Raw genomic sequence first — 287,377 nt, 5'->3', positions numbered from 1 at the left:
AGTCAGAGGAAAGCGAAGATCTCGGAGAAAACCCACGCAGGACACAGGGAGAACGTACAAACTCCATGCAGACCCGTAGTCAGGATCAAACCCGGGTCTCTGGCGCTGTAAGGCAGTAGCTCTACTGCTACGCCACCGTGCTGCCCTCCTGTCAAATATCTGTGACATTTCAGCACAAATATTGAGTTTGTGTTTCTAATTATGAAGCTGGTGAGGAAATAGTTGTTCGTTGCATGGCAGTATTGGTTGAGGATTTGGAATAGGCTGCCAAATTCTTCTCTAAACTTAGCAGAAACCCAGAAGGGATGAATCATTAAAATAGTAAAAATGAGGTCGTGAAATATGTTTGCCTCCTTTGCACTTTGCACTTCAACAATGAAGAGTCACTTGGATAGAATACAGAGAGAAACGTGGGTGGGTGGGATCAAAACACTGCAATAAAAGCCTATTTAATTTTCTGGCTATGCAGAGGAAAATAAGAAGCATGGTTTGAGTATATGGTCTGCCTTATCTCGTGGTAACCAATTCCATTGATTGAATAAAGAGATAAGAATATAAGAAATGGGAACAATGTTGGCCAAATGGCCTGTCAAGCCTGTTCTGCAATCCAGTAATATTATGGTGATTTGATCTTGATCTCCACTCCTTTTTCTTGCTTATTTCCATAACTTGATTTTCCAACAAATCTAAAATCTGTCCATCTCAGCTTTGAATACATTGAATAATTCAGTCTACAGCTTTTTGAATAAAACATTCCAAAGATTTATCACCCTCGAGAAAATAAAATTCTACCTTATAGAACAGTACATAACAGGAACAGGCCCTTCGGCCCACAACAATGTCTGTGCCGAATATGATGCCAACATAATCTCCTCTGCCTGCATACGGTCCATATTCCTCCAATCCCTGCATATCTATTTGCCTGTATAAAAGCATTTTATATGCCACTATCTTATCATCTCCATCTTAAAAAAAAGTAATGAATTATTCTGAAACTACGAGCTCTTGGTTTTAGGATCTTCAGTGAGGGGAAACATCTTCTTGGCTTCCATCACATCAAACCTTCTCAAATTATTTTATGTTTCAATTAAATTACTTCTGATTTCTCTAAACATCAATGAGTAAAAGTCTAACCTGTCCAACATTTCCTCTTAAGCCATACCCTTTATCCCTGCATTAAAGGAAGAGGTTTCCAAAAAACTGAGGACTGAGGAAACTGCAGAATTCGGCTACAAAAGCTGGTATCCCTGCTCCCACAGTTATAATACAAGTCCAGGGTTCTCTTGCTGAGGGCCATTTCTCTGCAAGATGCAGTGATATTGTTGTTGCAGAAAAACTATCATCCACACTCAATTGTGTCACTGCTCTGTACAGAATAAAGGACTGTTTTGCTACATGCTACATGAAGATAAAATGTGTACTGTGCACACTCCGTATGGACAGCACCCGCAGTAATGATCAAACCCGGGTCTCTGGCACTGTAAGGCAGCAACTCCAACACTGCGCCACTGTGCCATTCCATGATCTATGCACTGATTCGATAATGGGAAGGCACAGTGATTGTATTGATTGTACAATCACACTCACGTATTCATATTTAGTCTTTTCTTTGACTGGATAGCATGCAAACAAAAGCTTTTCACTGTACCTTATTTTCACACGTGACAATAAAATAAACAAAACTAAACTCAATTAAACTAAACTATCCTTCTGTACCCCACCATCTGGATACACACAGAGGGATCTCTTGAGATGTCAGGAAAATTGTAAAGAGAAAGACAGTCAAAGCTGTGCTGCCAGTATAATTGCATGCCTGCTGCACTCAGCTTGGTTTAGTTGGCTCTTGGCACCTGATTGCTGGCTTCAGTACAATGTTTTCACAGTGAACATAATAAGGACAAATGAATGCATCAGTTTTCTGGAAAACGACAAAACAAATCAACCTCTAAATGGGCCGACGAAGCATTCAACTAACCTGACAAAATATCAAATCACATAACGATTTGTCGTGAATAGTTTGTCTTTCAGTCTTTTTTCCCTCTGATTTTTGAACATGATGGCATGAGAGTTTTTCAACCTTTCATTGCTACCAGGTCCTTTCACCACGCAGGGTTTTGCAACATTTAAGCTGGGAAAGCTCGATGCCTGAATTTCTAATAGGATTTTTGCCGTTCAAGGCTATCAGTAAATGTTACTGTCAGAAAATTGCCCTATGATGTGTAACGTTCAATATCATTTATGCTTGCATCTGCAGTTTCTTGTATCTCCACCTGTGTTTGTTCTCCCTTTGCTCACCTGTCCAAACCCCCTCCCCTCCCCTGGTTTTATTTGTCCATCTCCCCCTCACCATCTGGCTTCACCTCTTAACTATCACCCTCTAACTCACCCCCCCCTGGTTCCATTAGCCCATCATTCCTTTGTCAACAAGTTCCACCTCTCATCTAGTTTGTGGAAGGGTCCCACCCCGAAAGGTCACCTAACCATGTTCTCCAGAGATGCTGCCTGACCCACTGAGTTACTCAGGCACTTGGTGTCCTTTCTCACCGACCGGCCTCGATATTAACTCCTCCAACATTTCATATTCCACTTGATTATCTTACAGTCCAGTGCCATGAATATTGACTTTCCAACCTCAGCTAACCTACACCTTTTCCCTCTCAGTCCTGACGGATGGTCTCCTGAATCACAAAACGTCAACTTATACAGGTCCACCACCGATTTTACAGCAACTAGTGGTCGAGCATCTCCTTGATGCTAATCCAGACAAAATTAACAGAGCGCACTTGAAATCCCCCACACCGGGGGAAGTCCCCCCCAAAAATGTAGCACCTCCCAAAAATCACTCATCGGGACTTCCGCGGGTCGAGTTTGCCCCCTGTGGCCGGGGCTCTGGAACTCCAGCCTCACTGGAGCCAGCAGATCTGCTCCCATAACGGACTTCTGCGGCTGACTTTGCGGACTGGTATCTCGGTCCTTGGGTGGCCTAGGTGGACCGTTCTGGTACTGTTCAATTCCTCTTGGAGGCCGCGGCCTCTCTTGATCCGGCAAAACAGATAATCCAGAAATTCTGGAACCAAGAGTGCTGGAAAATCGGTGGTGAACCTGTACTTTATGGCCCCACAGATGCTGTGTGACCCATTGGGTTCTGCAAATATTCTGTTTTCTGTTCCATGTTAACTGCTGAACGAAAGGGCCGAACAAACCATTCAGTGCAAGGGAAATCAGTGGTGCATGGTAAATAAATAAAAGACACAAATGCTGGAGTAAATCAGCGGGTCCGACTGCACCTCTGGAGAACATGGATAGGTGCAGTGGTACAGAGGATGGTAAATGGTTTAGCCCTTTCTGCCCTGCTACATGAATAAATTATGCAAACAATAAAGACTGGAAAATAACTACCTAGGTAAATAAAATGTGATCCTTCTGTCTTACCTGTTGCATGTTGAGGCCTGTTGTTTGAGGTGTTGTCATAGGTAACACTTTACCCAGGAAACCCGTCACTTGATTTAAAAAAAATCCTAGTTAACAATAAATTTCTGCAATTCAAAGAGCTTTAAAAATCATAGAAATAGAAATGACCTCTCCAAAATGTATTGAAGCCACATGGGAAATCTTGTACAATTACTTTCTTTTTACTAACATTTCTAGTATTTCTGCAGTTCTTCTAAATTAAAACATTTATAGTAGAACAGCAATTAAACGTTGGTTCTTAATTTCCCTTGCCTTCTCTGTATTCCTTTCTTCCCGGTAGCTGCTTGCAAGGATAACAATTCCCAGCAGTTTCCAGTACGTTGGGCTCATTTTCATTTGTGAGCCTGGATTGTGATTGTTGGCAAACTATGAGAATGTCAGACTTGATATTGTGCCTAACCCATTAATTCTGACTAATGCACGGGCCATTAATCCTGACTAATTCTGGGGATGATCCGGCTGAAGACGACGGAGGAAAGCCCTGCAGAAGCCTGGGGCTTACCTGGATCGGGAACTGCTCAGTAGACCAAGTGCTGGGAAGGACCAGACTTTGGACTTTGGTCTCCCAACCTACCTCTGAAAAAGGGTCTCAACCCAAAACATCATCTATCCATTTTCTCACGAGATGCAGCCTGTCCCGCTAAATTACTCCAGCATATTGTATCTATCTTTGGTATAAACCAGCATCTGCAGTTCCTTTTTATTACATTATCTCAATCTACCTCGTTGCGGCCCTAGCATTAATTTGTATATGTACCTTCTCTGTAGCTATGACACTATATTCAGACTGTTTCTTTTCTCTTGTTAGACTAATGTACTCATGTACGGCCTGATTGTACTCATGTATCACATGATCTGTCTGAATAGCACGCAAAATGTTTTTTACAGAGATACATAGACAATAGGCGCAGGAGTAGGCCATTCGGCTCTTCGTGCCAGCACCTCCATTCAATGTGATCATGGCTGATCATCCACAATCAGTACCCCGTTCCTGCCTTCTCCCCATACCCCTTAATTCCGCTAGCCCTAAAAGCTCGATCTCACTCTCTTTTGTATGCATCTAGTGAATCGGCCTCCACTGCCTTCTGAGGCAGAGAATTCCACAAATTCACAACACTCTGTGTGAAAGAGATTTTCCTCATCTCGGAAGATACAGAATAAACCAGTGTCATGAATAAACCAATACCAATACAAACTAAGAAAGCTTAAGTTCTATTGCAATTGAGATATATAATTGCCAATATAATCTGCAAGCATTGGAGATTCCATTACCTCACCCTTTTCGTATTTACATAATTTTGACTGATTTTATATAGATCTTTTAGCGGTGTATGAAATCATGAATAGAATAGATAGGGTGAATGTACAGGACTTTATTTTACCTAGGGTAGGGGAATAAAAACCAGAGGACAAAGGTTTAAGGTGAGAGGGGCAAGGAACCTGAAGGGCAACTTTTTCACACAGTGGTTGGTGAGCATATGGAATGAGCTGCCAGAGGAAGTAGATGAGGCAGGTGCTATCGCAGCATTTAAAAGGCACCCGGACAGGTGGATGGATAGGAAAGGTTTAGAGGGATGTGGGCCAATGGCAGGTAAATGGAGCTTCAATGGGGCATCTTGGTCAGTATGGACGAGTTGGGCCGAAAGGCCTGTTTTCATGCAGTGTATGACTGTATGACTCTAAAATGCAAATGATGTTTTAGGTCTCAGGCCTTTTCTCTTCATTGTGTACGGTACCTTCACCTGGATGTATCGCGGTGTTTTCCATTGAACCTGCCAGTGAATTAAAGTGAATGCACTGGCCCTTGTTATCCATCAGCTGACCCGGAGGAAGGACATGGACTGCTTTCAGTTGTCCAGGGTTTGTACTATTTATCACCAACATTTGAGTATTACCTTTCAGTTGATATAAAACCTGCTCAATAAAAGAAAGATACAAATAGTAAATAGTTCTAATAACAACTAAGTATAAGCAATCATGAACTTCATGTCGAAATTTTTAAAACCACACGGCGCCAGACTCCCAGGTTCAATCCTGACCACTGGTGCAATTTGTGTGAAGTTTGCATGTACTCCCTGTAACCACGTGGGCTTTCTCTTGGTGCTCCAATTTCCTCCCTCATCCCAAAGATGTGTGGGTTTCTGGGTTATGGAGGAAGGAAGTGCAGATGCTGGTTTAAACCGAAGGCAGCATCTCTCGAGAAAAGGAATAGGTGATGTTTCGGGTCGATACCCTTCTTCAGACCTAAAAAGCTGGAGTAACTCAGCGGGCCAGGCAGCATGTCTGGTGAAAATGAATAGGTGACTTTGCAGGGTCTTGTTTTTGTGTTTATCTTGAGTTTGGGGTTAATTAGCCTCTATAAATTGCCCCTTGTGTGTAGGGAGTGGATGATAAAATGGGACAACTTGGAACTAATATGAGCTGGTGATCGATGGTTGGCGTGGGCTCGGTGGGCCGATGGGCTTCTTTCCAAACTTTATCTAATCTAATTTAAAGCCCTCTAACCCATTTTTATTTAAAGGAACCTCAAATCTCTCTTTTCTACCTTAAAGGTAAGTCTATTCCTTTCATATTATGAAAACCACCTGATGATGTTCTTAAAATGTTGTCTTGTCAATTAAACATTGTCGTGTTGTCTAAATTTACGGTTGAATATAAATTATTTAAGTGGACAATTTATTAAAATATTTCTTACAAACATATTGATGTTAAATTGAAAAGAAATGCTTATGAAATTTTAAAATTTGTTAGGGATGAGACGGAAATAAAGTGATGGTAAGTTTAATATTTGGTCTCATGGCAATTTTCTTGGCCCAATGCTCAGCCACACTAAATATTTAAACAATAATCTTTGTATATATTGCAATTAAAGAGTGAAGTAGATAGAAACCTGGCCCTGCCATTTAGGAAATGCTAATTGCTGCTTTGAATCTGCTTTAGGATTTGATGTGCCAGCAAATGCTGTTTGCATCATCAAGAATGAGACAATATTATTTGTTGTTTAAGATGTAGAAACAAGGAACTGCAGATGCTGGTTAACACACAAAAGGACAGAAAATGCTAGAGTATTTTCTCTGTTGCTGGAGTAACACAGCAGGTGTTATTGCTCTTATTGCTGGAGTAACACAGAGGTCAGGCAGAATCTCTGGAGAATCAATGGTTTCTTTATTATCACGTACCAAGGTACAGTGCGATTATTTTTTTGCATACAGATCAGTGAGATTATTACCATACATAAGTACAATACCCAGTTAGCACACAATGCAAACAAACAGTCCACAGAGTCTATATTCAGGAGTCGCCAGGTTTTGGCACCATTTCAATGCCAGCTGCAGCTGGCCATCAAGGCCTGTTGCAGCCATCACCTCTGTCCAGTCATCCCGCAAACTGTCGTCCATCGCCTTTTTCTTGCCCGGCCATCTTCAACTTTCATGCCCCGGTTCTTCCTTCGGTTCCTTGTCTAGCGTTCACCGCCTCCCCCGACTCTCTCCATCTCCAGTTGCCAGTCTTCGGGGCGAGCGGAGGCAGCTTCTGTCTCCTGATTCTGCGGTGGGCGAGCCAGGCCTGCTGCCGGGGTGTGGCCATGGCGAGCCAGGAGACCTTCTGCCAGAGAACATGGATAGGTGATGTTTCGGGTCTGAAGTACAGTCTTCAGTCTGAGGAACCAGAAACAACCTGAAGCGTCAGTTATCCATTTTCTCCAGAGATACCACCTGACCCACTGAATCCTACAAGCCAGGGACAATTTACAGAAGCCAATTAACCTACAAACCTACACTTCTTTTGGATGTGGGAGAAACCAGACTATCCGGAGAAAACCCATGCAGTCATAGGGAGAATATACAAATTCTGTACAGACAGCACCCGTAGTCAGGATCAAATCTGGGTCTGTGGTGCTGTAAGACACCCCATTAAATTATTTTTTCTGTAATATATTTATTACACACAATGGCACGTCAATAAAATTGAACACATGATTCTGATTTCTGCCCTTAGTTGGATAACACACATCTCCGTCATTGTGTTTTACATCTATATGGCTGGTTTTCAACATCTTTAGTCTGAAGATCTCGACCCGTAACAACACCCATTCTTTCTCTCCAGAGATGCTGCCTGTCCTGCTGAGTTATTCCAGCTTTTTGTGTCTATCTTCAGTTTAAACCAGCATCTGCAGTTCCTTCCTACACTCTTTGTTAAGCGAAACAGGTCCTATTCTCATAATATTATTCACCTCAACTAAGTATTTTCTTCAGCTCCGTTGCTGCAGAGAATACAATCCCAGTTATTAAATCTTTCTTCAAAGTGAAAAACAAATTCCAGCTCTGCCAACATCTTCATAAATCACTCCTGGATCCTCTCTAGAGCAATTGCACTCTTTCTACAATGTGTCATAGTCTTACAGCATGGAACCAGGCCCTTCATCCCAACTTGTCCATGCAGATCAGGATGCCCCATCTAAACTAGTCCCATTTATCCGCATTTGGCCCATAATCCCTTTAAACCTTTCCTGTCCACGTACCTGTCAAAATATCTTTTAAATGCTGTCATTTTACCTGCCTACTTCCCTTGGCAGCTCGTTCCACATACCCACCATCCTCTGTGTGAAAATGTTGTCCCTCAGGTTCCTATTAAATCGTTCCTCTCTCACTCTAAACCAGGGGTGTCAAACTCATTTTAGGTCACGGGCCGGATAGGGCAAAATGCGACTTCATGCGAGCCGGATCAGTTGTGCAAGCACGAACGCACCCTTTCCATTAATAAACCATTTGAAATCAAACATTAGCTGACACAAATGTGGACCCAACAAAACAAATTGTAAGTGTAGGCTACACAACTGCACCTAATTTTTATTAGCCTGCTCTTCCAGCAATCAAACTCAGGCAATGAACACAGTCAGCCTCTAATTTTTATTGAAGTAATTGAAGTGAGGGTGTGTGTGAAGGTGTGAGAGTGTGTGTAAGTGTGTGTGAGGATGTGTGGGGGTGTGTCAGTGTGTGAGAGTGTGTGTCAGTGTGTGTGAGGGGATGTGTGTGAGTGTGTGTGAGAGTGTCAGTGTGTGTGAGAGTGTGAGTGTGTGAGGGTGTGTGAGTGTGTGTGTTTGTGAAAATATGTGAGTGTGTGTGTGAGAGTGTGAGTGTGTGAGAATGTATGTGTGAGCGTGTGTGCCAGTGTGTTAGGTTGTGTGTGAGTGTGCGTCAGTGAAGCGGCGACAACACCCGGAGTGAGCGGAAATTCTGAGACTTTGCGATGTCCGGGAGGCATTCCCCCCCCCCCCCCCCCCCCCCCCCCCCCCCCCCATCTCTTCCTTCCTGCAAATTTTGGTTCCATGAATGTCAAATCATTAGTACTGCAGTTACATTGCCATTTTAAATAGTGTGCGATGGACTTAAGCCAATCAAATTGCTCATTCTTTTCGGGAAACCCGCCGACAGAAAACTATTATCATTGGTGAGTGTGAAGGAGATCTAGAAGCCTTGGGTGAATTGAATTGTTCGTGACTTTCTTTCTTTCTTTATTTTTTAAATATTTTTTTTTGAGTGTGAGAAATTAAGCGATCAGCGTGAGAGCGTGAGAACTTCGTGGAATGCGCGAGTCTCACGCTCAATGCGTGATAGTTGGCAGCCCTGATCTAAGATGTTGCTTTAGAAAGCTTGCTGCACTGTGCATTCCTGAAAAGAAGGTTGTTATTTGGAACTAAGAACAGCAAAGGGTACATGCAGAGTTACTTCCAGCGGATGCATGCCGCATTACATTAGTTTAGTTTAGAGATGCAGTATGGAAATGGGCCTTCAGCCCACCAAGTCCATGCCGACCATTCACACCAGTTCTGTAATCCCACTTTTTAAAGCATTCCCAACACATGAGGGGCAATGTACAGAGGCCAATTAACCTGCACGTCTTTGGGATGTGGGGAGGAAACCAGACCACCTGGAGGAGACCGAAGCAGTCACAGGGAGAACGTGCTAACTCCACACAGATAGTACCAGAGGTCAGGATCGAAACTGGGTCTCCAGTGCTGTGAGGCAGCAGCTCTACCAACTCTGCCATTGTGACACCATGGTTGCACAGGCTATGATAGAAAATTGGAAGACATTTTCAAGGCTAAAGAACGGCAATTAATGGTAATAAAATCAATGGGTATTTCACATTAAAAAAAACATTTTTGTTCCTATTTACATGAGGGAAGTTCACCAAAATCTGTTAAAACATAAGTATGTGTACAAGTATTAATATGATGCTCTCAGACTTCAGTGTTCAAAGCATAAGAAAAATATGTATTACAGCAGATGGAGTATGTTCTATGCATTCCTGGGTCTGATGGTTTTATGCTTATTTATGTTCCAGGGCAAAATGGCAGAGGTCGCCAATTAGGTCGTGAAAGTGGGACAGGGGCTTTAGGCGAGTTTTCAGCGGACTGCCTGCGACCTTCAAGCTCGCGGCACTCGCCTGAAAAACCGCGAACTGGAACGGCGACCATCAGAGCGGAACACACACACACACACACACATCGCAAAGGCGGGGGCCAGGGAAAGCGGGGGAGCGCTGTCTGAAATTCACACGGTGCAAAGCCAAGGTGATACAGATACACACCGTGATGAACAGGAAGGTTAAAGACGGCTAGCACAGTGTACGGTAAGTCCTTTAAAAGAGCGGGGAGGGGGGGAGTGGAGAAAGGGGGGAGATGGGGGGGTGAAGGAGTGGAGACACCTTTCAGAAGCCAGACAACTTTTAATGAGCCAGAGATACACAGCTGTGATGTTTAGCGGGAATTTAACATTACCGGTCGGTTTTCCTTGGTTCTGAAAACTTGTGCTTACGTTTTTTTCCCCCCAATGAGCCAATGAAAATGCCCGGTCAGCAAAGAAGATTAACTAAAACTACCTACGGCTACCTTAATTACCTACAACGACATGGCAACCCCACTACCACTGCATCTACGACTACAAAAGTATCGATTTTCTCCATGGTGACCAATTGTTGGTCGCAACATTTTTTCAATGTGTTGAAAAATTTGCTGCGACCATACTGAGGCCGCGACTAGTTCCCAGAATGCGGGAACTCCTCGCGACCATGAAGGCGACTCACCAGAGACCACCAGCGAACATGTGGCGACCATGTGGCGATCATGAGGCGAACGCAGAGTCTCCTGCACTCGCCTAAAAGGTCGCCTAAGTGGGATAGGCCCTTAACAAATGCAATTCTAATCACTTATCCACTCACACATGCACTCACCTGGCAGAGGTTATGACTGGAAATAGGGAATTCACAGCCAGGTGGATGGAAGGGCTGAAGAACAGCAGTTAACGGTCTTAAGGTTTGCTAAGAAAATTAGAAACATGTATAAAATTCCATTAATAGTAATTAGAACATAATTACTGAAATAATTCAAGTGTCACCTAAATGTTAGTTTATCCCACATGATCAAGTGCTTAAAGTCACCTAATTCCCCAGCTTTTAATTTATCCACCCGCCAGCACTGCAAACAGATTCTTCACCTCAAATTCACCTTCCTGCCAGACTCCCACACTGCTTGATATCCTTTTAAATCCAAGAAGCCTTTGCTTTGAATGTACTCAGAAATGTACTTAGGGGTAAAGTTTTCTAAAGATTTTCGAGCCACTAACTGAAGAAATCCGAGTTGTATTTTGCCTCCCCCTTCCCCTAAAATGATACTGTCTGTTTTGAAACACAAGGAGGCACAGTGGTGCAGCTGGTAGAGCTGCTGCCTCAAATCACCAGAGATGCTGGTTCCGTCCTGCCCTCGGGTGCTGTCTGTGTGGAGTTTGCACGTTCTCTCAGAGAGCATATGGGTTTCTCCTGGTGCTCTGGTTTCCTCCCACATCCTAAAGAAGTCCAATTTTATAGGTTAGTTGGCCTCTGTAAATTGATGACAGTGTGTAGGGAGTGGATGAGAAAGTGAAATAACATAGAACTAGTGTGAACGGGTGATCAATGGTTGGCAAAAACTGAATGGGCCGAAGGAACCGTTTCAATGCTGTATCTCTAAACAGCAATCGGGGGAAACAACTTATACCCTGTTAATCGCTCTCGGTCTTGGTTTCAATGAGATGTCTTCTCATCTATTTGAACTCCAGCAGTAGGACTATCCAACCCCACCACACACGGTAACCTTCTCATTGCAGGAAGCGATGTAGTGAACCAATGCTGCAATGTCCCAAAGCAAGTATATTGTTCGTTAGGTAAATAGAACAAAACTATACAAAATAGGATATTCCAGAGAATTTTCACCAGTTCTGTACAAATGCAGCCAGACTCCTATTAAATCTTTCTCATCTTCTGAACTTTGATCTATGTCCTCTGGTTCTTAATTCCCCTACTCTGGGTAGAAGACTGCACATTCACCCTATATATTCCTCTCATGATTCAATACACTGCAATAAGATTACCCCTCAGCCTCCTGTGCCGAGGAATAACGTCCTAGCCTGTCCAACCTCTCTCTATAGCTCAGCCCCTCAAGTCCTAGCAACATCCTTGTAAATCGCCTCTGCAAGCTTTCCAGCTTAACAACATACTTCCTATAGCAGGCTGACCAAAACTCAAGTTCAAGTTCACATTTATTGCCACATGCACCAATTAAGGTACTGTGGAATTTGATTTACCATGCAGCCATACAAACAAAAGAACACAATGCACACTAGAATATAACATGAACATCCACTACAGTGGAATCAACATTCTTCTCTGTGGTGGAAGGCAATAACTTTGTCAGTCCTCCTCCATTTTTCATCCGTGGTCGGGGCCATGAACCCACCGCAGTCGCCACTACGGATGGCCCTATGTACAGGCCCTCTCGTCAGGAACTCCAACATCAGGACAGACGGACACTCCGCGGCTTGGAGGTCCCGAATCGGCCGCTTCCTACCGGAGACCGGGGCTTCACGATGTTATAGGCCGCAGGTCGGCGGTCGGAGCTCTTCTCCAGCGATCCCTGGCAAGGGATCCCAGGCTCCGCGATGGAAAGTCCACACCGCGGCCGCGGCTAGAAGCTGTGCAGACCGCGGCTTCAGTATGTCATAGGACGCAGGCCGGCAGTCGGAGCACTTCTTCTGGCGACCCTCGGCAAGGGCTCGCCCGCTTCGCGATGGAAAGTCCACGCCACGCCTGTGGTTAGAAGCTCCGCAGACCGCGGCTTTAGGATGTCGTAGTCCACAGGCCAGCGATCAGAGCACTTCTTCTGGCGACCCCCGGCAAGGGATCGCCCGGCTCTGCGATGCGCCCGCTGCTGAAGATCTGGGCCCGACTCCGGGAGAGGCCGCACCAATCCACGCTGTTAGGACGCGAGGGACGGCGAAATGCAACTAGGAGAAAAGCCGCATTCCACCGAGGTAAGTGACTAAAAAAGTTTCCCCCAATTCCCGCCCCCTACACTAAAACACATTTAAACACGCTAAAACACACTTTTAGGCATACTTAAAAACAAAAAAATGGAAATGACGAACAGCTGCTGGTGAGGCTGCTGGCTCGCAGCGCCACCCATCGGGGCAAAACTGAACACAATACTCCAAATGCGGCCTGTACTACGTCTTGTACAACTGTAACAGAACCAAGAACCAAGAACCAAGAAGAACAGGACGTCCCAATATCTATACTCGATAACCTGACCAATGAAGGCCAATGTGCTGAAAGCCTTCTTGATCACCTTATCTATCTGTGATGCCAATTTCAGGGAACTATGTACCTGCATTCACAGATCCCTCTGCTTCTCAATACTTCATGGCATAGGCTAACTTCAATTTGCCTTTCTTCCTCTCCTTACGTTTATTTTTTTTGTGTATCAGATCTGTGTGGCCGAGCTCTCTCTGACCATCAATAATGAGTAATACCTCGCCATTTGGAAACCACTGTAATAGGAGTAACCTCACAATCTCCTACACTATACTTTGTTACTTATCCATCCAGTTAGTTGTATTTAGACTCTAATGGGTTAGAAATTTCCCTGTAGTTTTTTTTTGCGTGGCTGTGTTTTGAAAAGTTGGAAGAAAATGGCAATATCCATTAGCAGGCTTTAAGTAACAACACTGCTGTGTTCCCCAGTGCAACGGATGCTGTTTCCGCGGCTGTTACTGAGAGGCTCCATTAGAACTTCTTGGAACCACGGTACTTAGCTGGGCTGCTGAGGCTGCATCACAACGGGAATGTGCTGATCAGTCAGAGATTGCTGCACCAGCTCTTTCTGAGGGTAGGAAGAACACTTCCCCATTCAGTGAGAGGGACCTGCAGCAGCTGCTGGAAACTATTCCCCACAAGAGGAAGTATTACGGGCAAGAGGGCCACACAGGTGTTCCAGGTTGACAAGCTGGCAGGAACCTGCCATGGAGGGCTCTATTTCAATACAATACAATACAATACAATTTATTGTCATTCGAGTGGCATAACCTGCAGTGCAAACACGAAGAGCATAACGTATCTTGTAAGATTTGACAGGGTTAACTCTGAGATCATTATACAATACTTCCAACTATTCTCCTCGCCTGCAGTGACACTGGTACCTTTCTTTGCAACACCGTCACTCATAACCTACCTTTGCCTCCCTTCATCTCATCTTCCTTTGCCTTTCCTCCCTCCATTTCCCTTCTGCTCATCAAATTACATAGAACATGAAACAGTACAGCACACAATGTTTGTGCCGAACATGATGCCCAGTTAAACTGATCTCCTCTGTCTGAACACGATCCATATCTTTCTATTCCCTGCACTTCCATGTGTCTATCGAAAAGCTTTTTAAACACCACTATCATATCTACCTCCACCACCACCCATGGCAATGTGTTCCAGGCCCCACCACTCTCTGTGTAACAAAAACTTGCCCCGCACATCTCCATTAAACCTTCCCCCTCAACTTATTGCTATACCCTCTAGTGTTGGATATTTCCACCCTGAGGAAAAGGTTTTTACTGTCTACCCTATTTATGCCTCTCATCATTTTATATACTTCTCATTGTCTCCTCCCTCTTTGTTCTCTCTCTCCATGTTTCTGCTACGCTTGTTCTCTCCCCGCTCACTCTTTCTGCACCTCCCTCCCTCTCCGCTACCACCCTTCTTTTGCATGTCTCTGCTCCTCTTCTCTCATAATCTATGGGCATTTCTCTGCCTCTCTACCACCCTTCCTCACTCCCTCCCTTTCCATCTTTCAGGTTCTCTCCCACTCTTGGTGTGCCCTCTCCCTGTCTTATTCTCATTGTCACTCCTTTCAATGTGCTTCCCCCATCATTCAATACCCTTTCTCTGCTCCTGGTCTTATCGCTAACTGCACACAGCGAGGACTCTTCGAACAAAGGTGGTTATGTAAGGCAGGCTCTGGAGATTTATCCACCTTAATGCACTTTACCTTCTCTTTGCTAACGTATATATTCTAAGATATCACAACTCCTACGTGCCGTTTCCATACCTTCCATGATCTTCTCAGGTTGAAATGCATGAGAAATATTAATTTAATTCATTCATTTAATATCTTCCCCACTTCTTGTGGTTCTTCACAAAGACGGCCTTGCACACCTGTAAGGGAACTATATTCTTTCCCTGGCCACCCTTTAACTCTTGATATACCCGTAGAATCTTAGGATTTTCCTTTACCATGCCTGCCAGCAAGGACAATATCCTAGGTGTTTTTTTCTCATGACCACAGTGGAGTATTTTCCTGTGGAGTTGTCTCAAGCTTCCTTGGTTAAATGCAATTTTACTGGAGAGGGCATTCATGTTCACTATAACTATTGAATTTAGTTTTATTTTTGAACTAAAGGTGTGATGAGTTCAGTAGCTGAATACTCCCGATAATGTAGTCAGTAAACGCTCTTGTGCTCACCAAGACACTGAAAAATAAAAATTAAGGATTTCCATTTCTTCTACTTCCAGCTAATCGTTCTGAGTTGAAAGAGTTTCTGATACTTTCAGTTTCTCCCTTCTTCCACCATTTACAACAAACTTATGGATATTCTATTAATTGGTGTGCAGAACTACTATGTGGGTCCAACCTCTCTTAGTATAAGTGAATACAGTATTTATATTTTGTTTGTTTTCTCTGGTGCAAAATTAATAAGGTCGAGTAAGCAAGCTCATCAAGGCTGCATTGATTAACCATATAAAAGAAACAGAATATCATACAATAAAATAATTAATAAAAATCATACAATGGTGTACGTATTACTTAATTACCAAGGGACTAGCGCTGTTTCTGAGGGGAGAGCTCTGCTCCGCTGGAAGATGATGAGACGGTGAAATATGCATGTTGATTTCATCTGTCAAGGCATCAGATATTGGACTGTCCTCTTTAGATTCAGTTGCGATGCTTGCTACAGCCTTTCTGATTTCTGCCTAAAATCAGTGATCAGTTGCCATTAACTTAACATCTCAACATCATTAACACATTCATTTTACATTTCCAAAGCAAGAACTTGTTTACAAAAGAATAATGTTTGAGTGGTTTCTATCTAATCCCCAATAGATTTTCACTCCCAGCTCTCCACCCAGTCTAACACATTACTAAAGATAGACACAAAGTGCTGAAGTAACTCAGCGGGTCAGGCAGCATCTCTGGAGAAAAAGATGGGTGAACATTTTGGGTCGGCTCTTCAGAATCTCTCACATTACTACTTCCATTTTAGTTACAATCCCGTGAATGAAACCACATGGGGAGTGGCACAGGGAATGGAAAACAATCAAAGCCTTCTTCAGCTCAAACGACGAGCTGAAGAACATTGTTCTGCTAATCCTACACTAAAACCAAATCATCAAAACACTAAGATTTGGCACCAACAATGAGCTTCTGAAAAGAAAAGTGTTTCACTGTCCTATAAAAGTGCTTCTCATTTTGATGGCACATTAATGTTTTGAAAGTTTTTAAACAAATCTTTTTCATATTGTTTGACATATAAAATGGTACAATGAGCCAATTTCTGTGATAGTAATTGGGTGGCACAGTGGCACAGCAGTCGAGTTGCTGCCTTACAGCGTTTGAGACCCAATTTGATCCTGACTACGGGTGCTGGCTGTGCAGAGTTTGTATATTCTCCCGGTGACCGCGTGGGTTTTCTCCAGGTGCTTGGGTTTCTCCCACACTCCAAAGACGTACAGGTTAATTGGCTTTGGTAAAATTGTAAATTGACCCTAGTGTGTGGGAGAGTGTTAGAATATGAGCATCGCTGGTCGGCGTTGGCTCAGTGGGCATGTTTCCATGCTGTATCTCTAAAGTCTTAACTCTAAAGTAATACAGAAGGCTTAACTGGGAATCTGTGATGTTTCAGAATTTGGGCTCTGTTTTCCACTAAAAATGCTAAATCAGAAAAAAAATCTGTATTTGTGAAAATGTTTCATTGTCACCACTTGGGGAAGAAAATCTGTCCTCCTTGTGATTCTAGATTTGTGATTCACATCACTGACCCTTAAGTGCCTGCCAAATATCTCTGCTGCATCAGCTGACCCACTGAGTTACTCCAGCACTTTGTGTCCTTCCTTGTAAACCAGCATTTGCAGTTCCTTGTATCATGAGGATCTTCAGACCAGATTGGATATTATTGTCAAGCCCAATAATCTTCTCCAGATTTATCCTGATTAAAATTCCACAGTAATAACACTTATGGGTCTTCCACTCAATTGGTATATTAGAAATGAAATCAAACTCACCTGCTTTTATTTTTTTTACAATGCAGAAAAATATTCTGAAAATAATGTGAATTAGGAAAAATCACTTATTACCAGACAATCCGTTTTGACTAATAGTCTGGTCTTTTGCTCTATTTATAGATGTGAGCTTATCCATTAGTTTTGGAGTGTTTTTTAAATTTTGGTTTTACAATACGGTTTAAGTAGATAGTTGGTCGGAATACGAGTAAAGCCCTAATTATTCACATTTAATGTGGAATTGTGCCTTGTGGAGATAAACATACATCAGTGCAAGATATACTTACACAATGCTCATGTAACTCCGTAGGGTTTGTGCGGGTAGCACTCATTCTAGTCCACCAGTCTAACTCAATACATTAAATATCTGGACATATTTAATATATAATATATAAATTATAATGTTGTTATGAATGTTAATTTTGTTGAATGAAATTTATAAATCCAAACTGTAGATGGTTTATGCATGCAACCTATAATGTAGCTACCTCAATACCACTAACCACGCCCAGCCATATCAGTATAACTGTGATATCCTCCCCTTGTTCCTCCCTGTTTGTTCCAGTACGCCTGAAGACTAGATGCAGTCAGTACTGGGACGTGTGTGACATGTGCCTTAATTAAAGACTCAGTAAAGGTTACAGTGTATCAGACTTGTCTCCTTTACACAAACCAAATTTTAAATACCGAGTCCCTGAGAGATTGATCCTTGGGCTCCTTTAAAGGAAGTTGTCTTTCTGCTATCTCTGAGGACAAAATAGATTCCTTTGTTGGTCCCTTGGAGTTCCTGCAGCAATTGGTGATGTTTAGAAATGTCCATTGCGTCTCATCTCAGTCTGAACCAGACTACTCCTTGTTCTCAAATCTGGCAACACCTGGTTAGTTTAGCTTAGTTTACAGTGTGGAAACAGGCCCTTCAGCCTGCCGATTCCACACCGACCATCGATCACCCATTCACAACAGTTTTATGTTATCCCACTTTCGCATCCACTCCCCACACACTAGAGGCAGTTTACAGAAGCCAATTAACCTACAAACTCACACGTCTTTGGGATGTGGGAGGATACCGGATCGCCCGGAGGCACCCACGTCAACCTGAAGTCAAGATCGAACCCAGGTCTCTGGCGCTGGGAGGTAGCAACTTTACCAGCTGTGTATCTTCCAGACATCAGTCGGAACTAGAACTCACTGGAGATAGACACGAAAAGCTGGAGTAACTCAGCGGGACAGGCAGCTTCTCTGGAGAGAAGGAATGGGTGACGTTTCAGGTCGAGACCCTTCGTCTGAATTTCACCCATTTCTTCTCTCCAGAGATGCTGCCTGTCCCGCTGAGTTACTCCAGCTTTTGCGTCTACCTTTGGTTTAAACCAGCATCTGCAGTTCCTTCCTGCACATAGAACTCACTGGAACTATATCAAAATCCAGAAGAATCCACTAACATTTTTAGGAAAAGCAGTGTTAGGATCAGAAAATAATACATTAATTCATTAAATTATGAATTCTCACAAATAAAAACTAAGGGTCAAATAGCAATGCACGTTATAAGATAGTCTGCTCAAGCCTGTCACACCAGCTCCTTTGCTACTCTCCAGACTTTAGAATTCTTTAAGTATAGTATGATCAACAAAGGCCTGTATGAAAACAAAAACACAGTAAGTTAAGGAAACTTAGTTGAAGAGTTCAGATCCAAAATGCAGGGTGAAATAGATATCCCCTGCACACAATGTGTGTGGTGATTTCTTGCCTGTACTAACTAAACTAAACTAAACTAAATTAAACTAAACTACTTTGTTTTTATTTAATGCAAGAGTAGTCTGTGCAGCACAGCCAACCAATTGTGACTCCAAAATAAACCAGTCTTGGTTGTAAGTCTCTACAATCCTGACAAACGTGTTTTAGGATGGTTAAGGTCTGCAAGGTGCCTCCAACCCACATTGTGTGAAAGCTTATTCTGTCCAGTAATACAGTTAATTTATTCAGAAGATCTAATTAGTTAATTAATGTGTCTACATTGAAAATTCACGTTAGCTTACTTCAAATAGACAATGGAAACAAAATCAGCCTTTTGAAGGCTTTTTTTTATATACCTATAGAAACATAGAAACATAGAAAATAGGTGCAGGAGTAGGCCATTCGGCCCTTCGAGCCTGCACGGCCATTCAATATGACCATGGCTGATCATCCAACTCAGTATCCCGTCCCTGCCTTCTCTCCATACTCCCTGATCCCTTTAGCCACAAGGGCCACATCTAACTCCCTCTTAAATATAGCCAATGAACTGGCCTCAACTACCGTCTGTGGCAGAGAGTTCCAGAGATTCACCACTCTCTGTGTGAAAAATGTTTTTCTCATCTCGGTCCTAAAGGATTTCCCCTTTATCCTTAAACTGTGACCACTTGTCCTGGACTTCCCCAACATCGGGAACAATCTTCCTGCATCTAGCCTGTCCAACCCCTTAAGAATTTTGTAAGTTTCTATAAGATCCCCCCTCAATCTTCTAAATTCTAGCGAGTACAAGCCGAGTCTATCCAGTCTTTCTTCATATGAAAGTCCTGATATACTGCACAGCAACCTAACATTCCACATCAAATTTGCATTATATTAATTTCTTAGTTTTATTTGGTTAAGAGATACAGCGTGGAAACAGGCCCTATGGCTCACCGAGTCCACGCCAAACTACAATCACCCATTCACACTAGTTCTACGTCATCTCACTTTCTCATCCTCTCACTACACACCCGGGGCAATTTTGCAGAGGGCCAATTAACGTACAAACACACACGTCTTTGGAATATGGGAGGAAACCGGAGCACCCGGTGGAAACCCACACAGTCACAGGGAGAACGTGCAAACTCCGTACAGACAGTATGAGGTCAGAATCGAACCAGAGTCTCAGGCACTGTGAGGCAACAGCTATGCCACCCTCTTTATTCCCTACAAAGTATAAAGTCATATTAAGTAATGGTGAACATGAGTTGAAGGAAAATGTTCTAGGAGGGGAAACTAAGGAACATCAGGCAGACAAAATTGTTTAAGCTCTGAAAATAGGCAAGTGATTACACTGTGTCTTTTCAACTCGAGACAGCAGCATGCTGAATTTGCAAAAAAGGTTTATTGTAATCTCAGCATGTAACCCATCTTAGTCATGCTGTTCACTGCCTTCATACCCCAGCAAGGGGTCATTTTCAGACTAGCTTGCATTGTTTGAACGTGTAATACATTGAAGCTTCAGCAGGTATGAACAAGCTGGTAGAAGGTGACAATGCACTTGGATTGCACAGGAAACCCAATATTTAGGAAACTTGGCTGAACCATAAAAAAAATGCACAGGGTTGCTCTTGACATGTGTTTGCATTTGTGATGGAGCTCCGGGTGAGTCAACAATGCTCACTGTTGACTGTGATTCCCTGAAGCATTGTGTCTGACACGTGACTGGAGCAAATAATGTCCCCAGGATGGTAGAGCTGCTGCCTCATGGCACCAGTGACCCCGGTTCGACCCTGACCTCAGGTGCTGTCTGTGCGGAGTTTGCTCATTCCCCCTGTGACTGGGTGGGTTTTCTCCGGGTGCTCTGGTTTCCTCCCACATACCAAAGTTGTGTAGATTTGTTGGTGCGGACTTCTGTAAAATAATTGGCTCTAATGTGCAGGAAGTGGATGAGAAAGTGGGATAACATAGAACTAGTCTGTACGGGTGATCAATGGTCAGTGTGGACTGCGTGGGCCGAAGGGTCTGTTTCCATGCTGTATCTCTAAATTAAACTGAACGGGAAAATCTGGGGACCAATTACCAATAATACATGCCTATCGGGTTAAATCACCTCACTAATTATAGTTTCATTGATTTATTTCCCTCACTATCATGCAGATTTCAATTATCATAGTCATACAGCATGCAAATCGGCCCAGCAAATCCACAACTTCCATCAAACACCCATTAATACAGATCTCCATTAAACCTATTTTAAAAACTCCACATTCCCAACAACAGCCCCCAGATTCTACCACTCGTCAACATAGTAGGGGAAATACCAGTGGACAATTAACCTGCCAACCTGCATTTGTGATGTGGGAGAAATTTGGAGAAGCCCAAACACAGGGAGAACAGACAAATTCCACACAGACATCATCTGATGTCAGGTTTGAACCTGGGTCACAGGAGCTGTGAAGCAGCAGCTCTACCAGCTGTGTAACTGTGCTGCCCTCTAGATGTCAATTCTTCATTCACTTTCCTCATATTTTGTATAATACATTATCATTAATACATAGAAAAGTACAGCACAGGAACAGGCCCTTCGGCCCACAAGGTCAGTGCCGAACATAATGCCAATTTCAACTCATCTGCCTGCACATGATCCATAAGCCTCTTAAATGCCACTATCGTAGCTGCCTCCACCACTAGCCCTGGCAGAATGTTCCTGGGACTCACCACCCTGTGTAATAAAACTTACCCCACAAATCTCCTTTAAACTTTGCATTCTTGTGTATTTTAGTCTGCTGAACCTCAACTGTTGACGAACAGCATGTCTACTTTCTTTACTGAAAATATGTTTCTCACCAAACATCATTACATTTATAGACACAAAATGCTGGAGTAACTCAGCGGGTCAGGCAGCATCAGTGGAGAGAATGGACAGGTGACATTTTGTGTCAGGACCCGTTTTCAGACTTCCTGACGTGAAACATCACCTGTTCATTTTCTCCCGAAATGCTGCCTGACCAACTGAGTTTCTCCAGCATTTTGTGTCTATCTTTGGTATAAACTAGCACCTGTAATTCCTTTTTATTATCATTCCCAATTACTTGTGATGGACCTTATACACCCTAATAAGGTCAAAGGCAAAGATCCAATGCAAAGACAAGTGTTATTGTTAAAAGATGGGATTCATTTGTAATACTCCTTTTGTCACTGTATTTCCTGAGTGCCTTACAGTAAATTCCTTAAACTTAACTTATTACTGCATCTTGCTGAAAGATAAAACTTCCATGATCAATGCATGCTTGCGACAAAAAGCTTTAGGGCCCTGGTGGTATCTTTACCCAGGAAGCAAGGCAGTGGGCAAAAGCAGGATCGCGGTAAAACAAAATGGTGGCATGGTGGCTCAGCGGTAGAATTGCTGCCTTACAGACTTGGGCTCCATCCTGGCGACAGGTAAGGAGTTTGTATGTTCTCCCTGTGACTGCGTGGGTTTTCTCCGGGTGCTCCGGTTTCCTCCCACATCTCAAAGATATGCAGGTTTGTAGGTTAATTGGCTTCTGTAAATTGTCCCCAGTGTGTAGGACAGAACTAGTGTACGGGTCAGGAGAAATGTTACAGTACAGACTGCCTTGCCAAAGCAAGCATGAGTTGCAGATTATTGCATTTCGCAAAGGATGTGTCCTAGGTGATTCATGGGGTGCGGGATTGCAACCTTCACGTGGCCACCCTATTTCGACTAATTCAATCAACCCGACGTGCACAAACAAATAGATGTAGTGTTTCAGTGTCTACAACTTTAGGCTGTGCACGCCATACGGAAGAAGGTGATTCATGGAAAAAAGAGTGACATGTGTGGAGGTTCCATCTATAATCAGTTCTTCATAGTACTGCATTGGTAGCAGAACACTGGAAGATTGCACATTTTACACCCATTCAAAGGATAATTTCACAACTACTGGTCTATCAGCCTTATGTTGGTAATGAAGAAACAATTGAGCACATGACGTGTCTGAACAAGGGTCCCGACCCGAAATGCCACCTGTCCATTTCCTCCCCAGATGCAGCCTGATCAGCTGAGTTCCTCCAGCACTTTGTGTTTTGCTCACAATTCAGGCATCTGCTGTTTCTTTGTATCTCCATTTGAAGACATTTATCTGGAATAGATCAACTGGCACTTTGGAAAAAAATATGAGTTGATAAAAGGAAGCTAGAATGTTATTTGCAACCACATTTGACTTCCTCATTTGTGTATTTCAACAAAATCGTGGAGGGGCCCGATGATAGTTTGTAATCTTTCAACAAATGTTTTATCGGTAGAGCCAGGATTTTGCCATAAATGCCATGTGCCTTTTCATACCTTTTTTGATGATTTCACCAGGATGATGCCTTTTTCACAATTGAGTGCCTAAATCAGCCTTTTTTTGCCGTTTTGCTAAAAGGTCGTGCTATTTTCTCTAGTTTTACCGTGATTACAATGACATTTTCTACGTTAACACGTTAATATTAATAAGTTATTATTAATGTGTTAACATAGTATAGCGTACAACTTCCACCACCGGGGTGCCACCGTCATTCATTCATTCGTTTGTGCCGCTGCCCACTGGTTCAGTCTTCTCCAAGATCTATTTAAGAAAGAACTGCAGATGCTGGAAAAAATCAAAGGTAGACAAAAAATGCTGGAGAAACTCAGCGGGTGAGGCAGCGTCTATGGAGAAAAGGAATAGGCGACGTTTCCAGTCGAGACCCTTCTTCAGACTGATGCAGGGGGGGGGGGGGGAAAGAAAGGAAGAGGCAGAGACCGTAGGATTTGAAGGAGAGCTGGGAAAGCGGAGAGGGAGATGGGAGAAGACAAGGGCTATCTAAAATTAGAGAAGTCAATGTTGATACCGCTGGGGTGTAGACGGCCCAAGCGAGACACCCAAGCTTGTCTCCTCACTACATTTACTGCTAACTCCAGTCACAAATCTGAGTTTTTAAGTGATGCAAGGCAATCATTGATGCTGGAATTCTACTGTAGAAATTTGAAAACAAATCTTTCAGAGGTTTTTTAGAGAAATACATTGATAACCAACAAGTCATCATTACGGAAAAATGATGTTGACAGCAACTTCAACATTGGTGTGCAGAAAATTAGAGATGAAGTTGCATGCAACAAAATATGGATCTCAATAGATGAGACAACCGATGCTGTGGGGAGATATGCTGCCAATGTGGTCATCGGTACACTGGAGGCAGGTCAACCATCAAAGGAGGATTTGTTGACATCGGAAGTATTGGAGAAGTCAAACAAAGTCAAAGTCTAATTTATTCGTCACATGCACCAACCAAGGTACAGTGAAATGAATTTGCCATGCAGCGATACAGTTGAAAAAAAGAACAAACAATACGCAATAAAATCCAACACAAACATCCACCACAGCATTCTTCACTGTGGTGGAAGACGACAAAGTTCAGTCAGTCCTCCTCCCTTGTTCATCCGTGGTCGGTGTCATAAACCCTCCGTAGTTGCCGCTAGGGACGGCCGGAAGGACAGGCCCTCTCTTCGGGATAATTGAAACTCCGACGTCGGGACGGTCAAACACAAGTGGCTTGGAGTGCCACTTTCCTACCGGAGACCGCGGCTTCAGGATAGAAACATAGAAACATAGAAAGTAGGTGCGAGAGTAGACCACCAGGTCCGTCGAGCCCGCACCGCCATTCGCTCATGGCTGAACACTAAACAGACACACTTACCCACAAACAGTAGACACAAGACACAGAACACAAGACACTACCCTCCCCTTCATACCGCTATCACCCCTCTCCACCCCAAGAACCGCGTGATCTCCTGGGGGAGGCAAAAAAACGGATAAAAACCCAGGTCCAATTCGGGAAAAAAATCCGGGAAATTCCTCTCCGACCCCAATCCAGGCGATCGACACTTGTCCAGGAGATCACTCAGGTCTTACTATACTAACCATACCTAGGTCCATATCCCTGCCCTCTCCCCGTAGCCCCTTATCCCCTCGGCAGCTAAAAAACCATCTATTCTAGACTTAAATATATTTAACGTTTCTGCTTCCACTGCTCCCTGGGGCAGTGAATTCCATAAATTAACCACCCTCTTGGTGAAGAAGTTCTTCCTCATCTCAGTTTTAAAAGAGCCCCCCCTTATTCTGCAACTATGTCCCCTAGTTCTAGTCCTAGGATGCTATAGGTCGGAGATCTTCTCCGGCGATCCCCGGCAAGGGATCCCAGACTCCGGATCGTAAGTCCACGCCACGCCCGCGGATAGAAGCTCCGCAGACCACAGCCCCATGATGTCAAAGTCACCAGGTCAACGATCGGAGCACTCCTCTCTGGTGACCCCCAGCAAGGGTTCGCCCCCGCTCTGCGATGGAAAAATCCATGCTGCTGAAGCTCCGGGCCCAACTCCGGGAAAGGCCACTCCAATCCAAACTGTTAGGCCGCGAGAGGGGAGGCGGAGAAGCTACGTGGAAAAGGTCGCCTCTTTGTCGAGGAAATGACTGAAAAATGGTTCCCCCCCCCCCCAACATAAGACACACCGAGACACACTAAAACAAACACTCGGACACGCCAAAAAAAACAAAATAAGTCGAAATAACGAACAAGCCGCTGACAGGGCAGCCGACTCGCAGCGCACCCAACCGACCAAACAGGTGCAAACAGCAACTATTGCTCAGTTGTTTACAGCTTCACTTGCTGTACTTTGGCCAGAAGGTATAAAACACGAGAATGTTCTTCTGTTTGTGACTTAAAGTTTTATTCCCCAAAATGTTGCATTTGACATGTTTAGCTTAAGGACTTAATAGAATTGCCAAGCACATACGTAGCATGTTTCCAAATGTCGATCGCCTAGTTTCCAATGTCAAGAATATCTTCCTCACACCACCGTCACGTGTGCAGTTGTTCAAGGAAATGGCACCCGAGATTCCGCTACCTCCTCAGCCCGTTTTGACTAGGTGGGGTACATGGCTCTCTGCTGTACTCTACTATGCTGCAAATTTTGAAAAGATAAAAGAAATCATCAACTATTTTGAAGAAGAATCTGCTGCAGTCAGGATCATCAGTGAAATCATACAGAAAAGTCCTTCCACCGTGATCTTGTGTTTATTGCTTCCAATTTTGCAAACTTCCCACAAGCTATCACTTCTCTTGAGAAACGTGGCGAAACATTAGTGAATAACTTGCAGGTTTTCAACAAAGTAACCGACGATATCCGTAAAGTTCCTGGCGGTGTAGGTAAAGACATACAAGGAAAATGTGAGAGAGTGATTTTAGCTAACAAAGATCTTGAAGAAATACAAAACATAGCTAAAGTTCTCAAAGGTAGTTGTAATGCACAAGATATCAACATGAATATAGAGTCTGTAGCTAGTTTCGGGTATGCACCAGTGACCTCAGCTGAGAGAAAGAAGTTTTTCACCACTGAAGCATATTCTGTCTGACAGCCGTTTAACACCAGTTAATTTGAAAAAAATGCTAGTAATTATGTGCAACCAGGCAACTTTGGTCATTTAATGTAGTATGCCTTTATATTATCATTTTAAACCATATTTTGGTGGCGGAAATAAATGCCTTTTTTGTCAATAAATGCCTTTTTCGAGCCTTTAAAAAAAAATTATTATGCCTTTTTGCCTGCCTATTTCAGAGTTTTTTAGTGCCTAGACAACCTGGCTCTATTTATCAGGTACTGCATTACAGACTTGTTTGCAAAATTAAAGTCTATTATATTAAAGAGGTAGTGGCTTCATGGATAGGTAACTGGTTAAGTGACAAAAATACTAAGTTGTGATGAAAGATTTTTTTCAAACCAGGGAGAAATATTTCTCAGTGGTTCATGTTGAGCCATTGCTTTTTGATATACATTTATGAACTGAACTTGTGTAAGCATGGATAACTACAAAGTTTACAAAAGACATAAATCTTGGAGACATGGTAGATATTTAGATTTGGAACAAATTTAAGGAGAATAAGATCAGTGAAATCAATTGGCCCCTGGCAGGCAAGCTGCTATTTATAATTCCATGTAAATCCTAAAAGGATTTCACCATGTTTGATAAATTACCATTTTTCAGCTGCAACGTCTCATGTTTATAAACTTCTCATATTTATAAAATTTGCAGTTTTAGGTGAAGTAGCTGCTCTGTAACTCAGTGAAAGACTGAGCTGCATTAAACTTCCGTTCATCCAATGCTGAGACCGAGGTGAATTGGTTCAACCTTGGTAGGGCGCAGAGAAGGTTTACGGGCCTGTCCTAGGCGATTTTTCAGGCGACCGCCAGTGACTGCCAAAAACGGGCAACTGGAACAGCGACTGTAGGAGTGGAACACAAACACATCGCTTCCTTCACCAGCCCGTTATGCAGGCGGGGGACAGGGCAAGCGGGGGGAGCGCTGTCTGAGTGAAATTCACACGGTGCAAAGCCAATGTGATACAGACATACACTGCGATGAACAGGAAGGTTGGTGCTGTAATTAAGAAGCTAAAAAGCAGTGTGTAAGCAATGGTAAGTCCTTTAAAAGAGGGGGGGGGGGGGGAAGAGGTGGGGAGGGGAGAGAGGGGGGAGAAGGAGTGCAGACAACTTTTAAGAAGCCGGAGATACACAGCTGTGAAGCACGGCGGACATTTAACATTGTAACATTTAACTCGGTCGGTTATCGTTGGTTCTGAAAACGACTGCTTATGTTTTTTGTCCCAATGAGCCAATAAAATTCACCGGTCACCACCGGCTACAAGCTACGAGAATATTGTATTTGAATACAATACAATACAATAAGAGAACATTCGACCTCCTGGCAACCCACTAGGAACCCATGGCGACCCACCTACGGCACGAGAATTCTCGCTACTCTCCATGGTGGCTTCATTCTAGTTGCCGCTAATTTTTCAACATGTTGAAAAATTTGCAGCAACGATAATCAGACCGCGACTAGTTCCCAGAATGCGGGAACTCCTCACGACCATGAAGGCGACTCTCCGGCAATCACCCGCGAACATGTGGCGACCATGTGGCGAGTACATAGTCTCCTGCAGTCACCTTAAAAGTCACCTAAGTGGGACAGGCCCATTAAGAGGATGTTGCCAGGACTGGAGGGCCTGAGCTATAGGGAGAAGTTGAGCAGGCTAGGGCTTTATTCCTTGGAGTGCAGGAGGATGAGGAACAATCTTATAGAGGATACTAAATCAGGTAAATGTACGGAGTCTTTTGCCCAGAGTCAGGGAATCGAGAACAGAGGACACGGGTTTAAGGTGAGGGGGAAAATATTTTTTACACAAAAGGTGTTGGGTGTATGGAACGAGCTGCTGGAGGAGGTAGTTGAGGCAGGTACTATTGCAATGTTTAAGAAACACTTGGACAGGTACATGGATATGATAGCTTTAGAGCAAAATGGGCCAAACACAGGCAGTTGGGGCATGTTGATTGGTGTGGACAAGTTGTGTCAAAGGTCTTGCTTCCACATTGTCTGACTATGACAAGATTTTACACAAGATAAACAAGGTCTAAAGCACAGATCAAAGCAAATACTGTTGAGGCTTTATAATAGTTTAGTTGCAATATTGTCTGAATCTCGGCCCTACTGAAGCTGTCCAGAGTGTGTAAGTTAGAATGATAAAATACTCCAGCTACATAGAAACGCCACAGAAAATAGGTTTCAATAGCAATTTAAAATGAGTAAATAAGGAAGAACCATTTCAGATTGTTAGAAGGAATAAATATCAAATGCCAGATTTAAATTTATTGGTAACTAGACTAAGTGGTCTAGACTAGACTCCTGTCACACGGGAGGCCTTGTCCCTCAATGTAACCCAACACAATATTCCACCACTCACTCGTTCCCCCAAAGCATCCCGTTCCCCCAATGCAATATTCCACCACTCACGCATAAACTCCAACTGCACAGGCACGGCTCATTTTCCCTCACCCCCCAGCATTTCCTCCCCCTCCTCTTCAGCCTATCTCTCCTCCTCCCTTCCCCAATCCCTCCCTCACCTCTCCCTCCTTCTCCTTTCCCCTACCCTCAGTCACTCCCTCCCTCCCTCCCACCTTTCCCTCTAACCCACTGCCCTCCTCTCGCTCTATTCCCCACTCCCTATCTCCCCCACTCACACCTCCTCTCCCTCTATTCTCCCTCCTCCCCCTCTCCCTCCTCACTTCCCCCACTTTCCTCCCTCCCCTCCCTACATATACACAAATATATATATATCACATACATATATATACACATACACACACACACACATATATATACATACATACATATATATATATATATACATCTATATTACTAAAAATCTGATCTTGACCACTTCCTGTTTTTATTGTTTCATGATTTTAGAAAAAACGCTGCCACTTACGGCTGTGATTTTTGGACATCTTATTCAGAGACCCCCTCCGCTGCGCAGGACAAGAGGATTTTTTTCCATCGGTGAAAAATAAAAGAGTTATTAATGTTTTAAAAATGTGGTTTTATGGTGGTTTCACCCTGCTTGAAATGGTATGAAACTGCATTTGAATGTGGTGGCCTTACACCCTGCATGAAATGGTATGAAACTACATTTGAATGTGGTGGCCTTGCACCCTGCATTAAATGGTATGAAACTGCATTTGAATTTGGTGGCCTTGCACCCTGCTTGAAGTGGTATGAAACTGCACTTGAATTTGGTGGCCTTGCACCCTGCTTGAAGTGGTATGAAACTGCACTTGAGTTTGGTGTACTTGGATCCTGCTTGAAGTGGTCGGAAACTGCACTTGAATTCGGTGGCCTTACACCCTGCTTGAAGTATTAGGAAGCTGCACCTGAATTTGGTGGCCTTGTACCCTGTTTGAAGTGGTATGAAACTGCACTTGAATTTGGTGGCCTTGCACCCTGCTTGAAATGGATTTGAATTTGGTGGCCTTGTACCCTGCTTGAAATGGAATTTCAAGGAATAGCCGTGAGTTAACTGCCAGCCCACAGCCATGAGTGAGTTTCCAGCACATCAGGTTTGAGGGACTGAGCTGCCACCCCAAGAATTCATTTGACCCACAATATCCATACTAGCCCTCTGGAGACCAATCCCTTCAGCCCACAACACCCATACTAGCGTTCCAGAAAGCCCCCCCCCCCCCCCCCGCACTGGCCACCAATATTGGAATTGGTGGAGAGGTGGAATATTACGTTGGGAGACCAGCCCTCCCATGTGAACATGAGACCCAACGGGTCCCACGTAGTCTAGTATATATATATATACTATATATACATTTCAAACTTAGCTAGAAGTTGATCTTTATCAATATTCTTTAGTAAAATAGAAATGAAATATTTGTAAGACTGCACAATCTAACATTTAGCTGCTTTCAATATGTGAGGTATACCAAGATGGTATCCCTAGACAGATAGAAGACAACAAAGGGGTCGGCACAGTGGCGCAGCCAGAGACCTGGTTCGATCCTGACTACAGGTGCTGCTGTACGAAGTTTGTACATTCTCCCTGAGACCGCGTGGGTTTTCTCTGGGTGCTCCAGTTTCCTCCGATATTCCCAAGTCGTGCAGTTGTCTAGGTTAATTGGCTTCTGTAAAAAGTGTTCCTTATGCGTAAGATAGAGCTATTGTATGGGTGATTGTTGGTCAGCGCAGACTTGGTGGGCCGAAGGGCCTGTTTCCACGCTGTATCTCTGAAATCTAAACTCACATATTCGAGCTCCAGATTTTATTGCATTTGAGCAGATTTAAGCAACATTTAAACAAACCCACTGCCCTACTCGTCACCACCTCAAAAAACACAATCGAGTCAGTAAGACATAACTTGCCACGTACAAAGCCATGCTGACTGTCCGTAATTAGCCAATTTTCTTTCAAATGCAAGTAAATCCAATCCCGAAGAATCCTCCAATAAATTCTCCACCTCTGAAGTGAGGCTTATTGGACTATAATTTCTTAAAGGCTCTTGCACTGAATGTGGTCCATTGTCATATAACTGCCTGCTTTTGTATTCTGTTTTTCTATAATTGAGTTCTACTATTTTATTTGAAGTTTCATGGTCTAATCCACTTCTAGTCAAACTTTAATAAGTGATTTATAATAAATGTTTTGAGATACTGTATCGTCATTGCAATTGCAATGTGATTTCTCTCTTCAAAGAATAAACAATTTCTTCCATCAAAATGACCAATTTACATTTTCCTTGGGTGTGTTTTGTGTTAAATGTTATCTTTCTATTCTTAAATTCTACTTACACCCAGCTGCGCTTCCATCCAATCTTAGTTTAGTGTATAGTCACGTGTACCGAGATAGATTGAAAAGCCTCTGTTGCGTGCTCACCAGTTAGGAGAAGGACTATACACGGTTACAATCAAGGTGTCTGCAATGCACAGGTAAAGGGTACAATATTAAGCCAAAGCTATAACATTGAAGTCTGATTAAAGATAGTTCAAGGGAGCCTCAAGATGGCGCCCAAGCTAGGCAACTCTGCATGCTGGCCCCAGAAATGGATCTGCAATCACTCATTACACTTGCTCCACTCTTTTAAACCTCTACTCCTACGGCAGCATCACTTACTTTAACTATGCTCTTCTGAATCTACCCTTTATCTCTGTACACTGTGGACAGCTCGATTGTAATCATGTATTGTATTTTCGCTGACTGGTTAGCCATCCACAGTGCAGATACATGATAACGAAAACAATGTTTAGTCCCTCTACTCTACAACACTCTCCAGAGGCCTACCATTCACTGTGTAGGTCAGGCACGTGCCGTCAGGCACTGCCACCCCTGACTAAAATTATAAAATGGCAATTATTAAATATAAATAGTGAAGGCATGGGAGAATTATGCCTATCTAAGAGATCGATCTCTTAGGTAGTGTTGGTTTTAAGTGCTTGTAATAATAAAGACCTCACGCCTTGGCAGGTTATACACTGTTTATTTAGAATAAACAACTACAAGCTCTTACTTGAGAGTTAACTTCATACTGAAGAGTGCAGTAGCTCGTGACGCTAATAAGCTAGTGGGCGTAACTACAAAAGCATGACTCATAACATGAGCCACTGATCTACATCCCCCCTCTTAAAGAATCAATAGCACTATGCCCATAACTAAGCAAAGCAAAAATCACAACCGATGACAAACGTATGTAAAGTCAAACATAGTCCGGATACTTCACAACCGACCTGCTAACACGACCGGCACATGTACGATAGAGGCCATCTCCATTCCTCTTCCCCGGGGACAGAGTTGGTGATTTCAGCACCGTGGGGGAGTGGACCAATGCCTCTGGGGTCGAAGCAGAAGACTGTAGCACAGGCGAAGATGGGACAGACAGAGGAACTGTCACAGGCATGGATTGTTGTGCTGGCAAGAGCATGTGAGGGTCACCAGACGCAGATTGAAATGAACTTGTACGATCCAGGTAATAGGGAGGAGGGATTGGCTCCTTCACAGGCAGAAAATGTTGTCTGTTTCATCGGTTGGTGCCGCAATCGGCTCTAACAATGTACGAGCATGGCTCCGAAGCTAGACCAGAAATCACTCCAACACGCCCATGGCCTTTGTCAGTCTGTATGTGGACCACCTGTCCTTTGGTCAATGGTGGCAGAGGCCTGCTCGTCTTGTCGAACCATTTTTTTTTAATGTCACGCTTCTGTCGTAAGCTGGTTTGAATATCCTCAGGTGGAAGGGCATGTGGGACTAACGTTTGTTCTGCAACGGGCAACGGGTCTGCCTTGACAATAATCGTTGAGCAGGGGAACCCAAGGCAGGGTCACGGGAAATGTTGCGTAAGTTGAACAAATCTAGGAATACGTCAGACTTGGCCCTGTGAGAGCGCTCCATGAGTTGTTTCGCACTCACGCCGCTGCAAGTGGGGCTGCTGAGAAAATCAATGTCGAACCACCCTGAATACGAATCCACGAGCACCAGGTACTGCTTCCCATGCCACTCAAATAAATCAGCTGCTACTGTAGACCATGGGAGCACAGGTATAGGATGTGGCAGAAGTGGTTGCTTTTGTTGATGAGGTGCCATGCTATTGCACACAGCACAAGCTGCCACATTGTCGTTGATGTATTCGGCCATGCCAGGCCAGTAAAACATGCTTTTCGCCCGGAAAACGGTGGCTTCAGCACCTGAGTGTCCTGCATGGACAGCGTCGAAATACCGGTGATGCAACGAAGCAGGAACCACAGCTTTGTGTCCTTTTAAAACAATCCTGTTTTGTAGCACCAATTCGTCCCGAACAGGGAAGAAAGGTTGGGCTGGCAAAGGAACGTTGTAATGCTTGTCTGGCCAGCCACACTTAATGACAGAGGTAAGGGACCGTAGGGTCTTGTCGGCGGCAGTGTGGGCAACTAAGTCCTCCATCCATGATAAAGGGATGAAGGATACGGACATCACGATAAAGTCATCATCCTGTGAGGGCAGATCCTCGCAGGTCTTCCGAGGTGCACGTGAAAGAGTGTCTGCTAGGTGCATATCCTTTCCACGTTTGTAGGTGAGGACAATGTCATATTTTTGAAGTTGTAGTGACATCCATTGTAGGCGCGCTGGAGAGTTATGAATAGGTTTATTGAAAATGCTGATGGTCGGTTTCAACTGTAACTGTGCGACCAAAGATGAAATCGTTGAACTTTTTGCAGGCAAAAACCGCTAGTAATTCCTTTTCTATTTGGGCATATCGTTGTTCTGTGTCAGACATGGTGCGTGAGGCATAGGCGACAGGCTTATTGCCATGGCCATCATTCTGAAGGCATGCAACGCCCAGGCCATGCTGTGAGGCGTCACATGTAAATGTAACAGTCAGTCTATGATCAAAGTACGCTAGAGTAGGGGTGGCCGACATCTGCCGTTTAAGAGCGTCAAATGCTTTCTGTTGTTGTTCATGCCAGGTCCAAGCAGTGTAATTGTGTGTGAGGGCATAATGGGACTGACGTTTCGCTGAAATCAGGAATGAATTTGCTCAAATAGTTCGCCATGCCAAGGAACCTCTGCAAGCTGGGCACGTCAATGGGTGCTGGGAGTTCATTAATGGCACTGGTTTTCGCTGGATCTGTTTTCAGGCCGTCCTTGGTAAATATATGGCCTAGGTATTTTACCTCATTCACTCTGAATTTGCATTTTTTGAGGTTAAGTTTGAGATGGATGGCCTTGGCACGCTTCAATACTTTTGTCAGATTGGCGTCATGTTCCTCGATCGTTTTCCCAGCAATGAGGATATCGTCCACTACGATGGAGCATGGGTATCCGGAAAACAATTGCTCCATGGATCGTTGAAACACTTCACTGGCAGGACTTATACCAAAGGGCATTCTCAAAAATGTATATCGTCCGAATGGTGTACTGAAAGTTGTCAGCTTGGAGGATTTATGTTCCAGTGGAATCTGCCAGAATGAATTCTTGGCATCTAGCACTGTGAATACAGTTGTATCGGCCATCTGTGCCGCAATCTCGTCCACTGAACGCATTGGATAATGTGGTCTCTTAATTGCTGTATTTAAGTCCTTGGGGTTAATACAAATCTGTATCCAGTGTGGGAAACTAAGTCCTCCATCCATGATAAAGGGATGAAGGATACGGACATCACGATAAAGTCATCATCCTGTGAGGGCAGATCCTCGCAGGTCTTCCGAGGTGCACGTGAAAGAGTGTCTGCTAGGTGCATATCCTTTCCACGTTTGTAGGTGAGGCAACCATTGAGGAGACCCAGTCTGAGGGTTCAGTTACGGGAGTAATCACACCGAGCCACCATTCTGTTAAGTTCACTTTGTACTCGATCCCGCATAGCATGAGGAATCCTGTGAGTTGGATGAACAACTGGGATTGCCCCAGGGTCAATAGTAATCGTGCATCTGGCAGGCAACCTGCCCAGCTCATCGTAAATAAGTCCTTGTATTGTGTTAAGATGTGATGTGTAAAATCAGTCTACAGTCAGTGGACAGACTGAAGGGCTGAAGGAAAACAATCCCATGTCATAGCATGCATCGGCACCCAGTATGGATGGTACCTTCTCGACCACTTCCTGTTGTTTTGCATTAATATTTGCTTTATTTTATTTGTTGAACTTTTTTTGTTTGTTTACTTATGTTATCTATTGTGTATTATGTTTACAGACCTGTTATGTTACTGCAATTGAAAATTCTATTGTTTCGTTTCAGTACAAAAGCTATCCAAGATCACATAGGATGCAAATCTGACAGCTCTGATCCAAAACATGCTGGAGAATAGACGCTTCTTTGTAAACCTCATGGGTAATCGCAGCAGATGGTGCAGCCAAAAGAATGGGCTTCCTCAAGGCAGTGTTCTTGCCCCTCTGCTTTTCAACATTTATACCAACGACCAATCCATTCACCCAAGCACCAGGAGCTTCCTGTATGCTAATGGCCTCTGTATCGCATCTCAGTGTCAGTCCTTCGCAGAACTTGAGAAGTCCCTCACTGAAGCGTTAGACGGACTTACCAACTACTATGTTGTAAATCATTTACGGGCAAACCCAGACTAAACACAAATTAGCGTCTTCCACCTCAAGAACCGTGATGCGAACCGCAAATTAACTGTTCATTGGTATGGGAAGAGTCTAGTCTACTCAGCCAACCCCATATACCTAGGAGTTACTCTGGACCGCACCCTAAGCTACAAAGACCATGTTATCAAGACAAAGGCAAAGATAGGAGCCAGAAACAACATCCTGAGAAAGCTGGCCAACTCTAAATGGAGATCAGATGCAGGAACCATCCGTGTACTGCCCTTGCACTGTGCTATTCAGCAGCCGAATATGCCTGCCCAGTCTGGGGACGTTCTTCACACGCCAAGAAGTTGGATCCGGTGCTAAACGCAGCATGCAGAACCATCTCTGGTTGCCTCAAACCCACACGAGTTGATGACCTGTACCTGCTGTGTGGTATTGCACCCCCTCCAATCAGAAGAGCTGTGTCCTCAAAAGTGGAACGTACCAAGCAGGAGGATGACCCTCGTCACCCACTCTTCCAACACGTCCAGGCACCAAAGAGGTTAAAATCCAGAAATAGCTTCCTACATGCAGTTCAACCCCTGAATGACAACCCCCGCACCTGTAGGATGGATGCTTGGGTGACACACCTACAATCAAAACCCCACACACTGACACTATACCCTGAGGAGTCCCTTCAATTGGGAGCAAAAGAGACATGGCCAGTGTGGCTCTGCCTCAATCGCCTCAGAACACAGATCGGACGGGTCAAAGCCCTCATGCAGAAGCTGGGGTACAATTTTTGCAGACAGCAGCCCAGATATGGGTTGGGAGGCCCTTCATTACACATTATAGTGAGGTAGCAATCATTACCAGTAAAAGTAAAGATCAACAAGTTTAAATTCTGAAGACGTACATTAGGCTTTACAATATTAAATAATGATTTGACATAGCTGACATTTATGTATATTTCAGTTTAAGAGATCAACTTCAATACTTTGCTATCATTAAACATTACGCATTAGAACAGCAAAATCTTTAGACCATATTTAGAGATTCAGCACAGTGACACATCCTTCGGCCCTCCGAGTCCGCGTTGACCAGCGGTCCCCATACACTAGCACTGTCCTACAAACTAGAGACAATTTACAATTATACCGAAGCTAATTAACCTACAAACCTGTACATCTTTGGAGTGTGGATTGAAACCGGAGCACCCAGAGAAAATGCATGCGGTCACACGGAGAACATACAAATTCTGTACAGACGGCAGCTGTAATCCAGATCGATCCCGGGCCTCGAGTGCTTTAAGGCAGCTATTCTACCGCGGCGCCACTGTGCTGCCCCACAGTGTCAATCTGTTACAGCCACAGCAGCTTGGTGCGCAAAAATAACCTATGTCTTCTTTTCCTTGAAGCCTTAAGAGTTGTAGAGTCACAAATTTCTGCTTGAGTCATTCACTTCACACGCCACCACCAAGGTGATAAGTATTTCTTCACCAAGATGAATTCCTTTAGTCGCAGTTACTTGATATTTGCCTTATGATCATAAGGCAAACTGCATCACCACTGTCTCTCTAACTCAATCTGTCGCTTTATCCATTTTTTCTCTAACTACCTAGCACACACTCTCTAAGTTCTGCTTGACAGCATGATTTTTGTTCTTATTAAACTTCTGACTGTTACAAGAAGTTCTTTGTCCACCCATCTGCCAATCACCCCCCCCCCCCCTCCCCCCACTCCCACCAGTAACCAGTATCCATCTATGACTTGCTGGGCTCCGTTCCCCCCCACCCACCACTTTTTAAGCTTTCTCTCCCCTACCACAATCAGTCTGAAGAAGGGTCCCAACCTGAAATGTCACCAATCCATTCCTTCCCCAGATGCTGCCTGATCCGCTGAGGTACTCCATCACTTTGTACTTTAAGCAAGATTCCAGCATCTGCATTTCTTTGTTTCTCCATTTTTACGGCTAAGACATTTCAATTCCTGGTCCCCAAAACTAAATGATATTGGAAATTTCATTACTTTTAGAACTGAATCATAACACCTAACTATTCTGGCCTTGTACGTTTTCAAGTATCATTTTGTTGCCAGCGAAATCCAAGCGTAATCTTACAAAATGTTGGAATTTCTATTAGCAAGTATCTGTATCAGTCACCATGATATGTGGTCACCATGGCATGTGCCTCGAATGCCTTTCCTCCATTTGTGGTTCATGGGGATTACTACTTGTGGACATGTTGGCAGTTAAAATATTACCAACAATGCTCTTTTCCTGTCATTCTATTAACCCTGGAGTTCCTGGATAGTTAGCTCTTTATCACCTCCTTATCCACACCCTACCTACAATTGCATCATTTGCTATCAATGGATCCATTTTAAGTATCTAAGAAACACTTGAGTTCTCTCTCTTTTCAATGTTCCTCTGCCTCAGAGTCAGAATGATGAGACTCAGATTCATAGAGCATGGAAACAGGCCCGTCAGCCCAGCTTTCCCATGCTGACCAAGATGCCCCATCTATGCTGATCCCACTTGCCCACTCTTAGGCCATATTCCTCTAGAAGATCATCCCTCAGCCTCCTGCACTCCAAGGAATAAAGTCCAAACCTGACTAATCCTTCCCTATAGCCCAGGCCCCCATGTCCTGGCAACATCCTCGTAAATCTAATCTGAACTTTTTCCAGCATAACATTCTTCCTGTAGCAGAGTGACCAAAACTGAACACATTACTCTAAATGTGGCCTCACCAATTCTTGTACCAATGTAACTTAACAGCCCAACTTCCATACTCCAAACAGATGAAGGTAATGTAGCAAAAGCCTTTTTCACCACTCTATCATAATCTATCTGTGACGCCACTTTCAAGGAACTACTGTATGTACCTGTTCGCCGAGATCCCTTTGCTCTCCAACACTCCCCAGGGCCTTTCTATTCACTTCTCTGGTATAACTTCCCAAAGTGCAACATCTTGCACATATGAAGCTGGTAAGAGTGCATTAAACTCATTTAACCATTCCTCAGTCCACTTGCCCAGCCGATCAAGATCCTGCTGTATTTTTGATAACTTTCGCTATCTACGATACCACCCACTTTAGTACCGTTTGCAAACCTACTAATCATGCCTGTTCTTGTTTGGATATAGCATGAAAACAGGCTACATAAAGTCCACGCCGACTACACATTAAGGGTAATTTTACAGTAGCCAATTAACCTACACATCCACACATCTCTAGGATGTGGTGGGAAACTGGGGCCGCTGGAGGAAACCCATGCAGTCACAGGGAGAACATGCAAACTGCACATCAATCAATCAATCAATCAACCTTTATTGTCATCTTGCAAAGCAACAGTTGTACAGTGCAAAATGAGAAGACGTTTCCCAGGGAATATCGGAGCATCGCACATGAAACTTAAAACATTTCACACATAATAACAATAAAAACAATCCAGTCCCTGATGAAACAGTATAAATAGTTAAAAGCAGGTAAAACAGCAACATTAAAATATAGTAAAAACAATCATTAAAATGTCCAGGGCAGCTGATTTGAGTGGCCAGTGCTAGAGTTATTAAAATGTCAGTGCAAAGCCGCTGAATCAGGTGACTGTGAGTACAGTGACTGTTTAGCAGCCTCACAGCCTGTGGCAGGAAGCTGTTTAGCAGTCTTGTAGTCCGGGCTTTGATGCTACGGTATCTCTTGCCTGATGGCAGGAGATCCAGGTGTGTGTGGAGGGGATGCAGTTTGTCCTTAGCTATTCTCAGAGCTTTTTTCACACAGCAGCTCTGGAACAGTTCTTGTACCGAGGGTAGGGAGACGCCAATGATCCTCTCTGCTCCCCTCACTACCCTCTGCAGAGCCTTCCTGTCTGAGCAGTTGCAGTTGGAGTACCACGTGTTTATACAGTACGTGAGTACAGACTCCACCGTGCCCCTGTAAAAAGTCCTGAGGATGTTGGTGGGGAGTGAGGCCTGTTTGAGTTTCCTCAGGAAGTGCAGTCGCTGATGGGCCCATTTAACAATCCCAGTGTTGTTCCTGGACCAAGTGAGACTGTCTGTAATTTGCACTCCGAGGAACTTTATGCTCTCCACTCTCTCCACTGTGGTGCCACTGATGTTGAGGAGTGTGTGTTTTGGCTGCGCCCTCCTGAAGTCGACAATCATCTCCTTTGTTTTGTCGACATTTAACGCTAGATTGTTGTTGCCGCACCAGTCCACTAGTTGTTTTACTTCCTCCCTGTACATTGATTCGTCATCTCCGCTGATGAGTCCCACCACTGTTGTGTCATCCGCGAATTTGTCCGAGGTTGGGATCGAACCCAGGTCTCTAGTGCCGTGAGGCTGCAGCTCTACCAGCTGTGCTACTGTACTGCCCTTACCAGCTACTGTTTGCAGACTACTTGAGGCAGTGATGCAGCAGTTAGAGCTGCGGCCTCACGGCTTCAACGCCATGCGTCCCACGCTGATCTCCAGTGCTGACCGTGTAGTTTGCAAATTTGTTCTGTAACGACATGGATTTCCCTGAGGTACTCTGGTTTCCTCCCACATCCCAATGACATGCTGGCAGGTTAATTGGCTACTGTAAATTACTGAGTGTAGATGGGTGGGAGGATTGGGATTTGATGAATATATGAATGAGAAGAGGTTATAGGGAAATCAGTGAATAGGAGTGATGGAATTGTGTTGAGAGTCAGCATATACATGATGTGTTGAGTGCCCTTGTTGTATGTGCTGAGAAAATAAAATAAATCAATATGAGATTTTGACTTGGAGACTGGTGACTAAAATTAGAGCACATGGTAGGGTGTTGACGTGGATAGAAAATTGGTTCCTAATTCCCTCTTCCAAATCATTAATATATATGGTAAACAGTTGCGGCCCCAACACCGAGCCTTGCGGCACTCCACTCGCCACTGCCTACCATTCTGAAAAGGACCAGTAATTTACAGTGGCCAATTAACCTGCCAGCATGTCATTGGGATGTGGGAGGAAACCAGAATACCTCAAGGAAATCCATGTCGTCACAGAACAAATTTGCAAACTGCACGGTCAGCACAGGGGATCAGCGTGGGACGCATGGCGCTGAAGTTGTGAGGCCGCAGCTCTAACTGCTGCATCACTGCCTCAAGTAGTCTGCAAACAGTAGCTGGTAAGGACAGTGCAGTAGCACAGCTGGTAGAGCTGCTGCCTCACAGTATTAGAGACCTGGGTTTGATCCCAACCTCGGACACTGTCCATGTGCAGTTTGCACGTTCTCCCTGTGACTGCACGGGTTTCCTCCAGCGGCTTCAGTTTCCCACCACATCCTAGAGATGTGTGGATGTGTAGGTTAATTGGCCACTGTAAAATTACCCTTAATGTGGTCGGCATGGACTTTATGGGCCGAAGGGCCTGTTTTCATGCTATATCCAAACAACAACAGGCATGATTAGTAGGTTTGCAGATGGTACTAAAGTGGGTGGTATCGCAGATAGCGACGGTTATCAAAAATACTGCAGGATCTTGATCGGCTGGGCAAGTGGACTGAGGAATGGTTAAATTAGTTTAATGCACTCTTATCTAGTACTCATGGAGTGGATGAAAAAGTGGGATGACATAGAACTAGCGTGAACGGGTGATCAAAAGTCGGCATGGACTTGGTGAGCCGAAGAGCCTGTTTCCTTGCTGTATCTCTAAACTAAAACTCCCTTTGTCAATTTCATTTTACTCCGTCACCTATATCATGTAGACACAATTAATATCATGGGTAAAAAATGAAATAAAACTGGCTGGATTTCCTTTCAATAATACCATCACAATAGTTCTAGTTGAAACTGTGATATTTGCAGAGCTGGAAGAATTTAACCATAAACTGAAAAATATTGAAACTGGTGTCCCTATGTCTTTCCCACCTATTTCACCCCTTACAGTGAAATTCTTGCACAGCCAGAAAATTTGGGCTAAAGCACATTGTCTCCAGGAGATCAGGTAGGGGTGAACAGGGTAATGCCTGTAGCGTCTTCAAGGCTGGCTGCAGGAGGCACCCCCCGGGATGCAAAGAAGGCCAGATGGACCGACCAGCGTTTGAATAATGGGGCCAAAAATGGCAGCCCCAAGCATGTGTAATATATGCAATAAGAATTTCACTGTGCAGTTGCATATGTGACAAATAAAGCATTATTGACTACTAAGTTATGTTGAAGGATAATTTCCAAACAGTATCATTCTCACTTGATTTACAAACAGCGTAATTTTCTATTGACGATCCCGAGTTCGGTTAACCATAGGTTAGAGGGATCATGAAAGCATTTTCATGGTTTCTTGTGACTAAACTCAGAAAGTGAGCATAATGAGAATGAAGCTGTAAAGGGGTTGAGCGGGTGATTGTTGAGAAAAAGGCTGTGATATCTGACTTTCACCCATCCTTTCATCCTCACCAGACTCATGTAACCCAGTGCAAACATCTATTCAAATGCTGCCCTGAGACCTATCTATTTATTCTTCTAGTCACAGATTGAAGCACTATGTGTACCTCATTTCTATAATCTTGTCCACAATCGATCTCCATAGCTTCCACATCCGTCAAGTCTACTGTATCTGATGTAAACTGAGTATCCTGACTGGATATTGCATCAAAGGGCTGTGAATTCTGACTGCTACTGAGTAATACCAAATCTGGCAACTGCATATCCTCACAGGTAGGTTCGATGTCTTCCACTGTTCTGGTAGTCATCCCGATACTCTGATTATAGGAAATCAAGTCACTATGACTCCAGAATGCTTCTGTATTCTTATGGCTTGCAAAATGGAAGTTAAATTGATTTTATATTTTTCATGATGCCAATCATCCTAAAGAGAAAATGATAAGATTTTAGTACATAATTTCAAATGTGATTTCAAAAAACTTAAAAACAATCACCATACTTCAACTGGCTTTAAGAAGAGTATGGAACTCAGCTCATTAACTGGAAATCAAGCACAACTATTATATATTCAGGTAAAGTTATGCTACATTTAAGCTACATATATATATTTAGCAAACATTTCCTGAATTTTGATAATAAAATAAAATATTTTTGTGGGGAAAAATACAGTGGAAATTTGGGACTAATCTTTGCAGTCGACACCATTCAAACTAATTAAGCAGGCTGGAATATTGAACACAACACAGACCAAAGATATGCTCTGCTCTATAATCTTTGACACAGACTGCTGGAGGAACTGCACTCGCGGTCAGGCAGCATCTTTGGAGGGAATGGACGGACGATATTTCAGGTGGGGAGCTTCTTCAGACTTCTGTCAGTCTATAGATGGGCCCCGAACTGAAACGTTGCCTTCCCATTCCCACCACCGATGCTGCCTGACCCGCTGAGTTCAGTTATTCCAGCACTCTGTGTTATGTGAAAAGAATTACAACCCGCGATTGTATTCGATGGCATTAGAGATGATTTCATGTCGATGTCGGCCTCCCTCAACGACATTGGAGCCTCTGTAAACCGTCGTCACCCCCTCGATGCCGTGGGGGAGCCGGGCCATGGGGTTCACTGGTCTTGGTCGTAAACTGGGGCCTCGGGATTCCCGCCACACGATGCTGGATGGTCGCCGGACAGAAAGCGGTGGAGACTCCGCTCTCCGACCGGTAGCAACGACCCTCCCGCCCCTGTCAAGCCAGGACAGGGTGGGCCGCACCTGCCCCACGATGGCCGAGTGGAGGAAAGATAGGCTAAACATTGTGAGCTTTACACCATCGGGCCCACTATCTGAAGGAATCGGTTGCAATACAGGCGAGGTGTCTTTCCGTAATTCACGTGTAATCCCCCGGCCCGCCTGAAACTCACCTCACGCCGCCGCCGCCCCGGTCAGTTTCACCCAGGTAGGGACGTCACGTGACACGCAGCCCTTCCCCCTCACCCCAACTCCCCCTCCCTGCTCACCCCAACTCCCCCTCCCTGCTCACCCCACCTCCACTTCCCCCTCACCTCACCCCTCCTCCCCACTCACACCAACTCCCTGCTCACCCAACTCCACTTCCCCCCTACCCCACCTCCACTTTCCCTCTCCCTGCTCACCCCGCCGCTCCCCTTACCTGCACTTCCTCCTCACTCTTTCTCCTCAACCCCTTTGCCCACCCCATTTCCTCACCCCCCATCCCTTTCTCCTTCCCCTCCCATCCCTCGACCTCATCACCCAGCCACTCCATTCCCCTTACCTCACTCCCTTTCTCCGCACCTCCCCTTCCTCTCCCCACATTTCCCCTTCCTCTCCCCACATTTCCCCTTCCTCTCCCCACATCTCCCCTTCCTCTCCTCCCCCTTCCTCTCCTCCCCCCCCCCGTCTCCCCTTCCTCTCCGTCTCCCCTTCCTCTCCCCCCCGTCTCCCCTTCCTCCCCCCCCGTCTCCCCTTCCTCTCCCCCCCGTCTCCCCTTCCTCCCCCCCGTCTCCCCTTCCTCCCCCCCCGTCTCCGCTTCCTCTCCCCCCCGTCTCCCCTTCCTCTCCCCCGTCTCCCCTTCCTCTCCCCCCGTCTCCCCTTCCTCTCCCCCCGTCTCCCCTTCCTCTCCCCCCGTCTCCCCTTCCTCTCCCCCCGTCTCCCCTTCCTCTCCCCCCATCTCCCCTTCCTCTCCCCCCACCTCCCCTTCCTCTCCCCCCGTCTCCCCTTCCTCTCCCCCCCGTCTCCCCTTCCTCTCCCCCCCCACCTCACCTTCCTCTCCCCCCCGTCTCCCCTTCCTCTCCCCCCACCTCCCCTTCCTCTCCCCCCACCTCCCCTTCCTCTCCCTCACCCTCCTTCCCACATCCCCTCTTCCCCTTCCCTCCTCTCTTCCCCACCCTCACTACCCCTCCCCCATCTCTCCACGACCTTCCCTTTCCCCAACTTCACCCCTCTTCCTCCCTCCCCCTCTCCTTCCCTCCATCCTGCCACTCTCCACCTCTCCTCCTACCCCTTCTCCTCTTTTCTCCCTACCCTACACCCCTCCCACAACCCACCCATTTGTTTCATTTCCTCCCCCAATCTCTCCTTCCCCCCCTCCTCTTTGCCCCCACCACACCCCACCCCACCAGTGCTCAGCAGTAAGCCTCCATTCCTTCAGCCTAACCACCAGCTACCAGCCAAATCATCCCCTCTCATTCCCTTTCTGCTTCCCACAGAGACCACTCCCTCCCTGGTCCGCTCACCCCTTGCTACCCATCCCTGGCAATTTCCCCAGCAATCTTGGAAGTGCGACACTCGTTCCTCCACCATCCAAGTACGTAACCTTCCAGGTGAGGCAGATATTCACATGCACCTCCTCCAAGCTGGGCATTCAGTGCTGGTGATGTGTCCTCCTCTACATAGGCAAGACCAAACACGGAGTAGGTGACCTGTTCTGTGTCCACAATGGCCATCTTGAGCTTTGGGTCGCATGTCTTTTTAGCTCCACTTCCAGTTCCCATACCAACCTATTTGTCCTCAGCCTTCTGTACGTATAATATTATCTGATCTGTTTGGATAGCATACAAAACAAAGCTTCGGTACACATGACTATAATGAACGTAAACCTTTTTATTAATACTACATTAATAGCAATTGTGCCCTTTCCCCTTGGCTTTGCATGTCCTTCTTTATCAATTACTTATTTTGAATGCTTTTTAAAGCTATTGTATTTTACAACACCACTCTTTCACTTTATACCTTACAGATCTTAGTACCTCATATACTTGCCTCAGGTTATTTCAAAGAAAAAAATGAAATAAATTGAATACTATAGTGACACACTGATACACAGCAAGATAGGAGTCGAGTTCTCAAATTTAGTAAAAGTAGAATTTGACTTTAGGGTATTAAATCAACCCTATAATATATTGTATAAAAATAATGGTTTAAAAAAAATCATTTTTGTGAATCTTCATGATCATAATTCTTCATGATATAGAATAATAATTCTGCAATATATAGAAAGATATATTGTACAATTATAATTCTGCACAGAAACATCCCTTAGTGCCGGCATGCTGAGTTCTGAAGTATATTTGCTTTATAGGTCAATAGAGAGAGGTCCGGAGTATTTTGAATATCAGGCTTAATTACTAGGTAGACAAAAATGCTGGAGAAACTCAGCGGGTGAGGCAGCATCTATTGAGCGAAGGAAATAGGCAAAGTTTCGGGTCGAGTCCGTTCTTCAGGCTGATGAAGAAGAAAGGAAGAAGCGGAGACAGTGGGCTGAGGGAGAGCTGAGAAGGGGAGGAGAAAGCAGGGACTACCTGAAATTAGAGAAGTCAATGTTCATGGGGTGTAAACTGCCCAAGTGAAATATGACGTGCTGCTCCTCCAATTTACGGTGGTCCTCACTCTGGCCATGGAGGAGGCCCAGGACAGAAAGGTCGGATTCAGAATGGGAGGGGGTGTTGAAGTGCTGAGCCACCAGGAGATCAGGTAGGTTTATGCGAACTGAGCGGAGGTGTTGGGCGAAGCGATCGCCAAGCCGACGCTTGGTCTCACCGATGTAGAGTTTCTGCGGGGAGGAGATGGGAAGATGTGGCCCGTGGTGGGATCCCGTTGGAGGTGGCGAAAATGTCGGAGGATTATTTGTTGTATGTGACGGCTGGTAGGGTGGAAGGTGAGGAGAAGGGGGGACTCTGTCCTTGTTACGAGTGGGGGGATGGAGAGTGAGAGCAGAGTTACGGTGTATAGAAGAGACCCTGGTGAGAGCCTCATCTATAGTAGAAGAGGGGAACCCCTGTTCCCTGAAGAATGAGGACATCTCCAATGCCCTGGTGTGGAACACCTCATCCTGGGTGCAGATGCGGGGTAGACGGAGGAATTGGGAGTAGGGGATGGAGTCCTTATAGGAAGCAGGGTGGGAAGAAGTGTAATTCAGATAGCCATGTGAGTCAGTGGGTTTATAGTGGATGTCAGTCAGTAGTCTATCACCTGCGATGGAGATAGTGAGGTCTAGAAATGGTAGGGAAATGTCGGAAATGGTCCAGGTGTATTTGAGTGCCAGATGGAAGTTAGTGGTGCAATGGATGAAGTCAGTGAGTTGTGTGTGGGTGAAGGAGGTAGCACCAATATAGTCGGAGGAGAGTATCAATAGACGGGGATTGGTTGCCCCATCTACTGATACTCTCCTCTGCCTAGCAGAGCTGGTCCTTACCCGTAACAACTTTTCATTTGACTCCAATACAAGGCGTAGCTATGGGCACTCGCATGGGGCCTAGCCATGCCTGCCTCTTTGTAGGGTACGTCGAACAATCTTTGTTCGAGGTGTACCAGGGCCCTATCCACAAACTCTACCTCCGCTACATCGACGACTGCATTGGTGCTACCTCCTGCTGAATTTAACATCGTGAAGCTGCAGTCTGCGGAGCTGCTAGCAGCAGGCATGGAGCGAACTTTACCATCCCGGAGCCAGGGATCCCTTGCCGGGGATCGCTGGAGAAGAGCTTCGACTGCTAGCCTGCCTGCGGCCGATAACATCGAGAAGCCGCGGTCTCCGGTAAGAAAGTGGCCGATTCTAGCACTCCAAGCCGTGGAATGTGTTCCATCCGTCCCGACGTCGGAGCTTCGATCATCCCGACGAGAGAGCATGTACAATCGGGCCGTCCGTAACGGCGACTACGGAGGTCGAAGGCCCCAAACACGGGTGAACAGAAGGAGGAAGGCATACTGAACTTTATTGCCTTCCATCACAGTGATCACTGTGGTGGATGTTTATGTTAAGTTCTATCGTTCTTATTAATTGTGTTGTGTTCTTTTAATTGTATGGCTGCATGGTAACTCAAATATCACTGTACCTTAATTGGTGCATGTGACAAAAAATGTGAATTTGATCTGAATCTGAATCTAATAGCATTTTTAAGCCCATTTTGGTTCTGGTAGTAAAGCTTTGTTAAGACTGGGCCATGAATACAATTTAAACTTCTTTGACATTCTTCATCGATGGTTTCAAAACAGAATGATTTTTTTTTGTCACTTGTTAATATAATCTTCAATTAATATCAATTTTTTAAGCAATTTTGACTATCATAATAAACAAATTTTCACATAATTACTAACATCTTACAACATTTTGGCATCGTGAATAAATCTTCTGCATTCTAATTTCCAGAGAAGCATTCTGCCTCAGGCCATAGCCATCATTTATTCCATTCTACATGTTTTATTTTAGTAATGAGAATAACAGTCATCGTAACTGCAATTTATTATGAAAAAAGCTCACATTTTTATTTTGACTCATTAGTATCTTTCTCTGGAGATAAAAGAACAATAAATGGCCACGTAATCCTGAGATCTTTTTACAGCAATAACTGTTTCTTCCTGGAATATGAAGATTAAAAAAAAAATCATTTTCATGGTTAACTTCATAAAAATAGAGCTTTGAACAATATCAATAGACTATGAAAGGACAGTCAAGTGTTTATCTGCCATATTTAACGTAAACAAATTATGACTAAAGTCCTGAGCATCATCCCAGATCATCTCATTAATACAGTAAAGGCCTAGATGTGTAAATAAGGTACTGCAGATGCTGATTTGTTTTTTTTAAAAGGACACAAAATGCTGGAGTAACTTAGCAGGTCAGGCAGCACATCTGGAAAACATGGATGTGATGTTTCAGATCAGGAACCTTCCAAACAATCAGTCTGAAGAAAGGTCTCAATCCAAAACATCACCTAATCATGTTCTCCAGGGATGCTGCCTCGCATGCTGAATTATCCCAGCACTTTGTGTCCTTTTTTTCTTTAACCCAAAGGCCTTTTGGATGCTGCTGATGCAAGTAGAAAGTCTGCTTTCCAATACTCCCTCTTCCAGCTGTGGAAGCTACTGACCTACTGAAAATGCAACAGCTGCATGAATGATCAAGCTTAACCTTTATTTATTATGGCACCACAAAGTGATGGTCCTGTATACTCTGCTGTGACCCTGTTCAAATTGGCCTTAATTCCATAACAGGTTCAACTGGTTTGACAGAATAATTTTTCAATTTATTTCTGTGTTAGTGGATTCATGGCCACCTACAATGCTGAAATATACATAACAAGACTGATTTAATTAGGCTGTGGAGATAATTATTGCTGACTTGCGAAGCTAGTGTGGGGAAATAATATTCTACAGGGGATCATGTTATGTTTTTGATAAGAGACAGTAGTTTAACAGCTGTACACCAGCATAGGATATAATGGATTCTGAATGGCTGTAGCATTTTTCCACAGTTGCTCAGGTTGATATAAAATCCAAGAAAGATTTGTGTAGTCAGTTTTACAACCATGGAATGTTTTAAAGCTATAAAGTATAAAGTTTTAAAGTATAAAGTCTATTGGAGCACTGCAAAATGTCTCTGTTAGAATGTGGAAAGTGCAATGGTTGCTTTGCATGCATCAATAGTCCACAAATAACAATGGTTTATTGTTAGCAATATTGTTTGGGAGACAAATATTGGCTAAGTCAACAGAAATAACTCCTCTTTTCCTTTGAAATAGTGCTGTGTTATCCACCCGAGAAGGCAATGGTACTTGGGTTAATGTACATTTATTTGTAAGTGTTCTAAGGGAGGTATATAAAGATGAGAACATAACAGAGAACACTGGAAACATTTGGAAGATGTTCAGACCAGCATATAATCCTCCAACACTTTCGCCAGCTCCAATGGGATCCCATTACTGGCCACATCTTCCCATCTCCACCCCTTTCTGCTTTCCACAGAGACCGTTCCCTCTGCAACTCCCTAGTCCCTTCCCACCCAAACCTACCTAGTCCCTTCCCACCCAAGTACTTCCCCCTGCAACCGCAGGAGATGCACCATTTGTCCCTTTACCTCCCCCCTCGACTCCATCCAAGGACCCCGACAGTCTTTTCAGGTGAGGCAGAGGTTTACTTGCACCTCCTCCAACCTCATCGACTGTATCTGATGTTCCAGGTGTCAACTTCTGTACATCGGCGAGACCAAGTACAGGCTCGGCAATCGTTTCGCCAAACACCTCCACTCAGTCCGCCTTAACCTACCTGATCTCCCGGTTGCTCAGCACTTTAACTCCCCCTCCCATTCCCAATCTGACCTTTCTGTCCTGGGCCTCTTCCACTGTCAGTGAGGCCCAGCGCAAATTGGAGGAACAGCACCTCATATTTCACTTGGGTAGATTACCCCCCAGCAGTATGAACATTGACTTTGCTACTGTAACTTCAAATAGCCCTTGCTTTCTCTCCCTCTCCATCCCCTCCCCCTTCCCAGTTCTCCCACCAGTCTTATTGCCTCCGACTACATTCTATCTTTGTCCCGCCCACTCCCCTGACATCAGTCTGAAGAAGGGTCTCGACTTCTCTCCAGAGATGCTGCCTGTCCCGCTAAGTTATTCCAGCATTTTGTGTCTACCAGCATCTGTTAATGTTTCAGGTCAAAGGCCCGTGCATCACAACTGGGAAAGTGAGCAAACAAGTTAGTTTTAAATTGCTAGAGGGCATGGAGAAGCATGGATAGACAAAAGGAATATTTCTGACAGGGCAATTAGAGATAATCCTGATGTTTACAGAGATATTTGGTGAGATATTTTCATCGTCCATCCGTGCATATCGCTGCCTTTGGACCTCAATAACGAGCTCAACATGCGAGTGTGGCTACCTAGCCTGCAGCTGTCTGTCCTTTCATCCTTTTTGTTATTTTTAGTCTTTTAAAGTTTGTTTCTGGAGATTTTTTAGTCTTTTTTATGTGGGGGGAGGGGGAAACTGTTTTCTTGGTCACTTCCTGGTCGAGGATGCTGCATCTTCGCTCCCCATCCTCGCGGCCTACTATCTGGATTGGCACGGCCTTTCCTGCCAGAGACCAGCCAGAGCCTCAGCTTCAGCAGTGGCGGAGCAGCACTGGAGCTCCGGAGTGCTGGGACTGCCAACTTTGACACCGTGGAGCTGTGGTCAGCGGAGCTTCCAGCCGTTGGCGGAGCTGACTTTCCAGCCGCGGGTGGCGCTGACTTTCCAGCTGCGGGCGGGGCTGACTTTAACATCGCGGAGCCCTGGGATCTCTCGCCGAGGTCGCCTGCGTAGAATCTTTGCCCAGCTCAGCCTGTGGACTTCGGAAGCCGCGGTCTCCGGTAGGAAGCGGCCGATTCGGATGCTCCCAGCCGATGAGAGTGTTCTTCCGTTTGAGGGCCTGAAACATCGGGCCCGTAGCGGCTACTGCGGAGGAACCAATGGGCCCCGACCATGGGTGAACAGAGGAAGATGACTGAACTTTGGTGCCTTCCCTCACAGTGGGAAACATTGATTCCGTTATGGTCGGATGTTTTTTATGTTTAATGTTAAATTCTAAATTGTTGTGTTTATCTTATTTGTGTGCTGCTTGGTAACTCAAATTTCACTACACCATTTGGTGTATGGGACAATAAATGTCCTTTGTCCTTAACAATTTTATGTAACTTGTTATTCCTGTTTGTTACAGGACTGGCCTAGTTGCGCTGTAACACTATCTATCTGCAATATTAACTTTTTTTCTTGCTCCACAAACACAACCTGATCCCCAGGGCTCTTCCAACATTATCCTCTTGGTTTAAGGCTTCAGCAACTGCTCAAACTTGCATTTACACCTTTAACATTCTTTTCTCCAACTGTCCTCATTAATCTATCCATCGGATGGCTGCATAAACATTGGAATCACCTGGCCTCACCCTCAGGAGGGATTCCCATTATCCTGTCTGTCCCTTCTTAACCTCTCTACAACTTGGGTGACACAGCGTTGCAACTGGTAGAGCAATGTTTTAGATAGTTTGCGGCCAGAGTTAAGCTGCTGATCTATTTGTCTGGTTGGTAGGTTATTCATGGAGGTTAGCGAGGGAGAAAAAAACAGACAGACGTGAGGGGGCTGAAGGGCCTGTTCCTGTTTGATAATAGAGCCGTGGGAAATGCCCCATAGATCAGGTGTGTTAGTGAAGGGAGAAAAACTGAGTTAATATTGCAGACAGTTAACCTACAGGTGAATTAGCCAACTTCCACAGATGCCGCTTGACCTGCTGAGTAGATTCAACATTTTCCTTTTTTATTTTAGATTTTATTTTTAGATCTGTAGTTTTGTTTTGATTTAGAATGCTTCTAAGAAGTTGAAATAATGTTTCAAATCTACCTCAACTATTTTGTTAGTATGACCCGATTGAACTCTTAGCAACGGAAATGAAAAATTTTATTGATTTATTAATGGATTCTGGAGTAAATATGAGATCAAAGCACTTTCCTGAGGCTACAAAATATGCTTCAATCTACGGCTGACTGCAATACAGAAATACTTGATACCAACATGATAAGAACAATGGATAACTCTTGCTTCAATGACATGAATATGTATATATGCCCAAAACAACTTCAGAAGAAATTAGTAGATGATAATGTCAGTAATGTTAACCTGACCTGAATACATCGGTCCCCATGGAATTCACAGATATGAATTGACACTTAGTATTGTGAATAACTGGTCCACAAATCTTTTACAAAAAATATCCTTTTTGCCCAGTTCCAAAATAGCAATTTTAAGGTAACTATGTGCATTGTTCTTATCGTAGATCGGTAAATCACTGTTCTTTTCCCACTTTGGAGTTGAAAATCACTATGTGTAGGATCAGATCTATTATCAGCGGTGAACTTAATAAATTCATTTTAATAATCCATTTACATGTTATTTATTACTACATGCCAGAAAGCAACTCTCAACTGTACAATGCTTGATTATTTGCTTCCATCTGAGCATAATGTCCAATTGTATGTTAATGATTTTGGAACAGCAAAAGATAAATAACATTGCAAGTGTCTTTTTAGTCTGTTAACAATACATCATTAATCATTTCCATTCAGGAAGGACTCGATGAATACATTTCTTTCAAAGATAGACACAAAGTGCTGGGGTAACTCAGCGGGCCAGGCAGCCTCTCTGGAGAAAAGGGATAAGAAAAAGGATCCTGTTCCAGGTCGGTACCCTTCTTCAAGGTGCTTTCAGAGATGTTGCTTGAGCCGCTGAGTTATTTTGTGTCTATCTTTGGTATAAACCAGCATCTGCAGTTGTTTATTTCTACAAATTTCTTTCAACTTTGCCATGTGGATTCAACCAGATTGGATGAAAGCATCTTCAAATTTGTGACAAACCAAGTCGCTAAATTGATTTAACTAATTGATTGTAGTGGCCATCTAGATAACTATTAGGACCTATTGATAATTTTTTAGAATACTCATATTTCATAATGTGGAGGACAGTTTCATTCAGTTATGAGCAAAATCTGGCTGGACCTGGCTGGATTGCTGAGAATTAATTCAACTACCTAGGAAACAGTCTCACTGAGACTATCTTTCACTCTAAGAAAAATTGGCCCCATTGAACAAATTAGGTAACTAGACAAGTGCTTTATCTCGTGTCAGTGCTAAACTCTCATGGTTGTATGCAACCTGTTGGGGTGATAGCCATTTATATCTTCCATTTCAACTCCTTTTCGCCTTTTTCTTGTACGCTCACAGCTGTGTTTGTAACTCCTCCGGTGGTCCTGGACGTGGGAAACAGGAGGGGAAATCTACTTTATACCATGGATGTCCAAGCAATCTTCTTGTTTCTATACTTTAATGGTTGTCTGTCTCATTTGCACACTTCTGTTTTAATTTCAACCCAAGATCAGTGCAGGAGAACATTGGGGATAAGGTCTCCACTATTCATTAAACGTTAGAGATGCTTGTATACAATGTTATAAACAGAACTTGTTTAACATTCATCTCCCACATGATCACATTTAATGTGCATGTCTACACCCCTTGCTCCAGAAACACCATAATCTTTCCCTTAAAAACAGTCTCCACATTCAGAAGGTCATCGCCTATAGTCCATTTAAGATAATCATCTTCCATAAGCATGTTGAAGGCTTCACATCACGTTGCTCCAATCGTTCGCTGTTCTACAAGGACACCTTTTCATGCCAACATGGGATATATAGCGTTGATCCCTCACCCCTACCACTTGCATTATTCAAGGCACCAAGTATATTACTGCATTGCTACATAAAGCATACACACGCCAGACCATTATACCAGGTAGGAAACTTGTATCAGTACAAGTGAAGTCATTATCATAATATGTCAGAGGAAGGAAAGTGGCATGTTTTCTAAAGTTATATCTCTAGATTAGCTATCAGACTTCTGTAAAATCACATCCTCATTATTTTCAATAGATTGCAACAGAATGTGCATTGTCATTCTTCCCTGTTTTGCAGAACAGCCCAGGAGGATAAGAATCATTTTATCTTCCACCACTTTAGGAAATTGAGTAAAACAAAGCAAACACAGATAGGTGTTTTATTTGCTATATACATTAATTAATAAGTGTACTAGACTCCACGTCTTTCTTACCTCATCCGTACCATTTATAATGAGCACATGTCTATGGACAGGTATTATTAGTTTAGTGTCAGAGATTCAGCGTGGAAAAGGGCCCTATTGTGTGTCAACCATCAATCCCCGTACACTGGCACTATCCTACACAATAGGAACAATTTACAATTTTACCAAAGGCAATCCTCCAAACATGTACGTCTTTGGTGTGTGGTGGGAAAATGCAGCACCCGGAGAAAACCCATGCAGTCGTGGGGAGAGCGTACAAACTCCATACATATAGCACCTGTAGTCAGGATCAAACCCAGGACTCTGGCGCTGTAAGGCAGCAACTCTACTGCTGTGCCATGCTGCCACCCTACTGTGTAGGTACTTTAGGTTACATTGCAGCCATATATGAATGGTATTTAGTATTGACTCCACAATCTTCTTGTGTCTTGGTTCTTTCGTGTGTGTATGACTGCAGAAACAACATTTCATTTGAACCTCAATGAGGTTCAAATGACAAATAAAATTGTATTGTATAAAACATCAGCACACAGCATCCTTGGTCCTTGTGGGAAGCGAGAGAATAAATTGTGAAGGCACTTGCATCATCTTTCGCCACAGGTAAGATCTCAGAACACTGGAGGGTGGCTAATATTGTACCGTTATTAAGAAAGGCAGCAAGTACAAGCCTGGGATCTACAGACTAGTGAGTTTGACGTCAATGGTGGAAAAGCTGTTGCAGGGGATTCTTAAAGACAGGATCTAGCAGCATTTGGATAGGCCAGGACCGATTAAGAATAGTTAACATGGTAAATGTGTATGGTACACTGTATTGTGTATGGTAAATCGTGTCACATTTTTTTGACGTGGTCACCAAGAGAATTGATGAGGGCAGGGCAGTGGACCTTGAAAGTATGGACTTTATCCTTTGTCATGGTAGGCGAGTATAAAAGGTTAGAACACATGGAATCCAAGGGGAATTGGGCAATTAAATTCAAAATTGGCTTGGAGGAAGGAGTCAAACGGTAGTTATGGAGATAATACCCTCCATTTATGGTGTGCAAATCTGGGTAGGGGTTCCGAAAAGGCCAGGCCTTTTTCTCCAGGGATTCTCAATGCTTCTCAATATTTGTGGAGGGTTGTCTTCTGATTGGAGGCCTGTGACCAGTGGTGTGCCACAGGGGCTGCTGGGTCCATTGTTCTTTGTTATCTACATTAACAATTTGGATGACAATGTAATTAACATTGTCAGTAAATTTGCAGACAGTAAAACATTTGGCGGTATAGTGGTCAGTGAAGAAGTATATCTAGATCAGTTGGGAAGGTGTGCCATGGAATAGCAAATGGAATTTAACTCTGACAAGTATGAAATGTTGCATATTGGGACATCAAAACCAGGGGAAATGGGCGGCATCTCCCATCTCAGCAGCACAGTGGTGCAGGGGTAGAGCTGCTGCCTTACAGCGCCTGAGACCCAGGTTTAATCCTGACTATAGGTACTGTCTGTACTGAGTTTGCATGTTCTCCCTGTGATCTGCATGGATTTTCTCAGAGATCTTCAGTTTCCTCCCACACTCCAAAGACATACAGGTTTGTAGGTTAATTGGCATGCTATAAAATGTAAATTGTCCCTCGTGTGTGTAGGATGGTGTTAATGTGCGCAGATCGCTGGTCGGCATGAACTCGGTGGGCTGAAGGGCCTGTTTCGGCGCTGTATCTCTAAACTAAACTAAAAAAGACTTGCATAGTAAATGGTAGATACTGGAGAGTATTTAAGAATAGAAAGATCTGGGAGTACAGATAAATGATCATCTGAACATCGTGAAGAAGGCATTTGTCACGTTTACCTTCATTGGAAAAGTTGTTGAATACAAAGGTTGGTGAGAACACATAGAGTGTGTTCTTCTGATTACCCAACAATAGGAAGGATGTCATTAAGTTGGAAAGGGTGCAGAAAATATTCATCAGGTTAGCTGGACTTGGGGCTTGAGTTATAGAGAGCAGGATAGGTTGTGATCGTTTTGTTTGGAGTGTAAGAGGCTGAAGGGTGATAAAGGGAATGCTCACAGTCTTTTTCAAGCCGTAGAGGATTCTAAATTGAGAGGGCATAGGCTAAAGTTGTTTAGCGTTTAGAGATACAGCATGAAAACAGGCCCTTCGACCCACCGAGTTCGTGACAATCACCCGTTTCGCACCCTACACCCTAGGGGCAATTAACAGAAGCTGATTAATCTACAAACCCGCACATCTTTGGAATGTGGGAAACTGGAGCACCTGGCGAGAACCCACATGGTCACAGAGAAAACGTACAAACTCCGTACAGATAGTACCCAGAGTCAGGATCGAAACTAGATCACTGGCGCTGTAAGACAGCAACTCTATCCCTGCACCACTGTGCTGCTGAGATGGGAGAGATTTAGGAAGGAACTTAGGAGCAACTTTATCACTCTGAGGGTATATCTGGAATGAACTACCAGAGGAAGCTATAGAAGTGGGTACAATTACGACTTTTGTTCTGGGCTAATCCCATTTGGCCCATCAAACTCCAAACATTTTCAATCCATATATATAGATAGAAAAGGTTTGGTTGATGGCCCAAATAGGATTAGCTCAGAACAATAATTGGTTGGCATAGTCAAGGTGGACTGAAGGGCATGTTTCCAAGAAAAAGTCAGTTTCATAACAATGAAAGTCATTTCCTCCAGCTTCAATTATCATCACTTTGATTTTGCTGGGGATATGAACTACTTTTGTTCAACATATTACTAAAAATAGCATGGAAAGACATTTGAAAGAAACTACATTTGAATAATTAAGGAAGATATGTCTCATAAAGGACATAATTCACAAAAATAAATTAGCTTTCCTCATCCACCTGAACTTTGGTCTTCAACCAAATCCAAAGTTCCTGAACCTTTTGGGACTGAGAAGCTGGATAGACTTCATATTTGGTCACTCTAGTTGATGTCAGCCATAACTATCATCATGTGTAGTCCCGTTCATCTAAATTATGTTACGGACCTTCATTAAAAATGAATGTCAAGCTAAGTCATTCTCTTATGTTGATTAATATTAATAATTTAATTAATTTACACGAGCTAAATATAGGCGGCACAGTGGCATAGTTAGTGGAGCCGCTGCCTCATGGGGCCAGAGACCTGAGTTTGATCCTGACCTTGGGTGCCGTATGAGGACTATGTAAAAGCTCCTCGTGACCATGTGGGTTTCCTCTGGGTTTCCTCTGAGTTTCCTCCCACATTCCAAAGACATGTAGGTTTGTAGATTAATTGACCTCTGTAAAAAATTGCCCCTAGAGTGTAGTAGATGCGTAAATGGGATACCAGAGAACTAAGGTGAACAGGCTGGTCGGTGTGGACCCAGAGATACATCATGGAAACAGGCCCTTCAGCCCACTAAGATAAACATAATTGTTTAAAAAATATATATTTTACTTTTCATATTCTAATTTTCTTTTTAATTAATTGTATATATTTCCATTATTGCTAAGCATTTCTAATCATTAGAAACATGTAGGAAGGGTGGAAAGTAAATCAACAGGGCGATCCAGTTGCAGGGCCCCAAGATCAGCTTGCAGCTCATGGAACATTATCGCAGGAAGGCTGTTGCAATGATATTCAAGGACATACGAGTCACACAGCGCAGAAAAACAGGTCCTTCCAGCTGACCATGAAATATTTAGACTGATACTATTTTATTCTCACATTACCATCATCTCTCCACAGATTCTACACCACACTCTGTTGTCCATTAGCGGAGGTTCTGTACATAATGTTCGGGAGGGAAAGAAGGCAACGAGGGACCTGTTGACAGGTACTACTTTAACCTACCAACTATGGCCTCTAGACTTTTTATTTACCACAAGAAAAATCCTGTTCAGTTTTTAAGGACTATCTGTTCTAGGCCAGCCTCAGCTTTAAGATATTGTTTCCCATCAGTGTCTCTTTAGTTTAGTTTAGATTAGAGATGGAGTTCAGAGTTCAGCATGGAACCAGGCCCTTCGGCACACCAATTCCACACTGACCAGTGATCTCCCGTACACACATTCTATCCTACCAACTCGGGGCAATTTGCAGACCAATTAACCTACAAACCCGCATGTCTTTGGAATGTGGGAGGAAACTGGAGCACCCCGAGGGAGCCCACGTGGTCATAGGGAGAATGTACAAACTCGGTACAGGCAGCACCCATAGCCTGGATCAAAGCCAGGTCTCTGGCGCTGTAAGGCAGCAACTCTACTGATGCATCACTGTGCCGCCCCCATTTCCTTTCCACTATCCGGACATCTTTTTTTGTGATGTATCACTCTCCACAACTCTATGATCTAACTAGAGAAAGGACATCTTACATTTGCCAATTAACCTACCAACCTACACATCTTGGAGATGTGGGAAGGAAACGGAGCATGCAGAGGAGCACATGCAAAATCCACACATACAGCAGAAGAAGATTAAACCCAAGCTGGTCGAGCAAGGAGGCAGCAGGTCTACTAGTTGTGCCATTGTGCCCTCCAATTGGGAGATATGCAACAGAATGAGTTGGTGTGGGTATCCCATGGGAGATGAATGAGGTGTAAGGAAGGTCAAGCACAATTCAACCCATTGTTTCATTGCCTCATACCTTTTGTCTTTTCATTTCTGACCTTTGTCCAATAATCTGACTATCACCCCCCCCCACCCCCCTTCACTTGTATCCACCCATCACCTGCCAGGCTTAGTTCTGCCCCATCTCTTTGAAGAAGGGTTCCCACCTGAAATGTCACCTCTCCAGAGATGCTGCCTGAGCCGATAAGTTACTCCAACAATCCAGCATTTTTCTTAACCAACATCTGCAGTTCCTTTTTTCTTTATTGTCCAATTCTTGCTTTTTTTTAAAATAGGACAACAAAATTATTGTAACGATCAGGCTCAACTGAATTAATAGTAGCCAAATTCCTTATAACCATAACATCCACTGAAAGAATTGTTACTTTATTGTTTCCCTGTCCATCTTTGCTTCCATTTTACCCAGACCAAATTCCTTCTCACTCCTTTGAAGTCAGCCTCTTCCAATTTTGAAATTCTACTTTAGATTCTTCCTCTCTTCTCAGCTCTTAGCTCGTCTCACTTACCCATTTAAATGTTATAATCCAATGATCACCCTTAACCCTATTAGGTGTTTCTAACTTCATTTATCAGAAATACATTTTCTCCCATGCATGTGTAGACATTGTTTATGGTTAATTCTTCTCATACATTAGACAGAGAATGGAAGGTGCTTTTCAATTTTTTTGTAGATTGAAAGGTTTAAATACTAATAACCACATTTAACAATCAAAATAATCGTCACTCAGATGGCAAAAGTCAATGCTTAAAGTTTTCAGAAATTAAAAATGATTTGCCATGTGGTTCTTTAATGTGATGCACTCAGCTACGAGAAAAAAATCCATGTAAAAAGCCTTTTCCTTCACGCTTCACTGCCACATATTCTACTTTGTATATTCCAAAGCTGACATCATCACCCATGTCAATTTATCACCATGCAATTTCTCATATTTCTGAATATTTTTTTCTCATAGCCCAAAATGTTTTCTGAAAAATGCAATTTTTTATATAGTTGAAAGTGCACATTAAATCATCTGTATCATTTAACACTCTTTCCAGCTGACTGTGTTTTGCTTGCTATTTTTGCCCAGAGCTGTATCGGTCTGTGCTAAATTTGGATGATACACTCTAATTTCCAAGGATGCATCAGTCCTGCTTTGTCAGGTGTACAGCCTGGTTGCTTTACCTCAACTAATTTTGAAAACAACAAGACAAAATCCAGTCTGAAGAAGGATCCTGACCAAAACGTCACTTATCCTTTTTCTCCAGAATGCTGCCTGACGCACTGAGTTACTCCAATACTTTGTATCTACAGTATCTTTAAGATAAAATACAAACCTTCCTATCAGCTGGATAAACACAATATAAGTTGTTTCTGTTTTGCCGGTTTCCAGATATATTTGAAAATGACCTAGACTCCTGGAGGATGATTGGATCATAGTTTATTTCAGTTAAAAACGTGTATTTTATTTTTAGAAAGAAGCTTTGTACGCATACGAGGCAGCAAGAACTGGACCTAAGACAGTAGGGTTCTTTTTCAGTTTTCACACAGGCAAGATAGGGATGAAATGAGGATGGGAAGAGAAGGTGCGTCAAAATCAATTGTTCCCAGTCTGATGTTCCTCTTCACTGACCTCATTGGAAAAGTACATTAAAGAGGATTCAAAAAGCTGAATGAACTATTACTGCCAGTATTTAACCATTGAGCAGCTATTAAATTGCCAGACTAGTTGTTCAGAGGTCGAGCAGTCTATCGACCTTTGTTCAACTCTCACCACAGCTTCTGGGGTATTTGATTTCAAAAAACTGGAATTACAATTTCAGAGTCATAGAGTGATACAGTGTGGAAACAAGCATTTCGGCCCAACTTGCCCACACCGGCTAACATGTCCGAGCTACACTAGTCCCACCTGCCTACGTTTGGTCCATATCCCTCCAAACTTGTCCTATCCATGTACCTGTCTGTTTCTTAAACATTGGGATAGTCCCAGCCTCAACGACCTCCTCTGGCAGCTTGTTCCATATACCCACCACCCTTTGTGTGAAAAAGTTACCCCTCAGATTCCTATTAAATCTTTCCCCTTCACCTTGAACCTATGTCCTTTGGTCCTCAACTCCCCTACTCTGGGCAACAGTTTCTGTGAATCTACCCGATTTATTCTGCTCATGATTTTATACACCTCTATAAGATCACCTCACATCCTCCTGTGCTCCAAGGAATAGAGACCCAGCCTACTCAACCTCTCCCTATAGCTCAGACCCTCTAGTCCTGGCAACATCCTCATAAACCTGAACCCTTTCAAGCTTGACAATATCTTTCCTATAACAAGGTGCCCAGAACTGAACACAATACTCTAAATGCACTCACCAATGTCTTATACAACTGCAACATGACCTCCCAACTTTTATACTCAGACTTCTATGCTCCCAACTTCTATACTTCTGACTCAGTATTAAAGAAAATCAGAGCAGAAAAAAAATCCATCATCCAAATGATGGTCAGGAAAGTAAATCTGCCATCCTTACACAGAATACCTGTACGTAACTAAATATCTACAGCAATGTGGCAATGTCATAGCATGTCTTTCCATAGTACCATAACCACAACATTAAAACATTATAGAGTCACAGAATGGTGCAACACAGAAACTGTCTTTGCAGTGGGTTGGCGACGCGACCGACGTCGCAGCGGCCTCTGCAGTCCGTCTGTCTTTTTTTATTTTATTGTCCTGTTGAGGGTATAGTTTGTGGTGGGTTTTTGACTGTGTATGTGTGGGGGGCGGGGGGGGGGAACTTTTAGATCTCTTCCCTGTATGGGGACCCGACCTTTTCCCTGTCGGGTCTCCGTTGCCGTTGGGGCCAGCACCGTGATGCGGCCTCCAACCGGAACGACAGCTCAAGTCACGGAGTCTGCGGAGCTGCGGACCTACCATCCTGGAGCTGGCCAGCTTCGGAGCGTGGAGAGCTGTGGTGGCGCGCGACTCCGGTGGATGGTGACACCGGGACCTTGCGGGTCCCCGGTGGAAGACCGCTTTGCGGGGCACCGGCAATAGCGACTTCTCCCGCTCGAATTGCGGGGTTGAGAGTGACCTGGAGCGGGGCCTCACATCGCCCGGCGCGGCTTTAAATGGCCACGGACTTGCTAGCGCCTGCCGGGGGCTCCAACATCGGGACCCGGAGCAGGGCCTTACATCGCCCGGCGCGGCTTTAAGTGGCCGTGGGACTTGCTAGCGCCCGCCGGGGGCTTTGACTTTGACTTCGGGAGAGGAATGGAGAGCAGGGGAGAGACAAGGCTTTGCCTTCCATCACAGTGAGGTGGAGATTCACTGTGATGGATGTTTGTGTAAATTGTGTTGGTGTGTGTCTTGGTTCTTTCCTTGTATGACTGCAGAAACCAAATTTCGTTTGAACCTCATGTGAGGTTCAAATGACAAATAAACGGTATTGTATTGTATATCTATGATAATCCCTCTTTCCCCATTCAGGCCATTTCTCTACCTTCCTACTACATACCTGCAGGAGTTCCATGAAGCAATATCTTTGGCCCGATCATCTTTGGTGGCTATGATATTTTTGGTGGCTTGCCCTATGTATAGCCCCCATTTCTGAACCTTATTGATCCTGACTGAAGGTGCATTCTAGACAGGGGAAGATGTTACTCAACATACATTTTAACATCATTGGTCGGGGAGCAGAGATGCTCTGCAAGGCCCATAAGGGATGTTCATGCCCCTGTTATCCTGAGTTCCTCCTTTCTCAATGACAGGAAGCACCCATAGAACCTTGGCCACCATACTTGTCGGAATCTTAGCAGTTACAAAGTCGATAGGTGGCGTGTTAATGAGGTCAATCTGTGATTTAACCCCAGAGCTTTTTCAGTTATTGATTTCCTGGTTCATCTGTTCTTCAGTTCTGTTCAGGCTGCCATTGATCCATGTATTTTGATGTCTAGATCCAATAAATGTCTATCAGTCTAAGTGCTGGAAATTTCAATTGACAGAGCTTTAATAGTCACTTGGGAGAGAGAATTCCTCAGTTTGAAAACCAGCTTCCTGATTTCAGTCCTAAAGGGCTTAGCTCTAATTTGAAAATATCAATGCATTAGCAGGAGGAAGCTTCTGTGTCTTACATTTATTACACAAATCTCCTCTGGCTTCTGGCATGCTGAGCTCTCACTTTTGTAACCTGTCAATGACCTAGTTATTTTCTCAATTTTTTCAACTTGTTTAATACACACGTATGCACTATTTCAAACACTCCACAATTTATTTTAGTGAATAATTGTAAAATATTGTTTGTCACAAATTTTGAGATTTTTAACTTCCCTTTATGAATTTCACTTTAAGGGAGCAATGTTAAACTTCTCAACTGCTGCACATAGACTCCTCTGGTACTATTCCCTGACCAACTGCTTTAAGCTGTGCAAGAGCAAACTGAAATGTTTTTGCTCAACAATTCCTGCCTCTGCTTTGCAGCTGCACTTTGCATTGACTTGACATCTTGTCAGGATTGCTGTATTATGTAATTCATATACTAGATTCATGTATTATTTATCTTCTGTAGTGTTTACTATGGAGGAGAGTATGTTTCTCCCACCTCTAGTTCATCTTTTTTTAAATAATTCCCTTGGTTTAGTTTTGAACTTTTGTTTTTGGATCCATCATATCTTGAAGTTCTACTGCAGGACTTTAACACATAAAATCTGATTTTTGAATGTGAATTCCTTGTGATTCCAAGTAATCTATATTACTAAAACTAAGATCTTGACCATTTTCTGTTTCGTGATTTCTGAAAGAACGCCGCCACTTACAGCCGTCATTTTTGGCCACCTCGCTCAGTCCCCCTCCGCTGAGCTGGACCAGAGGATTTTTCCCATCGATGAAAAATCAGAGTTATTAATGTTTATGGAAATGTTGCCATTCTCTCTGCTGCTCCCGCTGGTGGCAGGGGGCAGGGACTATAAAACCCGGATGTGTCGTGCCTCACTCAGTCTCTGTGAGATGGAGGAAGCGAGAGGGTCATGGCTCTCTGAGCTGTGAATAACACTGAACGCACGTCTACTCGACGGTGAGTCCCCTTGATGTGGTTGTAAAACGTTTGCAAAATTGTGTCTTGGCTTTTAAAAAAATGTTTTCAGAAAATGTATTGGTTGTAAAATGTTTGCAAAATTGTTTGTCTTGGTTTTTAAAATGGTTGCAACAGTTTTTGGATGGATAAAGCGCGAACATTTTATTAGATCAGGACTTTGTTTAATTGCAATATTGGCGCTCATTCCGTGACTTCCGCTTAGTGGCAAGATGGCGCCGATGACATCATTTCCGGCTAATGGCAAGATGGCGCTGAGTTGGTCATTTCCGGTTCCTGGTAAGATGGCGCTGATTGCAGAAGGCACAGAATGAAGACGTCGTTGAATAATTCAAGAGAGCTTACTGCTCTGTCTATGGTGAGTGTGTTTGTTGAACATTAATTAAAGCACGTTTTTTCTTCAGCAGCAACCTCTACAGGAGACTTTAAACTTTTGAAATTCGTTTTACACACTATGTTTACCACGTTCTGAAGTTACTTGGCATTTTAGTATTGGTTATGAGTGTGTGTGAGTGAGTGTGTCTGTGTGTGTGTGTGTGTTTGCAGAAAATGTATTGTTTGTAAAATGTTTGCAAAATTGTTTGTCTTGGCTTTCCATAAAATATTTTCAGACAATGTATTGATTGTAAAATGTTTGTGAAATTGTTTGTCTTGGCTTTTAAAAAATGTTTTCAGAAAATGTATTAGTTGTAAAATGTTTGCAAAATTGTTTGGCTTGGCTTTTAATAAAATGTTTTCAGAAAATGTATTGGTTGTAAAATGTTTTCAAAATTGTTTCTTGGCTTTTAAAAAAATGTTTTCAGAAAATGTATTGGTTGTGAAATGTTTGCAAAATTGTTTGTCTTGGGTTTTAAAATGGTTACAGAAAATGTATTGGTTGTAAAATGTTTGCAAAATTTTTTGTCTTGGCTTTTTAAAAAATGTTTTCAGAAAATGTATTGGTTGTAAAATGCTTGCAAAATTGTTTTTCTTGCTTTAAAAAAAATTGTTTTCAGAAAATGTATTGGTTGTAAAATGCTTGCAAAATTGTTTGACTTTGTTTTAAAATTGTTGCAGGAGTATTCGGATGGATAAAGCGTGAATAAACATTTTATTAGATCAGGACTGTCTTTAATTGCAAAATTGGCGCTCATTCCGTGACTTCCGCTTAGTGGCAAGATGGCGCTGATGACATAATTTCTGGTTAGTGGCAAGGTGGCGCTGAGTGCGTCATTTCCGGTTCGTGGCAAGAAGTGAGAGGGTGACGTCAAGATGGCGCTGAGTGCAGAAGACACCGTTGAATAATTCAAGAGAGCTTACTGCTATGTCTATGGTGAGTGTGTTTGTTGGACGTTATGTATAGCATGTTTTTGCTTCAGCAGCAGCCTCTACAGGAGGCTTTAAACGTTTGAATCATTCGGCTTACACACTGTATGTTTACCACGTTCTGAAGTTACTTGGCATTTTAGTATTGGTTGTGAGTGTGTGTGTGTGTGAGTCTGAGTGTGTGTGAGTGAGTCTGTGTGTGTGAGTGAGTCTGTGTGTGTGTGTGTGAGTGAGTCTGTGTGAGTATGAGTGTGTGTGTCTGTGTGAGTGAGTCTAAGTGTGTCTGTGTGAGTGAGTGTCTGTGTGTGTGTGTGTGTGTGCGTGTGTGTGTGAACAACAACAAGTTTTTCTCAGACTCGATACTGCTGATCAAGGGACCAATGATGCTATGACGAGAATGACTTTAACTGAATTCATGGCATTGTCTTCTCAAGAGCCATTTCCAAGAACACTCGACTGCGCTGATGTTCCCCGATTTTACACATGGAACAAAAAGAGATGGCAAAGAAGGAAGGCAGCCAAGAGAGTGCAAGATCATCCAGGTATTTTTAAATCCAACGTTCTGGGCTGAGTGTATACCGTGTCTCCAAAATGTGGTGACCTCTACTACTTGAGACTGCTTCTCCATCACATAAAAGGGCCAGTATCCTTTGATTCATTGAAGACATATGATGGACAAAGACGTCTGCAGACAAAGAGATTTGTTGCAGACTGACGACCATTGGCAACAAACAATGGAAGATGCTGAGAACACAAGACGAATGCAGTTGACGAATACTGAGATCAACGATCCTCGACAATTATGGGATCACTTCAAGAATTCAATGTCTGAAGATTACCTTGAAAAAGAACGGAGCACAATGAATGATCCTAATATCATGATTGAAGAGAAGCATCATGATCAGGCTCTGTTGTATATTCATGACAAGCTTGAGAATTACAACAAAACAATGGAATTCTTTAATTTGCCACAACCAAGACATGGAAGGATGCACCTTGATGGCGACAATCCAGAATTGCTGCAGGAATTGCAATACGATAGAAATGAACAACAGCAGTTTATTGAGGAGAATGAGCCTCTGCTGAATGATGAGCAGAGAGCAGTGTATGACCAGGTGTGCAATTCCTTGAAAATAAATCTCCCTTCAATGTTTTTCATTGATGCACCAGGAGGAACAGGAAAAACATTTATCACCAATTTGATCCTCTCCAAAGTTAGAGGTCAAGGTGATGTGGCTATTGCTGTAGCATCCTCTGGGATAACAGCTACATTAATGCCTGGTGGAAGAACTGCACATTCTCAATTCAAGATATCCATCCAAGTGGCCGAGGATACATTCTGCAACATCAAGAAGAACTCTAAGACGGCACATTTCATGAGGCAAATGAAAGTCATTGTTTGGGATGAATGCCCAATGATTAGGCAAGAAAGCTTTGAAGGCGTGGACAGAACTCTTCAAGATGTCCACAGCAACACTAAGTCTTTTGGTGGCATTCTTAACGTTTGTTGTGGCGATTTTCGACAACTTCCTGAGGTGAAAAGGGGAAATGATGCTGATGTTGAAAATGCCTGCATCAAGAAATCCTACTTGTGGAGACTTTTCACCAAGTTTCAATTGCACACAAATATGCGATTGACAGAGGGACAAGGCGACTATTCACAAATGTTGTTGAAAGTTGGAGAAGACAAGATTTTAAAGAATGAAGATGATGAAATTGAAATCCCACAAGACATGCTTCTATCAGCAGAAACACTGGAGGATTGTATTGATTTCATTTGTCTCACATTTGACCATCCTGCAGAATTATTCTCCAACAATTGTATCTTGGTTCCGCACAACGATACCATGAGAAGGATCAATTCTCCATGCATCAGACGCTTCCCTGGAATCGTTAAGGAGTACTTTTCTTTCAATGCTGTCACTGACGGAACTCATGATACTCACTTCCCAACAGAATTCCTCGATTCACTCGAGCTCTCTGGATTACGACCACACAAATTGGAGTTGAAAAATGGATCTCCAATCATATTAATGAGAATCTTGGAACCGCCAAAGCTATGCAATGGAACGAGGATGATTGTGGAAGAGCTACACAATAATATGATCATTGCAAGAATCAACATGGGAGCCTTCAAAGATGACATTGTTCTCATTCCTAGGATAGCACTCATTTTGACAGAAGGTGAATACATTCCCCTTCAGCGGACCCAATTCCCCATTCAACCAAGTTTTGCTATGACGATCCATAAAGCACAAGGACAAACAATGCAGAAGGTGTTGATCTACCTAAACAAACCGGTATTTCAGCATGGACAACTATATGTGGCTCTTAGTCGAGGAAAAATGTAGGGAAATGTCAAAGTTTTCCTGAAGGGTGGAACATCGACCAAGAATGTTGTCATTAAAAGCGTGCTTCGTTGAATGATGACTTCTGAGATAAATTCTCAGATTTTCTTTGTTAAAATTTGACCGCTCAATCTCTCTATATGACTGCACTGCCAGCCCAACAGCCGTGACTAAGTGAACTGCCAGCCTACCAGCTGTAAGTTACTGAACTGCCAGCACACCAGCCGTGAGTGACTACACTGTGAGCCCACCAGCCTTGACTAAGTGAACTGCCAGCCCGCCAGCCGTGAGTGACTGCACTGCCAGCCCACCAGCCATGAATGACTGCACTGCCAGCCCACCAGCCGTGAGTAAGTGAACTGCCAGCGCACAAGCTGTAAGTGACTGAACTGCTAGCCCACCAGCCGTGAGTGACTGCACTGCCCAGCCCACCAGCCGTGAGTAAGTGAACTGCCAGCCCACCAGCCGTAAGTGACTGAACTGCCAGCCCAATAATCCATTCAGTCCACCCTCTCCCCCTTCTCTCTCTCACAGAGTCTGTCACCTGTTTTGGGCAGAATTTCTGGCAGTTTCTCAGCTGCCAGCCTGCCAGGTCTGAGTGACTGTACTGCCTGGCCTCAGTGACTGAGCTGCCAGCCCAAGAATCCATTCAGCCCACAATGTCCATACTAACCCTCTGGAAACCGGTCCCTTCGGCCCACAACACCCATACTAGCACAACAGAAAGCCCCCCCCCCCCCCACTGGCCAGCAATATTGGAATTGGTGGAAAGGTGGAATATTGCATTGGGTGACCATCGTGTGATGCTGGGATCCAACGGGTCCCACAGTCTAGTTCTCTTACTATTATTGACATTATTTCGGGTGGAAAATACAATCATTTTCCGTTGATTTTGTGCTGCTAATTTTAATTCCCGTTGAAAGAGCATTTCTGCTAAATCATCTCTATAACATATAACACAGGGTGACATTTTAGTGTAGCACCAATGTTGGTAATGTTGCATTGCCTAATATGCCAATCTATGTTTACCATGTTAAATCAAGAACTTAGCTGCTATCGTGATTCAAGGGAATATTACAAAAATCCAATTCTTCTGTTTAGGGTAGGTTTTCTGAGTTTCTGTTTAAATGTTTCTTACTAACTCAAAATAATTGAAAGCAAATTACCTGAATATTTTTCTTATATGGAGGGATGTACAAATTGTTATCAAATTGGTCTATATAAAATAGTCAGCGGTAGAGTTGCTGACTTAAGGGCCTGTCCCACTTGGCCGTCATTTACGCGACAGGCCAGTAGTGACTGACGCGCGATGGTCGTGCGCGTCACCATTCGTCCGCACAGCCGTCTGGAGCGCGTGACGTCATTTGAAGATAGACACAAAATGCAGGAGTAAATCAGCGGGACCGGCAGCATCTCTGGAGAGAAGGAATGGGTGATGTTTCGGGTCGAGACTCTTCTTCAGTCTGAAGAAGGGTCTCAACCCAAAACATCACCCATTCCTTCTCTCCAGAGATGCTGCTGGTCCCGCTGAGTTACTCCAGCATATTATGTCCATCTCCAATCGTCTTGGCCCCGCTCTGGGAGTAGGAGTGGGGGTGGATCTGGATCCGCAACGGCCGTGAGCCCCAGGCCGAGCTCGGCGATCGTTTGCCTGCTTCTGCTGCTGTTGGAGGTGAGACGTTGCGCCGCGCCAGGGTCTTGGGCCTGTCCCACTTTGGCCATCAGTTACGCAACAGGCCGGTGGCGCGCGAAGATTTTGTGCAGGACAAAGTCCACACCCCTCTATGCCACTCCACACTCATCCACACCACTCCATGCGCCCACCCCGCGCTACCCACGTGCTACCACCGCGCTACCCACGTGCTACCACCGCGCTACCCACGTGCTACCACCGCGCTACCCACGTGCTACCACCGCGCTACCCACACGCTAGCAGGTCACGTAAATGGCGCGCGAGTGATGGCCAAGAGGGACAGGCCCTTTACAGTGCCAGTGCCAGTTGGATCCTGATCTAGGGTGCTGTCTGTACGGAATTTGTACATTCTCCCAGTGACCGTGTGAGTTTTCTCCGGCTCCTCCAATTTTCTCCCACATTGCACAGACGTGCAGGTTTGTAGGTTAATTGGTTTCAGTAAATTGTCCCTAGTGTATAGGATAGAAGTACTGGATGGGTGATCGCTGGTTGGCATGGACTCAATAGGCTGAAGGGCCTGTTTCCACGCTGTAAACTAAACTAAAAATCATCCACATTCGAGGCCCACGACCGAGGAAGAACTAAGGGAAGGACTTGAACTTTACTTCGCTTTCCACCACAGTGAGGAATGTGTAGGAGTCACTGTGGTAGATGTTCATGTTAAAATGTGTTTTTGATTGATCTGTTACCAAGATGGCTGCCGGAAGTGAGAGTGAACGCTGGTGCGACTAGCTGCCGCTGCTCTCTTCGAATTATGTATTATTGCTGTCCCTACTACTTCTTGTTTTTGTTTCATTTTATTTATATATTTGTAATTTGCTTGTTTTAACTGTAAGGTGTCCTTGAGAGTCCTGAAAGGTGCCCATAAATAAAATGCATTATTATTATTATAATAATAATAATTGTTTATTATTTAAAACAAGGTGTGTGGCATCATGAATGTTATTTTAACTTTTGTCTTTTCATTATCCTGTTTTCCACTTCTTTCCTGCACTCATGTGAACGTTGTATCCTCTGCTTAAGACAATGTTTACCTCTTGTTCATCTAAGATGTACTTGTCTCTTCCATGCTGTATCTCTTATTAGTAGCTTGATACACAATGGGAAGACACAGGCTAAGAATTAAAAGTTACTCAGCATGCAGCATTATTGTGGCCCAAGGTAGAGGACAATATTGATTTTGCATGAAGGCCTCAGCAATGGATTATTTGGTTTGAAGATTAGAAAAGGACAGAAAGTGAAGGGTATCTTATATACTGGAGGTCAGGCCAGGATCTGTCAGATAAGTGGGAAATCAAGGGTTTGAAGGGGCAGGAGTTGAGATCGAGTGGTTTGCAGTTGAGCAGGCAGAGGTTAGGTTAATCTAAAGTCTTGAGCAAAGGAGCTATGGGATCAAACATTAGCTCCTTATTTGTGAAAATCACACCCTCAGTGGACATTTCAGGGAAAGGTACTTCCTGTGCAGAGGAACATGGTTTGTGGAGATTGAAAGACAGACCAGGAATCTGAGGAAATAGTCCATTTGCAATACTGAAAAGGGAGATGAAAGAAAGATGTGTATGGCAATGAAATGTCATTAAAGGTGGCAGAAAGAGGATTGTTTGTTAAATATGGAGGCTTGTGAGGTGTAAGCTGGAACCAAAGATTATTTGTGTTCTTATCCTGTGAGGAGACAGGATAAGAACACAAATACAGCAGAGATGCTGCCAGTCCTGCTGAATTACTTCAGCATTTTGTGTCTATCTAACCAGCATCTTCAGTTCCATCCTACACACCGAGCCATTAGATTCATGCTGGGCAAAGTATGTATGCAGTAAGGAAGACCTTATTTCAGCAAGTATTCCTGAGGTTCAAATAAGAGGGAGTGGCAGATACACGGGGGAAAAAGTCACTTTCAGTCTTAGTGCGAAAATCTTAAAATGCATAAAAAGTGTGGCATCAGGGATGACACCGACACTCAGAGTAGGGTGAACCCACGTGAAATGTTTTATTTACAGTGGCAAGGAACCACAGAACCACATGGGAGTGCTGTCCCTCGTTGTCAGGGTGCATGTGTGGTGGGCTTGTCCCGGAAGCTCTGTCCTGGTCTCGAAGGAGGTGTGCCAATCTCAGGCTTCTCCATGCAGTTCACTCTTGCCTTGAGATGAGATGCTTGTGTCTCAGGATTATCCTGGCAGCTTAATCTTTGCCGCTATGTTTGGAGGGGGGGAGGGCACTCTCTCATTGTCCGTGGGCAGGAAGAGGCACTGGCACATCAGGCTTGCCCGAGCTACTCAGTCTTAGCTGCATTAGAGGTGCTGGCTAACTAGGGCTTCTTCCTGGCAGCCTAGCCTTGACCACACATTGATACTGATCATCTCAGGTTTGTCCTAGCGGTTCAGTCTTCCTCAAACCTGTGACAGGACACAGATGGCAGGGAGGAACCTCACCTTCTCTGGCTGGAATGCTTGGGTTTGATAAGGTATAGGTTGACGAGGTACAGTTGACCAATCCAATATCAGCTAATTGGATCCAGCTGTTACCAGTGATGCTGGGGATTGGTCTCTCCAGGCCTGTCAGCCAGTGAGAGGGATCTGAGCAGCATCCGAGGGAGGGGTCGCTGTAACAAAGGATAGAGAAAAAGAGAACTATTGATACACACGGAAGAACAACCTTTAGATTGATCTTCCTGGTGCACTCAAACTAACCACAGCAGGAGTTTTGCGGTAATAATTGTGAGCTTTGGTAGACCGATACTTGCTGCTAGTAACGTTTCTAGTGGCCTTTTTTTAGAATTTCCTCATGGGTATTAGGAAATGCTGAGCCATTGTACTGCAGGTGGGGTACGCTAGGAATTGGTGGTATCACTTTGTGATATCACTAGGCTCAAATAAATATCGACGTGTCCCAAGGCCATGCAACCAGGCAGGGAACAAATCAATATTCCTAACTGGTGCACTTGAATATATTATAACCCAGAATTGTCTCAACCTCTATCCAAAGAAGCTACTAAGTCACAACAGCGACTTACTTTTCTCAAAGAGGAACCGTTTAGACAAAGAGAAAATTAGGAAGCAGAAGAAACAAACTTTTGTGAAAGGGAAATATCAAAGTTGAATAATATATACTTAACCACACTAATGCTATATGTTGCTCTAATGCACGTTTGTATTTTACAATGCTGACTGATTTAACAGAAAATACTGGAAACACAGCAGTTCGGGTAACAGCCATGGAAAGGGAAACAATGTTAGTATTTCAAGCTGTAGGCACTTCAGAATGGGAAAGATTATAACAAAGTTAGTTTCAAGTTGTAGAGGTGGGGAAGGGATGGATAGGAGAAAGGTAATTTCTCTGTTAGAGAAACTAGTGTCGCCATGGAGAAGCTATAAAGGCACTGTTTCCTACTACTTAAATTTTCAATCCCATTCTGTGTGTGTCCCAACCTCATTGTTTGAAAAAAAGAGTAAATGTGCATAGATTATTTTTATGCACATTTTTAAACTCTTGAAAGTTACTGTTACAAACTGTAGAGATATATATTGGCTTATTGATAGTTGAGACACAGTGTATCTGCAAAGAACAGTATTTGGTTTGATATCAGACTAATAGGATAAAGCTCCTTCAGATCTTGCTACTTCAGATTCAGGTTTCATTGCCTGTATGACATTATGGTTATGTTACATGTAACCAGAAATTTGTATCCTTGATACACAGACATGCATTAGACTTTTAAGAGAGTCGAGCCAATTCAGGAGTGTTTAATTGTCATATGTACCGATAACCGAACAATGAATTTCTTACTTGCAGCAACTTAACAGGGCCGTCAATGAAATGTATACAGATAAATATAATCACAAATTTAATAAATTAATAACTGTAATAGAGTCATAGTCATAGAGTGATACAGTGTGGAAACAGGCCCTTCGGCCCAACTTGCCTGTACCAGCCAACAATGTCCCAGCTACACAAGTCCCACTTGCCTGCGCTTGGTCCATATTCCTCCAAACCTGTCCTATCCATGTACCTGTCTAACTGTTTCTTTAACACTGGGATAGTCCCAGCTTCAACTGCCTCCTCTGGCAGCTTGTTCCATACAACCACAACCCTTTGTGTGAAAAAGTTACCCTCTTCAACCATTTCCTCCACCCACCTGGCCAATCGATCCAGATCCTGCTGCAATCTTTCACAACCATCTTCACTATCTGCAAAACCACTCACTTTTGTATCATCAGCAAACTTACTAATCTTGCCCTGTATGTTCTCATCCAAATCATTGAAGTAGATGACAAACAGTAACGGGCTTTGCACCAAACCCTGAGGCACACCACTAGTCACAGGCCTCCAGTCCGAGAAGCAACCTTCCACCATCTGCTTCCTTCCATGGAGCCAATTTGTTATCCATTCAGCTATCTCTCCTTGGATCACATGCGATCTAACCTTGCAAAGCAGCCTACCATGGTGAAACTTGTCGAATGCCTTACTGAAATCCATGTATGCAACATCTACAGCTTTGCCCTCATCGCACCTTTTGCTCACGTCTTCAAAAATATCAATCAGATTTGTGAGACACGATCTCCCACATACAAAACTATGCTGACTATCCCTAATCAGCCCTTGCCCATCCAAGCGCCTTGAGTATTCTAGAAAGGCGCTATATAAATCTCATCCATTATTATTATTATTAATGCCGGTATAACCTATCCCTCTCTAGGGCAAAAAAAAAAAAAAATCTTTGCAGTGCAACCAAAGACACAGTCCATAAAAGTTAATAGTTGCTGAGGTTAGTGTTGTGTTGTGCTCAAGAGCCTGATGGTGGCTAGGAAAGAGCTTTACTTGAAATTGGTGGTGATGGTTTTCAGAATCTTGTACTTTCTTCCCAATGGTAAGAGTGAAATGAGAGTATGGCCAGGGTGGCATGGTCTTTGATGATATTGGCTCCCTTTTTGAGGCAGCGTCGCCGTTAGATCCCTTCGATGGTGTTCCACCTTTGCAGCTGGGGAATAGAATTACAATAAATAAGTAAATTTAGATTTAAGGCAATGATCATAATGAAGCTACCAGATTGTCCTGCACACCATTCCAGCTCACCATTGTCCTTCAAGGAAGAAAATCTACTATTCCTGCTTAACCTGCATGTGAATCCAGATGTAACAATGTGATTGAGCCTTACCTACCCTCTGAATTGGCCTTGAAATCCATTCCATTTAAGAGGCAATTAGATGTCTAACACTGGTGAATGAATAAGAAAATAAGCTTCTTGTACAAAAGGCAGAAATCATATGCATAACATCCCCACGGTCACTTTTACATTTACCACAGTATTTATAAAAATATACTATGTTTCATGAGCTGTTCAGATATATATTAAGTAGACCTCATGGAACACGGATTAATTAAGAAATCAGAATACATTTGTTAAGGGATAATTGTATCTGACCAACTTAATTGAAAATGTTGACATGGTACATGAAGGATAGCACATTTGATGTAGTGACATGGAATTTAGCATGGTATTTGACAAAGTACCACATGAAAGATTGATAAAAATCGTAAAAATCTGTGGGATCCGGGGGAAATTAGCTTCGGGATTGAAGAATGGGAGAAAGCAAAGTGTAATCGTAATTGTTGGTTTTAGTGACTCCACTGCAGATCAGGGAGAGCACTACAGTAGTACTTGAGAAGGATATCCTGGAGGGATCAGCAAATGAGCTACACGGGTATTTAGAATTTAGGAAGGGATGATCATTTTGATGGGGTAATACCGCAAACCTCCAAAAACGTCAAGGGGATTTTGAAGAATAAATATGTAGACAAATAGCAGTAGGATGTAAAATCAATAGTAGTTGGTGATTATGAAACTAGCTTTGATATGATCATTGAATTCTCTCATTTTGAGAATCTACATACACTTCCCTTCCCCTCCACTCCCTTTCCCACTTCTTCCCCCCCCCCCCCCCAACAGAGAGTTGTGAATCAAAGGAAATGGAGAAAAAGGAGGAACGGGGTACTGTTTTTGGATGATTAGCCATGATCATATTGAATGGCGGTGCTAGCTCGAAGGGCCGAATGGCCTACTCCTGCACCTATTTTCTATGTGTCTATGTTTAATGACGTATCTCTCTTGGGATCACACCGTCTCTAGCTAACAATTGGCCAATTGGGGAACTTCCTTGCCTGAGGTCATCTTTTGCCGGCCCTGATTTGCCCTGTTTTTTTCTTGTTTCCATTTTCTCCCCCCCCCCCACATTACAATCAGTCTGAGGAACGGTCCCGACCCAAAACGTCACATCCATTTTCTCCAGAGATGCTACCTGACATGCTGAGTTACTCCAGCACTTTGTGTCCATCTTTAGTGGATAGAAATTGTTATATTTCTTAATATTAACTGGGATTGCCTTAGTATAAGGGCCTAGATGAACTCAACCTTTATTTAGGGTATGAGGATGGACAAGTGTCAGAAGTCTGTGGAGGTATCCTTTGAAAAGTGACCACAATTTAGTAAGCTTAAATGTAGAAAAAGATCTATCTATCTATCTATCCATTTATTTTACATCTATCTAAAACTCTCATCTTGTTTGTTTGTATGCGTGCGTGAGTGTAATCCCGAAACTCCGCCAAAACGGTACACAACAGCGCTATGTGACCAGTCATATTTCACCTCAACAAACATTGTCAGCATAACATATAAAAATTTCATTTGATAAACCAAAAAAAAATCATATATACAGCACAAAACAATATACCTGTAATGCTTTCAGATTTAGAAGAGATGTATTCCACAATTTTTCATCTTTTTGGTCACACACATGACTAAGAATGGGCCACCAGTGGTCAATGTTTCTTTGTAGTCTGTCATCCTTGTTTCTCTCTGCTAGAGATAGCTCTAACTGCTGTGTCCTATTGTTCAGAAAATCATTCTCATATTTGTCTGACAAATGGGTGTCATAAAGGATTCCTCTTATCTCATGATCAGATGTATTGCCCTCAGTCTGTTTTACAAGACTTTCCTATTTCACACCATCTGAAAGAGTGGTGGAGGCAGAATCCTTCAATACCTGGGGGAACACTTAACCTACAATGCTACAGTCCAAAAGTTTGGAAATGGGAGTATAACTACCTCAATGTTTGTCAATATAGAAGCACTGTGTGTTTCATAAATCTTTTTTATTCACCTTCTTCCTCTACAACTGCATTTTTTTTCAATTAATTGTTATGTTGACAACTTTGTCTGCCTTCAATTTTGTCTGTTTCTCTGCTTCATTGCAACTGAAGAATTCCTGATCTAAAATATTATCTGTTTCTCTCCCAATGGATACTGCCTGTCCTGCTGAGTGCTTCCAGCATTTTCTGATTTAATTCAGATTCCCAACATCTACACGTTTTCGCTTGATTAATGTAGGTATTATTCCATATTTGTTATCTTCATTGACGTGGATGCACTTTATAAGTATTACCAAGAAAGAATATGTTATTATTGGTGTACCTATCCAAGCTCTAATTCAAAATTAATCAGCATTACATTTATAACATTAATAATGATGGAAATGAAATGTCTATTTGTCAGGCTGTGAGTCAAGACTTTAACATTGATAATAACTTTACATCACAGCTGAAACAACTATTATTAATGTGCCAAAAAATCAAAGGCAGAAATAATAGAATTTCTACTAAATTACTTTGCATGACTCAAAGTAAAAAAATCTATATACTATGAAAGAATGCATTTGATTACTTAGCTACTCAGTAAACTCAGCTACATACTTATTACCAAGCATGCCTGCTGTTCCTCAACCAGTCACTGCATTCAATTTCAGAACCTTGCACAATGTCAAAAGTCAAGGGAAGCAACTTAATAAATCAATGGAAATAATTGCAATATTTAGAAGCATGTCATTATTTCTGCATGCATGTCATTTGTTTGCATCCCTGCATAAGGATTATGAATTATTCAGTTGTATTAGCTGTGTCTGCTAAAACAATTAACCAGAACAGTTTACTGTCATAAATTAATCTATTCCATTATCAATAATAATTAAAATTCCTTACTTATCTGTGCAGTGATGGTTTTGATAAAATGATTGAACATTTGGAATGTCCGCATGTGCAGAAAAGTTAGAAATGTTGAAATAATCATACTCAGATTTTCATAATTTTTTTAACTAGCTTGTTATGTACTTGATTTCACACACACATTTTCATTAATACTACTTGCATCTGACTATTTTCTTTTTTATTTACTATTTACCTTGTCTTCAGTTTTTTTAATTTAGTATTTGAATTATTTTGGACTCTTGAGACATCAGTTCACAGGGTAATATGTAGGAAGTTGAGAGAACTGTAAAAAGTGTAGATTTATTAAATATTTTAGAATGTTTATATAGTATGATACCTCGTGTATCACAAACACTTACATTTGGCTTTTCACTTAAGGAGTAATTGCATTAGTGTCGTTTGTGTTGATATTTATCCACTTCTGAACTCATTAACCGCACTTGGAGTATGCTTCCACTGCTTGGAACCCCGGTACCAAGAAAAATAAAGAAGTTCTTCAAAATGTTCAACGAAGACTTCAGACAACAATCCAGTGTAACCAAAATGCTCACTGACTTAAACTGGGACTCCCTTGAAACTAGGCGCCAGATGTTCAGACGGACTACCCTTCACAAGATCATCAACCAGGACATCGATCTCGATGCTGACTTGCACGTCAAATAGAAAACACCAAGATCCAGAAGAAGGTACAACAAGCAATTTGTAGTTCAACAACACATCTACTCCCTGCATCCAGTCATTTTTCCCTGAAGCAATTTCCCTTTAGAATGCCCTCCCACAATCATCTGTTGACATGCCCACCTACGCAACGCTCAAGACCTCCAACCATGCCCACAGACTGCACAGTCCCCGCTAGACCAGATCCACTCTAGTCAACTTCCAGTATAGTCCCTGGTGGACTCTTCGGGAGCGATGACCACAAGGTACGAAGGTACAAGGATACTATCTTGAACCGCTACAGATACATGCTAGTGGGCATATTGACTGGTTGCATCATGGTGTTTCAGCAACTCGAACATCCAGGAACAGAGGAGATTACGGAGAATGGTAGACCACTTGGTCCATCATGGGTACTGACTTCTCCACCATGGAAGGGATCTATAGGAGGCGTTGCCTCAGAAAGGCAACCAGTATAATCATGGACCCACACCACCCTGACAATGCTCTCATTTCACTCCTGCCATCGGGAAGCAGGTATACTAGGGGTCTGAATACTGTGATGTCCAGGTACAGGAACAGCTTCTTTCCGACAACCTCTTGAACACTACAAACTCCAACTAAACTGCAAACTAACTAGGGACTCTGGACTTTTGTATTACTCTAATATTGGATATTTTGTAATTTATTCAACTTTCTTTTATTTGTGTTATCTATGAGTACTGAGTTTACAGACCTGTTATATTGCAACAAGTAAAGACTTTCATTGTTTTGTTTTCAGTACACAAGACAATTATACACCTTGACTCCAGCACTTTGCTTTGCTTACGAATGCAGCATCTGCAGTTCCTTTCGGCTCCATGACAATAATATGTTTGCGCCAAGGATCAAATTCACCGGAAATATAACATTCCTAAACCAAGCCTGGCTTGAACTTAATATAGTACCATATTTTGTTATATTGCCTTTAAAGTAAAAGCATCATCTAAAACATTGTATTTGACAGAAATCTGAACACGTTCACTGCTTTGAGTTTTCCCAAACGCACAATTGTGATACTTGTAAACCGAGATATTTGCGGCTGCGGCAACAAATAACCATTAAGTTCGGCAGCATTTGGTGTTTAGCACAATGACCATCTTTGATGCGCAAATGCCGTTAATGTACAGAAGGTGTTAAACCTCCTTGATACATTTTCTCTTTCTGTTGGTTACGGCCACTACTTTCTTGAGACTGATGCTCTTTGGATGCGAGCTGCAGAAATCCCCGGGCATTGCTTCGCTTCCCCGGGAACGCGCGGCGCGAGCACCTGACCGTTGGCGCGGGTCGCCGGCGCGAGCAAGGACCGATAGCGAGAGCTCTTCTGGCAGCCTCCACCCTTCGACGCTCGCGCGCGATCTCCACGGCCGGCACTCGTGCCCGCGCCAGCGCCTTCGCTCGCTCGCTCGCTGCCGTTGGGCGACTGCTCTCGCCCCGCGGGCCGCGCGCGGCGCACCCTTCCCCTTCCCCTTGCTCTCGCGATGCTTGGTCGTTCGCCGCCGCTCCAGTCGTTCCCTCGGAGCTGGATGCAGAGACAGAGAGCGGGCGGCTGGCGACAGGGCGAGGGAAGGGGAAAAGATGGAGACAGCGGTGGAGCCTGCAGGGCTACGGCTCAACACACTCTCGAACCCAGGTAAGGGAGAGCCTAGTGCATGTCTGCGGGAATAGACACCTCGGGGGAGTGACCCAGCCCTCCTGGAGGATGGAGCGTGGGACTGACACCTCGGCTCGTGCAACCGATTAGTCGGGGGGAAATGCAACCGATTAATCGGGTAAATGTAACCAGAATCACCTGCCAACATCATCACCATGGAGCAAAGGTCTGGGTCTGTCAGGCGGGGGGCAACGGAGCAAAGACAGCGAAAGGTTGCAAGAGGAGCGATGGTCAGTTCACGGGGTTGCAAGGGGGGATCGACTGGAAAGGTGGCGAAATGGGCTGGGGAGGTCAGGCTGAGGGATGACAGCCGAGGAAAGGAATGGAGGTGCTTTGCTAGAGGGATTCTTAGGGACTTGGCGCAAGGCGTGATCTCCCGAGGCTATAAAAAAGGGAGGAAAGATGGTTTTGTTGGTAGAGTTGTAATGGCATAGAGTAGAAATGCGATAGGGAGATTTGTGTAAGAAGGAGCAGATACTGGATATGATTGAATATATTGGCTTCTGTGAATAGAGCAGGAGCTATGTGGGTTGCGGTGGCTATCTCAGGAGAAACCCATAAGGAAAAGTATGATGAAATGTATTTGTTGACAGTAGAAATGCATTTTGTTTATGGACATGTCAGCGAGCATAGACACATGAAAATACAGATACTGGAACCCTGACCAAAATACAAAGTGTTGGAGGAGCTCAGTGGATCAGACGGCACGTGTGGGAGGGAATGGCGAGATGCCATTTCAGACTGGAGTAGAGTGTGAAAGCTGGAGTGTGATAAAGCCTGGCAAGTGATAGGTGGATACCTGTGATGGGGACTTGTTTGGCTGATGGGTGAAGTAAGTGATACAGGCTAGAGATGAAAAGGATACAGAAGGGTGTCAGGTTAGGAGAGGAGGGAGGGGTATGACTGGAAGGGGGAGGGGAAAGAGGTGGGGTAAAGGGGAAATGGGAGATAAGTGTTCAAAGGAGGAGAAATGAGCAGGGTGGCAGGGACGAGGGGTGGGAGATGGTGGAGGAAACGTGTGTGCACTGGGATAGAGGGAAAGGGAAAGAAGGGAGTGGGGGCAGCTATTGCTTGGAATTGGATAATTCAATGTTCATACCAGCTACCCAAGTTGAATATGAAGTGCTGTTCCTTAGTTTGTGCATGGCCTCATTTGATCTACCTGAGATAACAACCAAAGAAGACGAGGTGTTCCTGAAGGGTTGTACAAGTGAAATGCATGCAATATTGAGGAGCTCATTGGGAGGAACCAGTAAATGCCTTGCTTGTAAATATTTCATCGAGGAGTGGACGTAATACTAGACTAAAAGATGATTGTGTGTGGCAGCATTCCAGAAAGCAATATACCAGAAACTAGACTAACCTGAAAAATTATGCCTTCAAATAATGAAATGAAAGGGTTTGTACTGAATACCTATTTCCGATGTAGACAAAGCAATTGATGAGGTTACTGTTGAAAGCAAGGGACATATCTGAGTGTCACTTCATATAAGTGCTGGAAAGGTTAACTTGATGTTGTAAATGATGCATTAATGAAGTCCATGCACAGGTTAAGCAAATAGGCAGTGTTTTGAGAGACAAGAGACTGCAGATACTGGAATCTTGAGCAAAAAAGATAGTGCATCAGTGGAGGGAAATGGACAGACTCTTCTCAGAGTCTGAGGAAGGTTCCCAACCCAAAATTATAATTTGTCTATTTCCTTCCATAGGTAATGCATGGCCTACTGTGTTTCTCCAGCACTTTTTTTTGCCAGTATTTTGAGTTTGTAATGACATGACGTGACATTCTGATGTTTAGGAAAAATGCCTTCAAAAATCTACTAGTGTCCCCATTTTCTGATGTTAGCTGCAGTTGGGAATCAATCTTATACAGTTGGTCTCCAGCAAAATAATGTAATCAAACTGACAAACAATCTAATCACAATGAAGATCGGCACAAAAAGATGGAGTAACTCAGCGGGACAGGCAGCATCTCTGTAGAGAAGGAATGGATGACGTTTCAGGTCGAGATCCTTCTTCAGACTGGTTAGGGATAAGGGAAACAAAAGATATAGACTGTGATGTGGAGAGATAAAGAACAATGAATGAATGAAAAAAGTTACGATTATAAAGGAAACAGGCCATTGTACGCTGTTTGTAGGATGAAAATGAGAAGCTAGTGTGACGGGTGGGGAAGGGATAGAGAGAGAGAGGGAATACGGAACTACCTGAAGTGAAATAAATCAATATTCATACCACTGGGCTGCAAGCTGCCCAAACGAAATATGAGTTGCTGTTCCTCCAATTTGCGTTTAGCCTTACTCTGACAATGGAGGAGACCGAGGACAGAAAGGTCTGTTTAGGAATTTGAAGGAGAATTAAAGTGTCCAGCAACCGGGAGATCAGGTAGGTTCAGGCGGGCTGAGTGAAGGTGTTCCACGAAACGATCGCCCAGTCTGCGTTTGGTCTTGCCGACGTATGAGAGTCCACATCTTGACCAACGCATTCAGTAGATGAGGTTGGAGGAGGTGCAAGTGAACTCTGCCTAACCTGAAAGAACTGTCGGGGTCCCTGGACAGAGTTGAGCGGGGAGGTATAGCAACAGGTGTTGCATCTTCTGCGGTTGCAGGGGAAGGTACCTGGGGAGGGGGTGGTTTGGGTGGAATGAGAGTTAACCAGGGAGTTGCAGAGGGAACGGAGTCTGCGGATTGCGGAAAGAGGTGGAGATGGGAAAATATGGCTGGTGGTGGGATCCCGTTGGAGGTGGCGGAAATGTCGGAGGAATAGGTGTTGTATGTGACGGGTGGAAGGTAAGGACTAGGGGGACTCTGTCTCTATTGCGACTAGCGGGAGGAGGAGCAAGGGCGAAGCTGCGGGGTACCGAGGAGGCACGAGTAAGGGCCTAATCTATGATGGGAGAGGGGAACCCCCATTCCATAAAGAATGAGGACATCTCAGATGTTCTAGTATGGAACACCTCATCTTGGGCGCTGATGCGGCGTAGTTGAAGAATGTATTCACGACAAAATTAGGAAGTAAAAAGCAGAATTATAACATGGATCAAACAAAGGCCATGTAATCGAGATTAGAATGTACACGATTAAATGTATTAACTGAAGTAGTATGAATGTTTTGAGAATTTCCCTAAAAATATTATATTTTGAACTGCGTAAAATAATGTAACATTTTTTTTCAGAAGTTGCTGAGCTCAGGACGACAGATGGCACAATGGGCTAAGTGTTCGGCTGGCAACCGGAAGGTAGCTGGTTCGAATCCCGCTTGGAGTGCATACTGTCGTTGTGTCCTTGGGCAAGACACTTCACCCACCTTTGCCTGTGTGTGTCCTTGGGCAAGACACTTCACCCACCTTTGCCTGTGTGTGTGGATGTAATTATGTGAAGCACTTTGGGGTCAATGCAAGTTGACTAAAAATGTGCTATATAAATAAAGAAATTTAATTTAATTTAATTTAATAAGTTTGCACATCATTAAAAACAAACTTCGATCAACAACGGATAGTATTTTTAATTTTCAATAAGAATAATTTGTAAATTCTTCAATTAAATTTCTTAAATTCTTATCTGTTTGAGACAGAGAAGGCTATAAATTGGGTAATAATGGGGCTGTCCACTTTTTCAGGCGACTGCCGGTGACTGTCAAGGCAGTCACCTGAAATACCGGTGACTGGAACGGTGACTGTCAGAGTGGAACACACCCACACATCGCTTCTTTCACCAGCTCGTTATGCAGGCGGGGGACAGGGCAAGGGGGGGTGCGCTTTCTGAGTGAAATTCACATGGTGCAAAGCCAATGTGATAGAGACACACACTGCGATGAACAGAAAGGTTGGTGCTGTAGTTAAGATGGTGAAAGCACAGTGCATGGTAAGTCCTTTAAAAGAGGGGGGAGAAGGAGTGGAGACAACTTTTAAGAAGCCAGAGATACACGCTTATGAAGCTCGGCAGACATTAACATTACCGGTCGGTTATCCTTGGTTCTGAAAACTACTGCTTAAGTTTTTTTTCCCCAATAAGCCAATGAAATTCACCGGTCAGCACCGGCTACAACCTACGACAACCTTCGACCTCCTGGCAACCCACTACCACTACATCTAAGGCACGAGAATTCTCGTTACTCTCCATGGCGGCTTTATTCTGGACGCCGCTAATTTTTCAACATTGAAAAATTCGCGGCAACCATAATGAGGCCGCGACTAGTTCCCAGAATGTGGGAACTCCTCACGACCGTGAAGGCGACTACCCAGCAACCACCTGCGAACATGTGGCGACCGCATAGTCTCCTGCAGTCGCCTAAGTGGGACAGGACCAATAAGGGTGGTTAAAAGAGGTGAGAGAATCTTGAAGATAAATTCTCCCCGATTGCAAGGAGAGAAAAAGGAACATGAGGTGTTAGATATGTGGAATTGAAAAATGAATACCAATACCATTTGGTTGTAGAATACCCAAACAGAATACAGCATCTGGGGAAAACATGGATAGTTTTAAGAAAGGTCCTGACCCGAAATGTCACCTACCTATGTTTTCCAGAGATGCTGCTTGAACCACTCATTGAAATACAGTGTGTGATTTGCATTGGAATTCACTTTATATGATGAATTTCAACTTATTGGCATATTTGCGGTTATAAAAAAAATCAAATGTTCTAGATAACGGAATAACTTTTGTACTTCAAACCAGCCTTTGAGTTTAAAAGGTAAACAGATTCCAATGATTTTTATTTCTTCACATTGCGACTAAATTTAACTTGCATTTGAGTTTCAACAGGAATTTGGGAGTTTGGTGACCAACTAATAGAGTTACTGAACCTAATATATAGTTTGAGGCAATTCAGAATTTAAAAAGAAACAAAAAATAAGTAAATTAAAACTAGTTGATATTGTGATTTTGGATGTTTACAAAGTGTAGTTGTGGACTTGTATGTCAGCCTTCAAGTTATCTTGTTGTGAGTTGTAGTTTTTACATAATCAGTGCATATTTCATCATTTGGGTAACTTAGAGAGACTAAATTATATTTTGGTGTGTTACCAGAAGAGAAATGCACACTATCATATTCATATATCATGTCATATTCATTCATTAAGGGTGGATGTTTGTTGTAGCAATGCTTGTGTGTTTGTTGTAGCAATGCTTGTGTAAGGTTAAAAAAAGTTAAAGGTGTCATGGACAGTAAGTTTGATTTTAGAATTGAACAACTTGCATTTATTGATTAGGATTTGGCTTTATAACTGGTTACACTTTGAAACATAATTTAAATTATCAAAATGTATTCAATTTTAGGCAGAATTGTAGAACTATTGGGGAAATAACAGAACTGTATGGAAGCCCTATATTTGATTTCAGAGACATGTAGTATTAAAATAAATTTGTATTTCTACAGCACTGTTTTACATCCTAGAGGTATTCAAATGTTTAATGTGAACACAGTGTTTTTATTTAGTTATTGCTATGCCGTAAGCAAATAATGCTCTACTTTGAATACAACATCCCATGAAAATAAAGTGCATACATTATCAGGTAATCTGCTTTGGTATTGGTTGAAAGTAAAATATTGGCCAAATCAGAAAAACTTTTTAGATTGTGCAACATTCACCTGGGAGGTCAGCTAGATGTCAAGGCAATATTTGGGGAGCTAGAATGGAACTCGCTCGTTCCATGGCTAGATGAGAATAATTCATTCCTAAACTCAAAGACTATTTCTCTATTCATCGTATGCTCTTAACACATGAATAAACCAAGAACATTTGGAAGTACTACCAGAAGGAAAACAATACCAATGGTCTCATTCCATTACAAGAAATCAGACTGTCAGAATAGGAGTGCTTTCAAACAAAAAGCACAAAGAAAGCTGACTGGATGAAAATAGAACTTTTCTGAAAATGAAACATGAGTATATATTGCTTATTCCTTCCAATAATGACAACTTTCAGATGTTCAATTGTAAAAGTGGTTCATTGGGATTTAATTTGATGAATGCTTAGAAAGTGTGTTTCAGTCCTAATTTTGTCAGATTTAATACCCATGTAATTGATAGTCAGAATGATGACTGGAGTTTTCTGTGGGACGAGCTTGCAGATTTCTGAAGTTATCTAGCTGTGTGCGAATTAGACACAAAATATCCTTTTTAATGGATCATAATTTTAAAGTGACTTTTGGTTGTCAAAGTGGTTATGTGTGATAAATTCAAGTAAAACGCACCAATTTACTGATGCAAGAAATGCGAAAGAAAAACGTGCTGGAAAATCTTTGGAAATCTGAACTTGTGGGAAATAAACAATGACTGATATTTGTGAAAAGTAGCACTGAATTGAATCCTTTTATTTGGAGATGAATTTATCTTCTGTAGATTCGGAAATGCTTCAAAGTTTCTTAAATATATATTAATTGCTTAGTGAGCTGGCCAATAATAACTGAAAAGCTATTATGACACAAACAGGGCTAAAAGAGCAGAATTGCTAGTTATATGAACAAAGGGTGCATGGGAGAATTATCTGATCCAAATGGGTGAAAAAGAATAAATAATTACATATAGGAGGGGTTGTAAGGTGGAGCAGCTTACTACCAATAGTGCTCAAATGCAAAATGTGACCAGGTGTTCAATTGTTTGTGAAGAAATAAAGCTTACAAATTGTGCAGATGGAGAGGACTAGTGTAGAATCGCCTTATTCTTCCAATTTGCTTAATATTTGTTTTAGGAGGGAAATAATATTGAACTGAGTAATGGAAAGTGCATACCAGGATTCAGTGCTTTAAACATGTCAGTGACGGAAACAAATATTTTTCATTCCATCAATCTTGGTGGTGGCTTCATTAATTTTACTCCCTTGGATACAATATGTTTTTCAAATGTTGCAGGAATTCCATTTTAATACTGAAATTTCAGAAAAGGTAAACATTTGATGTCTTCAAATCTCATTAGTTTTACTTGTTATTTTTCATTTTATCGCTGTACTGAATAAGCCAGGGAAAATTAACCTGGGAGTTAAATGAGAACGAATTTAATATATTGTGTAATGGTGGATAGTCATGGGTAGAGTATGCAAGCGAAAAATACTTTCTAGTTTTGAAGCAATTTCATTTTAAAAATATTCTAATTTCTTATAAAACTGGTAATAATATGAAGCATTTATTATGAATATTATAAGTACGATTAAAATTATATTTTGTTGCATTTTATAGCTGCACTTAATAGTTGAGGGAAAATTAATCTGGGAGCAGATCATCAATGAGAGTGAATTTGATGCGTAATGTCTAAGATAGTCTCAGATAGAGAATGAAAGGGAAGGGTACTTTTTGTTTTGAAGCAATTTTTGTTTTTAATGGATGAGGGAGAAAACAAATTCCTAGGTTTCAATTTTGTATTGCTTTCTTTTGATAAAACTGAGATCTTAAATAATGATGGACTGTTGAATACAAATGGGTTCCTATTCTTAATGGTGGTGAGGTCCAGCAGATGAGTGAGTGCAAGAGGTAAAGTTCTGGTATTTACACCCATCATCAGCCAAACGTCAAAGCAGTTGAATTACCTTAACCTCCTGGTTTTCCTCAATTATGGAATCCATATAATATCAACAAAAAATGGGATTCAGCAAAGGCTCTGACAGCATCCCAGACGTTTCTTGAAGGTGTATGCTTTAAGCTAACTGCACTTCTTGCCAAATTCCTACAGTGCAGCTGCAACATGTAGAAAATTGCCCAGGTTTGTCCTGTCTGGGGAAAAAGCAGGGACATTTCAATCTGGGCAATTACCACCCACTCTCAGACATCAGCAAAGCAATGGAATTTATCAATAACAGCATTATTTTTGGGTTCCATTGAAATAACTGAGCTGCAAATCACCAAACATCTATGGTCCACACTAACAAAATATCTCCATTCGAGAAGAGAATCCTTGATATTTGAGTTGCATTTGCCCAAGTATGCTTTAATGAGCCCAAGTAAAATTGAACCCAGTGGGAAACTATGAAATCTCTGGAAGTCATTACCTAGCACAAATAAGAGTTGATTCTGGACAATGAAGCCATTTTTCTTTCCAAGTCCAAACATCTTCAGTTGCATCATCTGGTCAGAAGCAAAACTATTTGCTAGTGTATGTATAGTCAATTCCATTGACAATCCTTAGATAATGAAGCAGGTTGTGTCTACAAGCAACAAGATCTGGACACCATTCAGGAATTAATTGATAATAAGTAGCCTAATGTACCTAAGTAGCCTATTGGTTTTAATGAAGCCGCAGTTACACCTGGCTTGTACAAGTGACAACAAAAGAGGACGTTACTGAATCATTAACCATCAGCATTCCAGGAATTGCCATTTTAATAAAACTTGATTGGATTAGCCATGTAAATACAATGGCTACCAGAACAAGCCAGAAGCTCCGTATTCTCTGGTGCGTGAGTCCCCTTTTAATGGACCAAATCCTTTCCATATCTACCAGCTACGTCAGGAATGTGTTGGCAATCAATCCACCTGTGTGGACAAGTGCAACTACATTAATATTCAACAAACTTGCCCTTACTGAATTCAAAATCCCCTACTTGATATGGCAGCCTTTACACCTTGGGCAGTAACTCCCCCATCACTGGCACACTATGGCTGTGGTTTGCACAATCAACAGTATCTCAGCAAGGCTTATCTCAAACCCTGGAGGTTCTCTTCCTAAAAGGACAATGCCAGCAAATACAGGGGGAAACCATCTCCAAATTGTCCACATCCGATGAATGAAAGATCGCTGTCCCTGAACTAAAAGTTGAATTAGACATATTTAACATAATTTATATTTTTCATTCTCGTATTCAGTTTTGCTTTACATATTTGGAAGAAGCTCTGTGCCATTATTGATTCTTTTGAAACTTACATTTTGTCGTAGACAATTATCACTGGTACTGAAATAAATAAAATGTAAAGTATGACTAAAAGAAAATTGAGCCTTGAGTTTCCTTTATAGCTTTTAATTTCATAAATAGAATATGATGATGACTTTTATCATTTGAATTTATTGGACAAAACGATGCAAAAAAAGCAGGTCACAGGGAAAAAGTTAGTGGTTTGCACCTTTGCTATAATTTGCTAAATAACTCAGCACAAATAATTTAAATTTATTGAATTCATTTTTTCATAATTAAATTTTGATGTGATGGAATGGTTATAAAATATTAAGGGACTCATTAGTTTCCTTTAACGTACAGGTGTCTTGCAAAGTAAGTTCTGAAGAAGAGTCTTGACCCGAAACATCACCCATTCCTTCTCTCCAGAGATGCTGCCGGTCCTGATGAGTTACTCCAGCTTTTTGTGTTTATCTCCGGCTTAAACCAGCATCTGCAGTTCCTTCATACACAAAGTAAGTTCCATTGTCCTTTGCCAAGGAGCAAACTCGTGCTGTTGAGAGCCTATGGGGATCATAGACCTGAAACATTAATTAACCACTTTGTATCTGATGGAGGTAATGTTATCAGGTATTTTGTAAAATAAAAAAATATTATTGATGTTGTGGCCCACGTCTTTTATTGGAGTTCCCAGTTGCTTTAAAGCCAAATTCTGATGCTGTGTAGTCCTTAACAGCCATTTTTACCTGGAAAATTATTATACATCTTTAAATGAAAAGTGTAGTGCTGCTCTGGACTGCTATCAGTCCAGTAAAGGAGTTAAAGTATAATATTACTATAAATATTACTAGCAAAGAAATTAATCATTTACAAACATCTAGCAGCAGGAGAAGCCCCTTGAAACTTCTCCATCAATAAAATTGTGGCTGATCCTATTACAACCTCAACTTTGCATTCATACCGTAACTTTTCATCCTCTTTGCATATCAATAATCTATACATCTGCTTCAAAAATATTCAATATATTCTGCTTTCACCCTACGTTGAAGTGTTCCACAGGCACGTGACCCTATGGAAGAAAATAATTCCTTTACTCGTTCTTAAATTGGCAACCCTTATTTTCACATGGACAGTGCAAAGCTGTGCCATTTTGATTTTATTATTCAACTCCATCTTTGTTTGATATCAGCTTAAGTTTTGAAAATGCAAATTTGCAATTAAAAGTAGGAAAGAGAAAATGGATTGTGTTATAATGCTCTTTGTATGGGCAGTGGTCCTATAGGTACAAGAACCTTCTAATCTACATGGCAATTAGACACAAGTGATTTCAAAATATGTTTAATTATAGTAATTAGATTTTGAAAGAAGGAAGTAGCACAATAAAGCATGTTCCCGACATTATATATGACCCTTGCATCATAATGTGGTACAGCTCAGTTGGAGATCGTTGGTATCTGATATTTTTTCTTGCATTAGATATCTTGAACAAATCAGTAAAAAAAGTCCTGTTCTCTAGTATAGCATTCTTATGCTATACTATTATCAAATAGGGCATTATCAAATCAAAAATACCATACCATTTACTGAGTATAAACTGGCTGCTTGCTGCAGTTTATCTGCTGGCATTTTGATGTGTGCTATCTTATCCTCTAATTGATACAAGGCAAATCGAGTCTATTGTCTTGGTGTTGACTATTGAAATACAAGGACATTTTTACATAGTATATTCCAAACCCAGCATTGCGGGCTGGTGGGAATAAGCTTTTATTTCTACCGTGTAATCTCTTCATTAACTCTTCATTAACTATGAAAATTAGAAGGGAAAATCATTCGAGTAAGACTGTGAACTAGAAGCTGATACAGGTGACACAATTGCAGTAAGTGAGCTCCAGGACCCGGGTTAAGCCCTGACCTTGGATGCTGCCTGTGTGGAGATTGCACATTCTCCCCGTGAATGTGTGAGCTTCCTCAATGCGCTCCGGCTTCCTCCCATATACCAAAAATGTGCAGGTGTGTGGGTGAGTTGTATATTGTAGGGGGAATTGAGGAAACGTGAGGATAACATGGAATAGTGTGGATGGGTGTTTGATGATTGGCAAGGACCTGGTGGGCTGAAGATGTTATTTCCATGCGGTGAAGTAGCAGTAAATATGTACAAAGATGTGAAATATTCACCAGGAAAGTCTGTAAAACCCACAGCAGCAAGGAGCTGAAATGTTAGAAGCTTTTAAAATTGCAGAAAAGCTGAGTATCTGCTTTGAACAGAACTAGGTGCAGCTGTTGCTATAAATGGCCACACCCGACTTTCTGGCTGGAATGAAAAATGAGTGATAATAATGCAATGAAAATGCTGCTGCAATGTTTCATTTAAATTTATTTACTGAGGCTGCAACCTGATGTTGCTGGGAACGATGGTTGCCAAAACTAGGAACCAATTGAATAATCAATAGATGGATTAGGTTCCACATGTGCCACGGTAGAGGGGATCAAAAACATGAGGTTTAAAGATACAGCATGGAAAAGGGCTCTCAGCCCCCTGAGTACATGCCTCCCATTGATCACATCGCACAAATTCAATGTTAGCCCACTTTTTCATTTACTCCTTGCTCACCAGGGGCAATTTATAGAATACAATTAATCTACAAACCCACTTGTCTTTGGGATGTGGGAGGAAACCCACAATCACAGGGAGAATGTGCAAGCACCACCCATATAGCACCTGAGGTGAGGATCAAACCTAGGGCACTGGGGCTGTGAGGGAGCAGCTCTACCAGTGGCACACTGTGCCCCCCCCCCCCCTTTAAGGCATAGGTTTAGTGTCAGAATGAGTTTTAAAGGAGGTTTGAGGGGAATTTTTAATTTACAAAAAGTGGTCGATATCTGGAACTCGCTGGCAGAGGAGGTGGAGGAGTCAGATAAAACCTTTACATTTAACAGACATTTAGATGGGCTTGGAAGGATATGGATCTATTGCTGGCAAATGCATTAGAATAGATGAGCAAAAAAATTGGCTTGAACATTCTGTGCCATACATCTCTTGAATCCATGTGCACTACAAACCCTAATTCTTCACCATCATTTCTTTCAATAAAGCCACTTAGAATTGTTGTGATATTTGTCTAGCATCCGTAATACACACAAGGCTGGTACAAAATAAATATTAGGATGTTAAATTCAAGGCTTCATACATTGGCTTCAGGTTTTGTATTTTTTTAAATGACTCTTTATCACCCGAGAAGAAATGCTGCTTGTTTTCCTCATTTATTTATTGGAAAAGTATAAATTGAAGATTAATTACATAAATTGCTGCTTTCAGCTAGACAAAGAATGAAATGATGAGAGAATGAATACAGACATGCTTGGCGCTGTTGTGTATTAATAAATTAACCGTTATAAAGGTGGTGCACTAGATTAAGCTAAAGGGTTGCTTTATCTTCATCCCAACAGTATGCAAATTAAAATGCATGACCCAGAGGTGTGATTAAGAAAGAACTGCAGATGCTGGAAAATCTAAGGTAGACAAAAATGCTGGAGAAACTCTGCGGGTGTGGCAGCATCTATGGAGTGAAGGAATATGTGACGTTTCGGGTCGAGGCCCTTCTTCAGACTGATGTGGGAGGGGAGGGGGGTGGCGGGAAGAAGAAAGGAAGAGGCGGAGACAGTGGGGTGTGGGAGAGCTCGGAAGGGATGGGGAAGGAGGGAGAAAGCAAGGACTACCTGACATTGGAGATCAATGTTCATACCGCTGGGGTGTAAACTACCCAAGCGAAATATGAGGTACTGCTCCTCCGATGGAGCAGTAGACATTTAGAGCAGCGGATGCAATAGATGAGGTTGGAGGAGGTGCAGGCGAACCTCTGCCTCACCTGGAAAGACTGCTTGGGTCCTTGGATGGAGTCGAGGGGGGAGGTAAAGCGACAGTTGTAGCATTTCCTGCGGTTGCAAGGGAAAGTACCCGGGATGGGCTGGGTCAGGTGGGAAGGGACAAATTGTCCAGGGAGTTAAGGAGGGGGCGGTCTCTGCGGAAAACCGAAAGGGGAGAAGATGGGAAGATGTGGCCAGTGGTGGGATCCCGTTGGAGGTGGCGAAAATGTCAGAGGATTATCTGTTGTATTTGACGGCTGGTAGGGTGGAAGGTGAGGACAAGGGGGACTTTGCCCTTGTTACGAGTGGGGGGATGGGGAGTGAGAGTGGAGCTATGGAATATAGAAGAGACCCTGGTGAGAACGTCATCTATGGTCGAAGAGGGGAACCCCCGTTCCCTAAACAATGAGGACATCTCCGATGCCCTGGTTTGGAACACCTCATCCTGGGTGCAGATGCAGCGTAGACGGAGGAATTGGGAGTAGGGGATAGAGTCCTTACAGGATGCAGGGTGGGAAGAAGTGTAGTCCAGATAGCCATTCGAGTCAGTGGGTTTGTAGTAGATGTCGATCAGTAGTCTGTTACCTGCTATTAAGATAGTGAGGTCTGGAAACGGTAGGGAGATGTCGGAAATGGTCCAGGTTAATTTGAGTGCCGGTTGGAAGTTAGTGGTGAAATGGATGAAGTCAGTGAGTTCTGCATGGGAGACAGATGGAAGCTATCTGGACTACACTTCTTCCCACCCTGCTTCCTGTAAGGACTCTATCCTCTACTCCCAATACCTCCGTTTGCGCCGCATCAGCACCCAGGATGAGGTATTCCAAACCAGGGCATCGGAGATGTCCTCATTCTTTACGGAACGGGGGTTCCCCTCTTCGACTATAGATGAGGTTCTCACCAGGGTCTCTTCGATATCCCGTAGCTCTCTATCCCCCCCACTCGTAACAGGGACAGAGTCCCCCTTGTCCTCACCTTCCACCCTACCAGCCGTCACATACAACAGATAATCGTCCGACATTTTCGCCGCCTCCAACGGTATCCCACAACTGGCCACATCTTCCCATCTCCTCCCCTTTCGGCTTTCCAGAGACCGGTCCCTCTGTAACTCCCTGGTCAATTCGTGCCTTCCCACCCAAACCATCCCCTCCCCTTGTACTTTCCCTTGTAACCACAGGAAATGCTACACTTGTAGCTTTACCTCCCCCCTCGACTCCATCCAAGGACCCAAGCAGTCTTTCCAGGTGAGGTAGATTCACCTGCACCTCCTCCAACCTCATCTATTGCATCCGCTGCTCTATATGTCAACTGCTCTACATCGGTGAGACCAAGCACAGGCTTGGAGATCGCTTCGCCCAACACCTCCGCTCAGTTCACATTAACCTACCTGATCTCCCGGTGGCTCAGCACTTCAACACCCCCTCCCATTCTGAATCTGACCTTTCTGTCCTGGCCCTCCTCCATGGCCAGAGTGAGTCCCACTGCAAATTGGAGGAGCAGCAACTCATATTTTGCTTGGGTAGTTTAAATTAATGTCATGAAAAGATTAGTTCGATTCAGATTAATCTATTTCTGGAGTTCTCATTTATGCAAATTGTTGGGATGGTTTTGGCACATCAATTGGAACTTAGCATGCTTTTAAAAACATACAAAATTGGAGTAGGATATTTGTCCCCCTTACTTGCAGCTCAGTAAGATCATGACTGAATTTTAATCAAAATCAAAAACTCATAATTATTTTTTGAAATACAAAGATTTGTCAAAAGATGAAATTTTCCAGTATAATGTATCGTCGTCTCAAATTGAAGTGCTGATGTTGATGCTTGTTCTACTTTTTCTGAAGTATCTTGTAATGACCTCTCCATCTTACTCATACCCATTACCCGCTGCAGCGCGGGGTCAGTGACTCTGGGTGGGCGGAGGGACCAGACTATCCTCAACTTTGCTGCAGCTGACAGGGACGTTGCCGGGTTTTCGGCCCCGTGTGTCCGCTGCCTGGAGCCACGGCCCCGCGTGTGGGCGTTGCCGACTCATAGCCCGTGACAGTGCGGACGCACAGGGAGAGACGCGGCGGGTGGGGCGGGCGTGGCTGGACAGCACTGACCTTGTGGGGCGAGTGGGGGCTGTCCCGAGGAATGCGCTCTTTCGGCCGTTTACAACTAGGTGCTCGGGTTCAGAGCAAAGATACTAGAGCGTTTGGTTCAGAGCACTCAGTCACCCTCCAGCCCCAGGCTGTTGTGGGCCGGGACTTGCTCTCAATCCGCCGGCTCTTTCACAAGTCAGTGCGCAGCAGTGATTTTGGCGGTTTTCACTCACGGTTACCCCTATTTCCACAAATATTTACAGCGCAAATATTGACCATTTTGGCGGTTTTTAACAGGTGAGAACATTTGAGTTGCATGAGTTACTAGTGTATGCTGGAAGCTGCCTTGTACTCCAGAAGGATTGAACTACTCCATGTGTCATGCCCTTTAACCTGATGACCTTACGTGCAACCCTGCTATACTGAAAAACGCAAGGAATCATGGGATTTGTCAAAGGTCAAATGCTATAAATAAAAATTGAACAAAGCGCTGTAGATACAGTGAGTATAGTTTGTGTCCGATTTTTTTGGGTGCTTTTTTCAAGCTTGTATTTGTCGGGGTGGGGGGGAGGGGATTGGACCAGCGGGGAGAGATTTTCGGCAGCTGCACGCACACAGACCCGCGCTCTTCCGCAGCCAGGATCGAACCCGGGTCCCTGGCGCCGCAAGCGCTACCGTGACGTCCGGACCGAGGGGACACAGCCAGCGCAGAGAAGTGCCAACCCCTGCTCACCTCCGCCTCTCCTGCCGGGCCAACCGACAGCCCCGGACCGACGACACTAGCGGCCCCAGGCCCACAGCCAGCGCGGAGAACCCACAGGCCCACAGCCAGCGCCAACCCCGCTCCAACTCCGAGGAACCCACTCCACGATGGGCCGCTACGGCAAGAAGTGCCATTTTGCCCACGTCCTGGCTGAGCTGCGCTCCCTCAGCCGCCACCCCAAGTACAAGACGGGACCGTGCTGCATCTTGCACACCACCGGCTTCTGCCCCTATGGTACAAGCTGCCACTTCATGCACAACCCCGAGGAGGAGCGAGGGCCCTGCACCAGAGCTCCAGCCTGGGCTCGGCCTCCTCCAGCCCGGCGCTCGACTGGGCCGCGCTGCGGGCGGCCTTCAGCCCCGACTTGGTGTTAGAACTGGCCTGGACTCTGGGCTGGGCAAGGGAGGGGGAGGAGATTGCTGCTGCCGCCAGCATCACCATCACCAATAGTACCACCATCACCAACAGTACCACCATCACCAATAGCACCATCACCAACAGCACCACCATCACCAACAGCACCATCACCAACAGCACCAGCAGCTCCAGCGGGTGCCCGGCCTGCCCATGGCTGGCAGGAGCCCGTCCGCAGACTCTCCGACCAGGACAATTCCAGCGTCAGCGGTTCCGAGTCGCCCATCTTCGAGCAGGGCTGGCAGCTGCCCATCTTCAGCAGGATCTTGGTGTCGGACTGAGGGGGGTGGAGGTGGAAGGCTGCTGGCCAACCTGGCAGGACAGGCAGAGCCAAGCTGGAGCCAGCGGCTGCAGCTCCGGCTGCAAGTCCGGGGCCGCCCCGCCAGCCCAGGCCACTCCGGACAGGGACGGGACACCCGGGAGGGGACGTGGACGGCCCAGCAGCAACTCAACAGCGCCCGCAGAGCCGGAGAGCCAGGCCTACCCCGACCATGGATGAAATGCAAGCCTGCACACAATGCAGCACCACTATTGCCGATAGTGTTTATAGCAAATGACCGAACTCGCTTATTCATATAGATTTAACACCTTGACGGTACATTACTCTTTTTTTTTGAGATCCCTCTTAAATCATGCTGGTTTATCATGGTTTTCCCATCGATCTGCACCAGCTATCGATTCAGTCTTTTACTAGAGTACTTCCTGCCAATTCTCCCGCAAGCAAGTAAATTTGAAATGCTTTTGGAATCTTGTTGATTCTGAATCTTTATTCTCATCTTTAAATTTCTGTTGCCTTTCTTCAGAGGCTATACTTTATGCTGGAATAGAAGATCGCCGTATGAGAAGCATGTGCAATCTATTAATTTGGCCCTTAATTGCACCCTCAATTCAGAACCAACTACCATTAATAAACACATATTTCAATTAGTTAAGCTGACTGATCAGTCAGAAACAGTCATCGCATGTTCCAACTCTTGACTGAGGAAAATCATTAAGTGTGGTTTTATTTATGCCAATCTTGAAATCCTTGGTACCTTGTAGTTTCTCAGACTGGGATTACATACAGTCAACACAAAAAGGAGGCACTAGAGATTTGCCCCAAATGTTATCTTTATAAATCCTTCAAAGCCATTGGCAAAATGGGAGAACCAATATCAGCACCCTCTATGTAGCCAATGCATCCGAGGCCCTGATTACACTCAGGAGGGTTCTAGACTCCTGGAATGTGCACTCTATTTCAAGCTTCACAATGAAGAATTTAGCAGATGCATGAAAAGAGTTCTATGAGAAAATCCAACAACTCCATGAACTCCTGGTAACTCTTGGCTTGTGACATCTCAAAGTGACAAAGGAGTCTTTTGGATGGCACTGAGAACCTGGAATCCATGTAACGAGAGAACATAGAAGTCTTGTGTAAATGACTGAAGAAGCACTCAACCTTGCAAATTATCCACCATCCTGATCAAGAGCGCACAAAGAAACTACTAATCAGAAATAAGTTTTACTGTGCTTTAGAAGCCATTATTTTTTTCACTTTTGCTCATTAGTTTTTGCAGTTGTGTTATATTCTTAATTATTGATATTATCAATAAAATATCTAATATATAATTGCAATGTCCTGTGTTTGACATGTTGTCAATATTGAGTATAAACATAATAAATTGTTTCTATTATTGTGATGTAGAAGAACTTCATTTTTTTGATATTGCACCTCAAACAAGACAATCCATGAAATTGGGTCAGCTTCCAAATTGTAGGAGATAAAATGAGGAACTGTTGGAAGGTAATTGAGTGGAAGAGAAATTATGCACTGTGTAAGAAAGAACTGCAGATGCTGGTAAAATCGAAGGTAGACTCAAAATGCTGGAGTCACTCAGCGGGTGAGGAAACATCTCTGGAGAGAAGGAATGGCGACGTTTCAGGTCAAGACCCTTCTTCAGTCAGTCTGAAGAAACGTCGCCCATTCCTTCTCCCAGAGATGCTGCCTCACCCGCTGAGTTACTCCAGCATTTTTGTCTACCTTAGAAATTATGCACTTGTATATTCTAAAATTTCTTAATCAACTTTCTAGGAGATGGATACAAGACCATTGTGAGCGAGATACTGAACTTATTAATCAGGAGTCCGGAGTTTTATTTCCATTATGATAACTGGGGAACTAAATTCAAGAACTTAAAATAAACATGGAAATAAAATGATCATGATGTTCATTACAAACCCATTCAATTTGTATGTTTTTCAGGAAGTAAATGCAGCTTCCTTGTGGGGAATTTGTGACACCAGACCCATCTATGGTCTTAATTCTGAGCCACATTTTCACAACTGACTATCCAGATGTCTACATGCTATGAATTTTTTTAGAAGCTCGCCAGCTTTTGGGTAGTGAGATAATGGTTAAAAACATTTTTCAGGAAATTCATCTATCGGTAAATTTTATTCAAGATTTGTCATTTTCAAACCATACTATTGGTTTTACAAGACACCGCTTGTTTAAGGTTTGCATTTTCTATCTCTTGAGTTTTTGACTTTTTATCATATCTACGTTCTTTTGGCCAATTAGATTTAAGTACTGCATTGGCATAATCTAAGAAATATAAACATTTGCAGTGTTTTTAGTATTGCTCGATTATCTTCCATAACTTTAATCTTGAGAAGGTAGATGGCACATAATTTTCTAGGAACATAGGTGAGAAATTATAAGCAAAAGAATAGACCTCCTTTGTGCTGAGTGGTTCAATCAAAAAAAAATTAAAGTAGTGATTGAGTGCTGCCCTGATAGATGAGTGACATTTTTTTGATAGTTGCAAGTTATTCGTGCAATTAGGAAGACAAATTTCCATTGGCAATTTTGTGTGGATGTAGGAATATAAAGCAGAACAAAATTAGTAAAAAGATATTACAATGGGGTTACATAGTGGAAGCAGAAAGTATGTGTAAGGTTGGTGTAATGAGTTATGTTGATAAATTATAGAAGCTAATGCAAGGTATTTGATATGTATTTTCTTCCTTCCAACAGTGTTGTACAATTGGAAGCAGATTTGTTCGGGATAAGATTTCACAAATGACTAATTCAATATTTAAAAGAAAATTTGGGTAAAAGGATCCCTGAATCTTATGTCTTGTAAATCCCAATGTCATATTTAAAACAAAAATTACATTAAAGACATAATTATTGTGCAGTTTTTCTAAATGAGTGGTTGTAATTTCCCATGCTGATGTTTTGCTTTAATTTGATGATCAGGTATCTGATTAGAAAGGCACAAATGCTTTAATCCAATAAATGTCAATGAAATCTCGCTAAAGAGTAACTAGGGTAGCTACAATGTTCATCAGCTGGTGCATTATCACATTGTACATTATCCTAAAATAGAGCTATTAAGTGTATTCTCTTATGACCTCTTTTAGCAAGTTTATTTAATTAGGTAGCTATTTAAAACACCTTAGATGTTGAAACTACTTTCCTTGCAGTTCAGAAAAAGACATGTTTGGAACATATGGCAAGATAAATTGAAGGGCACAATTTAAAGGTCATACAGCATGGAAACAGGTCCTACATCCCAACTTGTTCATGGTGACTAAGATGCCCCATCTATGCTAGTTCCACCTGCACACGTTGGGACCATATCTAAATCTTTCCTATCCATGTACCTGTCTAAATGTTGTTATAGTTCCTGCCTCAACTACCTCTTCCAGCAGCTTGTTACATATACTTACTACCATCTGAGTGAAAAAGCTACCTCTCAGGTTCCTGTTAAATATCAACGTAGGTTGTCGTAGGTGTGGTCGTAGGTGTGGTCGTAGGTGGACATGCTCATGGGTCGCCGGTTGTCGGTAGCTTGCCGTAGACTAGGTGGTAGGTTGCTGTAGCTTGTCATAGACATTGTCGTATACATTGTTGTAGGGGGGTCCAATCTCTGTTTTTTCGACTACCTGCTACGACTATGACAGTCTCCGGCAGTCACTGAAAAAATCGCCTAAGTGGGACAGGCCCCTAAAGCTCTAGCCCTTTCGACCTATAGCTCAGGCCCTTGAGTCCTAGCACCAACCTTGTAAATCTTCTCTGTACTTTTTCCAGTTTAACAGCATCCTTTCTATAGCAGGGTGACCAAACCTGAACACACTACTCCAAATGTGACCTCGCCAATGTCTTGTATAACTTAAAATAACATACCAACTTTCATACTCAAATACCCTCACTGGTGAGGACCAACGTACCGAAAGCCTTCTTAATCGCCCTATGTACATGTGATGCCACTTTTAGGGAACTATTAACCTGCACTTCTGGACCGCCCTGTGAAACCCGAATCACAACCATCCCTCAGCACCAAACCATATGGACTTTGCGGGATCAAGAATAAACCTACTTCACTTCCATAAATAATTTCAATTAATGTTTTGTATTAAAACATAATTTCTCTACAAACAACAAAGGTCATTCGTTTAATGTATTTTTTGTAAATATTATTGCGCTCGAATTTAATGCTGCATTAAAATATAAGTATTCATTAAATATATCTGAGTATTTAAATGAATCATGTTTATCATGATGTGTGCGTCATTTAAATTTAATCAATATTACACTCGGTATTAATTCAGTGCTGTGTGCTTTTCATAGTTTAACAACTATTGTAACAATGCAGAAATTGGAAGGAATCAAACCTATTTTTCTAGTGTCAGATATTTAAGGCGTCAATATGGGAGGTAGCAAGACTGAACATTTTTTTTATTGGGAGGGTCTTGCTGGCATGTTGCTTAAGGGCAGATAATGACTCTTCTCTCTGTCTGAAACAAGTTCAAGGCCTATACGTACACACAAAGTTTCACAATTTTTTCAGATCTTTCTGTAAAATGTCTTCCTCCCCAAGGCACAGGGAAATCAGATATTGAGATATTGCAACAAAATAGATAAATGAGAAGCAGAAACTATCTGCTACAAGTTCTCCTCTGACCCTGATTGATGGTTTTAACCATGATACCTCACTCAATTTCTGGCCTACCTGAAGTTACAGTAAAAAAGGAGATCCTGAGCAAACTTATCCCCTCTCTTTCCCTCCCTCATGTCCCCTTCCACCCATATCCCTTCCCCCAGCTTTATATTTAATTTCTCTGTTTCACCTCTCACCTTTGTCATTTACTCCCTCCACCCCCCCATCGACCAATACCTGAATCCACCTGTCACCTGTCAGGTTATAGTCCACCCATTCTCTTTCCTAGCTTTTTCCCCTTACTTCAATCAGTGTGTAGCTGGGTCCCCCCCAAAAATGTCATCTCCCCATTTCTTCACATATGTTGCCTGACCCACTGAGTTACACCAGCAGTTTGTTTTTACTTGCTGAAGTTACGGCATGGTGAAGAGTGGCCCAATATTTCCCGTAAATAGGCTGTCGTATCTGGTGACTCTATTATGAGGAGGCATGCGGATGTGGATCCTTGGGGCATAACATTATGATACGAAGAATCTAGCCACTTCCTAACGTAATTTCTCCTTCCTTTCAATTTATTTTCTGACATCTCTTTCTGAAGTATTACTGGTTCCTTGATTAAAATACAGTGGATAAACAATGGACAAAAGACAATAGGTGCAGGAGTAGGCCATTCAGCCCCTCAAGCCAGCACCACCATTCAATGTGATCATGGCTGATATTTTGAATTGTTTATTTGATACAATAGAACTTTATTTATCACAGGAGGGAAATTGATCTGCCAACAGTCATAAAACACAAGATACATGAAATATGAAATTAAAATGATTAGTGGAAACGATTGGATGTGCAAATATTTGGGGGGAGGGGGGGGGGGGGGAGGGAGTCAGTCTACCACACAACAGAAAGGGAATGTAAATACCTTAGTCTCACACTGGTTGAAGCATAAGCATCTTTATTGTCTAGTTCATCATCACATAAGCAGTACATCACACGTTCAGTCTACTGCAGCAACTGCCAGGCAGCAGGAGAGTTCTTACACTATAAATCATATAATTATGCGGAGTTATAATTACTAAGCATTCTGATTGGCTAACATGCAATAGCCAATCTACAGGGAAGGAACGAGAATCCCCGGTGGCTTTCTGTACTGCATCTTGGTGGAACCAGTCTGTTGCTGAAGGTGCTCCTTAGGTGGACCAGTGTGTCATCATGGAGGGGATGAGCTGTATTGTCCAAGATGCTTTGCAGTTTGAGGAGCATCCTCCCCTCCAAGACCACCTAATGCTTCAAGGTGTTTGAGCTAAATGCCAGGTTCTGATATTTGCTTTCTTCAATTCAGATCAGATAAAAGTGGGATGAAGGGAATGATTGATAGGCTAAGCTATAATTATGAGAAAGTACACAAATCTACAGTGTATCTTGCATCTATTGACCCCTTTAATATATTGCTATTAAATTGGTAAACACCCCTTTAACATTGCTATTAAATTGGTAAACACATGAATAAATGCCTGCACAGCTAAGATTCACAAAAATACATGAAATTAATAGTTTTATTGATGAATACAGAAATTACGGTTTTTTTATACAAAAAATCTTAGAAAGTATGGAACACAAATATACTTATTTTTTATATTTACTATGAATCTTTTAAAGGCATAAATATTTGGAAGTAGGAGGGATTTAACAAAAAAATAAGACTGGTATTCACATACTATTTACTGTAGATTTTCAAACTGAGGTCAGTGGGAGGAATTCACAGGTGTCGAAGCAGATTTAGAATCCTGCCTTCTATGCTCTTAATGTTGTTAACTGCTGACATCTTACTGCTTCTGTATAACATTCTGCAACAATTGCAGTATTTCATTTTGTGTAGTTGGTTAAGATGGAATTCTATGACTCAGTATTAGCAGTACTTCACGTAGACTATCTAGGAAACATTTGCCTGCGAGCAAATGCAGACTACTAGTTGTGACTGGGGACTATAGTTTACTTTTCCATTTAACTTGCACTGGCTTCTTTCCGATTAATGCCTCGATAACATTCGATATACAGGTTGAACACATTTTGCAGGGTATAAATCAAGGCAGCAACGTCATCTTCTGTGCTCATACAGTGAGGTGAGGAAAAAGTAGTTTGTCGAGTCATGGGTGTTCCTTCTATTACTTTCATTACCTTAAATGCAATTCTTTGAAAATCCTCTAAATGTTAGCCAATCTTGAAAAGGTAGAGGCTCTGTTGCCCTAGTCACCGAGTCCATCTCTTTCTACTGCAATTATGAATCTATACCATGCTTTTGGCAGTTTAATGCCAAAATGTGCATGCATCTACTTGAACAATCCTAATTTTCCCAGTTCCATTACTGGCAGCGTAATTTCACTGCAGTTGTACTTTTCTTTTATTACTGTTTAAATCCACCGAGTGGTCATTTCACATGTCAATGTAACTCTTCACTGATATCATAATGATAACATTACTGGTACATCTTCTTGGAAATCTGGCAAATCAATCCTGAAATAATGAAATTATATTGATTTCTGATTTGAAAATTGGTTCTGGCAGATCTACAGAAAGAGATAAGCACCTTAAAATGCTCCTTTTGCCACTAATCCATATGGATTAATGGATTTAGTTTGAATAATCCCTCTGTGTTTTGAAATCCCTTTTACTGTTATCTTTCCTGATGGCCAGTTATTTAATATATAAGCGTTCTAATCCATCCAGGCAGGATGGTGGACCCTAGATTTGATTCCTTATTTGGCTAACTGAGTTATTTCAACTGAAGTTTGGAAGACGAGTTACTTTCAGGATGTTTGGTTGAAGGAGAAACGTGGGATGAGATCTATATTGGTTATGTTATATTTGTTTGTTAACTACCACCATAAAATACATCTGGATGTTGAATTATCATTGAGATCTTTTGTGAATCCTTATCGATGGTTGGCCATCCATGATGGATAGAAAAAGTGGTATAGAGAACTTCTAATGCAATAAAATGTGTATATAATCCCAAAATTTAATATTAAGCTTAAGAGATAGGGTTCTAGTTATGACAGGTTATGTTACTTAGATGAGCTGCCACTAATAGAACGGGATTATCCAAGTGGATGTAAGCACATTTTGGCTTGTAACATGATATGAAACTGCTTATAGAATTATAGTTGCGGATGAAAGAGATGAAGTGAGCATCTAGGGGAACAGAGCATCTGGCAAGTATTAAATAAATTGATTTGGTCTTTTTATTACCCGGTTGGGGGAAATTTCTGCTCAACCTGTACTTGTATGTTAGATGAGTACACTGGTAATTTAGGCAGTGGAGGAATTGGGAGAAGTGGGGATGAGGTGGTACTGGATGTCATAATCTTTGAGATAATAGTATTGAATGGTAAATCACATGGGTAAATATGCATGAACGAGATGAGAAGGAATAGGAGCTGAAGAACGCCACCCGACCCGTGGAGCTCACCTGACCCACGCAGCTGGAGACCACCACCCGACCCGTGGAGCTGGAGAACGCTACCCGACCCGTGGAGCTCACCTGACCCACGCAGCTGGAGACCACCACCCGACCCGTGGAGCTGGAGAACGCTACCCGACCCGTGGAGCTCACCTGACCCACGCAGCTGGAGAACACCACCCGACCCGTGGAGCTGGAGAACGCTACCCGACCCGTGGAGCTCACCTGACACACGCAGCTGGAGAACACCACCCGACCCGTGGAGCTGGAGAATGCTACCCGACCCGTGGAGCTCACCTGACCCTCGCAGCTGGAGAACACCACCCGACCCGTGGAGCTGGAGAATGCTACCCGACCCGTGGAGCTCACCTGACCCTCGCAGCTGGAGAACACCACCCGACCCGTGGAGCTGGAGAATGCTACCCGACCCGTGGAGCTCACCTGACCCTCGCAGCTGGAGAACACCACCCGACCCGTGGAGCTGGAGAACACCGCGGAGCTGGAGACTGCCACCCGACCCGCTGGGCTGGAGAACGCCAGGTAAGCCCCGGGGCTGGAGACCATCAGCAGAGCCGCGGGGCTGAAGACCGCCTGCGGAGCCACGGAGACGCAGACGCGGAGCAACGGAGCGGCAGAACACCAGCGCGCACCAAGCCAGCTCGGCCGACCAGAAGCACCAACAGACGGCGACGCGTACGAAAACACCGCCGGGGACGTAGAGGTGGGTTAAAGGCCAGGTTAGAGCTAGCCCCACACAGGGTAGCGATTCCTAACCTTTTCCTCACCAACGTGCGCTCACTGGCAAACAAAATGGACGAACTCCGGCTAAGGATCACCTCCCACAACTGGATCAAGGACTGCAACATCCTGATCTTCACGGAAACTTGGCTCAACACTGACGTTCCTGACAGCGCCATCCTTGGTGTTCTGGTTCCAAGTTCCTCTTGGTTAGATGCAGACCATTCTATCTGCCCAGAGAGTTCACCTCCACTGTTGTGACTGCAGCCTATATCCCTCCTGAGGCTAATGCCAAGCTTGCAATGAAAGAGCTGCATACTGCCATTAGCAATCAACAGACGCACAACCCCGAGGCAGCCTTCATTGTTGCGGGTGACTTCAATCACTCTAACCTGAAGACTGTACTCCCAAAATTCCAGCAACATGTCTCCTTCCCCACTAGAGTAGACAAGACACTGGACAAAGTCTACACCAACATGGCTGAAGCTTACAAAGCCATCCCCCTCCCCCACCTTGGTCAGTCTGATCAACAGTAGGGGGCGCTGTTCTGGCAGCAGCCATGTCAGCAGCGCGTCAGTTTTTCCAGCTTTTGTTTATTTTTTAGTATGTTTTAAAGTGTGTATTTTGTGTTTCTTTGTGTGTTGTGTGTGGGGGGTTGTGTGGGGGGGGTAAGGGGGAAACCGCTTCGGTCGCCTCCTCCATGGAGAGGCGACTTTTTCCAGGTCGCCTCCCCCGCGGCCTAACATCAAGGATCAGCGCGGCCTTTCCCGGAGACACGCCCGGGGCTTCAGCGGCGGGCGCAGCGTGGACTCTCGGCGTGGAGCGGGTGAGCCCTCGTTGGGGCTCGCTGGAGGGGAGCGCTCCGTTTCGCTGGCCCGGGGCAGCCGGCAGCCTGAAGCCGCGGTCTGCAGAGCTCCAGCTGGTGCGGCGTCTACAGCCCGGGATCTCACGTTGGGGACCCGGGGGAAGAAGAAGCCATCACTGCCGGCCCGCGGCCAACTTCTACCGCGGGTCCGGCATGGACTTACCATCACCCCTGGAGGGGAGCTTCGACCACCGGCCCTGCAGTCTACGGTGCTTCTGGCTGCGGCGGGGACTTTAAATCTCGACCGCCGGCCTGCGGCCTACAACAACTTAAAGCCGCGGTCTCCGGTGAGGAAGAGCCGATCCTGGACTGACTGGACTCTGGTCCTGTACACGGGGGGGAAATGGAGGAGGACTGGCCAAATTGTTGTGCCTTCCACCACAGTGATGAATGCTGTGGTGGATGTTTGTGTTACAGTTTTATTGTGTGTTCTTTATTATTGTACTGCTGCTGACAACCCAAATTTCCACCAACCCTGGTTGTGTGGCAATAAATTATATCTATCTATCTATCTATCACGTCTCATTGTTCCTGCTCCCTAAGTACTCCCCACTCATCAGACGGGTTAAACCAAATGTGAGGACAGTTAAAGTCTGGTCAGAGGAAGCGGACTTCACACTTCAGCAGTGTTTTGGAAACACTGACTGGAAGGCGTTTGCAGCCCAGGCCACCCTTGACTCCCACACGGACATTGATTCCTACACATCCTCTGTTCTGGATTTTATAAACTCCACCATCAATAGTGTCACCTACCTCAAACAGGTGACCATATTCCCGAATCAGAAGCCATGGATGAACAGCGAGGTCAGGCTACTGCTGAAAGCACGGGACACCGCTTTCAGGTCAGGCGATGCTCGAGCCTACAGTTCAGCCAGGGCTAACCTGAAGAGGGGCATCAAGAAGGCCAAGCACTGCCATAAGCTCAGGATTGAGGAGCACTTCAACAACAACTCCGACCCCCGACGCATGTGGCAAGGCATCCAGGCCATCACGGACTACAGACCCTCCAACACCACCCCCACATCCAGCGACGCCTCCTCCCTTGAGGAGCTTAATCACTTCTATGGCCGCTTCGACAGGGACAATCTAGAGACAGCCATCAAGGCTGTGCTACCTGCCGATCACCAACCCCTCACACTCACCCCCTACGACGTATACGTGGCACTGAGTAGGACTAATGCACGTAAAGCTGCTGGCCCTGACGGCATCCCCGGGCGCGTGCTCAGGGCCTGTGCTGCGCAGCTGACAGACGTCTGGACTGACATCTTCAACCTGTCACTTGCCCAAGCAGTTGTCCCCACGTGCGTTAAAACCACCTCCATCGTGCCAGTGCCAAAACACTCCACTGCGGCAAGCCTCAACGACTTCCGCCCAGTTGCACTTACCCCCATCATCACCAAGTGCTTTGAGAGGCTGGTCCTGGCACACCTCAAAAGCTGCCTACCCCCCACACTGGATCCCTATCAGTTTGCCTGCCGCAAGAACAGGAGTACGGAGGATGCCATCTCAACGGCACTTCACTCCGCCCTCTCCCACCTCGACAACAGAGACACTTACGTAAGAATGCTGTTCATCGATTACAGCTCAGCATTCAACACCATTATACCATCAAAACTGATCACCAAACTCGGTAACCTGGGCATCGACCCCTCCCTCTGCAACTGGATACTGGACTTTCTAACCAACAGACCCCAGTCTGTTAGGTTAGACAAGCACACCTCTTCAACCCTCACCCTGAACACCGGCGTTCCACAGGGCTGTGTGCTGAGCCCCCTCCTCTACTCCCTCTTCACCTATGACTGCACACCTGTACATGGTACTAACACCATCATCAAGTATGCAGATGATACAACGGTGATTGGCCTCATCAGCAACAACGATGAGTCGGCCTACAGGGAGGAGGTCCAGCACTTAGCAGCATGGTGCGCTGACAACAACCTGGCCCTTAACTCCAAGAAGACCAAGGAGCTCATTGTAGACTTCAGGAAGTCCAGGGGCGGCACGCACACCCCCATCCACATTAACGGGACTGAGGTGGAACGTGTTTCTAGCTTCAGGTTCCTGGGAGTCAACATCTCCGATGACCTCTCTTGGACCCACAATACCTCAACTCTGATCAAGAAGGCTCACCAGCGTCTCTTCTTCCTGAGGAGACTGAAGAAGGTCCATCTGTCTCCTCAGATCCTGGTGAACTTCTACCGCTGCACCATCGAGAGCATCCTTACCAACTGCATCACAGTATGGTATGGCAACTGCTCTGTCTCCGACCGGAAGGCATTGCAGAGGGTGGTGAAAATTGCCCAACGCATCACCGGTTCCTCGCTCCCCTCCATTGAGTCTGTCCAAAGCAAGCGTTGTCTGCGGAGGGCGCTCAGCATCACCAAGGACTGCTCTCACCCCAACCATGGACTGTTTACCCTCCTACCATCCGGGAGGCGCTACAGGTCTCTCTGTTGCCGAACCAGCAGGTCCAGGAACAGCTTCTTGCCGGCGGCTGTCACTCTACTCAACAACGTACCTCGGTGACTGCCAATCACCCCCCCCCCCCTGCTATGTCGCTCTTCCAGGGAGATGCTAAATGCATTTCGTTGTCTCTGTACTGTACACTGACAATGACAATTAAAATTGAATCTGAATCTGAATCTGAATCTGAATAGCAAGTGAATTTCTGGTTTGTGGTCCCACTTAACTGGATAACCTGCTGGAGGAACTTGGTGCCCTCAACAATGCCAAAGGCAGCAGAGAGATTGAAAAGGGCAACTATGGCATTAGTTTTATCACAATCACGAGATGTCATTTGTGACTTTGATCAGGAAAAAGGTTTGATAGCAATGTGTTTTAGAAAACTGATGGGCAGGATTTAATGCTGGTTTCTGGGAAAGGTGGCTGCTAACAGGACATTAAAGAACTTAAAGGGCATTTGAGGTGGGGCAGGAATTTGTGAATACAATTTTGAAAGTTTAATTTTATTTTGAAGTGTGATGATTGGAAGGTCAGGCAGAGAGTATCTGAAGCGGGAAAACCTTAAAGATGATCAGTTAATAGGGAACCATGTGAAGTCAAGTGGCTAACAGTTGATATTTTGGACCAAAATATTTGAAGAATTAAGTACAAGCCAATGCATTTGGTGGTGAGGAAATCAAAACTGAATATGGGAAATGGATAAGACTGGCGTGCTAGTCAAGGCTTGATATCTTGCAACAAGTGACTCACTTCGTGACTCAAAAGATTCTATTCACCATTTACAAACCACAAGTATGATGCAACATTCTACACTTATCTGATCAGTGCAGCTCAAGTAACACCGAAACTAGATTATCATATAGAAACATAGAAACATAGAAATTAGGTGCATGAGTAGGCCATTCGGCCCTTCGAGCCTGCACCTCCATTCAATATGATCATGGCTGATCATCCAACTCAGTATCCTGTACCTGCCTTCTCTCCATACCCCCTGATCCATTTAGCCACAAGGGCCACATCTAACTCCCTCTTAAATATAGCCAATGAACTGGTCTGTGGCAGAGAATTCCAGAGATTCACCACTCTCTGGGTGAAAAATGTTTTTCTCATCTCAGTCCTAAAAGATTTCCCCCTTATCCTTAAACTGTGACCCCTTGTTCTGGATTTCCCCAACATCGGGAACAATCTTTCTGCATCTAGACTGTCCAACCCCTTAAGAATTTTGTAAGTTTCTATGAGACCCCCCTCAATCTTCTAAATTCTAGCGGGTACAAGCCGAGTCTATCCAGTCTTTCTTCATATGAAAGTCCTGACAACCCAGGAATCAGTCTGGTGAATCTTCTCTGTACTCCCTCTATGGCAAGAATATGGGACAAAACTGTCAATTAGGTTGGCACCAGATATATTCATCTGATTAATGGGTCTCCACTGCGACTGTTTACAAAATGCAGTGTGTTAGGATAGGTCTTCTGAGATGTTAATGCCCAAGAATTTGAAGATGCTAACTTTCTCCAATACTGACTCTGTAATAAAGGTACACAAAATTGCTGGAGAAACTCAGCGGGTGCAGCAGCATCTATGGAGCGAAGGAAATAGGCGACGTTTCGGGCCGAAACCCTTCTTCAGACTGATGGGGGGTGGGGGGGGGGAGAAGGAAGGAAAAGGGGAGGAGGAGGAGGAGCCCGAGGGCGGGCGGATGGGAGGGTGGGAGGAGACAGCTAGAGGGTTAAGGAAGGGGAGGAGACAGCAAGGGCTAGCAAAATTGGGAGAATTCAATGTTAATGCCATCCGGACGCAAGGTCCCCAGACGGAATATGAGGTGCTGTTCCTCCAATTTCAGCTGTTGCTCACTCTGGCAATGGAGGAGACCCAGGACAGAGAGGTCGGATTGGGAATGGGAGGGGGAGTTGAAGTGCTGAGCCACCGGGAGTTCAGGTAGGTTATTGCGGACTGAGCGGAGGTGTTCGGCGAAACGATCGCCCAACCTACGCTTAGTCTCCCCGATGTAAATCAGCTGACATCTAGAGCAGCGGATGCAGTAGATGAGGTTGGAGGAGATACAGGTGAACCTTTGTCGCACCTGGAACGACTGCTTGGGTCCTTGAATGGAGTCGAAGGGGGAGGTGAAGGGACAGGTGTTGCATTTCTTGCGGTTGCAACGGAAAGTGCCCGGGGAGGGGGTGGTGCGGGAGGGAAGGGAAGAATTGACGAGGGAGTTGCGGAGGGAGCGGTCTTTGCGGAAGGCAGACATGGGGGGAGATGGGAAGATGTGGCGAGTGGTGGGGTCACGTTGGAGGTGGCGGAAATGGCGGAGGATTGTGTGTTGTATTTGCCGGCTGGTGGGGTGAAAGGTGAGGACCAGAGGGACTTTCTCCTCCTCTGTAATAAAGGTGCTCGGTTTTGATCTCTTTTTTTCAGAATTGCTGTATTGCATCAGGACTAGTAATGTTAGTGAGAACAATCATTGTAGTTATACTTCTTCTTGCGTATGGCGTGCACAGCCTAACAGTGTAGGTCAACTTGTTCTATTTGATCTATTTGTTTGTGCACGTCGGGTTGATTGCACTAGTCGAAACCGGGTGGATTACGTGAAGGTTGCCATCTCCCACCCCGTAGTTATACTCAATTGGTTACATTGGGCAGGTCACATTGTTCTTATGATTGCCAGCAGCCTCCCAAAACGGACATTTTGTTTTGAGCTCTATCATGGGGCAAGATCACCAGGATCGTAGAGGAAAAGATTCAAGGAGATGTTCAAAGCCTCTTGCCCTCACTGATTCATGGGAAATGCCTCCAAGCTGGTTCAGTGGAGAAGGGGCAATCATGATGTATTGACAACCATGATTCCATTTATCAGAGCTACACATATATCCTGAATGAGTGCATCACTTCAAATTACAGCCCACCTGCCTCAGTGGGAACTCCCTACCCCATCCGTGAAAGACTTTCCCTGCAATCCTTGCCTTAGCCACATAGAACCGACTATTTCAGGGTGGAGGCTAGTCATCCTTAATCTCGAGGACGACAGAACAAGTTGCAAACAGATAGTTGTGGTGGAAGTAGCATTCTTGTAGTTGTGAAAGATATGTGGGCTTATATAACCTCTGGGCATGGTCTGTCAATGTTAACCGTACTATAAAAATCTGAGATAGCATTGTGCTTTATTTTTTTAAATATATTAAAAAAAAATTATTAGAAGCAAGTGTACAAAAATATAACCGACGGCATATGACATAATACAGTTATTGTACAGCTTCAATTTTGACTTTTAACTATAATTTGAAGAAAAGAAAGGAGAAAAAGCAAGAGAGAGAAAAAGTGGAATGTGCAAGGATAGAACCCCTAGACTACCAAAGTGGTGTAGCCAAAGAGTGAGTAAGTAAAATAAATAAAGGAATAGAGAAATAAAAAGACAAAAAAGAAAAAAAGAGAAAGGTGATGATATACCTGCCTCGCATCCCTCCCCACCCATCACCAAACCCGTAATTAAATTTAACTCCAAAATTGTGTTGTACCATACTATCCTTGTAATAAATCAATGAATGGTGTCCATGTCTTCGAAAAATGATCTGGTTTTTCTGATAAGACAAGTCTAATATTTTCAAGATGTAGCATCTCAGACATATTTGTGATCCACATTTTAAGAGTAGGGACAGATGTATGTTTCCAAAATTTGAGTATTAGTTTTTTTGCCGTTATCAGGCCATAATTAAGGAAACGTTTTTGAAATAATGATAGCTCAGAGCAGGCTTCTGATGAAACTAGAATAATCAATTCCGTCAGGTTCCAATTTTATTTTTAGTGTTTTTGAGAAATTTTCAAAAATTCCTCTCCAAAAAGTGTGTAACTTTATGCAAGAGGCGAAGGAATGTGTTATAGTTGCTTCCTGAAGGAGACATTTGTCACGAATATGAGAAACATTTGGAAGATCTTATTCAATTTAGACTTTGAGTAGTAGAGTCTGTGCAGTGTTTTAAATTGAATTAATGAATGTCTAACATTAATGGAACAATTGTGTATATATAAAAGGTTTTCTTCCCATCTGTCTTTAAAATTTTTTAGGCCAAGTTCCTTTTCCCAGGCTCTTCTGACGATGGGATTTCTATATTTAAAAGGGTGTTATACAGATATGATGTTAACTTGTTTCTATTCATACATTCGTCTAGTTTGTCTGGCAGCAAGATTTGGTAGTCTTGAGTATATGTTTTCAGGTAGTCTCGAATTTGAAGGTATCTGAAATATTGATTATCTTTCAGGTGATATTTCGACTGTAATTCTTGAAATGAGAGAAGAGTTCCCATCTCATAAAGATCTCTGAATTTTTTGATTCCTGATCTTTCCCAATATGTAAACGTTCTATCTAACGACAGATGGCACAATGGGCTAAGTGTTCGGCTGGCAACCGGAAGGTAGCTGGTTCGAATCCCGCTTGGAGTGCATACTGTCGTTGTGCCCTTGGGCAAGACACTTCACCCACCTTTGCCTGTGTGTGTCCTTGGGCAAGACACTTCACCCACCTTTGCCTGTGTGTGTGGATGTAATTATGTGAAGCACTTTGGGGTCAATGCAAGTTGACTAAAAATGTGCTATATAAATAAAGAAATTTAATTTAATTTTTAATTTAAAATAGATGGCTTGAACAAAGGATTATTGGCAATTGGTGAAAGAAGAGATCATTTTCTCAGTTTAAAGGTTGATTTCACTTGTCTCCAGATTCGCAAAGCACTGTGGATAATCGGATTTTTCTCATATAGTCTGTTCTTCAAATTTATTGGAGAGAGAAGAATCGCGCCTATGTTTTAAGGCGAACAATCCTCTCTCCATTATAAACCAATTTACCTGTTGGCCTGTATTGTCCAGCCAGTAGATTACATTTTTAATATTCGTTGCCCAGTAATAGTATAAGAAGTTGGGGAGAGCCAATCCACCAGTTTCTTTGGGTTTACATAGATGCCATTTGTGAATCTTATGTGTTTTATAATCCCAAATAAAGTTTGTAAGCAGAGAATCAAGTTTTTTGAAAAAAAATTTAGGAAGATATATCGGTATTAATTGGAATAAATACAGGATTTGTGGGAGGAAGATCGTCTTTATAGCATTTATTCTGCCTATTAGAGACATCGGAAGTGTTTTCCAAAATTGAATAAGAGCGTTTAATTTAGTAACTAAAGGAGGGAAGTTTGCATTGAATAGAGAAGTATATTTTCTGGTTACCTGAACACCCAGATATTTGAATTTTTCCGTAGCAATTCTGAAAGGGAATTTTAGAAGATGTGTCGGCTCTTGAGGTTTTATTGACATAATTTCACTTTTGTTTCAGTTTATTCTATATCCTGAAAAGGAACCGAATTCCTCTATAAGATTTAATATACTTGGAATGCTAACTTGGGAATTGGTGATATATAATAATACATCATCTGCATATAATGATATTTAATTATTGGAGTATTTAGTATTATAGCTGTAAATGTTCAGATGTACTTTCCGCTAGAGGTTCAATCGCAAGGGTAAATAACAGGGGTGATAGTGCACATCCCTGTCTATTGCCCCTGGATAACTCAAATTTAGGTGAGAGTATATGGTTAGTCTGTATTCTGGCAGTCGGCTTATCATATAATAGTTTTATCCATGAGATAAAATGTTCTCCCAACTGAAATTTTTGCAATACTGTAAAAAGATATTTCCATTCTACTTGATCAAATGTTTTTTCTGCATCTAATGAAATCATTGATGTCTTATTTTATCATTCTGTGCGAGTACATTATATTAAAAAGGTGTCTCAAATTATTAAACGACTGTCTCTTGGGTATAAACCCAGTTTGATCCGAGTGTATTAATTTATTAACGTATTTACTTAACCTTCTTGCCAAAGTTTTCTCTAATATTTTCTGATCTGTGTTTAGCAGGGCGATTGCTCTGTATGATCCCGGGTCTTCCAAATATTTATCTTTTTTGGGTATAAGTGTGATAGTTGATTCAGCTAGTGTGTGTGGTAATGTCTGTTCTTTAAATGCGTATGTATAAAGGTTGTATAAGCGCGGGGAAGTTACCTCGTAAAATCTTTTATAAAATTTGTTACTAAACCCGTCTGGTCCTGGTGTTTTGCCATTCTTCAGTGAATTGATTGTCTCTTCTATTTCTTTAATTGAAATCTGTGATCCTAATTCATCTCGTTCCGCTGGATTAAGTGTCGGAAGATTACAATTATCAAGAAGATTTGAAAATTTTCTCCTTTCTGTTGATGTTTTGGATGTATATAAATTTTGATAAAATTGGGCAAATCTTTCATTAATGTCTTTTGGAAGTGTTAACAATTCACCTTTATCTGATTAGATTTTTTGGATAGTATGGTCCTTTTCAACTTTTCTTAACTGGCGTGCTAGAAGTTTGTGTGGTTTATCGCCAAATTCAAAATTTTCCTGTTTAGTAATTTGAAATAGTCTGATAACTCTTGCAGAGATTTAGCTTTGATTTAGCTTAAATTTTAATACTGCTATCTTATTATGTTTATCTATAGTCGGATCCATCGCGTTTTCTGAGTCTAGTTGTCTGATCTGTTCTTCTAATTGCAATTGTTCCATCCTATTCTTTTTGTTTTGATATGCTTGATATGAAATGATAAAACCTCTAATAAAAGCCTTAAAAGATTCCCATAATAACGAGGGCGAAATACCTGGAGTATCATTGGTCTCATAAAAGAGTTCTATCTGTTGTTTTAAATATTTACAACAATCTGAGTTATTTAGTATTTGAGGATTAAACCTCCAGACCGATTTTTTATTAACCATTCCTACTAGTTTTAAGGAGAAGGTTAGCGGGGAATGATCGGAAATAGTACTATTATGGTATTTGGGATTAGTTGTGAAAGGTATTAGTTTAGTGTCCACTGGAAAATAGTCAATACGTGTATAAGTTTTAAGTACTGATGAGTAGAAGGAGTATTTTCTCCCGGAAGGGTTTGCAATCCTCCACACGTCTGTTATATTTGGATTTCTTATATACGTATTTAAGAGTTCGCTGGATTTTGATTTTGTATTATATCTCTTTTGTTTTGAGGATTTATCCAAGTATTGATCCAGAACACAATTGAAATCTCCCCCAATTATCAGGTTTTGCTAGGTGAAGTTTGAAATTATATTCTAAATGTTATTAAAAAATTGTGGGTTATAAGTTAGTAGCATAGATATTTACCATAGTAAGTGCAGTAGAATATATCTCCCCAGAGACTATGATGTACCTACCATCTATGTCTGCTATAGTGTTTTTATGTTTAAATGGTATGCCATTACGGATTATAATTGCAGTGCCTCTGGATTTGGAGATATAAGAGGAGTGATATATTTGACCGATCCAGTTTGCCTTCAGCCTGGTCTGAGCGTGATCTTTAAGGTGCGTTTCCTGTATAAATATTATATCAGCATTAATTGATTTTAATTGGGCAAGAACCTTACTCCTTTTAATTGGCTCGTTAACACCACTAATATTCCAGCTACAAAAAGTAATTCCTCCAGTTTTTTTTTTAGAGGGTCGTCTTGCATTATAGCTTACATGGATTCCCTTGTTTCAGATGGTGCAACACAATAACTCAACCTTCTGGGTATTGGGTTGGTGATCCCAATTTCAAAACTCTGCTGGTATATCACAAGGAAAAGTGCCCTATAAAGAAAATGCGAAAAAAAGTGCGAGATGACATAAATGATACCAAAAAACAGTATTTAAGTATACTGTGTGAATCCATCCCCTGGTGGGAAATTTCGGGTGAGCTTCCGTAAGTGTAAATTGCATTTAGCTCCCCCACTTACAAAATAATATTATAGGAAAGGAAAAACAGGCCCGAACAGAACATTATATACACAGAAAGAAAACAGAACAAGTACTATAAGTAGTTCATCTTCTAGCTTGGTCTAAGTAAGTATTTACTATTTAAATACCGTATTTAAATTAACAAAATTTTGCTTATTGATATTCATATATTAAACAAAGTCAAAGACTATGTGTAACTTCCTCTAAGAGGATTACATTACTTAACTGTAACTTAAGTGGGTAATTACTATTTAAATACCCAATTTTAATTAACAGAATTTCGTACTTATTAGTATTCGTATGTTAAACACAGACTCGGTTGGAAACCGTCCGGCTTTAAGGGGTTAATTGAAATCACCAGCTTGCCGGCCAAACGATATGTTTCTATGAGATCTCTCTCTCTCTCTCTCTCTCTCTCTCTCTCTCTCTCTCTCTCTCTCATTCACTCCTCAGCCCTCTCCGAGCACCGTCGCCTCTCTCTAGTTTTGGCCTGGCAGTTACTGGAAGCACCAACCCCCCCCCCATCGGATAGATATTAAACATATTTTAAATATAAACCGATACATTGACCATTGCTTAGAGGTCGTAAATCTCGTAACTATTAGGTATTAGCTTTAAAGAAGAACGGATTAATATTAGGTGTTAACATTAGGTTTTAAGTTAAAGTGAACAGTTTAGTACGTTTGTTATTTTTTTATGTGTTAATGATAGAATTATTTATATGATTTATATGATTTATTAGTATGTTATAACGTTATCAGTTTAAATTGTTTTCAATGCAGCGTAATTCAAAAATCTTGAACCTTCTCTTAATAAATACGAAGACCTTGAACAATCTATCCACTTACATTCTAATCTATCTCTGATAAGAATGTGTAGACTTGAACACATGTAAGTTTGTCGGCCATCTTATTTGCAGCTTTTATATATATTTTTATATAAAGAAGCATATTCTATCAAACTACCCCTTATAAATACATATACAAGGTGTACATTAAACACGCGGTTTAGCAAACTGGTTCAGTGAGAAATCAGTAGCCCTGCTAATCAAACAGAACCGTGGCATTCTACTTATCCTTCATATGTGACCCTTAGTTTGGCAGGATACATTATTCCATATCTCAGGTCTGGAATGTCTCTAAGAATAAGACGTGCCTGGCTCGCTTCTTGGCCACCTCTGCTGGATAATCTCTGAAGAATCTTATGTTTTCTCCTTCAAACATCAGGGTTCTTGCGATTGTCACTTTCTTCATGATGTCTTCAAGAACTGCTATGTTGTTTAGTTTCAGAATAATCTGTCTTGGTGGGGCTCGAACCCCTGATCGGGCTCTTTGGACTCAATGTGCTACATCAACTTTAGGTCTCTCAGGCAGATTAAATACCTGTTGAAGTAAGTTGGCAGTGAAAACCCGAGGGTCTTTTCCACTTTCCTTCCCTTCTTTCACTCCAACAATTCTTAAATTTTGGCGTCTGGACCAGGCTTCAAGATCTAGGCATTTGTCGGTCATTCTGGTCAGTTACCCAGAAACACGGTTTAGGTCTTCCTTCATTCTTTGCATTGTATCACACGTCCGTAGTAGTAACTTCCAGATCTTTGATAGCTTTGTTTTGTTTTTTTTGAAGTGCGGAGAATGGGCTCCAACTTTTTGCTGAGATCTTCTCCAACCCGTTTGATTTCTTCTTGCAAAACGGTGTTTACTTCTTCAATGCGATCATGTAATCAATTTTCCCACAAATTTCCTTATTCCTGACATTCATTCTTGTTTCTAGCTTTCCCAGCTGATTAGTCAGAATATCACCAAAGTCCTTTGCCATAGCTTGTCTTAAAGATTGTTCTTGTTCTTTTATATTTTCTTCCATAGTAGAAATAAGTCCTTCTCCTTCAGATTCTTCCTCAGATTCTTCAGAGGTTACCTTCTCTGACGCTTGAACGACCTGCAGTCGGGTTCTTTGTCTTGTCTGAGGTGGAGTCGGTCAAGCCCGTTTCTTCATTTAAAAATACCGTTATCCAGTCGGCGATTTCTGATGACGTCACTTACGTGACTTCAGGTATCTGCCGCTAAGTATTTTTAAATCGGTCCGTTTTCCTATTCAGGCGTTTTAGTGCGTTTTAGCGCATTTAAGGAGCGGAGCTAAAACTGGCGCCTGCTTGCTACTCCATGGCACCACTGAAAATTGGCGTTGTACTTTATAAAGGAAATTTAGGCAATCTGATTTACACAGCATTTGATGGCAGAGTAGAATGTCATGGTTTCCATATTGATCATTGTGCTTGCAAGCCATAATAAGGATGCTTATAAAGGCTCCAATGTGTTGAAAAGTTGTCAAGTTCATGTCTCATGAACAAGTTGGGGGATTACACTGTGATTCAACTGCCCACTTTCCAGGCTTATGCACAGAATAGTTTATCTGAGTGTGGCACTCAACAGTCGTTGAACTTCAAGGAAGAAGTTAGGGGAGAAAATTAAAAAAAATGTCATTGAGATTATCTGATGAAAATACTAACCATGTTTTGAGCAGATAACAATTGCCCATCTTCAATCTGCTGCTAAAATTCCTTTTTAAAAGGAACACTTATTGCTTTATTACAAAAGTATTGATGAGACTGCAATTTAGTATGATATTTACACAATAGCACTTATGAGGACAGCCAAATATTTATCAGATTTGCTTTTTTTGCCAATCTGTTGACAGGAAATGAATGCTGAACATCAGCGGTTGTCCTGTTGCCTGGGTAACACATTCAGTTTAAGACAATTAACTTTTCTGTGCCTGATCTTCCACTGGAGAATTGATTGTTTTACAGCTGCAGTGATCTGAATCGTATTAGCAATCTGGTTAGATGTAGCAGATGCCTGCAGAGTGAAAGAATCGAGCATTTAAATGGCATGCTGATTCTTTTGTTATTGTCTTGCAAGATATTTAACAAATTTTGGTAACCATTAGATGCTGAATAATAATAAAATTAATTAGTTATAGCTATCTGTACAGAGTTTGTTCGTTCACCCTGTGGCCATGTGGGTTTTCTCCGGGTGCTTCAGTTTCCTCCCACACTCCAAAGGTTGACAGGTTTGTAGGTTAATTGCCTTTTGTAAAATTGTCCTTGATGTGTAGGATAATGCTACTGTACGGGGTGATCACTTGTCAGCACGGACTCTGGGCTGAAGGGCCTGTTTATGCACTATCTCTAAAGGCTAAAGAGAAAAACTCTACAAATAATTCCTTGATGCTGCACTTTGGTTAAATCTTGCTGTGTTATAAAAGGCAGTTGATCTGGCCTTGCTTAGATTTCTTTTGTACCTGTTTGAATTCAAGCTCTAATTAGGTCTGGAGCTACACTTTGTCCCATAATATTTTATAGCTCATTGGTACCTTTGAAAGTTAGTTATTCTTGTCACTTGTGTTCTTTGATATGAAATGGAATAATGCCTCTGGCTAATTGAAAGCAAAGCTAAATTTAACAAGTCAAAAGGAAAGACAGATAACTGCAGAATCTGTTGCCTACTATTCTGGAGAATGTGTTTAAGAAGGAACTGCAGATGCTGGAACATCGAAGGTAGACAAAGTGCTGGAGAAATTCAGCGGGTGCAGCAGCATCTATGGAGCGAAGGAAATAGGCAACGTTTCGAGCCAAAACTCTTCTTCAGACTGATGGAGGGTGGGGGAGAGGGGGCGGGGAGAAGAAAGGAAAAAGGAGGAGGAGGAGCCCGAGGGCTGAGGGAGAGCTAGGAAGGGGAGGAGACAGCAAGGGCTAACGGAATTGGGAGAATTCAATGTTTATACCACCAGGGTGCAGACTGCCCAAGCGGAATATGAAGTTTTCACAGCACCTCATATTCCGCTTGGGCAGTCTGCACCCTGGTGGCATAAACATTGAATTCTCCCAATTCCGTTAGCCCTTGCTGTCTCCTCCCCTTCCTACCTCTCCCTCAGCCCTCGGGCTCCTCCTCCTCCTTTTCCCTTTCTTCTCCCCCCCCCCCCCCCCCCCCCCCGCCCCCCCCCCCCCCTCACCCTCCATCAGTCTGAAGAAGGGTTTTGGCTTGAAACGTTGCCTATTTCCTTCCCTCCATAGATGCTGCTGTACCCGCTGAGTTTCTCCAGCACTTTTGTCTACATTCTGGAGAATGAGTTGGACTCATGGTGGGCTAATATCTTTGCCGAAGCCCCTTCACATAAAGTCGTAATAAGCAGCCTGTGAATGAATCAAAGTGGTTAATGTGTTGCACTGTTTGCATTCTTCATATTCAAAACAGATACCTTTATATCGCTGAAAAGCAAATCGAGATTTGGGATGGCGGTTGCAAGAAAGTTGCGCTTGGAGGACTGTTAGAACAACTTGACTAAGTGCATTGATTGTAGAAAGGCAGTCAATAGGTACAACAGTTATTTGATTGGAATTGTGTGTGTTTGTGACATAGTCAGGAGCATGGTTGCAAAGTACTTGCATGTTCTCAGGTGAATAATATGTGGATGGGATCCAAATTGAGAATTGTCATAATTATTTTAGAGAAAAGTGATGATGAAATGGCGAGAGGGATTGAGGCTTGAAAAGTTAAAATCAACTACAGATGCCGGAAAGCTGAAAAAAAAGAAAATTATGGAAATATTCAGCAGTTCAGGAATTTGGTTGTTGGTAGGAAGAATAGAAATGTCGAATACTTGGTAAACATTGAGAAACTGGTAAATATTGGTATTAGATAACGCTTGGTGGTCCATGAAATACAAAGTAGACATGGAATTATAACAAGCAATTTGGATGGTGTGTTATATTAATATTTATTGCAAATGGTTTGTGTAATCAAGATTCTTAGATAAATGTGTTGGCCTGTGAGAAGGGACCGAAGAATATTAGCCTGTACTTTTGGAAATTTGCAAAGGAGCAAATGGCTCCTCACTGAACAATCTGCATCTGTGTCAGTGCTCATTTTAAATTTGAGTCAATTTTTTAAATTGTTGCAGCGGTTTCACTTGCCAGCTGGTTGTTGCATAAATGCTGTTCATCATTTACACCACCTGGTCTACATGCGTCACTGTAATATTTGGAACACTCCTCTGCGACTGCTCCAATAATAGTGGTAGGCTTTCCGTGTGACCTGCTGGTTTCTATCTAAAACCAGGTTCCAGTGATCCCATTAGAATATCTGTGATCCTATTCTGAAACCCTTGCTGATTGAATTATTTTGAATTCCAGTGCATAAGTTCTGTTCCAACCAGCTTTGGTGAAAGTGACTAGATTGCATGAACATATGTCCCTCAAAACATGGTCCTGGAAAGTTATATAACTGCACTGTGTTATTTGGTTGATAAATTCACAACTATTCAATGATTGCCTCCGTTGGCATATGTTTAAGTTTACAAAATGTTTAACTTTGAAATATTTTTGATGTGCTGGTCAAAATGATTCTTTGCTGTCCGAACCAGGACATTAAACTGAACATCAACTGTTCTGGGTGATGCCCAATTTTAGCTGGTATTGTGGAAGAATCTAAGTCTGCTATGGTGTGTTTTTGTTAATTCTGATTGCTGTATTTTGTTGTAATGCATTTTCACGTTGCTTCTACAGAGTTAATTGTCTTGAAAGCTATTTCATAGAAACATAGAAAATAGGTGCAGGAGGAGGCCCTTCGAGCCAGCACCATCATTCATTGTGATCATGGCTGGTCGTCCCCAATCAATAACCCGTGCCTGCCTTCTCCTCATATCCCTTGATTCCACCAGCCCCTAGAGCTCTATCTAACTCTCTCTTAAATCCATCCAGTGATTTGGCCTCCACTGCCCTCTGTGGCAGGGAATTCCACAAATTCACAACTCTCTAGGTGAAAAAGTTTTTTCTCACCTCAGTCCCAAATGGCCTCCCCTTTATTCGAAGACTGTGGCCCCTGGTTCTGGACTCGCCCAACATTGGGAACATTTTTCCTGCATCTAGCCTGTCCAGTCCTTTTATAATTTTATATGTTTCTATAAGATAGCCCCTCATCCTTCTGAACTCCAGTGAATACAAGCCTAGTCTTTTCAATCTTTCCTCATATGACAGTCCCGCCATCCCAGGGATCAATCTCGTGAACCTACGCTGCACTGCCTCAATCACCAGGAAGTCCTTCCTCAAATTAGGAGACCAAAACTGTACACAATACTCCAGAGCTACACAAAAATGCTGGAGAAACTCAGCGGGTGCAGCAGCATCTATGGAGCGAAGGAAATAGGTAACGTTTCGGGCCGAAACCCTTCTTCAGACTGATAGGGGGTGGCGGGGAGAAGGAAGGAAAAGGGAGGAGGAGGAGCCCGAGGGCTGGGGGATGGGACCGCTCCCCCCTTCCGCAAAGACCGCTCCCTCCGCAACTCCCTTGTCAATTCTTCCCTTCCTTCCAGTACCACCCCCTCCCCGGGCACTTTCCGTTGCAATCGCAAGAAATGCAACACGTGTCCCTTTACCTCCCCCCTCGACTCCATTCAAGGACCCAAGCAGTCGTTCCAGGTGCGACAGAGGTTCACCTGTATCTCCTCCAACCTCATCTACTGTATCCGCTGCTCTAGATGTCAGCTGATCTACATCGGTGAGACTAAGCGGAGGTTGGGCGATCGTTTCGCCGAACACCTCCGCTCGGTCCGCAAGAACCTACCTGACCTCCCGGTGGCTCAGCACTTCAACTCCCCCTCCCATTCCCAATCCGACCTCTCTGTCCTGGGTCTCCTCCATTGCCAGAGTGAGCAACACCGGAAATTGGAGGAACAGCACCTCATATTCCGCTTGGGGAGCCTGCATCCGGTGGGCATGAACATTGAATTCTCCCAATTTTGTTAGCCCTTGCTGTCTCCTCCCCTTCCTTAGCCCTCGAGCTGTCCCCTCCCATCCCCCAGCCCTCGGGCTCCTCCTCCTCCCTTTTCCTTCCTTCTCCCTGCCACCCCCTATCAGTCTGAAGAAGGGTTTCGGCCCGAAACATTACCTATTTCCTTCGCTCCATAGATGCTGCTGCACCCGCTGAGTTTCTCCAGCATTTTTGTGTCCCTTCGATTTTCCAGCATCTGCAGTTCCTTCTTGAACACAATACTCCAGATGTGGTTTTACCAGAGCCCTGTACAACTGCAGAAGAACTTCTCTCCTATACTGAAATCCTCATGTTATGAAGGCCGACATTCCATTAGCTTTCTTCACTACCTGCTGTACCTGCACGCCAACTTTCAGTGACCGGTGTACAAGGACACCCAGGTCTCGCTGTACCTCCCCCTTACCTAACCTAACCCATTTGAGATAATAATCTGCCCCCTTGTTTTTGTCGCCAAAGTGGATAACCTTACATTTATCTATATTACACTGCATCTGCCATGCATCTGCCCACTCACTCAATCTGTCACTCAACTTAATTATTTAAGTCAAATCCTGACCCGAAATGTCACCTATCCATGTTCTCCAGAGATGCTGCCTGATCCACTGAGTTATTCCAGCACTTTGTGCTCTTGATGTTTCGTTGACTGCAGGCTTTCTTCCCTCTAGTCACACTTGTTCTCCATTGTTCTAATACAAATTGTATGCACATTTTCTCTTTAAATTTATCTAACTAATTTCCAGAGCTATCTTCCCCTATTCATTTAAAAAATACATCACATCTTTCCTTTATTATGTCTTTTGCATATTGAACTGTTTCTTATTATTCATGCGCACTGAGCTATTCCTTGACTTGGTACCTTCATTCTGATCGTCCAGAAATCGATTACAAATATTAATTGCATTAACACCATGGCAAGTTGGATATGTCAACCTTTCCTTTGTTTTTCCCTCTCAATCGATATTTTTAACCTGACTTTTTTTAAGTGCTAACTATATAATTAAAAGTCTCATCTTGACCACTTCCTGTCTGCACTGTGTATTGATTTTAGGAAAAACGCTACCATATATAGGTATGATTTTTGGCCATCTTACTCACAGTCCTCCTCCGCAGAGCTGGCCCCGAGGACTTTTCCCGTCGATGAAAAATAAAAAAGTTATGAGTGTTTAAAAAACCTTGAGATTCTCTCGCTTTTGTCAATCACCGCGATGAAGGTAACGCCCCTTCCGGGGGGGGGGGGGGAGCAGGACTATAAAACCCCGGATACCTGAACATGACTCAGTCACTCTGCAAGATCGCGGGGGAGAGGCCACGACTCTCATTCTAGGCTGTGAATCAACTGAACTGTGATTCTGCAATGTACTTGCAATAAATGATTTGTTAGCCCTTAATGAAAATGAAATGAATTGTTTGGCCTGCCCTGCGCTTGAAATGGCAATGGAAATTATGTGAAAGTGCAATGAGCTGTTAGGCTTGGTCTGCCCTGTGCCTGAAACTGCAATGGCAATGGAAGTGAAGTGAAAATGCAATCAGCTGTTTGGCTTGGCCTGCCCTGTGCCTGAAACTGCAATGGAAGTGAAGTGAAAATGCAATCAGCTGTTTGGCTTGGCCTGCCCTGTGCTTGAAACTGCAATGGCAATGTAAGTGAAATGAAAATGCAATCAGCTGTTTGGCTTGGCCTGCCCTGTGCTTGAAACTGCAATGGCAATGGAAGTGAAATGAAAATGCAATCAGCTGTTTGGCTTGGCCTGCCCTGTGCTTGAAACTGCAAGTATTAAACCTCACCCCAGTATTTTTCTCTCTCCCTTCATTTGCTCCCTGTGAGATCCAGGCCAGTATAGACCTCCCTCCATTGCTGTGATCTGCAGAAAAAGATGAAAAATGTCTAAGATTGATTCTCCACCCTTTCCCTCTTCTCTCTCAGTCACCTGTTTTGGGCAGAATTTCTGGCAGTTTCTGAGCTGCCAGCCCACCAGGCCTGAGTGACTGAGCTGCCAGCCCACCAGGCCTGAGTGACTGAGCTGCCAGCCCACCAGGCCTGAGTGACTGAGTTGCCAGCCCACCAGGCCTGAGTGACTGAGCTGCCAGCCCACCAGGCCTGAGTGACTGAGTTGCCAGCCCACCAGGCCTGAGTGACTGAGCTGCCAGCCCACCAGGCCTGAGTGACTGAGTTGCCAGCCCACCAGGCCTGAGTGACTGATCTGCCAGCCCAATAATCCAGTCGGCCCACAATATCCACACTAGCCCTCAGGAAACCAGTCCCTTCGGCCCACAACACCCATACTAGTGCTCCAGAAAGCGCCCCCCCCCACTGGCCAGCAATATTGGAATTGGTGGAGAGGTGGAATATTGTGTTGGGGGACCAGCCCTCCTGTGTGAACATGGGACCCAACGGGTCCCACTTAGTCAAGTATATTTTGTTAGCATGTTACTGATATATTTAATGTACTTGTTCTCCCCAAAAGATAACTATCTGTCTCAAATAATATGATAAATTACTTTTGCTTTCTATAAGTTTTAATATAATTTTGCTGCAGTAAATTTCATTTAGCATTATTTTTCACCATCAATTGGGCGGTGCAGCAGTTAGTGTTACTGCTGCACAGTTCCTAGCTTCTATGTAGAGTTTGCATATTTACCCTCTGGCTGCATGGATTTCCCATGGGTGCTCTAGTTGCTTCTCAAATCGCAAAGATATGGTAAGTTAATTGGCCACTGATAATTATCTGTTATTGTAGGTAGGTGGCAGGAGAATTAGGAAAGGGAGTGATGATGTGTGAAAGAGAATCGGTTACAGAGAAATAGCTTGGGGAATAGGACTGATAAGATTGATCTGAGAGGCAATGAAGAACTCAAGGCTGCATGACCGCCTATTATGTCATGAAAAAATTAATGAAAATATGGTGCTTGACATGACAGTATTTTAATAAGGGTTAATAAATGTTGCATTCTATTACATCAATGGTATTACAATACCAAGATGCAGCAGGACCACAATCTACCTGCTTTTGGGTTCTATTGTTGACTTGAGCAATGAGAAACTTTCCTTTCTGTTTTGCTGTTCTCTCTTTAAGTCGCAGGTTCACCAGTCTCACTCGAGCAATGCAGACTCTCACATTCGATATCTATCTTGTTGTTGTTGCGCTGTCCAGTGTTGTACATTTGACTGATACATAGTTTGCAGCCTAAGAAACAAGGGATACACCTCTGGTTATTATGGCAGTCAATTTGTCAACTGAACCCGATTAATGGTTTATAAAATGACACACGACTCAGTTTCTTTAAGATAATAGTGACCTCACCAATCTTAAAGCAACCATGATACCAATATGCATATTTTTCAATAATGAAAGGAGGAACAAAACTTGGATTTATATATTGAAATGTATTAACGAATTTCACGAGTTGTGGTTGTTGGAATCAATAGACAGCCAATGGATTTAGAGTCATTAGATTTGATTAGAGTCATTAGATTAGAGTCATAGATTTGTTGTAAGGTTATTTACATTTGAACCTGAAAATGGTTTAGAACTTTTTCTTGTTTGCTGCATGTAATGAGATCGCTGTTCTAAGGAAGAGTGGGATTTGGGGTAATGTCCGCCCATTTAAGCATGTTTCCACATTGCTGAAATGATATTTGCATCTTCTATCCACTGCCATTTCCTGTAAAAATATTGCTCTGCCTTTTATTGGTAGAAACTGTTAAATTCTTGTCATGATTCTGTTTGTCTTGCTTTTTAAAGGGATTTTATTATACAATCAATTGCCTGATTGACCCTCGTCATGCACCATTTGCTGCCTTGCCTCCAGTTCATTGGCTGTTGTACCGTTGTCAATACATGCTTTGTTGTGTGTTTGAGACCAGATCTGAATGTATAGAATATCTTTAAGCATTAAAATATTTCCTGTGCTTTTCCCTCTGCCTGCCTTGCTCTCTGGTAACCCTGACTTGGCCCCACCCTATTTTTCTCCTCTGGCTAGTGTCCGCTCTGTATTCATCAATCAAAGTGTGTAATATAAATGGAAAATAGTAGAAGTAGTCAGCAGCTGAAAGATTTATGTTTGAGTGAGCAGTTGTTCAGACATGTGCTTCTGATATTACATTTTTTATCTTAATATGAAAAAACTCTAAACAAAATCATTTTTAATAAATTGCTTGTTCCAAACATGATTCTGTGATTGGTGCATATTTTAAAATAAACCATCCAGCAAATGTGCAGACCAAAAATGATCTCATATTATAAAATGGTAATACCTCCCTGTTGCTGTTGTTTTTCTTCCGACCTGTTGCAGCCAGAGTAACAATAAAACATCTGCTTTTCTTTTCAAGCCAAGTATACAGATCAACATTAAAATGAATCATTCTGTTTCATTGCTTCAAAGCATGCAAAAGATTTTCTCCTAAATTCCTGTTCTGATCATTTTTAACAATTTATTCTCAAGGGATGTGTATATTGCGGCAAAGCCAACATTTATCGCCATTGTGCCTTGCCATTCAACTGCATTTCTGAATCACCCTCCATTAACATCCAATGGGCAGAAACTTAAATGGACGAATCTTATTCATGACTAAATATGGAAGGACTGCAAAGCTTTGCACTTTTTGTGGGTTCTATGAGCTCTGCCAGTTGCACGCTGGTTTTGTTTTTTCTGCACATATCCAACAAACACATAATCTATGGAATCACAACTATTGAACAAGAGCATAGAAAAGTTTTAAATATTTTTCTGCCCAGAGTACATTTACATTTTAAATTAAAATGATCATTTTGAAGAAGCTCTGGGAATAGCAGTCATATTACCTTGAAGGTCACAGAGGAGCAGCGGCCAGATCAACGAGTGACTGGATTGGCTGAAGGAAGGCTTGATTAGATAAAATTAAGTTCAGGTGTATCAACACGGCTTGTTGGGAGCGGCCTTGTTGAGGTGAAGTGCCTTAGAGAGGTAAGGTGTAAGTCTTTGGCTCAAGAGTCTTTGGCGAGGAGGCTACATTTAATTGGTTGTGTGTTTGATTTAATTTAAATATTTAAACATGATGGCAGGAATGTTATTGCAGTGTGTTTGTTGCAGGATGTGGGAAGTCAGGGGCACTGCTGGTGTCACTGACCACTACACTTGTGGGAACTGTGTCCAGATGTAGCTCCTCAGGGACCGAGTTAGCAAACTGGAGCAGCAGCTGGATGATCTGCAGTCCATTCGGGAAGACGAATGCTTCCTGGACAGGACCTACAGTCCTGGGACGACAGATGGCACAATGGGCTAAGTGTTCGGCTGGCGACCGGAAGGTAGCCGGTTCGAATCCCGCTTGGAGTGCATACTGTCGTTGTGTCCTTGGGCAAGACACTTCACCCACCTTTGCCTGTGTGTGAATGTGTGTGAATGTGTGTGTGATTGGTGGTGGTCGGAGGGGCCGTAGGCGCAGAATGGCAGCCACGCTTCCGTCAGTCTGCCCCAGGGCAGCTGTGGCTACAGAAGTAGCTTACCACCAGCGAGTGTGACTGAGGAGTGAATGAATAATGCGATGTAAAGCGCCTTGAGTATTAGAAAGGCGCTATATAAATCCCATCCATTATTATTATTACAGTCAGGTCGTCACTCCAAGAGTACAGGAGGTGCAACGGTTAGAGATGGAAAGGAAAAAGATGAAACAAGTGCAGGAGACCTCAGTGGAAGTACCTCTTGAAAACAGGTACACCCTCATGGAAGCTGTCGGGGCAGACGACGCTTCCAGTCCAAGCGGCGGACAGCTCTATGACTCGAATCCTGGCGCTGAGGCTCGACCGGTGAGACCAACGTCAGGCAGAGCCATCGTGGTGGGTGACTCCATTGTCAGAGGTGCGGACAGGAGATTCTGTGGCGACAGGCGAGACTTGAGCTTGGTGTGTTGCCTCCCTGACGCCAAGATGTTTTGAAGACGTCACAGACCGACTTCAGAACATCCTCAAGAGGCAAGGTGAGCAGCCGGAAGTAGTTGTGTAAGTAGGCACAAATGACGTGGGTAAGAAGAGGAAAGAGGTTCTGCAACGTGAGTATAAAGAACTAGGTAGGAGGCTGAAAAGCAGGACTTCTAGGGTGCTTATCTCTGAGTTGCTTCCTGTACCTCATGCTAATAGGGAGATAGGGGATCTGAATGTGTGACACAGGAGTTGATGCAGGGGGCAGGGATTTAGATTTCTAGATCACTGGAATATCTTCTGGGGCAGGGGTGACCTGTACAAAAGGTTGTACCTTAATTGGAAGGGGACTGACATTCTGGCAGACAGGTTTGCTTGTACTACACGGGTGGGTTTAACAGTGGAGGGGGGTGGAGTCAACAACGTGGAAGCGTATGCGTGCAGTTAACGGGAAAGAGACTGTAGGAAAGGTCATGTTTAAACTAACAGGGCAGGGAGATGGGAACCAATTCAAGGAGACAGAGGGCCATAAAAGGAGGACAGACGCAAAAGGGTAGAAGGGAGATTAAAAAAATAAACCCGAAAGCTTTGTGCCTTAATGCGAGGAGCATTCGTAATAAGGTGGATGAATTGAATTGCACATTCAATTCGTTAGTAGTTAAGGAATATGATATAGTTGGAATTACGGAGACATGGCTCCAGGGTGACCAAGGTTGGGAGCTAAACATGCAGGCGTATTCAATATTCAGGAATGATAGACAGAAAGTAAGAGGAGGTGGGGTGGCATTGCTGGTTAAATAGGAGATTAATACAATAGCAAGGGGAGACATTAGCTTGGTGCTGTAGAATCGGTATGGGTGGAACTGCAAAATAGCCAAGGGCAGAAAATGGTTGTTGGAGTTGAATACAGACCATCAAACAGCAGGAGGGAGGTTGAGGATAGCATCAAGCGGGAAATTAGGGATGCATGTAGCAAAGGTACAGTGGTTATCATGGGCGACTTTAATCTACATATAGAATGGGCCAACCAAATTGGTAGCAGTGCTGGGGAGGAGGATTTGCTGGAATGTATACGGGATGGGTTTAAAAGGATGAGAAGGGATCTTATAGAAACATATAAAATTCTTAAGGGATTGGACAGGCACGATGCAGGAAAAATGTTCCGATGTTGGGGGAGTCCAGAACCAAGGGTCACAGTTTAAGAAAAAGGGGTAGGCCATTTAAGACTGAGATGAGGATTTTATTTTTCACCCAGAGAGTTGTGAATCCGTGGAATTCTCTGCCACAGATGATAGTGAAGACTAATTCACTGGATGTTTTTAAGAGAGAGTTAGATTTAATTCTTAGGGCTAAAGGAATCAAGGAATATGGGGAAATAGCAGAAACGGGGTACTGATTTTAGGTGATCAGCCATACTCATATTGAATGGCTTGAAGGGCCGAATGGTCTACTCCTGCACCTATTTTTCTATGTTGCTATGTTTCTATAGAATCAACAAAGAATGGTTCCAAAGTACCACTAACTTAGTGGCTGAATGTCTCAGCTGCCAGGATGGATCTGTGGTTGCAATGAATGAACTAATCCAATTAAATCTCCTTGAGTTCATCCTCACAAATCTACCTATTGCAGATCTAATTGAAACCGACAAAGTCGTACCTACACTAGGAAACATTCTCCATTTCTTTGTGCTGCACCACCAACATGCTAAATAGAATGAAATAACAGCTCTCAAAATATTTGCTTAATGGTCCAACTTCAGCAACAGTACGTTATTATTTAATCTGTAACGTCAGGTCTTGGCATATGGCTCATTGAAGCATTACTATCAAGCCAAATACAAGCTCCAATCCATAAGGACGGTAAATAAGCATAAACAGAAAATGTTCGAAACACTCAGCAGATCAGCGGCATCTATGGAGTGTGAAACAGTTAACATTTCAGCCAAATAATCCTGATCCATTTCATTAAGGGATGATGGGGTCAGTACCATCAGAATCAAAGGTCTTACTGAAGTTGGAAGGCAAGGACGTTAATGTAAAGTGTATGATATTGGTCACAGTTGTTGAGCAGAATAACGGCCTTGGAGGAGGTTCTTAACTGGTAAGCAGCAAGTGTTATGGTCTTTATAATTTATTTTTAAATATGGACACATTTTTAGAACACAATGAGGCAAGGAAATTTTATAATTTGTATTTTGTTCCACAAATTTTCTTTTATTGTTGCAGGCTCCAACACGTCTACTGTGTTGTAGGTAATATTTGACCTCCTATCCTGAATTTTATTGATTGACAGCACACATTGACCAGCATATGTCTGCAACAAATATCAAGCCTGCTTCCACCATGAAATTGAATTGATCCGAGAAATAATGAGTTCTCCGCTGTTAGGCCGTCACCCACAATAACTTAAGAACTCATAAATGCCATTGGGATGAGTTATGGGCCTTTCCCATCAGTGAAATAATCTGAGTAATGCAGCATTATTACTGCAATTTCCTGTTTCGCAAGAGGAGGATGGCAGTGTTGCAGATGTGGCACAGTTGGCCGAATGTAGATTTGCAAGTGCAATAGTAATGTTGCCATTTTATATCTGAAACTCTGAAATATACTTGAATATTCTGCTTGCAGCAGATTGAAAGAAACAATATCCAGGATTCCATTAGTTACGTATATCTGAAGATTCCATATGGACAGGGACAGGTACTATTGATACTTCTGCACTGTAAGATTCCGTATCTTGGGAAATTAAACAATTTTGTTACATTAATACAAAACCAGATTAGTTTTCGGAAAGTCTAAATTAAGTTTTTTCAGATTTTATATGCTGTGTACTGTGTCTTAGGTTGAATTGCAGTTCATTTGTGTAAAGCTGATTCCAAATTCAATAGATTAAAAAAAATATTTTTGATTTTGTCATGGCAAGGCTGACAGGTGAAGCATTTATTGTCCATCCCTAATAGCTCATGAACACCATGTAATGAATGCTGAAATCCTTCTGGTGAGGGTACGCTGCTGTAGGGAATAGAGTTCTGGGATTTAGACCCAGTATCGATGGAATGGACATAGATAATTTTATTTTCACTTTACCCGTGTTTGAAGTAGATCCACATTGGAATGGTAAATAAATCAAGAGCACATCCTGATTTTTCTTGCTATTATGAAATTTGAGAGGCATGTGCTCGAATTGGAATGTAAAATATTTCATTGTAAATTTGTTTGAGGTTGAGGATAAGTCATATGCAGGCAGTTTGCTCATTATAACAAATGCATAAATAACCTATCTGCACAATGTCGCTCTCATTCAGCTTTGTTATTGATCTGAGTTGCACCTTTCAAGGTTAATATATCTATTATTGTATGTAGGGCACCAAACGATTTTCTATTTAAAGTGTGACTAAGTCTTTAATACAATGAGTGCATAATTATTTATATTCAGAGATATAGATGAAGAATTAGGCTCTTTGGCCTATAGAGTCTGCACTGCCATTCGATCATGGCTGATCTGTTTGTCCCACTCCATTCTCTTGCCTGCTCTCCGTAACCTTTGACACGATTACTTATTAAGAACCTATTAATCTCTGCTTTTAAAATACCCAATGACTTCGCCTCCACTGAGAGGTAAAAGTACATCAGTGTGAATTGTGAAGGCGCTGTAGACATCCTGAAACTTTTGTCCAAAATGTATTCTTTCCAATTGCCCCTTAGGAGAGTGGTTTTCTGAATAATTTCCATTGACAGTTAAATGCAGTCATGTTAGTGGGTCTAGATTCAAACATGCCATATATAATAAGAATGCTAATTTCATACCCTGAAGCATGTCAATAAACCAAAGATAGACACAAAAGGCTGGAGTAACTGAGTGGGACAGGCAGCATCTCTGGAGAGAAGGAATGGGTGACGTTTTGGGTCGACACCCGTCTTCAGACTGGTTAGGGATAGGGAAATGAGAGATATAGACGGTGATGTGGAGAGATAAAGAACAATGAATGAAAGATACAGTGCACTCCATAACGTTTGGGACAAAGACCCATCATTTATTTATTTGCCTCTATACTCCACAATTTGAGATTTGAAATAGAAAAAAAATCACATGTGGTTAAAGTGCACATTGTCAGATTTTTTAAAGGGTATTTTTATACATTTTGGTTTCACCATGTAAAAATTACAGCTGTGTTTATACATAGCCCCCCCCCCCCCATTTCAGGGCACCATAATGTTTGGGACACATGGCTTCACAAGCGTTTGTAATTGCTCAGGTGTGTTTATATGCCTCCTTAATGCAGGTATAAGAGAGCTCTCAGCATCTAGTCTTTCCTCCAGTCTTTCCATCACCTTTGGAAACTTTTATTGCTGTTTATCAACGTGAGGACCAAAGTTGTGCCTATGAAAGTCAAATGAGCCATTATGAGACTGAGAAACAAGAATAAAACTGTTAGAGACATCAGCCAAACCTAAGGCTTACCAAAATCAACTGTTTGGAACATCCTTAAGATAGAGAGCACTGGTGAGCTAACTAATCGCAAAGGGACTGGCAGGCCAAGGAAGACCTCCACCGCTGATGACAGAGGAATTCTCTCTATAATAAAGAAAAAACCCCAAACACCTGTCCGACAGATCAGAAACACTCTTCAGGAGTCAGGTGTGGATTTGTCAATGGCCACTGTCCGCAGAAGATTTCATGAACAGAAATACAGAGGCTACACCTCAAGATGCAAACCACTGTTTGCTGCAAAAATAGGATGGCCAGGTTACAGTTTGCCAAGAAATACTTAAAAGAGCAACCACAGTTCTGAAAAAAAGGTCCTGCGGACAGATGAAATGAAGATTAACATATCAGAGTGATGGCAAGAGCAAAATATGGAGGAGAGAAGGAACTACCCAAAGATCCAAACCTCATCTGTGAAACACGGTGGTGGGGGAGTCATGGCCTGGCATGTATGGCTGCTGAAGGTACTGGCTCACTTATCTTCATTGGTGATACAACTGCTGATGGTAGTAGCATAATGAATTCTGATGTGTAGACACATCATATCTGCTCAAGTTCAAACAAATGCCTCAAAACTCATTGGCCTGCGGTCATTCTACAGCAAGACAATGATCCCAAACATACTGCTAAAGCAACAAAGGAGTTTGCGACACCTAGCATTTGGTGATTTCCATGATTCGCAGACATCAAGCAGTTATTGCATGCTAACGATATGCAACAAAATACTAAACATGACTACTTTCATTTACATGACATTGCTGAGTTCCAAACATTATGGTGCCCTGAAATGAGTGGACTATGTATAAACACTGCTGTAATATCTACATGGTGAAACCAAACGGTATAAAAATGGTCTTTATTAAAATTTGACAATGTGCACTTTAACCACATGTGATTTTTTTCTATTACATATCTGAAATTGTGGAGTACAGAGGCAAATAAATAAATGATGGGTCTTTGTCCCAAACATTATGGAGGACACTGTATGCAAAAAAATAACGATGATAAACAAAACTGGCCATTGTAAGATGTTTGTAGGGTGAAAATGAGAAGCTAGTGCGACTTGGGAGTGGGAGGGATAGAGAGAGAGGGGGGAATGCCGGGGCTACCTGAAGTGAGAGGGATGGTGAGGCGCAGTTGATGTAGTGTTGCCGTGACTCGCGTCACAACGGGGCTCTGGCATCCCAACGGTTGGGGGTATGGGTCAGTGGTGGAATATTGCCTTGGGGGACGGGGCCAAAAGAGTCCGCACCTGGTTTGATAAGTTATAAAGCTCTGGTATATATATTCTATTTGCTGTGTTATTGGAATATTGCTCAGATAATGTGATGACTTATGTTTGCTGGATGTAAGAGTATCTGGGCTCCCTGCTCAGCTCTGAATGGATGTGGATCGTGACATTGAACAAAAAAAATTCAATTTAAGCATGCAGGTACAGCAGGCAGTGAAGAAAGCGAATGGCATGTTGGCCTTCATAACGAGAGTTGAGTATAGGAGCAAGGAGGTCCTTCTGCAGTTGTATAGGGCCCTAGTGAGACCACATCTGGAGTATTGTGTGCAGTTTTGGTCCTCTAATTTGAGGAAGGATATTCTTGCTATTGAGGGAGTGCAGTGTAGGTTTACAAGGTTAATTCCCGGGATGGCGGGACTGTCATATGCTGAGAGAATGGAGCTTGTATACTCTGGAGTTCAGAAGGATGAGAGGAGATCTTATTGAAACATATAAGATTATTAAGGGTTTGGACACGCTAGAGGCAGGAACCATGTTCCCGATGTTGGGGGAGTCCAGAACCAGGAGCCACAGTTTAAGAATAAGCCATTTAGAATGGAGACGAGGAAACACTTTTTCACACAGAGAGTTGTGAGTCTGTGGAATTCTCTGCCTCAGAGGGCAGTGGAGGCCAGTTCGCTGGATACTATCAAGAGAAAGCTAGATACGGCTCTTAAAGATAACGGAGTCAGGGGATATGGGGAGAAGGCAGGAACGGGGTACTGATTGGGGATGATCAGCCATGATCACACTGAATGACGGTGCTGGCTCGAAGGGCCGAATGGCCTACTCCTGCGCCTATTGTCGATTGTCAGTCTCAGCCTATGACATGAAGCAAATGCTGCCTGACCTAGTTGAGTATTTACAGTATTTTCTGTTTTTATCTGCAAATGTAATAACTTTGATCTGTGGTAATCTGATTTGTGCATTATTTTGGACAGAGCTTCTGCTATTCTGTTGCTAAATGTTATTATTATTCAATTGACTTCAATTCTGTTACTGGTGCATTTCAGTAAATCTGTTAAGAAATGGCTTACACATCATGATCCCTATGAATGCAATATAATAGACTTTCAAAGTATTTTTGCTCTAATTTGATGTGTTTTGGTGCAAATCAGGGAACACAATTTAATTTGGAGAAGGGCATTACTTGATATGTGAGCTGTATTGCAACCTTGATTAGTAGACAGATGTATTGTCCCTACTATAGAGAAAATAGCTGAGTGAATTTTAACATGAGAAAAATCTACATAAAGTTTAACAATAATCGTAAGAACATAAGAACCAAATAACTACAGGATTGCCTGATTCATTATAGAAATTTGCTGCTCTTCTCTGGGCTAGTCTCTTTGTGGTTACACACTCATGGTAATGTGGATGACACTTAACTGTAATGACTCAACAATTTACTCAGCGGTATCAAACAGCTATAAAAAAATAAAAGTAACAATAAAATAAAATGGATCACTCAGATATTGATCTGAGCACCAGCTATGCCAAATGATGAAATAGTATTCCTGTGTTGAACAACATTTGGAAGAAATATTCGAAGGCAAGTATACAAAATATATTGTGTAGGAAGGAAATGCAGTTGCTGGTTAACACCAATGAAAGGCACAAAATGCTGGAGTAACTGCGAATATATTGGTGAAACCAAGTGCAGGCTGGGTGATCATTTTGCTGAACACCTTAGCTCAGTCCGTCTGGGCCCACGCGATCTCCCAGTTGCTAAACACTTTAACTCCCCCCCCCCCCCCATTCCAATACTAATCGTTCTGTCCTGGGCCTCTTCCACTGTCAGAGTGAGACCAAATGCAAATTGGAGGAACAACCCGTATTTTGTTTGGGCAGCTTATAACCCAGCGGTATAAACTTTGATTTCTCCAACTTCAAGTAACCCTTACTTTCCCTCTCTCCTTCCCTCCCCCATCCTAGTTCTCATACTAGTTTCACTGTCCTGATTAATTATGCTGTTTGTATGCCTTGTGGTCACCTTCCCTTCATCCAACAATGAACCGTCTACTTTAATCTGCTCTTTTCACACCTTACATGTTCTTTGTACCCTTCCATATCTCGTTACCCTCTCCCCTGACTCTCAGTACAAAGTATATTCTTCCTCAAAATTCATCAATGTGTGTGACTTATCAGTACCACTACCAAAGATACTGACCACTACTGACTGAGCTGACAGAGTCATGAAGACATTGTTGCCAAGAGTGCAGCAATAGGTGAAAGAACTGACATGAGAGCCAGAACTCCTGTTGGATCTTGTTGTTAGCAATGCACCCAAAATTTCCAACAATGGCAGAGCCAGCAGAAAAATGGGGCTGAAGTGCGTGTTGTCGTTATTAGGCAGAAGTATCAAGAAGATAATGCATCACATCCTCTTTCTCAGGTTCTCTACGATTATAGAACCCAGTGTTCAGCTAATTTGATCCATTCTGCATCATAATAGCTGTAAGAACTGGGCCATGAATGAGACTGTTACTGTCCTGGCCTCTGTTAAAGATATGTTCTGCTATACTAGCCAGGTCCTCAAGCCAAGCAATTCCAATTGTAACATCTACGCTACAGTGTAGAATGTTGTCTAGTTATGCTCTGTTGTAAAGCAGAACCATTTATTTTGCCTAATTATTATACAGTACTGCCAAACATCAGCAAAATAATGGAGGTGTTGTTGACAGTTCTAACAAGCAGCACTTGGCAAAAATCTGTTCACCGAATGGTTGATTACATTCCACTAGATCTCATTGCAGCCTTGGCTCAAATGTGAATGTGGATAAGTAATAGAGTTGAGGTGAAAGTGGCTGCCATTAATGTTGAGGGGGTTTTGTGCTATCAAGCAGCCCGAATAAAATTGAAATAAAAGCAGTCATATCTTACAGTAGGCTATTATCTGGGCTTTAATATATACTGTGATACTGTATATTTCCTTTGGACAGTGCATATGATGCATCTTTCAGATACATCTTTCAGATTCTTCATCAATTAATATCTCTTCATCATAGGAAAAGTGGTGATGATGACAAATTGTGCAATAATCAGTTATCTTTACAGCCTGTCAGGCAATTAAACAGTGATTGCCTACATTGGGACATAAGAGATTCCAGATGATGGAATCATGAGCAAAAAACAAATGGCTGGAGGAACTCAACAGGCCAGGCCGCATCAATGGAGGAAAATTAACAACATTACTGGTGGGACCCCTTTTCATACTGTTCCTTTTCCTCTGCAGATGCTGCCTGGCCTGCTGAATTCATCCAGCACTTTTTTTGCTCTTGTCTACATGTAGCCAGACATTGGTAGTATCCATGTTTGAACTGATAGCACTTATATCGATAGTTATATCATGACTGCCTGTAACAAGAAATAATATAACCTTCCCATGATATCCAATGACATTACCATTATTGAATCTACCACCACCATCACATTTTGGTGAGAAGTTTATTTACATCAGCCACCTGAATACTGTGTTAAAAGAGCAGGTCTAATTGAATACAGTTTTAACATCAATCAGCTGCATCATACAGGAAAATGTAGCCTATTTTATTAGCACCACAAACACTGGTTTAAATATTAACGCTCTCTAATGCTACTATAATAATTGTTAAAATTACCATCGAAGTGGTGCAGTGCGGTAATTCATCCATGTTTCTTTAACAGCCTCCCCTGAGCTCTTAGAAATACAGGGCTAGCAAGTGCATGCGAAAGCCATCCCCTTCAAATTCTTCTATCAAGATTGTTGTCATTTAGATTTGGGGTAAGTGTTAATCTTTCAATAACTGTTCAAGGTAATGAAACTGGCTTTCTATAATCTTCTCAAAAGCAATTAGGAATGAGGAATAAATGTCTGTGTTGTAACATTATACATGTCACAATGTCTAATGTCACTATATTGGACATTGACAAGAGCTTTTTAAGAGATTTATGAACATATTCTGTGTAATCAAGCATTAATCCAGTGTGGACCTGCTAGGAGGGACCTGTAATGACAAAGTTCTTCAACCAACAGATTAAATAGACATAGGGAATTCTAGATACTGGAATCTTGAGCAAAACACAAACTGCTGGAATAAATTAGTGTGTCAGGCTGCATCTTTGGTGGACATGGACAGATGATGTTGCAGCTAGGGACTCTTCTATAGATTAAATAGTCCACACTATTGGAAATAATGGATAGAAATAATGGATAGGATTGAGATGGATAGAAAAATATTTATATTTAAAAAAATCATCAATATTGATTAGTTTAGAGATACAGCGCGAAAACAGACCCTTGGGCCCGCCGAGTCTGCACCGACCAGCGATCCCCTCACATTAACACTATCCTACACACCAAGGACAATTTACACATACACCAAGCCAATTAACCCACATGCCTGAACGTCTTTGAAGTGTGGGAGGAAACCGAAGATCTCGGAGAAAACCCATGCGGTCACGGGGAGAACTTACAAACTCCATACAGACAAGCACCCGTAGTCAGGATCAATCCCTGCAAGAGCTGTAAGGCAGCAACTCTACTACTGTACCACATTGTCGCTTGATTACTTTTTGAAAATTGTTTTTTTTCTCTTGCGCCAGAGTACTTCTGACTGAATTTGCTTTTAATAGTTCAGTCACACATGAATTATCTGCCTTACTCTTTCTGTCATATCACACAATCAAGTGGTTGAACTTCCCAGTGTTATAAGGATTGTGATTGGGAGGTCATGTTGGTGTTGGTGAGACCTCATTTAGAGTATTGTGTTCAGTTCTGGGCACCATGTTATAGGAAAGATATTGTCAAGCTTGAAAGGGTTCGGAGAAGATTTACGTGGATGTTGCCAGGACTCGAGGGTCTGAGCTATTGGAAGAGGTTAAATAGGCTGGGTCTCTATTCCTTGGAGCGCAGGAGGATGAGGGGTGATCTTATAGAGGTGTATAAAATCATGAGGAATAGATCGGGTAGCTGCACAGAATCTCTTGCCCTGAGTAAGGGAATCGAGGACCAGAGGACATCGGTTCAAGGTGAAGGGTAAAACATTTTTTAATAGGAATCTGAGGGCTAACCTTTTCATACAAAGGGTGGTGGGTGTATGGAACAAGCTGCCAGAGGAGGTAGTTGAGGCCAGGGTCTATTCCAACGTTTAAGAAACAGTTAGACAGGTACATGGATAGGGCAAGTTTGGAGGGATATGGACCAAACGCAGGCAGATGGGACTAGTGTACCAGGGACATGTTGGCCGGTGTGGGCAAGTCGGACCGAAGGGCCTGTTTCCCCACAGTATCACTCGATGACTCTATGACTAAGGATTTTATGACACATACTGTTATCACAATGTAAACCTGTTTGAGTGTAAATGTGGCCAGAAGATGTAGTGAGAACTGACCTGGCACTGGAAGCAATAGGGTGAGAATATTTAGTCAGTTTGTCAAGAATGCTGAATGACAAAGCAAGACTAGTGTTGATGCCAAGCTGAGGCAACTTCACCTGAGACTTGATGAAAGCATTTGGCATTTTGTTTATAGGTATTTTTTAAAGTGAAAATTCTAAGCAAAAGCAAAAAATACTGTAAGACAATTTTCGAGACTGCATTTTTCACAAAAATAATGGTTTGGCCAAAATACACCATCAATTGTATTTTAATTATTTAATAAAAAATTATATCCAAAACTAGATTGTAAACTTGAAATAAGTTGTATTGTGATATGTTATAAACCTTAATTTAAAACCACTGTTGTACTCTCACCTGAAATATCAGACCTCTTATATAACCATATAACAATTACAGCACGGAAAACAGGCAATCTCGGCCCTTCAAGTCTGTGCCAAACACTTATTTTCCCCTAGTCCCATCTACCTGCACTCAGACCATAACCCTCCATTCCTTTCCCGTCCATATACCTATCCAATTTATTTTTTAAATGATAAAATCGAATCTGCCCCCACCACTTCCACTGGAAGCTCATTCCACACAGCTACCACTCTCTGAGTAAAGAAGTTCCCCCTCATGTTACCCCTAAACTTCTGTCCCTTAATTCTCAAGTCATGTCCTCTTGTTTGAATCGTCCCTACTCTCAATGGGAAAAGCTTATCCACGTCAACTCTGTCTATCCCTCTCATCATTTTAAAGACCTCTATCAAGTCCCCCCTTAACCTTCTGCACTCCAAAGAATAAAGACCTAACTTGTTCAACCTTTCTCTGTAACTTAGTTGCTGAAACCCAGGCAACATTCTAGTAAATCTCCTCTGTGCTCTCTCTATTTTGTTGACATCCTTCCTATAAGAGTGTCCCATGGAATGCAGTAAGGCAGAATCTTAGACTATCAAAGCATCGCATATGTTCCCTGGAAATTATTAAGTAACCTGTATATAGAACATTTAATAAATAAAATACGTGAAGTTTTAAATGAAAAACAAGATTAGAAATGACAGGACCCCAGCCAAAATGCTAATAAGTAGTTTCCCGCCATTGATACTGACAGGCCTAGTATATTTCTGCTCTTGTGTTTATTATTAAAGAGTTATGTATGACTTGGGGAAGGGTGGAAACATTGGTTTTAATTAGCAAAATCAATAAAGTGCAACTACCGTGCACAAGTAACACAGTTATAAATTTGCACATTTTTTAATTATGTCAATTGTCCAGATGATTTGGAAGCCCTGAGTTTTTAACAAATAAATTACTGTGGAATAGTTAATCCCTACTTACCTAACAACATGATCAACAAGTAAGGATGTTTATAGGATCTAAAAAATCTTAATAGGGGTTCCTTATTTTATTATAATTTCCCCACAAAACTGAGGTTTTCATAATCATCTCCACTGCAGTGTGTTTGGTAGGTAACGCTTTAAAAATATGTTTTAGTATTCTACTCTCTGCCTCCATCTATTTGTTATTCTTCACCTTTCATCTGTCCACCAATCATCCACAGGCTTACCACTCCATCTCCACTTTTACACTGGCCATCTTCCCTCTCCATTCTTAGATCTGGTGCAGGGCTTTGACCTGAAACATTGACAATTTCTCCCAGATGTTGCTTGACCCACTGCATTACTCCAGCATGTTATTTGAGGCCATGTGAGAGCAAAGTAGTGGGCTTAGTTAAATGTTTGACATATGCATGTGTGAAATGAATCAACATGTTAGGAATCCAATTGTTGTTGGTGGAGCATCTAAGATCTCTCTCTACTCTCTACAGTTTCATAGTTGGTCATTTGGGACTGAGATGAAAATAAATATGTTTCCACATTCTTGTAAATCTTTGGTCTTCTCTACCTCAAAGGCCTATGGAAGTTTTTTTGTAAGTATTAAAGACTGAATTCAATTTATTTTTAGTTAATAAAACAATCACAGGGTATGGGGATCATGTGGGAAAGTGGAAGAGGGAAAGAATCAGCTATGGTCATATTGAAAGGTAGAACAGGCTTGAAGGGTACACAGAGTGGAGTACATGCCTCAATCGGCATTATGGTTCCGAAGTGGAGATGCTTGATAGCTTCAAATTCCTAGGCATAAATATCACCAACAGTTTGTTTGGGACCATCCGCATTGTAATTATGGCTAAGAAAGCACATCAACACTTCTACTTCCTCTGAAGATTAAGGAATGTTGCCATAACCATATAACCATATAACCATATAACAATTACACCCTTACTGAATAAACTACACAAGAATATTCAATATTGGAAAACACTTCCCATTTCTATGCTTGGTAGAATTAATGCCTTAAAAATGATCTTCTTACCGCAACTACTGTACCTATTTCAATTAACCATATAACCATATAACAATTACAGCACGGAAACAGGCCATCTCGGCCCTACAAGTCCGTGCCGAACAACTTTTTTCCCTTAGTCCCACTTGCCTGCACTCATACTATAACCCTCCATTCCCTTCTCATCCATATGCCTATCCAATTTATTTTTAAATGATACCAACGAACCTGCCGCCACCACTTCCACTGGAAGCTCATTCCACACCGCTACCACTCTCTGAGTAAAGAAGTTCCCCCTCATGTTACCCCTAAACTTCTGTCCCTTAATTCTGAAGTCATGTCTCGTACGGCTCTTTCCAACTTCAACAGATGCACCATAGAAAATATCCTGTTTGCTTCACGCTGTGCCGAAGACCGCAAGAAATTGCAGAGTTGTAGATATAGCCCAGTCCATCACACAGATTAGCCACTGATTCAATCTACACTTCATGCTACCTCAGGAAAGCAGCCAACATAACCAAATATTTTTTTTATCCTGGTCATTTCCTCTTCTCACCTCTCCCATGCTACAGAAAATACAAAAGCTTGAAAGCACATATTGCCAGTTTCAGGAACAGCCACTTCATTGCTATTACCAGACTACTGAATGGTTGTCCCATAAGCTAGGGTGTAGCCCCAATCTTCCAAACTAACTCATTGTGGGCCTTGGAGTTTTTCTCTGTAACTATATTCTGCACTCTTGTAATTTTTCCTTTGCACTTCCTGTTGTACTTGTGTGTGACATGATTGTACTCGTGTATCGTACGATTTGACTGCAGGGCACGCAAACAGGACTGTATGGTTGTACATGTGACAATAATATACCAATACCTGTATTTCTATTACTAATGTTCCAACTCTTATTACAATCACCTCTTGGCACATTACAATGCCAAAAATGTTATATCACAAACCCCTAACACTACAACCAGTCTGGAGGTTATATTTTCTTAAGTATCTGATCCCTTTCTTAAACTGAATGCAGTATAACCAGTGTACTGTTGATTATGAGTAGCTCCTGACTTGTGGTCTGGTTGTGTAACGTGTCATTTGAATGCTTTCTGATTGCTGCTCTCTGTGGTTTGATGTGTTGACTCAATTCCAATTTTTGGAATTCTTTTTAAACATTCATTGTTCATCCTTAATTAATTAGTCAAGATTTTTTGCCAAGCTTTAAAATATTGATCCCAATTGCAAATGACAACTATAATAGTCTTTCATGTCACGAGTGAAATGCAAGGTGGAAATGCCATTTTATTTCCATAATGTACAATAACATTTAAAATATTAGCAGTATAGCTGAAATTGCTGAATCACACAGTCTGATCCATTCATGCAGTATAAAATTAATTTCCAGTGGACATCCTCATGTTTTCAGTAAAATTGTGGTCCTGTTTTGTTTCTCGATCATATCTGCTTTGTATATGAACTCTGCAAAATGGTCTACAATGTAATATGTAGCATTGTTTTCTTGGCATTTTCACAGGCTTTGGTAAGGATAAAGCATATTTGTGGAAGCTGCATCATTAAGGATGTTTTTGACTACTTTCAATGCCCTGAGGTTTGAGGTTGGGTCATTATTAACGCACAAACTCAGTCTGTTCATGTTGACATGAGCAACCGGAGAATGGGCTGAGGTTTGAGAGGAGCTTGTAATGATACAGAACCAAGCTAACATGATAATTTCATAACCTCATTGTTACCATGGTGTTGGTGTTGGCACTTTAAGCACAGCTTTTTTGATACATTATTTCTAATTCATAGCAGAAAAAGTCACTGCATATGAAACCTATAAAATGCTCCAAACCCCAAAATTGCCTAATTCCAAGGCTTGGACTATTTATATTGGAGGGGAGAGTGCAATTTCAATTCACTTTAATGAAAAAAATGTAAACACTGATACATCTTGTAATCTTCTGGAAGTCATTAGCAATCTGACCAATTATTTTCAACATAAAATGAAGCCTTTTGACTATGGACACTGATTAATTAAATCTAAGACTATGTCATTGGAGTGTGAGGCAGTAACAAGTGATGGGATTTCTTTCCTAATCTGTCAAGCATGATCCCAGAATATTGTAACAGCATCTTCATAAGGTTTATAGAAACTAAAGCTGATGGCAATTTTGAGATTTCCTGAGGTTGATGTCCACTTTTTTTGCTTTTATTGCTGGGTATTTTTATTACATATTTTCCCATCAAGGGGCAGATATCAAATTCACATTAAGAAATTAAACTATCAGTAGCAATTAGAGAATTAGATTTTACCACTAAAGTCAGCTGACCAGTGGGGTACGGCAAGTGCTGGGACCCCAGCTATTTACAATATATATTAATGATTTGGATGAGGGAATTGAATGCAACATCTCCAAGTTTGCGGATGACACGAAACTGAGGGGCAGTGTTAGCTGTGAGGAGGATGCTAGGAGGCTGCAAGGTGACTTGGATAGGCTAGGTGAGTGGGCAAATGCATGGCAGATGCAGTATAATGTGGATAAATGTGAGGTTATCCACTTTGGTGGCAAAAACAGGAAAGTTGACTATTATCTAAATGGTGGCCGATTAGGAAAAGGGGAGATGCAACGTGACCTGGGTGTCATGGTACACCAGTCATTGAAAGTAGGCATGCAGGTGCAGCAGGCAGTGAAGAAAGCGAATGGTATGTTAGCATTCATAGCAAAAGGATTTGAGTATAAGAGCAGGGAGGTTCTACTGCAGTTGTACAGGGTCTTGGTGAGACCACACCTGGAGTATTGCGTACAGTTTTGGTCTCCTAATCTGAGGAAAGACATTCTTGCCATAGAGGGAGTACAGAGAAGGTTCACCAGACTGATTCCTGGGATGGCAGGACTTTCATATGAAGAAAGACTGGATAGACTCGGCTTGTACTCGCTAGAATGTAGAAGATTGAGGGGGGAATCTTATAGAAACATACAAAATTCTTAAGGGGTTGGACAGGCTAGATGCAGGAAGATTATTCCCGATGTTGGGGAAGTCCAGAACAAGGGGTCACAGTTTAAGGATAAGGGGGAAGTCTTTTAGGACCGAGATGAGAAAATAATTTTTTACACAGAGAGTGGTGAATCTGTGGAATTCTCTGTCACAGAAGATAGTTGAGGCCAGTTCATTGGCTATATTTAAGAGGGAGTTAGATGTGGCCCTTGTGGCTAAAGGGATCAGGGGGTATGGAGAGAAGGCAGGTACAGAATACTGAGTTGGATGATCAGCCATGACCATATTGAATGGCAGTGCAGGCTAGAAGGGCCGAATGGCCTACTCCTGCACCTATTTTCTAAGTTTCTAAGTATCATTGATATTCTCATGTGTGACCTTCGTTCTCTGTGTTGATAAATTAACTCGATCTGTAATAACTACATTAAGATTCAGCAGATGCTTATAGTTGATGTCTGTCTGATAATAGACTTTGTTTGTACAGACTTTGTTTGTAACAAAGTGCTTTTCATAATTTTGTGACAATTTGGAATTCAAATCCCACTGCAAAGTCTTAAGCACATAAATCAAGGTTGCAGCACTAGTTGGTATTGGGGAAGCACTTTGATGTTCTTTCTTTACCCTCCAAATTACTTTCAATGAAATGCCTATCCAAATTTCTTTTTTAAAGAATGGGGTGACACAGATGGTAGAGCTGCTGCCTCACAGGGCCAGAAACCTGGGTTTGATCCTGACCTCGGATGCTGTATGTGTGGAGTTTGCACGTTCTCCCTATATTGTGTGGGTTTCCTCCGCATGCCAGTGTTTCCTCCCACATCTCAAAGGCTGGTTATTTGGCCTCTGTAATTTGCCCCTGGTGTGTAGGGAGTGGATGTGTAAGTGGGATAACATAGGACTGATGTGATCGATGGTCGGCATGGACTCTGTGGGCCGAATGGTCTGTTTTCACGCTGTATCTCTAAACTAAACTAAATTCTAAATTGATTCGGTTTCCATCAACCTCGCCGGCAGTAGGTTTGTAACCACTCTTCATACAAAATGTTTTTCCTTACAACAGCCTGTATTGAGGGAGTGCAGCGTAGGTTCATGAGGTTAATTCTTGTCTTGCTGGACCTATCTGCCGCCTTCGATACAGTGGACCATGGAATTTTAATTTCCCGATTACAGCACCAAGTGGGCATTTGTGGCAGTGCCCTGGGATGGTTCAGGTCCTATCTGGCAGACAGAACCATGCGTGTAAGCCTTGCTGGCTTTGAATCCTCCTCCACTCCCTTGGTATATGGGGTTCCACAGGGCTCAATTTTAGGGCCCCTGCTCTTCTCTTTATACCTACTTCCTCTGGGCTCAATTTTAAGAAGGCATGGCATCTCCTTTCACTTTTATGCAGATGATAGCCAGTTATATATGCCACTCAGGAAAGAAGACGACTATTCTCTAAAATCACTTCTGTCTTGTCTTGAGGACATTAAGTCCTGGATGGCCTTAAACTTTCTGGGACTTAATGAAGAGAAGACAGAGGTGATTTTGTTTGGCCCCAATGGCTGCCGTGAACCTCCCTTTGTTGACTTGGGTCCACTGGCATTGTCTGTAAAGCCAACCGTTTTGAACCTGGGTTTTAGGATGGACGGTGATTTTAAACTAGATAAATAAATAGGCGCGGTGGTTAAGTCCAACTTCTTTCACCTAAGGAAGCTGGCAAAGGTGAAGCCCATTCTCGAGCGGGAGCATTTTGAAACAGTAATCCATGCCTTTATTACATCTAGGCTGGATTACTGTAACGCACTCTACTCTGGAGTCGCACGAGCTTCATTGGCTCGTCTCCAGCTTGTTCAAAATGCTGCCGCTCGCCTTTTGACTGGAACTCGAAAGAGGGAGCACATTACGCCAATTTTGGCCTCCCTTCACTGGCTCCCAGTGCACTTTCGAGTTCATTTCAAAATTCTTTTATTTGTTTTTAAATCGTTGAATGGGCTCGCCCCGCCTTACCTCTCTGAGCTGCTCCACCTATATGCTCCTGCCCGGTGCCTCAGGTCAGCTGATCAGCTGCTCCTTGAGGTACCAAGGTCTAAGCGGAAGCTCAGAGGGGATAGAGCCTTTTCTGTTGCTGCTCCGGCACTCTGGAACACCTTGCCGCTGCACATCAGACAGGCCCCCTCACTGTCCCTCTTCAAATCCTCCCTAAAAACACATTTTTATTCTTTGGCTTTCGACACTGGCTGAGGCATTGCTCCTGTTTTTAGTGCTTTTAATGTCTTTTAATTTTTAGTGTGTTTTTTATAGTCCTTCGTTTTACGGTTTTTAATGCTTTTCAATTGTTTGTAATAGCTTTTTGTTCATGAGTTCTCATGTACAGCACTTTGTGGCAACTGCAGTTGTTTAAAGTGCTTTATAAATAAAGTTATTATTATTATTATTATAATTCCCGGGATGGCGGGACTGTCATATGTTGATAGAATGGCGCGGCTGGACTTGTATACTCTGGAATTTAGAAGGATGACAGGATATCTTATTGAAACATATAGGATTATTAAGGGATTGGACACGCTAGGGGCAGGAAACATGTCCCCAATATTGGGGGAGTCCAGAACCAGGGGCCACAGTTTAAGAATAAGTGGTAGGCCATTTAGAACGGAGATGAGGAAAATCTTTTTTTCCCCGAGCGTTGTGAATCTGTGGAATTCTCTGCCTCAGAAAGCAGTGGAGGCCAATTCTCTGGATGCTTTCAAGTGAACGTTAGATAGAGCTCTTAAAGATAGCGGTGTCAGGGGACATGGTGAGAAGGCAGGAACGGCGTACTGAATGTGGATGATCCGCCATGATCACAGTGGATGGCGGTGGTGGCTCGAAGAGCCGAATGGCCTACTCCTGCACCTATTGTCTATTGTCTAGAACCTGTGTGGATGTCCTTTTTCAAATACAAGGGAATACATACCTGTGAAGTACAGGACCAGAGGCAATAACAAATCAGCACTATACAGGCTGGTACTAACCAATGTACAGGACAACTTGGCTAGAGGTAATAATAGTGGCTGGACCATAATCTCCTAGAGCCCAGCCATTGTGTCATTTCTTGATATCAGACACATGCCGTAAGTAATTACTCAGGGTAGGCAGTTAGTCGGCTTTAAAAAAAATCTTAAACCGCGCATGCGCAGATTGTTCTCCTCTCCGTAATAAATAAAGAAAGTAACAATTCAATTTGCCCAAGGCTTCCAAATCTCCTTCATTCTGAATTACTGAATGGGTGGGGGGTGGAGGGTGACGGCAGGTGGAGGGTGACGCTAGGTGGAGAGATGGTGGGAAAAACGGGAGCACACCGGGACAAGTTGAATCAGTTGTGATCTTATTGAATGACAATACTAGTTCAAGGGACCAATTGGAGGGAGAGTTCCTTTCACAGCGTGTGGTGAGTCTGGCCAGGGCTAAAGTTGCGGGGAGGGCAGGAGTGTTGAGAAGGAGGGGGTCGGGGATCATGCCAGCAACTCGCTCATCGCTGCCGCGGCGCTCCGGGCGCGGAGCCATAGCATTGTGGCCGGGGAGGGAAGCAGCTCGGGTGGCTGGGAGCGGCCGCCGGACCTCAGCACCTTCTGCTGGCCCGCTCACCTCTCCGTCTGAACTGTGAGGGGACCTGCTTAAGAGCAAAGATCATAGAGCAGAGCGGGTTAGCAGGCGATGGATAACAGGACAGCGGGCAGTGGACACTCCTGTGTCAGCGTGAACAAGGGACCAATTGAGGTTACTCGCACTGACACATGGAGTAAGCTCCACCGCCCGCTGTCCTATTATCCATCGCCCGCTGACCTGCTCTTGAGCTGGTTGCTCTGGCATGATCCCGGACCCCCTCCTTCTCAACGTTCCTATCCTCCCGCAAGTTTACCGCTGGCCAGACTCCCCACATGCTGTGAAACGAACTTCCCCCCCCCCAGCGGCGCTGTCCTTTTACAGCCGCTTCCCACTTTACAGCCGCCTGCGCTGCGCATGCGCACTACCTTGCCTACCCTGACGGCACGTGCCTGCTTAATATCATGTATAATGGATCAAATTGGTTAAAGTCTTATCTTGTCAGTGAGAGCCACAGGAGGAAGCCAAGATCAAAAGCACATTTGGCTGAAGATGGTTGCAAATGTTTCTTTCCTCTTCCGTTTTATCTTCGCTGAGGTGGATCATGCAACTGAACAGCTTATTAGGCCACTCAAGAAGGCAATTCCTTTTCTTGTGTGGACCTTTCTATCAGCAAGTAGAGTAGTACAGGTTGCCAAATTGCTGTGGATCTTGTATCATACATTACGCTTCAACTACCTTTGTATAGGTCTCACAAAAAACATCAGTGAACAAGTTGGGGCTCCCGCAGTTGGAGCTCCCGAAGTCAATCCCTGGCAAAGGGATTTCCAGCTCCACGATGTTTAGTCCCACAGGCTCCCGTGGTTGGAGCTCCCGAAGTCGGTCTCCAGCAAAGGTCGCCAACTCCTCGATGTTAGGCCGCAGTGCGGACGGAGACACGATATGGGAAAAAATTGCATCTCCGTTGAGCTAAGAGATTTAAAAAAAAGTTTCCCCAACACCCCCCCACCCCCCCACATAAAAAAGCTAAAGAACACTAAAACATACATTTAACACATATACTATAAAACAACAAAGAAGGAAGGGAAAGACAGACAGACGAACTGTTGGAGAGGCAGCCATGCTGTAATGCGGCAAGACTTTGAAAACATTCAGGGGTGGGCTGAAAAACAGTAAACAGGATAGTATGCACGCAAGTGACAGATAACAAACATTTCCAAAGAAAGGGGAACTGTAACGATCTACCCATGACATTCAATGGTGTTAATATTTTAAAAAGTCCACCACAATCAACAAACTGGAGATGGGGAGGATAGAGTATTAACCAGCCACTTCATGGCTACATCTGTAGGACAAAGGCTGGAGATCGGCACAAACATTGTGGGCCGAAGGGCCCTTTGTGTGCTATAATACTATCAAATTGGATACAGAGATTATTTTGGACATAAGGAATTTGAATTATTGGACACAAAAGGTATTTGAAAGATTTTGATGAGCTGCTAGAAGAGGTAGTTGAGGCAGGTACAATAACAAAATTGAAGACATTTGGACAGGTACATATATAGGAATGGTTTAGAGGAATATGGGCCAAATGCAGGCAGATAGGACTCGTGTAGATAGGGAACCTTAGTTGGCATGGACAAGGTGGGCCAAAAGGTTTAAGACGTGTCAGTGTGGCTTTTCAGAGGGAATTGGTTAAATGTGATTGGAGTACATAATCTTGTTGCGGATGGAGTGATAGCAGAGATTAAATGGGCCAAATGGTAGGTCCCCTGCTGAAATTTCAATTACTTGCAATTTAAACTCTGTCATTTTGGATGCAGTAACTATGTAAAAATGTATTTCTGAATAACCTTTCCTCTACCATTATTTTTGTCCCTAACCCATAGACAGTTGATAATTGGATTGACTGGTTTCACTGGCAATCTTGTGAATGCTGCTAGCAGTATCAGCAGCCTATAAAAGGTTGAGACAAATTAGGTATCCAGCTTCGCCTGAAAGTTAAGGTTAGCATTGGAGTTTGAAATTTTGACTCATTTTTTATTCCCTCTTGCCATACTAGATCTCCTGTGACTAAGTGAAGCAAACTTGGCATAGCTCAAGCTTTTATAAATTTCAAAATATACTCTATTCAAAAACATTTAAAACAAAATGTAATAAGGAATATTCAGATCAAACTTTTCACTGTACCTCAGTACATGACAATAATAAACCTAATACCCATTGTTCAATATACATCAGGAAAGCTGCAACAAAGGAATCTTTAATTCCTAGCTGTGATAGTTATGTGGCCACTGGACTGTTGGTGAATGTATATTCCCGGCAGAAACCTGTATTGTATAATTATTCAGTCAATATTTAATATATCATGTACCCTATCAATTTACTAGACGTTATTATAATAGTGCTAAATTCCTGTTTGGGACTGAGTTGTGCAAAAGGTTAAAGCACTGCTTTTTCATTGTTGAGATTGTATTCTGGACAGGCCTAGGAAGGGAGAGAGAATATATTGCCTATTATTTGCAAAAAACAAAGTGTTGGAGGAACTCTTGGTCAGGCAGCATCTGAAAAGGGAATACACACATGATGGGGCTCAAATGACAATAAATTTGTATTGTATGTTTTGGTTCTGGACCTTTTGGACTGAATCAGAAAATTTACTTGTCCATTCCATCGACAGATCCTGTCTGACCTGTTGAGTTCCTCAAGTTTTGCTCAAGATTCCAGCATTTGCAGTTCTTTGTCTCTGCACGTTCCTCATTAGTTAGTGGCAGGAAATTAGTCATTGTATGAGACGGCAGACCTAACCTTTCTAAAGAATGTGGTTTAACAGAGATCTGATTACAGTTTCAGAAGTGGGGAAAATATTATTTCCGAGTACTGAAATTTCTCGGGCTGAAAGTGTAAACCTTTCGGTATGACGGAATAGAAGACGCTTGTGTTTAGGCAATGACGATTATTGTTGTGCACCAACTTGAAACTCTTCTGTTCTCAAGTTGTGATACCACATTTTCAGAAAGGCACTGAAAATTAACAAATGACATAATTTGTATTATCCCATTTAGTGCAAGACGTCTGCTTTTCATTTGGATATGTAGTTTTAATTTTCCCAATGAACCTCGCATTAGCATAAGGAATGCTGAACTATTTTTGCAGTGATTTCATAGACATGAATTTACACATTGACATTGTTAAATTGAAAATTAACTCGCATGTATTCAGTGACAGTATAAAAACAAAATTTTAGAAATTTAAAGACATTTATTTGAGTTGTTTGTCAAGCCATAACAATTTCCAGACTTTGGGATGATGGTGGGTTGCCATGGAAGTTTGCCTAGATCATGTCTGATGATTTTTTTTCTCAAGTAACTATTCAATAGGGGAACAGAATGAATTTGGCAGAGAGAATTTGGCAGAAGGATAAAACGATATCTGTTATTAGCATGTTGGCAGCAGGACGCTATCTGACAGCTAAAGTTTGTGTACTTTTTATGAACCCTCACTTGGTGCAAAACATGCATATTACAGTTAATGAAACAGTGCCCTCAACTGATCTGATCCGAAAAAGTAATCAACTTGAATCATCTGCATTACCATGCTTTTTAAAAAAAATAGTAAGCGTGGTGTTATTGAAAAGATTTAGTCACTCAATGACACATTTCAAGGAAAATATTGTGGGATAACAATGCAAAAAGGCTGCATTTTGGATAACGACCCAACGTTATTCTTTATTCCAGCTGATTTGATTTCCCCATAATTTGTGTCATAAATGCAGATGAAGCATTTTTTTTAAAGTCTTCTAGAAAATGAACAAATTGCTCAAATTCATGCTACTAAATGTTTGAGAATAATTAGTTAACAACTCAGTTTTTCATAATATCCCAGTGTGTATGGTGTAGTTTAGCATAGAAGGTCAGGAATAAAACGGTGTAGATTGGGCGCATTGATGGTGAATTAATATTTAACGTAATATTCCAGCATCGGCAAATTATTGCTCTTCTTTCTCATTTTACAACTTTTAAAATACTTTAAACTGTAGAAAGAAGAGAACACTGGGTGAAATAATAAATTCAGAAGTTGAGGTTTTATGTGAAGAAATATGAAATTAAAAAAACATGTAAAGAATAAAACATCCTGAAATTATTTATTAACCTGTTTTCAAAATCCTATTATTCATTTCAGAATCATTTTTGAGCACACATCCTTTTAAGCAACACACCAAAGTGTGCAATTTATAAAATGTGCCTGGTCGACACTGTTTGGCATTGGATTGGGAGAGAAATTGGAACAAATCGTGTTTTGATCAAATGTAAATCACGTAAGTAGATTCTAATTTAGCTTTTGGTCTGTTTAAGATTTCCGCAATGGGTGTGACTCACTGATGTACAGAAGTATTCACAGGAGAAAAGTACTGTACCACAATTTTTAATGTTACCCACATCCTATATGAAGGTATGCTTGATTAACAAGAGGCTTCATTCATCAGAAAATATTGTTGGACGGAAGGTACAGGAAGTAAATTTTTTTTTAAATTGTGTCTTCTCTGAGGAGGATGTGTAACTATATCAAAATTATCATACAGTAAACCCTTGCTTTTACGGACCTCTTTATTACGGATATTGGTGATAGCGGATGGACCTACTGAACTTCACTGCCAGGATGGACTGCCGATGCCACCCACCGCCTGCCCGGACGTTTCCTCGGTTAGGCCTGCCGCGCCACCCCTGGCTGCTACCTCGGTTAGGCCTGCCAATGATACCCCCAGTCGCTTCCTCGGTTAGGCCTACCGACGTCATCCCCAGCCGCTTCTTCGGTTATACCTACTGATGCCACCCCTTGCTGCTACCTCGACCACGCCTGCCGACCCACACGGGCACCAAAAGCATTTAGACTGAGCAAGAACTGCGCTGACAGAGATGCCCTTTTTCAGTTGAAACTTCAAACCAAAGCCTTATTTGCCCTAAGCTACAAAGCTCCAAGGTCTCAATACAGCATACAAGTGGTGACGTTGGCAGGAGCGGCCGAGGAAGCTGCGTGGGCCAGCGGTGGCGTTGGCAGGCGCGACTGAGGATGCGGTAATAGGTGGCATCAGAAGGTGAGGCTGGGAGTGGCATTGATAGCACTGGAAGCCGCCGGGGAAGAGGAGTTGCCTGGGGGTAACTCGGCAGTCTGGCTTGGCAGTGAAGTTCAGTAGGTCCATCCCTATAACCAAATTCTGTTTAATAGTGGTTCGTAAAAACAATGGTACACCTGATCCTGGGTGATTCTAAATTGTAAAGAGTGGAATCTCATTTAAAATTCATGTGAAATGAGATGGAGGTAGTGATATTTGTTGAGGAAAGAAATGTGGCCAATGAAGCAAGTTTTGGTCAACATTTTATTGAAGACAAGGAGGGAAACAGAAAGCAATCTGCCTTTCCCAGTTCTATTGAAAGTCTTTGACCTGAAATGTAACAATTTCTTTCTCCACAATTCCCTAACCTGCTGAGCTGTTCTAGCATTCTTTCCTTCTTTCAGATTTCCATCATCTGATTAAAAAAATAAATATTCATCCATATTTTTCTTCTGGATTTAGTTATAGATTATGTGAGAAAACCTACTCTTGGTCATCAGTCTGAAGAAGGGTTTCGGCCCGAAGCGTTGCATATTTCCTTCGCTCCATAGATGCTGCTGCACCCGCTGAGTTTCTCCAGCATTTTTGTGTACCTTCGATTTTCCAGCATCTGCAGTTCCTTCTTAAACACCTACTCTTGGTGCCACTTGAAATCCAAAGTCGCTATAGTTTCATAAAGTAACAATTGATAAATAGGTCAAGAAGGCAACATCAAAGACAATATTTTCAAACTGGTTGCAAAATTAAGAACCTCCATAAACCTAAACACAAGGTAGAAATAAAAAAAACTTTATGAAGATCAGAAATAAGAGCAGAACATTATGACTCTGCACAGTCGGACTAAAAGCTCCATCAGAAGCAATTAACTAGACCTGTACTTCAAGAGTGTTTTGTTACATAAATCTGTTTATTCAATTTGATTAGCATTGTTAGAAGCTGTATCTGCTAAAATGGTGTGTGATGGTAAAAGTATCAATTTTTTCCTGAAAATGTTTTATTTTGGTCACGCCTAGTGCAATTAGCTGCGAAAATATTTACAGGCAATCTCCTCGGCAATAAAAATGACTATCTAGTAATAATTAATCCTAACCAGTCATGGCTTGCTTTTGCACAAGTTTTTTTGTACAGCTCTGAATCAATAGTATTTTGTAGATAAGATTGGAATTATACATTTTAGATGGATAAATTTGCTTTTCTTGTTATTATGGTGCTGCTTACTGCATCAAGGCCAATTGATTTTGAAATCTTGTTCCAAATGTAAAGATGTTTCTTTTACAAAAAAGAGAAAAAGGTCCGCATTGTAATTAACTAAATAAACAGAGCTTTGAATTTGTATTCATTAGATCTACAATCAGCCTGTGATTTTAAATGTCCAATTAATTTGTCTTTGGTAGAATTAGGTGTGAGGTGAATATTGTCAAAGATACAGAGATAAATTGTTTTTAGTTAAGCAGAGAAGTTCTATGAGCCCTCTTATATCCATTTGAATGGGCAGAAGCTGCTTTGTCCCCATAGACTCTTAAATGATCCTCTTATATGCTATATTCTCTTATATGCTAAGGATGTATTCTCTTTTATGCTAAGGATTTATTCCCAATCTCCCAATTTACCTTTTTGCAACCTTTCTACTTTGTGTCTGTTCTTGCTCTGTATCTGTAACACCATTATTCACTCTGTTTCCTTTATCTTTCTGTACCACCTGTTGTACTCATGTATGGTGTGATTGTATTATGTATGGTATGATTTGCCCAAAAACACAAAACAAAGTTTTTCACTGTATCTTGGTACGAGTGACATTCATTAACCAATACCAATAATCAGTTTGATAAACTAGTGAATGGCTTGATAGTGTCTTGTGCTTGCACAGTGTTGCCTTTTTTATGTTCATATTAAACATAAGAGGTGTTGCCATTTGTATTTGTTTCTACAACTATTTTGAGATAATTATTGGTGTTAGACATCTATTTTAACAAAATGTGTGTAGTTTTACTTAATAAAGTGCAGGTTATTGGAAAAATATTACATTTTAGCCATTTTTCATGTTAAGTTGCAAGTATTTGCTAATATGATCTAGTAGTACACCAGCACTCATATTTAAGGTTTGGTGCATGAATAATCCCCACAGGGGATGACATACTTCTTAGTTGTGGGGAGCCACCAAACCCATATAAATGGCCAGTTCTCGAGAAAGGACAAGTTTCGAGAACGAGAGCAGGAGGAAATTTGGAAGAGTCTCAAACCAGAATTCTGCAGATGCTGGAAATGCTTAGTGGGTCAGACACCATCTGTGTAAAAGGAGACCTGGTTAACATATCAGGTTGATGATCATTCATCTGAACTCAGGAAGAGTGTAAAATAAGAGTTGCATGCTAGGGATGTAATGCCTTTGATCGAAGGGATCTAGCACAGTGTACTTTTCTGATTATTTTAAGGAATGAGACAGTGAGTTGTCAATGATACAGTAACATGTGAATATATCGTAACCTTGTTGTAGGTCCCAGCTTTTAACTTGGTTGATGGTTATGCACAACAGCGCTGCAAATTCAGTAGGTCAGGCAGCATCTGAGGGGAGCATAGATAGTCGACGTTTCCGGTTGGGATCCTCCTTCAGCCCCAACCACTTCAGATAGTTGTTAAGTTTACTGCCTTTGATTCCACCAGAACGGTGAATCATGGATAACAAGTGAAGTAGAATGCAGATTCTGTTTTCTAGCAGTAGGTGACATTTGTTTCCTTGCATGATACTGGGTTACCTTTGAGCGTTGGTCGATAATGTATTCATCAATATAATGGATCAGGAAATCCAGAAAGAATTTGGCGTGTGAAATAAAATTATAGAAAATTGTACGTTATGAATCACAGGACATATTTTGTGCAGTGGAAATTTTAATCCCAGCATTACATCTTTTTCAACTGTAACAATTACAGGATGAATCCTTTAGCCAGCAAAGAGAAACCTTTAAGAAACATACCGTACTTGTGCACAGATATCTGAATATCTTAATAAAATTTCATAGTTGATGGTCCTGTGGGTTCTGTGCTAGCAGTTGACAGATTAAAAATAAAGATGAAAGAGGACATTATATTACTAAATTTAGACAGCTCACGTTCTTGAGAGGGTAATTTACACTTACTCATGAGCTCATTACAATTACCGTATTTGGCAATTTCATAGCTGAGCTTTTCACTGCATGGTTTGATTTGTCTAAATTTTTTAATCTGTCTATCAAGTCGGATTTTATGTTGGCAGTGCAATATCATGTGTTTCACAGAACAAGCTTGTAATCACAGTTACATGTAAATTTGATGCCAATGACTTGTAGTGTGCACATTTGAATTATGAATCTCAGTGTTGGTTGAAGCTTTAGCTCTAAGGATACCTTCATGACGTATCTTGATGAGCATTTGAATTTCCAGTATATAGAAAGCTATTGACCAAATGTTGGTTTAGTAACTGGGTACCTAATGGCTGTCATGAATATAGAACACTGCTTCTGTGTTAGAAAGCAGGCCCGTACGAAGCTTTTCAAAAAGGGTGGTGTCATGACAGGATTACAAAAATGTTATGTGAAATAATGTGCGTGTAGTGCACATCACGACGCGAAGGCCCTCGTGGCCGGTGTCCAGGGTTCTTTTAAGGGCCCTGGAAGCTCAGGGGTTTTAGATGCTCTCTGGTGCATTCTGAGCCTTATTTTGAGGCATTTTTGCACCATATCTATGACCAATATTTCAGAAATAATTTTGGTTGAGTCAAGAGTAATGAGTGCGTGGAATGGGATGATTGGGTGCATTGTTGCATACATTTTTTTAAATCAGGAATTAAAGTTGGCCTTGTTTTAACAATCAAGTTGTACTGTTGTAAAATGTTATGCAAAATGTTATAAAGGAGCATGCAAAAACTGCAAATAAAATACTGTACGTTTTTGCAGTAAAGAAAACCTTTTTATATAAAATGTTTTGTGTGTTGATTTGATTGCCTGTTACTGTTAGACTGTGTTAGTGTGTGCAGTGCACCTTTAATGGTCCTGACCTAACAACTTCACATCACATCAATTTCAACATGGAATAGTGATGTGAATACATTTAGTTCGACTTCAATTTCCATCATGGAAATTGAAGTCAAACTAAATGGTGCATTTACATTACTATGATCGCTTTCAAACTAACTTATTTTACTGTCATACTATTATAACAAATTCTAGTTCCATGATGAGAGGGGCCTCCCCCCTCTCTCTCTCCCCCCCTCTCTCCCCCGGGATCCCTCCCCCCCCCGAGAGAGCCAAAAAAAGCGAGTCGACCCCATTCTCTCGAGATCAAAAGCTCTCATCTCCCCCCCTCTCTCAACCCCCCTCTCCGACAAACGACCCCCTCTCTCTCTTCCCCTCTCTCTCTCCCTCTCTCTCCCTCCTCTTCCCCCCTCCCCATCTCTCTCCCCCCCTAACACCCCCTCTCCCCCCCCCTCAGCTGTCCCGGCACAGCAGCAGCGATAGCGGCAACGAGCCGCTCTGGGGGAAGAACATGCCTCTGCCCTCTGCCCCCTTGGTCATCGAGCACAACGCCAGGGTCATCCAGTGGCTGTACAGCTGCATGAGGGCCAAGGAGCCCAAAGGCCCGGCTCCCTCTGTCCTGGTGTCGAATAAAAAAATATTGCAGCCCAATTTTTTTTTTCACTCTGAATTTTTTTTACCTTGGAAAAAAAAAGGGGGTGAGATCGCACCCTTCGCACGCCCCCTTTGGACGGCCATGGAAAGTAGAAAGAGAGAACTGCAGATGCTGATTAATACCAAAGATAGTGCTAGAGTAGCTCATCGAGTCAGGCAGCATCTCTGGAGAAAAAGGATGGGTCACATTTCGAGTGGCCTTGAAATGTCACCCATTCTTTTTCTCCATAGATGCTGCCTGACCTGAGTTTCTCCAGCACTGTAACTATTTCTGTGTTGTATGACTCTGATTCTGGGAATTGCTCTATCCCCTGCGTTTCACACGTCTTTGCCAACTTCCAGTAGTCTTAAGGTTTTAAATATATGCCAATTATTCATTAAACACACTGGTACTATTATGTTGGCAAAACATTTATTGTTATCTGAGGAGATTGATCTGCAGATGTTTTTACATCTGACCTTCTCAGGGAGAAAAGATTGATAATGAAGAAATGGAAGACAGTTGTGCCATGGATAATGGCCAGAGGAGCTCTTGGAATATAATCCTGGGACAGTTATGATGGGACTCCAATAACAGTGACATACTTCTAAAAGATATTGCAGCGAGAATTGTGCTCACATAAAGATTTTTAATTATATCTAAATTTGAGTAGGGTTGGTATTGTTCTTTAAGGTGGAGTCTGATTGTAATTGCATACAATTACAGGTCGTCCGTAACACCTGATTTCTCACAATATTCTTAAATTCAAAATTCATATATGCATGCTTAGTTCATTTCTCTCCCCACTTTTATAATTGTTATCAGTCTTATGTGAATTTAATGTCATTCGTCACAGTACTAAATATAGGGGACGACTGAACTGCAACATTGTTAGCGAATTTATGGAGCAGATCGGTTGTACTTTGACAAGCAAATGTTAGCGCAGGATGCGGCTATTATTGAAAATTGGTTAAAAAATGACTCAAAAATTGTGACGTAGCCAATGCACAAAGCATGGATGGCAATTTACTTTTGTTTAACCATTGCCTATAAATATATTTCCAGCAGAACTCCTGCAGTGTTGCTCAAGAGAATCCATAGTGGAAGCGATTTTATGATAATGGATCAATTATCCATCTGAGGCACAATAACAAGACCATTTATTTACAGTGTGTGGATTAATCTAATTTTAATCTTACTGCCTTGAGATTCTTATTGGCTTTTCATGTTTCTCATTTACTCTCAAACAACACCTGCAGGAGATAAACACAAAAAGCTGGAGTAACTCAGCGGGACAGGCAGCATCTCTGGAGAAAAGGAATGGGTGACGTTTTGGGTCGAGACCCTTCTTCAGATACACATACAGGATATTGTTGCATATAATCTGATTGATCAGATTAAATTAGTGCACCTCCCATCAAGACTTGGCAGATTGTCAAGTGTGAATTATTTTAATCTTTTGTTGATCTGTAAGTAGGGATCTTAATTAGTTGATTAAATATAATCAATTAGAACTATCCTATTTGTAGAAATTAGATTCCTTACTGACTTCCACAAAGACAAAATACATAGAGAATAAGATTTGTTCATTTCGGTCGTGAATAACTGTGATTGTTCACATTTACTTACAATGTAGAAAAAGACCATTCAGCCCACTGAGTCTCTTCTGGTTCTCAGAACAATCCTGTTAATCCTATTTATTTCCTCCAACCCATTCTCTACCACATGCCATTGATTTTCACTCATTTGTAATAGCCAGGTAATCTACAACAACTTTGGGATGTGGGATGAAAACAGAATACACGGGGGAATTTCCAAATTTTGCACAGACACATCAGCTGTTCCCACCAAACCACATGGAAATGGACAAAAATGTAATCTATTGCTTGTAGGGGACTAATCCAGCTAATGCCATTTGTGCACATTTCTGGCAGGGTTTATTGGAAATCCATATCGTCTTAGCTTTTCATTTGATAGGTGAGGTGAAGTGAGGCTATTTATTGGACGGCGCCATCCAATCAGCCAAAATCAGCAAACTCAATCTAGATTAAAATCAGAAAATAGACTTCCTTGCCTGCACTGTATAGGGCAATCAATGCTGAACAACTTTGCAATGCCCCTTTGACCTTTTGTGTTCCTTTACAAGCATGCCACGTAAAATAACTGGCTTGCTGGGTTAAAATTACAGACAAATCTTATTAGACTACATCGAAGCTGATTAAATTCTGGCCACTGCACAAGTGTAACAGGAGAATTACTGTCTGAATATTAGAAATACTACCTATGAGATAAACTCTTTGACTATACTAAGTTTCTAGATCAAACACAAATTTTTATTGTTTCATTTGTGTAAATGTAAAATTCTGGATATTTGTTATAAGAAATATATGTCAATTTGTATTCTATTTTTAAATCTTTTTAAAATTCCTGTCAAATAATATGAGATAATGGTAGTGGCATCCACCCATTATTTCTCTGGAGGAATTATTTATCTGGCAAAACAAATTTCCCTTGCGCTTTCTTTGTATACTGGAGGAGTTTTTAACCAGACTAAAAATCTAATGTGTTGTAGATGGCAAGACGTTTTTCTGATATTTGTTGCTGTGACTATTTCACCATCATTAGTGCCTCTTATGCTCATAAAGTGCCAGAGGAACTCCGCTGGTAAGGCAACTTGTTTGGAGGGAATGGACAAACAGCATTTTGAAGCAGACTCTGAAGGGTCATGACCCAAAATACCATCTGTCCTTTGCCTCCAGAAATGCAGCTTGACCTGCTGATTTCCTACAGCACTTTATGTTTTGCTCCAGATTCCAGCATTTGCAGTTTTCTTATTAGCATTTCTTCTTTCTTTAATCCCTGACACAGCACCGTCTCCTGTTTAACTTTGCATTTTGGACTTCATAACTGGAATCCTCAATCCTTCTAAGTCCTTCCATTTCCCACAGGCTTAAAGTTTTTAAAATACAATCTAGATTTCTAAATTTGATTTGTCTCCGTTAAACTTGTTGAATGGTTCATTGTGAACCCTGTCCAATCAATTAAGTTGTTAAATTAAAAATACAAGCACAACAATTCTTGGCATGAATAAAACCTAACTACATTAGAGCTTAACTGCTGGCTTGAATTGGAATATAAATCTGTTTCTTAATTTAAAATATATATAATTGGAATACTGCATTTACCGATTTGCGATATCATTTAATTTAATGATGGAGGTGCTATATAAGAGAAAACTTCATTGAGAATTACTTTCTGATTCTTAATTCCCTGTGGAAGATTCAATTATATTTGGTAATGTGGAATTATGTTGTCATTAAAAATGCTTGTGGACACATTGCCACATCGTTTCACTGCAATAAAGATTGGGATATACTGACTTGTTCTACCAAAAACAATATTAATCACATCTGCAGTGGGCAAACATTAAAGATAGTTGCTGAGTGAGCCATACCGATGGAAAGATCTTAACTTGATAATAAACTGATTTCACTTAGACTGCCGTATATGGTTAACTTTATTGTTTCTGGAAAAAGATGAAAAACCAAACATAATACCTAATTCTGATAGTAGTGAAACAGGAAGATATGCACCAACGAGAAGCATTTGGTCAATAGCCTGTAGATCTTCAGAATTCAAGACTACCTTTTTGGCTGATGCATTCATGCAGTTCTGCCCAGCCAGTGACTTCAGGGGAAGAGAGAACAAAGTCAGTGTGTAAATGGTGAAATGGCCTCTTTTCACCCAAGGGGTAGTAATGAAACAGAATTTTATTTCAGAAAATCAGATGACTAAGGGAACAGAAATTGCATTTGAATAATTTATACTAATAATACAGCAGCAGTTCATTAAGGTTTAACTTCTTCAGTGGTATAAAAAGAAAATCTGATTTTTGACAATATATCCATATAGTAAATAAAGAAACCCTTAAAATTGCAGGAAGAATGTGCAAATTTATCAATTATCACCAATAGAACCAGTGTTAGGATTAAATCTGGGTCTCTGGAACTATGAGGGAGCAGCATAAACGGCTGTGCCAACATGCTGTTCAACATTTGTCACTGTCTCAGAAAGCTCATGGCAGGCCCAGAAATCTCACTAGGATATGATTATTGAATTATTCTTAACTAGATTATCTGTAATGTGCATAGAAATAGATGGCAAATTGATCTTGATATTATGTTTTTGTAAAAGTATCTGCAGCCTATCTCAGTTTTTTACACATGTAGAGCTATACAGCATGGAAACAGGCCCTTTGGCCCAACTCATCCATGTCGACTAAGTTGTATATCTGAGCTTGTCTTATTTGCCTGTTTTGGACCAAATCCCTTGAAACCTTTCCTATCCACGTACTTGTCTAAATGTCTTTTAAACTTTAATTATACATGCCTCCACATATATGTTGAGGAACCAATCAATTTCTGCATAAAAACTGTGATTAGGTTTCAGACCTCTTGTACCATGTGGCTCCCTGCTGATGGAGGGCAATTTTCATTTGCACATGTGCACTTTGCAGTTCAAAATATATACAGATTTCTATTACAAATCTCAAATTGTGGAGTACAGAGGCAAATAAATAAATGATGGGCCTTTATCCCAAACATTATGGAGACCATTGTAGTTGCTTGTAAATACAAATAGATTAATTTGAAGTATTTATCAGCTAATATCATTTCTTAGGTACATAAACACCTCAATGTGTTTATTAATGCATGTTAATACTTTCAAAACGCTACAAGAATATTTTGATGATTTGGGGTATGTATTAGGTTTAGTGGGCTTTAGTTACATGTGGCTTTCTTGTTATCCATAGGCAGTTCATGGGCCTGTCCTTCTTGGATAATGATGATTTTGTAGATAGATGCACAGAAGGAAGAGTAGCTAAAGTAAATGCTACTCCCTTGGAGGATGAGACTGAAATTACTATAGGGAAATAGAAAAATAGCAAAGATTTTAATTATTTTCATTTGGTCTTCAAGGTAGAATACATAAAAAAATTGCCAATAATAATAGATAATCATGGACTATAGAAAGGGGGAAACTTAACAAACTTTATAATTGAAATAAATTATTCGAGAACCTAAAGGCTAAAGACCAACAATTCCTCTGGACCTGGTGACCTGTTTTAAAATGATGTAGCTGAAGTGGATATATTGATTGTAATCTGCCAAAATTGCTAGAAGTTTGGAGAGGTTAGAAAGGCCTGGAAAGCTGCAAATGGATGCCATTGTTCAAAGTAATGAAGGAAACAGAAAGTGGAAAACTATAGGCCAGTTAGCCAAACATCTAACGTTGAGAAAATATGGGCATCCATTGTTAAGGAAGTGTTAAATTAAAAAAATCATAAAATTATGATTTATGAAGTAGGAACATTCCCCTCTGAAAGGAATTGAAAGGGTGGATGTTTTCCCCCAATGGGGTTCTCTACAACTAACGGCCATAGCTATATTATAAAAAGTGGTTTTAATGAAAGGGAAATTGTGTTTGGCAAATTTCCCAAAGTTCATTGAGAATGCAATAAATAGGATGAATGAAGGAGAACCAGTGACATCCTCAGAATCCAGAGGTGTAGAGTTTTTGGATTTCCAGAATGCATTTTATCAAATATGGAATAAGTAAGTTATTGTGTAAGATAAAACCGCACAATGTTAAGGATAAGAAATTGATAGACAAGGGAATTGGCTTACTAACAGAAAACCGGGTTGGGATGAATAGATAAGTTGTGGCTGGGCAATCTTTAACTAGTGGAGTGCCACGGGGATTGGTGCTGGTGCCTCAATTATGTTAAAGATATTGAAGGGGCTGAGTGTACTGCAGCTATATTGGGCCGATGCTACAAAAACACATGGGTTTGTAAGTAATGAGAAGGATAGAATGGATATAGATAAGTGAATGGAAGAAAGAATGTAAAAATAAATTATTACTTAAGTGAAATGAAATAACAAAATATTTATCATTATAAGGAATCTTGCGGTTCTAATGCATGAAAGGAACCAGAAAGTTTTTCGTACAGTTGCCGCAAGTATTTAGGAAGTCAGATGGAATATTGGACTTTATTGGAAAAAGTATGGAGTGAAAATGAAGGGAACCTTTGATGCAATTTCACAGAATGTTGGTATGAACAAATCTTAAATAATGAATGCAGTTTTGGTCTTTGTATCTAAGAAAACATAGTCGCCTTGGACATAGCGCAGGAAAGGTCGGTAGGTTAATATATGAAACGATTGAGCCCATGCTCAAAGGCATTTAGAAGAATGAAAGGTGATTGTATTGAATCATAGAAAAATTCTGAAAGGGATGGACAGGGTGAATGTTTTTCCTCAGTGGGGTTCTCAAGATCTTATTTGCAGAATAAATAATTTCAAATAAAGTAGGTGAGCAGAAATTACTTTTGAGGGTCAGGACTCCTTGGAATTTTCTGTAGCTTGGAGCTGTGAAGATGGTGTGACTGAATACATTCAAGGTTGAGGTTAACTGGCATTTGAAGCATGAGAGTTAATGGGTATGAGAAAAGAGCGGGGGAAATTATGTTAAGTCCAAGATTAGAACCGGCACGGTCTTATTGAATAGCAGCGAGCCTCAAAATGTGAATGGCCCATTTCTGCAGCTATTTCTAATGGGGTGAGAGTACAGGCCTAGTTTGTTTAACCTCCCCATGTAAGGTAGATCCACCATTAGAGGAATCAGTCTGGTGAACCTTTCCTGCACTTTCTCTATGATAAGTAAGCATTCCTTCAGTGTGCCAGTCCTGACAGAGCCTCTATTTTGGCCCCAGCATTCTCTTTGAAGTGCCAGTTACTGGGGTGTGTTAGTGAAATGATAGATAAGCATGGTTTTACCGAATTACTTTTCAAGTAGCCCGTTGCAATTTCCTTTAAACCAGGTTCCACCGCTTTTCTTACTACTGATGTCAAGCTAACTAGTTCATAGTTCCCTATTCTCTTTCTCATTCTGGAAATAGTGGGGTTATATTTGTTCTATTCCAATCTATGGGAAGCGATTTAGAATTGTTGGAAAATTTGAAGATTTGGACACAGAAGGCTTTAGATATGCACATGGGGGGGGGGGTGCGGGAAGAAGAAAGGAAGAGGAGGAGCCAGGGAGTTGAGGGAGAGCTGAGAAGGGGAGGAGAATGTAAGGATTACCTTAAATTAGACAAGCCAATGTTCATACCGCTGGGGTGCAAACTGCCCAAGCGAAATATGAGGTGCGGCTCCTCCAAGTTACGGTGGTCCTCATTCTGGCCATGGATGAGGCCGAGATCAGGTTGGTTATTGCGAACCGAGCAGAGGTGCTCGGCGAAGCGATTGCCAAGCCTATTCTTGGTCTCACCGATGTAGAGCAGCTGACATCTAGAGCAGCGGATGCAATAGATGAGGTTGGAGGAGGTGCAGGTGAACCTGGAAAGACTGCTTGGGATCCTTGAATGGAGTCAAGGGGGGAGGTAAAGCGACAAGTGTAGCATTTCTTGCGGTTGCAAGGGAAAGTGCCCGGAGAGGGGGTGGTTTGGGTGGGAAGGGACGAATTGACCAGGGAGTTACGGAGGGAGCGGTCTCTGCGGAAAACAGACAGGGGAGGAGATGGGAAGATGTGGCAAATGGTGGGGTCACGTTGGAGGTGGCGAAAATGACGGAGGATTATTTGTTGTTTGTGACGGCTGGTAGCGTGGAAGGTGAGGACAAGGGGGACTCTGCCCTTGTTACGAGTGGGGGGAATGGGGAGTGAGAGTAGAGTGACAGGGTATATAAGAGACCCTGGTGAGAGTCTCATCTAGTGAGGTAGTTCTTACTTTCTCCCCCCCTTCTCAGCTCTCCCTCAGCCCACCGGCTCCTCCTCTTTCTTTCTTCATCCTGCCCTCCCCCCCCCTCTCCCCACCCTCACATCAGGCTGAATAAGAGTTTTGGCCTGAAACGTTGCCTATTTCCTTCGCTCCATAGATGCTGCCTCACCCGCTGAGTTTCTCCAGCATTTTTGTTTGCCTTTGATTTTCCAGCATCTGCAGTTCCTTCTCAAGCATTTTCCAATTTTGTTTCACAATTTCCAGCATTTTCCACACAATTATTTTTTGAACAAATACATTTTTATTGTTGCCATAGAAGCCAGTCTGGATCTCAGTTAATTTTACTGTGTTGCTTTGAATTCACTTTTCTTAAGGAAATGTTCATTTTCATTCAATACTGCTGTTCTATATTTGAATATTTCATAAATGCCAAGCTGCCTGCCGCTTTCTGTACCTTTCCATGTTATGTGTTTTTTGTATGAATCAGTAATTTGTGCCTTTATATTTTCTCACTAACAACACACTCCATCTGAGGTCCTTTGAGGTTTTCCATTTACCCTTTTGAAAGTAAACATTGTTCAGGATGCAAAAAGACTGACTGTCACAGAGGGATCTTGGGGTCTGAGTCAATGACTCCCTGAAAGTGACACCACAACTAGCTAGATTGGTAATAAAACCATATGATATGATTGCCTGCATAGGTTAGGGCATTGAGTATAAAAGTCAGGAAGTCATGATACAGCTTTATAGGGCTTTGGTTAGGCTGCATTTGGAGTATTGCATGCAGTTCTGGTCACCCCATTTCAAGAAGTATGTGGAGACTTTGGAAAGAGTGCAGAGGAGGCTTACCGCAATGATGCCTGAATTAGGGGGAGAAGGGGGAGAGGGGGGGAAGGGGGAGAGAGGAGGGGGGAGAGGGAGGGGGGTAGAGAGGAGAGGGGGGTAGAGAGGAGGGGGAGAGGGGAGTAGAGAGGCGGGGGAGAGGGGTGGAGGGGGGTGGTGGAGGAGAGAGGAGGAGGGTGAGGGAAGTGGAAGGGGGGTAGTGGGGGAGGGGGAGTGAGAGAGCGGAGGGATGAGAGGGGGAGAGAAGGGGTCGAGGGGAGGGGGGTAGAGAGAGTAGAGGGGAGAGAGGGAGGTAGAGGGGAAGGGGGGAGAGAGAGTACAGGGGAGAGAGGGGGAGGGAGGAGAGGGGTTGGGGGAGAGGGGGGAGAGGAGGAGGAGGTGGGAGGAGGTGGAGGGTGGGAGAGGTGGAGTGGGGGAGAGGAGAGGGGAGCCGGGCGAGTGAGTGGGCTGCGAAAAGCGGAGAGAGCCCGAGGTGAGAGAGAGAGATCTAGTACAGGGCCTGACTCTAGTACAAAGCCCTCAGCAGCTCTCGGGAGTTGTCGGGAAAGCCGAGCCGAGGCGCTAGTGTCCGTCGTGTGTCGACCTCGAAAGCACGCGGATACTCTCGGGAAACCCTAGTCGAGGCGCTAGCGTGTGTCGTGCATCGACCAAAGCTCTCGGCAGCTCTCGGTAGTTCTCGGGAAATCCGAGCCGAGGCGCTTTCGTGCGTCGACCTTCGGAAGCCCTCGGGATCTGCAGAACAGCCCACTTGCTCGTTCTTTCTGCATCTTTTGAAGAACCGGTGAGGGGGGGTGGATGTTAACATGACTCGCAGCTCATGCAAAAACTGTGCCCAGCAGGCTGCGCTTTGAAAACTCTGCGCAACTGGCCGCCAGGAACAGAGGCATTGTGATTGTGATCCAGCTTGTTAGATTTAAAAAGAATCTCGGATTCGTGAACAATTAGAAGAAATAACTCAAGAAATAATTAATCACATTTTCAGATGTGGCGATTTTTGAGATCATGAGGTAAATCTCTACCAGAATATGTAAAAATTTCACCGTTAGCATGTCGGATTTTCGAGGAGATGTGAATCACACAAAAAGACACAAGCAAACACACAAGTAAACAAACAAATATGTAAACATCCAAGACCAGAGTTTTATAATAATATAGATGTGTGGGACGGGGTTTTTTACACAGATGGTGTGCGTGTCTGGACAGCGCTGCTTGGGGTGATGGTTGAGACAGATACCATAGTGGCAATGGAGATATTTTAGGATAGGCATATGGATATGCAAGGAATGGAGGCAAATGGATTATGGTGTGAGCAGTTAGGGGTTGTCTTGGCATCCTGTTTGGCACAGGTATTGTGGATTGAATGGCCTGTTCTTATACTTTACTGTTCTATGTTCTATCCTCTTCTCTCTCACAATCTCACTATTTACATATGCTGTTGAAATGAGCCTAACTGGAGATTTCAAAATTAGGATTAGTGGCTTTTCATTAAACAAGGATTGCTGAAACAAAGCAGGTAAATGGAGTTAAGATGTTGAATAGCCATGATCTAATTGAATTTCCAGAGCAGAGATACTTAGGCCTATATCTGGATTATTTTAGTGGCCATTTCCCTTTGCTGTTTCAACCTGCTTAGTTAAATTTTGGCATCACTGCATTTACTAAGATTTAGTATTTGCAAATAAACGCCACTTATCTATATTCTACAGAGATACTGCCTGACACGCTGAGTTACTCCAGCACTTTGTGTCTTATTTTGTAAACGTGCAACTGCAGTTCCTTGTTTCTACGTCTCCCATTTAGTCTCTGTCTTGAGAAGAGGAGGGAATGGAGGTATCTTCCAACAAATCCACAATATAAAACTACTCTAATATAATACTAATTACCAATCTCACTCAGAAAGGTCTGGATGAGAACATACAATGGAATAACAAAATCACTAAGGATTTATTGTGATTGGGTTTAATCTTCATATACGATTTATCCCATGAATGACTTGTGAGTGCTGATATTGGCAGCAGCTTCCTGAAATGCATTGTTTCTTTCACAATACCAACATCTGGCAAAAGAGGTGGTAGTGTTCCTTTGGAGTCATGTTGGCAATTTTCAATTCAAGTCAGTCTTTTTAAACGATCAATTGTGATGTAAATAAATTATTTTAATTCTATATAGATTTAGTGAACCAGGTAAAACGGGCAATGTGTTGTCATCATGGAGTCAAAGTTCCTGTTGCATCATTTGTTACAAAATAAAGATGCTTTAGCATCTTGCGAGGTAGGTTGTCATGGTGACAGTTCTCCTTTAATGTACATTACAGGTTCGGAGTTAGCCAGAATCAATGTTCGGCAAAGGATGCAACCCATGTGGAGACTTGAAATACTGTTTGTGGAAAGCATTCCCTACTGCTAGAGCTTGCAGTTCAATACTGTTTAAAAACTAATCACAGTGAAGTGCTGTTAGTGAAACATTTGTTTTAGCATTTATCTGAAGAATACTTATAATGTCCATGGGCAAGATGCTTTTTAATTGTAATACCCAGCAGTTTGAAGATCACTGCTAATCTGATATAATTAATGAGGCTGTGTTTCCTGCAAATGCCAAAGCATTCCATACAACTGGAATTAGAAATTCGATTGGTTGAAATATTTCTCCTGAAAGAAACCTTCCTGTTATTTTCACTGCAATGCTGTGCGATGTATCATCAGAGGTCAAATGGTAAGATTTTAAAAATCATCTCTAACAGTTTCAATTTTGGTGTAAATATGGGGCCAACTGGATATAATTTATTTTGGGGAATTTGGTTATGACACTACTATGAAGAAGCACTGCTATTAGATATACAGGAAGAATCTTGGATCCTGATTCTTCTCCTTTACACATCTTGTACTAGAGTTAATTTGCTATTTTGTTAACATTGAGCAAGAGGGACAATATAATTCTAGAATTGATTATATTGATTTTGCACATGTTTTCCCCCCCAATATGTTCATCTATTATGTTGGAAAATAATGGATTTTAAAATGTTAGAAACTCTATCAACATATACTTGAAAAACAGTTACTTCCATACAAACCACAGGTCTTTTGTTTTACCTTTTTGGAGATGGCATCAGCAGCTATTATACATTTGTGTCTACTTTTTGTCTGAAATGTCTATTGTGGTTCATACAATATTTGGAAACCATTTTCATGCAATGTTACAGATATATGACAATTAGTTACATATTATAGATGAATGTGAATATATAGGATCATGCTGTGAATTTTAAGATCCCTTCAATGTGTAATTGTTCCATTTCCAAGGATCTCTCTCTGTTAATGCTTCCATTTGATCCGTGGGGATTTATGTTTTGTTTCTTGTGGACTATGATTGCGGTGTAGTCATACAATATGTATTTTCTCCACTTTGAATAATCCAGCTCTTTTCCCTTACTCAAAATTAAACATCCATTTCCGCAGCCATTAGTTTGGTTGCAGTGTGTATCTGATCAGGTATGTTTGCACAGTTTGCCAAGGCATCTTCAACAGTGCTCCTGAAATCTGCAAGTTCCGCTGGTTTACATGATGGGTAGCAAGTTCTCTCCAAGCCAAATGTCATTCTGGAAATATATGATAATTCTGCATTATCACAGGAAGTAAAATCACTGAGTTCCCTGTCTAACAGCAGTGAGAATATTTTCCTTATAGATTGCTATAAATATAAATAAATGGTTCACTACCACATTATAAGGGACAATAAATAGTAGTTGTGTTAAAAGCAACTCCCATGACTTAATAAAAAAAAAAAATTGGTTTGTGGTTAATCTGTTCCCCATCAACCTTTGGCCACCATTGAACCACAATCTTCAATATTGTTTTGATTTATTCATGTAATCAAATGTAATTAGATCAACTGCAGTGGCAGTATTCAAGTTTCTATCTTGATCATTAGTACAGGCCTTTCTTTGCTTTATACCCACAATGTGCATAGATTCTTTTCCCAGGAACTCTCCATCTTGAATTTCTACCTCACCTGGTCTCTCACAACCTGTAACACCGAGGCATACATGAGAGCAGGGGTCACCGCTGCCCGATAAACTCCTCATTCCATTGGGCCGCTCAATCACTCCAGGCGTGGTTATTAAAGGGTATTGGTCCACTTTCATCATTTGTCTGTGCTGTTTTCTCCCTTCATAAATTTTGCTTTCTTTCAAAATACCACATAATTATTCACTAAAAGGATTTTGTGATCAGTGATGAGTAGAAGCCACAGTCTGTAAACTGCACTTGTTCTTGGATGCTCTGAAATGTACAAGGATTCGATATTAATGTCGGTAGAACAGGACAAACCATTGAATATCTTAACTAATTGCATTTTGAGCCAGGAAATTTGAAATAGAATAGTAAATTCAATGCCAAATTATATACAAGAAGCAAAATTATGAGAGGGGAGAAAGATGGAATTTTTTTTGAAGCCCACTTCTGAGGGAGGCAGGGGAGTGCTGGAATCTTACGTTTAGGAACAGCTTGAGTTGGATGACCACGCCTCCCGTGGGGGCTAGGGGTAGGGACGGGTGCGTTGGCGGAGCAGACCCAACGGGAGAGAAGGGCAGTGGGTGAGGTGAGTGGGGGAGTGGGATAGGGGGGAGGTGAGGAATGGGGAGCAGGGAGATAGAGGGAGAGGAGGGGGTAGGGAGGGGAGAGGGGTTATGGAGGGAGTGACAGGGTAGGGGAAAGGAGAGGGAGAGCGAGGTGAGGGAGGGGGTGGGGGAAGGGAGGAAGAGAGGGGAAAGAAGAGGGAGGGTGAAGAGGGGAGGGATTGCTGGGGATGAGGGGGAATGGAGGAGGATAGGGGGTAGGAAGAGGAATGGCGAGGCGCAGTTGGGGAGGGTTGCCGTGCATCGCGTCATATTGGGGATCTCTGGCGTCACAACGGGAACCCCTCTGCTGCGCCTGCGCAGTTGGGTGCTATGGGGCAGTGGTGGAATATTGCCTTGGGGGACGGGGCCCAATGGGTCCGCACCTGGTCTAGTATATTTTAAATCCTCAGCATTAATAGAGTTCTAAAGGAATGTGATTCTATACAATGCTAATTCTGGTACTACCTTACCCAATCCTCCAAAAAGCAAGCTGTTATAGCTACGTTAATTGAAAATTTAGTGAGAATAATTTTTTAATATTAGGCTCAAGAGGTAAAGATTATTGAACTCAGATGCATACGTAAAATTAAGATGCATATTACCCAGGATCTGACATGTTAGTTTAGAGATTCAGCATAGAAACAGGCCCTTCACCCCATCGATCACACTAATTCTATGTAATTCCACTTTTCCAATGTTACGTCAATCTCTCCCCCACTTCTCTCTCTCTTCCCCCCCCTCCCCCCCCAGCTTACACTTTTCTCGAACCATTGAAATGCTTTAAAGAAGACCAAGCATTTACTGCTAGAAGCCTTACAATGTGGTATCTTAGCAACTGCTATGTTGATGCATCATTGGAATTGTGTCTACTGCATATTCACAGCTATGAACTAACATATCAAGCTCCAGCTCAGGCTTTTGAGAGGGAACAAAACCATTTCACTTAATGTTTGTGCTAAGTCTTTGAAAGGCCTATTCAATTTGGCCTGCTCCTCTGCTCTTTCATAGCCAGTAGACTCATGACATCATGAAGGCTGTAAAAAGATACAAAAGGCAATTCTCTGTGTTAATGCAATAATGCTCTTCTGAATTCCATAATTGTTTGATTTTTACAGTTTCATCTAAAACTTTATTTAGGACATTTGAATTATTAGTCTTTGAGTGGAGAAAAATGTGGTATTGCCAAAACCCCAAAATAAGGTTTCTTTCTTTTGGCTTTTTTGGATGGAAGTTTGTCGTGCGGGATCTCAACAACTCACTAATCAGCTGGATTAGAATAGAAAATGAAGAAATAAAAGATCAGTCTCTGACCTACACTGTCATTTAAGCAATTAAGATATGTTTTTTTTGGAATTCTTAAAATGTCACTGTTACTGGCATCTAAATTATGGTGAAGCTGATGTCTGACAGGACATGAGTGCTAAAATTTCAAATGGACGATGTATAATTGACCATTCACATCTGTTCATGACAATGTTTTGTGTTTTTTTGCATTGTTCTGCTAAATCAATGCAAATTTATTTTGTAAACACTAATCATAAGTGTGTCAAGTAAATTTTGCTTTTCAGAACTCCATGAATAAATTTTTGTATAAATGCTCATAAATTTAGTCTTAACAATTTGAATTTTGAGAATTTGTGCAACACTGATGGACTGGCTATAACACAATTTCGAGATTTTCTTTTGCTGGAAGCATTTTAGCAATCTGGATTTGGAAACTTACCTTGAGGCCTGCTAATTTGTTCAGATGTTAATCCTTTTCTAGAGTTAAAGGAAAACAAGGTGTTTCATGTCCTCCTTTAATGTTTTAACATTTGAACCATGCCCATTTATGAAAACAGGTGCAGAATATTTACAATTAGTCACATAATTTGGTGAATGCTTGGGAGTGGTTAGCAGAATCCTTGTTGAAGGTGTTTTTGCGTTCCTAATAATATTAACAAATACATGCTTTAATAATATGGCTGATGTGAATGTTTATTATCTAATGAGAAAATGCGTTAAAACTGCTATATGATTTATGAATTATTAGTTCTCGATTATTAAAAGGGAAGGAGATGTCAGTCTATCTGTAGTTCTGTCAGCAGTGGATAGATGTGACAGATGTTCCTCTTACTTTCAGTTTAATCTGATGTGCTATTTGAAAGCTACAGCTACAGAGAATTCAGCAACATCACCTTTGAACAATCGAAGGGGTTCAATAGTGATTTCTGGACCATAATGGATATTTAACGGGGACATTTTCTTATTTTCTGCACACTCGGAATATTCCCTTCCCTGGTGCAGTCAAGAGATCCATTTGAAGTTTTCACTCTACCCCAATCTGTTGGGAGTGTGGAAAAATGCTTATATTGATACATAACTCTCAGGATCGCACAAAAGCATTATTTAAATCTGTCTGGTATTTGTTTATCGACTTGCACCAGGCTTGAACATCTGAACAAAACCATCCTGAGCAGATGGTGCGAGGTATTCATATCTCCTTCGTTGACTAACAATTAGATGTGGAGTGAACAGTAGTTCTAAGTAAGTAAGTAAGTATGTTTATTGGCCCAGTATTCACATACAAAGAATTTGCCTTGGTGCTCCGCCCACAAGTAACAACATGACATACAATGACAGTTACGAGTGACTCAGAAAACACCAAAAATTAGTCATAATAAAACATTAATGATAAAACACCATCGATCAAGCATTTGAACCAACAAAATACCAGATCAAAGGGAGGCTACAGATTTTTGGCTGTTGAATAGAGCAACTACTCGTGGATAAAAACTGTTTTTATGTCTGGCTGTGGCAGCTTTGACAGTCCAGAGTCATCTTCCAGAGAGAAGTGACTCAAAGAGTTTGTGGCCAGGGTGAGAGGGGTCAGAGATGATCTTGCCCGCTTGCTTCCTGGCCCTTGCAGTATACAGTTCATCAATGGAGGGGAGGTTGCAGCCAATAACCTTCTCTGCTGATCGGACGATTCGCTGCAGCCTCCAGGTGTCGTGCTTGGTGGCTGAGCCAAACCAGACCATGATGGAGAAGGTGAGAACAGACTCTACGATGGCCGTGTAGAATTGGACCATCATTGCCTGAGGCAGATTGTGCTTCCTCAGCTGCCGTAGGAAATACATCCTCTGTTGTGCCTTTTTGACTGTGGAGTCGATGGTAGCCCCCCACTTAAGGTCCTTGGAGATGAAGGTTCCCAGGAACTTAAAATACTCCACAGATGTGACTGGTGTTGTTGATGGTGAGGGGAGGGGGAGCACTCCTAAAGTCTACAATCAATTCCACTGTCTTAAGAGCATTGAGCTCTAGGTTGTTGCGATGGTACCAGGACGCCAGCTGTGACACTTCCTGTCTGTAGGCAATTTCCTCCCCATCCTGGATCAGTCCAATCAGGGTTGTGTCATCCGCAAACTTGAGAAGCTTGACAGAGGTGTCTATGGAGGTGCAGTCGTTAGTGTAGAGAGAGTAGAGGAGAGCAGAGAGTATGCAGTCTTGCAGTGCTCCTATGCTGAGCGTTTGCAGGTCCGAAATGTGCTTTCTCAGCCTCACAAGCTGCTTCCTATCTGTCAGGAAGCTGGTGATCCACCGACAGAAGGGTTCAGGCACAGTCAACTCGGAACGTTTGCAGAGCTAAAATCAACAAACAGGATCCTAGCATAGGTCCGTTGACGGTCTAGGTGCTGTAGGATGAAGTGCAGGCCCAGGTTGACTGCATCATCCACAGATCTATTGGCCCAATATGCAAACTGCATAGGATCCAGCAGGGGATCGTGATATTTTTCAGCTTGGCCAGCACAAGCCTTGCGAGTGTCTTCATGACTACAGAGGTCAGTGCGACAGGCCTGTAGTCATTAAGATAAGTAATCCTTGCATTTTTGGGTACATGGACCATGGTGGAGACTTTGAAGCAGGCAGGGGCAGTACATGTTTGCAGGGACTGGTTAAAAATGTCTGTATAGACCGGTGCCAGCTGTTTGGCACAGACTTAAGAGTAGAGGGGGAAACATTGTCAAGTCCCAAGAAATTGTGTTGAAGTTTACTCTGGGATATAATCCCACAAACAATGGGAATATTAATTTCCCTGGTGAAATCAAGAGGAAAAATGTAAAACATACATTGAACGACGATCAAGAAGATGGCTACCTTTATCAATTTTACTTTTATTTTCCTTGCACCTTCGATTGCCTCTCATGATAGCTTAAAGGTTTCTCCCCTATTTCTCTTATCTCACAACAAATATCTCTAATCTATTGCCAGGTCTGTAATTTCATAATTTGTTTTGAAATTCATCTTGCTATTTTATTTCCCCCAAATGCTACAGTCCAGAGGATGGGCACGCATGAAATATGCTCCAAACCATGAACCTGAGCAAAAGGTATTGGGAAATGCTACTGTAACCTGACTAAATATCCACCTAAATATCCAAAAGTTCAGCCTTTTTGTATATGATGCTGCATATATTGTGTTATTTTCACATCTCCCCAGCACCAACTGCTCTGTCTGATTGCCTCCTGTGCCCCTCTCTGGTTACCTTCATTCTTGTGAATGTCTATATGGCTACTCCCTCTCACCCACTCTCCCTTTTTCATGTTGTCCTTTTTCTATCCCTGTTTCCCATGCTCTTTTTCACACATGCACAGTCGCACACTCTTATGTATACCCACTCACTCAATCACTCTCATACAAATATGCACACACTCTAATACACACACACGCTCACACACACACTCTCTTGCCAGCATGGATTCAATGCCAAATGTTTCATGGCTTGGTGGTTGATCTGAATCCTATGAAAGGCACCAGAAGCTGGTTGTAGGATATACAAAATTCAGGAATACATTGTTGCTACAAGCAGTGAGTCACTAGCGTGTTTCATATCTATGTGTCTGTTTCTATTAACTAATATAAAAATCCTTTGCAATAAATGAGTGACTTAGCTAATGAAACAGCATCTTTAATTTGATGACTTTTCAACGTGGGGAGATGTAATAGACGTTATTCAAGTGTATTATGGATAAGTGATGTCTGAAAATCCAGACAATGAAGCTGTTCATCGGCAGTCGCTCTGCTTGTTGAATGGACTCCCTGTGTTGAAATTCATTATGAAATGTTGAGGTCAAAAATTTTCACTAAAATTTAAGCACTAATATCTAGCTTAAAATCCTTATAGAAGTCGACAACATAATTTTTGCTTTTAATTAAAAAATACTATCTTTAGTTCTATTTTTGGGTCTTTGATTTTCCTCTTTAGTAACAGCTGCCATCTAATGGAGCAAACAGCAGCATGTTCCAACAGAGGGACTTCCAAGTTCTCATTGCTTTTGAATTTGTTCTGACGTAATTTCCTTTCCAAGTTGCAAGCAGAGTTTGAACATGTTCCAGAGGAAAAAATGCAACAGTATTCGGACGTCTACTGTTCCAGTAGAATTTGACAAGTTTCTTCACTATATGCACAGTCACCCTCTTAAAATGTTTCAGCTTTAGACATTGATTCTCGGCCTGACAGGTGTGGATAACTGGATTGAAATGAAGCCATGCAAAAGCAGAACATGTCACAGGGCTTGGGATTGTAAATTTAAGGTATTTTATATAAGCAACTTCCAGACTTTTTAAGAGCATATGCTAAATGGTAATTTAACTTTTCAAAGATTTTGGACTGTCTAATACTGTGTATATAATATTGAAAATGAAATCTACAGATTCTTATTCAGACTAACCATTAATAGCATTATATCCATGTCTTTAATGTTAATTTGGAGTTGCTCTCATAAGAGGTGGCATCTTGGAGAAATGTTGATTATTTTAAGGGTGTGTAACATTTTTCAGGCTTTGTACTCGGTTGCAAAGTTCAGTATCAGGAAATTGAATTACATTGCTGTAAAGAAACTCCCATTCATTTAAATGTATGAAAATAAATATAGATTGGTTTTCAGGTTTGCACTCAAACTAATTAGATTTCTGATATATGCAGTTTTTAGATGCCGTTATCAATGAACATCTGCTACCATGTTTCCCTTTCTTGAAAATGATCATTCAATTTTTGTCAGATCTCTTGCATACTGATTTTTCATGTGCAGTCCATCGGGTTATTTAACCTGCACCCTTCCTTCCCTCTCTCTGCTTACTTCCCTCCCTCTGAATGCCTGTATATTATCACTCTCCTTGCCAGCTCCCCCTCTAACATGGTTGAGACAGAATTGGTCTGCAGTTGGCATCTGCCTACATTTTTAATTTTAGAGTTTATAGGTGGCAAATGTGTGTAAACCTTAGGTGAGTTTACCATTATCCTTAGCTCAATAATGCAAATGTTGATAGGAGCTTATGTTACATAGATCTACGATTAAAGTTGATATCTCCCTGGACTTTGTTACCACTGTACAGTAAATGTACCTTTTGCACTTTCCGAATAGTACAAATTAATTTCTGAACATTTACTAATAGAGGAAATAGGAAAAAAGTGGGACTGTAGTAATTTTATTATTACCGTGGTGAAATGTTGAAGTGGCAATTAAAAAACCCCAAAATAATGCATCCATTGATAGTTACTTTACAAATGTGTGATTATTTTCATAGATGTGGAATATTCATTATGTTTCTGAATGGTAGTGTGTTCGATAGGATGTCCGTGTGTGTAAAATAGCCCATATTTCATGTAAATGTACCAAATTATTTGCTAGTTATCTTAGCAGCATGGTCATAAGTCGTACAAGTGAACAACAAGTAATTTTACTATGAGACGATGGAAGTGTTTCTAAAAAACTCACGTTATAGAAAATTGTGTTATGAAAACATAATTTCAATGGGGGATGGAAAGTTTCACTCATGAAATCAAATTTCTTTCATCTCTGTAGGATTTTCAAAAATATATATTTTTTTGTGGCTGTAAGTATTTTTGTTTCTGCAAACTAAAAATAGAGTATCATTGCACGTATCAATAGAAGCAATTGATTGTCAATTTACATGGCCTCCTATGTGAAACTGACTGTCTGTGTTCTTAAGAGCCAATAGTGTATGATTACTGAGGGGAGGTTACATAAAATTTGTGTTTTTCCTCAACTGTTTTCTTTGCAAGCCAGCTTTTTCTCTGTCTGTAACTTTTCAAAGTAATTTTTAAGAGGTTCTCCGGTTCTTGACCCAAATACTGTCAAAACGTATTCAGCCTAAATAATACAAGTAATGTACTAATTCATCAATCACGTTATATTCAATTTGCATTATGAAATCGCATGTTATAGAAGAAGTACCTGTATACAGCAATGCAGTTAATTTTGATTGGTAAATATCTTTTGGAAAAATACTCCCACATTAAAGATTTTGTAGATTAACTATATGCAAAATATGTTATGATTTTCAGAGATGTAGCTGGCGTTATTGCTAAGTTTACATTTTGCTTTTTAACCTACGGTATTACTGTCCAATTAGTCTATGTCACCGTTTATAGGAAAACTTAGGACTGTCTGAACAGGATATGCAAATCATGTACTCGCCCCACCAATTTTTTTACCAAGATACTAAACTGAGATTCTCAGAATCTATAAACTTCAATAGCAATTGCAATCTGTAGGATCCCTATGCTAGTGTGTATGTTATCAGTACCAAAGAGGTGGTTTGGCAATAGTTAAGTTTTATCATGGTGTGAAAAGCATGTGTTGAATGACAGCCGTGACATTCTCTGGCATGTTCAGTACTGCAACTTTACACCATCACATTGTGTATGCTGAACCTTTCAGGGAGGTACTATTAGAGTGAAGTGTGCCAATTAACATGGGAATTTGGACACAAGCTTCTTAATTTTCACATTTATCTACTTTTGGCAGATACTTTTGGCAGGGAGGTGGCTCTAGAAATAGTGGATGCATTGGTGATCATTTTCCAATGTTCAATAGATTCAGGATCAATTCCTGTGGATTGGAGGATAGCTAATGTTATCCCACTTTTTAAGAAAGGAGCGAGAGAGAAACCGGGGAATTACAGACCAGTTAGCCTGACTTTGGTGGTGGGAAAGATGCTGGAGTCAATTATTAAAGATGTAATAATGGGGCTTTTGGATAGCAGTAAAAGGATTAGTCCAAGTCAACATGGATTTATGAAAGGGAAATCATGCTTGACTAATCTTCTGGAATTTTTTGAGGATGTGACAAGTAAAATGGATGAAGGGGATGAAGTGGGTGTAGTGTATCTAGACTTTCAGAAAGCCTTTGATAAGGTCCTGCACGGGAGACTGGTGACTAAAATTAGAACACATGGTATTGGGGGTAGGGTGTTGACATGAATAGAAAATTGGATGGCAGACCAGAAGTAAAGAGTAGGAGTGAACGGGTCCTTTTCAGAATGGCAGGCAGTGGCGGGTGGAGTGCCGCAAGGCTCGGTGTTGGGGCCGCAACTGTTTACCATATATATTAGTGATTTGGAAGAGGGAATTAGGAGCAACACTAGCAAGTTTACGGATGACACAAAGCTGGGTGACAATGTGAACTGTGAAGAGGATGTTAGGAGGTTGCAGGGTGACCTGGACAGGTTGAGTGAGTAGGCAGATGCGTGGCAGATGCAGTATAATAATATAGATAAATGTGAGGTTATCCACTTTGGCGGCAAAAACAAGGGGGCAGATTATTATCTCAATGGGGTTAGGTTAGGTAAGGGGGAGGTGCAGCGAGACCTGGGCGTCCTTGTACACCGGTCACTAAAAGTTGGCTTACAGGTACAGCAGGCAGTGAAGAAAGCTAATGAAATGTTGGCTTTCATAACAAGAGGATTTCAGTATAGGAGTAAAGAGGTTCTTCTGCAGTTGTATAGGGCTCTGGTGAGACCACATCTGGAGTATTGTGTACAGCTTTGGTCTCCTAATTTGAGGAAGAACATCCTTGTGATTGAGGCAGTGCAGCGTAGGTTCACGAGATTGATCCCTGGGATGGCGGGACTGTCATATGAGGAAAGATTGAAAAGACTATGCTAGTATTCACTGGAGTTTAGAAGGATGAGGGGCTATCTTATAGAAACATATAAAATTATAAAAGGACTGGAGAAGCTAGATGCAGGAAAAATGTTGCCAATGTTGGGCGAGTCCAGAACCAGGAGCCACAGTCTTAGAATAAAGGGGAGGTCATTTAAGACTGAGGTGAGAAAAAACGTTTTCACCCAGAGAGTTGTGAATTTATGGAATTCCCTGCCACAGAGGGCAGTGGAAGCCAAGTCACTGGATGGATATAAGAGAGAGTTAGATAGAGCTCTAGGGGCTAATGGAGTCAAGGGATATGGGGAGAAGGCAGGCACGGGTTATTGATAGGGGACGGTCAGCCATGATCACAATGAATGGAGGTGCTGGCTCGAAGGGCCGAATGGCCTCCTCCTGCACCTATTTTCTATGTTTCTATGCTACATAATGATGTTGTGAAAGAATCACAGGAAATTTACAACACAGGCCATTAGACCAATTGTGACTGTGCCAGCTGAAAAAGTGCTCCTCTGTCAGATCCCATCTTCCAGCCCTGCTGATCACACAGCCCGTCATGTACACTTCCAGTACTTTTTGAGTGAGGATTCCTGCCTCTGCCTCTTTAACAAGCAGAAATTTCTGCACACTTAAAACCTTCAGACTTAAATCAGTGTACAAAATCATGAGAGGAATAGGTTTGGTAAACGCAGAGTAGGGCAATCAAGAACTAGAGGACAGGTTTAAGGTGTGGGGGAAAGATTTAATGGGATCCTGAGGGGTAACTTTTTTACACAAAGGGTGGTGGGTGTATGGAACAAGCTGCCGGAGGAGGTAGTTGAGGCAGGTACTATCGCAATGTTTAAGAAACATTTAGAGGAGTACATGGTTAGGATAGGTTTAAAGGCATACATGCCAAAAGCAGGCAGGTGGGACTAGTAATCATATATAATTATGTATAATTATATTATATAAAAATAATATAAAGAATATAATAAGGTTTTTTAATGAGACTGCCGCAGAGGTTCTCCTGAACCAGCTTAATTAATGGGTGAGTGCAGTTCCTGTGGATTTCCCCGTTTACTGAACCCCACTGACTGCCAGTGTGCACCACCAGAGGCCCGGCCCGACGCTCACCAACCCGGCGGAGGCCCAGCCCAACTCTCACCAGCGGCCCGACAGCCCGACCGATCCTCCATAGCATCCATCGGCCTACTGACAAGCCCGACCAACCGACTGACCGACCCTGACCCTAACCCTAGCTGTGCATTTGTTATTTAACATTTTTATTTAACAGTTAACATTATAACTTTATAAAGATAAATCAATTGAGAAACAAAATGAACAGCAAGGTGAGCATTACCTTTATTCCTTGGAAACCTTGTAATTGTTTTGATGTAATTGGGAGGCAGCCATGATCCCAGAGTCCTCGCTGCCTAGCGACCATAAAGCAAAGCGCGGGATTGGTCAATTTGTGCCCGACCTCAATATCAAACGTGCATTGATTGGGCAATTACTACTCAGAAAATTTGAGGTTTTTCTCATATTTCTTAAAAATATGCAGTTTTTGGTCTTGACGAGTTTCAGGTATAATTTATATAATATTTTTACACAATATGTAAAAAATTTAGGTAGTTCCGTGAGTTAGGTCACGAACCTGAACGAAAAAACTCCTCGGCCCACAGCCTAACAATTTTTCAGTTGTTTCCTGCACCCTATCACATCTTTGCTATAGTGCAATTTTTTTTAACCAGAACTAAGCACAACACTCAAACCATGGTCAAACAAGTGTTGAACATTATTAGGGCATAACCTGATTCTCTGGTGTTCTATGCCTTTAGGTATCGTGTTGCTATTTGGTCACTTTATGAAACTTTTCTACTACATTTGAGGAAATGTGAACATACATGCTCCATCTAGTCTTCAACACCTGCCATTCATTGTATATTTCCAAGTTCATCACCTCTTTGTTCTCCAAAGGATTTTTGCCCAACTGGATCATTAATATTTTTATGATGATTATGGTTTTCCTTCTCACTGTCACCCAATTGCTGATTTACTGCTAAAGTACTGAAGGCCACTGAAAGTTTATTCTTATCAGGCAATGAAACTGCTGACAAACAAACCATCAAAAAAAGCTAGATTTAAATTGTTAGTTATAAAGAAAATGTTATTGGAGCTACTGTTTTTGTAGAAATTGGTTCTAATTCAGGGTGCTGCTTGGTATTGATTCATTCCATTGTGATCACTTCAAAACCAGAGAGTTCTGCAAATCACACAATATCCATCTCACAATGTCGAGTTGGGAATCTTCTCAAGCAATTAACATCAATAACCGAATCTCTAGTAATTGGGATGATTATATATACAGTACCTATATGAACCAAATCACTTTTGTTCGTACCTTATTTTGTTTCGCTTTCTCTGCTAATGTTTTTACATCTGCCTTCCTGTAGCAAAATTATTATAGCTTCACTGATTTGAATTTTATAAATAGAACATCTCCAATATGTAGATACACTGCATGGTTAAAGTGTTAAATAAAATTGAGCAAAACATAAACAGCTGGAAGAACACAACAGGTCAGGCAACATCTGTGGAGGAAATGAACAGATGATATTTCGAGTCAGGACTCTTCTTCAGACTGACCCGAAATATATGTCTGTCCATTTACTCCACAGACGCTGCGTGATCCACTGAGTTAAGGGCCTGTCCCACTTCACAACCTAATTCACGACCTTTTTTACTCGTGGACATTTTTCATCATATTGAAAAAACGCCCCGACCTACTTGATGCCACGAGTACCTACGACTAGCATCACGACCTACCTACGACCTCCTACGACCTTGTGACGACCATGCTGCGAGTATGAGTCAAGGGCAAATTCGACAGAGGTCGTGAATTAGGTCGTGAAAGTGGGACAGGCCTTTAACTCCAGCACTGTGTTTTCCTCAAGATTCTAACATCAGCAGTTCCTTGTCTGTATTAAATAAGATTGTTTGGATGTATAGATCCAGCTATTGATTGGACCCATGAGGTGATTCTGCAGTTCCAATTGGATATTTTTAATTGCACGTAAACATGTCACGTGTATTGTTTACAAAATCATGGGTCTAGGTGTCTTTCTGTTTATTGATTGATAACATTTTATTTCCTATAGGATTCCGGCATTAATGAACAAATTAATTTTTAGCGGAGACCATGCCAGGGATAGTGATCTTTAGGCGGCGCTGGTCAGTGGGGAGTGATGACTTGGTGCTGCCGGGAATCTTCCTCTTCCTCATTCACACTACCTGGTAATGATTGTTCTTTTCATTGTTCTTCCTCTTCTAAATGGCATATTTTGTGAACTGACAATGGAGGTGGAATTTACTTGACAATTAAAACATTATACAAATGAAATTTGTCACAATTATCCAGACATAGAACATAGAGTAGTGCAGCACAGGAACTTTTTTCAGCCCACAATGTCGATACCGAACTTAATGCCAAATTAAGCCAATCCCTTTTGTCTGCACACAATCTATATCCCTTAATTACCTGCACGTGCCTATGTAAAAGCTTCTTCAAAAACACCACTCATATCTGCTTCCACTACCATCCTGGCAAGTGTGTTCCAGGCACCTGCCACTCTCCTTTACATTTTTCCCATCTCACCTTAAAAGTTATACGATACGATAAAACTTTATTCATCCCCGGAGAGAAATTGGTCTGCAAACAGTCACCACACACAAGATACACAAAAAACATGAAATTAAAAGTGAAAACAAAAAGAAAATGACAAGCGACTGTTGGCTGGCTGTAGTGTGCACAGCATCTTCACCAGAACAAATGAACAAACAAACACAGACTTATCCCCTGGGCAGAGGATTCTAAATCTAGAGTGGCCCCGCTCCCCACACCAGCCCCCCTTAGTTCTCCCACTGTCCCTCACGGAGGTCTCCCCCATTGACTTCCCCTCCGCCCCCTTATGCTCATTGACCGTTGATCGCGGGTCGATTGTGAGGCCCCACTGTCGCTGAGGTTCTCGTTGCCGCCGAGGCCCCCGATGCTCCTGTTTCCGCCGATATGCGTATTTGACATTTTCACCAGGGGAAAAAGATTCTGACTGTTTACCTGTTTATCTGTGCCTTTTATATTTTTATATACTTCTATCAGTTCTACACTCAGTCTCCAATGCTCAAGTGAAACCAAAACAAGTTTGTCCAACTTCTCCTTCCAGCTACTACCCACTCATCCAGACATCATGCATTGTACATCTCTTCTGAACACTCTGCAAAGTCTCCACATACACAATACACAATACACAATACAATTTATTTGTCACTTGAACCTCATAGAGGCTCAAATGAAATGTTGTTTCTGCAGTCATACACACAAGAAAAAAAGACCCAAGACACAACACAATTTACACAGGCAAAAAAACTTATCTCTCCGCTGCACTCCCCATTCCCCTCCCGATGTCAGAGTCAAAGTCCCCGGCGGGCGATGGCAATTGTCCCGCTGCCATTAACGCCGCGCCGGGTGATGCAAGGCTGCGCTCCGGGTCTTGTTGTTGGAGCCCCCGGCGGGTGCTAGCAAAGTCCCGCAGCCGTTGAAGCCGCGCCAGGCGATGATGTAAGGCCCCGCTCCAGGCACTCCTCGACCCCGCGACGCGGGCGGGTGAAGTCGCCGTTGCGGAAGCCCCGAAAAGCGGTCTCCCAGCAGGGACCCGCGGGCTCCCGGTGTCACTGTCCACCGGACCTGCGGTAAGCCTCCGAATCCCCGGGGTCGGGTCGCAGCCGAGCGCCACCACAGCTCCACCGGTGAGTAGGTCCGCAGCTCCGCGACTGGAGCCCCAGGTCGTTCCGGTTGGAGGCCGCTCCACGTTGCAGCCCCAATGACAACGGAGACCCGACAGGGAAAAGGTCGGGTTCTCCGTGCAGGGGAAAGATTTTAAAAGTTTCCCCCCCCACACACACACACACACACACACACATACCCCATCAAAAAAAAATAAAAACTACATTAAAACGGGACAAAAAATAACAAAAAGACAGACGGACTGCAGAGGCCGCTGCGACGTGAGTCGCGCCGCCCACCATTGAACAGCAGTTCTCATATTTCTGTAATGGGGCAACCAGAACTGCAGATAATACTCCAAATCAGACCTTGCATCAGAATGCCAAGTTAAAGGGGATTGCCCTTCTAAAGATAACTAGAATAATTTGTTTTTATGTGTAGCACCTGTTAAATATGTTGAAGTAAACTGCACAAAGCTCAACATAAAAATGCATTAAAAAGTGATCCTGCCTCTCCCCATTTCTCCTCTGATCTACCTCACTACCAACCCCTCAAACTCTGACTCCCTCACTCCCATACTTTTTCTTATGACATCTGTTTTATGTTTGCAGGTTTGTAGTGCTTGCTGTAGTGCTATTCGGCTTGACCTACAGCCCCCAAGAGCCATGTTCACTCAACTTAGTAGATCATGGTAGAGGTTATTTAGGCATTCTCATCGCTTGTATGATATCTGAGGCAGCAATAATCTGGCTGAGTATGCGAGGCAGCATTCTTTACACAGAGCCACGAGATTCAATGCAGTACATTCTGTACATCCGAATGGGTAAGATGTTCTTATAATCTGTTGAAAATGGTTGTTCTAGGACATCAATAATAATTCATTGTGACAAATCCTACCTTAGTATTAGTAAGGCTCCCAAATTGAATTTGCAATCTTTTTTTTAGAGTTATTTCTCTAAAATGTACTTTAATGCTAAAAACACAAATTATGTTTGAGGTGCATATTGTCACCAGTAAACAATAAAAGTGGATTAGGCTGATTTGATTAAAGCTGGGAACTGAGCCTTCTGTTTTGCGTTAATCATGGGACACTTGCTAGTATTAATCTATTCAATTTGTTACATTCTCTTATTTCTGTACTGCTGACACTTAATCTGAATTTGCCAATTTTTCAAATAATGGCAGGGAACGAAAGACACAAGATCATGAAATAATAATGTGCATTTGGAATATTGGATGGCTCTGAGGGATTTAAAGCTCCAGCGTGTGCTCCTATAAAGTAATCAGTTATGGATGATGCCCATAATTTGCTGGTTTCATTGTGAGGAAAGATCAAAGAAACATTTAATTTGAAACATGCTTCCCTATAACCCAGTGTTTAAGAAGGAACTGCAGATGCTGGAAAATCGAAGGTACACAAAAAAGTTGGAGAAACTCAGCGGGTGCTGTGGTGTGCACAGCACAGCACCCGCTGAGTTTCCCCAGCTTTTTTGTGTACCTAATACCCAGTGGCTGGTTGTATCATTGGTCGAGGTCAGCGATTGTTGTTCATCTACTGAAACGTGCAGTATGTGCAATTGGTTTTGTCTAATTTTTTGGATCTGTTTGTTTTCACTATGCTATGCATTATCTTCTTCGACAGTTCTTAAGGGTCACAGATTACTTGCTTCGAGTTCCATGCGTTTTGAGCGAACTGATAAGGTTAATGTGAGTCTCGTGGACTCTGCCACAGATTATTATGTTTGACAGACAGAGAGGGTGGATAGATTGGGAGATGGTGCACTCCTCTCACCATTTAGTTTGGACTTCTGTGTATCATTGATTGCACAGGAGGGTTCTGTTGCTGTTGCTAATGTCCCTTCTGATTTTGGATGGTCATGGGACAGAGATTCACAGGTCCATGAGGAAAACACAAAAAGATGAATAGCAGCTAGCATCAGTACTGAACTGATAGAACATTTTCAAACGGCATTTGGCAAATCTTTATTGATAACTAGACTAAGTGGGACCCATTGGGTCCCTGTCACACGGGAGGCCTGGTCCCCCAAAGGAACCCGTTACCCAACGCAATATTCTACCACTCATGCCTATCCCCCTTCCATCAAATCTATCCCTCCCTGTCCCCCTCTCCCTCTACTCCCCCCTCTATCCCACCTTGCCCATCACCCCGGACCCCTTCTATCCCCCTCCCTACCATCCTGCACTCCACCACCCCTCTACCCTACTCCCTCCTTCTCTTCCCCCTCCCTCCTCCCTGTCTCGTCCCTCCTCCATCCCTCATCCCTCTCTCCCTTCCTCCCCCTCATCACTCTCCCCTCTCCCTCTATCCCTCTCCCTCTCTCCCCCCTCCCTCCCTCTCACTCCTCTCCCTCCCCACTCCCTCCATCTCCTCTCCCCCCCCCCCCCCTCCGTGCTGTGGGCTGGGCTGCGGCGCTCCCTCTCTCCATGTAACGCTGTGGTGTGTTAGGGCCGCTCCCGGTGTCCGCGCCCACTGGCAGGAGCCGCTGGAACGCGGGACCCGCAGTGTCCTTCGCCAGCTGGTATACAGCGGGGCTCGCCGCTGCCCACCCCCCCCATTTCCCTCTACTATTCCATCTCCCTCCTCCCCATTTACCGTATCCTCCTCCGCTCACTCCCTTTCCCTGCCCCAGCACCTACCCAGGTCATAGAGCAGCGCCAGGGCCTGGAACTCGGCCTTGTTCTCGTATTCGGCCTGGTCCTGGCTGTAGGCAGCCAAAGCACTCGCGGTCGTGGGCCTCGACGGAGCCGGGCTCGCTGTGCCGTGGGCAAGGTGAGGGTGGCGGGCGGCCATGCCAGAGCTGCTCACAGAGCAGGAAGCGGAGGCTGTGCTGCAGAATGGCGGCCCCCCAGACGCTGGTAAACATTGACCCAGGCCCCGGGCTTGGGCCCGATTCCAGCCCTCAGCTCGGGCTCCAGTCCAAGCCCCGACATCATCTCCGGGCTCGTCCCTGACCCCGGACCCAGGCTCGTCCTTGGTTCCAGCCCAGGCCCAGTCCCCGGGCTCGGCCCGGGACACCACCCTCCCCACCAGGTACTGTGCGGCCGCAGCTCCTCGGGCGGCACTCCTTCAACAAGGGGGCGGGGTTGCTTTGGATCCCTCCGAAAGTCCGGTTGGTAACCTCCGGAGCGATTGCGCAGGAAGGGACGGACCGTCCCGGAGAGTGACAGTGAAAGAGACTATCCGCACGGCGCCGACTGGCAGGAGTAGAGATCGATCTGCGCACGCGCAGTTTTTAAGATTTTTAAACCTCGCTAACTTTTACGACATTCAACCGATCAGAATGAAACTTGGCGCACTCGCATGGTGGGCTGGCAGCTCAGTCACTCAGGCCTGGTGGACTGGCAGCTCTGTCACAGGCCTGGTGGCCTGGCAGCTCAGTCACTCAGGCCTGGTGGGCTGGCAGCTCAGTCACTCAGGCCTGGTGACCTGGCAGCTCAGACACTCGGGCCTGATGGGCTGGCAGCTCAGTCACTCGGGCCTGGTGGGCTGGCAGCTCAGCCACTCAGGCCTGGTGGGCTGGCAGCTCTGTCACAGGCCTGGTGGCCTGGCAGCTCAGTCACTCAGGCCTGGTGGGCTGGCAGCTCAGTCACTCACGGCTGATGGGCTGGCAGTTGACTCACTCACAGCTGGTGGGCTGGCTGTTCACTCATTCACGGCTGGTGGGCTGGCAGTTGACTCACGGCTGGCTGGTTGACTCACTCACGGCTGGTGGACTGGCAGTTGACTCACTAACGGCTGGTGGGCTGGCAGTTGACTCACGGCTGGTCATCTGGCAGTTGACTCACTCATGGCTGATGGGCTGGCAGTTGACACAATCACGGCTGGTGGGCTGGCAGTTGACTCACTCACGGCTGGTGGGCTGGCAGTTGACTCAAGCATGGCTGGTTGACTCACTCACGGCTGGTGGGCTGGCAGTTCACTCACGGCTGGTGGGCTGGCAGTTGACTCGCTCACGGCTGGTGAGCTGGCAGTTCACTCACTAATGGCTAGTGGGCTGGCAGTTCACTCACGGCTGGTGGGCTCACACACACACACACACACACACCGTCCATCACACACACGCACACACACTCACACACTCACACCCACATACACACACACTCCATCACACTCACATGCGCGCACACACACACCCTCCATCACACACACACACACACACACACACACACACACACACACACACACACACACACACACACACACACACACACACACACACACACACACACACACATTGACATCCTCCATCTCACACACACACACTCCATCACACACACTCACAGCCACACACACACAGACACCCTCCATCTCACACACACACACACACACACACACACACTCACACCCTCCATGTCACACACACACACACACTCCATCACACACACTCACACCCTCTATGTCACACACACACCATCCATCACACACGTACACACACACACACACACACGCACACCCTCCAGGACACACACACTCACACCCACACACACACACCCTCCATCACACACACCCTCCATCACACATCCACACCCTACATCTCCCTCTCACACACACACCCTCCATCACTCACACCCTCTATCACTCACACACATACATACGCACATTCACACACACACACACACACAAGACATATATGACAGTAAAACTCTCTTGAATCTACTCACGCGGCTGAGCGCAGCCTCTCCACTGAGCGGGACTTGTGCAATGAGCGTGACCTCTTGACTGCGCAGGACTTCCGGAGTGAGCGGGACCTCTTGACTGCACGGCACAGCCACAGTTCAGTTCACTCATGGCTCAGACACAGTTCAGTTCACTCACGGCGCAGACACAGCTCAGTTCAATCAGCACGGCACAGACTTACAGTTCAGTTCACTCACGGCGTAGACTCACAGTTCTGGACTCAACACTAACTCACAATCTTCCAGGGTGACTGACTCACGTCTGGCCTCCGGGGCTTTATTCTCCTTGCCCCCTGGAAGGGGCGTTACCTTCATCATGGTGACTGACAGGCGAGAAGACCAATCTATATTATTACTAAAAGTCTCATCTTGACCACTTCCGGCCTACGTTGTAAATACATTTTAGAAAAAATGCTACCATATAGTGCGATGATTTTATTGCCATCTTACTCAACGTCCTCCTCTTCTCAAAGTGCCCCAAGGTTTTTTCCGATTGGTGAAATAATAAAAAAGTTATGAATGTTTAAAAAATTGTGAGATCAGCAGATTGGTCTTCTTGCCTGTCAGTCACCATGATGAAGGTAACGCCCCTTCCAGGGGGGCAGGAGAATAAAGCCCCAGAGGCCGGACGTGAGTCAGTGTAATATATATATATATATGCCTCAACTTAAAAAAAACACACTAGTATTTAGCTCCTTAGATCTCCTTTAAATTCTCCCCTCTCACTTTAAAACTGTAGCCTCTAATTCTTAACAACACTAAGGGCTCAGGTTAGTGCTAGAATTTTATTATATTGCAAATTTCAGCAACTATTTTAAACAATTTTCAAGGTGTGAATGACATTGGGAAAGCCATAAATTGTCTATGCAAACATCCTTTAGAAGATAATGGACTTCTCAATGAATCTTTGTAGATTGTGGTGAGGGTGTTCCTGCACTCTCTAAAGTATTACCTTGTATTTCACTCCTGGTGAAAAACAAACAGCAGTAAATGTCTGTGGACGCCTGGTGCAGGAGTAGAGGTGATGGTGTTCACATTGTTAATGATATACTCCATTTGAAAGGAAGATGTTGGGCTATCACAATGACCTTGATGTTTGGCTGTAGGTAACATGTACGCCTCTGGTGGCTGTGTTAGGTGGATGGGTTGTTATCAAACAGACTGATTGTGTTGGGGGGCTGGGGGTGGAATAGAAAGGCAATGTGGGATCTAGAGGTGTGTTGTTTATTGGATAGTAAAGCCTCTGTACGACTCCTACACCCACAGTATTGATATGACTGACCCAGTTAGTATCAGTGGTGCTGCCAGCAGTATTAAAGTGGGATGAATATGATGCTAATTTTTCTTTATCTTTTTCTGTATCTACCTTGTAAAGTAACTGTAAATGTTTGTTTTGCATGCATTATGTTTTTTTCCATTTTTAATTCAATGCAAGTCATAAGTATGGGAAAATTAAAAATAAAACTGCACAAGCTAAAAATCTAAAATAAAATCAGAAAATGCTTGTGATACTTAGCAGATTTACGGGTCTTTGACTTGAAATGTCAATTCTGTTTCTCTTCTCACAAATGCTGCCTGACCTACTGAGTATTTCCAGCATTTTCTGTTATTATTTAAGTTTTAAAAACACTGGATGTACATTATAGACAAAGAGGTAAGGAAAATAAGTGAACAATTTGTCATAAAAGTGAATTGGAATGACAGTGGAAAATATCTAAAAGCAAGTTACTGGTGATTGGTAACTTATTTTGCAGTTTATTTTAATATTTGGTAATTGCATGGGATACTCTGACAACTTGGTCACTGATTAAACTTTACTGGATCTTTTACTTAATTTAGTCCTAATTTGTCTGTCGATCAACAACACATTCTGCATATGTCTTCTTAAATTTTAAGTTAATCTCTTTTGAGCATGAAATATAATCTATGTACCTGGCTTTTTTCTTACAGCAATAGTGCTAATAGAATTTGCATATGCAATCATAGGAATTGTCTGGTTAGCACAGTACTATCACTCTTGCAATGACACCACTGCAAAGAATGTTACCCTGGGTAAGTACACTGAGCTAAGCATGCACTCAAGTTATTAGTATTATAATATATATAGCCTGTAGAATGAATCTGAATTGTTCTGATGGTCAGTTTTCAGGATGAACAGAATCACAAAAATATAGATTCATTATTTTCTTTCTTGCCCATTGTACTTTTGAGCTTTTCTTAAATATTGTTTCACTTTTAATTCTGTACTAATAATAATAATAATAAATTTTATTTAATGGGCGCCTTTCAAACATCTCAAGGACACCTTACATAGTATATCGGAATAACATATAATCGGAATATAACAAGTAATAAAGACATCACAGAGACACAAATTAAAAACAGGATTCAATCCAAAAACAGAAAATCAAAAACACAGTGTGAAGAGGGAGCAGCGGCAGCCAAAGTGGGACCCGTTGGGTTCCTGTCACATGGTAGGGCTGGTCCCCGAATGCAATATTCCACCACTCACCATATCCAACTGCGCAGGTGTGGCTGATGGGTTCCCGTTGTGACGCGAGTCACGGCAACCCACCCAACTGTGCCTCGCCATACCTCTTCCTACCCCTATCCTCCTCCATTCCCCCTCATCCCCAGCACTCCCTCCCCTCCTCTTGACCCTCCCTCTTCTTTCCCCTCTCCTCCCCCATTCCCTCCCTCACCTCTCCCTCCCTCTCCTTTCCCCTACCCTCAGTCACTCCCTCCCTCCCTCCATAACCCCTCTCCCCTCCCTACCCCTTTTCTCTCCCTCTATCTCCCTGCTCCCCCACGCGGTTGACAGTTTCCCTTTGTGACACCAGAGATTCCTGTTGTGACACGTCACGGCAACCCTCCCCAAGTGTGCCTCGCGATCCCTCTTCCTCCCCCTATCCTCCTCCTTTCCACCTCATCCCAGCACTTCCACCCCCTCCTCTTCACCCTCCCTCTTCTTTCCCCTCTCCTCCTCCCCTCCCCCACTCCCTCCCTCACCTCTCTCTCCCTCTCCTTTTCCCTACACTCAGGCATTCCCACACTCCCTCCATAACCCCTCTCCCCTCTCCCCTCTCCACCATCCTTGACGTCATTGTGAGGTGGAAGCTGCTGTGTATTTTAAAACAGATTTTTTTTAAATGTAAATGAGATCCCATTGTTATGTCATTGTGGTGTGGAACACTGCTGACGGGCAGTTTAAAAAAAAACTGTTTTTTGTTAATGTAAATGAGATCGCATTGTGATACACTGCTAACTACCAGTGCAGATGGAAGACATTTTTCTCAAAGTGGTGTTCTGTAAAGTAAAAAATGTGTATAACGTAAAATATACCATCAATCTGAACGAAACTTGCAACACTAGACCACATAACAATGGTGAGTAAGAGAGACCAAAAATTGTAGCGCTATAGTGTATCGTTTTAGTGTAATTTCAGGAACCCTGCACAGACAGACATAGAAACAAACAAGTGAGAGTATAAACTAGACCAAGTGGGACCCGTGGGGTCCCTGTCACACGACCGGCTTGGACCCCAATGCAACCCATTCCCCCAACGCAATCTTCCACCACTCACCCATAGCCCCCACGGGAGGCCTGGGACCCCAACGCAACCCGTTGCCCAGTGCAATATTCCACCACTCACCCGTTCCCCCAACGCAACCCTTCCCCCAACGCAATATTCTACCACTCACCCAAGGCCCCCAGTTGGGTTCTTTAGTAAATTGTCAGTTTCTTTGTTGAACTAAATTAAGGCGCATGTTGCAATCAAAAGCGCTTGAACAATTGGTTGGGAAGAAAGGGGTGGCTTATTTCCCTTTATTCACCCTCCCTCTTTTTTAACTTTTCATAAAATCCACTGCACTTGCTGCCAGGAAAAAAAATCCAATTGCACTTGCAGCCACTACTCAGTGTTCTGGGATTTGCAACATTGTAGATGGCAATCCCACTGTGACGTCATAGCTGTAACTGCCACTGCAACTTCAAGTCATTTTTCTCAAAGTGGGGTTGTGCAAAGTTAAAAATGTGAATAACTTGTAAAATATAACATCAATCTGAACGAAACTTGAGAAAAACTCACCACAAGACAATTGTGAGTAAGGGTGTCCAAAAATTGTAGTGCTATCGTGTACCGTTTTGGTGTAGTTCGGGAGCACGCGCACACACAGAATCACAAACAAGATGAGAGTTTTTGTAATATATGCTAGACCAAGTGCAGACCCGTTGGGTCTGCTCCCCCAACGCACCTGTCCCCTACCTGTATCCCCCACGGGAGGCGTGATGTGGACCTCTGAAGTGTGAATATTATTATTAGAACTTTGATCCTCAGAAGGTTCAGGCTCTGTTGTAGAGACTTGAGCTTGTAATCTAAATTGACTTTTCAGTGTCGTACTGAGAGTGTAATAAGAGCCACATTTCACACGAATCAATAAACTGGAGCTCCCTCTGCCTGTGGTTCTCCAAGTGTAACGGGGAGCAGATAAAAAATCATCATCCAACCATTTCACCATGTTTTTTGAAGGATTTTGTTGCACACAAAATAGCTGCCACTGATTACCAACAGCACACACGTTGCTATATCTCAATAATACTACAGAGTGATGCAATATAAAATAATGATAAATACAACATTGTGTGCAATGATAGGTGCAAAGCAGCAGAATGATGCATGATTGCAGTGTAAAATCTGAATTAATGCAAAAAGAATATTAAAGTTCATTAACAGAATAACCAACCAGGTAGAGTCAAGGGCAAGTGATGCACTTCAAGGCTATCCAATTTAGTGCTGATTTATCTGATGTGAGTCTGTTCCATTTAACTCATTGGCAGCACCATCTAACATGACTGATGGTATGCTTCATTTGAAGATGGTACGAGCAGTGTACAGTGACCATTTCACCAATTCAGCGTCTGCCACAGATTTATATAATAGCATGGTGGTTAAATTATTGGTAATAAAATGTAATAAAAAGGAATTGTAATTCTAGGGCTGGCAATTCAGAACCATGTGATGATGATGGGGAGGCCTGAGTTCAAGTTGCACCATAGTAGTCGGGACCTTTTAGTCTGAAGAAGGGTCCTGACCCTAAACATTGTCTGTCCAATCCCACCATAGAAACTGCATGACCCACTGAGTTCCTCCCACAAATGTTTTTTTTGCAGAAAAAGATGATTTTGTCAGAACACATAACATGGGCAGAAATATCAGCAATTAGCTTTTAGGTATCACCTGGTTACTTAAATAAGTAAATAGCTTCACTCAGTCTCCACCTGTCTGAGACTGTATATCAATGGTTTCCTTTGATGAGAACTTAGCCAGTGAATTATATTTATTATATGATAATTTAGCATCTACCACAAGCAGAATTAATCAGGAAAAAAAGGGGACTTCTTCCTTGTCATTAATTGATTTAGAAACTCGGGGCGAGTTACAGACGAAACAGCTATTTTATTCTTGGCAGTAAAATGTTACTACCCCATTATACTATTCATTGCTAGTGCACTGAATAAATTAAATAATGCAATGGAACACAACACCAAGGCTGAGTAATATAAATAAAACAAACTAAAGAGATGTCAAGCCAAAACAATGTATAATGCATTTTTAAAGAAGCTTACAAATATGTTATATATATTAATGCCCTCGCTCTTAAATTTATATATACATATGTACACAGGCAAAATTGTAATATTTCATCTTGAACAATTCAGGATTGCTTGCTAATTTACTTACATTTCTGTTCTGACTTCCTTTTGCTTCTAGGAATTGTAGCCTGTAATTGGGTTGTTATTCTGAGCGTCTGCATCACTGTAATGTGTGTCTTTGACCGAACGGGAAGAACGTTTGTGAAACTTCACGCAACCAAACGGCGTCAACGAAATCTCCGAACATATAATTTACGGTAAGACGCACTCGTTTATAAACCTCTGACATTATATTGTGGTGCAACAATTAGGAAATTGTGATGTAAATTAATTATATTAGGCGCTTCTAAGTATACTCATTAACTTCGATGCTGAGATCTACTCTCTTCTAAAGTCGTAAATCCATTTCGCTTTTGTATTGTTTAAGAAAGAACTGCAGATGCTGGAAAAATCGAAGGTAGTCAAAAATGCTGGAGAAACTCAGAGGGTGAGGCAGCATCAATGGGGCGAAGGAATAGGTGAAGTTTCCGGTCGAGACCCTTCTTCAGTCTGATGTGTGGTGGGGATGGAGGGGAAGAAGAAAGAATGTGGGAGAGCTTGGATGGGGAGGGGAAGGAGGGAGAAAGCAAGGACTACCTGAAATTGGAGAAGTCAATGTTCATACCCCTGGGGTGTAAACTGCCCAAGCGAAATTTGAGGTGCTGCTCCTCCAATTTGGTTAATGCGAATTGAGTGGAGGTGTTGGGCAAAGCAATCGCCAAGCCTACGCTTGGGCTCACCGATGTAGAGCTGTTGACACCTAGAACAGCGGATGCAATAGATGAGGTTGGAAGAGGTGCAGGTGAACCTCTGCTTCACCTGGAAAGAGTGCTTGGGTCCTTGGATGGAGTCGAGGGGGGAGGTGAAGCGACAAGTGTAGCTCAGTTCGCATTAACCAACCTGATCTCCTGGTGACTCAGCACTTCAACTCCCCCTCCCATTCCGAATCTGACCTTTCTGTCCTGGGTCTCCTCCATGGCCACAGTGAGTCCCACCACAAATTGGAGGAGCAGCACCTCATATTTTGCTTGGGCAGTTTACATCCCAGTGCTATGAACATTGACTTCTCCAATTTCAGGTAGTCCTTGCTTTCTCCCTCCTTCCGCTCCCCTTCCCAGCTCTCCCACAGCCTACTGTCTCCTCCCCTTCCTATCTTCTTCCCACTCCCCCCATCCCCGCATCAGTCTGAAGAAGGGCCTCGACCCGAAACTTCACCTATTCCTTCGCTCCATCGATGCTGCCTCACCCTCTGAGTTTCTTCAGCATTTTTGTCTACCTTTAGTATCGGAAACTTTCCTACGAACCAGTCACTGCATTTCACAGTAAATTATTGCACATGAGCACTTGATGACCAACTTGAGAGGGAGAGAGGGCTTTCCAAATACAATGTATTGTTTTCTGGGAACTCTGTAACTTAGATATTTACCCCAAATGTCGCTGTTACTGAGCGTTGTATCGCATAATGTTCTGTAATACAAGCAGAGTATTTGTGCTGAAGTATGTTAATTTCAGTGTTTTAATGGGTTGACATATGTACCCATATAATATGCACTGAATAATCAATTTCTGAATTTATGTATGGATACAGGCCTTTTGGCCCACTGACTCCAAGCCGACCCCATCGATCACCCGTATACTACTTCTATCCCACTTTTGCATCCTACACATTAGGGGCAATTTACAGAAGCCAATTAACCTACAAACCTGCGTGTCTTTGGAATGTGGGAGGATACTGGAGCACCTGGAGAAAAGCCGTGTGGTCACAGGGAGAATATTCAAACTGCACAGATAGCACCCATAGTCAGGATCGAACCTGGCACTTTGAGGCAACAGCTCTGCCGCTGCGCCGCTGTGACACACTTTAATTAGAAACATACTTATGCTAGTCACTAATATGTAAGCAACATGTTAGATTTTTCACCATAGCTGCTTGTAGCTATTTTTCAGTGTAGATAATGGTGAAAAACAGCAAATGAGATAAATCATTTTTTTGGTTTCTTGATTATTGAGCACTGCTCGTTCTCCCAGGTTTTGAAATTGGCAATGATCCCATCTTCATTTGATATTCATTTGATCAATCACACAGGATCTTGCTTAAGGTCAACATCTCCCATTTAGCAACGCCCTTTCAAACTTGCAGTGGCACCAGTTCAGACAATGTACCTATGCCTTGAGTGGAGCTTGCACCCATATTCAGCTGACACCTGTTGAAACAAACTAAAAATAGCCACCTGACCTTTGGAGGCGAGGATATCTACATGCTTTGCACGAGAGTGTATCGTAATTTAAGATCTGGGACTTCGCAGAATCATTTATTTTGATTTCACAAGCAAAAAAATTCACATAATAGCAATTTGCAATTTAGTGAAGTGAAAAGCACAGGCTAACACGAAGAAATGCTCTAGTCGGAATTAGGCATCTACAGATATATTTAATTTGGAGGTTAATACTCTTCAAGAAATGGCTTCATTGACAACTAGGAGTTTATCAGGAGGTATTCCGAGGCATTCTATCTAAGATCCCCATCCCACCTACAATGTTGGTCTCCAGCCGATATCATTTGGAGCAATTTTTAGTTTGCGAGAATTTCACTTCAAATTTATGCCCCTTATTCTACATTGTTGAGCAGCCAAAGATGCTCACTATCGCTGTTTATGTATAAAACTGTTCATTTGCTCAGACCAAAATAGTACCTGTGTCTGTGTATCTGTAGTGTTAATGTGCAAAGGAAAGAAGCATAACATAAGAGGAAAATTTGGGTGGAAAGCCACTTGTTGAAACTTACTGCTGCTGGCTCTTGATATCAGCATGTCTAGCTATATTGTTGAAATTGACAGAATGATTAGGAGCTGGGAAGAATCAAGAATCCATTACTCTCCAAAAACACTTGTGATATATTAAGTTTGTTCAGAGTTTGAAATGAGGGTGGCAATGTAGTGTGTAACAGTCTCACAGCTCCAGTGATCCATTCTGACCATTGGTGTTGTCTGGTGGAGTTTGTAGATTCTCCCTATGACTGTGTGTATTCCCTCGGGTGCTCCAGTTTCCTTCCACATTCCAAAAACATTGATGGTGAATTGTCCTTTGTGTAGGAGGGTGGTACGAGAATTGTATGGGGCGGGGGAGATGGAGGGTGTTACTGGTCATGTGTGAGAAAATATGTTACAGGGGAATAAGTGGAATGGGATAAAGGGAATTGCTTTGAGACCTTAGATAGACTCAGTGGGCCAAATGGCTTCCTTAGTTTAGCAATGTTACAAAATTTGGAGATTTTAAAAATCAAGTCTGCAATTTATCCCATCAGATAAAGCATAAAAAGAAGTTTAATTTGACACCTAATTCACTTTCATATCTTCAGTATTAAAAAAGTTATGGCCATTTTCATACTCGGAAATTAGCATCTTGTTCCCTATTGCTTTTCCATTGACTTAACACAAAAGCTGTAATCGAGGACAGTCAAAAGCCCATAACTTTCTTAAAAATTAAGAGAACCGAAAGAAATGTTCAGTTATTATAGATTGAAACATTCTGAAACAAATATGAAACAATCTTACTTGAATGACCTGAAATTAAAGCATATAATTAGTTAGTTACCCAATTGTAGCTAATTACAAAATCCAATTACAAGGTCTGAACATCTATCCATTTCTTAAGAAAAGATTAACATTTTTAAATAGCCTAAGTGTCCAAATAGCATTCACATGAGAATTCACAATATAACATGATTTTTAAATTTCATTGTCATGAATTTATAGGCCAAATGGAAGGTATTTAGTGCTTAATTCCCGTAAATTAATGGCCATTTTAATCATCTTGCGAGTAGGATTTTGTGGAACGCGATCGATTGGAACGTTGCGGTGAAGTTAAACCCTATATCGGCAGGAAAAATACTGCCGGTTCGTATGGGGCCTAAATCACCTTTTCGCAACGTAAAATTTGGATTAAGGTCATCCTAAGAAGCACGTTTATATGTAAAATAAACGGCTTTCCTTTAGCTGTCCCGTACCTGAAATCCGTCCCCGTTGTCGGCGTTCACGCCATGAGAAGCTAATTTTTATTTTACTCCAGCGCTGAAATTGAAATTTAAAATAAAAAATTCACAGACCGGCAGTCGGAACAAATCTTCAGCATAAGCTCGCACCCCGAGAAAATAAAACTCCGGCAGGCAGGATAAAACCGCATTTTAACCCCGCCCCCCCCCCTCAAAGGAGCCAAAGTAGCGCACACGGCCAGTGACAGAACTGCAGCGCCGCTGAAGGTAAGTTTTGTAACATACCTACTTAGTTGCAAAAAAAAAGTGTATACTAAGGAATACATTTTCAAAACTGAACGATCTGCCTAATGTGTTAAACTTGAAGACTAAATATGTTTATAAATACAGTCATCGGTTGGAAGAAGAACAGGCTAGTAGCTGGAGTCGACGACTGAAATTCTTCCTTTGCTGCACCAGGACGAAGGATACCCAGAGTGTAAGTATCATTGATATTCTCATTTGGCACCTTAATTCTCTGTGTTGATAAATTAACTTGATCTGTGATAACTACATTAAGATTCAGCAGATGCTTATAGTTGATGTCTACTTTGAGGGCACCCCCCTCCCACACCCTCCCCCCACTCTGTCGCTCCACTCCCTCGCCGTGTACCCCCAAGGCCAGTGATCAGTGATCGCTCAGCCCCCCCCCCCCCCACTTTCAAAAACACTCCATGGCCCCTGGTTCAGATGGAGAGCACTGCCAGATGTGAGCGGGGAAGTTGTCCGTGATGTCTGGATCCCAATGCTCAACGCTTCGTGTTTCGGAGTTGGCTAATGTTATTGATTTGTAATTAGCCTGAGATGTAATTAGCTGACAAAACATTATTTTATTAATCTGGTATATCCAGGGGGATGGGATAAGTGTAATATTAAAATGACATGCAAGGTGTCAGGCTGTCTGTCACAACATCCAGCCCTGATAACCCATTATTTCCTTCAGTATTGGGAAGGTAGCACTATTGTCATTTACCACTCAACTATTATGTTTGTTTACCTCACTGAGGTTACCTTTCTAACCTCCCCCCAAATCTTTGACAGGTTGAATAGAAATGTCCCCAATCTCATTGTTTTATTAATTGAACACGTAGATGAACATCCTCAAGGAGTGTAATCAAAATGAAAACTGATTTAGATGCGATGTTTAAGAGCTTGTTCAAAGAAGGGGCATATTTTAAACGAGTGACAGACATACTTGCAGGGGAATGTGTGAGGAGGTTATTATTTGTCTTTAGTTTTAGCTTGAACCAGGATATCTGAAGATTCAAAGTTTAATATAGTAATTGTGCTGATACTGACTCCAACCAACCACGTAATGAATATCATCCATTCCGGAGGTTTTATTTTTCTGATGCCATTTAAACTTCACTTGATTTTGTTCGGTAAAGGGGAGCATTGGAATAAAAATTTGCCCTTGGTGCATATTAACTGTAATATAATAATGTATGCATGTTGGTAGGTGCAATCAAAACAAAGATCTTTTATGTTTACCACAGAAAATATTATGTACTCTCAAGATCACATTAAATAGAATATTATTGCTTAAATATATAGTTATTGGAATTTGCATTTCGGAAAAGTCCCAGCTGCTAGGAAGACAGCAAATTACTGAAAATATTAGGGGTGAAAATGATTTCAGGACAGTTTGTTAGGAAAATGAAGGAAATACTAACAGAATACTGAGTGAGTATAATTTTATGGATGAGAAATTGTGTTCAACCAATTGATGACTTCTTTGACAAAGTAACTAGCATGTTAGATAACAAGGAAGCCAATGGATGTCGCAAACTTTGTTATACAAAATTTGGTCCGTGAAGTGCCCCATAAAAGATCACCACATTAGATAAGCACCAGTGGACTTGGTTAAGTCCAGGGGGTCAGATATGGGGTATTATGTGCAAGCCAGATATATTGTCAGTGCAGAGGGGTTAGATATGCAAAAAAAGTAATGATGATAAAGGAAACACGCCATTGTAAGCTGTTTGTAGGGTGAAAATGAGAAGCTGGTGCGACTTGGGTGGGGATAGCGAGAGAGGAAATGCTGGGGTTACCTGAAGTGAGAGAAATCAATATTCATACCATTGGGCTGTAAGCTGCCCAAGCGAAATATGAGATGCTATTCCTCCAATTTGCGTTTAGCCTCACTCTGACAATGGAGGAGACCGAGGACAGAAAGGTCTCTGTAGGAATGGGAAGGAAAATTAAAGTGTCCAGCAACCGGGAAATCAGGTTGGTTCACGTGGGCTGAGCAAAGGTTTTTCTGCGAAACGATCGCCCAGTCTGTGTTTGATCTCGTCGATGTATAAGAGTCCACATCTTGAACAACAGATACAGTACTTGAGGTTGGAGGAGGTGTAAGTGAACCTCTGCCTAACCGGAAAGTACTGTCGGGAACATAATCGAGGAAGGAAGTATAGCGATGGGTGTTGCATCTTCTGCGGTTGCAGGGGATGAGGGGGTGGTTTGGGTGGGAAGGGATGAGTTAACCAGGGAGTTGTGAAGGGAACCGTCTCTTCGGAAGGCGGAAAGGGTTGGAGATGGAAAAATGTGGCTAATGGTGCAATCCCGTTGGAGGTGGCGGAAATTTCAGAGGATGATATGTTGTATGCAACGGCTGATGGGGTGGAAGCTAAGGACTAGGGGGACTCTGCCTCTGTTGCGACTAGGGGGTGGGGGAGAAAGGACGGAGCTGCGGGGTACCGAGGAGACATGAGTCTCATTTATGATGGGAGAGGGGAACCCCTGTACCCTAAAGAATGAGGACCTCAGATATTCTAGTATGGAACACCTCATCTTGGGCACAGGTGCGGCGTAGACGGAGGAATTGGGAGTAGGGGTTAGCATGGAACACCTTCGCTCAGCAGGCGTGAACCAACCTGATCTCCTGGTTGCTGGACACTTTAATTCTCCTTCCCGTTCCTACACAGACTTTCTGACCTCTGTCTCTTCAATTGTCAGGGTGAGGCTAAACGCAAATTGGAGGAACAGCAGCTCATATTTCACTTGGACTGCTTACATCCCAGTGGTATGAATATTGATTTCCCTCACTTCAGTTAGCCCAGCATTCCCTCTCTCTCTCTCTATACCTCCCCCACCCAAGACGCACCAGCTTCTCATTTTCACCCAACAAACTGCTTACAATGGCCTGTTTCCTTTATTATCGTTACCTTTTTGCATATCTTTCATTCATTGTTCTTTATCTCTCCACATCACCGTCGATATTACTGATTTTAGATGATCAGTCATGGTCATATTGAATGGCGGTGCTGGCTCGAAGGGCCGAATGGCCTATTCCTGCACCTATTTTTCTATGTTTCTATATAATCATATGCTCAAAATTGGAGAGTTGTGATTCTTTGTATTTCTGGCACTTTATGGGATGAGAATAAGAGTTTTATATGAATAAATAAATAAATGTGTTACAAACCGGCGATGTAGATGTGTGGAATGGACCTCATGTGATGCAAAAGAGGGCACTTTAAGTCTAGCAGGAAGACTTGTAAATCAGCAGCATAGGTGAGCAGATCGGAATTCTAAAGCTGTGGTAGCATCACTGAGAATTGTCGGACCCAACCCTGGATACTAGGTTACAGGCACAGGAAATGCCTGAGAAAAGAAAGACTATGAATTGAGATGCTCCTGACTGAGGACTTTGTCCAAAACCTGCACTTTTGACGCAGAGGTTACAAAGGTAAACAGAGTGACTTCAGGTGCCTCGGGATAACAGCCAACTTAATGAGTCAGAGGGAGCAGGCGTTAAACAAAATGATCTCTGAAAGGGCACAGAACGTTCTGCATTCCACTGTAAGTTCATGCATCCTGATAGGAGCAGCATTGGAAAACAAACGCTACTCAGACACAGCTGGTTATTGGCAGTTCTGGAGAACATGATCAGGTGAACAAATGTTATGCTCATACACAAAAAGCATGAAAAATATTTTTCAGAGTAGATAATGGTGACAATTGATATAAATGATGAGAATGTACCTGAACAAAGCAAAGCATAGCATATTAACAAACCTAATGCTGCAACATTTGGTTTAGTGGTACAAAAGTTGAAAGATCACTTTAATCTTAAACTCACAAAAGTTGTGGAAAGCTATTGAATGGAACTAAGAATCAACGAAGAAAAGTTACAGCAGGGAAAATTTACCTAGTGCTGATACTACTGAGAATGATGGTGAGTTTGTTTGGCATTTTCCCCACCAGTTGCAATGTTGGAAGTATCAAGTAAGCAGCATATTGCTGCATCGTGGGTGAAGATACACATCTCAGCAAGTTCAGCCAAGCAACACAGAATGCAATGATCCTGAATCCCTCTTTTCTCTGTGTCCACCTGGACATTCACCCAATTCCCCCTTCCCCTCCATCTGCCTTCACAATTCACAATTCTTCTATCATTATCTCACACCTTTTGTCTTTTCATATCTGGCCTTTCAACAACCAGCTATCAAAAAAGACCGTTGCCTGTACCCACTTATCGCTGACCAGGCTTTGTCCTACCAATCCTTTCCTCCAGCTTCTCTTCCCTGTCCACCACCACAATCAGTCTAAAGAAGGGTTCCAACCTGAAATGTCACCTATCATGTGATAGGAGCAGAATTAGGCCATTCGGTCCTTCAAGTCTACTCTGCCATTCAATCATGACTGATCTATCTCTCCCTCCTGTCCCCATTCTCCTGCCTTCTCCCCATAATGTCTGACACCAGTACTAATCAAGAATCTATTTATTCCTGCCGTAAAAATGTCCACTGACTCTGTTCCATGTTCTTCAGAAATGCTGTTCTTCAAACACGCTGAGCTACTCCAACACTTTGTGTCTTTTACTGTACTATATTGAAGAGTTTAGGACAGGTGAAATATTTAGTAAGTCATGGAAGTCAGCAAATACACCTATCCATGGTTGAGCTGATTACAATAATAGAGACATCTAACACGGTGGAGCTGCAAAGTATAAGACGAGCTCACTGCCTAGATGAACATGGGCAATTTGCTACTGCCAGCATTTCAAGTTCATTTTCTACAAAGTGTGCCATCTATAGTTTCATCAACTCTGAATTTGGTCTGACCTCAGTGGATTGAGGTATATTCACAGGAGAACTTGCAATTATTCAAGCCAATATCTTGAGACACCAGGTGTAAAGTTATCACTTTCAAGAGCATTACCAATTTATATTTTCATAACTATCATATGTCTAGTGATTTTAAACCATTATCAGTAATTACTTACTAGTTAGAACTATGCCCTCCAATTCTAGCATTTCACTTTATCTCTTACGTGAGCACAATTAAATTAAACACAGTACTACCGCAGAATTTCCACGGTTTAAAAAATTCAAAAGTAAAAATGCTGGAAATATTCAGGGGGTCAGGTAGCATTTGCGAAAAGAAGGAGTTTGTTAAGATCTCGGGTCACCAAGCCTTCATCGGAGCTGAAGGGATTTTAAACAGACTGGAGATTGGTGGGAAAGAGAAAGAACAAAAGGAAGCAAAATCATTGGGAAAGTGAAGGCTGAAGTATTTCCATCACTTTCAGTTTCTAGTATTTGTAGTATTAGATGTGCTGTTCCTTTTGTTTTATTCTTCCCGAAATTCGTGAAAGTATTTTATTTAATTAGTAATGACCTGTTCCACCTGGTTGATTTTAAGGCAGAAATGTGGAATAGGAAACTGGTAAATCAGGCTGAATGTACAAAAGTCCTTCAGCAGGATAAATATGTCTTAATTGCATTATTCAAAACTTAATTTGGAGGGCAAAATAAATTGCATACCTTTGCACTGTGACAGTCTATCTTTTTTTTTTGAACAATTTCATGACTGAAATGAAGGCAAGTAAAATTTGATTGGAATACGTTGATTACTTTTTGTTTAGTTGTCCTAGGAACAGGTGCACTGTGTTCTGAGTTATTTCTATTCCTACAATTAAAATCCCAAAATAGCATTTGTTGTGTGTACAATAATATGGAACTGTCAGTGTGGGTTCGTCACTGATAAAGTAGACAGCCAATTAGGTGCAGGCTACTAGATAGGTGGTGATTAACATAGTTTCTGGCAGCATCATTTGTGATTATAGTTTCACGAGTTTCACTTTATTGTTCCAATAAAGAATACTGTAAATAAATGTATATCTGTGATACACCACGTCATATTGATGACAGTGGACATTACTGGAACTTTGTGCAAAAGACCACTATTGTCCTATCAGCTTTGAGATTACTCAAATATTGCAGCTGTGGTGCACAACATCTGGTGTGCGGGATGATTCTGAATGGGATGATTTTGGCGGCACAGTGATGCAGCGGTTGAGGTGTTGCCTTACAGCGCCAGAGACCCAGGTTCGATCCTGACTGCGGGTGCTGTCTGTACAGAGTCTGTATGTTCTCCCTGCGAACACATAAGATTTCTCCGGGTGATCCAGTTTCCGCCCACATTTCAAAGACGTACAAGTTAGTAGGTTAATTGGCTTTGGTAAGTTGTAAACATTTTCTCTAGTATGTATGATAGTGTTGATGCATGAGATGATCGCCATTCAGTGTGGACTTGGTGGGCTGATGGGCTTGTTTCCATGTTGTATCTCTAAAGTCTAAAGTAAAGGCCGCTTAGGCTTGTGTTTGCTCACCTAGCCTCTTGCCATGCTCGTTATTCCAGCTGTCGGTTTGTCAACATGATTTTGTATTTCGCAGGGCTGCCTCAACTATTTAAAAAGAGCAACCTGTGTGTAGGGACCAGGAGCTTGTGGCTGAAGACCCAAGATATGATTGGATTTTTATTATTAAATACTTCCTTTCCCCACCCCATGTTAATACCCCTCTGTATCACCTAGTGCTGAGCACCATGCCCTTCTTAGCTAGGAGCCATGGGCTGGAATACACAGGAATCAGCATTCCATGGACCATGTAAAGCCTTTCTCTCAACTTAATAGTCTTCATTCATATCCAGCTGGAGATCCAACTGTACTCCAAAACTGCTACTGTAAAATAAATACAGTAACGGTGGATGCACGGCTGTTACTGTATTACACTTGCGTACAGTCCTCTGGGCACATGTCTGGCAAGGCAGAAATGTCCCATTGGAAATTAGGACTAAAAATGGGATCAGTGACTAGAAAAGTGAGGGTGCAGTGGGAATTGCAATAAGTAGAGCAGCAAAAACCTGACTAATAATGGAAACACAAGGAACTGCATATGTGGAAATCATGCTGGAGTAACCTAGTGGATTAGACAGCATCTCTGGAGGACATGGCGATATGTCTCAGGACATTTCTTCAAAATCACATAAAATCAGCGAAACCGTTATTTGACTGTACAAGCTATCGTAAGGAGTGCTGGGGGTGAGGTCCTTGTGTACATTGTTCAGAGGCTTGGTCACCACTCGTGATTGATAGTGTTCACAGGACAGCTGCTAAAGAGAGATCTTGATGTAATTGCCAGCTGTGTTACCATGTTAACCAGCTGGTGGATTGAATTGAATATAATCTGGTCCATTATCTCGTGTTTCTCCTGAGAGTAATGTTAATCTGTACTTTCTACTAATACACAGCATGATTACTTTTAAACCATGTGGTTCTGTTATGTTGAAATATTGCACATTGGAATGCATACTTTATAATATAATGACTTCCATAAGAATGTATAAATATATTTAAAATTGATACGTTGGATTGAGCTGATTTAAATCAAAAACTGTCTTTCCACTTCTTGTTTTTTTTTAAATCTAGTCTTTCACTTATTGCTCACTTTTTATTTAATGTCAACTTTATTATATTCTTCTGTATTTCTTTATGGTTATTGACTGAGAATGTATTTGTTTTCTTTTGTTTGAATACAATATAAGGTGCGAGACTAGCTTCAATGGTAACATACTTGATTAATGAAAGTCTTACTGAGAATCACTTGACTCATGAAGGGCTAAAACAGAATTTTCTACTGAGGATATTTACATGTAGATGTTCCTTTGAAGACTAATGGTAGCTGGAAACATACTGAAGAGTGGTCTTGGTTGGCACTGTCTTTGCGTAGAAGATGTTTAGTAAATTGTGTTATGTTCTTTTATTCACAAATTCAATAATCTATCTATCTATATTACTAAAAGTCTGATCTTGACCGCTTTTGGCCCACTGTGCTGCGATTTCCGAGTGAGAACGCCGCCACCTACGGCCGTCATTTTTGGCCACCTCGCTCAGAACCCCCTTCCGCCTTCTGGGACCGGAGGATTTTTCCCATCGATGCAAAATCAGAGAGATATTAATGTTTTTTTTTAAATTGTCATTCTCTCTGCTGCCCCCGCTGGCGGCAGGGGGGAGGGACTATAAAACCCGGAAGTGTAGTCCCTCACTCAGTCTCTGCCAGACCCAGGAAGCGAGAGGTTCACTGCTCTCTGAGCTGCGAATAACACTGAATGCACGTCTACTCTACGGTGAGTCCCCTCGATGCAGCTGTAAAGAGGCTGCTGCCCCATTGTTTGCCTCGACTTTTTAAAAAGTTTGTTCACAAAATGAATTTTGGTTGTCAGGTGGCTGCTGCCCAATTATAAATGTTTGTGTTCACAAAATGAATTTTGGTTGTCAGGTGGCTGCTGCCCAATTGTTTGCCTAGCCTTTTTAAAAAGTTTGTGTTCACAAAATGAATTTTGGTTGTCAGATGGCTGCAGCCCAATTGTTTGCCTTGGCTTGGTGTTTAAAATCGTTGCAACAGTTGGCTGCCAGCCCAAGAATCCATTCGGCCCACAATGTCTATATTAGCCCTCTGGAAACCAGTACCTTCGGCTCGCAACACCCATACTAGCGCCCCCACTGGCGAGCAATATTGGAATTGGTGGAGAGGTGGAATATTGCGTTTGTGACCAGCCCTCCCGTGTGATGCTGGGACCCAACGGGTCCCACTTAGTGTAGTATACTTATAAAAGTCTCATCTTGTATGTATGTATACGTGCGTGTGTGTGCGCGTGTTTCTGTATGTGTTTTTCTACCTTCGTCAAAACGCTACGCACTAGAGTTGAGATTTTTACAGATTATTACTCACATTAACCCGGTCGACGCAATAAACAGGTTCCCTTCACATTTCATGCTATATTTCACATTATTCATCATTAAAGTTCGTTAAAAAGTCAAAACGGCCTTTCAAACAACTCAAGGATTTTTCAAGCCTCTTCGAGTGACGTCATAATGCCCCTGCAAGAGGAGGGGGGTCGTCGCCCTCTCCACCTCCCCAACAGTTTTAACTTCATAAACCACTGATTCCTCGCGGGGGGGGGGGGGGGGGGGGGGGGGGGGGGGGGGGGTGGTGGCGGCGCTGGCGGCCTCTGCTACTGGTAATCTGGGATGAGAGCCTCTGAGGGCGCCGATGGCTGATGAGGAGGGAGACTGGGGGATTGAGGCAGAGGAGGGAAAGTGGGCCTCGCTCGGGTCGGCCCGCGGTCTCACTCGGGTCGGCGCCAGCCCGCCGCCTCATTCTGGTCCTCGCCTGCCCGTGGCCTCGCTCGGGTTTGTGCCCGCGGCCTCTGCTGCTGGTGCCGCCCGCTGTGAGTCCCGACTGCACCGCCCCCCAGCTCCAGCCCCTTCCCCTCTGGTCCCATTCGCTGGCTCCTGCCCCCCTCCCCCGTGATATCCCCCTGCTCCCCCATGGCTATCCCCCTGTCTTTTCTCTGAGCGCTCTCCCCCACCCCACACCCCCCCTCCCCCCCACAATGCCCCCTCCCCACACCCCCCTCCCCCCACCCACACGCACCCCCCCACTCAAACCCCCTCCCCCACTCACACCCCCTCCCCCCACCACCCACACCACCCACACTCCGCTCCCACCCCCTCCCCCCACCACCCACACCCCGCTCCCACCCCCTCCCCCCACCACCCACACCCCGCTCCCACCCCCTCCCATGCTCCCCCTCAGCCCCACCCCTCTCCCCCACCATAAATTCCATTATTTTCCTTGTGGGGGGTGATGGGGGTGATTGGCACCGGGGGGCGCCTGTCTCCGTGGGTGAGCGCCGACACCGTGCCCCCTCCTTCCCCCCCCACCCCCCGCGTTGGTTGACGGGGCCCACGGGTCCCACTTGGTCTAGTGAAACAATAAATTTTGCCGATAGATACGAGTCCCAGAAATTATTATTAGTCACATTATTGCTCCTTTCCTAGAATAAATAAGGCACTATGTATAGCTTTACATGACAACAGTACTTTTTTTACTTAAATAAAATGTATCTTTGTGTTAAATTATCTAATATTGATCCTTTCTAATTTACAGGATGCCTATTCTGAAGTTGCTTTTCTTTTTGCTGAGTTCTTCCGAGACTTGGACATTGTGCCCTCTGACATCATTGCTGGTCTTGTAATGTTGCGGCAAAGACAGAGGGCTAAACGATTTGCTGTCTTAGATGAGGTAGGCAATGTGCTTTAATATAGGCTTTGAGTCATCTGCTCAATGGAACACATGGACAGCGTTTTAATTAATATATTCAAACATCTCAAAAAATACCTCCCTATCCCTTCTCTCTTTTCTGTGCCCCGTAACCTGTTGTGCACCCATTTTAACACCGTGTTCTTTTCCCCTCCTTTGTACATTTGCCTCTCATCCCTAAATCTTTAAATTCCCTTTTATTCCCCCCCCCCCCCTCTCTCCTCCCCTGTCCCCACCTATATATCTCCCTCTGCCTTTACATTTCATTCCTCTCCTTCTGTGGCACCCATTCACCAGACATAAAACTGTTTTTTTCCATGAGCAGTAGCTCTACTCAATAACCAATGTAGCCTCCTTTTGCTCTGATATTTTATTTCATTGACATATTTAAACTATAATGTTTTATTCTTAATTAATTACTGTATGTCGTGTTGTTACTTGCGAGCGACTTATAAGCTTCAAAATCTAATGAACTGGAAAATATCACCAATGCTTCTTCCATACAATTCTCTAAATTATTTGGAAGAATAAGGTAATGAGTAATAGCATTCTCTCTCAGGCTAACAACCCAAACACTGAGGTCCTAATGAGACTCAATCTGTTCTGGATGGTAAGGAGGTTACATGAATGTGTTCAAAGCTTCTTTGAGGAAGTGCACATCTCCACTAACCCCTCTGAGTTTTTGGTCCAAGAGTGCTCAAATGAAGAAGAAACATTTGGGATAGTATTGAGATATGAAGGCTGTAAGATTTGAGGAGATTATGTAGATAACAAGGAGTGACTTTAGACTTTACTTTAGAGATATAACGAAGAAACAGGCCCACCGAATCCGCACCGACCAATGATCATACCATACACTAACACTATCCGACACAGTGGGGTCAATTTGACCCAAGCCAATTAACCTATAAACCCGTATGTCTTTGGAGTATGGGAGGAAACCGGAGCACCCGGTAAACCCCCCACGTGGCCACAGGGAGAACATACAGACTCCGTACAGACAGCACCCGTAGTCAGGATCAATCCCGGGTCTTTGGTACTGTAAGGCAGCAGCTCCACCTCTACGTCCCTGTGCCCCCCCACCCTTGTGAATGAACAAAATGTATTTGAATAACATGAGAATTTTTTATTCAATTATTTGAGGTTATAAAAGCAAAGGCTTGTCCATTGAACCATTCAATTATTTAGTTTTGCACTTAACAGTGTGATTAAAACTAATTATCAAAAATTAATCCTTACACCTTTTTTCAACCCAATTATAAAACTCTGCATAAAATATGAACAAATTGATATGTTGGATGTTATATGTCATAGAAAGTTATGGGGCTGGAGATTTCAAAATATATTTCGAAAACTGCAAACAAATCATCTGAAAGTGTAAATTAGGTGATATCTTCTGTCCAGCCTTCCAATGGCACAGGGATGAAAAGACATGATGATCATGGAAAAGCCCATGGTGTTGGAATACTCTGATTACGGTAACAGGATTTTATTTATTTATCTCTCATCTAGGCAAATAATGACATTTTGGCCTTTCTATCGGGAATTCCAGTTACCAGAAATACAAAGTACCTTGACTTGAAAAATGCCGTGAGTGTTTTTTTAAACATTTTTGGACATTGTGGAAGATTTTGGCCTAGTGCTGATATGTAATGTATCCTGAGCTAAAGGACAATGAAATCTGAATATTTAAGAAGGAACTGCAGATGCTGGAAAATCGAAGGTAGACAAAAGTGCTGGAGAAATTCAGCGGGTGCGGCAGCATCTATGGAGCGAAGGAAATAGGCAACGTTTCGGGCCAAAACCCTTCTTCAGACTTCAGAAGGATTTTGGCCCGAAACGTTGCCTATTTCCATCGCTCCATAGATGCTGTCACACCCGCTGAGTTTCTCCAGCACTTTTGTCTATGTATGAAATCTGAATAAGTGATTTATTCTGCAATCCAGTTTTCTTGTCAACTAGCTATTATAGTGAATTCCTGTATTCTGAGAACAAAATAGATCCGCAAAAATAGTTCCAATCATATTCAATAATTCAAAGATATTTTATTGTCACATATACCTGGGTATAGTGAAATGTTTGGTTTTGCAACCAACCCAAAATCATATAGCAGAACTTACCTACGCAATACACAAGTGTCTCCATGATTCTGCCGCTGACAAAGTTACTTAAATTCACCGAACAGTCCTATCTTCTGCCTGCCGCCACATGTGGCAACAGTGAGAAGAGGGGAGGGGGGGGGGGGGGGGGGGGTGTGGAGGGGAGCGAGTGAGTGGGCCAAATGAGGGGAGAGAGAGAAGTGGCTTCTGACTCTGGAAACCCACAGCTGGAATGAACGCGCGGGCGGGGCTTCACGAGCTGCGTCGACAGTGAGGAGAAGGTTCAGCACATGAGGTGCCGCTGACACCGCGATGTGCAGAACAAAGATCCTATAGCGGAACGGAGCTGAAGAATCTTTGTTCTGCGGAACTTTCTCGATCTCTCTTCGCCTTTAATCCACGGGGGGGGGGGGGGGGCAGGAGGCGGGTGGGCCTGGATCAGCAGCTGACGTCACAATGGCAAACGACGATTATATTTTAAACAGTGAGTTTTGTGAACATCTTTATTCAAAATCTGTGGAAATAATTGACCGAATTTAGTGCGGAGTGCATTTATGAAATCATAAGTTAAATCCCTACTGAAATTGTAAAAATCTCCGCGTTTTTGCGTCTGGTTTTCGAGGAGATATGTTTCAAAGGCAAAATGACATATACCCACACACACACACACACACACACACACACACACACACACACACACACACACACACACACACACACACACACACACACACACACACACACACAGAGTTTTAAAAGTATATAGACATTGAGGACTGAGATGAAAAAAAGTTTGATCACCTAGATGGTGGCGAATCTGTGGAATTATCTGCTTTAGGAAGGATAAAGATATGAGTTTAAGAAGAGAGCAAAAACAATGATCAAAAAGAATAAGGCATGGGATCCACATTGTCTTGGTAGATTGGATTCAGAACTTGCTACCCAGAGAAAACAAAGGTTAGCAGTGGAAGGGTATCGTTATGGCTGGAGGTCTCTGACCAATGACATTCTGCAAGGGTCATTGATGGGACCTCTGTTCTTGATGTATATGAATAATTTGGGTGAAAATGGAGATGGGAAATTGGCAGAGAGTGAAGAAAGCTGTATAGCAGGATACAAATCAGTTACACATATGGGTGGAGATATTGGTGTCCTAGTCCATAGCTTCCAGAAAGTACCCAAACCTTGTAGATAGAATGGTAAAGAAGATATTTGATATCTTCGGGTAAGTCATTGAGTCAGGAAATTGCAGCTTTATAGACCTTGTTTATACCAAATTTGGATTATTGTGTGCAGTTCTGGTCACCCCCTTACAGAATTCTTTTGATAGAGTGTGGAAGGGATTCGCCAGAATGCTACCTGAATTACAGTATAACAGCTATAAGAAGGTTGTACAAACAAATGGTTTTCTCTGGAGCATCAGAGGCTCAAGAGAGACCTGATTGAAGTATATAAAATTATGAGAGGCATAGATATCTAGTCAGAACCTATCCCCCGAGGTTTTAAAGTAGAGTGGTTGGTGCCGGGATTAGTTGCCAGAGTTGATGGTGGAAGCAGATAATATGTTGATGTTTAAAGAGGATTTTAGATGTTGCCTGGGTTTCAACAACTAAGTTACAGAGAAAGGTTGAATAAGTTAGGTCTTTATTCTCTGGAGTGCAGAAGGTTAAGGGGGGACATGATAGAGGTCTTTAAAATGATGCGAGGGATAGACAGAGTTGATGTGGATCAGCTTTTCCCTTTGAGAAAAGGGAAGATTCAAACAAGAGGACATGACTTCAGAATTAAGGGACAGAAGTTTAGGGGTAACATGAGGGGGAACTTCTTTACTCAGAGAGTGGTAGCGGTGTGGAATGAGCTTCCAGTGGAAGTGGTGGAGGCAGGTTCGTTGGTATCATTTAAAAATAAATTGGATAGGCATATGGATGAGAAGGGAATGGAGGGTTATGGTATGAGTGCAGGCAGGTGGGACTAAGGGAAAAAAGTTGTTCGGCACAGACTTGTAGGGCCGAGATGGCCTGTTTCCGTGCTGTAATTGTTATATGGTTATATGGTTAACGTGGAAATGAAGGGAATATGAATATGGATCATCTGCCGACAGAAGGAATTAGCTTTATTTGGCATCATGTTTGGCACATACACATTGGCCGAAGGGCATGTTCCTGTGCTGTATGGTTCTATTTTCTAAAGCATTGATATATAGGTTCAGCCATGATTGTAATGAATGGTTGAGCAGGCATGAAGAATTGAATGAACTACTCGTGCTCCTATTTTCATCTCATCAGGGCAATCCCATTAGTTCCTCCCCCTTCTCGTTACCTGCCAGTAACCCTGCAACTCATTCTATTTTCACAAATACCCATCAACTCCCCTATCGATACTTTCAGCCATTAGTTTAGTTTAGAGGTACAGCACAGAAACAGGCCCTTCGGCTCTCCGAGTCCGTGCCGACCAACAATCCCCACATATTAACACAATCTTACACACACTAGAGGCTATTTACAATTATACCAAGCCAATTAACCTACAAACCTGTACATCTTTGGAGTGTGGGAGGAAACCAAAGATCTCAGCGAAAACACACACGGTCACCCGTAGTCATGATCGAATTGTGGGGGGCAGCAACTCTACAGCTGTGCCACCGTGCTGCTCCCCACAAGATAATTTATAGCAGCCAGTTGAAAGGATGTTCCCAACAGAAACTGAGAATTAAAAAATAATTTGCCTCTTACCAAGAATATTAGCCACTGACTAGAATGTAACAAGATTTAAACATTTTTTCTGCCTACCCCAGCATCTTCTGAAAACTTCATTCTTCTGAAATTGCATTTTCCATCAGATATCAGCAATTTTATGGTATTATAACTGAATGGTTTAGTTTATTATTGTTACGTGTACCGAGGTACAGTGAAACATTTTTGTTTGCGTGCTATCAAGTCAAAGAATAGACTCTACATGAATTCAATCAAACCGTCCACAGTGAACAGATAAAGGATACAACATTTAGTGCAAGATATAACATTGAAGTCTGATAAAGTTCAATCAAAGATAGTTCAAAGGACTCCAATGAGGTTGATGGTAGGCCAGGAATGCACTCCATCTGATGAAAAGACCATTTAGTTGCCAGGTAACTGCTGGGAAGAAACTCTTCCTGAATCTGGATGTATGCGTTTTCAAATTTGTGTACTTCTTGTCAGATGAGAGAGGAGAGAAAAGGGAGTGGCCCGGGTGAGGCTGGCCCTTGATTATGCTGGCGGCCTTGCTGAGGCAGCGTGAAGTGTAGATGGAGTCAATCTAAGTCAGGCTGATTTGTGTGATGGTATGGGCTACATCCACAACTCTTTGCAATTTCTTGTGGTCTTGGATGGAACCGTTTCAAACCATGCTGTGATACATCCCAATAAGATGCTCAAATTACAAGCTTCGTGTGAGCATTTACACTGAAGGTTGATTTTTCTGACTTTTTTGATCATTTGTTTCATTCAGACATGTTCTTGACTGTTGTTGACAGCATTTATCATTCTACTGTGAATGTTATATTGCAGTAAATTGATAGAGAATTATTAATCCACTGATGGATCCCTGGCAGTCCTCATTGATTTACAGATGGAAAACCTGTGATGAAATATGCTCAAATTTTCTGTTTTTCTGTCCCAATTGTGAAATTTGACAAACCTGCCAAAAACATGTAGGCGTAATGAAAGGAAGCTTTATTTTGATTCTTCCTTAAACATAGAAACATAGAAAATGGGTGCATGAGTAGGCCATTCGGCCCTTCGAGCCTGCACCGCCATTCAATATGATCATGGCTGATCATCCAACTCAGTATCCTGTACCTGCCTTCTCTCCATACCCCCTGATCCCTTTAGCAACAAGGGCCACATCTAACTCCCTCTTAAATATAGCCAATGAACTGGCCTCAACTATCTTCTGTGGCAGAGAGTTCCAGAGACTCACCACTCTCTGCGTGAAAAATGTTTTTCTCATCTCGGTCCTAAAGGATTTCCCATTTATCCTTAAACTGTGACCCCTTGTCCTGGACTTCCCCAACATCTGGAACAATCTTCCTGCATCTAGCCTGTCCAACCCCCTAAGAATTTTGTAAGTTTCTGTAAGATCCCCCCTCAATCTTCTAAATTCTAGCGAGTACAATCCGAGTCTATCCAGTCTTTCTTCATATGAAAGTCCTGACATCCCAGGAATCAGTCTGGTGAACCTTCTCTGTACTCCCTCTAAGGCAAGAATGTCTTTCCTCAGATTTGGAGACCAAAACTGTACACAATTGTACTGTACACCATTAAAGGAATATTTTGTTTTAATAAGCTGTTTGGTGTTGACAGAATGAATTTCATTGTGCTGTTTTGTTGCATTGAGAAAATGGTGGACCCCAAATATCCATCAAGGTGGAAATGTTTTGAATTATAGACCAGACATTGAAATGGAATGAAAATTGAGGCAAAGCAGTGCCCTCTACTGGGAGTGAAAACCAAGTGCTGAAAGCTAGTTATTTGAATTATAAAGTTTTTGTTGACATTGAATCCTACGGCATCGACAAGTGCATTTGGTCTGAAGTGCCTGAATCAACATGTTGAAGGGACAACCTAATCAGTTCCACTTCCTTTCACTGTAATCGTGTAATTTTATTTCCTTTATAAGCAAGTATCATCACGTTTTGAATGATAGCTGAATCTGATCCCTTCAAAGTACTGTATTTCAAATCATTGTAGTTGTATCATAAATTAATTATTTTCTCATTACTTACTCAAATGTGTCCTTGAGTTATCAACCATTTTGACAGGGAAAACGGTTTAGAAGAACAGAGATTAAGAAGGGCAGATACATGCTTCCAAATAAGTGACAAGACAGAGTATATGGGATGTATGGCCTCGTTTAATGCTCCAAATTTGTAGAATTTGATGACTTGTGACCCGTCTACTTTGCTCTATCATCTGTAAAAATAAAGTTGTCTAAGTTTAAGATAACTCCAAATTATGTTCATCCATCACCTTTGTCCTCACCGTCCAGACTTAATTTTAATGTTCTCAGTCTGGCCATGTTTCTCACTTTCTCTACAACCTTCTCCATCCTTCCAGCCAGCCAATATTTCTGCGACCAAATTATGGATATGCCTTCAATTGTATAAGCCCTATGATCTAGAAACAGCATGTGTCCTTTTCCGTCTTGCTCAAAACTTGTTTCTTTGACCAAGTTTTGGTCATTTGCCCTCATATAATAATCCCTTTAAGTGGGCCTGTGGCAAATTTTGTTTGACGATGCTCTAGTGAAGAACTTTGGGATAATTTACTATATTATTTGTACCATGCAAATATATTATTTATAACAAAATGCATTTTTAGTCTTTGAGAAAGTATCTTTTTTTTTTTTTTAGCAAGAAATGCACATGTATAAGGAAGTGTGCTACTACATGCACTTTGCACTGGCTGCCTACGGCTGGCCCTTGTATTTAATGCAAAACCCAACCTGTGGAATCTGCAAACTGGCCAGCTCATGCTCGTGAGTAGCACTCATTTTATTTTATAAACGTGGTGAAATAATTTTACTAAACACAAAATACCAGTTTTTAATCATTATACCGTTCAATTATTGTGCAAATAGTGTGCATATATGTGCTTAAGCTAAAAAGGATGGAAGCAGGTTAGCTTTCATCAGTTATTATCAGACTTCGGGTGAGGTATAAATCTAAAAAATATGGCTTACCTTGTTCTGATTCTGTGCTTACTTTCTGTGTTCCATTCTCAATGTTGCTGTCGTCTTCCTCTTTTCTTTAATTTGTCCTAATTATCCTCCCATGTATGTTATTCCATTTACTTTTTTCTTTCTTTTCCAAGCCAGTTTCCACCTCCTACGGGAGACACAAGGAAATGCAGATGTTCTTGAGCAAAACATAAAGTGCTGGAGTGGGGTCGGGCAGCATCTGTGGAGGGTAAAGAATGGTGACGTTTTGGGTCGGGACCATTAATAAATTGGTCTGAGGATTGCTTCATGGATCTGGATCTGGATGTAGTACGCTGAAAATCTCTTGGTAGCGCATTACTCAGCACTGGACAATTTAACATTTTTATCAAGCCAATTAACCAAGCCAATTAACCTACAAACCTGTACGTCTTTGGAGTGTGGGAGGAAACCGAAGATCTGGGAGAAAACCCACGGGGAGAACGTACAAACTCCATACAGACAGCACCCGTAGTCGGGATCGAACCCGGGTCTCTGGCGCGGTATTTTGCTGTAAGGCAGTAACTCTACCGCTGCGCCACCGTGACGTTCCAACATGAAACGTTGACTATTCATTCCACAGATGCTGCCGAGCCCACTGGGTTAAGGCCCTGTCCCACTTATGTGCCCTTGGCACGCAAATTACGCGACCTCGTCGTTGCGTTGAGGTGCACGAGCATCGTGTGGCCGTGCGGGGCTGGTCCCACTGAGCAGCGCGGAGGGGTATGGAGTTGTGCACGATATCGCGCGGCGCTCCGAAATTTTGTAGCGAACGAAATCTTCACGCGCCACCGGCCTGTCGCGTAACTGACGGCCAAAGTGGGACAGGCCCAAGACCCTGGCGCGACGCAATGCCTCACCTCCAACAGCAGCAGAAGCAGGCAAACGATCGCCGAGCTCGGCCTGGGGCTCACGACCGTTATGGTCCGGATCTGCCCCCACTTCTACTCCTAGAGCAGGGCCAAGAAAATTGAAGATAGACACAAAATGCTGGAGTAACTCAGCGGGACCAGCAGCATCTCTGGAGAGAAGGAATGGATGACGTTTTGGGTCAAGAACGTTCTTTCAGATTGAAGAAGGGTCTTGACACGAAACATCACCCATTGCTTCTCTCCAGAGATGCTTCCAGTCCCGCTGAGTTACTCCTGCAATTTGTGTTCATCTTCAAATGACGTCATGCGCTCCAGACGGCTGTGCGGATGCATGAAGTCGCGCTGGATCATCGCGCCTCAACGCGACCATGAGGTCACGTAATTAGCATGCCAAGGACAAGTAAGTGGGACAGGGGCTTTACTATAGCACTTTGTGTTTTCCTCCTATGTTTCCTGCAGCTGCTAATTTTCTCCCTCTGCTTACAGTTCTCTTTTTTGTTGTCAAGTACTCCTGCTGCTTTCTCTTAACTCCATGGTAGATCTCGACTGCTGCCACTAACATTTTTAAAATGTAGTTTTCCTTTCAATCAGTCAACAAATATTTTGCAGTTTAAGAAGAATAATATGATTTTAAACAGCTGTCAAGGTACTAGGATGTAAGAGCAGCTATATTTAAGATGATACTTCAGAATGATAAGCATCTGTATAAACTGACTATCCGATAGATTTTGGATTTTAATAATAAGCAGGTTAATTTGAACTTTAAGTTCATCATTTTATTGCCATGTGAAGGACAACTAATGCAAAGTACAAAGATAATTGTACACCCACCACTCCACCTCCAGGCCCCTCAGATCGGCCGACTTGGGGCTGCTGAATATCCCACGGTCTAGGCATAAGCTCAGGGGCGACCGCGCCTTTGCGGTTGCAGCCCCTAGACTGTGGAACAGCATCCCCTTTCCCATCAGAACTGCCCCCTCCATCGACTCTTTTAAGTCAAGACTAAAGACTAATCTATACTCCCAAGCCTTTCCTGACGTCTTCTGAGTGAAGGCTACATGTATATGTATGTAGTTTGTTTTGTTGTGCTATTCTTATAATAAATGTAAAGCACTTTGGCCAACGAGAGTTGTTTTTTAAATGTGCTATATAAATAAATGTGACTTGACTTGACTTGATAATTGTATAATACATGGGCAATATCTGAATATTTACATGTAATTATTTGAATACAAACATAAAGCGTTGCAAACGAATGCACAAAGATTATCCACCTAGTTTGAATATCAACCCATGTGAATGTGCCTTTTAATTAAAAAGCTGTGTCTCTATAATATTATTATATGTTCTAAAGATAAAACTATGGAGTACTTGCACATGCAGTAGTTAGAAATCATTTACTGTATGTTTTTAAATATTACATTTTTAAAGGTTATTTTAAATTATTAATCTACTGGAGAGACACAATAAAACTAAACTATTTGATCTGAAATAGGTAGTCACCCCACAGTTAATGTGTAGTTATTGAACATTTGTAAGTTAATTGGCTTCTGAAAAATTGTCCCTAATGTGTGAGGCGTGAATGAGAAAGTAGGATAACATTGACCTTCTGTGACCAGGTGATTGATAGTTCGTATATCTAAACTAAACATAATTTAAGTTATGCTATAAACCAGAGTATAGTCATAGTGCACACCCTAGTACTTGAGTATTACTCAACAATGATCAACAGTACACTTCACACTGTTGAGTGGGTGCAGATTAACAGGTTGTTTCAGATGTTCAATAAGGCCTGTGCAACTGGAAAGTAGATGAATCATGATTCATTCTTTTTTAATTACATCATTTTCTTCCATTTGCCAGGTGTTGCTCTTTTTGTCATCCTTTGCGAGCCAGGTATGTGCCAAGTGTGACAGTTGAAGAAGACAACTGTTGCAATTGCAATGTCATTGCCATCAAACGTCACTTTCTGGATGAGAATTTTTCATCAGTAGACATCGTATATACTTCTTGCCACGATGCGGTACGTTACTGAATGGTAATTATTCGGTTCGTCCAGGAATCGGGAAAATCTCCAGCTCTAATAGTACTTACTAACTAGACTAATTGGGAGAGCTGGTCCCCCAATGCAATATTCCACCTCTCCACCAATTCAAATATTGCTGGCCGGGGCAGTGTGTTGTGGAAAAGATTGGGGTGATGTGGGGGGAGGGAGGTGTCAGTCAGTCCACCCCACGACAAAAGGTGGAGGAGTTGTAGACCCCCCTCCTCAATCTTGTTAATATAATTAATTCTTGTTATTATAAAATAAACATATATCAATCTCGACATATTATAGTGACCTGCTGAAAATTGACCATTAATGTCATATGCTTGTATTTACTTATGCCACACTGTGGCTTAGGGTGCTGATTGAATGATCACACTATCTTGCAAGCAGCATGTGAGCGCATTTTGAAGATTGTCATCAGTAACAACCCTTAAAAGAAATAATCAGCAGATATTATACAATACAAGAAACCTTTGTCACTATGGTAACACATCTTCAGCAGGGAATATTTTCTCCCACCAAACTCCATCTATTATTCAATTAAAATTTACATAGAAATCTTATCTGTCTCAGATGGGGTCAGTTTTACTGCCATATAAAATGGCAGGTGCACTAGCTAAAATATTTAACTGATTCATTTCTTATTTCCCCTTTGCTTGTTACTGCTGACCATCTGGGAAATTTATAAAATACATCTGTAGCCATAACCCACTAAAACAATAGACATTAATAAAGCACAAGTTCCTGCCAAGAAATTGCAAGGTGAATATTGAAATACATGATCCTTTTGCTACTTGTTATTGTAGACCTTCCATATTCAGTAAACCTCCATGTACATTCACCACTACTGGCATTTGCACATTTATAGGTAGGGGGAGTGGGATACTTGTGTTCCTGTGAAACGGTGTATGTTGTGATTTCCATAATGTGAAGGCTCGTCATCTGCTCTGCGCTCAAGAAATGAGAGTTCAAAAGAATTGTTTGTTTACTTTTTTCACGTAAAGCTTTAATTATGAAACAAACAGCAATCAAGTAAATCATGTAAGCTTATTTTTGGTGGTATAAGGCAGAAATGTGGGCCATAATATGAGGAACTCAGTATTGCTCTTCAAGTAATGCCATGCGATCTTTAACATATACGTCACAGAGCAATATTTAATGTCTGATCCATTATTACAATGCAGATTTCTTCAATATTGCACTGCAATGTCACCGTGAAATATATGCTCTCGGCTTCTCGTGCTTAATCGATGAACCTTTGACTCGACAAAGTCATTACTGTGGTGGCAAATTGAAAGTCATAATCAATAGCAGGAGTCTGCATGAATTTAATATTGGAAAAATATGCTGGGTTAATTATTCGCAGCTTAGAAAGGAAACAATAGTAAATTTTGAAGATCTTGTAATTGAGGTAATTTTACTGCAAAGAACTGTCACTCCTGTTTTTCAAGCAGACTCAATTGTTTAATTATGGAGTGAACCAGTACCTATATCATTTAAATTAAAAGTCGTGATATGCAAAATATTAACTACTTGTTCTAATTCATTCATTATAATTAATCTAAGGGCTTTTTGGATGAATCTCTTAGTTTCTTCCAATTTCACTATGATAAAACTGTTTATTCGTATTATATTAATTTTACTCTCTTTAGGTATTTGAGACGCCATTTTATGTTGCTGTAGATCATATGAAGAAAAAGGTGGTGATCAGTATTCGGGGGACGCTTTCACCAAAGGTGAGGATTTATCGATATTCGAAAATTGTAGGTGATGACAGAAATTCTGGCTCACTCTGTGAGCCAGGTATCCATTGTGACAAGGCTTCAAATTAAGATAGAAGAATGGTTGATCTTCCAACTTTCAATACTTAAATAATTTTATTGTTTTATATAAAAGCCACAGAATATTTCAATTGCACATTTCGAGACTGTTACTTTTACTGTGTCCGGACACAAGCGGACAGTTGATAAGTGCGTATAGGCTCCTTAGAGATAAAGATACACAAATTAATTGCGATACTTAACTACATTGGAAGGCAGAAAAACAAGCACACTTATGCATAGCCTTAACAGCAGTACTAATTTATATGTTTTACAAACAGATACATGTTTGTGTAGGTAAACAAACAAAGTAATCAGGCTGTATGAAGTCAAGAAAACTGAACCAAAAAATGGAGAATAAAAACTACTGACTGGCAACCAAAGACACCAAGCTTATATACGCTTATATACATTTCTGTATGTTTTGTGGTATTCTATTTCTGCTGACAGGATGCTCTGACTGATTTGACTGGGGATGCTGAACGATTGCCAGTAGAGGGACATCATGGAACTTGGCTTGGTCATAAGGTGAGTAGAATGTTTGCCTTATCTTTTATTTGATATAGCCATAAATAAAATAACTACTGGAGACACTAGAAACTGGAGATGCGGGAGGATCTCAGCGGATCAGGCAGCATCTGTTGAGGGAATGCACAGGCTATATTTTGGGTTGGGACCCGCCTTCAGACTGATGGAGTGGGGTGAGGCAACTGGAAAAAAGAGAGGCAAGGTCAGGACAAAGCCCAGTAAGAAGTGAGAGGGAGGGAGGGGGGAGCGTGGAGAGGCAAGTGATCGGGAAGTATGAATCATGTATTTCAAGTTGGAGGTAGATTTTAGTCGTCCTTTTATTTTATTTTCCACTCTTTACCACATTATTAATCAAATTAAAAGCTTGCAATTACAATTTATTTTTACAAGATATTTGCTTCTTTTACAGGGGATGGTTCTATCTGCTGAATATATTAAAAAGAAACTGGAACAGGAGATGATTCTCTCTCAAGCCTTTGGCCGTGACCTGGTATGGAACAACTTATGTTATAAAATATAGATAGAAACAAACTAAATGTATGATGTTTCTGAATTGAAATCACCATGTCTTATCTTACAGCAGAGTGAAGGGAAGGATTACAATACGTCTTGGTTAAATATCAGATGTGATCAATTAAATGAGGGGCATCAACTTGAAATGCTCATTACTTGTTTTCCCATAATTGGATGATGAATTCCCGGCTATGCAAGTCCAATGTCTTTTCATGCAAGGCCTGTTGCCTATACTGAGATAATAACTTGTTAACTTATTTTGTGAGCTCCATGTACGTTGGCCTCGATGATACTGGTATGATTCACCACCTATAGTTGACAGGTAGTTAATTGCTGAGGATTCTTTTTACTATATCCTGGAATTCAGCAACTTAACTCTCAGCAGTGGCACAGACCCAAGCAATAAAATGGAGAAACCATGATTTAGAAATGTTTCTAAACAATTAAAGACTTAAACTAAATGCAAAATAATTAAAAGGAACTTATCTTCACTTTACTAAATTTGCTTCCAGTTTAGTTTATTATCACGCGTATAGTGAAAAGCTTTTGTTGCGTGCTATCCAGTCAGCAGAAAGACAATACACAATTACAATCAAGTCATTTACAGTATATAGATGCATGATAAGGGAATAATAATGTTTAGTGCAAGGTAAAGCCAGCAAAGTCCGATCAAGGATAGTACAAGGGTCACCAAAGAGGTAGATAGTAGTTCAGCACTGCTCTCCGGTTGTGATCCTAAGTGAAATAAATTGTCCTTGAAACCTAATGTCAAGTCTAACAGCAGTGGTGAATCCTGCATCAGCGGGATACTGGGGAATCTTGAGTCCAGCAACGGACCATAATAAGAGATCAACTTTTGGTGCATTTCTGACTGTACCTGAATTCACATGTATGGAGGTCTCTAACTTGCTGGCACTCAACTGCACAAAGGTTGGTAGATTGAATTAAACTACTGCCATTTACCAGCAAAATTCAATCCATTGTATTTCTACAGTCATAATTCATGGGGGACCCATTATTTAAAACAAGACCCCCAAATGGGTAGAATTTAGAAATAAGAGAGTTGATCACTCTGTTGAGATTATACTATAGGCCTCCCAAATGTCAATGGCATTTAAGGCACAGATGTAAGCAAATTGCAGAAAGATGTAAGAGGGTTATAGCTGTTGGAAATTTTAGCTTTATTAATATCGATTGGAATTGATTAAGTGCAAAGATGGCGGTAAGATGAGGCAGAATGCATCCAAGAAAAATATGGGGCAGGACTCAACCTTAGCTATGGAGTGAAATTGGGTAGGTGGTGGAAATGTCGGTGGAGAACACTTTAGGATCAGTGACTATAATTCTGTAGGTTTCAAGCTAGTTATTGGAAAGGGATAAGGTTGTCCTCAAGTTGATGTCCTAACTCAGTGAAGGCTGACATTAACAGTGTGAGAAGACCTGGTGAAAGTATATTTTGAGCAAAGGATTGTAGGTAAAACAAGTAGAAGTGGAAATAGATTCAAAGATAGACACAAAATGCTGGAGTAACTCAGCAGGACAGGTAGCATCTCTGGAGAGAAGGAATGGGTGACGTTTTGGGTCGAGACCGAAATTCACTTGGGAACAGATTCACCTGGGCTGTTGAGTATTTTCTGTTTTGGAAACATTGGGCCAGCTCTACATTCGCCCATTTAAATTCCACATACATTGAGCTTCCATTTTTAACTAACAAATTTGGGAAAGCTAATTATTTTTTTTACAATAACTGGAAAACTTTGGAAACTGGAATCCAAAGGCATGGTTTTAATATTCCTTACATCGTTTCATCTGTGGTCAAAATAGACTGTTATAAGTAAATTAAAACTATATTATCGAGCAGTCTGACTGAAATTAATAATCATTTTCTTAAAACAAAAAGTTTACCATTTGGTTACCGGCCTTTCATGTCCACAAGGTGACAAGAGAAGGAAAGACAAAATAAATGTTACCAACCTTTGTGCTTCTCTTATCCATCAACAGGGGAAAGGGACCAAGCATTATGGGTTAGTTGTGGTTGGACATTCTTTAGGAGCTGGAACAGCAGCTATTCTTTCCTTCCTGCTCAGACCACAGTATCCTACTCTACGCTGTTATGCTTACTCTCCACCTGGGGGTCTACTTAGGTAAGTTCATACAAGGCTAATGTTGTGTTGCATATCATCCTTGCTCAGTTTAGAGTTATAGAATCAAGCGATTCAATTACACCAAAAACAGTAACTATAGGAATACATCTCCCTCTAAGCTATAGCACTTTGAATAAGTAAAACTACTATTTACAAAATAGTTTTAGTTTTAAAGAAACACGGCATTACTTTGATAGCACATTACTGCACATTGTTACATAGGCAGAAATGTGGTAGAGCAAGTAGAGCTGGTGTCTCTCAGCTCTAGCGACCCAGGTCCAATCTTGATTTCTTGTGCTGTCTGTGCAAAGTGTACGGGTTCTCCATGTGGTTGCTGTGTTTCTTCCAAATGCTTTTCTTTCCAGGAGGGATTTCCAGTTTACATGATTTCATGCATCTACGTATGGCTGTTTTTAAAATGTAATCAGTGTTTTTAATCAGGGTCAGTATTGTCTATTTCTAATCAACATTCATAAAGTGGCAAACAACAGTTCTTGTGATGAAGCTGCTCTCAGTCTGTTAGATTCCATATTGAGCATCGTAGATGACTGTGCTCCATTCCTGGATCTTGCACCATGTTTTGGTTACTTTCTCAAACATTGTAATTTGACATTAGTTTATCTAGATCAGTAAAGCTTCATTTTAGTTCTAATCCACTAGTGTTGATTGAATCATATCTCAGGAGAAATAGTATTTAAAAGTGAAGCAAAGAAATTGTTATTTTAGTTCTGCTTTAAAACCTACAAAATGCGTGTGTTGTAGTCCTTCATTTGAATTCATGCAATTCAACAAGCCTCTTTGTTATTTTGCACAGTCTAGATCTTTTACATCACATGTCTCTGACAGTTTTATAAACGGTTAACCACCGTAATTGTTATTTCCTAATAATTCCCATGATATAATCCTCTAGTCACCACCACAGTCACATCTGTGGAGTCTTTTAAGTTCCTGGGAACCATCATCTCCCAGGACCTTAAATGGGGGGCTACCATCGACTCCACAGTCAAAAAGGCACAACAGAGAATGTACTTACTACGGCAGCTGAGGAAGCACAATCTGCCACAGGCAATGATTGTCCAATTCTACACGGCCATCGTACAGTCTGTTCTCACCTTCTCCATCATGGTCTGGTTTGGCTCAGCCACCAAGCACGACACCTGGAGGCTGCAGCAAATCGTCTGATCAGCAGAGAAGGTTATTGGCTGCAACCTTCCCTCCATTGATGAACCGTACACTGCAAGGGCCAGGAAGCAAGCGGGCAAGATCATCTCTGACCCCTCTCACCCTGCCCACAAACTCTTTGAATCACTTCCCTCTGGAAGGTGACTCCGGACTGTCAAAGCTGCCTCAGCCAGACATAAAAACAGTTTTTATCCAGGAGTAGTTACTCTACTCAACAGGCAAAAATCTGTAGCCTCCCTTTGATGATATTGATGATATTTTGTTGGTTCACATGCTTGATCAATGGTGTTTAACCATTAATGTTTATTATTATTAATGTGTAGTGTTTTCCGAGTCATTTGTAACTGTCACTGTATGTCATGTTGTTACTTGTGGGCGGAGCACCAAGGCAAATTCCTTGTATGTGAATACTTGGCCAATAAACTTACTTACTTACTTAGTGGCGATGCAATGGAATATTCCAAGGAGTTTGTGACATCCGTTATCTTGGGGAAGGATCTGGTGCCAAGGCAAGCTAAAATATATTCTTTAACTTTGTTAATTGATTAATCTGTTAATATATTCTGCAATGCATTTAAAATTCATTCTCCACCAAAATATTTATACACTCAAAAGGTTTTGAAGGGCTGATATTGCATGAACCAGCCGTATTCAATTATTAATATTAAATGGTTTTACAATTTGTCATTTAATCTGTATGCGCAGTGCCTAGAATAATTATTTTGACCTGAAACGTCACCTATCCATGTTTTCCAGGGATATTGCCTGACCTGCTGAGTTACAACAGCACTTTGTCTTTTTCCCCCCGTAAACTAGCACCTGCAATTCCTGGTTTCTACATAATTATTTATATAGTTGCCTCAGTAGCCTGGGATAGAAACCAAACAAAAACTGGAAAGTCCAGTGTGAATAACAATCATTTTTATAATGAAAGCATATGATGTTTTTTGAGATATTGAAATAAACCAGCTGCAGGGCAGTGCTACCTGATAAAACAAGAGATATTTCTCAATATGTGAGATAATTAATTACGTTTTAATTATGATGCTACCAAACTCTGAAACCTATCATGACTTCGTGCAGTCAAACAATAGTATAGATTTGAGCCAAAAGAAACTGCAGATGCTTGCATCTTGAGCAAAACACAGCGCTGGAGAAGCTCATGCAGCATTTGTAGGGAGATGGACAGATGTTAATTTGGGTCAGGGCCCATCAGACTCCAGTCACAATTATATTAACATATAATGAATGATGATTGTTTGTGCAGCTGAACTTGTTGGTCTCATTAGACTGCTTGATATTTTATTAATGCGAGTTGGTTTACAATTCACAAAAGCACAGTCGACTTACTTCCATGTAGTATTAGCCGTGATTATATAATTCTGTTAATTAGTTAACAGAATGTAACTAATTATTTATCCCTGTAGACTTGGGTTGTCTCAGCTAGAAGTCTTTCGGAGACACCTGCTGGATGTGCTACAGAAGAGCAATAAACCCAAGGTTGGTTTTTCTATCCTTGTTTGCACATTCAACTATTTTTAATCTCTTTAAATTGGTTCCTCTTTTGGGATCTTCATGTGCTCGCTTTGCAAGTATTATATAGTTTGGAAAAATGTGTTGGTTTGGAGAGATTGTAAAGCAAGACGTGACTTGCAGCCTTATCTGCAATATGTACACGTCAAGGGTTTTGTTGCAGTATGCAAAATGCTGCAGTAATTCAGCGGGACAGACAGCATCTCTGGAGAGAAAGGATGGTGACATTTTGGGTTAAGACCCTTCCTCAGACTATCCAAAACATCACCCATCCTTTCTCTCCAGAGATGCTGCCTGTCGTGCTGAGTTACTCTAGCATTTTGTGGCTATCTTCGGTTTAAACCAGCATCTACAGTTCCTTCATTACTGAGGTAGTGGAACTGAAGCCTGGCCCATCAGTGTGGGAGCAGCAGAGGTGGAAAGGCCAGTCCAAAAGTGGAAGTGGAAACCACTTTGAGAGCAGAAATAGAAAGGTTGCTGTAAGCGCAGGGCAGTCCTACAGTGACTGTGGGGAAGGCACTCCACAGCTGTTGGTTAGAGTGTCCAACAACTGAGGCTATGCATCAAATCCAGCCACTCACAGTTTGGAAAGACTTGCCCTTGTACAGACCAGTGTATGAGGAAGGAACAAAGAAGAGACGTAAATTGGTGTAACGATTTTGAATTCAAAACAGGTAGTTCTGCTATAATGCTAGTTTCCATTATGCAATTTGGATATAACACAACTATAGCATCACTGAATTCTCAATGATGTACTGAGTCCAGTGGTAGTTTTACATTGTTTTTAGTCAGTCACAATGGTTATACGGAATCCAGAGCAAAGCATTAAAATATCTGCAGACCTAATTAAATACTGAACATATATAATTCTATTTGGATCAGAAACTAGATTAACACTCTCGGCTTTAGATATTATCATACAAAGAAAAGGCTGTCATGGAAAAAAGTGTTGGAAGGAAAACCTCTTTACATTTAACCTCCCTGCAGTAATCAAACACTTTTTTATGAATACAGCTGCTAGATTCACTGTATAGGGCCATTGAAATTTACTTCTATTGATACTTGAACAACAATACTCTATTAAACAATGTTACATGTAGCCTTTATTAGTTGTAGTAACAAAAATATCTTTTGAACTATTAAAACAACTTTAAAAATCGTACAGGAAAAATAACTCACAGCAAATCTGAAACTCTCCAAACTTTTTCCCATTGAAACAACTGTTTTTATACAAAGTCACCATGTTTACCAAAATCTAAGTTGGATTCTCTAACGGGTAAGGTTTGTACAGAGAAGGCCAGATTGAGAATTTTGAATAAAATCAAAAGCCCCGAGAGCTAATATTCGTACGTTTTATGAAATTTTACATAGACCTTTTTAAACAAAAATGAGTTTCCAAGATGGGACAGTTGTTAACACAGATGAGCATTCTGCTCCTTGGTGTGGTTGATTCATATCATAACTTTGGAGTCCTCAGTGCTTTTTTAAATCTCTTCCTGCAGTGGAGAATTATCGTGGGCGGCACCAAGTGTATTCCTAAATCGGAACTGCCAGGGGATGAAGATATAACTACCAATCAGGGTAACAGACAGTGGGCCTATCCCAGTGACCTTACTATTGCACTTTCTGCCAGTGTTCCACTCTACCCTCCAGGCCGAATCATTCATGTAGTTCACAACCATCCGGAGGAACAGTGGTAAGCGCGTTTTACAGTTTTCTATTCAGTAATAGCTGTAATTATGACTGTTGTACTAAGATGTTTCTATGAAAATGCCTATTACATTACTCCACATTATATATATCTTTTTTTAAATGAATTAGATTCATTTTTCCAATACACTTTTCTGTTCCTGTGTCACTAATCTATGTTCACATTGGACACCTGAATTTCTAAGAGGATCCAGCCGATAATTTTGTTTCTGAATCTCTTTTGTCCTTCCTTCTGAAGGGAAGCAGCAGGTCTACCAGTTGCCCATGTATTTTTCTGTTATGAGTGACTTTAGTGAAAGGATTTTAAGTTGTGTATCCAAGGAGGTAAGGCTTTTCGTTTAGTTTAGAGATACAATGTGGAAACAGGCCCTTCGGCCCACCGAGTGTATGCTGGCCAGCGATCCCCACACATTAACACAAGCCTACACATACTAGGGACAATTTACACTTATTCCAAGTATACAAACCCAAGTCAATTAACCTACAAACCTGTACGTCTTTGGGGTGGTGGAGGAAACCAAAGATCTCAGGGAAAACACACGCAGTCACGGGGAGAATGTACAAACTCCATACAGATAGCACCCGTAGTTGGGATCTAGCTCAGGAAGCGCTGTAAGGCAGCAACTCTACCGCTGTGCCACCGTGCTAGATGACGAGGCTTGGTGAGGGTTGAGGCTGTTGAGCAGAGGAGATCACAGTAAGTAGTATTGGTAGGAGCAAGAAGCTTTAGAGATAAATTTATATAGAGAAAAAATTGAATTGATTGATTGAAAGATACAGCTTGCAAACAGGCACTTCGGCCCACCAAGACCCACTGTCATTCTATGTTATCCCTCTTTTTCATCCACTCCCTACACAGAAATTCTCAGCAGGGAGCAGTGGGTGGAAACAAAGTTATCACTTGAGGGCATATAGACCAATAAATACATCAACCATAATATACCACCTTTGTAGACAATAGACAACAGGTGCAGGAGTAGGCCTTTCGGCTCTTCGAGCCAACACCGCCATTTAATGTGATCATGGCTGATCATCCCCAATCAGTACCCCGTTCCTGCCTTCTCCCCATATCCTCTGACTCTGCTATTTTTAAGAGCCCCTATCTAGCTCTCTCTTGAAAGCATCCAGAGAACCTGCCTCCACCGCCCTCTGAGGCAGAGAATTCCACAGACTCACAACTCTCTGTGAGAAAAAGTGTTTCCTCATCCGATCTAAATGACTTACTCCTTATTCTTAAACTGTGGCCCCCTGGTTCTGGACTCCCTCAACATCAGGAACATGTTTCCTGCCTCTAGCGTGTCCAAACACTTAACAATCTTATATGTCTCAATGAGATCCCCTCTCATCCTTCTAAACTCCAGAGTGTACAAGCCCAGCCGCTCCATTCTCTTAGCATATGACAGTCCGCCATCCTGGGAATCAACCTTGTAAACCTACGCTGCATTCCCTCAATGGCAAGAATGTCCTTCCTCAAATTAGGGGACCAAAACTGCACACAATACTCCAGGTGTAGTCTCACTAGGGCTCTGTACAACTGCAGAAGGACCTCTTTGCTCCTATCCTATATTCGACTCCTCTTGTTATAAAGGCCAACATGCCATTCGCTTTCTTCACTGCCTGCTGTACCTGCATGCTTACTTTCATAGACTGATGAACAAGGACCCCCAGATCCCGTTGCACTTCCCCTTTTCCCAACTTGACACCATTTAGATAGTAATCTGCCTTCCTGTTGTTGCTACCAAAGTGTATAACCTCACATTTATCCGCATTAAACTTCATCTGCCATGCATCTGCCCACTCCCCCAACCTGTCCATGTCACCCTGCATTCTCATAGCATCCTCTTCACAGTTCACACTGGCACCCAGCTTTGTGTCATCTGCAAATTTGCTAATGTTACTTTGAATCCCTTCATCCAAATCATTGATGTATATTGTAAATAGCTGCGGTCCCAGCACCGAGCCTTGCGGTACCCCACTAGTCACTGCCTGCCATTCTGAAAGGGACCCGTTAATCCCTACTCTTTGTTTTTTGTCTGCCAACCAATTTTCTATCCATGTCAGCACTCTACCCCATACCATTATATATGATATATGTTGAAAAATGGTGTGGTTTTGTGGTGGGTGGGACAGCATGTGATGTGGCGGCAGGAAGAGTCTAAAGGTGTTTTGATGTAATTTGCTGCCTCTCACTAATCATAATTTCTTCAGTTGTTGTGGACAGGAAGAATCGACTTATTATGCGATATGGAGTGACAACAAGACATTGGATGAGGTCATAATTTCTGCTGCCATGCTGAACGAGCACATGCCTCATATCGTCATGGATGGACTTAACAAGGTATTTGCTGGACTAATTTTAATCCAACCGACTGCAAAATGTGTATGATTAAAGCTAATGAAGTACTTAGTTTGTACTTTTGGCATCCATCTTAAATCATAAATTGTGAACCATAGACTGTGAAATTACATTGAAAGGTATGATGGTAGTTAACCATGGTTTACAGCAGAACTCAGACAGCTCCGCCAGTCTAAAGATGAGGCCTACAGGAGCGGGGATGCAGACCTCTACAGGCAGGCCAAGTACAAGCTGAGAAGAGGAATCAGAGCTGCCAAGGAAAGGTACTCTGAGAAGTTGAGGAGCAAGTTCTCAGCTAATGACTCTTCTTCAATGTGGAAGGGCTTGCAAGAAATCACCAGTTACAAGAGGAACCCCCCCCCCCCCCGCTCCTTGGACAATCGTCAGCTGACCAACGACCTGAACGAGTTCTACTGCAGGTTCGATAGACAGAAACTGCCTAAACTACCCCCTCCCTCCCTCACTCCTCCCCAATCACCATTTCACACCTACTTACAGCCTGACTCCAGTCTACAAAGACTGGGCCCTCCTCCACCCTCTCCTTGCTGCCCAATATCAGTCTTCCCACTTCTCCATCACTAACAATAGTGGAGGTGGAAAAGCTATTCAGGAGACAGAATAGCCAGACATTTCCAGGAACAGACAATGTTTCCCCCTCAAGCTCAGTGCCGAACAACTGACACCAGTCCACACGGACATTTTCAATTGGTCCCTGCAAACCTGCACTGTCCCTGCCTGCTTAAAGGTCTCCACTATTGTTCCTGTACCCAAAAAGCCAAGGATTACTGGCCTTAATAACTACAGGCCTGTCGCACTGACCTCTGAAATCATGAAGACCCATGCTGGCCCACCTGAAAAATATCACAACCCCCCTGCTGGACCCTCTGCAGTTTGCATACCGGGCCAATAGATCAGTGAATTATGCAGTAAACCTAGGCCTGCACTTCATCCTCCAGCATCTAGTTCGCCAGGGGACCTATGCAAGGATTTTGTTTGTGGATTTCATCTCTGCATTCCACACCATTGTGCCAGAGTTACTACACTCCAAACTCTCACAGTCCATCAGTGGATCGCCAACTTCCTGACAGACAGGAAGCAGCATGTGACTCTTTATACCAAGCTGAGAAGAGGAATCAGAGCTGCCAAGGAAATTGCACCTCCACAGACTCCTCTATCAAGCTTCTCAAGTGTGCGGACAACACAACCCTGATTGGACTGATCCAGGATGGAGAGGAATCTGCCTACAGACAAGAAGTGACACAGTTGGCATCCTGGTACCATCGCAACAACCTGGAGCTCAATGCTCTTAAGACAGTGGAATTGATTGTAGACTTTAGGAGAGCTCCCCCTTCCCTCCCCCCACTCACCATCAACAACACCACAGTCACATCTGTGGAGTCAGTTAAGTTCCTTGGAACCATCATCTCCAGGGACCTTAAATGGAAGGATACTATTGACTCTACAGCCAAAAAGGCCCAACAGAGGGTGTACTTCCTGCGGCAGCTGAGAAAACACAATCTGCCACAGGCAATGATTGTCCAGTTTTATACTACCATCAGAGTCTGTCCTCACCTTCTCCATCATGGTCTGTTTGGTTCAGCCACCAAGCATGACAACCGGAGGCTGCTGCCCATCCTTCGATCAGCCGAGAAAGTTGTTGGCTGCAACTTATCGTATAGTATATCTTTATTGTTATTTTCCTGAGCACTCACATACCCAGAGGAAACAAAAAAACGTTGCTCAACCAGTGTCCATTCAATGTGCAGTAAAAAATAAATAGAAATAAAAATACATATATCATGAACAAATTAAACACTCTACTCTCTACTAAACATCAACAGGCGTTCCGATCGGCAGCGGCACGACAGTGGCTCTGCTGCAGTGTGTCCAGGTTGGTGGTTGGTGCGCGATACTTTGGCAGGGGGCAAAGTCCGTTTATCAGTCTTATAGCCTGCGGGAAGAAGCTGAGGAGCATCCTGCTGGTTTTGCAGCTAATGCTCCTGTACCTCTTCCCAGATGGCAGGATGGAGAATATGTGATACGATGGGTGGTAGGGGTCTTTGATGATGGAGATGGCTCTGCTGATACATCTATTCCTGTATATGTCCAGCAGGAAAGGGAGTGGAGCACCAATAATCCTGCTGGCGGTCTTCACAATCCTGTCTAGTTGGTGCTGTTCGTACGCCTTGCAGCTCCCGAACCAGGAAGTGATGCCGTAGGTTAATGTGCTCTCGATTGTCCCCCTATAAAAAGTTCGTAGGTGTGTAGTGGGGAGACCTGCTTTCCGTAGTCTTCGGAGAGGGTGTAGTCGCTGCTGGGCTCTCTTGACCAGTGCTGTGGTGTTGGTCGTGGACGTCAGGTCATCTGACAGGTGGAGTTCTAGGACCTTCACGCTGCTGACCCTTTCCACATCAGCTCCATCAATGTGCAGAGGTGTATGGTGTTGTTTTCCCGCCCTCCTGAAGTCAACCACCATCTCCTTAGTTTTTCCCACGTTGAGAATGAGGTTGTGGGATTTGCACCATCCTGTGAGCAGCTCCACCTCCATCCTGTACGCCGACTCATCATTGTCACTGATGAGACCCACCACTGTTGTGTCATCAGCGAACTTGTTGATGAAGTTGTTGTTGAGTCTAGCAGTACAGTCGTGTGTAAGCAGACTAAACAGCAGGGGGCTTAGGACACAGCCTTGGGGCGAGCCAGTGCTCACGGCTATGGTTTTTGATGTCCTACTGCCCACCCTGACTGTCTGCTGCCGTTGCGATAGAAAGTTCAGGACCCAGTTACATGTGCCAGCATCAACCCCCAATAGCTCCAACTTCTCCACCAGCTGCTGCGGAATGATTGTGTTAAACGCAGAGCTGAAGTCTATGAAGAGGATCCTGGCATAAGTATTTTTCCGATCAAGGTGTGACAGTACGAGGTTCAGTGTTGTTGAGACTGCGTCCTCTGTGGATTGGTTGGCTCTGTAGGCGAACTGCAGTGGGTTTAGGTCGGCAGGTAGACTATTTTTGATATGCTGCATAACCAGTCGCTCAAAACACTTCATTACTATGGATGTTAGAGCCACTGGTCGAAAGTCATTATGGCAGGCTGGGTTTGGTTTCTTCGGGACAGGGACGATGGTGGCACTCTTAAGACAGTTGGGCACTACTGCCTGGCTGAGTGAGATGATAAAAATGTCTGTGAAGACATCTTTCAGTTGCTCGGCGCAGTCTCTTAAAACGCATCCAGGAATGTTGTCCGGCCCTGCAGCTTTGCGTGGATTGATGCTGGCAAAGGCCTTTTTAACTCCGGCTGCGGACAGCCTGAGCGACTGGTCACTGGGAGTTGGCAGTAGTGCACGTGTCTGGGTGCTGTTCCCATTTTGTCAAAACTTCCCCCCCCCCATTGACAAAATATACACTGCAAGGGACCGGAAGCGAGCGGGTAAGATCTCCGACCCCTCTCACCCTGGCCACAAACTCTTTGAAGCACTTCCCTCTGGAAGGTGACTCCGGACTGTCAAACATAAGAACATAAAACAGCTTTTTCCACAAGCAGCAGCTCTACTTAACAGCCAAAAGTCTGTAGCCTCCTTTTGCTCTGGTATTTTATTTCATTTGTTTCATTTCATTTCTTTTCATTCAAGAAACCCATCAGGAAAAGTGGTATTAGATAAAAGGAAAATGTTCATTATAATGGCGGAGAGAGTAAATCAGAGGATCAGGACAATTTCAGAATTCAAAATGGGAATTTCAATACTGTAATCCCAACCAAATTTATCTCCAAACTCACGGTCTCACCAACTTCTTCAGATGTATCTTAGAAAAACATTCTATTGGTTTACATCACAGCTTGGTTTGGGAACAGCTTTACCAAGACTACAAGAAATTGCAGAGAATTGTGGAGGTAGCTCCATCAATCCCACAGACCAGCCTCCCCGCCATTGACTCCATCTCTTCTTTACACTCCTTGAGAAAGTAGTCATATAATCAAGGACCTTTCTGACCTTTATGCCACAATCAGCGAGTATAGGTGACGAAACATCCTCCACAATAATTCTTCACACCCGTGCCCTGCAAGGATTCTTCCTTACCATGTTCCCTATATACTAACAACTGTGCACCAAATCCTGCTTTTATTCTTTAGAAACCAAGAGACTACTTCTAAATATAACCATTTCAAGTTCTGTTCAAATAATGTACAGTGATCTATAATGTGAATCTTAATAAGCAGAAAAAGTATGTGTTTAGAGTCTCGTCCTAAAAACTGCAGCCTGTTGTTGGCACTTGCTGATAGCTTGGATTTTGTGCTCCAGTGATGAAATAATTTGTAAACTTGTAAACCTTGGACTTGGAGAAAATGGCTAGTAATCAAATCAAACTGATTCTGCAATTTATATTACATTAAACTTGGACTGATATCAGTCTCATATTGAATCTTCCTTGTGTCAATGTAATTTGTGAACACTACTGCTGTTGAATGTAAACCAGTAAGTATTCAGTCCCCACCAGCCTTGTTTGAAGAAATCATCAGCAAAAGTAGGATGTTCTATACTGAATCTCGTCCAACTGAACAAGTTGTGACTATGCTACCAAAAGCATTCACGGTAGGAACTCTGTCAGAGGCAGCAGGTAGTAAGGCAGTAAGCTGCAAGAATACTCTAAGCAACCTTGTACACTAATGCATACTTACATATTCTTCATATTTACATGCTGTGTTCTGACGGGAAATATGGCCGGATTATTTTATTATTCAATATCTTAATTTTACAAAATAAATGTAATCTTACACGAGTAGTGATAGTAACATGTCTAAGAGTACAGAGGGGTGTGTAAAATGCATTACATTTGGTGTCTATGTAGAGACTGGGTATGGAATATTTTTGAAGAGGGAACCTGTTGTACGTGTGGCTAAAGCTTTTCACTGTATCTCGGTACATGTGAAAATAATAAAGCAATAACTATTCACGTTCCATCAACGTGAATAGAAGAGGTGGGATACCAATTCAAAGTTTAAAAAATTCTCTAGAAGTAGAAGGTGCTCAAAATAATGGACCGATTCACATACAATTTCCAAGACATTAAAATGAATGTATGAACACCAATGTGCACTATGTACATCAATGAATGTACACTATAGTTGATGCTGATTAACATATCAGATTTGCTTTCCTGTACCTATTAGCAATTATTTAATTGCGTTGAAAATACAATAAAATTTGATGTTGTATAAATTCAAGGCCTGACATATCACACCAGTGTAGACTCTTGGCGTTCTCACTCTCCCATATCAACCATACTTGAGAGATCACTAACCTTATTTTGTGCAGCCATTCATCATCATACTAAATTGTGTGGTACTTGGCCAATAGGCAGATGCATTTTCAACCCATTCATCCTTAGCTGAATTTAAACAAAGGTCTTAAACCTCTAATCATTATTTTGTTTTCACTGAATTGGTGTAGAAATGGTGATTTAATCTAATATTCTACTCAATTAACCATAGTCCTTTAAAATCAATTGTTTCATTGTCTATCCAGGTTCTAGCGAATTATAACAAAGGCAAGACAGCTTTACTTGGAGCAGCAAAGGTAATGGTCAGCCCAACAGAGGTGGATTTGAATCCTGATATGATTGTGCAGCAGCAGCCCCAACTATCAGAACATGGAGATCAAAGGAGGAACAGCAGTGTAAAGTAAGAGCATGCTTTGGTAAATGCAATGATAAAGCCACTTCACAAGCCTAAAACTGGATAGACTGTATGATAAATAACTATTCAAGTCTTTAGAGGTTAAACATTCTGAACTTCATTGACTAATCTTTGCCGCATAGAGGTTTAAAAAGCAGGTGCAAAAAGGTGAAAGGTACTTTTCTTGTTCAGTTGTTCATTCAAGAGCCCATTCAAAATGCATATTACTCCAAAAACAAGACGGGTGAGTAATATGGATAAAAGTGTTAGGACTTGAGTTACAGGAAGTCAGACTTGGTGAAACAGACTCCATCCTGTATCTGGAATGTATACAAAGCCATTTCAATGATAGTAATATTATTAGATCATATTTTTAATTACTTCTTTAAAAATGAGCATCTTCCTCAGAAAAAGGACCGAGTACACTTGTTCCTCGTGCATAAATCTCACATAAAAAGCAACATTTACTTATTTGTGCCAATTTCTGGCAGAAGTCTAGAGCACCAACAAGTTGGAGCAGGCTCGGTTCATCGTACTTGATGTCATTAATCTGTGCAGCCATGTTAATTATTTAACATCAGAAATCAGACCAAGATCACAAGCCATGACTTTCCGAATTAACTCAATAAAATGAGGAATACATCAATAATGAATTGTGCACTCCAGGATATCATAACGTTTAAAGTATCCTTTGGTAATGTTTTTATTAAGGTAAAAAAATCTTCAGCAGGTTCTGTAAAGATCAAGACTTCCATGAAGTGATACATGTAGGTCACAGGCCTCATGATTTGTACAAACGATGACTGGCTTCGGGCCAAGCACAGAGAGCGCATTTGAATCTGCTCGGTTGCCAAGAAAGACCTTTGCATTGTTAACCCCATCATCTTCTCTCAACCCTCTGGTAGCTTGCCCGTGATTGATTTTGTTAGCAACAATTCACAAATGTGCAGGCCAAGTTTATACACTTAATCAGCAAACCACAATAATGATTTCTGAAAACATAATTAATGTTGAATACCAATTTGGCAGCAGTCCAACCATTTATCACTCAAATGCTTCTGATCCATTTTCTCAACTTTCTATTCAGATTGATATAGAATTTGGAATAGAATCAATCTATACCAGAGATATTTCAGATTTTAAAATATTAGTTACCAGATGAGTTTGAAGATCTGGGTTTAAATAGTATAGAAGAGCCTAATTTCTGCATTTTAATGGAGGTTTATAAAATGTTGAGTGTGGTTGGAGAGGAAAGAGTGAATGTCATTGTTGCTAATATTTTAAATTTGATAAATCAGCCAAGACGACACATAGAAATTAAACAAAAGCACAAATACAATACAATACAATACAATTTATTTGTCATTTGAACCCCATTGTGGTTCAAACGAAATGTTGTTTCTGCAGTCATACGCACAAGAAAGAACCAAGACACAACACAATTTACACAAACATCCATCACAGCGCATCTCCTCCTCGCTGTGATGGAAGGCAAAGACTTATCTCTCCCCTGCACTCCCCATTCCCCTCCCGATGTCAGAGTCAAAGCCCCCGGCGGGCGATGGTAATTGTCCCGCGGCCATTTACGCCGCGCCGGGTGATGCAGGGCCGCGTTCCGGGTCTTGTTGTTGGAGCCCCCGGCGGGTGCTAGCAAAGTCCCGCAGCCATTCCAAGCCGCGCGGGGCGATGATGTAAGGCCCCGCTCCAGGTAATCTTCAACCCCACAACACGGGCGGGTGAAGTCGCCGTTGCGGAAGCCCCGAAAAGCGGTCTCCCAGCAGGGACCCGCGGGCTCCCGGTGTTCCTGTCTGCCAGACCTGCGGTTGGAGCCTCCGAATCCGCGGGGTCGGGTCGCAGCAGCGCGCCACCACCGCTCCTCCCGCTCCGAACTCGGCCAGCTCCGCGATGGTGAGTAGGTCCGCAGGCTCCGCGACTGGAGCCCTATGTCGTTCCTGCTGGAGGCCGCTCCACGGTGCTAGGCCCCAACGACAACGGAGACCCGACAGAAAAGGTCGGGTTCTCCATGCAGGGGATAGATTTTTAAAGTTTCCCCCACCCCCCGCCCCCCACACACATACCCACACACATACACAAAAAAAATAATAATAAAAACTACATTCAAACGAGACAAAAAATAATAAAAGGACAGACGGACTGCAGAGGCCGTTGCGACGCGAGTCGCGCCGCCCACCGATCATTCTTCAAGGTATATCCAAATAGATTAGGAGTGTGTATTTTGTTTTTATTTTTCAGAAACTAGTATGTTTGGACCAATTATCAGATTATTTGTTCAGTTCCAGTCCACCAAATACCTTCAAGAAAGCTAGAAAAAACATTGTGTTGGAGTAACTCAGCAGGTCATGCAGCATCACTGGAGAACATGGATAGGTGGCGTTTTGGGTTGGGACTCTTCTTCAGACTGTTGGGGGTGGAAGCTGGAAGAGAGGTCCGGATAGGAAAAAACCTGGCAAGTAGGTGGATACAAATCAGGGGTTTGATAGGCACGTGGAGAAAGGGCAGAGATGAAAAGACAAAGAGTGACCAATAAAGATAGAAGTGATGCTAGTTGTGAAGTCAGAGGGAGGAATATAGGCGAAAGGAGACAGTGGAAAAACAGTTGTTGTAAGTTAACCTGAGAGGAATATTAGATGCCATTTCTCCAGTTTGTACAGAATGGTGGATATTTCCATGAGATTAAATGTTCCTGTTTGTAAATAGGAGTTTGTTACTGTACTTCAAAGCAGGCACCATTTATTTGTAATTTGAGGAATTATTGATTAAAAAAGTTAAATACATAACTGCCATTATTTGATCTTACAACTCTTATTCCATTTTTAATCTTTACAAGATAGTTAATCCGATGTAGTCATATTTTCTTTGTGTCTATTAACTGTCTTTTCAAATGTTCAGGCATTTTCTTTTATTCATCCTCAGGAGTTCCTTCTCATTCTTCCTGCAGCATATGTAGAGGTTGTTTTCCTCTCACTGTTCGCATTTATGAACCAAGGTAATACTCAGTTTGAGCCTGTTGATTTCAGTAGCTTCCACCTTGGTGTGTTAACCATAAATACATCTACTTCTACTAAACTATCTTTGTGGTCCCAGTTCATCTTTACATCTCCCCCAAAATCAATTTCTCAACTTTTCCTTTTTCAATAGCCAAACTAAAATTTTACTTTTCAAATCCTCTTTCCCATTTAAATTTGTATGCAGATTTATCGCTCTATCTCATCTGAGCAAATCATACAATTTGTCTTGCAAATTCTTGTGCCCAACTTCTTGCACTGTATTGGAAATTGACAATGTTGGACTAAAAATTATTTCCCCCCCCCCCTCCCCCTCGGAATTTCCTGCTTAATTTCTCTCACTTTGCTATCTATTTCTGTTTTCAAAATCCACCTCAAGACCAACCGCGGGCCTCTTCCCCAAACTATTCCCAATTTTATATAATTTCTATCCATCCGATAAAGTTAGTAAGCAATGATTTTATATGAAGAATGCTATCTATATATTGACACAGTTATATTGGTATATTTAACAGTTACCTAACTACTGACAGCAGTTTAAAGATGTGTAGAGGAAAGATGCTTGTTTCAAATCTAAAAATAAAATATTTTTGATTCAGTGTAGCTTCTTCAGTATCACTGTCTCATTGCAATACCTTAGTACTGAATTAATGGTAATTAAGCTTTAGTATAATTCTTGAAGCATTGCATTTAGCTCGATTCAATTTTTTCTGACAGAGCTGTGAGACCAGAGAAGAAAGGAGTCACCAATGGCCATTGATTTGGAGTAATTTCTAAACAGGCTGTGTGTACCAGGGGCAAAGGAGAACCAGAAGCTTATGGAGCCAGGTCTCCATTACTGGATCTCACCAGTGGTGAGGAGTGTTTGCATTTTATTAAAATGCAGACCAAGGAGAATTATAACTAAAAGATGAAGGTGCCCAAGGCGAGTTCCATCCCAAAAGTGATCAGTGCTTATCTTTGCCCCTTACATTGGAGGATAACGATGGAAGCTGCAAATGAGGCAAGCACATTCTAGCAAAGCAAGTGAAGCCTTTTATTTTCAGTATCTATTTCAGCACCAACTCCCGCTTTACGAAAGTGGTTAGTAAGTGCTAAAGAAACATGCAAAAGGGACCAATAATGACTAGGAAAAACAGGATATAGGTTTGCAACAATTGACAGCTCTTTTATGAAAATAGATTTGACATATGTAATGACAATTTTACACTGCAAATACAGTGTGATTTGCATAACATGAAATAGAAACATGCATAGGACAATCAGCAAGTCATGCCTCTCCAGTTCTCTGGCTTACCACTATTTTTGGCTACATTATTAGCCTAATTGTATCTTAAACTTCTCTTGATTTTTGTGATGTAGATTTAACATAATGTTAACTGCTAGTGTAGGTGTTATTCCAACATTTATAGGGATGCGTAGTGGAGTATATGACAGCATCTCTGGGTAGGCGATGTGAAAGAGGTGATTGATTCAAAAATCAGATAGCATTGGGAAGAATCACCTTCCAGTGCTACTGAAAGATATTGGTCTCTCCTATCCAAAAAAAATTATAAAATGAGTGCAAATATTAATATGAAGGTAATTTATCAATGATTAAATGAAATTTGAAAAGCAAAATCATCGTTGTTATTTAAAACATGGAAAATCACTTTGCTACTTGCAATGTAAAAGGCAAGTAATTATGTTTATCCAAGAGTGATCACATGAAACAGTTAATTGGCACGTTAGCCTTCATCAATCAGGGAATGGAGTATACAAGGTACACAAAATTGCTGGGGAAACTCAGCGGGTGCAGCAGCATCTGTGGAGCGAAGGAAATAGGCGACGTTTCGGGCCGAAACCCTTCTTCAGACTGATGGGGGGTGGGGGGGGGGGGAGAAAGAAGGAAAAGGGGAGGAGCCTGAGGGCGGGCGGATGGGAGGGTGGGAGGAGACAGCTAGAGGGTTAAGGAAGGGGAGGAGACAGCAAGGGCTAGCAAAATTGGGAGAATTCAATGTTAATGCCATACGGACGCAAGGTCCCCAGACGGAATATGAGGTGCTGTTCCTCCAATTTCCGCTGTTGCTCACTCTGGCAATGGAGGAGACCCAGGACAGAGAGGTCGGATTGGGAATGGGAGGGGGAGTTGAAGTGCTGAGCCACCGGGAGTTCAGGTAGGTTATTGCGGACTGAGCGGAGGTGTTCGGCGAAACGATCGCCCAACCTACGCTTGGTCTCCCCGATGTAAATCAGCTGACATCTAGAGCAGCGGATGCAGTAGATGAGGTTGGAGGAGATACAGGTGAACCTTTGTCGCACCTGGAACAACTGCTTGGGTCCTTGAATGGAGTAGTGGGGGGAGGTGAAGGGACAGGTGTTGCATTTCTTGCGGTTGCAACGGAAAGTGCCCGTGGAGGGGGTGGTGCGGGAGGGAAGGGAAGAATTGACGAGGGAGTTGCGGAGGGAGCGGTCTTTGCGGAAGGCAGACATGGGGGGAGATGGGAAGATGTGGCGAGTGGTGGGGCCACGTTGGAGGTGGCGGAAATGGCGGAGGATTATGTGTTGTATTTGCCGGCTGGTGGGGTGAAAGGTGAGGACCAGAGGGACTCTGCCCTTGTTGCGAGTGCGGGGATGGGGAGAGAGAGCAGTGTTACGGGGTATGGAGGAGACCCTGGTGTGAGCCTCATCTATGGTGGCGGAGGGGAATCCCCGTTCCCTGAAGAACGAGGACATTTCCGATGCCCTGGTATGGAATGTCTCATCCTGGGAACAGATGCGGCGTAGGCGGAGGAATTGGGAGTAGGGGATGGAGTCTTTACAGGGGGCAGGGTGGGAAGACGTGTAGTCCAGATAGCCATGTGAGTCAGTGGGTTTGTAATGTATGTCGGTCAGGAGTCTGTCCCCTGCGATGGAGATGGTGAGGTCAAGGAATGGTAGGGAAGTGTCGGAAATCGTCCAGGTGTATTGGAGTGCCGGATGGAAGTTGGTGGTGAAGTGGATGAAGTCAGTCAGTTGTGTGTAGGTGCAGGAGGTGGCCCCAAAGCAGTCGTCCGGAGACAATGGAGTATACAAGTTGGGATGTTATGTAACAGTTACAAAAGATGTTACTGAGGCCACACTTGGAGTATTGTGTTCAGTTTTGCTCACCCTGCTCCAGGAAAGATGCAATTAAGCTGGAAAGAGAAGATTTACGAGGATGTTGCCAGGACTCAAAGGTAGGAGCTATAGGGAGGGTTTGGGCTGACTAGAATTTTATTCCTTGGAGCACCCAGAGGCTGAGGGTTGATTTTAGAGGTATATGAAATAAGGGGATTAGATAGGTTGATTGCAGAGAGTATTTTCCCCCGACGGTAGGGGTATCAAGATAGGTTGAATTGCACATGATCTAAAGGGAGAATTGCACACGAGAACAAAACATTACCCATGTTGGTCAAATGAGAGGGTGGTCTTTTACTTCAAAACTCTGAGATACTAACTCTTGGTTTTAAACATGCTTCTGGCTGATGAGTGTTTTTTATACCCAGCTCAATGGCTTGGTCTCCCTTTAGTCCACACCTTCATATTTCACGTGGTTTTTTTCACCCCATTAGCTTGAACATTGCATATCACTACCTTCAGTAGCCATTACTAGTTTTAATAAATGTTTCTAGCAACGAGACCATTGTCTTAGATTCATCAAATACTGTGCATTTCTGGCCATTAGTGGTCTGTGTATCAGCTGACGCCATAGAACGCCTCCCAGAACTGGAGGAAGGAATGGAATGCGCTAACCTTCTACAAGAAGGTGCGCAAGCATGGTCGAGGGCAACTCCTGCATGTGGGTCGGGGGCGCCCCATGCGTGGGTCGGGACGGAGGGGCCCGCAGGCGCAGTTGACGCTCCGGCTGTGGGCGATCCCGAGGTATGCCGAGGGGTGCGAGGGGACAAATGCAAAAGCTGCCGGATAGAAGAGACAGTTACATCTCCTCGACCAGCAAGGGGATCGTGTCCTGAGAAATATGGCCGCCAGCATGGCTGGGAGACGTCGGCAACAATGCAAACAAAGAAGAAAAAAGCTAAATAAAAATAAATAAATAAACTGATTGCGAAACCCGGCGTGGTGATACAGTGTAAACAAAGTGAAAAGAAACAAAACAAACTACAGTGAGCAATCAAGTGCAATGTGGTAGGGTAAGTTCAAATTGTCCAGTGTCCATGGTGCAGGATGGGAAGCTGTGCTGGAAAACTAGAGGTTGCAGTGAAACCTCTGTCCTGAATGTGGCGCTGTTGCTGGTGGTCACTCCGCAGGGGCGGCATCCGGCTGGAAGGTGGTGCTGTGGACGGCGGTCAGGGAAGGTTGAGCTTCTCTTCTGGCCGGCTGCGGCGGCCATTTTAACGGCCGGCTGAAGCGGCCTTCAAAGGCGATTCAAGATGCGAGCGGGGTGGCATTGACAGGCCTTGCCCCACCATTGCAGGTAGGGACTTGATCCACCACCGGTGTTGATGGAAACTGGCTTCGCTGCCGCGCCCTTGGCGGAGGCTGAAAACTACAGAGTAATCCGTCGCACGACCACCGACTCACGGCTGGCCGAGGCTCCACCCCGCTGCTGGGCCAGACGGGCAGCTGACGTTCAGCGATCTTCGGGGTCCCCGCCAGTGAGGAGCAGAAGGATGTCTTCGGGCAGCCGCCACAGGTAAGCCCGCCTTGGCCAGCGGCTGGCGGGGTAATGGGCAGGCCCGCTCATTCCCGGAGCCGTTGGGCATGCGTCAGTGATGCTGGGGGCGGGGGGCTGCTACACTCGCAGCTCCTGCAGCAGCTGGTCGGGCAGCCGCAGCCTCTCAGCTCCGGGCAGGTCATGCGGGAGAGCTTGGCGGCTGTCACACAAGGCCTGGACCACGCCCCTTGACCCGGGTGGCCTGCGGCATACCTTAGGGTAGGGCCGGGTTGGCGGCAGCGTCGTTCTGCAGGGCTGGGCAATCGGCTGCAGACATCAGGTCTCCCGAGGTTGCGTGTGTCGGGAGAAATCCAAAATTCCAATTTGGATAGTCGGGGTCACCAATGTAGCGGCACCAAACGTGGTGAACAGTTGCTTTATTCAGGTGTTACATGTAAGTTTGGTCCACTAACATAATTGTCATTGCTGCTGTAGCTGAGCGAGGTTGTCGTCTCGAGCTCAGCTACCTGTTGACTGGGCTGATCTCAAGGTGAGATATGCTTATGTCGCAGGACACTCCCCTTAGCCCGACGTCACGTGACATCCTTCGTAGCTACTGCCGAGGGTTCGACCATAAGTAAACTTTTACTCTTCTAACAGCTATGGGGATTGGGTATTGGTATGTAAATATTGTTTGGACATTTATACACAGCAGAACATTTCCAATGTCAAATGTTGCAAGTACTGGACGTCATGGTGGTTTTTTTGCAACATAGATAATATTCAGATTTTTATTCAGGTTGGAATCTTAGCCAAAATAAGGCCAAATCCATTTAGAATCAAGCAAATGAGAGGCTGGGCAGAAACATTCACCTGTGCCTCAATCTTAACCTACAATTGCACCAACAAGAGAGAGAAAACAGGCTATTGTACAAGATCTGGACATTTTTCAAAAGCACCAGTTAGAGTGTACTTGTATAGAGGTAAAAGAATGAAAGGAAAGTTTGAAAGAATTATAGTGTCAGTTCCCATTTTAATATACACGTGTGACCTCCTGAATCCATTTAAAATATTCAAATATAATACAAGAGTTAATTTTCTACAGAAAAGCACTTAAAATGGATCATTAATTAAATTTTGAGCAATTCTCTGATTGAGCCTTTGCAATTGGACAGTCCAAGAGTGATGAGTCCAATTTCCCTCCAGGGATGAATAAAGTTTTATCGTATCGTATGGACTTGCCGAACCTGACTGGAGCTTTCCAAATGTAAAAAGAATCCTGTCATTTTTTTATTTTTTTATTTTTTTTTAAAGGGTACTTCTTGCCTTTTATCTTTGTTAGCAGCAAAAATTATTTGTTCTTTCTATATAAATTATTTAAAAGGCTAAATTGTTTTAGATAATTTGCCTGCAAAACATTTTTAACCGGTCAGGTTTAATTCTACAGCTGATCTAAAGACATTTGTGTGTTCCTTAAATTATGACAAATATGTTTTTCCTAATGGAGTTTCTTTCCTCATGCCATACTGTTACTAAGGTTGATATCTACTGAGCCATGTTGACAAAAAAAATGTAGATTAACAGAGTATCTCTGCAATGAATCAATAAAAAAGTGAAAATTATATTTGGTGCTTTAGAATTAAGAATTGTGCAGCTAGCTATTGGCTCTACTGTTAATAACATGCACCTTCTACTGCAGTGTTAAATTGGCATATCGTTGGGCTCTATTGTGTTGCTTCCACTATCAAGTAATCTGTTGGTTTGTCATTGTCAAGGTTGATTTGGAGAAGAATATCCACTGAAGAAAACTAGAAAAGGGTGGTCAGACTCATGCAGCCACAACTCAGCAATTTTCCAGCATGTTTAGGTTGTTAAATGAGACATACAAAGCCTGGAGCTACAGATGCGAAAGGCTTATTCAGCTTGAAGCAAGGATTCCCTTGGAGAGGTTTTGCAATTCAGCAAGATTTCATACTTTAAGTACAAAGATTACAAGAAGCCATTAAATAATTACAAATGGTTATAATTACTCACCCAACTTCAATATTTTGTGCAGAGCAGACAGGCAACTTTGTAGAATTATAGATTTCCAATGGGAGCACATCTCAAATGAAAACATTTCAATGGTTCAGGAACAATTGCTTTCCTACCATCAGTCTGAAGAAGGGTCTCAACCCGAAACATTGCCTATTTCCTTCGGCCCATAGATGCTGCCTCACCCACTGAGTTTCTGCAGCATTTATGTAGGTATGTTGCAAAGCCTACCTGAAGATCGCTGAAAATCTGTCCCAGCCCGTGTGCGCGATTTTGGCGCTGTTTAGAGGGGGGCGGGTTTAAAACGCGGTTTTCCCTAGGCTGTTCAAATCGAGGTTTTTCAGCCTAGTTAATTATTAACGAAAAATCGCTGGAAGATTCCGTAGCTGGAGCTATTTTTAGTTTTAAGGGTTTTCTTTACTTGTTATAGTAGGTTAAAAATTAACCTCTAAACCCGAGACCGCCGACAACGGGTCGGATCCCATACAGGGGAAAACGGAAGGTAGGCTGTTTATTTTTACGTTAAAAAGGGCTTCTTAAGATCCCTTTATACAAAGTTTAATGTTGCGAGTAGCTAATTTGGGGCCCATTATATCCCGCAGTATTTTTCTGGGCATTTGAGGGCACAAATCTACCGCAATGTGAACGTTCTAAACCAGCGCGTTCACAGGATCCCACTAGAAAGCTGATTTAAATGGACTTTAATTTACAGCAATTGAACACTAAATTCCTTCCATTTGGCCTATAAATTAATGTAAATGAGATTTTAAAATCATGTTTTATTGTGAATTATTTGTGAACATCATTTGGACACTTAGGCTATTTAAAAATGTTAATCATTTATTAAGAAATGGATAGATGTTTAGATCTAGTAATTGAAGTTTGAAATTAGCTACAATTGGGTAACTAACTAATTGTATGCTTTAATTTCAGGTCATCCAAGTAAGATTATTTTATATTTGTTTCAGAATGCTTCAATCTATGATAACTGAAAATTTCATTCAGTTCTCTTAATTTTTAAGAAAGTTATGGGCTTTTGACTGTCCACGATCACAGCTTTTTTGTTATGTCCATAGAAAATCAATAGGGAACAAGATGCTAATTTCCGAGTATGAAAATGGCCATAACTTTTTAAATACTTGAGATATGAAAGTGAATTAGGTGTCAAATTAAACTTCGTTTTATGCTTTATCTGATGGGATAAATTGCAGACTTGATTTTTAAAATCTCAAAATTTTGTAACATTGCTAATTTATGTCTACCTTCGATTTTCCAGCATCTGCAGTTCCTTCTTAAGTTCCTATCATTATTAGGCTAATCTGCACAATTCTAATCCTACCTCTGCGACAGATCACTGCAGGCAATGCCGTGGGCTTGTTTTCCCAATTGTGTTACTGCATTGTACCATCTTTTACTTTTAACTCTTTTATAAACCAAGTCTACATGCCTGATGCTGTTGCAAGCAAACGTTCCATTGTACCTGTAACTCACCATACCTGTACAAATGACAATAAACTTGACTTGTTAAAATATTGCTGATTCGTCAGAAGGATTCTGAACACAAATACCCAAACTCCCAAAAATATAGTTTTGTTATTACAGTTTTGAGGGATGACTCTCTGGATATACATACATCCACAATATTATTTATCTAAAAAATGTCTTGAAAGATGTGCCAAATACCAGAGATATATATCTTTAACAAAGCATTAACACAGAACATGGCCATTTAATAATGGTGGTGTGGTAGGCAGATGAGAACTGGGGGAACTGGGAAACCAATGGAAGGAGTGGGTAGGGAAGAAGCTACATGAGAGAGGGTCAGGTTTGGGGAATGAGGGGCATGTGTGGCAGGATCTGGGTGGATAGAAAGACTCAGGGACCCAATTCCCCCTCCTGGTTGCCTCACTGATCCATCCATCCTCAGCCGAATGGAAAATTAGAGGAACACCACCTCATCTACAAATCGTTGTTATCGAGTTACCAGATTTTTTTGATTTTTTAAAAATTCCTTTCTTGCACACTGATGTCTATGTGTAAAATGGATCAGAATTGATGTTACAAAGTGCTGGAGTAACTCAGCAAGTCAGGCAGCATGCCGTTCTGCATGATGTCCTTTTTATATTAACCAGCATCTGCAGTTCTTCGTTTCTACAGATTTGCTTTTTTTTTCAGGAAAACAAATTGTGAGCTTTTAGAATCCATATGTTCTTCATGCCGTTTTTTCCTGATCATGACAAGAACGTAGTTTACACTTGGCTCAAAAGCCTTTTGTGAGAACGAAAGGCCATGATAACAAATGGTCATGAATCCGAAACATTAATTTTGTTTCTCTCTCCGCAGTTGTTGCTGAGCATTTCCAGCATTCCTTCTTATTTCAGATTTTAACCATCTGCAGTTTTTTTATTTGTTTGATTTATGTTCCTGATTGAGTTTGCCATTGAAGGACTGTTAGTGCCAGAGAGAGAGAAAAGCTAAACAGGTCGCTTGTCAGATGTTAGCAAAAAAACATTAGTTGTACTTGGAACATGCATTCATCAACCTTAAGACTGATGAATGTAATCAACAGACATCAAGAGGACATCTGTTGCACAGAGAGCTTTTTTTTGCAGTCTTCCATGAATTAATTGAATCTCAATCTGATTGGATTTTTGCCTAAAACACAGAGTTAAAACTGTGTTACATGTAATCTAAGAAGCTTGTAGAAATCATCTATTATACTTTGAGCTCCCCACCCACCAACTGCACAATCATGACTTGACAGAAATTTCCATGGCAGCCTAATTCTCTGATGAACTGAAACTTATGTTCAATTCATTGTGCAGAAGTTAGTATGTCTATGTTTAATAAATAGTGCTGATCAACATCAACCAAATCTTGGGGAATAAACTGATGCTCATCAAATTGTGCCGCATGGGTGGAGAAATGAAGAGTTGCTGAGGAAAAATATGGAGGTATAATTTTCCATAACAAGAGAGAGTAAACTGAGATCTGTAATCAATGGTTAATTTTTAGAAAGTAATTTGAAAAATCTGTTCTTTTCTAAGATTTGTTGAGATAAACTATAATAACAGTATTATAACATATAATAACAGTATCAATAACATCAGCGAGTTGCAGAATTAAAAATATTGTCAAAAATGAATACATTTGATGATACAAGTTTAAAAAAAATAAAAATAAACAAGGAATTAGAGCGGTGAAGATATTAACAGTCCTACATCATAAATGGTGATGTATTCCTAGCTGAAAATTGTGGCTTTAAGATATTTTCCCATGATGGATTGTAGGACTTTGGTGGTCAAATCATGCTATACACAGTTTTCTCCAGCTGTAAAATGAGATTTGTCTACTTTTTTATCTGTTTTTTTGGACCTGTATTTGCCAGGCCATATCCAACTTGTTTTGTTACATTTGCGCAGTATGCTTTTAAACTTATTCTTCATATTCATAACTTCAAGTATGTCGCAATTTTTGCTAACACTTATGTCCACATTTACAGTATACATATTTAGGTTACGCAACATTCAAATATAATATATAGAACTGAACTTAAATGTACCACATAGCACAATGATGCAGTACTCTTCCGCTTATCCTAAATATTGGCCCTAATGCTATCAAACAAGGAATGCGGATTCCAAGTGAGCTGCAAGCTAAAAATCTTTTTCAATGCCATGAAGATTTATGCTGCTGTGCCTTTGATCATTTCTGGCTCCTGAGAAACTGCTTCACACCCAATTATTTGCTGGCACTAAAGACAAAGCTGCCTCTTCACGGTTTGATGCACTTTGCCCCAACTTTGTAATTGTTGGAGTGAGTGCCTCAAGACATTTACTTCACCTTGTTTATCCATTCCTTGATCTAGTACATGGTACAGTCTTGTGTTTCATATACTGCGATTTCTTTGTTGTCAGCAATAATAAATTCCAATGACTGCATTCTCTCGGGTAGCAGTGTGCAAGCTATTTGCAGAAAGGGGTTGTTTTATCAGAGGCATCTAAATTAAGATGTTGAGACCAACAAATTGTGAATTTCATGCTGTTTTTGGTGGCATGTGTCACGTGCATTATAACATGAAGGGCGTGTTCACCTTGGAACATAATAAATACAGAAGTATTTCTAGTTTGCTTTATGCTAAATAAAATGCAATCCATTACACCTAGCCAATCAAGTATTAACATGATAAACACTTTAGTGGCAATATTAATATACTGGTGCAAAATTTGTTGGGTAACTGTTCTTTATCTTTCCAGCAGCAAGTCAAAAGCTGAAATAAGCTTTGAAGACCTCTACCAGACAAAACAGAATGTTCAGTGCCAAAGCGATCCCGTTGAGTTGCTACTAATGAACACCAAGGATAGGCTGGTGACCGAGACAGAGGAGCGGAGGGCTCCACTTGCCACCATGGAGAGTCTTTCTGACAACGAGTCAGTCTACAGTTTTGATTCTCGCCGATCCTCGGGATTTCGCAGCATCAGGGGCTCTCCAAGTCTGCACGTCGTAATGGAGAAAGACGAGTCGCCTTGTTTCTACATTGATCCAGCAATTCCAGAGGAGAACCCCTCTCTTAGTTCCCGAACTGAGTTACTTGCTGCAGATAGTTTATCTAAACATTCACAGGAGGTACAACCATTCGATCCACTGCAGAACAGCTGTTACTCTCTGCCCAGCCCCCTGCAAGCAGATTTTGGTGAGCTGGAATACAAACAAAGCGCAGAAGTGGAAGATGATAGCTTCTCAGACACATTGCTAATGGAAGACGAGAGCAAAGAGTGGACGGGGAGCCTGCGAGAGGTGCCGAGTCCACAAGTGCTTGAATTTGCCGAGTTTATAGACAGCCTTTTCAATTTGGATGGGAAAAGCAGCTCCTTCCAAGACATTTATCATTTGGTACTTGAAGACAACTTAGAAGAATATAATGAAATTCCCAAGTCAGTAAGTGAGCACGAGATTCTGAAGCGGGCACAGTTTGAACCCAATTTGGTGCCAAAACCACCCCGTTTGTTTGTCGGATCGGCAGATGCTGGGACCTCATCTGGGATCTCGGTGTCGCCTTCCTTTCCATTTAGTTCTTCAGGAGAACTGATGGACATTACTCCAACCGGCATTAGCAGCCAGGAGTGCCTGACTATGGATACAAAGTTGAGAACTTCAACTCCAGCAGACAACCAATCCAACTCTAATAAGCCTGCAGAACTTATCATCTCAGCTCTATAGAACCCCGGTCAAGTACTGATTGAGCATGCTAATTATATGGTGTTTTCCTTAAAGAGTAGGACTGTGAAATTTTAAGAGTAATAGTAAACCACTTGAGCCCAAAATGGCAAAATGTTGGTATTGAACCAGTATAAAAGACTCAAGAAATAAAGACCTGATCTTACTGGTAATTATCATGCTGAGGGATGTTAAAATGTAGTTAACCTGCACTTTCACCATCCAATTTATTTTTAATCTCTTGGTATCATATAGGATTAAGAAATATAAAATAGATCATGAAACTAATGTTGATGTTTAATTATCATGCAAAGGAGAATATCTTTTTTTTAAATTAAATGTTGTGATGTGGAAGTCACAGGTAAGATCTCCATTCATGGTCTGTTTCTAATTGCCCAGGAACAAGTCAAGTGCTGGTGGAACCACTGCCTTGAATCATTGGATTTCTTGTGATGAACATCACGAGATTGTGGGGTAAAGAGTTCTTAGATTTTGTTGGCAAAGGTTGGTGCTGCATTTACCCAATCCAAAACGTTGCACGGTGTTGAGAGGAACTTGTCAGTGGTAACGTTGCTGCAGGACTGTTACCCTTTTTATGTGATGGAAATTGCAGGCTTGGCAAGATGCTGTAGTGCATTTTAAAGAATAGTATCAAACACTGCCATGGTACACAGGTAGTCGATAAGTTACCAGGCACATAAATCACTGCAGAGCTTCGCGATTGGTGAGGGAATCACGAGGCTAGCTATTTACCATACAACATCCAGTTATAACATCCAACAATATGGTAGATCAGGTTAAGTTTATGATCCATGGTGCCCTCCAGTATTTTAAAATAATTTCCCCATAGGATACGTTTTTTAAATTTTTTAGTTTGACGAATAACAGCTTTCAAAGTCTATCAATTAGGTACAGGCACTATTCAAGAACTCTGCAACTCAAATGAACCACATTCCAATATCTGGCATTAGTGTTGCTATTACCAGCACCACACTCATCAGTGTTTGTAAATACACATTGGATATAACTAGGAAACTGAATGGTAGAAAACCCAAATAAAAATGGAAATTCATAGCAGTTTAGTTAAACTGAAAATAAAAAGGAGCTGGTTAATATTTTGGTACCTAGTCTCAGTGAGTTTCAAATAAGACAGAAGATGCTGCAAACACTCGGGTGATCAGGCAGCATCTGTGGAAAGAGGATCATTAACTCAATTGAGTGTTTCCAGTATTTCCAATGTATTCTGTTTTTATTTCAGAATTCCAGCATCTGCCATTTCGTGATTGCATTGTTTCAATATCAGGATTTAACTCAATCACCTCATTCTGGTTATGATCAACTTATTGATTACTATCATTAACAATTCTTTTTTTAGTACAAAAAAATGTAGAGAAGTTGTTAACATTTTACTCTAACAAAATTAATTTATTTCTATTAGATTAAGATATTTTGTAGGAAATATTTTAATCCATGTTGCATTGTATAAGCTATTAATAACTTAGTTTAGTTTAGAGATACAACACGGAAACAGGCCCTTCGGCCCACTGTGTCTGCGCCGAGCAGCGATCCCCGCACATTACCACTATCCTACACACACTAGGGATAATTTACAATTACACCAATCCAATTAACCTACAAACCTGTACGTCTTTGGAGTGTGGGAGGAAACTGATCTTGGAGAAAACCCACGCGGTCACGGGGAGAACGTACAAAGTCAGTACAGACAGCACCCGTAGTCGGGATCGAACCCAAGTCTCCAGCGCTGTAAGGCAGCAACTTTACCGCTGCGTCACCATGGCCACCTTCCATGTGTTGTGTTTTGCAGAAATATCATTGTTGCTTGAAATTCAATTCTTCTATTATTTATAGGCATATGCTATTGCTTAATCTGATAGGATAATCTTAATATGGAAAACAAATTTGGCTTCATAGCGACAGCAAATTATTATTTCCCTCCCCCCCCCCTGGATATTAATTACAAGATTGGCAGGTGTACAAGCTGATACAAGGGATGATAGGTACTGACAATAGGTGCAGGAGTAGGCCATTTGGCCCTTCAAGCCAGCACCACCATTCAATGTGATCATGGCTGATCATCCACAATTCCTGCTTTCTCCCAATATCCCCCGACTCCGCTCTCTTCAAAAGCCCTATCTAGCTCTCTCTTGAAAGTATCCAGAGAACCGGCCTCCACTGAGGCAGAGAATTCCACAGACTCACAACTCTGTGTGAAAAAGTGTTTTCTCATCTCCGTTCTAAATGGCTTACCCCTTATTCTTAAACTGTGGCCCCTGGTTCTGTACTCCCCCAACATCGGGAATATGTTTCCTGCCTCTAGCGTGTCCAAACCCTTAATAATCTTATATGTTTCAATAAGATCCCCTCTCATTCTTCTAAATTCCAGAGTACACAAGCCCAGCCACTCCATTCTCTCAGCATATGACAGTCCCACCATCTCGGAATTAACCTTGAATTAACTTTTGGAATGTGGAGATGTTGGGCTGTGTGCACACTTCACAACAGTGGTTTTTTGGTTGCAGTAGAATATGATAGTTGAGGAATAGAATGTTAGGCTGTAAACATCCTGTCATTTCTCCGAGTGGTCTAACAATTCTATAAATCTTTCCATGCTCAAATTTAAGGTTGTAATAAACATTTCATCAATTGCTGTAATGCACCATTATATTTCTACCACTGTTTCGACACATGCATCATAGTTGCTTTGAAATGATGGGTATTTATGTGCAGATGACAAAATTAAATTTTAGGTGCCTGCATACTTTAGATTTGGAAGTTTTACATTCGGGGAGTGTTGAAAAATATGTTGGTGATTACTTAAAAAGTAAGCAAAGGCTTACTCTTTTTGATAGCAGTTCCCATTGGCACTTTAACCATTGTTCTGTATAGTTGTTATATCTAGTTTTCAATTAGTATTGCCAAAATCTTTGCCCATTTGAGCAATTCTATCACCAAATGTTTCACTATGCACACAGAAAATATAGGTATAGCATAGCAGTGAGGCAGCTGTTTAGGATATTTCATTCTTTTAGAAGACCACAAAAGGATTGATGTTATGTAAACCACAGATCTGATAACACAGTTGTCACAACAAATGAGTTCCTGCACAGATTGTATAAAATTCCTACTCTAGCGATAAGATTAAGTTTTAATTAGATAACCATGGAATGATTAAGGGTATTCAGTTGTTGTTTCTCCTCCCCCCCCCCCCCCTAAAAAGGTAAACCAAAAGAGTAAAACAACATTATTGAATAAATATACAGTAATAGCATGACTAAATGGACAATTTTGACAAATCAAATAACACAGAATCCCAATGCTGGACTAATTTACATTAAATTAACATTCCTACTTGAAATCATGAAATTAGTCTTTTATAAATGAAAAATCAGTGCACAGGGACACTATTAATGCTTTCCTGTAGATGCTGTGGCATATTGTTGGCATCTTTACATGAAGCTTTACATCTAACCATGCTGTACTTATCAAGATGCCTGAAATTTAAAAAAAAAGCTTTATTCATGTAATTAATGTCCATTACATGGAGGTGCATAATATTTGAGGCAAAGAATGAGTTGTGCATTATGACAAGGTGTGTTTTTTTCCCTCTTTCATTTTAATGCATATTTGACAGCAAAAGTGGGACCAGTAGAAATAACATTAGCATTAAATGGAGAATAATTGTTTATTATCTACATCTACTTGATAGTTAATTAATTCCACGTTGAGTATTTGATGAATCAGTAATGCCTTTCAAGAATATAGCTTACCATAAGTATAAAGCCTATGATGCGGTTCATCTACATCAAAAGTAACTGAATCACCTGCACTAGTCTATTTGAATAAATCTAAAGGAATACTGCATAGTCTTAGCAACATAATGAATTAACACAATTAAGCTTACTGATTCAGATAATCAAATGAACACCTCTGGAGTTTATCACCTCACAAGATAAGAAATGATTATAGGAGCATGCAAAAAAAGTGTTTTTTTTTAATTGCTCTATTGTACACATGGAAAGGATTGTATAGTCATTGTGTTATACCGTGTAGAAGCAAAAGTGCATTGATTATTTTGGCTATATGCACATAGTAAAAAAAAAGTTCTAATGGTGCACAGCTTGCTTTTTATGTCCTAGTGAATTTACTAAACATGAAAAGTAAAATTCCATGATCCCATGTGGATATTCATGGAGTTGCTTGATAATAGGTAGCAAATTTAAAGTACAATTTTTCTATTGTATGTAGTTCAAAATTTGTGAATTTAGCTCACAAAAATATATTTACCCAAGTTGTAACATCAGAATTGTCTAGAACATCTTCTACTTCTGCAGTTGAACTGCCTTGTAGTCCTGCGTTCTATTTCATGACAAATCTGAGCTCAAACGGTGGTGTAACCTGGCAGTTTCTCTGCATTACAAGACTGCCGAGCAGCACAATCAATTTATAATAGGAAATATGGGAGAAAAAGAACTAAAAGCAATGGTAATGATATTATTAAATACAATACTGTAAGCAACTCGAAAAGGATGTCGACTAAATACACATTTGGGCCATCTAATTTTCAACAAAAATGGTTTTCAAATAAGTAACTTCAATTTATATCCAAAGGGAAATGTTATTAGAAATAACTATGAGAAAGTTGCACTAATTCAGGTTCAAATATATACATTCTACCTTCATAGGTTACATAAACAAGTCACAAGATTAAATAATCCACTTGTAACTCATTTATATTATTGTTTAGTACTTGTCAGATTGGAGTTTTGTTGCGAGGCAAAAAAAAGTTAGCTTACCATTTTTTGTTTGAAAAGGAAATATAGTTAATCAGTGTGAGTACAAAAGGAAATGAAGGATTACAGGATGTCGTTTTGTGTCAACGTTCCTAAAAGTGGTAGCGGACGAGGTGCAAGAATGTGGTAGAGTTGAGAAATGGTTCAGTCACAATAATTGGGCTCAGCTTGGCTATGAAAGGCACTGAACAGAAGCAGAGGATTTCCTAGTGATTTGCCGATTAGTTCACATGAACTTGTTTTCTTTGGCTTTCCTGACAACATCAACAGAAATCACTGGAGCAATTTTCAAGCAAATGTCCCATTAGCTGGAGAATGTTGTGGCCTTAAGATTGGAGGTAGTAAAGAGAACACGACAGTATTCTTTTGCAGCATGGACTTGTATTTATGAAGTCAAGTAGTGATTTGGTTGTGAGCCTGTACGAGTTGTTTTACTTAATGTATATGTTCAAGACAATCATCGAGGATTCAGCCAAAGACTGCTCAAAGATCGGTGACCGAGGTTGCTGACTTGACCCTTCATTGCGGTTGTGTTCATCATCTGCATTTATAATTATTTTTCCAACAGAATATCAAATTTAAGTTATTGTGAGTACATTACATTTAATGCTATGTGCCTTAATTTTCAAAAATATTTTACATGGCACCACATGTGGCTTTGGGGAAGGGGGGGTGGTGATGGCGGAGGAAGAGATAGCAATCACTCAGAGATATCACTTCTGATTGTTACCCTGGAGGAGTAAGCTTCAGAGGAGTTGCATCATGAAAACAATGTTGGATTTGCCTCCGTGATGGCTCAATGCTTCTCTTCAGGTCTTGAGCTATCACACTCAAGTCCCACGGGTGGATGGCCGTTTGCCAAGGCAGAACAATGTTAACATCATGTTTTGCCTGATCCCCCCACCGTACCGCCTTTTCCAAATTTCACGATGAATCAGCCAAGGAGTCCGAGAAAATTGACTGAAGTGCATTAAGATTATATTGTTCACTTATCAAGATTTTATAATTAGTATCTTACACTTAAACAAGGTTCTATAACTGAATTCACCAGTTATGCAAGCAAAATTCATTAAAAAAAAAAATCTATCGAAGTAAATGAGAACAATTTATCACAGCTTCTTATAATTAACTAATTGAGAGAGAGGCCTTTTTGTAGTTGCCAAGATATTGTTCTTTTAAAGCCAGGTACTCATCAATTGACAGGATTTAATTAAAAAAACGACCTTTTAAAAAATATTCATAAAATAGCAATAGCCGTATTTTCTATTCTGCTGTGTAGCTCAGCGATTTGGTGGTTAAATGTATTGGGTTTCAGCATCCCCAATAATTGCAGCAGCAGGGAGAAAGACATCAAATGGTGAAATATGCAGCTATAATTTGCTCTGGTATGACATCTGAATTAGTCAGTCTTGCGCTTGCTTGCTAGGTTTTTAACATTTCCGTTAGTAAGTTTCTGAAAACATAATCTGATTATGATCACAAAGTTCTGGAAAGTGAGCATAAAGGAAACTGTTTCACATTATCCAATTAGATCGAAGGATTAAGAAGTTAGAATAGCAAACAGAAAAAAAAAAAAGTGGGGATGAAGGACGGGAATAATATGCCATGAAATTAGTTTGTATTTATGGGCATTTTTTTTGCAGCTTCAGGGCGTATTAATACATCTAATGACAGAAAAGCATTTTTCAGACACTTAGTTGGATTTCTGCATTGACCTTGCAGGATTTGCACATATTAATCTCATTGTTTCTTAGATTAAAAATTATGGCCCCCTGTTTCAAAGTGGACATCAGAAACATAGTGTTAATGACTTATAAAATATATTGTTAATTTCTATCTATTATACTTGAATAGTTCACTGCTAGTTTAGTTGCTCTGAGCATCGACAGCTCAGTGACGTTTCTACACACAACATTCTGCTCGGTGACAAGATTAAGATCACTGGTTGTCCACAGTGTGATACTCTAAAACAAAATACCTGCTGCAGTTAAGAGATATTGCCCAAACAAATGCCAGAGTCTTGTAAAAATCATCCTATTCATTGTGAAAGTGGATGTTTGGATTGACAACTCACTAATTCCAGCCATCATTTCTCTTGAAGATACGTTGCTCTCAAATATTAAACATTCCCAAGCAATGTTAGTTAGGTTCATTTGGTCACAGGCTTGGAGCCATTTCCTCGCTATTTTCATGTGCAGTTTGCAAGATCAAAATCACATTTTCAAAACTATGAAATTGAATTTAAAGTATTAAATTGTATATAAACCTGCAAGCAAATTGAGTATTAGAGTTCGTTAAAGTAATTTGTTTTTAAATTAGTAATAATACTAATAGTTTATTTCAAGATGCAGGTTTTTTGTTTGTTGTCACCATCTGGAACACATGCCTACATTGTGATTTCTGTGTGGTTATCCTCTTTCCTATGCTGTGCAATCTCCATGATATTATTTGTTACCACGATAGGAAGAAGAATTTTGACATCTGTATAGTTGAGGAGCATATTTACAGAACAGTATAATGCAATGTACATTGTCCCTGTTGATGAAATAACTAAAAATTGAATTAAGGATTTTATAGATTGTGTTACCACCAGATTCAATTATTGTACTGAATAGCAACATTTATAAACACCTTGATGTTTATAGGTGCAATGAAGTGCATCAAACAAGAGAGTGTCCATTTTTTAAAAACCTGTTGTTTACAGTTGAGAAAAGGGAATTATTTAACTTAATTGGAAGAAAATGTATTTGATATTGCAATCAGAAAATGCGTGAAAGCCCTGTTGGACGATTATCTGTGCTTCAGTGTCGTGCTGTTTTGTTCAATCTGGTTATTTTGGGGTCTGTGCTCGTGAATCCAGATAAACTTCACCATTGTACCTGCTAAAACTACTGATTGTGGAATTGCGTGTATTTTTGATGTATGTAATATGTTAATGTCACAAATGCATAATGAATACTATTAATATTCCTATAAGGTAAAATCCAGATGAATATAACTTAATTAACAAGGCTTTTAAAAACCTAGTGCAAAATATTGCAGATAAACTGATCAAGTAATAATGTTTAATAGTACACAGTTTTTAGCACTTTGTAATAACAACTTTATCCTGTGTAGATATTTACCTCAGTAAAATGAAAAATAAACTCTGACTCGTTTCTTGTTGAAGCAATTAACCATTCATGATATTAGACTTTTTGGAGTGTCCTGGTTTTTGATAAATAGATTATCAAGCATTTAAAGTTATATTCACTGATCCAATGCTCCCAGTACATATGGTATTGTACTGGCAGGCATAGGATCAGGAACTGTTCTAGTTATGAGCAGAAGAGTTACTATAACAGTATGAAGGAAATATATTTGAACCACCTACTTGTTGCACCTATTTATGTTTGAAGCACAATAATGAAGATTAAAAAAAAAAATTTGATTTTCAAAAGATTGGGGGAGATACTCTACCACCCCACAAAGATGATGAAGCAAGTGCCAAGAAACTCCAATTACTAGTATCATAAAGTGAATTTGTCCTGCCTTTTAATACTTTAATCTCTTGGGATGAACTTGTCTGGATCGCTTGAGGTCTAACAAACTAATTCTCAGCTTGTGTTCAGCCAATTTATTTCCAATGTTAGAAACAAACCAGTATTTCCATGGCACTAGTACCCTACTATACAACACCTCATCATATAACTGAAAGAACCTGAAATGTTTAGCTCACATTTAAAAATGTGTCTATAATTTTTTCAAATGCAAAATCTTAATTATCTGATTCTTTTCTGATAATTGAAGTCTATGATTTAGATGGTGCTTTCTTGTTGAGAAAGATGGTCCTCAGCTTCTGTCTCCACAACAGCATGTTGATAGTAGATTTTGTGCTGCCATTGAAGATCATAAGGATATGGAGAATCAAGGACCTGAAGATGCTGTTCTATAAAATAAGTGTTGTTGTGACTCAGCAGACCAGCAGCATCCCAGGAAAACATGGATTGGTGACCTTTCAGGTCAGGATCTAAGGGTCCTATCCATGTTCTCCAGGAATGCTGCCCGACCTGCTGTGTTACTCCAACACTTTGTCTTTTCCCCCCCATGAGGATATGGCTTAACTTGCTCTTATGTGGAACAGTTATTGACTGGAATTTATTGAGCTGTGAATGTTAGCTGCTGAAAGTTAACCCAACCCTAAATATTAAGTCCTTCCTGTTTAAGGCTTGTATGGATCACTCTCGTATCAGAAAAATTGCCAATGTCCTCTTTTGAATAAATCATAGAACAAAATTACTCCTGATATTTTGGCAGAGGGAATGTGACTAGGAACTCAATTAAAGATAGTCAGGCCAAGCTGTACCGCAAAACCCTTATTAAATATCATAAAATATACGAGTGCAATGTTATGCCCATCCATATATTTGGCAGGGGCATTATAAGGCAGTGATAACCTGCCATAATCCTCAGTGAAGTGTGACAGTGAGAAGTGATAAAGGTTTAAACACTATTAAACTAGCAAAAACAATGACAGAGAGAAAATTAGATAAATTAAATACTGTAACATCTGGTATTAGGGGATAGGTGCTCTTGTTAATTCAGAGCACTAGACGATCTACTTTGACTACAAGGTTCCTGTAATACAATCATGCACGTTTGATCATGTTTATTTGCACATGTACACATTGAATATAGTGCAGTAAGAGCCTTTGAACAGCTTTGGAGTAATACAGCACAGAAACAGACCCTTTGGCCCAACTTATCCATGCCAACCAAGCTGCCCCATCTAAGCTAGTCCCATTTGATCCATATCCTTCTGAACCTTCCCTATCCATGCATCTGTCCAACTAATTAGAGAAATCCTGCCACTGAGATGTAAAGTTTACTTAAAAATTAATACATTTATGAAATGCTCTCATATCACAGTGACTTTGCAGTTGAGCAATTTATTTATGTGACACTTTTCCACAAAAGAGGGGATGGCAAAAAACAATCAGGGGTGGCAGATTTTAGAGAGGGAATGATGTGCCCAGTCAAGACACACATTGTGTTGTTTTCAGAGTCTGATCAAATGAGTATCAACCAGCAGGGCTTCCACAACCTCCTTACTTCAGTTTAGTTTTTTTTTTTAGTTTTTTTTTTTTTAACAGCGAAAGAGGAACTTATGTCATAGATACATGGCCTCTCCATCTTTTATTTAGTGCTTCAGGAGGGTATAATGTTCAGCAAAAAAATATTTATTTAACAAAAGTATCCGAACATGAATATAAACTATTGTTCAATACAGTAGCTCATGTTCCTTGTCAAAAAGGAATCTTAGGTCTGGTCGTACAAACTTGTTAATATCGCATCCAATATTCTGCTATTCCTTAAAGTAACTTGTGCTTCATCCATTTAATGTTACACATGGGATAGAGACAGAAAATACCCCTGTATGGTGTTAGGAAGTGATGCCAGTTCAGCATGCAACAACCAGATTTCTCTCATAACTGTCAGGAGATGCGACTCATATGGGAGTGCCCCAAATATCCTGAGAAGTCCTCAGACATTAAAACCCTGTTGGCAGTATAGTTCTTTTCTGTTTTATACCCTCAATCATTTCCTCAGCCTACTTTACATGCATCATTTTAGAGTCTTCCAAAAAATCTTATTTTCACCTGCTGTAACATTTGGGCCATTAGTTTTAATTTGTTAATCTCGTATGTCGTTGAATGCATCTCAAATCCTCTATGCTCTGATTTGACTTAAGCTGACATGAGATGTTCAAACCGAGTATGTAACAAAATTCATGCTTTTAGAGTTTTAAGTTAAAGGACTAAAGATGCGTGTTCCAAGTTTTGATTTAGACCACAGGGATCTGAAGAAATTAACTAACAAAAGGAAGAGGATCCAAGCTCTATCATCAGTGATCACAAGCCCAGCATGGCCAAAGCATCTGCAATCATGTTCATCAGCCAGAATTGCTAGGTAGATGATCAATCTCCTCTTGAGATCCCCTACATCACAGAAGCCAATGTCATTTACTCAGTGGGATAAAGGAATAGGGAAGACAATTGGAAAAAGCAAAATTCTGAAGAAGGGTTTCGACCTGAAACATCGTCCATTCTCACTCCAGAGATGCTACCTGTCCCGCTGAGTTACTCCAGCATTTTGCGTCTATATCTTGGAAAAAGCAAAAGCTGGGTGACCAAATAACAACTTGAAGAATCCACAATTAACTGTTCCTTTAGTCATGCTGTCCCAATGCAGATAAAACACTTCCACTTATCTGACATTGCAGAAAATTGCCAAGCTGTATTCTGCCCACCCAAAGCAGGACAAATTCAACCTGCTAATGACTGCCCTATCAGTCTATTCACAATCAAAGTGATGAAGGGTGTAATTGACTTACCAATAACCCACACACTGATTCCCAGTTTAGATTTTTGTTACGGTCATTTATTTCCACTGACCCCCCCCCCTCCCCCCAGGCCAGAACAAAGAGCAGAATTCTGAATGTGGGCAGAGTGTGCTTGTGCTTGATGACTGATCAGCGTTTGAACAAGGGTGACATAAGGAGCCATGGTAAAACTGAAATCACCAGGAAAAATCTCCAATGGTCAGCATCATACCTTGAATGAACAAGCATATCAGATTGTTGGAAGTTAAACATCCTAATCCAGTATCGCGAGAACAGTAAAAGTGCCTCATAGTGTCCCAAGCCCAACCATCTTCAACCTCACAACACAGAGGTGGAGACCCAAGTTCGATCCTGACTATGGTTGCAGTCTGTACGGAGTTTGTTTGTTTTCCCCGTGACTGTGTAGGTTTCGTCCGGGTATCCTTCCATATCCCAAAGATGTACAGGTTTGTAGGTTAATTGGCTTCTGGAAATTGTCTCTGGGGTGTAGGATAGAACGTGTGTAGGGGTGATTGCTGGTCAGCATGGACTCGTTTCGACAGTATTTCTATCTCTAAACAAAACTGCTGCATAATGACCTTCCTTCCACAAGGTCAGAATTGGGATGCACTCTGATAAATTATACAATGTTCAAACCATTCTAAAGTGTGAATGCTTGCATCAACAATATTGAAATATGGGCTGAAAGGAAACAAGTGAAAGTACCAGTAAATGACCATAAATGATATTCACCGGCTGCCCAGCAGAGTCTCCACCAATGCCCGGACTCTCACTATTAAATCAGAAGCCAATTGAACCATGAAAATAAATTCTGTAAAAAAAGGTCAAAAGAAGATATGCTAAACATATGTCATGCCTCTGGAGCCTCCAGTTCCCCCCCCAACACTTGCAAGAGAAAAATAAATCAGCAATATGGTAGAATACTCTCCACTTTGCTCGATGAGTGGAACTCCAACAGAACTCAAGAGGTTCAACATAGAAGACAAAGCAGTCTGCTTGATTGGCATGCATCACTTAAGTATTCATTCCCTTCCCCACCATTGTTTTACTGTGGCAGAATGTGTCATCTACAACATCCATTGTACTTACTCACCAAGGTTACTTCAGCAGCATATCCTAAAACAGGAACACTGACGACCAAGAAGACATGTAACAAACACATGAGCATTGCCTTTGCAAATTCCTTCAAGTCACACATCATCCGGACTTGAATTCATAATTGACTTCAATATTGAACAGAATATTGCTATTCCCTAGTCATCACCAGAGCCAATCCATGGAGCTTTCTACCTGAGAATTGAGAAGGCCTTCACAAGTAGTTATTGTTCAAGGAGGTACTTCACTGCTATTTTGTTCCAGGAGAATTAGATATGGGCAATAGATGTTGGATTTGGCAATGCTCAGCAATCCAGAAATTGAACTAAGATAAGCCAAATGCACTTAGAGGGACATCCATTTAAGGGAATTCCACCCATTGTTCTGGAATGATTCGCATAGGGGATCAGAGTTAAGATTCTGAAAAGCACATTTTGCTTAATCAATGTATTATCAATTCCCATCAAAAGGTGAAGAAAAAGGTGAAACAAGATGGTTAGTTGCAAAGACATCAGTAGGCTAGACACAAAGTTCTGGAGTAACTTAGCGGGTCAGGAATTAGGTGGGGTGGGGGGGTGGGGAGTGACGTGCTGTAGGTGAGAAAAGACCAGGACCAACCAGGTAACAAATGTCCTCAGGCAGGGCAGTACCTGGTAGGCCCATTGTTGGCTTGGGAAGGTGTGATCTAAAGAGGGATACAATGTGGTGAGCTGTGGAACTGGTTAAAAGGCTAGGCTGGAGGGATGGGAAGGGAGAGTTAGTAGAAGCTACTTCAAATTAGAGAATTCAATGTTCATACCGCTGGGTTGTAAGCAAAATATAAGGTGCTGTTCCTCCAATTTCTGTGCGTCCTCACTCTGGCAATGGAGGAGGCCCAGGACAGAAAGGTCTGTAAGGGAAGGGGAGTTGAAAGGGTTGGCATCCGGGAGATCCCGTAGCATAAGTGTTCAGCGAAAAGCAGGGGAGTGCATCAGTAGGGTCTGTTACTCTACTAGTTTTGGTGTCATCTGCAAACTTAACCATGTTACTTATATTTCATCCTCATTGTTAATCTAGATGACAAACAACAGGAGACATAACATCGGTCCCTGCGACACACTGCGAGCTGCCAACCAAAAAAACAACCCTTCACCACCACCATGAATCGATCACCAAGCCAATTTTGCATCAATTTGGCTAGCTCACCCTGGATCCCATGAGAACTGCCCTTCCAGACCAGAACCTTGTCAACTACTCGCTTAGTCAATCCCCTCAAATTACTTTTTCAAAACGATCAAATTACTGAGACAAACTCCACATATAGCCATGTCATCCCTAATCAGTCATTGCCTTTCCAAAGACACCCAAAGCCCCTCCAGTAACATTCCCACTGTTCTTTACACTGGTCTTTAGCTGGATCTTGCAGAACTTAAATAAAGACATAGCATTAGCCACTCTCCATTCTTCCTGAATCTCCCCCTGGCTAATGAAGATATAAAAATCAACTGTAAACCCAGCAACTTATCTAGACCTCCTCCCACGCTATCTCTTGCAAAGACGACATCCCCTACTCTCAACTTCACCCCCCGCTTCGGCTCCCAAGAGGAGGTTTTCCACTCGAGGGCATCCGAGATGTTCTTGTCCTTTAACATGGTTTCCCCCCCTGCTTTTATAAATGGATCCCACACTCATGTTCCTTCTGTGTCCCTAACTTTGGATCCCAATACCCCCTCTCCCCACCTCAAACAGAATTGCTATTCTTACAATTGTTTGAAGATGGATTGATCAATGGTGTATCAAAAAACTAGATTATAATATGCAGGCCATGCAAAACAGGGTTAATAAAACTAAGGTTTGTGAAGAAAATGGATAATGCATTGTGTGTTTAAGTAGAAACATGATGGCGGTCCTGACCCATGTTAAATTAGAACGGTGTATCCAATTACCAGGACCAATGTGTTCTCTGTAATTGCTGGCAGGCGATAATTGGATTATCTTTGCAATGTTCACTGGACCAATATCATTTATTAACAAGTTGGCAGTGAAATAATTCCATTGAAAGATAAGTAATCCGTGAATGTTTAAGTTATGTTTGTTGAGCAGCAGCATTTGAATGAAGAAACTATTCAATCATCTGCATGTTTGTCTATCTTAATACAGTAATAAGAAATATACAAGGTAACCTTTGACTTAATGATCTGAAGAGAACTTAACAGCATCCTCTGAAGCAACCAATTCTCAGTTGTTTTGTCTCCAGTGTTTAATTGGAAAGCTAGAAACAAGGAACTACCGATGCTAATTTACAAAAAAAGACAAAAGTGCTGGAATAACTCAGTGCAAAGAAGGGTCCCGACCCAAAGTGTCAGCTATTCATGTACTCCAGAAATGCTGCCTGACCAGCTGAGTTACTCTAGCACTTTGTGTATTTTATTGGAAAGCTGTTCCACAGAGTAGATGGTACAAAGTAATTTTTAATTAGGTCTAAAATTACCCATCACAAAGTCATAACTGCAATTTTTAAAAGTATTTTAATAGGTTGTAAGATTATCTCTCAATCATCCATTTCCACAAGTAAAATGTTTCATGCCATTTCTTATAGAGACTCCGAAACATGTTGATCAGTCTCAAGGATCTCTTTCGAAATAGGATTGTTGTTTGAACGCTTCTTGGAAAATAAAAGATAGTTTTCGAATCAATTAGTTTGCTTCATAGTTTTCCATCTTTAGCATTGGATCCTTGCTTACTCCGTCAATGTAATGATGATGATGAGCATTTGCTTATATCAATTGTCATCTGTCACATATACACACCTAATTTCTGACCTGTCTCAAGATAGATTCCATTGCAGCTCCTGAAAGTTTGATCAGACTGCATGGAACTTGTGAAAACAGACAACCAGAATTTAAATTTTCTTTCACGATACAACTTGGAAAGTTGTTGGGAACATCGCTATAGTTTAGTGGAGTTTATTATTGTCACATGTACCGAGGTACAGTGAAAAACTTTTGTTTGCGTGTTGTAGGGGGCGCTGCACTGCAGCAGCCTGTCGGCAGCGTGTCCGTTTTTTTTCAACTTTTTTTCTTTTTTTAGTATGTTTAAAAGTCTGTTTTTAATGTTTCTTTGTGTGTTTTGTGTGGGGGGGGGTAAGGGGGAAACCGTTTCGGCCGCCTCCTCCATGGAGAGGTGGCTTTTTCCAGGTCGCCTCCCCCGTGGCCTAACATCGAGGATCGGGCGGCCTTTCCCGGAGACGCGCCCGGAGCTTCAGCGGCGGGCGCAGCGTGGACTCTCGGCGCGGAGCGGGTGAGACCTCACTGGGGCTCGCTGGAGGGGACTGCTCCGTTACGCTGTCTAATTGTAGTCCTGTAGGTCTGTGTCCAAGATGGCTGCCGTGAAGGGAGAGTGGACGCTGGCACGAATTGGTTGCCGCTGCTCTCTCTTCACACTGTGTTTTTGATTTTCTGTTTTTGGATTGAATTCTGTTTTTAATTTGTGTCTCTGTGATGTCTTTATTATTTGTTATATTCCGATTATATGTTATTCCGATTAAATGTCTATTATTGTTATGTCTGTATTCTTTCTTTATGTACTGCACGGAGAGGACGCTGGCGCTGTTTGTTCGCCGCTTCTCCGTTTGCTATTGTCTGTTACTATTGTAAAGCGACTTTGAGTCTTAGAAAAGCGCTATAAAAATAAAATTTATTATTATTATTATTACGCTGGCCCGCGGCAGCCGGCAGCCTGAAGCAGCGGTCTGCAGAACTCCAACTGGTGCGGCATCTACAGCCCGGGATCCCTCGTGGAGGACCCGGGGGGAAGAAAAAGCTTCCACCGCCGGCCCGCGGCCGTCTTCTACCGCGGGTGCGGCATGGACTTACCATCTCCCCTGGAGGGGAGCTTCGACCGCCGGCCCTGCAGACTGCGGTGCTTCCGGCTGCGGCACGGCAGGTACTTTAAAACATTGACCGCCGGCCTGCGGCCTACACCAGCCTGAAGCCGCGGTCTCTGGTTGGGAAGAGCCGATCCTGGACTCACCTTGACTTTGACTTTGTCCCTTACCATCTGGACGCCCGCAGCAACGGCTGTGGAGGGTGGAGGTCCCGACCACGGGGGAAAACGGAGGAGGACTGGCCAAGCTCTGTGCCTTCCACCACAGTGATGAATGCTGTGGTGGATGTTTGTGTAAAATTTTTATTGTGGTTGTGTGTTCTTTATTACTGTACCGCTGCTGGCAACCCAAATACCACCGACCTTGGTTGTGTGGCAATTAAATTATATCAATTATATCTATCTATCTATCCAGTCAAACACTATACATTATTACAATCAAGGCATCCACAGTGCACAGATAAAGGATAAAGGGCAAAACATGTGCAAGACAAAGACTGATTAAAGAAAGTTTGACAGGTCTGAGAGGAGATCAAGGAGAGAATAGTTAATGCAAGGTGAACAAAAATGCTGCAGAAACTCAGCGGGTGAGGCAGCATCTATGGAGAGAAGAAATAGGCGACATTTCAGGTTGAGACCCTTCTTCAGACTGATATCGGGGGGGGGGGGAAAGAAAGGAAGAGGCAGAGACAGTAGGCTTGTGGGAGAGTTGGGAAGGGGAGGGAAAGGAGGGAGAAAGTAAGGACTATCTGAAATTAGAGAAGTCAATGATCATATCTCTGGGGTGTAAACTACCCAAGCAAATTATGAGGTGCTGTTCCTCCAATTTGTGCTGGGCCTCACTCTGGCCATGGAGGAGGCCCAGGACAGAAAGGTCAGATTCAGAATGGAAGGGGGAGTTGAAGTGCTGAGCCACCGGGAGATCAGGTTGGTTAGTGCGAGCTGAGTGGAGGTGTTAGGTGACACTTGGAACATTGGATGCAGTAGATGAGGTTGGAGGAGGTGCAGGTGAACCTCTGCCTCATCTGGAAAGACTGCTTGGGTCCTTGGATGGAGTCGAGGGGTGGGGGAGGGGAGGTAAAGCGACAAGTGTAGCATTCCCTGCGGTTGCAAGGAAAGTACCAGGGGAGGGGGTGGCTTGGGTGGGAAGGGACAAATTGACCAGGGAGTTACGGAGGGAACGGTCTCTGCAGAAAGCAGAAAGGGGAGGATATGGGAAGATGTGGCCAGTGGTGGGATCCCGTTGGAGGTAGCGAAAATGTCGGAGGATTATATACGTTGTATGCGACGGCTGATGGGGTGGAAGGTGAGGACAAGGGGGACTCTGTCCTTGTAATGCGTAGGGGGATGAGGAGTAATAGCAGAGCTGCGGGATATAGAGGAGACCCTGGTGAGAGCCTCATCTGTAATAAAAGAGAACCCCCGTTCTCTAAAGAATGAGGCCAACTCCGATGCCCTGGTCTGGAACACCTCATCCTGGGCGCAGAAGCGGCGTATTGAGAGGAATTGGGAGAAGGGGATAGAGTCCTTACAGGAAGCAGGGTGGGAAGAAGTGTAGTCCAGATAGCTATGGGAGTCAGTGGGCTTGTAGTGGTTGTCGGTCAGTAGCCTGTTGCCTGCGATGGAGATGATGAGATTTAGAAGCGGTAGGGAGATGTCGGATATGGTCCAGGTGAATTTGAGTGCCGGATGGAAATTAGTGGTTAAATGGATGAAGTCAGTGAGTTCTGCATTGGTGCAGAATGCAGTCGTCAATGTAGCAGAGGTAGAGTTTGGTCACGGTACGCCTCGAACAAGGATTGTTCGACGTGCCCTACAAAGAGGCAGGCATAGCTGGGGCCCATGCACGTGCCCATAGCTACGCCTTGGATTTGGAGGAAATGGGAGTAGTCAAAGGAAAAGTTGTTGAGGGTAAGGACCAGCTCTGATAAGTGGAGGCGAGTATTGGTAGATGGGGATAGGTTGGTTCTGCGGTCAAGGAAGAAACGGAGGGCTTTAAGACCCCCCTGGTTGGGGATGGAGGTGTAGAGTGACTGGACATCCATAGTGAAGATGAGAGAGTGGGGGCCTGGAAAACAGAAGTCATGAAGGAGACAAAGAGCGTGTGAAGTGTCTTGGACATAGGTGGGGGGGGGGGAGAGATAGGATGGAATCGAGGTATGTGGAAATAAGTTTGGTGGGGCATGAACAAGTAGAAACAATGGGTCTGCCAGAACAGTCAGTTTTGTGGATTTTAGGGAGAAGATAAAATCGGGCCGTGCAGGACTGGGGATCGATGAGGTTGGAGGCTTGGGAGGGCAGGGTGCCGGAAGTGATGAAGCCAGTGATGCAAGAAATGCTGCTGTTGAAATAAAGATTTAATAGAGTGGAGCAATTGAAATAGATGAGAGCAGAACTTCTTCTGGGACCGGCACACCATCTTTTAAAGCCATCGGCTTTTTAAATAATAGATTGGGAAAAATTAGAAACTTAAATAATTTTGAGACTTAACTTCCTTTTATTATTTCTAAGCTTTCATTATAAAACACAAACATTTCAGCTTCAATCAATAATGTGCTCAGAGCACATCAAGAGTCTCAAGTGATTGCCTGTCCTAAACTGCTCATAGTATTATGCTTGAAAATTAAGTGCAGGCTTTCAGTATTTAGATTTAATTAATCCCAATTATTACTAACCCTTCATATGTACACCAATTGTGACTTAAATTTAGCAATCTTTGATGAAAAATAACATCTACAGTGACAATTGCAATTTCTTTCCAGCTGGACTACAATTCCTTAAAAGAGCAATAAAACTTAACTGGGTTAGACTAATAACTAGCTCTGTTAACCAACGATAATCAGGTTTTTTTTTCTATTTAAAAATATGCAAGTCAAACTAGGTGATGGGTGTGAATCGTTATGAATTAGGCACATTCCCTTTCTTTTTGTTTAGCTTTACCTTTTTTGGATTCTTTACTTATTTCTTTTCTTTTCTTAAGGCCCTCTTCTCTTTGGGGCCTTTTTTTTTTTCTTCTTTTTTTTCACATTTTCAAGCACGCAGTCTACTTAACCATCACAATTCATTTAACGGCAACTACTGCGGCCTACACTTCACTACTATCCTCACTCTTCTCTTCTTTCTCTTTTCTCTTTTCCTATCATAGATTAAAGTTAAAAAAAAAGATGTACACGAAATGTAACATGCTGCATATTATGATTAAGATGTATGTACATTGCTTCTAATTTAAAAAATCCATTAAAAAAAAAAATTAAAAAAATTAAAGATAAATAAAAATATGCAAGTCTGTCTTTTATGAGATTCTTGAACTGAATACTGTGAGAAGAATGTGCTCCTACAGTGGAGTCACTGGGGAATTCCAGCTTACCGATAGAGGTTGAAGGAATGATAAACTGTGTCAAAGATCAAAATGGTGTGCACCATTTTCACGTTGCACTCAACATTCGTCTTGCCCTTGTCCCAATTGGGAGGGAATTGTCAACACAATAATCTCGAGTTGCTGTTGTAATAACCTGCTGACATGAGATGTTGGGAGGAGAATAATAGTACTAGTGGAAGGGAAAGCAATTTGAGCTTTATAAATGGAGTAGACTATCGGTTGCTGCAGTTATCATCCCATTACACATTTAACAAAATGTAATTGAAACAAGCAAGCATGTGAAGGGCCAGGAACCAAAGTCATGAATCGACATAGTTGCTAAATTAAAAAGATCATACTTATATTTGGAAATAAAAAACAAAGTACTGTATGGTGGTTATCTGTCAACCACTTAATAAAATAAAGTGCAACATTTCCTCGAGACATTAGATAGAATTTAGATAGATAGAATTTATTGCCACACAACCAGGGTCGGTGGAATTTGGGTTGTCAGCAGCAGTACAATAATAAAGAACACACAACCACAATAAAAATGTAACACAAACATCCACCACAGCATTCATCACTGTGGTGGAAAGCACAAAATTTGGCCAGTTTATTATGTTTCTAGCCTCAAATGATCCTAAAAAAATGGTGGGTCATGAATGAATGAATCAGTCATGAATCAACATATTCTACTTACCCCGACCTTTTGTACCCTGTTCAACCTCTTGCCAATGACTGCTCTTTGGATGGGGAAACCCCATATTTTCTAGGATATTGCGAGTTGTGAAAGGGCTTTCTGTATCTCATCTGGGTTTGTAACTGCCTTGTTGGCCAAGTGCAGGACATTGATGGAAGGCAGGCTCTGCCATTATCTATCATGGACTATCAGAGCATCAGAGTAGAAAAATTGATCTGCACACTGCAGAACCATCAACTTTGATCTCCATGTTTGACCACTATCGGAATGTTATAGTTCAAAATGGCCTCCATGCTGTCTCTTCCAACAATGGGCATCACATGGGCAAGGGAGTCCTTTAATATAGTGTGCTGCTTCTGACAAATTTTAAATAACATTAATTGCCACCTTGCATCTGATTTCAAATGATAAACCATCTTTCCGGATTGAATGTTGCAATGTCTGAAATTTCAGCGGAAATAATGAGTCAACAAATCTATTTACACTTAAAGATCATATTTGCCTGAAATAAAAGGCAAAGTATATTGGTTATCTGTCAACTACTTAATAAAATTAGGTGCAACATCTTCTTGATTCCTACAGTATCTAAATTTATTGTTCTAGCCTCAAAAGATAAAAAACAAAGTGTTCCACCATAAATTGTGCACAGCATCTACAAGTTAAAAAGAGGATTAATTTGCTCTTTTGGAGGAAAGTATGACTTCTTTACTCAAATGAAGAATAAACTTGAACCACTAAATTTACAAGTGTTTCCAAGTCTAAGTCTTACCGGCAAATGGACTATTTTATAGATGTGTTAATCAACAGTCTTTTCATTTCTCAATGGGAATTGAAAGAACACATTCAATGAATACAGCGCCATCTATATATTATTTATTAAAAGTCTCATCTTGTATGTATGTATACATGTGTGCGTGTGTAAGCGTATGTGTCTTTCTACCTTCGTCAAAACACCATGCACTAGTGCAGAATTTTTCACAGATTATTCATCGCATTGACAAAATAAACTGCTTCACTTCACATTTCATGCTATATTTCACAAGTTACACGGTTTTAAAAATACCCCAAACCAAGTTTTTAAACGGAAAGTCCGCTTCCAAAGTGTCGTCACAAAGCCCCGCAACAGGGGCAGGGGGAGGAGGGGCAGGGGGAGGAGGGGGAGGGCGGGTACCAGCTTCCAGTGACGTCAGGGGGAGGGCCGCAATTAAATAGGGATGTTGCATGGAAGGTCACAGGGCGTAAAGCACGGAGTCGCTCATGCCTTCTGGAGTACCGCACACGCCACACGTACATTCTTACCTGGTAAAAAACACCAACATCACTGCTACTCAGACAGAGAGAAGATACAAATGCTTTTCGTGACTGACTTGCGAAAGAGCAGCGTGCCAGCAGATTGAGGGCAAGTCCCGGCCCACGACCGCCCGGGGCTGGAGGGTGACTGAGCGGTCTGAACCCGAGCACTCAGACACCCGGTGTAAGGAGTGGAAGGAGTGGATCCCTCGGGACAGCCCCCACTGTCCCCTCGGGGTCAGCGCTATGCGACCACGGCTGTGGGTCGGCAGCGGCCACACACGGGTCGAGTAGAGCGGGGCCGTGGCTCTGGGCAGCGAACACATGGGGACACAAACCCGGCAACGTCTCTGTCAGCTGCAGCAGAGTTGGGGACAGTCTGGTCCCTCCGCCAACCCAGAGGCACTGACCGTGCTGCACCGGCACCGGACCATGACCCCCACACCATGACCCCCACATGATTCACCCCACGGATCCCGACACTGAGGTGATTCACACACCCCACCCCACCGACCTCGACATGGGGCGATTCATCCCCCCCCGACTCCCGGACCCCCACATTATTTCACTGGGCCGAGGATCGGAGGGGGGAGCGGAGAGAGAAGAGGAGGAGGGGGGTGGAAAAGAGGAGAAAGTGGTGGAATATTACGTTAGGGGAACAGGTTGCATTACTTGGAAACGGGTGAGTGATGGAATATTGCGATGGGGGAAGTTTTTAACTATTAACTCTAGTTATTAACTATTAAAACTACAGGGCATATGAAATAGCGTCTTGCATTGTAAAGTTACAAGTAATTAAATGTTTTGAAGAAAATGTGATAATTGATCATTGACCAAAAAACCCCACAATGAATACTTGATAAACTATTTTGATTTCCTTCTCTGCACCCTTTCGACTGAGGTTCAAATGACATGTAATAAATATTATGATAACATCCTTCCTGTAGGTAAGTGACCAGAACTGTGTACGTTATGGCCTGTTAACATTGAGAATTAACGACTTGTTCATTTGCAACATCACGATGACAAAGTCATTGTGATCTTTTAAAAATGTGATTAAATGTCAGAGAATCAAACAACCAAAACAGTAGGTACACCATTGATTAAACGCTCATTTTACCTAATCCAAAATAACCATCACAGTAGAATATCTGCCTTTTGAGCTTCCAATTTCAGTAAATAGCTTCTGCAATTTCTGTTTGTGATTGAAAACAACTTATTATTGATTTGGATTCAATTTATTGTCATTGTCTTCAATTAAGAGACAACAAAATGCTATTTTCCTTACAGTCATACAAATAAAAAAACCCCACAAAAACACAGAACACAGTAGTCCACAACACAAACATCCACACAGCGGCACCAAAGTTCCCCACTGTGATGGAAGGAACCAAAGCCCAGTCAACCTCCTCGCTGATGTTCCCCAATGTTCACCCGTGGTATTGATATCACAGCGATTACATTTTGTATATTTATCAAAATGACACCGGATTTAATTTTGGAACAAGGGGTAAATTTGCAAACTTCCAATGACTGACACAGAATTCCACTCATGCTTTCTTTCAGTTCGTTTAGCAAGGTGTAGCTGAATTCATACATCCATTTTGTTGCTTGCCTTATTTGTTTCACAACGCGACCCAAGGCATTGGTTCTTTTACATGTTTGCCCCATCAATAAAATATCTACTTTGATCTCCTACTTCTCATCTACCTGCTGCCTAACACCTCAATTGGTCCCATCATTCAATTGGCGATACACAGTTTTACCTGACCACCATCTAGTTTACCACTTGCACTGCTTGCCTCATTCCTATTACAGCTTTTCACTGTACCTCAGTATACATGACAATAAACTAAACTTCTGGTACTTGCTGACATGTCCAGCATCTAATTTTCAGGTGATAGAACCCACGATCCTAGGTTCCCAATCAGTTTACAGACTTCATACCTATCTCTCCCCAGCAATTCCCAAGCTGAATCATGCTGCATGAACTAGTGTTTGGTCAGAGCCCCTGTCTAACTTTTCTGCTGTTTCCTCATTTCTTCTGCTTCAATCTGTAACTAATGGAAGTGACCTATGCTATTGTCATATTACTTTCTTTGATACCTATCTACGGAAGCTTTTAAAGTCTGTTCTCATGTTTCTTGCTAGTCTACTTCTGCATTCTACTTTTCTCAAATCAACTTCTCTAAAATGTTCCCAGTCATCATGTTCACTACTCTGATTTTATGCCACTTTAAACTTCTCACAGAAGCCACAGCTTTTGCCATTCATATTTATTTACTTTTGCTATTCATATTTATGCCTTAAAAATGTAGAAGATTTATATTAATGTTGTAAATGCTAATATTGATGTTCATTTACAGTCATACCAATTAATATAGTTTCCTCAATTTACAATGTCAAATCGGGTCTCAAATCCAAACAGCAAACTAGGATGTCAAGACCCAAGCTTGAGTTTTAATTTAAATCATTTTCAATCTTGTATTACATTATGACCACTCTCACTTAAAATCCCTTTAAATGTCCAATTATTAATTAATTCTTTCTAATTACACATTGCTAGTTTGACAACTCAATGGCATTTCAAAATTAATTTTCCCTCCACACTATTACAATATACACTATTGCCCCATAAGCATATGGAGATTAAGATCCCCACAAGGTTCTTAAATTACTTTTCTTTGATATACATACAATGTCAGCCACAATGTGCACCATGATCTATATTACTATTATTGTTTTTAGATCTGTGGACAAATTCCACCAATGGTTTCTGCTCTTTCCTATTTCTTAACTCCATCCAAATTAATTCTACATTGTGACTTGAACTATAATCCTTTCTCACAAGACTTTTTCTATCTGTTGTTATTAGGGTTGACCCTCTTCTCTTTCAGCCCCATCTCTGGATCCCATGCTGCCTAGCTTAAAGTCAACTCACTTGTCCATCTTGACAGCCCATCCTCAGGACTTGTGTACTATAGATACAATGCAGCATTTCTTTAAGCAGTGTGACAGTATCCTAGGGTAAAATGTACCAGCAACAGGCTATATTACAGTGTCCCAATCTCAGCCACCAGATCATCAATGAGAAGTATCTTGACATGCAGACAATGGAGGTATGACCACCATGGTCAGTATGGTTTCAATCTGCTCCCACATTACACAGCTGCAACACATCACCTGCCCTCTTTAGTCTTGTAATTAAATGACATTATTTAATTTATAAAGTGTTTTTACAGCAATTATAAAATACACCATTGCCTTACCTTCCCAATGTCCCTGACTCATCACAATCCACATCTGTGGGCTCTGAGCTGTGGACACAATTTGCTGTGCTAAAACAAACTGTGTCTTTGCAGAAACTTTCCACTTGCTTCCCTGGTCTCACACATCATGTCAGCTGACTTGAATTAACTAGTTCTAGCTCATTATCTAATTTTCTGCCTGACTGCTTGTTTATCGTTTCGTACCACATGTTCATCACTGCAAATGGAAACTACAAGGTTAAGGAAGTCCAATAGTCAAAGTAAATTAAACAAGACACATTGGTGTTCTAGGGAATGAAAAGGTGGATAAATTGGCAAAGGAGGCTGTAAAAAAAAGAAACATAGAGGTAAACTTGCAACTATCTAAATCTGAAGGAAAACACATTGTGTGGAAGAAAATAAATCAGGAATGGCAACAATACTGGGAACAGGAGACAAAGTGGAGACACCTCTATTCGCTACAAAACAGAGTGGGCATTACAGCAAGAAGAGGGGGGAACAGGAGGGAACAGGTAGTATTAACAAGATTGAGGATAGGACACACTCACCTGAACAGCACATTAAAAATATTGGGAAAACACCCTACTGGGCTATGTGAGGAATGCCATCAACCAGAAACAGTTCAGCATGCCCTAGTTGCATGTAGGAGATATGAGACAGAAAGAGGATTTATGATCAGTGAAGTGAGGAAAATTGGATTGACAGAAATATCGGTAAAGAACATTCTAGAGTGTGGAGGGAAAGGAAAAGGAATAAAGTTGTTGTTTGATTTCTTGAGGTCCTCTGGGCTTATAAAAAGGATCTAATATAAAGACATGAGTACTGTGGAATGAAGCCAGAAGGTGGCAGCAATGCAACATTGCAGGATGCCAGTTGCCGTAAAACTCCAAAGAAGAAGAAGAAGAAGCAATCAAACAAGTAATATCCAAAGCTGCGTCATCCTTCCTTAAACCTCTTACTCAATGTCCTCACTCCATAGATATTGTAAAAATGCAATCAGTTCTCTCCTCACAGGGATAAATAAGTGGTTTGGCAGGTAATTAGGTAGCAAAGAAGTTTAAGCCATGAGCTGATTTAAGTCAATTGATTCAATGTGTGTGATGTGTGTAAGTGCACAGCTGCGTGAAAGTGCACAGCCGCGTGAAAGTGCCCACACAAGTGAACAGAGTGGCAAAGAAAGTGGCAGGACATGCTTGCCTTCAACAATTTTTCTTCAATCTTGTTCAAGGGATATGGGGGGAAAAGCAGGAACGGGGTACTGATTTTAGATGGTCAGCATGATCATATTGAATAGCGGTGCTGGCTCGAAGGGCCAAATGGCCATCTCCTGCACCTATTTTTCTATGTTTCCATGTAAGTATTTCAGAAAAAACAAGAATACATTGAAATTTGAATACAAAGCTTTAACTTGACATCTATTTTGTTGATAATTAGAAAATGTAATCACTGTACTAAACTTGCATAGAAAACAGAACACAAGGCCAGGCGCATCAGCCCACAATGTCTGTGCTAAAACCATGTCTTAGCTGCCTATGATCCACATCCCTCCATTCACCACAGATTCAAAGCTATTCAATTTATAAATGTTCATTCTCTATAAGTGCAGCTGATTGTTTTCAGCATTTACTAATAGAACATTGAACAGTACAGCACAAGAACAGGTCCTTCAGCCCACCGTGTCTGTGCCGAATATTGTGTCATCACTTATCTGCCTGCACATAACCCATATCCTTCCATTCCCTGCATATGCATGTGCCCATCCAAATGTTTCTTAAAAAACATTATTGTATCTACCACCCCTGGCTACACATTCCAGGCACCCACCATCTTCTGTATTTAAAACAACCTGCGCCACAAATTTCCTTTCAATTTTCCCCTGCTCACTTTAAAGCTACAGTATGTCAGAGAGAGAAAGACGGACAAACTACATTTCCAGTAACTAATAAAGCTTTCTGTTCTCAACAGGAATTTGTTGGATGGTACGCTTGGTGTTATAAGGTCATAAGTGATAGGAATAGAATTAGGCCATTCGGCCCATCAAGTCTACTCTGCCATTCAATCATGGCTGATCTATCTCTCCCTCTGAACCCTGCCTTCTCCCCATAACCTCTGACATCTGTACTAATCAAAAATCTATCTATCTCTGCCTTAAAAATATCCACTGACTTGGCCTCTGCAGCCTTCTGTGGCAAAGAATTCCACAGATTCACCACCCTAATGGTGGTGGTATAATGCTCACACTCAGATCAACACTTCCTGATGGACACTAGTATTCCACACATGAGCCAGAATCGTATGGCCAGCATTTCCCAGTCAGTGATAGGGGAACAGTGCTCCCCACCCGCCTTCACGATCACTGTCCATTCAGCGAGAGCAGGTTCTGTGGCTCAGAGTAGTATTTTCAGAATGGGATTCACTGTAAGTATCTTTTGCAAGGAGTCTATGACGTCCAGAATGACTGATGTTACCATGTTGATGAAGAGCCGATCAGAAACTACATGAAGATAGTTATAATTTGAAGTGTTTACCTCATTCTCTAAAATCTGTACAGAATGATTTTTTTTAAAGTATTTGCTGAATAGCAGAATTATCACAAACTAAAAACTATAAAATCTAAGGAATTTAAAAATATATATTTTTCGCAAATAGAATTAGTCTGTCAGGGTCAGAGGCACCGTACAACATTTATCAGGTGCTGTTAAAACTCAGAATGTAATATTTTCACTGGTTTTTATGGTATGAATGATGTATAAACAACGAAGTTACTCAGATTAGTAATTAATAGCAAAGAAGAATGTGCATCATCATTTGTGAACTTGTAGTGCAACACTTATAGAAAGTGATGGATTTCCATAGTCAAACTCTAGCAGTTACTGTGTGTTACACCCAGGAATTATGTTAAACAGACAGCTTCAGGGCAATCATATGCAACGTTTGTGCTTTGTTCCATCTCCATTTGTGACATCTTGGATCACTAGATGATGCCTAAATATTTCCACCTACAGAGGGTGGAAGTGGTGAAACCAATGTCCGTAACCCTGACTATTTTTTCTTCTCCTTGCAGTGCTGCTTGTTCATTAAAATCAATGTGCTTTTGTGAGGCAGCTAATTGTTCTGAAATCATAAGACGAAACCTGTAGAGCTTGAGGACATGAAGCCAGAATATTACCACCTCCTCAACCTGAACGGTGCTGCTTGCAAATACAATGTATCACTGTCCTTAATGAGGACAACAATCAAAGTCAGGTTTCTGAATTTTTAATTGAGCAATGATAATTACTAATTTGAGAATCCTTGCAGAGATATTTGTGGAGATTTACCCAATTATTGTTTTATTATTGCCTATCCAATCTCATGTCATTTACAGTTAATTCTATGGCTAGCTAGAAATGGTTACTGAAGCTTTTTTTTTTATTGTCTGGAGATCATCGAAGGTGCTTTAGATATAAGCTACTGTTACCATTACCAAATACAAAGAAATGGGTAGGAAGGAATCACAGGTGCTACTTTATACTGTGGATAGACACACAATGCTGGAGTAACAGCGGGTCAGGCGGCATCTCTGGAGAAAAGGAATAATAAAAATAAATGCATTACTCACCTGCAGCTGGGTTTGAATGCTTAAGTTGTACTTCTCTCAAATTAATTTGGTTGCTTGCCATAAATTACTTGTTCTTCATGGAACTCTGTTTCTATGCTTCATGACCCTGTGCAATGTTTTCAAGCTTCAAGGTTATCATAAAGATTTTCATCCTAGTAGGAACTTGAGTGTTGTCAAGTTGCCTTGGATATTTAGAATGCAAAACATGTAGCTGATTTTTAATGGCCAAATGATTTTACATTTTTATTTACATGTATTTTACTAAACATTGTTGAATGTATTTTTAAATTAAATTTTCATTAACGATAGATTAAACCTTGGCAGTCATTGCCCTGAATAACCTTCCACATGGCACCCAGCGTCAATACCATAGTGTTGTTTTCTAGGTGGTTTCCCACATTGAAAAAAGGCACAGAAAGCAAATGGATGGTTTCCTACTGTTTATTAATCATAACTAGGACTTTTTCCACAAAAAAGAGTAAAATTTCAAAATATATAATCTCAGAAAGAAATACTCTACCATATACATAATATAGATGAAGTCATCTCATACAAAATAATTTACCTTCATGAAGTACATTAGCTACCAAACACAATAAAAATTACAATCTTTATCTATCAGTGTTGTTTGTTGAGGTACCATCTGCACAGTTAATCTGAAATGGATCAGATTACTGGGGGGGAAAGATAAAGAACAGTACAAGGAGACCGGATGAGGACTGAAGTTCAAAGACATCATCTACAAAGGCTGGCTGGAGACAGATACTATATCAATACTAACAGATAGATGTGCTTCTGTATTCAAATATTGCTCAAACTATGAACAAGTCTTATTTTATTTTTATTATGCTATAGGACTTCTTAAAAACTTGAATCAGAAGTCAACTAACAGAATAAAGCTCTGTCATTATCCCGATAAAGTACATCTGGCTTCAGCCAGACCAAACTGTTTTTTTTTCTATCAATATACCACTTGGCAGCTAAACCTATGCATCATGAATATCCTGTACAAAGTTGGCAAATGTTACATCGCAATTTGTGACAAAGAAGCCATTGCAGTCTCTTTAATTCATCTCTTACAAGAGCGTAAAGATGCCCAGTCCTTTTTTAAAGAAAGGACCAAAAAAAGCAATAAATTCAGGACTGCATCACCTTGCATTAAGATTAAACAGTCTGTACACAGATTTGTAAAAACCTAACCATATATTAATTTATATGAAACTTTGACTGCAGCCAAACTAGCATTCAATGTAAACATAAAATACATCTGTTTATGCTATCCATACCCTGATCACAAGGGATAGGATACTTGCCAAGATTATTTATCCACAAAAACTAAGGCTTATGTTTAAAGCTGAGATCCTTTTTTTGTTAACCATTATAGCCTAGTTCCAAATCTACCACAAATTGTATTGCACACCACTTTCTTCCCCACCCCTCTCCTCCTCCCCACAACACACTGACACAAGGGGAGCAAACTCAAACCTTTTGAAGACCCACCGTGCCTTAGTCAGGCAACATGTTTCTGTTTGCTTCCCATATTTACTGGCAGAAGTACAGTAGACACATTCTTTCAGCACCAACCGTTTCACAAAGAAAGTAGAAGTATACTTTCTACTTCTTCCTGGTTTTCTGTACATGGTTTGAAAGTGGCAAAGGGAATGTGGTCCACACCAGGGATTAGTCCCAGTTAGGGAGATGGCACTCTGTCGCAAGTTGACTTGCTGCAGTATTCATTGCTTGTTATTGTAATTATTACTCTTGGCGTTTACTTTACAAATCAGAATTCCTTTCCTCCCAAATATTTCCAAACATTGGATACACGCTTTGGTTTGGTTTTTGCTTTTAAATTGAGATTTTTTTTTTGCAAGCTGCTTTTTGTCATTAACTAAACCTGGACCAGCTCTACAGAATAGTACATTTGACCCTGACTGTTGTTGGGAGTCAGGAGGTGATATGGTGAAATCACTTGAGTCAAATAAACTTAATAAGTGTGACCCCCTACAGCCATATACTTATCTTTTTTTTCTCTCACAAAATCACATTTTAGATCAATTTCCCCTTTCTATTCACTTCCTAATTTTAGGCCAAGAATTTTGTTTGAAGATTAACCAAGTTGGATATCTGATCAGCACGGAAACAAGGAATGCTGGTTTACAATAAGAGACAGACACAAATGCTAGAGTAACTCAGTGGGTCAGGCAGCATCCCTGGAGAACGTGGTTAGGTCACGTTTCAGGTCAGGACCCTCTTCAGACCGAGAAAGGGTCTCGACCCAAACCGTCACCTATCCATGTTCTTCAGGGACGCTGCCTGACCTGCTGAGTTACTCCAGTACTTTGTGTCTGTCTTTGTTTGGATATCTGATCAGGTGGGGTGAAGGAGTTGGGTATATAGCTTCAGTGACCTGTGTTTTCTTTAATTAATGATTAATTCTTATGTCCTACAACAGCACAACAGGTCCTTAACGTACTTTGGGGAGTAATCCCACCTTTTAGATCTTTGTGTATTGTCACATTTTTGTGAATTCACTGGACACTTGTTCCGATCAATTTATAGCAGGGGGAAGAAAGGAGCTTTGGAAGAGTTTAGAGTTGGTCAATGAATTTGCTCCACTATTTGTCAATCAGAGAGACCCTATTGAAGTGAGGAGTCTAAGCAACATCTCCTGAGCCCGAATAATTCAACAGCATTCCACTGGCTGGTCTGACCAAAATGGGATTCAGCCAACTACAATAAATGAATTTCTGACTTTCCTTTAAACTTCAAGGTGTGTAGCAGGTCACACAACAGCTGTGATTTTCAGTAGCTTTGAAAGTAAGACTAGGCAAAAAACGGAACGTTAACCTGCAAAGAAAATGCAATATCTGGTTTATACAGCAAATGTTAACGGAACCAAGGATCCGTCCTTACATAGGGATAGAGAGTCACTTGTCAAACTGGTGATGGAGAATGAGGAGTAGAAATGACGTAATTTAAAAATCACACTATGCATCTTTGTTAAACTAGTGGCCTGGGAAATTTCATACAAATTCATTTGTATGCTGAAAATCAATTAGCACTGTATCACTCCATTGATGTTCAAGGTTCTAGCTAAACATCTGTATTTAAAAGGTTTACTGGAAATGTATCTAGCATATACTACAAAACAATTTGGCAGGGAACAAACAGCTAGAGAAACACACCTGAGACTAGTAAGTTGGCGTTTGATCTTTGTATTAGCATTGGGGGGTCACTTATCCCTGTTAAGGGGGTCTTTTCTCTCTATAAACAGTAGCCAAACTGTCTCCTCATTTGGGAATAAGAAAAGGCCTGGTTATTAAAAAAGACAATGTCCCTTGAAATCTGCCATTTTATATTGGGTGGAATTCCAAGAGATGTGTAGTGAAATGGGTTGTACAAAATGGCAAAGAATTATCACTTTATGATCAGCTCCTGTCTGACAAGGTCAAACTAACCAGCCCAAGGCAGAACATCTTCTAAACCTTATCCTCCTCACCGCTTGAGTGTGCTTTAACTAACTGCAAGAGAAGCAAATATCCCTAAATCTTAATCTAAATCAATTATTCAGGAGCTGTGAGATCATTCCCTGATCGAATGACAGTGACCCTGTTTGTAGAGGCATTGGTCAGTGTACACCTGGGGCGGACCAAGATATTTACAGTGTGGTCCTTCATTCTGGATGAAGTGTCAGCCACTACTCACCATCAAAGGAGGAGTGCTGGACTTATTTCAGATGAAGCATTAAACAGGACTTTTGATGTCCTTATCAGTGGGATGTAAAATATCCTATGGCATTATTAGAAGAGCAATATTAACTCAACCATTCTGTTTATCCCACAGTCAAGGATGCAGCCAAATCATCCATTTTATCCATAACTTGCTGTCCTGCATTTCCAAGATTACCACTACAGCCACTGCATTGTTAAAGTACTTCAGTAGCAGTAAAGCACTTTGGGGATCCTGAGGTCAAGAAAGAAGCTTGTATAAATACAAGTCTTTCTGCTTTTTTGTCTGAGCGACATTGTCAGCCAACACACAGTGGGCTGTGGGAGGTGTTGCTGTTGTCTGAGTTACTTGGATGGCATTCCTGCTTGTAGGTGATTATCTGGATTCACATTGGATGTGCAGTGCAGGGACAGATGATCCAAGCTCCCATTTATGCTCCACACAAGCATTATCTACCCTACATTATCCATCTCCACAGCACCGCCTTTTATTCCGTCATCCCGAGAATTTGTGAGGTTTTCTCTCAATTGCATTTTGTGCATATGGTGCCTAGGAAACACAACCTTGGCTAAGGTATTGAAATCTATTGGAAATAATCCTAGGTGTTACACTTTCAACTTTTCATCTGATCAAATCAAAATAATTTGCAAATATACCATAAATTAAATGCCCAATGGTTTGCTAAGATGACAAAACAAAATTGCTCGTGTCAGCTTGTGAGAAAGATGATACTTCTACTCCCAAATTGCACTAATCTTCATAAGTTCAAATCAAAAGAGATGTTGCAGGCATGTCCATGGTAATGATTGCTTATTTAAAAGCTGCTGGGATCAGTAGAGCCACATCTATACTCTTCTATATGCACAATGGAACCATTTTGAATTGCAGGGGGGTTATAAGAATGTAAGAAAATGACGAGGAAATGAAGAGGGCTAGGAGAAGGGGCCACAGGATGTATTCAGTCCCCACTCCCCCACGAGTCCTGTTACTGCGATGATTCACACCAAAACAATTCCATCCAGTGACTTGATCTTTATGTGAACACCATCTCATGGGACCAGCTAACCAAGCAGATATCTACAAACCTGGTCATTTAAGTGCCTGAAAGTCATTAATCCTACAAATAAAAATGGAAGGTTTTGTTGGCTACTGAAGAAAAAGAACATTATTTAAGTATGATTAACCCTCCACTAAAAAAATCTGGATAATTTTGTAGAATCAAAGTAAGTTTTCTTAAACATGTTTTGTGTGTCATTGAAACATAATTTTAGGAGAACTTAATACATAGAATAATTTCTTCAAAATACTGTTAAAATAGACATTGCGGAGTAGCCTCGAAGGGCCGAATGGCCTACTTCTGCCCATAAAAAAAGTTGCCTCGCACAACTCTTTTAAACGTTGCTCCTTTCACCTTAATGCTATGCTGTATCTCTAAAGTCTAAAGACATTGTGGGCTGAAGGGCCTGTTCATGTGCTGACAAAGTTCTATGAAATATCCAAACTCCACACAGGCAGCACCCAAGGTCAAGATCAAATTTGGATCTCTGGAGTTAAGAGAAAGTGACACCAACTTCCGTGGCAGCCTGCTGCTTAAATTGTGTTCCAAAATCAGGAATTTAAATCATCTTTATAATTTAATGTAGCCAAATGGTTTGGTTTATCATTATTGTCACATGTACTGAGATACAGTGAAAGACTTTGTTTTGTATGCAAGTCCTACCATGTTCACCAAATACGGATTAACTACATGCCAAATGGAGACCGGGCACTGTAATAAATAAAATGAACTTATTAGCTAAATTAATTCTGTTTAACATATAATCAACAGCATCAAAAAAAATGTAATATGACAAGTGAGCAACCTGAAAATATTGATTAAGAAAACGTAAACAATTAAAATGGCCATCATGCCTCTGAGGAATTCTTGCATCTCCTTGTAATCTTTAAAGCATGTTTGGCAGACAGTGAATGTTTGGTGAAGGTTTACTAATGGAAATATGCTCTTTGTAATGCTACCTAAAAAATGGAAGATTCTCGCATGATTTTAGGGTTTTCTCACCACATTATCAAATCATTAAAAGCAGTAAAAATCATTATTTATTCTCCTTAGAGTTGGGTCAGAGGGAACGGCTGTGAGGAGCGGGCGATAAGGGAAAGTTTGATAAACTCAGTATCCAGTGAGTCCAATATTGAAAAGGATTTTAATTAAATAATATTTTAATTATTTGAAATATGTTAGATTAGTGAATGCCTTAGATCCTGGTAGCGAACATCGTTTAAACTTAGTTTCCTAACACACAAAAGGATAGTAAAATGTTGGAAAAATCAACAGGACAACACATTAGAGATGTTACTCTAGCAGTTAAAATGTCAATTTGTTTACATGGATGAGAAGCTATACTAGTCAAATTGAGACATTATACATTTCAACAATGTTCCCACTTCATTTTTATCCTTGCTGAGGAGGTGAGATGTCTTGTCCTTTCACCATTGCACTTCCCTTAAGCTTTTGTAGAAATGACTCTTGTGAAAACAGAGAACTGCAGATGCTGGTTAAATCACAAAAGGACACAATGTGCTGGAGTAACTCAATGGGCCAGGCAGCATCTCTGAAGAACATGGATAGGTGACGATTCGGGTCGGGACCCTTCTTTTGAGTCCCTATCTATGTTCTCCAGAGATGCTGCCAGACCTGCTGAGTTACTCCAGCACTTTGTGTCCTTCAATGACTCGGTACTTTGCTCGGGTAATTTATTGTCACTTGGGGATTGGAGTGAGCAGAGAGGAGGGCCATTTGTAACATGGCC

At 42.0% G+C, this 287,377-nt stretch overlaps 1 protein-coding gene across 5 annotated transcripts; it reads left to right on the top strand.

Moving 5' to 3' along the window:
* The first annotated feature begins 78,732 nt into the window (after nt 1-78,732).
* On the top strand, nt 78,733-252,841 carry dagla (diacylglycerol lipase alpha). 5 transcript variants are annotated; one of them, XM_033039052.1, is made up of 22 exons: nt 78,734-78,907; nt 137,261-137,357; nt 152,032-152,167; nt 182,929-183,064; nt 185,162-185,373; nt 191,199-191,300; nt 195,019-195,157; nt 199,321-199,408; nt 209,211-209,345; nt 210,876-210,953; nt 216,852-216,976; nt 219,931-220,090; nt 221,770-221,853; nt 222,388-222,465; nt 222,875-222,955; nt 224,980-225,122; nt 226,745-226,813; nt 227,732-227,804; nt 229,340-229,533; nt 231,756-231,885; nt 237,428-237,582; nt 251,511-252,841. In XM_033039052.1, exons 4-22 carry the CDS (start codon nt 182,970-182,972, stop codon nt 252,469-252,471), a joined length of 3,102 nt encoding a protein of 1,033 aa, XP_032894943.1. In that variant the 5' UTR covers nt 78,734-78,907; nt 137,261-137,357; nt 152,032-152,167; nt 182,929-182,969; the 3' UTR covers nt 252,472-252,841. The 5 variants fall into 5 exon arrangements, with proteins under 5 accessions (XP_032894942.1, XP_032894943.1, XP_032894939.1 ...); XM_033039049.1 differs by having other exon boundaries at nt 78,735-78,907; nt 251,508-252,841; XM_033039048.1 differs by lacking the exon at nt 137,261-137,357 and having other exon boundaries at nt 251,508-252,471.
* The last annotated feature ends 34,536 nt before the right edge of the window (nt 252,842-287,377 follow it).

The sequence above is a fragment of the Amblyraja radiata genome, chromosome 20 (genome assembly GCF_010909765.2).
Source record: "Amblyraja radiata isolate CabotCenter1 chromosome 20, sAmbRad1.1.pri, whole genome shotgun sequence".
In the NCBI taxonomy this organism is placed as follows: Eukaryota; Metazoa; Chordata; class Chondrichthyes; order Rajiformes; family Rajidae; genus Amblyraja; species Amblyraja radiata.
The sequence above is the reverse complement of the archived record's forward strand: the minus strand, read 5'-3'. Positions and strand labels throughout refer to the sequence as shown.

Coding starts and splice junctions, on each gene's coding strand:
- dagla (XM_033039049.1), top strand. CDS start 182,970: ATGCCAGGGATAGTGATCTTTAGGCGGCGCTGGTCAGTGGGGAGTGAT. Junction 195,158..199,320: donor CTCCGAACATATAATTTACG/GTAAGACGCACT, acceptor TTATAAATACAG/TCATCGGTTGGAAGAAGAAC. Junction 216,977..219,930: donor AAACTGGCCAGCTCATGCTC/GTGAGTAGCACT, acceptor TCCATTTGCCAG/GTGTTGCTCTTTTTGTCATC.